Source organism: Vidua macroura, chromosome 5 (genome assembly GCF_024509145.1).
Source record: "Vidua macroura isolate BioBank_ID:100142 chromosome 5, ASM2450914v1, whole genome shotgun sequence".
Classification (NCBI taxonomy): Eukaryota; Metazoa; Chordata; class Aves; order Passeriformes; family Viduidae; genus Vidua; species Vidua macroura.
Window position 1 is genome coordinate 25366660 of NC_071575.1, and position 222289 is coordinate 25588948.

General features: G+C 41.3%; 4 protein-coding genes across 5 annotated transcripts in view; 3 read left to right on the plus strand and 1 right to left on the minus strand.

The window, feature by feature from the left end:
• Positions 1 to 30258: 30258 nt before the first annotated feature.
• KIAA1549 (KIAA1549 ortholog) lies at positions 30259 to 171007 on the plus strand. Of its 2 annotated transcripts, XM_053978118.1 has the most exons (21): positions 30259 to 30370; positions 98139 to 100832; positions 102301 to 102389; positions 108069 to 108246; positions 109762 to 109889; positions 111369 to 111552; positions 117960 to 118019; positions 120540 to 120685; positions 127144 to 127321; positions 129419 to 129603; positions 142845 to 143047; positions 146374 to 146498; positions 147662 to 147676; positions 151018 to 151223; positions 152917 to 153140; positions 154300 to 154444; positions 156041 to 156274; positions 157197 to 157249; positions 160635 to 160780; positions 162634 to 162788; positions 167485 to 171007. In XM_053978118.1, exons 1-21 carry the CDS (start codon positions 30259 to 30261, stop codon positions 167737 to 167739), a joined length of 5715 nt encoding a protein of 1904 aa, XP_053834093.1. In that variant the 3' UTR covers positions 167740 to 171007. The 2 variants fall into 2 exon arrangements, with proteins under 2 accessions (XP_053834093.1, XP_053834094.1); XM_053978119.1 differs by lacking the exon at positions 147662 to 147676.
• Positions 171008 to 178161: 7154 nt separating this feature from the next.
• On the minus strand, positions 178162 to 181925 carry TMEM213 (transmembrane protein 213). The gene is made up of 3 exons (XM_053978267.1): positions 181847 to 181925; positions 179572 to 179625; positions 178162 to 179077 (listed from the first exon to the last, which is right to left on the minus strand). The coding sequence occupies exons 1-3, from the start codon at positions 181923 to 181925 to the stop codon at positions 178908 to 178910; spliced, it is 303 nt and encodes a 100-aa protein (XP_053834242.1). The 3' UTR covers positions 178162 to 178907.
• A 7129-nt stretch (positions 181926 to 189054) lies between these two features.
• ATP6V0A4 (ATPase H+ transporting V0 subunit a4) lies at positions 189055 to 213041 on the plus strand. Its single transcript, XM_053978323.1, has 20 exons — positions 189055 to 189277; positions 189766 to 189844; positions 190650 to 190744; positions 191828 to 191953; positions 192328 to 192422; positions 193183 to 193309; positions 193894 to 193976; positions 198572 to 198665; positions 199234 to 199446; positions 199725 to 199875; positions 200636 to 200775; positions 201056 to 201213; positions 201643 to 201736; positions 204174 to 204292; positions 205231 to 205447; positions 207109 to 207216; positions 209115 to 209249; positions 210241 to 210358; positions 211382 to 211553; positions 212602 to 213041. Exons 1-20 carry the CDS (start codon positions 189161 to 189163, stop codon positions 212693 to 212695), a joined length of 2535 nt encoding a protein of 844 aa, XP_053834298.1. The 5' UTR covers positions 189055 to 189160; the 3' UTR covers positions 212696 to 213041.
• An 8510-nt stretch (positions 213042 to 221551) lies between these two features.
• The window catches only part of SVOPL (SVOP like), a 12406-nt gene continuing 11668 nt past the window's right edge, over positions 221552 to 222289 (plus strand). Inside the window, exons 1-2 of the mRNA XM_053978170.1 lie at positions 221552 to 221623; positions 221728 to 221852. Coding sequence (XP_053834145.1) covers positions 221552 to 221623; positions 221728 to 221852 — 197 coding nt within the window. The remainder of the gene's footprint in view (positions 221624 to 221727; positions 221853 to 222289) is intronic.

Sequence of the window (222289 nt, forward strand, 5' to 3'; positions counted from 1 at the left end):
AAATGGGATTGGCATGGTTTGGTTCAGTTAGTGTTCCTTGTGTGCATGGAGTACATGGTGTGGAAACTTGTGGGGGTGGGAGAATGTTTAGATACTGGAAGTTTTATGGGTGGCTTATGGCTGGCAGAGTGAAAAAGTGGTTCTTTTGCCCATCATGTCCTCTTGCATTGTGCCTGTGCAGGAAGCAGAAGGGAGCAGAGACATTGTCTTTCTTCAGGAGGATGTTCTCTAGCCTGCTGTGAGGTCAGAATGCAGGAAGGAGGGTAGAGAACCACTAACATGAGCAGACTGGAAAACCCAAATGGAAGTACATCTCACTGTAGAGTGGTTAAATCCAGTCATTTGAGAGAGCAAATGCAATTGCATCTTCCTTGGCAGGTTTTACCTGCTTGTACCCAACAAACTGGGCTTTGGCAAGTCTATAATTCTCTCTCTTTCTCTAGTAGTTTTGGTGTAATACACAAAACATTCCAAGAAAGGGACATTTTGACTGTGACATTTTTCCTTTTTTTATATTTTCAAGGGATTGTGTATTGTAATTTGGTTTGAAGGCAATTCCATTAGTAATTTGAAGGGCAATAAATTTGTTTTTTTCTTTAACCAAAGATATTTTATTTTTTTTTTTTTAAAGAGAGAAAGAGATGCCCATCTACTCCAGAAATTAAATGAAGCCATGAGTCATGAGCACCAGGCAATGAGGATACACCATGGAACTCAATCTTTCCATTCACTTCTTTTTTTTTCTCTCTCTCTCTCAAGTTTCTGACATCTTTTTGAGTAGCTAGCTTGATGAGCGGAGAAATTCACACTAAATATTGCTGCTATCCTAAACTGTAGGGGATGTCAAAAACTTTTTTCTTCTCTTGCTATTGTTCACATTCATTTAAATGTTTTAGTGGTGACATTGCAGTGTGCAAATGGTGAGCTGTGTAGTGGGGATAAGCTTCTGGGTGCTCTGCATGCTTCTGTAGTGTCTCCTCTGGATTTCGGACACTGGTTTTGTTCTGTGGGTTCATAAAATGATAGAATATTGGAAGGGACCTATCAAGATCAAGTCCAACTCCTGGCCCTGCACAGGACACCCCAAGGATGACACCATGTGCCTGAGAGCATAGTCCAAATGCTTCTTGAACTTTGTCAGGCTTGGTGCTGTGACTGCTTCCCTGGGAAGCCTGTTCCAGTGCCCAACCACCCTCTGGGTGAAAAACTTTTTCCTGATATCCCAAACAGTGATGATGTGGTCAGGCCAGGCACAGTTGGGTAAGGGTGTTGGACCTAGACTTGTGTTCTTCCATGGCTTTGCAATCATTAGAGATCTGCAGTGCTACTTGTGGGCCAAATCCTGGATGCCTGTATGCAAAGTCTGCCATGGGTAGGCAATACAGATGGGAAAGGTGTGGGAAGGGAATGTTTTCCCTCTTCCTATTGACATAGCTGTCCCTACCATGGTAGCTGTCCCTACCATGCTGTGTGAGCTTCAAAGCAGTTGATCTGTGGTCCTGGGCACTTATCTACGTCATCCTCCTGGTGCTCCTGTGAGAAGGACCTGTGTCCAAAGTACCTGGAATCCCCAGCTTATTTCTTGAGGCCCACTTCTGTGCCTACAAATAATTTTTCTCCCTCCAGACATAGGGAGGAGATGGTTCTCTGCTGCTGAGGTTCCCCCACTGCCATACTCCAACAAAGTTGTCTCTGATGACGGTGACAATTTCACCCTGGGTGGCAGATGCTGAGTGAGGTGCTCAAAGAAATGTCCTATTGTTGGTGGCTGTGCATAGACTCCTTGTAGGAGTACTGCACTGGGCACTGGGCAAGAGGAGCTGGGCTTTCCATGCTGGTCTCCAACTTTGTGGTCCATCCTCCTCACCACTACCTGTGTGCATTCTGCTGTGATGCCACCATATTCACTAGGCACCCCAGGCACACAGTGAGACCCACAGCAGGGGTGGCCCTGGAAGGAAGGCCTGGCAGTATGCAGAGGAGCTGTGCTCACAAAGGTTCTGTGCTCAAGGGGCTCCTTGTCCCCTGTGACAAATGTGATTGCTGTGAGGGACCCCAGAGGCAGTGGTTACCTGTGAGGAGCTGCTGATGCAGGTGGTGGTGTGAGAACCAGTCTGGAGGTAAACTGACCTGGGTTCTGCATGTGTCAAATGCTTTCAGTGGGAAGACATGGCTTTAGAGCATTTGTGTGTGTTGAGAGTGAAATTTGAACGGTAGATGGCTTGGTTCTTCAGAAGTCTTATGAAGCATACTAGGAGGTTTTGTGTTCGGCATTTGTGGTTTGAAACTCCTGTTTCTCATTTACGGGTTAGCTTTGTCCTTCCAGTTTTAGCAGTGCTGCTATAACAGACTATTCATGTGTGTTTGAAGATAAAGTTTTTGTTTTTAATCTTTTGCTTATCATAGTTAATCTAAGAAAGGCAATACTAAAGGTATATTTTTTTCCAAAAATGATATTTTTTACTGCACTGATAAATATTGTGACATCTCTGTTCTTAACTCTTTTGCTGTGAGGAGAACTGTGTGCAGATTCACACAAACCTTGTAAATACTTGTGTGTACTTCTGACATCCAGGGATTATTTTCCCTCCCTCCCTCCCTCCCTCCCTCCCTCCCTCCCTCCCTCCCTCCCTCCCTCCCTCCCTCCCTCCCTCCCTCCCTCCCTCCCTCCCTCCCTCCCTCCCTCCCTCCCTCCCTCCCTCCCTCCCTCCCTCCCTCCCTCCCTCCCTTCCTTCCTTCCTTCCTTCCTTCCTTCCTTCCTTCCTTCCTTCCTTCCTTCCTTCCTTCCTTCCTTCCTTCCTTCCTTCCTTCCTTCCTTCCTTCCTTCCTTCCTTCCTTCCTTCCTTCCTTCCTTCCTTCCTTCCTTCCTTCCTTCCTTCCTTCCTTCCTTCCTTCCTTCCTTCCTTCCTTCCTTCCTTCCTTCCTTCCTTCCTTCCTTCCTTCCTTCCTTCCTTCCTTCCTTCCTTCCTTCCTTCCTTCCTTCCTTCCCTCCCTCCCTTCCCTCCCTTCCCTCCCTTCCCTCCCTTCCCTCCCTTCCCTCCCTTCCCTCTCCCTCCCTTCCCTCTCCCTCCCTTCCTCCCCCCCACCTCCCTTATTTCCATTCTCATTTCCTTCCTTCCTCATTTCCTTCTTCCTCTTCTTTCTTTCTTTCAAACAAGGTTTCCTCTTTGAAACAGAAAGCAATGGGGCAACAATGCTCAGCAAAAGCAAAGCTTATCCCATTTTCAGAACATAGCCAAGGAGTTTTTGCAGTGCTGGCATAGAGTAAATATTTAAACCGATGTATTTTGATTTTTCAGCCAACTGTTTAGAAAGGAATAAGATGGATAGAAAAGCTTTGGTCTGGAATTCTGATCAGAAAAGTTACCGGTCTATTTTATGGCATTTTTTTTTCTTATGTTTTCCTTTTCTTTAAAAAAAAACTTAAAATTAAAAAAGGCTTGTTGCAGGCTTGCTTGCTTGAGCTCTAGACTGGTTGGCGGCAGTCCTGGGAGTGCCTTGTGCTCTAGGACTGCTGGCTCCTTTGGAAGCAAACCCACTGATCAGGATTCTGGATTCTGATTGCTTCAATAGGTATCCCCCGGTACTGTGGGATACTTCTGCTTTTTTAAAAGAAGGATTTAAATACACTTACATTACACAAACTGTGACCTAATGGCAATAATTACCTCAAATGTGGGCATTCATCCTGGTTTTAGCCTTTCTGAAATCATGTAGCCAGCTTGAACTTTGATTCAAAGACTCTGAACTCCATAGGGGCAGAATAGTGATAAATGCCCACCCCGGTCATTGTTGCTTGAGTGAATTCTGAAGATAGTGAATCTTTAAAAAGAAAAAAAATTAAACCAAGGAATAGATTACTCTTTTATGTATTTTAATCAATTGTGATGTTAAAATGCACATGTAAGTATATATGTTTATAGCTACTGTAAAATGCTTTGGCCTTCTAGAAGATATTTAATGAGTCACATTTTAAACCAATATGAACTGAATAATAGACTGTGGCTACTTAAACAGTTTTCTGGCTACATTTTATAGTTACTACAGTGTTTTATAGTTTACATTTAAACTGGTACTTTTTAAGGAAAATCTTTGTTTATAAGTGACACCTTCAAAAACTCAGTACAGCTGCCTCTTTTTTAATTTTGCCCGTTAAAAATAGAAAAGTACAAGTGTGTTTTTAATATGTATATTCTGTTTTGAGATATAACATAGTGTTGGAAAGTCAATCCAGAGATGAAATAATCCAATGTATTCCAAAATCTGATTGAAAAAACACTCCACCCGCTTTGAAGATTTAGTTCAAAAGATAAGCTATTTGTTTGTTTGCTTGTTTTAATAATGTGCTTTATCAGGCCTCCCTGGGTTGAAGCAGGGAGCATGATACAAAATTCACTGTTCTATGTAAGATCCTCATCTGGATGAAGATACCCACATTAGGAAAATGAAGGATATTCATAAGAAGGATTGTATTGTACTGTTGATAAATCATTAGCCAAATGATAAATTCCTGAGTTAGTGAATGTTTGTTTTATTTGGGAGGGGTGGGAGGGGGGGGTTGTTTGTAAGTGTGTGTGTGTGCGCGTGTGTGTTTGTGTGAGCCACTCAGAGGCAATGCTGTAATTTGGCGTTCATCTGTTCACCCCTTTCTTATAAATGATGCTCACCACCACAGAAATGTTTTAAAACGGTAAACAAAATACAAAGTTCACTCACTATCTCCTTGTCAACTCTGTTTTCTCAGCACATGCCAGTCCCCATTAATGCTGTTCCCCACTGCTGCTACCCTGTACTTTGCATTTTGATATATCACATTCCCCATTCCCTGGTCTCACTTAGCTGTCTAGTTTTTTCTGTTGTGTTCTCTCACTTGGGTAATCAGTGAACATGGTATAAATGTCTGCTGGGCAAAATGGTACTTTGAGGTCCCAAAAGTACAGGAATTGACATTTAAAAATATGTATATGTACATCTGGGCTTCAGCTGTGGAGCTGGGGTGCTCACGGGAGGGTTCTTTTTGTGTTTCCACCGTGCCTGAGGAGGCTGTATTTGTCAGCAAGCAGCAGAGGTGGTGGAAAGGAGCAATCGGCGACGCTTTGCAGCTGGGCATCGGTGCTGCTCCCATTACAATCAGAGCCCTGGGGCCGGGGAGTTCAGCCCGCCTCCTCCTCCTCAGCACCGTTCCGGTGGTTGCCATTCCTGCCACGCCGGCCGCATTGCCAGGGCCAGCAGGTGTCACACGGCAAGCCAGGAGTGCCAGCAGCACTCGGGCCAGCTGGCAAACATCCACCCTCCTTCACTGTGCACCACCACTCAATCAACAGGCTTCACTGCCCCGGCTCCTGCCTGGTCCCCTGTTCTCTTGGGCGGAGTCACACTCGCAAATAAATACCAGCACACTCCAGGAGCCGCAGAGTCTTGTCGAATACCTTGGCTTACAGCTTGTTAGTCAAGAAGGGGTTTCCAACACTGGCAACGCACACCCCATAGGATCTGGATGGTTACATACAGCACCTCTGCCCTCAGCAAGGAAAGAAAGCCCTTCTGCAACGCTTCCACCTCACATGGTTACATACAACACTTCTGGCATTTCTTTTTCCCCTGTTACCCCTTAGGTGTTTGTTTTTTTAATTTTCTCTATATATTTTTTTTCTCTGTATTCTTGAAGCAAAACTTCCACAGCTCTTCCAGGGCACAACCATTTCAGGTGTAAAAAAGGATCTCCACATCCCATGTTTCACCAACAAAGCAATCAAGGCATTTTGGGTACCAGATTCTACTTGGGCAGAACCAGAATGTAGCCTGTATATTTCATACCAAATCAAATTTCTGAAAGGAGAGGAAGTGTCATTAATAGCTTTAATAAAGGAGTGTGTGTGAGAGAGAGAAAGAGAGGGAGTGAGAAAGAGAGAAGAACAAGGGGCATCTTGGAAGGTGAAAAGTCTAGATTTCGGGTAGTTAAAAATGAACCAGTGGGTGAAACATTTTGTTTTAATGAGCCGTAAAATCCTTTTAGAAACAGGAGGGGTGAAATGGAGGGAACGTTTTATGCCTTTCAACTACCCACAAGCCCAGCATACTCTGGATGGAAAGTGGAAGTTAATATACACTGCACCAAAATTATTAAGGGACGGTGGGGGCAGAGCTGTGAAACGCTATTGCAGTCGCAAGGGAAAAGATGCCCCTGCCCCAGCTCTGGATCTCAAGTGGTTCTTTCTCTACAGTATCATCTCAGCCCAGTAACCCCACGAAAGCCCTGAGCCGTTGTGTTCCTTCACTGTACGGTTTCTGTAATAAGAGTGTTAATCCATGTTAATCTTTGTGAAAATTATTGTGTGCAACAGTATTTTCTTGTGTACTGCTTTTTACCTATGTGAATTGTCCCTTTCTGTTTTCTTTTTTTTTTCTTTCCTTCCTCTTTTTTCTTTTTTTTTTTTCTTTTAGTAATATGTCTTTCTTCTTTTAAAAGAAAAAACAAAAACAAACTGATGTGTTGTAGACCTATATGTAACCTATTCCTTAGTCTCATATTATAGGTATGTTATAAGAATGGATATTTTACTTGGCTTTAGAATGTTTTACAAGAAAACTAATTCTTAACCAATCAAGTTCTTGCTACTAAAAAAAAAATGCTTGTGTTTTTCATCATGACGTTGTGTGCTTCTAATTAATAATCATTTTCGTTGTAGAAAAATGGAGTGAATTTATATTAGTCTTGGAAACTAATAATAGCATTGTAAATTTATGAGATGATTTTAACAGAAAATACATTATAGAAGAATATAGTTATTTTAATTGTAATATTACTAACTGTAGGGTGAGAAAGGAGGTCCCGTTGTGGTGAACTATGTTATAGCTTGTTATTCACAGTTTCTTTTTGATCATTTTTTCGGTCTCTGAGGTGAAACGAGTTATTAATCAGAATTTGTCAACTCACATATGCATATTGTATATGTGTAGAAATGTAATCACACTTTGTCTTGGAATTACATTAAACTGTTTTAAGTCACTGCAAAGTTTGTGTGTCTCTGTCTTCTCGCTACTTAAGGTTTGGTCAGAACATTTGGTTAGTTTTCAGATACTATTATTTAATCTCCTCAGTCTGTTGAAAAAAGAGCACTAACAGTACCATTAATAATAAATGCTCTTCTCTTTGAGGTAACATGTTTAGATTTGTGAGGTGTATTTTTTCCCAGGGCAGAAGAGCATCTGCATTCAGATGCTTCACTGAAGCACAGGAGGCTGCTCAGATCTACTGTGTTCAGCTCAGTCAAGAACTCCCTGCTACATCCCTCTGTGCCAAATGGAGTGTGGTCATCAGCTGCAAGTACAGGTCTGGATTTTCTTTTAGCCTGAGCCCTCAGTTCATTTGCTTCCTTTCCTCTCTTTGCCAAGTCCCAGCTGACCTTTGAAAGGCTTATATAGACATTAAAATGCTGAAACCACCCTGTGTTGGTAATTGCCATACCTGTCCTTTTGGGCTGTGCTTGATTTTCACCAGGAGGTTTGCTCAGGAGCAAGCTGGAGGCATCTGCAAAGGGTCTCCTATTATACCAAAGTGTCACCTTGGAGGAGGCCAATGGCTCCTCAACAACTCCTCTTAACAGAGGGAGAGTAAGACCAGCTTGGGTTTGTTGCTGGCCTTTCCTAACGTGGTGACTCCTGCGCCAGCCCACCAGGTTTCCAGCCCATGGGGTTCATCTTGGTCAGCTTCTCCCTTCTTAGGGATAGCCAGAGGGATGCTCCGTGAGCTGTACTGGCTGCCCGTGGTCCAGGGCCACACTCTGCCTTCAGTGTCTGGCAAATGGCTTCTGCAAACACAATAACTGCTGGATGGCCCTGCACAGCACTGCCAGGTGAGGGGATTGCCTCAGGATGCAAACCTGGAGTTAGCACGGCAGGCCCATTTATCAGTGAGTATTGGCACCTTGGTTTTACAGTCTTCTGTCTCATGTTTCCTTGGAATAAGCAGGGAGCTCTGCAGAAACTGTTGAAGTGAATTTCTAGGTGGATATGAAGCTTTTGGTAACAGGAGGTCATGGACACTTTCTCCCTACTGCCTTAACTGGCTGAGACCCAGCTGAGCAATAGCAGTTAAAACTGTGTCTGTCCAGCAAACCAATTAAGTCAGTGTTTAATTTAAAATCATGTGTCCTATTAAGCAGCTAACAGGTAATTGCAGTGTTAAGTACTCTACAGGAAATCAGGAGTTTACTGGGTCAAGATATCAGAGACATTAGTGAATGATCTAATGTCAGCAACAGATGTAAATCCAGAACAGATCATTTAACTAGTGTAGCTGCTCCATGTGTGTGTTGTGTTATGGTGTCTTCTTTATTTGTTTCTTCTTTTTGTAAAACTTATCAATAAAACTGTAAAAAATATTTGTCACTCTTGTGCAAGACCAAAACACATTAAAAATCATTGTAGTTGGAGAATATACTTTTTGGGAGAGTGGTTTCTCACTTTAAGCAGGGTTGCTTTAAGCAGAGCCTGCAGTGCCTTGTGAGAGGAAAGAGCGAGGGGAGCCACCATACAAGAGGTCTGGGAAAGGTCTTCTCAAACCACTGGAGCTGCAGTAAATATCAGCACCTGAAGACTGCAATCCTGACCAGCTGGTAAAAATTACCACCAACAAACTTGAGCAAATCCAGCTCTTGCTGGGCCATAGGAATCTCTGCTGATGCTTTCAGTGTTCAGCTCAGCCCAACCAGTTTATTCTAGGTGGGTATGGCTCTTAAAATTGGGAAGGTGGGGGGACTCATGGATGCTGTGTATGCACAGTGGTGATGCTGTTCCTGGCATGTGCTGCTTGTGCTTTCCAGTGCAGTGGCTATCTTTTAATTTACTGGAGTCCAAAGTTTAGCACCAAAATTAGTATTTATACGTATGAGAAGAGCTTGTCTTCTGTACAGTGCAGCTCTGCCCTCCTGGTTGCCATTCGTGTCAAATTAAACTGTTAATGGGGGTTTGGGAGAAGGAGAATTGTCCTGCTCTGTGAAATACAGGCTGCTGTCCTTTGATTACCTGTGCACATGTGTTGGATCTCCACAGCAAACCCGTGCTAGAGCAGTGGATCTGCAGCTTGTAAATTCTCTGCTGGTCAGGCCAGGGCAAACACCTGCATCAGCATTTCCTGCAATGCGCTTTTTCCTTTATGTTTTCTCCTGCAAGGTGGCTGTGCAAATAATGAGCAATAAAGGCTGTTATTTAAAGGCCCCTGCACTGCACTATATATCAAAGGCTCTGCTGTTTGGGGCTTTTGCTCACAGGAAGGCAGCCATAAGAGGGGCATAGATCCACGCTTAAATTCATTTGGCAAAGCAGTAGTTACAGGGACAGGAGCAGGCTTCTCCAGGCAGCACTGCCAGCCCTGGGAACCAGCACCAGCAGCACTCCATCCCCATGGGGACTTGTCACCCCTGTGTTAATGGGGTCCAGTGAAAAGGCACACAGGGTGGCTTAAGTACACTTAACTCCAGTCTGCATTTGTGCATAGGCTTTTCTAGGCACACCCAGACATGTGTGTATGGGGTGCAGGAGGCTGCAAGTCCAGGAGGCACCTGGAACGCTTCCCGTTTGTACTTGGACAGCTTATTGCCTGGGGTGTATGAACTCTTTAAATACAAAGAAGTCATTTTATTCCCCTCTCTTTTTTCCAAGCTCATAAAAAATAAATTAAAACTTGAAGTAATGTCACAGAGAAAAAAAAATGGGGAGAAGTATAGTTTAAAAGAAGGACTTATTGTAACTCACAATACTGTGACTGGACCCTGCATTGAAAATTCTCATCCCCTCTTGACAGTCAGTGCCAGTCTGAAAACCACAGAGAAGAAGTCATGTTCCTACAAAGGGCAAGGCTGCTACTGAATTGGACTTCCAATGACCAGGGTTTGGGGCACAGCTGCTGGGCTGCTTGAGAAAAGCTTGCTTCGGTTCTCTTGAAGTTGTTTCTTCCATACCCAGATATCCTCAATCTGCCTCTCTCCTTCAGACATCAACAGGCCTCCTCAGGAGTTTACAGAACAGGAGTGACAGGAACAACAAAGGCAGGCCTGGAAGGAGACTGCAGGAGGATGGATGAAGGTTCAACCACACTTCACCTGAATATGCCAGATTATTTGTCTATCCTGTACAGTGCTCTTTGTGATGTGGAAATGCAGATGCCAGAGCTCTGCTCTCCTCTATCAGTCTGCTGGTCACATTTCCCTGCTTTATCCCTGCTTTCCCTGGGTTAGGATTACCCCCTCCTTTTTTTTAATGACCCCTGTCCTGCATGATCCCATTTCCTCACCTCTCCCCTCACCTGCTCTCCTTTCTCTCAAATGTGGTGCTGACCCAGGGGCGCAGGGAGAGGGATGTGGCTTGCCAGAGGCAGCTGTGGGGAGTGGAGGGTGAGAGGAAAAGCAAGCCCCATAGGGCTGGGTTTGGGTTTTTTTAAGGCTTTAAAATAATATCACAAATGAAGGTGTTTGCAGGTAGGTAAGGGCTGGAGACACTGCCTCCCATGACAAGATGTGTGGGGGGGGTCTGGAATTACTGAGAATGACGGATAAAGGGGATGAAATGCTTTGAGAACAGATACGAGGGGAGATAAAATACAGCCGAGGGGGAAGCAGGCTATAGGTTGAAGAGGAGTAGAAAATCGATGGGAAAGTGCAAATTTTTAGATGTTCTGAGTTTCCACTACAGGGGAAGGTTCTATGCTCAACCCCTTGGAAAAATCTGGTCCTCCCGCCATCAGATTTTTCCATGCAGCCTGTGGAGCAGCGGTCTCCAAAGCGCGGTGTGCACACAGCAAGCAGTTCACAGGAGTGCCGGGATGAAGTGTTTTTCTCCCAGCTGCTAACACTGCAACCTCCGGGCACGGCACCGCAGGGCAGCCGCGGCCGGCGGGCACCGCGCCCTGACGAGGCGGAGGGACCCGCCGGCCGCCAGAGGGCGCCCGCACCTTCCCTTGGCTCGGCTCGGCTCGGCTCGGCTCGGCTGAGGGAGTGTAAGGAACACGCTGTCAGTACCAAGAAGCGAAGGGATTTTAAACCCCTGACTTATTCCTTAGCCGTAATTAAGGGACACTGGAAAGTTAGTCTTGGCCAGCGTGCTGTGCTGGGTGCTGTACATCCGTATGGCACAAAGTAGTTTGGTGCTGGATGACATTTGTAAGAGCTGAGCATGGTGGAAATAGTCAATGACACAGGGGTGAAAGACAGCTAAATTGAGATTAAGACACCTTAATTAGAAGAAAACCCAAAGTGATGCAAGATCATTCACCACCTCCCACCAGCAAGGAGAATCTCAGCCAGTTCCTGGGCAACTTTCTTGGAATCTCCCCCTTCTGTACACTTTTCATCGCTGAATGTGGTGTTCTATGGTATGAAATATCTTTTGGTTAGCTGTCCCATCCCAGCCTCTTGCCCACCCTCAGCCTTCTTGGTGAGGGTGCAGAGGGAAAAACAGGTGCAAGCAGTGCCCAGCTATAGCTAAAACACTTCCATGTTAGCACTGTTTTGGACACAAGTCCAAAACAAGGGACTATATGTGAAGAAAATCAACTCCATCCCAGACAAACGCTGTAGAGTTGGGAAACGTTGTGGAAGACATTATAATCCAGGGGCCTTGAAACAGAGCTAGTAAACAGAGAACACAACAGTCACAAAAAAATGCACTCACAGATTTCAGTAAAAAAAATAGGTGATACTAGAGGGAAAGCAAAAGCAAACAGAATATTCATTCAACACTCAAGTAAGGATATCACTGGTGCTTTTATCTAGAAGGAGTCAAACACATACCTTTGATCACAGGGCTTGCTTTTGATCACAGGCAATAGCACTGTGCCTGCACAGACGATATATAATACCTTAGCTGGATATCAAATATTAAAAGTTCTGACACATTTAGTGCTGGAACCATTGATTTTGATATTCACAAAAAGATGGAACTACCTGAATGCCAAGTCTGGATGGCAAAAGGTCACAGGGTTCCGTTCATCCATTTCAGTTGCCCTTCCTTTGAATTGGAATGGGAGTCCCTGGCTTCTTAAGTCCATTGCTCCTAAGATGCTTTTAGCTACAGTAAGGCAGATGAAGAATATATCTTCTGATGAAGGTGAGGAGCTCTTTGGATTGTTGGGGTTTTTTTCACAACTTTTCCCTATTCCCCAGTATATTTCACCTCAGCTGCACAGGCAGCATCCCGATTTCAGCCCCATGAGAAAAAAAACACTGAGTGAGTGGAGAAGTGTGTCTGGTTTTGATTTTTCTCATTACCACTTTCAAAATTTTCAAAGGAGACCAGGCTTTCACCAAGAAATGCTCTAAGGTTTTGAGCAATGTGAAAACACTTGAAAAGCCAATTATCTGCTTTGCAGAAAAAGTGTAACTTATGAGGAGTCTCTAAGAAGCAAACTGCTTGCAGTTTCCACCTTATGTTGAATGAAAATTTGGGGAAAATTTTTCAAACCATATATGACCTTACTTTACCACAAGTGGAGGTTACAGAGAAAGGATCTGGGGTTTTTAAGAGATTTTTAATAAGGTATGTGCCTCCTTGCCCTCTAACTATATGCAGACAGTGTCACAGGTCAATGCCCACACTTACTATAAAGCTCAACTTTCTGTGGCTTCCTTCTCTCTCACTTTTCTTCTTCCTTCTTTTATTTATTTTCTCCCATCATTGTGATTTTTCTCTTTGTGATAAGCAGAGTTATCAATGGTCTGAGCTGGTCTGTGCTAAGCTTTCTGTAATTGAGCCATCTCGCTTCCTCGCCCAGGGCACTGTATTTACTCTCTGAACTGTGAAGCAGTTGCTCTTTAGTTTATTATGGCCTTTGTCTCCGTTTATTAATAGGTTTTCTCAGCAAATGGCACTTGAAGTGCTTTGCTGAATACACTAACCTCATCTGAGACCAGCTCTGCTGCATCTACTCTCTGTACAGTGCAATGCATGTTTCTCCTGTGCTTTTTGTGGTCTGAAATATGCTCTTTATACAGGCTTATGTGACAGGTTACCCAGGCAGGACAGCTGCTTGATCTTGAGTCTGTTTCCTTGTGAATAAGCACTGATTTCTTTCAGAACTTGTGAGGGAAATCTGTTTTAATCCTCTGGTGAATCCTGAAATCAGAGACTCTAGCTTGGTGGAAAGGAGCCCCACCAGCGGCTCTGAAGCTGTGTGCTGCATGAAAGAGGCCTGGTGAGTGGAAAGAAACCCTGTAACTCCTCTAGAAATGCAAATGCTGCTGCTGCTTCTGTTCTGCAGGAGAGAACCATGCTGAGCATCCCAAAAAGGAAGAGGAATACAAGCATCTTTTACACCTCCAGGGAAATGCAAGCATAAACTCTGATCTGATGCTAATGAAAGGACTCCAGCAGACTTTGGAATAGGCCTGCAGGTAAGGAGGATTGATATCATTTGAACCTCGCTTCTGCTAACAACCAAAAGGATTGCAACAACCAAAAGGATTCTGATAACGACCAAAAGACTATGCCATCATCAATCATGACACTACTGTTAAAACTTTAGGACAAAGATTAGGAGAAGTGTCAACAGGGGCAGGAGAACTTCCCAGCTCTGCCTTTCTCACTCATCCCTCTTTTCTGGGGCAGTCTGGTCCCTCTTGTGATCTCTGTGGATCAGACCAACACATTGTGGAGGTGCCAAGGTAGTACTGTGGGCTTGCAGATCTCCACAGCTCTCTCTTGCCCCCTGCCCTGCCAGAACCTGAAGTTGGATACGTGCAATAGCTCTGCAGTGTTCTGTAAGGGAGAGGAAGAAGCCTCAACCCCTTCTCCTAAGCCTCTCCAGGACTGAAAGAGAAACTGCTACTCTGTAGCAGGAGAGCAGGGCAGGGACAATCAGAGAAAGGTGGGGTCAGGGCACATTCAAGACATGGCAGAGAGGAAAATGTGGTAATAATTTTGCCCCAGTAATTGGAGGCTGGCTAGACTTAGTTCCTGGGAAAGTAAAGGAAAGCTTGTATGATCAGTCAAGAAAGAACTAAGTATACAATTAATGCCACTGACAGAGTTTATGGGACCTACAAGCAAACTTTCAAACAAACATGCTTTTTGTGCTTTGATGAGACTATGCATTTGGTTGACAAAGGAAACTGCGTAGTGATAATGTATATGAAACTGTGTTGGGCACATGAATCAGCAATACACTCACTGCATTTTCAGTCCAAAAATGACATCAATACAGCTTGTGTGAGCAGCACCAAGAGGAGGTCGAATGACACACCTCAGAAGAGCCAGTAAGAAATCCAGGAGAGGCTCAAGCAGATTAAGGCAATGCTAGAAGCTGTTTAATCCATTGATGTAACAATTTAATATCTAAATGAATATGAAATCACTTGCTAACAGCAGGGGTTGGCAAAGAGTAGCAGGACAGAAGACAGTGATGCAGACAGTCACGCAGAGTGATCAAGCATGGTCTGACAGCAAGGTCAGACCATGCATGGTCGGGCTACTTAGGCTTGGAAAGCTGGGAGATGTGAGTGGGAGTGGACAGGGAAGTTTTAGCATAGTGGGTGGTGTTGATGAGTCTGAAACATTCAAGATCTGAGAGGAGATTTAGTGAAATGAGTAGGTTTTGATCCAGAGCGCATAAAGGGTCTGTCTTGGATCCAGAGGCAAGCTCCAGGACACAAGACCTCCATGATCAGGACCTCTCTGACTCCCTCTCAAGCTTCCTAAGTAGCAGAGAGCCTTTTCCTCCCCATTACATCTGCAGACAGGGATGTGAAGGGGACACTGCTACCTGCATCCCATTGCCAAGATGCCCCATAGTGCAAATGTGAGTTGAATAGTTGCAAGCCCATGTGGATAGAAAAAGAGAGCACCTTCAGGTTCTGCCTCCTGCTGCCATTTGCTCGATTAATGTGCTCAGGTCTACCATAGGGGAAGATTGTGCTGTGTCTGTGAGGAGTAGGATCTCTCTTTTTGCAATCTGATACCCTTTTCCCTGCCTTCAGCCTGGCAGGGGCAGGCAGCAGCAGGAGAGCGGTTGCCTGGGAAATATGCAGCACAACCCAGTGGGAGAAACGGTAGAGTCAAGTGACAATAAACCTTTCTCGGGTTTACCTGTTTGTTGGGGGGTTTTCTTGGGTTTTGTTTTGTTTGCTTGCTTTGTTTTGCTGTTATGGAGTTGCTTCTCTTGTATGAGAATAATGAGCTCTCCCACTTGTGTACTGCTGCCTAGGGGAGGAAGCACAGGCTTGTGAGGCAGCTGGCATGCTAAGTCATGTCATGTCCCTGCCAGCCAGGGAAGGTTTTTTCCCTCCACACAGTCCCCTCCAGGGTAGTTGAATACAGCATCAACGTGTGAATAGAGAAGCCAGCAGTGCCTGCTTTGCACTGCACTGACCCAACACACTTGGGGGCTCACAGCACTGACCCAGCAACTGATCCAGAGGGCTCAAGAATATAATTTTTTTACAGAAAATGTGTTTATTCAGCTAAAGACTATCAGAAGATGAAACATGACATGAAACAAAGAGAGAGCATTTGTACATAAGTCTTACCAGAAAACACGTTTGTTTCAGCAGTTTCCACAGAGCATAAACACACCTGTTCAAGGTCAAGTGCCAAACCCAACTCTCTCTTAAAGACTGGCACTTTCTGACTCATCTCAACACTGCTGTTCATCCATTCCCTTTGTCTAGCTGTGCTTTTCAGCAGTTCAATGTCTTCTTTATTCTCCCTGGACTCAGGAGAAATTAACACTCGCCTGCCTGAAGGTATGTGGGAAGATATTCCTCAATATACTACTCTTAACAGCACTGTGATATTTGAAACTGTATTGATACATTGTTGTTGTTTTCTTCCTATTTGCTTCCCTGTAACATTCTTCTGTACAGCCTGACAGAAAAATAGCCAAAAAGAAAACTGAAATATTGTCGGCATTCATAAAAATAACTTGTCTTCGCCATCATTTTTTTTTCATGCAGAGATCTTACCACTTCTGTTACAACCACCCCAAATCATCGGCAAGTGATTTCAGCAGAAAAATATTTCAGGGATTTTAGTATGGTGCATCTATCTGGGCTACACTTAGGTGCAATGCCTTAAACAAATGGAGCCAAATGGCCAAAAAATCCAGATTTCCCAGGCTTGTAGTGAGCAATGACACAGCTCTGTCCTGAGGCGTAAGCCAGTGGAGGTTCCAGAAGAGGCACAGTGCCTCTGGTGCCAGATCTACTGGGGATGTGCTCGGTGTTTCCATGGTGGTGATTGTATGAAAACACCCTCTCTGTATACACGGCATGGTTTGGCCATCCTCAGAATCTTCCTGTTATGGCTCGTAAACACACAGAGAATAAAAATCCCTCAGCTGTAACTCCAAAAACGAGTGTCTAGAAGAGGAAGGGCTGAAGCACCTCTCCCTTACCATAAACAGAAATTGTTTTATTAATATGGTCTACCTTGTTTCTCTCTCCCTAGAAGTATACTCTGAGGAATGTTTCAGTTTCTACATATCTGACTTTTCTTTGGTCATCTGATATTTCAAAGGTTTGCAAGGTAAGTCTGCTTGTCTTTAAGTGAGCTGTTGTTAGGCTACTTATAAAAGCATGACAATTACCCTAAGTGGTGAATTATCAAAACGTGCCGAATGCCTCTTCCCCATAAGCTTTTTGTGACTTTTCTTTCCATTCCTGCAGTTGCTGTGTTCATCCTCCCTCTTGTGCATACTGAGGAGCAGAATACACTGATATAATTCCACTGAATTTGAGGGGAATACCTCAAATTACAAATTACATTGGTGAGTCACCCTTCTGTCCTTCACACAGTCACCCTGATCAAAGTTGTATTTAAAGTCATAAAATCAGTGCAACTGTCAGAAGCTATGAACTATCCAGGTGGAACACGTAAGACCTTAGGGAACCATGCAGATCTGTAACTTGCCTGAAGGTACCCAAATTTAACCTCCTGAGACTTCAAAATTTTCTCACTGGCTGAGACTTCATCTAATTTATTCTCTAGTTGATACAGAGTTTTTGCCTTCTATCTTCCTCCTATACAGTTTCCCATCTTTTGCATCCTCCTTTTTTTTCCTCATTATTGTTTTTGCTCTTCAGCTGTATATTATAATAAAGTGTGCTTTTTTTCCTCAAAGCATTTCTGCATGAGGTTGTAGTGAAGCTAAAGCTGTGGTGAAAGGAAAGATACCACAAATGTATCAAGTGGTAATTTAAATTATACTGCTGGGTAATTTAAAAAATAATACATCTTATGTTAGTCAAACAATAGAGCATTTGATAAGCTATCTGCAGCTGAGAGGATCATTTTCAAAGGGTTGTCCACCTGCAGCACAAAATTCAAGGATAGGAGGTAAACTTCAGACTGAACTCCCAGCCAAGGATCCTCAACAGCCTTTCCTTTTCTTTCTTTGTGGTAGAGGTCAGGATGCAAGAGCTGGAGACCAGAACATTTGATGAGATTCTTTTTATTGTAGCAAGAAATAGCAAAATGGAAAGGAGGCATAAGGATGGTGAGGGATGGAAAAGATTGATAATTGTTTCCTTGGCAACTGAAACTGTGGAGCCTCATGCAGGAATCCCTGAGAAAAAAAACTAGATGATCATAATAGTCTCTTCTGCCTCCAGATTCTGTTCCAGGCTAAGTTTACACATCCCAGTGTGGTGCTGCATAAAGGGATCGAGTTAGTGCTAAATGGAAACCAGAATCTGCATGGTTGTCAGAAATCCTTGGGAAGAAGAAAAGCACTGTTTTCTTCCTTTCATAAAATGGGGAACGTTTTATATTGCAAAAGATTAAAAGATTGAATAAGTTGGCAGGGATTATTAAAAATGTCTTTTCAACACAGAGGACAGTGGCATACAAGTCTCTGCTATCTCTCACATCACTGCAATGAGAACATAACACCCCTCAACTGAGACTGCACTGTCCAAGGAATTAACAGAAGGGCTAAGGGAGCAGAAAGCAGGTGAAGTGGTTGATGTTTAATAAGTGCTGTTTGCCCATCATGTAGTTCAGTGCTACACAGGGCAGCACAAAAGAGTCCCAGTCCTGCAGTGTTCGGCTGCAGCAACAGTGAATCTTCATTAGTGAATTTAAATGTAAGAACTGGGGCATATATATGAATATTAATGAAAGAAAGATTGACTAACTTCATGCTATTAAAAGATTTCTAGTCTCAGAGAGTAGGTGGAGTTTTTTGAAAAATGTATAATTAAATACAATATGTGATACACAAGAAGCTCTAAGAATGTGGATTTTGATCCCTTCCAGTTTTCTGTTTATATAGTGCTTTGGAAGTGGGAAATGGAAAGATGCCTTCATTTGAACATTTTTCTTTTTTCTCCTCTATATCTTCATGCAGGTGTTTGCTAATGCAGAATTTCATGGCCATGTATTGTGGGGAGCAACTTGGCAGTGGGCAGCTAGTATTGATTTCTGCTCCAAAAATAGGGCATCAAATGCTTGTATATTTATAGATGTATGGGTCCATGTATATATATACACATATAAATATATATATATGAATGGTTATTGCAAAAGTGTGAAAGACAGAGGAATGTTAAATCAGAATAGTAATTAATTACCCTGCCTGTTCCAGTGCAAACTTTTGTGGCAGCAGTGCACATAACAAATAAATGCTAGAAAGCTTTTATACAGTTCTGTGCCTGTGAAAGGCATTCCTGAGAAGAGGCTGGTGAATTACTACACATTCACTAGAAACCAGAGATTCAGGGTGGCAGAATTTCCAGACAGTCATGTGAGAATGAAGTGCTGCAGCATCAAGGCAGCCAGTCCACTTATTTCTGTCTGTTCAAAATGTTAAATAATTGCCAAGGCCTGCATTGCTATCAGTTACTTCTTAGAGAGGCTTAATGAGAGGAAACCAGCTTTGTGAGTGATTCCCTGTGCAAGCAAGTGGAGATGTTACACGTGTCTGTCTCACGCTCTGCAAGGAGCGAGCAATTGTGGCAGCTCTAACAAAGCAGACAGAGAAAATGAAAGGATCCTTAGAGAGCCAATATATATTTTTTATTCTTTGACATCTGTGATGGGTATGGCTGGCATATAGCAAAAAATGAAATTTGTTTTGCCCAAGACATTCTTCTGGGCTAACAGTAATTTCACAAATAAAATACAGTGTAAGTAAAATGCCAGAGTGGCCATGTTTGCAGGTTCAATGACAAGGGACTAGTGTAGAGCAAGTCAGCCAAAATAAGGTGGGAGAGTCATGCTTTACTATCTTAAGTATTCCTTAAAGATAATTAACAACAGGGGTGTCTATGTGTGTTTATCAGGGTGTGTGATTATATAAGTAGTATATAAAACGTGAAATGCAAAGGTAAAAGCAGTGTGTTTGCTCTTTATTGCTCTCCTGTTTAAAAACTTACTGATTTTTTTTTCCTTCCCTCTTTTTCTGATTATTTTTCCCCCTTTAATACCTAAATATGATGTCTCCAGTTCCTCATATTTGATGAAGGTCATTTGGAGACCTGAATAATTATATCAGCATATAATGATATGTAGCTTTTATAAGGAACAGAAATTTCACTGCCTGGACAGGCAGCTGTTCCTTTAGGGCAAAAAAAGATGGAAGATATTTAAGGCAGCAAAAATGAAAAACTAATTTAATTTTACTATTTTGAATTATGGCTATCCAAAATATGACAACAGGGTTGAGATTAATTTCATGTAACATTATCGATGTACAAAAAAAGCCCAGGTTATCAAAGCCTTCCTCTATAGACAAATGAGAGCCAGGCAAGGCCAGAGGCTGATGTCTGCCCTATCTCATAATGAAATTAATATTACTTCTTTCAATTCACAACAAAGGAATGGAGTTTAGAGACTGAGTTTCAAAGAAATGTATGTAGGTAACTTCAGTTAAAAATTATCTATTAAATCTGTCCTGGTTGAATCAAGCAAGGCTTGTTCCCTCCAAAGTGCATGTAAGAATGATTTCCTTCTACCCAATAGGTCTGTAATCAACCAAAAACACAGTAAATGAGCAGAAATAAGGAAATGCAGGATAGGTATTTCAGAGGAACAGGAAGAGTGGGATGTACTAGAACAGAACCAAACCTTGCAAAGCTTCAAGGAAGTACACTCTGCAGTATGATGCTATCCACATTTTTCAAGGTGTACGTTTTCTTTCCAGAAAGGCAGGTCAGTTGACTAGGTTAATTAATTAACTTGATTTGGGGAACATAGCACATTATCACTGGCTCTTATAAGTTTCAGCTTCTTTGGTATTTTTCTTTAAGTCCTAGCTCCTGGAGTCATGTGATTTAATAAATCCTGGATTTTACTTAAAAAGAAAAAAAAAAAAAAAAAAAGCTCACTTTTTTCATAGATGTGGAGTAAATCTTGCAGATACAAACTGTAAAGGCCCCAAAAAGGCAAAAGTAAGTACTAAACCAAACATGTATGAACTCTTAGCCAGCCTCAGGATATCTGAATACTCAGATACAGGATATCCAAGTTGTCACTCATGGAGTCTTAACGTCATCCACTGCTTGCCTTCCAAAACTGTGTTAGATGTGTTATATATGTAAGGAAAAGAAAGAGGTAATTCTCTGTATGGTCTTCCTCTTTTCTTCCCCTTCCCCTGTATATTCATAAAGTTACACTTTGCCCCACATGTGCAGCTCAAGAGACATTTAGATGTGCAATTATGGTGCAAACACAATTGGATGATTACCACAAAAACACAACAAACCGCTCTAGCTAAAGTATATGTATTGCAAGGCTGTGATGTTAAAATCAGATTTCCTTCAAGTGCTTTTGGTTGCAGACAATGAAAACAGCCTGTAAGGCAGAAGACCACTGAAAATAACTTCTAAAGAAATGTTACATTTTTACAATAGCAGCATTTCATCTGATGTGCACAGACCTTGGTTCATAATTGAAAGTGAGACAGCCAAGGGAACTAGTAGGATTAGGTTATGGGAATTCAACTGAACAATGTTTTGCATTCAGATAATTGCACGAAATTGGGCTATTAGTGTAAGTTTTGTAAATTGCAAGAAACATAAAACAAAGTAAAATATTCCCAGTGTATACATTCAACTAATATGCTGAAAGAGAGCCCCAACTGACTTCAGACAGATCACAGAGAACTTCCATTAACTCTTCAGAGCTGTGTCCAAATATTGTTCTCAGTTTCACAGGTTCCTCAAATGGACCTTCAAAGGGAAACTCTTTTTATCAAACAGTAAGTAAATAAACATAACATAGCAGCGAACTTGTGGTTTTCACTGGCAAGAACGCTACTAATATGTCCTTTATCTGACCTTAATTTAACATTGCATAAAATATTGCTGAAAAGAACTGGAGGAGGAAAGAGTTTCATCTCAAATTGCAGCTGCTTGCTCCAGTAGCTCTCCTAACAAAACTTTGGCAGCAGCTGCAGCTCGTGCCTTTTTAACTTCTTCCGTGGCACAGGATTATTTTGTTCTCCTTTGTCTTAACTTCTTGGTCTTTCCTTTTTGTGCTGCGTTTTCCCTTGGGCCTCAGTGTTTAGAAGGAGCATTTACAGAGGCCAGTTTTAGAGGCAGCTTTGACGACACAGCTCCATTCCAGTAAAGTCATCACAGCAGAAAATACTGGCCCACCACTGTCTTAGGCTAATTATTCTAATGCTTTAACCCCAGTCTGGGTAATGCCTGCTGCCATGGCACCTGAGAAGCAAGACTGCAATTAGCCATGCATTTATCTTTATGGAAGACTTGGCTGCTCAGGAACATGTGCCAGCCACATGTCTCACTGCACTGCTGAGACAAAAGTCCATGTCACTGATGTCTCTGTGTGCTTCAGAGGCAATTACACATTTGCTATGTCTTTGCTGCCATTTTTGAAGGAAGGAAAATCATTTTAATGACTTCTGTGATGAACATAGATTATGATAATATAAAATAGCCAATTAATGCATCTGTGTTAGTAATTCAATCTTGTTCAAAGGGTTTTTCAGCTTAAAATCTGTATCAGAGTACAGAAGAAAACACCAGATCAGCATCATGTAATGAATATTAAACGTAAAAGACAGTTGAGCCGTGAATAAGAGGTACCTTAGTAACACCAGAGCTTTCAGCTCATTTCTCTGCCTCTGAATTTAGCAGCAGAGTAAGCCTTTCATGGCATCTAATGTTGTTCCCTGGGTTCTGCTCTTTGCCCAGTCTGCGTGAGCCTTAAAATTCCAAAGGAAGAGGGGATTATTGCTGTTCTTGGAGGGTGATTTCCATGCTGGTTTATCCCACTGCCAGAAATTTTACCCAGAGGTTCTGACTCAGGTCTGGCTTTTTTGGATTAAATTATTTCTCTTTCAAACATTGTCCTTAACAAATTCTTCTTTTTCTCAACAATTAAGGCTTTTCAAGTGTTTTATGCCTCTCTATTATGCCTGCCTGTCACAAGTCTGTACAATGGTCTTTTAAAGTTTACTTAGGGCACAGCTGCACTGTGACACACCATGGTGCAAATATCCCTGAGGCAAAGCTGAATGAGCTGGCTCCAAAACTGGGATTTGTACTCTGGCTGTTTAATAGAGAGAGAGAGACAAGGACCATCTTTTCTGGTTCACTTTGCTCTGTGTCTGTTGAATTTGATACAAAGGGGTTGTGGTTTGCAGGCAGGGTTTGTAAGCTCCACTTTTGGGAAAGAAAAAAAGTAATGAACGTAACAAGGAGTTGCACATCACCCCGACAGCAGTGTTCAATGGCAACCAAGGGTGTTCAGTGGGGGACAATGCTGTCAAAGCAAATAATGTGAAACGTGGTTTAGGAATCACAGAATTTGGGTCTCAAGTATAGTAAGAGAAAGTAAGTTTCTTGCTTAATAAAGATTTGGATGGTGACATTTCACTGAAAGCTGGCAAAGCAACATGGAGAGAAAAGGTCTTTAGGGTGATATAAAGTAGGAAGATGAATGTGAACAAAGAGTAGAGAACAGAAGTATAGATATTGTGTGACAGCTATTGAATGGAAGGGAGCCTGGGGTTGGAACTTCTAGAGGGACCAAAAATCATCAACAGTAGGAAACCAAAGTAGATTTGAGGGAAGGGAAAAGGGCTGCTAACGCATTTCTCTTAGGAAGCAGGTGCAAAAGCTCACTAGAGGGGAATGTCATGGACAAGATTTTGAAAGTGTTCCTTCCAGCTGTTTCTGCTAAAATCAGGCAAAGCATCTACTGATTGCCTGATTTAGTTATTCTTACTTTCCAAAAGACACTGATCCTTGACTCTGGTAAAACTTATTGATCTGCCCTGTTCATTATATAAATTAGGATAGCATTTGATTAATCTCTGGTATAAACTATATCTGGGCCAGACAGAAGAAAGCCTTATCTTTTATATGAATTTCGAATGGTTTCTGGAATGGGGTACAGGGAGATGTATCCTGAATTATAAAGTGATAACTAAGAAACAGATGTGGCGGAAGATTTTGCAAAGTCTGGGTTTTTTTGTGTTTTTGTTTTTTTTTTGTTTTTTTTTTTTTGTTTTTTTGTTTTTTTGTTTTTTTGTTTTGATGTATTTATTGACATTGCATAAAGTGACAGGAAGCTTTATTTATTCTGTTTTGTGGGAGGAGCTTAATGGATATATGTGTAAGTGACCTTTTCAGTGAGCACTCTGTTCAAGATGGGATTACCAAGGATATTTTATAGTAAATTCACTGTACTTGAAAATAACTTTTCTTAAGTTACAAAACTACAACTGAAAATATCTGGCTTGCTCCTTTTTATGTGTGTGTGATTTCATAACACAGTAAAGTAATCTAATTGTTGTTATGATCAATGCTATAGCATTATTGTTATTACAGTGTTATTTTAAACAGGGTTAGTTAGCTAAGGAGAGATGGAATTATTTGCAGTTGCTCAGTGAATAAGAATGAAGGATAGTTTGATAGAGCAAAATATATCTGTGGTGCAATAATTTCTGAACATGGTGTGTCTATATGTTACAAAATGATAGATTATGAACAAAATAGGATAGTTCAGGGTGAGGTTGGCTGGAGGTATGAAGGAAAATAGACCAAGTTCAGACATCTACACACCTCTACTGGAGGAACACCAAGCCCGTTATTGTAATGCATTTTCTCTGGAAAACTGAAGAGACATGAATTTGAAATAAAAGGTTTTGGCAGGTAGTGAAAGTGAGGGAGTCAGAGAAGGCAATCAGAGTAACCAATCTTAGGAGGAGAAGTATGAAGCTGTATATCAGGGACGTGTTGCAAACCCAATGCCAGAGGTCCAGGAACTTGATTAAATAGACACCCTGAGGTATTTGCACGAAGATGATGAGTCTGTCAGAAAATAGAGATGCACTTGGGCAGTCTCTCTAATGTCTCAGTGAAATTCTTAGTGGAAAATGTGAAAGAAAGACATTTAATAGACACCTACTTTTTTAAAATGAAAGGCTATTTCTCAGAGTTACCTCTGTATATTCTTGTATTTCTCCAGCTTAGAGGCTAAGGATTGAAAACAGAGCACACATGCATCTCTTGCCTTTTTGCTTTTAACATAGGGAGAATCTGGTATTTGCTACTGGCATTTGTATGGGCATTTCTGGTGCCAGTTCCCAATATCGCTTCTTACACTGTTACAACATGAGACTGTACAGGAGAGCCTTGTTAAGCTACCAAAATACAAACATTGATACTCTTTTAAAGTTTGGTTTGTTTCCCTTTCACTTTTTAACCTAGAAAAAATACTTTCTAGTACTTTCATTGGACCTTCTAGAATAAAACCAATCTGTTTCAAAGTTGTTTTTTTTCGTCTTCCTGTGCCAGCAGCTGTTGCTACTGCACTTCCTCAGCTAGTTAAAAGAGTAGGGCAGAAGTAACCCAGAGCACAGGTTTGCATCAAGCAATGCGTGAGAATTCAGAAATAGAACATAAAAGCACAGTAAGATTCAACTGTATTGTTCTCTAAATGGTTTGAGTCTTTTTTATGTCACGTACCATGTGACTTTCCATGGCACACAGCTTTGCAGAGAGTGAAAGAAAAACACTAATTAAAAAGAAAAAAACCATTCTCTGCTCCTTAGACACAAGTGTTGGTAAGAAAACTAGATGTCTGAGAGTGTTGGAATAGTCCAACAAACTGTCTGAAGGTCTTCACAAAGCTAGGCTAGAACACTGTCCTCAAATATCTTTTCAATGTAAATTGAAAAATGTAAATTTTCAGTAAATTGGAAACATTCACAAAAATCCATTTCTGCACAAATTTCAGCAGCAGCAAAAGAGCAAGAGAAAAAAACCTGTTGTCTTTTACACAAATATTCTTCAGAGAAGGAAAGCATTAGCTCTGGTCACTGAGTCCCAAACTAGATATTTCTGGAAGTTAAATTACTGGGCAGTTGTCTGGATCCATGGGAAATAATGTTGATGATTTCTGATCCACTTCAGTGTCTCTGAACCAGGGTTCTGATGTGCAATTCTGAGAATTGTGTTTCTAGATTTGGGTATTACATTTGCCACAAAAAGCAAGGTGATTGGAAAGTGCTTCCAGGTTGGCAAGAGGGTTTAATTTCACACTTTTCTTTCCAGCAAAACCTAGGCAACAAGAAGTAAGCACTTCCAAGAAAAGCCTTCTGAGGACGCTCTTTTTTTCTATCACTGCAGTGTGGGTGCACATTTCCACAGCTGGGAATGAAGCTTTTGAATGTCCCTCTGTGTGTGTTCACTTCTGAGGTTCCTATCAAAAATGTTGTGGGCTTTTTTCCCTCCCTTATGTCCTTCACAAAAGAAACTCTCAGTTTCCAGGTTAAGCCTGTCATCATTAATCTAATCATGCTTTGCACAGCCTTTGATTTTTTTTTTTTTTTTTTGCATCCTCAGCCTTGACCCAGTGATAAATCAGAGTAGCCGTCACTGTAGTGGAAAGCTCAGTAATGTCAAAAGCTTCCTGGTGAATGTGCAATGGGAAGTCATTCAGCAGTAAGTAAATAACCCTTGCAAGTCACACTGTTAGAAAAGATTGCTTCTTCTCTCCCCTAGAGAAGGATGTCTCATATCTTGCTCCATATCACCATGGATCACAGCAGGATACCACAGGAAAGAATTTCTCACTTTCCAAGTCAGTTGCTTCTTATGATAAATGCATTTGCAAGCTGCAGTATAAAACTTAGTTACAATTATAGCTGCTTTCACTTTTTGAGTTTGTAAAGTTCCACTATTTCTTGTCTGTTTTAATGTCCTAAAAAATGTGACTTATTATTTCAGATTTCTATTTTACTGGAATCTGAAGTGTTCTATAGGCCTTTTGGGATTTTGTTTGTTTTGTTTATATTGATATAATTAACTGTCATTTTTTACTTAAGATACTTTTTAGAATCATGTAAGGTGTTTTGGGTTTGGTTTTTTTTGCTGTTGCAAAGGGAAAGGAAAAACACAGCCTCCACCACAAATCCCAGCATGTCATCTGAACAAGGGATATCTCTGCGAAGTTCTTGCTGCTTTGTGTAGCACCTTTTATCTGTGCATCTGCAATAGGTGAAAAGGAGATGAGAGAGAGGGAGAGAAGGTAGTTGGTCTTAAATCAGTGGGAGTCAGCTACCACAAAGATGCCAAGTTCATGTGCATAAATCCTGCCCTGGTTCATCAAGACAAATGGGTGAAGTATATGTCAATCAGGTTGACACAAGTGATGTGGCTTTCCAGGACTGCAAAAAATTAAAGAAACTAAACAACAGTACAAAAATCCTAAAGTTCATGCAATTACTAAGAGGAGTAGGACCTACAACTGCAAATGCATTGCCCCAAAGTATGGCTCTGGTGAAAGAAGAGGCTAAGCAGGACAGAGGATCATCTGAGATTAGGGAAATTCTTTTACACTTTCTGGGAAACAGCAGCCCAAACCAGAGAATGAATTGTAGCATAACAGGTAACTGCCTCACAGCTTCTCTTTCAATGCTGGTCATTGTTTAACAACAGGACTTTAATTTGGAGGTGTCTGCTGTAATGTGTGAAATAGCAAGGGAATAGAGAATATGTAATGAAATGTGACAGTTCTTAAATTGGCCTAGGAAGTGGGAAAGTAACATAAATACCAGTTTGGTCTCAAAAGACACAGAAACTGGGGAACAAGAACCCAACAGAAGACAAGGAGATTTTTCTCATGAACTGAACTCTGGGAACGGGAGCAGGAAATCGTGTTAGGTGAGACAGTGAATGAGTTAGTGGCTGCAGAGTATTTCATTATAGATTACATCTTAGAAATGTGAGAGAAGTCTCACACTTTAATCTGGAAAGTTACCTCTGGATCTTGGTGAAACAAATTATCTACAGGCAATCTGAAATGTACTAAAGACAGCATTACGTGCCCTGTTACTAGAGGCACTGTTAGGACAAAGAGATGTGGTATCCTTAGGTAAAGGTGATAGCTAGGGTCTGAAATATGTTTTGTAATTAAGTATTTCAAGGGTCTTAACTGCCAAAACTCTCACAGAATCTGAAGGAGAGATGGATTCCTGTTCACTTACTGAGGGCTAGCTTATTAAAAGAAAAAGAAAACCACATTTTGCAGACAGAAAGAGTATGTGACTGCAAGCTCCAATGCCAAACATGCATGCACACAGCTGCTTACAATGAAGTCATATTGGAATGATGTGGGGTTTTTTAAGCTTTTGGTGGCTATTGTTTAGTCTGCACTGCAGATTTGCAGGAGAGGTTAGGAAGGACAAGAGTAACTGAAAGAGATGGCAGCAATGAAGTACCTGACATGGCTTGTATCCACAAATGGTGGATATGTAATTATAACAAAAGGCTAGAGTGCTCTTTTGAGCTGAGCTGTTTTCAGGGACTGGCAAGTCGCAAAGAAAAAAATTATGTCCTAATGGGTTCTGGTTTTAGTAAATTAAAAGGAATATCAAAGCCATTCTTCTGTCTGTCAGCAAGTTAATGCATCACAAGTAATCCTCAGGCCCTGATATTTTTATTTGCTCAGATAAAAGGGAAAAAAGGTGACATGATGCAAGTTTTTCTGCATTCAGTTTTCTGTTAAATATTTCAAAAAATATGGGGCCGAGGGGGTTTTGTCCTACTGTGGTCTTCTTTTTGCAATGTTTAACATCTTTGCATGAGATTTTATACCTTAGGTGTTTAATTTAGATTGAAGATATATGTGCTAAATACCCATGAAATATTCTGTAAAATGTCTCTCCACTGTACAAATTGAAAGAAAATTATATCTTGCTGACCGAGAACAACTTTTAGAATGAAAGTATAGGTCTTGTGCTAGAAGGCCTGAAATACTCATCATAGTTGATTGGTTTTGACAAGAGGGCATCTGTGGACTTTCTGATCCTGAAAATGTCTAATGTGAGAACAGGGAGTTTTTTTGAGATTTCCCACCCTCTCTTTACTTACGGTGTCTATATTGAGCCACATTTTCAGCTGATGTGATTTCAGCTTTGCTTATTTCCATTGCAAAGGATTCACCATTCTTTATTTTCCTTTGCTGAGTGATACTATGGTGTGATGTTCATTGTGTGAGGTACAGGTATAGCTCATTGTTTTACTTCTGTATGTCAGCAAAATGAATCCTTCTCTCCTTCTATCCATCTCTGGGAGTGAGTTGTTTCTGTTGCAATGGATGTGTTCCCGATGAACGGATACCCTGGTTAATTGTGAGTGCAGCTGAAAAATATGTGAGCCCAGCTCTAATCTGTAGTGGGATCTTTTCCCAGATGTCCCTGGTTGGTGCTCCTGTGTGCTCTGGCAGCCAAAATGGCCATCCATATCCTGGGATGGATCTAGCACAGCATCTCTGGCCAGTCAATGGAGATGATTGCTCTGCGCTGCTGCAGTCTCACCTTGAGTCCTGTGTGTAGTTTTGGGCACCACAATATAAAAAAAGGATCTAAAACTATTAGAAATCATCCAAAGGAGGGCCAGGGATATGGTGAAGGGCCTTGAGAGGAAGCCAAGGAGCAGCTGAGGTTGCTTGGTCAGTTCAGCCTGGAGGAGACATCTACACCTGCTCTACACCTGCCTCGTGGGGGGAAGCAGAGTGGCAGGCACTGACTTCTCTTTGGTCACCAGTGACAGAACCTGAGGGAATGGCCTGAAGGTGTGTCAGGGAGATTGGACCAGAATATTAGGAAAAGGTTTTTCCCCCAGAAGGTGGTTATTCAGTGGAACAGGCTTACCAGGGTAGTGGTCACAGCACCAAGTCTGACAGAGCTGAAGTGTTTGGACAACGTTCCCAAGCACATGGTGTGTGTGATTCTTGGGGCTGCCCTGTGCAGGGCTCCCCTCCCAGCTCAGTATATTCTGTGCTTCTTTGACCGCTGGACTCACCCCTGCTCCTGAGGAGAGCAGGACTCAGGACAAACCCTGCGGTGAAAGGGTCCCCTGTCCTTATGTCTGCAATCTCCTGGAGCCACTCCAATGCTATATGGATGTCCTGCCACATAGCTCTACCCTCATTGCTGCGCCTTCCCCTTTCCCGCTGGGACTTTTGTTACTGTTCCAGCTCTCAAAACTCCGTGCATCGCCTGGGGGAAGAGCCCAGGCACCACTCAGCCTGCCCGGAGGGCTGATGGACGGGACTAGCGGCTTCCCAACCTCGCCGTGCCACGGGGAGAGCGCAGTCAGGGAGCAGCGGGTGCAGGGGCACCCCGTTCCCGGAGCCGGCAGCGGCAGCCGCCAGGGAACTCCCACGCCAGGGCACTTCCAGCGCCTTCCCGGGCGCTGTGGGCGCCGGGCGGAGCCGCAGCCGCCCCGCCCCTCGAGGCCCCGCCCCCGCTCCGCTCCCACCGCCCCGGCGGAGGGGGCGGGCCGAGCGCGCCCCCGCGCAGTCGCGGCCGCGGCCGGGAGCGCGCAGGTGGCGGGCGGGCCGGCTGTGCGCGCCGCCGCGCGCCGGGTTCCGCCGGGGGCAGCGCGTCGCCGGCGGGCGGGGAACGAGCGGGTGCCGGGTCCGGGCTGCTGCCACCGCCGCCGCCTTCTCACACGTGAAGGGCCGTAGCCGTCCCGCCGAGGAGTCCCGCTACCCCGCAGTGCGGGGGCTTCCCTCCGCCTGTCCCCCGGGCGCCGAGCCGCACCTCTCGCTCCCCCCCCCGCAGCTCTTGGGAGGCGCCGCGGCGCTGCCCCCGTGAGCGCTCCCCACGGAGTGGGCGTGGGGAAGGGTGGGTGCTGCGGCGGCCTCCCGTCCGCGGGCGTCCCAGCCCCGCCGGCGGTGGATGCGCCCGGGAGGAGCCGCCGAGCCCGCCCAGCCCTTCCAGCCCCTCGCGGGGGGGACGCGGAGACCGCCGCGATGACTTGACGCCGGGCCGGGCCGTGCCGTGCCATGGAGGGGATGACACGCTTCGTGGTGGCCGCGGCGCGGTGGCGGCCGGCGCTGCCCGCCCTGCTGCCGCTGCTGCTCGCCGTGCCGGCGCTGCGGGGCTCTCCCGCCGCAGGTAAGGGAACAAAGAGGGCCCGGGGCAGGTGTGCGGGGCTCGGGGGCCGTGCCGGGAGCGGGGCGGTGCGGGGGGCGGCAGCGCCGGTAACAATGCGGCGGTGCCGGCGGGCGGGGGCCGGCGCGGCGCGGCCGGGGAGCTCAGCCAGAAAAGGCGCGCATTGTTCGCAGCCAGACCGCGAAAGCTCCGGTGCGGGGCCGCGGCAGCCCCCAGGCTCGGGGGCTGGGACCCGACCCGCGGAAGCGAAGGAGAGAAGCGGTGCGGGGACAAAGGGGGCGTTTCGAGCTTGTCGGGTGTCCTGTGCCAGGCAGTGGTCACCGCGCGTTGTGGCCTCAGCGCCTGGGGCGTCTGGAGGTGCCCCGTGTCGGGCTGCGGTAGCACCTGCGGGGTACATGCAGGGCAGCCTGGCTCTCCTCCACGTTTCGAGTGAGGAGGCATTCGGAGCCTCTCGAAGCGCCCAATACGACTTTCCAAGCACCGCCGTGGCATGACTTGTGCGTGGAGAGAACGGTTCGGGCTCCAGAGGGTGGTGTATTCAGTAGGTGTTTCGGAGAAACCATGAATCAGTGACCCCTTTTTTTTTTTTCTTGTCTTTTCTCTTGTGGCTCTAGGTATCAAAATTAGTGTGTAGTTAAGCAGACAGTCTAATCACAAAGATGTCTCATTTGGTTCTGGTCCCATGGCACTTCTTGGTTTATCTTTAGTACTTAAAAAAAATAGTAATAACTATCATTTCATGGAAAGGTGCAGTTTTGCTGTGATTAAGTTTTCATTTTGGTAGATAACAGGTATAAAGTAATACATTTTAATCAACATCAGAAAGTTATTGATAAGTGGCAAGAAGTGATAAGAGCCTGCAGTAACCTGTTTCATGAAGTGGACCAATTAGTGTTGACTCTTTTGTTTAAACACAGAAATTGTGGTGATTATTGTTGGGTGCTTAAGAACCCTTGGCGTTATAAAACATGCTTATCTCTTTATAATAATCCTTTATTCCACTTCAGAAAGTAGTTTGTGTTTTGGAGGTGACTAGTTAGCTTTTCAGGGAAGTTATGCTCTCTTCTAGCTCCCGTCCTAGCCTACAGAGGTGTTCCATTCCAGGCTACATGAAAATTGATATTTCATATTAAATTGAAATTTAAATTTTTCTTAAATAGATCAGGCTTGGCATACAAATAGAAGGCAAAGCACTAGGTTTGTAAGTTGGAAATTTACTTGTGTTTTTTTCCCTCTGAGAATGGCTGGGTTTCTTTTGTATTTTCATAATAAGTCAGTGAAGGCTCTTGTTTGTTTCTCTGATACATAGTAGCTTTAAATTAAACATGGCTGTGAATTTCTGTAAACATTTGTGTGATTCTTGTGCATTCTTGTGTAACTTAAAAACAGCAGTAGAAAAATTATGTAACTCAGCCAGCGTTTGAGCTGCTGGAAGAGAGCACTTAGAGACAACAGATCTTGCCCAAAGCGATGCTTTCCTGCTCAGTCTAGGGCAGGAGCCTTTAAGCCGTTTTGATTTGAGAGTCCTCTATATTTTCAGTTTCCACTGGGCATGTGAGTCATGTGCAGTGACCTTGAGGATACTAAGAGTAAACTTGCTCTTCAGAGGATGCTTTTTTATTGTCATCTCAGAAATGGTCCATTGCTTGCAGAGGTTTAAAATCTGTAGGTTGAAGAGAACAAGGATGTTTTGTTCCTTTTTGTTAAGGTGAAATGTTTTATTTAAAAGCATGACAGGAGTCTCATTTCTCCTTCTGTGGCCCATAAGGTTTAGAAAATATCATCTTTATCCAAATCTTGAGGCTTGAAATGTATTGATGGTGTAATGGGTGAAACAGAAGAGCTGTGTACTGACCAAATGCCGTAGGTTTGGGTAGCATTCACTTAACTGACCAACAGATTTACAACTCTTGTAAATGTCTCTGGGGTGCAGTTCATTTGCCTTTCAGTGCCATGTGTTCTTGACCAGTCTAGGGACAGCAAGAGCAAGTTCCTACAGCTCTGAGATACACAGGAGGAGCGTACAGTAAGAGTGGAATGGCCACTTACTTTAGTTGAAATAGCAAGGACAATACTTAAGAAAACGTAGTAGTTAAACAACTTGGGTTTTGGAATGCTTGCTCCAGCTCCCACATAAGTCACATGTTGCTGAATCAGGGCTTCAGCTTCTCCAGTTAAGCAGATGCTGAACTCTTAGCATGTGGTTGGACGCTAGTGTGCTGAAGGTAGGTGTTTGAGCACCTCAGCGAAGCAGGGCCTTGGCCAGGCTGTTCGAATGTCTTACTGCTCAGCACAGGCTGTGTTTTTGCTTTTGTTCCATTGCACAATCTGTACAACTCCCGCACTGACAATCAGGAGGATTTATCTTGTCTCGCTGTACTGTTTTCATGGGAGGGAGGAGAACTCTGTGTTGTGGACTCTGAAAAGACTGCAGTGAGTCTCCTCAGAGACTCAGGGACCAAAGGCAAGTTGTGGAGGTCAAGCAAGGAATCAGATGTAGCTCTCTTATGGGAGAGTTGCAGGATATTGTTTATTCAACTTAATTGCATTAGTCTGTTGCAAACACTTGAGTTGGCATCACATCTCTTGTGGCCAGTTGAGCTTGTCAAGCTTGCTTCCAGTTCATTTTCACAGAAGACCCATATGGATGGAGGATTCTCTTTATAACTGCTTTCTATGCTGTCCTAGCTTTATTTATGTCAGCCTCGTGTCTACAAGCTACACTTGTAGTCCTGCTAGAAGAAATGTGTTTTTTGTTTCCATGTTCTTTCAAGAAGTAAGAATGCTAAACAAGCTAGTGGACAGTGCAGCTTTTTGTTCAGTGATGTCTGTTTTGTGAGTGCTTTTTGTGAAGCAATGTCTTAGACTTCTCAGGCAGGGCTGGAACTTGAAATACAGCATGACTTTAGCAAAGCAGGCTTTAACAACTTTGACCTACCTTGGGTGATAGATTTCAGGAACTGGGCACATTAAAGAGCGGTGACTCTTGCTGCAGCACAAATCTTTGTCTTGGTAAGCTGGTGATTGTGGTAAATGGCAGGTTCTGACATCCCAGTTCTTGCTTGTTAGTTCAGAATGTGTGTGCATGTGTGGGAGTTGCTTTGGAGAGAAGTGAAGCAGAATAGACTTCTTAATAATACAGTCTCACTTCAGCTGTGGGAGACATGGCTTTCCTTCATTTGAAAGTAAATCTGCTTGTGGCTGATGTCCTAAACTACCAGAGAGTCTGCAGCTCTGCCCATTGTGGCAGACAGTATGAATAACACTGGTTGTGTAAGAGTTATTGTGGATGATGTCCTTAAGTACCAGTGTGTCTCCAGCCTGGCCTTTTGTGGCGTACAGCATGATGAATGCTAATTGCCTAAGACTTTTTAAATACAGTGTGTCCTGGGAACCTGGGTATAAGGAAAAAAAGCTGTAAGGAAATGGTTGTCCTTTAATTTTTGTCTTAGAATCCCATAGTTTAGTAAAAACAGTAGTATTAAATAATTATGTAGACAATTTCTATTTTGGCTCAGGTAGAAGAATCCCATTCTCATGGAGTCCTTGTAAGTATGGACAGTTTTTCACTCTGGAGTTACATGATATGATGCCTTTCTAGCTTTTGAGAAGTCATACATTACTATGCTTTTCTGCAGTGATTGCCAAACACACATGAGCTCAATAACAAATCTGATTGACAGTCCATATATGTACTGTGTTTTCAGCTGTTGGTGTTACTGGAGACAGCTGTTTGGGAAGACTAAGGGAAAACCTTTTATAAGAGCAATTCATTCATGGTGTCTTTTTTTGGTAACACATGAGATTAGGGGGAAAAAAGATAAAATTGACCATCAGTACTCACATCACTCATTCATCAGTGTAATTAATGGCATGTAAAATGTTCAAATAAATATTGGAAAATGAACCTGATTGTGCTAGATTTTACTTAAGCTGTAAGATGTTGTAAGATGCGTCTAAGAAATATTTCTGCTTTGCAGTGGAGTTGAAAACAAATCTAAATATTTCAATTGAAATTTTGTAAAGTGTGCGTTTAGCTATGGGCTGAAGCTTTTTCTTCTTTGCAAAATATCAATTGAAAGAGTTCAGCAACTTCCGATGTTGAGGCAAGAGGAAAACAATGGCTTCTGCTTTAAATTCTGCCAGCTTCTTTTCTGAACAACTTTAATACCCTTATGCTTTGGAGCAGTACAGTTAAACTTTGCTGGATTGTCTGCTCTGAGGGGATGTTTTCTCCATTCTTGGTTCAAAAGAGATTTTTCTCTTTTGAAAGTTTGTAATGACTGAATTTAGGTAGACATGGGTACATTAGAGAAGATTACTTTTTTTTGCCAGCTGAAGCTTGAATATGGACTATTCTCATGGGACCTCACCTACCTGTCAGTACTGACCAGGAGTATATGTGTTGCCTGGGCAGATGTACTCAGCACTCTTCCCATAGTCCAAAATGTTAGGTGTAAGGTTGGACTTTGTTGTGAAAGTCTATCTAAACTGCTTCAGAACTGGAGCAGGGACTGGACTGAGCTTCAGGACTGAGAACTGGGCACCTGCCTGCCTTGTGTTTAAGGCCATGTCTCTGCTGTGTAATGTTTTACTTTCTTTAGGGCGTCTTTGGCATCTGCCTTCTGGTGCACTGTTGTGTGATGGCCTTTGATTGCATCAGGCCCAAGAGGGCAAACAGGAAGAAGGCTTTAGAAGGAGCCAATGTGGGACTTTAGTTTGGAGTAAGAGTCTGAGGATCCTTCCAGTCACTCTTCAGCTCGTTGATGAGATGTGTTCAGAAACGTGGAAGTTGTAGGAGGGCAAGAGATACAAATTGCAAGAGGGTTTGTCAGATGAAAGAAACTGGAACTGGCAGGGCACAAGGAGTAGGATGCAGGACAGTAGGTCAGGAGTGTAAAATAGGTCTGTAGATGAGGGGAACTGCAATGCAGAAATTAATCCTAGGTGAAGCAAGCAATGCAGTTTGATAGGAGGATAAGCACACTGGGAAACACAGATGGACTCAGTTTAAAAAAGGAAAATAAGCATAAAAAATAGTGTTGAAAGGATGAATCAGAAGTGGGGAAGACAAGGGAATGGGACAGGACTGGAAGAGATGTGACCAAAAGCATCACGCTTGCAGTTTAGGAATGGGAAAATGTGTGCCTGCTGCTCTGGGACACTTCCTTCAGAATTTGGCACAGAATTCAGGGCTTCAGAGTGTTGGTCCTTTTCTCCTCTAAGCCAGAAGCATGATAATCTGCTGCTGCTCCTTGGAACATTTCATGAATGTGCATGAATCAGTCTTGTGACAGAAGTGTTTTTCTAAGTTTGTTTTAAGAACTGGAAAAATTCCTCCACAAAAACTGTAGTGGCATATGAAAACTGCAGAGACAAAAATCAGCAAGTTGGAAATATTGACATTAAAATAACCTATTAACCCATACAGTTTTAAACTTCTGTACCTGCAAGCTGTTGTACAGCTATGGCCACAGGGCATGTATCCATATAGATAATATTTATAGCTATGGAGGCACCTGCACATGCCTACAGGCAGACAGGACCATCATTGTGCTCAGTGACTGATCCTGCTCTGGGGAAAAAATGGGAACTGGATAGCAAATGAAGAAGTTATCTGCAGGACTCTTGCTCCTTTTGTAGCAGATGTTTGAGTGTGACATGAAGGGAGGGACAGGGAAGTTTGAATAAAGGTTTTGCTGTTAATGTAATTAAATGCTGTCCTAGACAATTGAGTTGTATTGCTGTTGCAGAGTTTCAGTGATGCTCAAGTTGCTTAAATCAAGCTTCCCACAGGTGGTCACTAGCTGTGTGTGTTCCTCATTTACTGGATGTCAGACCTCTGGGATCTGTGTTGCAGAAATGCTGAGTGCTTCCAGCTGCCAAAGAAGTCAGGGGAAGCTGTTCTTGAATAGATGTTGTGTCTGAAATTCTAAATACTAATTAATGTTTCAAAGTAGGCTCTCAGAATTTGACCTTATTTCTTAGTTTTGCCATTCATAAAACATGATTTCTCATTTTCAAATGAGAAAATCAGTTCCTCATTTGATTTTGAAGAGCCTAAGAAATGTCCAAATGCAATAACAGTGAGCAAAAAAAGTTGGTCAGAAAGCCAGACTTTTGTCTTGAGAACAGTAAAGATCCAGTAGATGATAAACCAGTCTGCAGAACTTGGCTCTACAGAAAACAAGTATAAGAAATAAACTAGTTGTAAGCAAATAGAAAGTAACAGGTGGTGGTGTAACATGATGTGTTTACCATACTAAAACTTATTTTGTGAGTTAACTACCCTTAGAGATGGGAAGATGTACTATGTTGTATCGAAATGCAGTAGGATTTTGATGTTGGGGTTTTTTATAAATCAAATATTCTTTAAAAGAAATCATGGTTACTGATGTTTGCTCACTTTCAGTTTTATCATTTTCAGCTTACATCCCCTGCCTGTTCACTCTTCATGTACAAACTGTTTTCTAATCCTTTTAGTCCTTTTCCATTCTCCCCTCTGATTTAGAGAGGCTTCTCTTCAGTGAATTAATATCCTGTGTAGAATTTTGATTTGGCTTCAGCCATCTGGTCAAGACAGCATGTCAGGTCTTGTGGTTTGAAATAGATAAGAGGCTAAAATTCACCTGCAAGTAAGGGGAAGAGGAGGGAGGAATGGTGGAAACACAGTAAATCAAGGGCTTGAAATCCATGCTTTTCAGTAAGGATCATGCATAATAGTGTCATACTGAAGGACTTGAAAACCTGCATAGCTCTAGGATGGGGACTAGACAATGTAGTAGTGTTGTATTAAGGGGCCTGGTGTCTCTCAGGGATCATAGTCAGAATGGGATTCAACAGGATTCCAGTAGTACTGGGCCTTGTAAACACATTGATTTTGAGCTGGGCATATCCTGGGTAATAACTCATTCATTTTTTTCAGCAGCAGAAGAGCTCCAGCTGGAATGCTGTGTCTAGTACAGGGCCTTGTCCTTCAAGGAAGAGACAGGCTACTAGAGACAGTTCAGTTTACAGAACTATTGGGACCGACTGTCTAATCTAGAAAAAATGCCAGGTGGACAGGACTTTATTCAAACATATAAAATATTAAACATAAAGGGAAATGTAATAAATAGTTGTTTATGTTGAGGAAGAAAAGAAGACTTGCATTCAAGTGGACAAGACAGGTTTTCTAACTGCTGATCTTTTTAACACTGGGGATAATGAAACCTTGAATTACATGGTTTGGGGCAATAATGTAATGTGTCACTGGAGTTGACAGATGAGCTTGTAGAATGATCTAACAGAAGAGGATTGCAACAGTGATACGAAATACTTTGCAGTTCTGTTTTTGTGAGATACTAGAAATAATAAATAACAAATAAATAACGTCATTTATGTGCGGACTGCAGCATTAGGACTAATAGTATTCATTACTGAGAACTTTGGTGTACTGATCAAGTGAAGAAATGATTTGTGGTTTTTATGTTGGTTGATTTTTAGGATTAGCATTTTCTAAGGCTTCAAAGAACATTTTGTAATCCTTGTTACAGTGTTTTTATCCGTGGTACTAACAGGCAGGATGAGCACAGTAACTTTGTAAGTTGCTCTCCATCAAGTTCAGTTCATGAAGCATTTTAGAATGCTGCATCACTGACAGGTTATCACTGAGACAACAGCTACAAAGTGGTATGGATGTGAGTCTGTACATCTTTATTCACCAACTGAATTATTTCTAGCATTTTTGTATCTCAGAGGTGGGATAGAGAGAGGCAGTATTGAGCTCAAAACACTTTATTGCTATTTCTACGAAATTTGTAGTTGGTCAAGCTGGGAACTTCTTCACCTTGGCACAGAATGTAGGATTTCCCTTGTCCTTAGCAAAGGGAGTGATGGTGCAAGCAAGAGGACCTAAGTGATGCAAGACAGTTGGGAGACTGGGCAAATAAATGGCACCAGACCAAATCTTTCAGTTGCCACTTTCTGTGTGCTGCCATCTGTGGGTCTGTGTCAAAGGGAGAAGACAAATGTTTAGTTCTTCAGTAGCTGAGAGACATCGGGTCTCCCACCTGGTGTCCTGACTGGGCAGCAACTGCTAAGATAGCAGCAGGGCTCCTAGCCAGAGCTGTGAGCTTGTTGGGCTTGGCTGAGGTGTGTGCAGTTCTCAGCTCTGCAATGACTGTGGTCTGACAAAGCTTTTCTGGACAGTTAAGGCAGTGTGGAGCTGTCTTTGTGCCCTCTGTCTGAAATCTGTTGGTGTGGCAGGGTGAGAGCAAGGGGGGATATGAACTTTGGTCAGGAGGATACTGAAATAAGGAACAGGAGAGATGACACTGGTCTGGGGCTGTGGTAGGAGTGGGTGAAATTGGGAATATAGATTAGGGTATCGATAATGGAAGGCTGAGTTGGGAAGTCTTGTGGTAAGAGGAGGGCTTCTTGATACTGTAGATTTGGAGGGGTTTTTGTGGCTGCCCTGAATATCTGACTTGAGCATCCTCGCTTTAGAGCTTGCCTTAGAGCTGTGGAGAAGGGCATTATCTAAATGGATAGCTGATCTCAGTTTTAACAGAAAACTCTAATATGGTCTTAGTTTTAACAGAAAACTTTGGTAAGATAAATTCAAGAACTCTAAATGCACCTGAAAATAAATGGTCACATAGGACAGGTAGATAGTACAGGTAAATATTTTTTTTCTTAAGTAGTATTGATACAATTTACAGATTTTGTTTTCAGCCTCTTTTTCTTAATTCACACTTTCTTGGACTGAATTTCTTACTGAATCCTTTGATATGGAATAAGAAAATTAAGCTGTTACAAATTCTTATAAGAAAAGAAGGCTCTCCCTTTTTTGCTCCCCAGCCAGTAGTGTACTGAGCTGGTTTGTGGAGAGTCTCTAAGTAAAGTTCTTTCCTCATTTAAAAGCAGCTGTTTGATGCTGCTGGGTGGTGGAGGGAGCATTTATTCTTCTAGTTGGGTGTGAACTTGATTAGATGTTGAGCCTGTCTCACCTTTTCCTGTGGCTCGTAATTCTCCTGTAAATAAATTCCTCGTGTATGCAGATTGCAGTGAGCACTGCTCAACCACAAAGCCACAAGGATACAGCTGAGCATTGGAGCCAAAGCTCCAAGCATTTATGTAGCAGACCCCTCTGGGCTAGTATCGGGTTACTTTTCGAATGGGAGGCAGACATTGTCAGCTGCACTGGATTCTGGTTGGGTAACTTCTCTATTGGTGGCTGTATTTAAAACTGAAGCTGCTGCTGAATTGGGACTAGCTCGTGTGATATATTAGGATAGAAATTGCACATCACAGAACAAAATCCTGATCTAGAGCAGAAGTCTGGCTTGAAGATGTTTTCAATTAAAATCTGTCAGTGACCTTACTTCCTGTGCTTGTGGTGAAGGATGAAACAGATTTGGGCTTCCAGCCATTGACATTCAATTTTTAGAAGATGTAATTTGTTCCATTCTGAAAGAACAAAAAAAGATAATTTTCCTTTGTCTTTCCAGAGTGCATGTGCTTTTTATAGTAACTTGGTTAAAAAAATTACATAAATGCTTATCAACATGGTAATCAAAGTTTACTCAAGAAATATTTATCCAATATTAATACAAGCAAGGAAGTTTCAAGAAAATAAATTGTATTAGTCTGTTTACTTTGTTTACCTCTGTGAATAGTTACTTTGCTGCTTCTACCACAACCATGTTCTTAAAACTGTAAAATTTGTCAGAAGGATTAGGAAAGCTGAGGAATGTGAAATGAAAGTAAATCCACTTGCTTTCTTTTTGAATTGACTGGATTCCAAGCAGACAGTGTCATTTGAACGTATAATCTTCTTAACATCCTGGGAGTATTAGAAACTTAGAGACAAAAAACTGAATATAGTTTCTGTACTGACCTATTTTATGATTCTTTAGTATTTACTGCTGCTATTTACCATGTATAAAGTTTAAGCAGAGAAATCAGGTGAAGATCAGTCTAGAAACTCTGAAGAGGTTAATTCAGATTTTTTCCTCAAATAACACTCAAATGACAGTTTTGATGTATTTTTTTAATGAGCCAAAGCCATCATTGAAACATGATGTTGATGTGTGAAACTGCACTAACAATTTAGAATGGTTGCATTATTTTATATTTGGAAGTAAAACTCAGTCATTGAAGAATAGAATGCAGCCTAATGTGTGATCATATATTCAGTAAAAACATCTATGTGACTTAGATACTTCAGAAATACTCCCCAGTACTTTCCTTCATTCCTAAATAGTATCAGCCTTGGAGGCCACATCTAAAACTTATTCTCTGTCAATATGATGTTAAATAGCTTTGTAGATATTTTTGAAAGCAGAAGTATTTCACATCTTCCAAATGCAGGTGCAAGAGTTAATATGCTTTATGAAGCCAAGTATGCTGAATTGAGTGAATACTTACAGCTCCTACTTCCATTTCTCATAATCAGAAATTATATTTCTAATGAATTAGTGGACTTGGGGTTTATGAAAATGTATTCTGAGATTTGATTGATATTTTTAGTTTTGAGAGAGCTGGAAAAATTGAGAATATTACCAGTAGGATGAAAGTAATGAATTAAAAAAAAAAAAAACAACCAGCAGCTATTTGGATTCTTCAGAGTGTTTCAGATCAATTCTTGTGGACAGAATTATTTGTAGGAGGACAGGTGAAAAGCACAGGTGCATGCTAGGTATAGTTTGTCATAGACAGGGAAAGCAACCACCCAAACCAGCAGGTGTTTGTGAAACACTCATCTAGGCTGCGGCATGTAGTGTTGGGTTATGCTCATAATGCATTAACACGTTTGTTTTGGTTTGTTTGTTTTTGGGGTTCCCCCCCCTGCCTTGGGAGATGAGGGAAAATATTAAATCAGGTAGTTTATTTTCATGACTGAACAGTGCATAAAGGTTGAAGCTGTTAGTGTTAGTTTGGTTTGGTTGAAGCTGTGTTAGTTTGGCTGTATGAACTCTCCCAAAGTTTAATTGGAAGCCCTGTCTCAAATTCTGTTTCTATTGTGCTCACCTTGGGAGCTGCCTCAGGCAATAGTAACCTGATAGCAGTTTATTCTGGTAATTCTACAGTGCCTTCCTTAAGTTTCTTTTAGTGTAGTGGGAAGGAGCATGAAGACAGTCTGTCAGCAGGAAAAAACAGGGAGCCACATGGAGTTCATGAGATGGGGTACCCCAATGACTAAAGCTCCCATTTGCACTGTCTCTAAAACCATTTGTTTATTTATTGTGCTAACTTTAGTATGATTTAGTATCTTGCTTGGAAACTTTGTAAGGTCATAAACTTGTTGATGCTTCCTGATTTATTTCTGCAGTATAAGAGAAATGGCATTATCGTATCCTTCGTAACTTCTGGGATTGGATCCCTTACTGCTTCAAAACTGTTGAGGCAGGAATTTCCTTTCTCTTCCAGTCTAAAGAATGTAGAGCCTTTAAACTGGAGCTCTGTTGTCTCAAGCTAGGTGGAAAATATTGAAGTAGGAATTTTGTTTGAAACCTAAATATTTTAAGAGAACATTTAGTTGATTTTTTTTTCTGATTTGCTTTCATGAAAGAATATCAAAGCCAATGGAATATGTTACTAACAATAAATGTTGTGCATGTCTCAAACTCCTGTTCATAGTCTCATGGGGGAATAGGTGGGGTTTTTCCTAAATGTGTAGGATATTTTTTATATTGAGCAGTTGAACAGGACATGCTTATTGTATTTTATTTTTAATTAAACACTTATGTTCATGCAGAAATTGTTCAGTGGCCGTGTAATTGAGTTAAGAGTAGCATGACTTGTGATGATGTAGTCTCTGATGGTCATATCAACAGTCTGTTTGCCATCCAAAAAATCTTGCAGGCTTCCTCATACTATTCTCTGTTGGTGTTTATGGAAAATGGCATATTTCTAAATAAAAATCCTGCTTTGGTAAGTGGGCTGTTCATGAAGCAATCAATTTCTATTTTAAACAAGTAAACCCTCTAGATTTTCCTCTGTTTTTACACATTACAGCAGGTGTTATGTATATTTAATCAGAAGACACAGCAATAATAGTCAAAGCAAGTCTTTTGAGGTCAGCCTTGTTTCATATCAATGTTTTATGTTTGTCTGGAATGTTGAATTGTCATAAAATGTGCCTATTCAAATAGAGACACAAGACCAGGATATTTTGCTACTCAAACATGGTAATATGGTTTCTTCTAACCAATATAGTAAACTTAAATTACTTTTTTTTGTTGTTTTTTGAGAAGAAAATCCTTTTATGGGATTTTTTTGAGCAAACATTCCCCTCTCTGCTTTCGCTGTTATTATTTTCCCCCATACATTCTATCCTATTTGCTACATCTTGTGTCTTAGAGTGAAACTTGCAGGGAACTTCCATCTTACCTCTTACTGAAGACCAGGAAAAATAACCTGATTCCATCTTGTGTTGGTTTCTGCATTCTGTGTACTTCTTCCAGGCTCTTAACAGTAGAATTTGTTAGGCATGGGTGGGGCTTTTTCTTCTTGGGGAAGGGAATACTTGGAAAAAAGGGGAGGAGGAAGAAGGAGGAGTGTAGTCTCTTGCCAGACATGAATGATTCAATCTAAGATGTTTCTGTTATTTCTGTCTTAACTTGCCTCATCAGTAATTTTTCTTTTTTGTACAGTTTTTGTATAGGCTATATTGGTTTTAAAGAAATTTATTGTGATATTTTTACTGTTTTGGTTTTGCCTTTTCCTCTTCAAATGGGATAGTTCTTAAAACCCTTAATAGAGCACAGTCATGCAAACAATTGTATTGGCACCTCTGAGTGTAGCAATGAGTATCAGGGGACAGAAGGGAGCGGCAAGAACCTTTTCAAAACACAGCTGCCACTGACAGAATGGCACCACGGCTCTTTCTACTCCGGAAAGAATTTGTTCAGGAGCAACTTCTGAATTTGAACTTGCTTGATCTTAAACAGCCTCTCCTATTGAGAATCCTTAATTTTAGCAGCAGCTCCTTTCTTATTTGAAGTGCATTACTTACTAGTAATTTTTATGAGTTGTTGGTCATTCTGGAAGTTTTATCAGCTGAAAGGAAAGTGGATCTTTGTTCAATTCAGAGTACATAGTAAAATTTTTTTCTTTAAGGAAACAATTATTGAATTAAAATGTCTTCTTGGTCCTCACTCATAATTTGTATAGAAAGTTTAAGCTCTATAAATTGTCTAGATGAAGAATTTTCCCTTTTCTAGCTGACAGGTATAGAGAGCCAATGTTGTTGCTAATGCATTTTAGTACATCCTTTTTTACAGTTGATGCCTTCTGTTTTAGTCCTGGCCTCAGCATTTGCCCTAGTCTGAGAATTATTTACTGTTCAGTCCCCATGTGACAGTTCCTTTCTTCACACTGTTTCTGCATGTGCTCTCCCTGTGTAGCCTCATGGGCCCAGAGCTTTGCCAAAGTGCTTAGCTTCCCTCCATCTGCTTGCTGTCCTGAGCAGCAGCACTGCTCCTGCCTTGTGGTCCTGGAGGGCTAGCTGGGATACTGGCTAAACCAGTGCTGCTCTTGCATTTTTGGCTCTGTTCTATTTCTGTACACTCAGTTGCCCAAAAGGAAACCACCTTGTAGTTACACCTGTATTACTGTGTGTGCAAATCAGGCCGTTGCTAGAAATTTGTTCTGGTCTAACGAGCCAAGCTTGTCAGTAGGGCAGCAAACGCGTGCCTGGGTGTTCTGAGGTGAATCCAAAACATCTTCAGAGATCTCAGTGCTCCTGATTCAGCAAGCTAGGCCTTCCAGGAGCATGTGAAAAGCAAGAAAATGTTGGGAGTGTGGGTTTGGGTGGCCCAATATGAAATGGTAAAGGTCTAGCATGTGACTGAAATCAGGTGTTTTGTTATACATCATGCTGTCTGCCCACTACTGCTTAAGATGTTTTCTGCATCATCCAAGAAAGAGCAATATTCCAATTAGTGAGCTTCAGCTTTAAGTAGGTAGTGGAAATGTTTGTTTTCCTGCCTGACTCAATGTTACCATGTGAGAGACAGGATTTGAAAACACTGTCAATAGTGGAGACAAAATATTTTGTAATGAACACGCTCACCAATTCCAGCAGACTTTTGCAGTTTTTTCAGAAGGATCTTGCTGGCAGTGGCTGCTGGTTGCAACTTTCCTATGAGCAGAAGAGTTGAATTAATGGTGTGGGGCAGCAAGAACACTGGCAGGCAGCATGGTGGCATGTCAGTTCTCAGCCCCTTTTGATGGAAACTAATGTATTTTACAACAGAAAATGCATGAGTCTTCCTGAAGGTTGTGATAGTGTGGAGGGTTGGGAGCAGAAAAGAATACTGAAACATTGTGGAGAAAAGGATAAGCCATCATATTGCTTACTACAATGTAAATGGTTTTTATTTTTGTCTTTGTGGTCTTTTTAAAGCCAAATGATACAAAACTCAGTATTTTGTTTAATTTGCATGTTGGCTTAATGATGGAAGAGTGTCTTGGGGAGAGGAAGCCTCACCAGAGAAAAACTAATAAAAGTGAGTTATTTGAGGCAGTGCATATTGTAGGTCACTTGAGAGACTTGTGTGAAACTGGAAGTGTTGCCTTTGTGGTTTCGTTATAATGATTTAAATATCATCACATGGGTGTAAAATGTTAAAAATTCTAAAGCATCTCTGGCACCCAATTTAAATAAATCATGATTGCAGTTCTCAGTGGTCCCTAAAATGGAGGAGAACCTTTTTTGCCAGAATAGACTTTCTTTGAAAAACAGGCTTCCTGACATGTCCCTCCATAATGGTGTAAAAGATTTAGACCTTTTGCTGTTTTCCATAGTTAGCTTCAATACTAAAATTTTGTGCTGCCACTGAGAGCTAATGCTGGATAATTTTCCAGAGATATGTATTTCAACATAGAATCTCAGTCAAATTTAATTTCATTTACACTGAGAATTTTCATGGGCTCTGTTCAGTAACTATTTGAAGATCAGTAATAGGTGCTTCTCTGTCCATACTGTCTGGTGGTGTAGTCTTAGAGATACTCAGGGAAATGTGGAGATCTCTCATGATGCTGACTGTAGCAGATTTAGGCTCTAATTAGGGCTCGTTCATGTAAGCCAGTTTGGGAACTGACAAGTTCTCAGTTTCCTCATCCCATGCAGAGAAAGGAGGAAAATCAAAAAAACAACCCAGAAGGCTCAAGAGCACCATACAAATCTGAACATGCTGACATTTTTAAGAAAACTGCAACTGTTGGAAATGCCAGGTTTTATTAAATTTTTGCAGGTTAGATAGACTTTAACGGAACTTTTTTTGCACTAAAGGAAACACTAAAAAGTGTCTTTGCTGAGAAGTGGTACTGTAGTGAATATTCAGATGTTCATAGCTTTTTAAAAATTTTTGTTAATCCCTGGCATGTTGCCTGTTGTAGAAATAGTGGTGTATGACACAAAATTGAGGAAGGGGTAAGAATTTACCTGCAGATTTACTAGGCTCCTGTAAGGAAATTGTGGCACAAGCTAAACGTAGTGAAGTGCTTCTCGTTGGTCACTTAAGTTCTACAGAGCAGGCATGAAAGTAAGGATGCTGCGAGATGTCCCAGATGTTTGGTGAAAAAAATGTTATCAATAGCTTGTATTTTAATATACAGGTTTTTCTTCTTCCTAGACCAAGCTTGAGTCAAAAACACAGGTGCTGACTTTTTAGATAAACTTCATTCTCTGTCTGCACCATCACTTTATGGCACCCACAACACAGATGCTGACATACTACTGGAGTTTGATAACCAGAGGCTACTTTTTAGAGGCTTAATGTCTTAAGAGTGTTATTTTGGCTTGGTTAAATGTAAGTTTCTTTCACTTCACATGTACATCAGTTTATGATGAGATTAACACTCCAAGAAATGCAATTTACCTCAGAAATGCTTAAAATGAAATAATCTCCAGTATATTATCCAGCTTAGAGCCCTTGGAAACTGTCTGCCATGCAGAGGTCTAATGTCTTTATTGAACTGGATCTTACTCTTCATGAATATATCTGGTCCATGTCGTGGAATGCTTCTTGATGAAGGGGAGAAGGCAGTGTTTCTAAAATCCTCTAGCTTGTTAAACCTGGAAATGTACTGGATAAGAGGGGAGGAAGGGCATAGGAAGTTAAACATTTTGTTGATTGGCTTAACTTTCTACAAAGTGCATGGGCCACTCCTGAATCTTGTTATTACAGTAGGATTAAAAATGGTAAATATATTTAGTCATGTGTTGTTTTGGACTACTTTAAATCCCTAATATCAGAGGAAGGAAGGTCCTTTTTTTTTTTTTTTTTTTCCTAACTTGTTTAAAACTCTATTTAAGTGATTTTATTGCCCGATAACAGAAGTTGATAGAATAAAATGATGGTGAGGAGAGGGAAGGAATCCTGTGCAGCTCTCAGTTGACATTATGCAGTTTCATATTTGATGTGAGGAGCAGTTGTTAACTATGTTTAAGGAAAGGTACCACAGACATTTTCATTTACCACAACTGGATTATTGATAGCGAGAAACATTACTGAGTATGTTTCCCCTTTTATTCTTCAGCTGTGGGGACAGGAGCATTCAGTTTTTAGGTTACAACAGCATCTGCATTTGTGTTAAAGTGGTTTTAACTCAGTTTAATGAATGAACAATTTAATATTTTAAGTATATCCTCTTGTCTTACAACTATGAAAAGACCTACTATTGCAGCTCCACCAGTTTCTGTGAGATTAATCCTTGGGTAGCATTTTACAGGTTGTGTTCTGTGCACTGTCATTTACACAGCGTTGCTGCAGTTCTGTCATGAACTATTACAAACTATCACACAAGGTACCAGGTCAGTGCATGATAAATGTAGGACACTGCTTGCAAACATGAGAGAGATGTTGCTAGTTTAGGGCCCATTAAGTGTATCAGAGATGTTGGTTTGTCTGGCAGTATGAAAGAGACTTTCTGGATTGCAGAAATGTTACTGGGAGTTGGGAATAATGTGTCCTGTGGGACCTGAGTCCTTGAAAGTGCTCTCCACAAAGGTATATCTGTTGTGATAAGGTATTAGCTTTAGATTAAAAAGCTTATTAAAGCAATTTTTTAAAGATGCAATGGAACAGTCATCAGCATGTTATACCAGGCTTTGTTCACTAATATTTTGAATAAAATATGTGTAGGAAATTGCATTTTGATTGTTTTTGTGGGTAGGTTTTTGTATGAATAGCACAGGGAGACCTACCTGATTTCTCTAGAGGAAAATAGTGAAGTTCTGTATTGATAAGATGGCAAAAACTTCTGAAAACCAGTCATGTGGGGCTGGAGGAGAATGTGTCAGGAGGAGGAAGAGTTTGGTGGGCTGTTGAAGAGGAGCTCACTGTGCATTGGTATGGTTGGGAAAACAGTTTAAATGTATGAGTGGAAGCTGGGAAGTTTTCCCACCTGTGTGGTAGTTACAAATGTCAAGTGCTCAGGAAGGATGTTGATTGACTAAGTGGGAATGGTTCAGAGAATATCCCTTTGATGGTTTGGAAAGGATATTTCCAGGTGAAAATGTCAGAAATAGCAGCCTAGTTATCATGCTCTAGAAACAATAGAGATGTGACTTAATTTCTGCGTTGTGGAAAATATTAATTCTGTAGTGGAAGGGCTCTTGGACCAGATAAGAGAGATTTTCAGTGAGGGGAAATTGAAGCTTAAGAACATTAGAGTGGAATTTACAAGATTTGTAGCAATAAGGAATAATTATCTGTAGAGCAACTTACTATGTTGGAAACTTTAAAAAGCAAGAGTTAATTTAGGCAAGATTTATGAACAAATTAGGCCAGAGATGGGGATGGAAGATCACATTGTCTCTTTCTGTCCTTATAAACCTCTGGCTATGTGCTGTAAAAGAGTGACATTATGGAGTCTAATCATGTAGCATGAAATGTAATTCTTCTTTCCCTTGACTCCAGTCACCTTCTATTGGAATAAATGGCAAAACGTACTCCGACCAAGAGCATGTGATGTTGCTTGTGTTTGTTTCCCTTGGCTGGGATTTAGAGGAGATTGATGCAAATTTTTAGTGGTTTGGAAACATTCACTTGTGTACCAAAAAATGCCAAGATGCTCATGAATTGCACTAAGCTTACAGAACATGACGTTGAAGCATAACATGCAGTTTGATAAATAAAACTTTGGCTTATGTAACAGTTTGTGGTGTCATTCAGGAGCATACAGTGTTCTAGAGAGTGACAAGGCACAGCATGGATGCCAGCAGTGTGGAGCTGGAGGTGAGCTCTGTCCCCCCCACCCAGGCTGCCTGTGCCTCTCCCTTTTTTCCAGGAGGTGCCAGAGAGGAGTAGAGGTGTTACACAGACTGTTGTGTACCGGTGCTAGGAAGGGTTCTGTGGGTGTAGAAGCAGATGGTTGTTTGGATGATATTCTGAATTTCCCTGGAGAGGCAAGAAGAAAGAATGAAAGGAAAAGGAAGTCTCAGAGTCAACTTTTCCACCAAACAAGAAATTCCCCAGAGATGTGTGCCACCGCAAGTAAGAGGTAGTTCTAGAAGTAAAACTGGGAGTAGACCAGACCAGACCACGTTCTTCCCTTAGTGACTCTTGAATAGAAAAGGTTTAATTTGCTTGGAATATTTGTAGTATTTATTGAAAAAAAAACAGGTTTATGTGTTACTGGCCAGTATTATTTGTAGAAGGCCCCCCTCAAGCATATTTTGCACGCTGGCAACTGTTAGTGTGCAGAGTGGTGAGGCTGGAGTGAGTTCAGCTGACACTTCTGTAGCAATGGAAACTTACTAATAAATAATTCAGTGCAGCGCTATGGAAGCTGATATCTGTGGTGAACAATCTCAATCATTTTAATGACTCTCTCTTGCTTCATTGCTCTGTTAGCCATTTAACAGGAATATTTGTCATTGTAATCTGTGATTGGAGGGGACAACAACACCTCAGTGGTTTTGTGTGGTTTTCAGCCGCGACCTTTAAGGTCTTTGCAAAGTTAAATGGTAGCCCAGGGTCTTGCTGTTCTGTTCTGAGGAGAGGTCCTGTTCATCTTGTAGTTGGTGTGGTGAAGATGGCATCATCTGACCTGGACCCTTCAGGCCAAGCTCATTTACTGTTTGCTAGCTGAACTCATTTGTGTTTGTTCAGCTGTTTATTGTTGAATTTCTACTGTGTTCAGAAATCCTTACTGCACGACAGGCCATATGCAGCAGAGCTATGACTCTTTTTAATTTGTAGACTTTCAGGAAAAGTATGAAAAGTTGGTGGTGATAGGCTTTTCCCTTCTGAGTTTGTTTTTGTGGGTGTTTATGGTCTTCCCCAGGAGACTGGGAAGTAATGGTTGAAAAATCTTGCTGTAATGACTTCTGGGGATTCATGAATCCAGTTTTTCACCAGATTTCACTTGGTGCAGTGGTTGACCAAGAAAAGCAGTGAATGGGGAAAAGACCAGCTGAATGAAAATGAGGCAACTTTATGGCTTTTCCTTGGAGAAATGAATGTGTCATGAGAAGTGTTTTTTATTGCTGGTGCCCTTTATTTTAGTCGCAGTTGACAGAAAATGTGAACACCAGGCAAGAAGGTAAAAAGTGGAAGGGGAAGGATGGTGTGATTGAGCAGGGTTGTGTTCTGAGAGGTGAGGGCAGAGGACAGACTTGAAAAAGGCATGGCAGATAAAGGTGCAAATAGAACAAGAAGAGCAACAAAAGAAAGAAGAGAGAATAAAAATAGGATCTTCAAAACCAGTTTGTCTAGAAATCTGTGTTCCCTTGAAACTAAATTAAAAGCCTCCATTTCTATAGGCAATGGTACATTTCAGTAGAATTATTCAAAAGCTCCACTCCCACTCCCAAATACATTAATGTACAAGAATTGTCTGACAAAAAAATATTGCCATTTATAGGAGCATTTGATGAGAAAAACTGATAGCGTGGAAGAAACCAAGACAAGTCTGTGTCCCTTACGTTTCTCTCAAAATGACAAAACTTAATTGTCAGTTAAAACTTGACAAACCTTTAAAGGTATGCTGTGTGTTCTTGACGTAGTGAAACTTGAATTCCTGTTAAAGTGAGGGCTGTAACTTGTGTTGCAATATGTTGCATACAGAACAGCATATTCTAAAGTAATGTAAATTCTTGGAATATATATTATGTAAAGATTCATAGTGTTGAAATGAATAATGGCACTTCCATGGAAGTGTGGGGCAAGTTTTCAAGCAAGTGTTTAGATAAAATTCTTGAGCAAAAGTTCTCCACAGCAAAAGTCTCTTGAGTGAAAGTCAACCACAAACCTTGCCTGGTCACAGGAGGAGAAAGTTGACTTCCATCAACCAGCTGCAAATTTCTTAAAGGAGGGTAGTGATTCTACTTTATGTGGTTGATATTTCTGCTACTCTAAAGGTTCAGATTAATTTCTGAAAAGAGTTCTAGGAGGAGATAACATTTTACCAACAAACTTATAATTTGTGGAGAGTGTTAGAAGTGTTTTAATTAACAGTTTAAAAAAGCACCATATGTTTTGATAACATGCCCATCTACTTTAATGTCTGGGGCTGTGTGTTTAGTGTGTTTTATCCACATGGCAGGTCCTAAAATCTGTTCCTGCATTACTCCTGTCTCTGCTGTTTTGTAGCAACGGTCAAATTAATTCTTGTTACTCATAACTAACAGAGCAAGCTTGTAGTATTCATTTCTCTGATGTTTATTCTAGTTTTCTGCAATAGAATGCAGTATGAATACAGTATTTTCCAAGTGTTTATCTAGGTTTTTTTAAAACTTATATATGCTCTTTGGACTCTTAACATCCTATGGCATTGACTTTCACAATTTCATTATGTTTGGGGGGAATTTAATTTCTTGCTCTTAAACTTACTCTAGTTGATACCTTTATTGATTTTTTTTTTATTATTTATTCTGAAACATCATAATTTTTATTTTAAATTCTTCGCATATGTCCTGCTTGTGGCTCTAGAAGCCTTATTCTCATCATGTCACTTGTATTGTGTCTTCAGTCTGAAAAATCTTGCGGTGGATCCAGCCTGTACCTACACTTTATCCATAATTTTCTCTGAGACACCTCTGTTTCTCTGTTCTTGGGGTGATAATTATAACTATGCAGCACTTGAGATGAGATCACAATGTTTGCATATAGTGTGGCATAATAATACGTTTCTCTTCTCATTCTCTGTTCCTTTCCTAGGAACAGAGAATGTCTTTAGTATTCTGCTTTGTATCTTTGACTTCTGAATGGGCATTTTGAAATCATGGTGGATCATACTTTGCAATCTCTTTTCCCAAGTTAGTAGTAGCTAATTTGAGCTTATTGTTGCATCTGTAGGTAGGGTTGCTTTTCTTCCTTTCTACATTTTGCCTTCATCAATCTTGAATTTAGTATAACCTGATGTAGACCCATGGCATTTGAAGAGCCTTCCACTGTTTTTCAGTGTCAGTTTCCAGCTGGGACTTTCCTGAAACACAGTTGGCAAATGGAGTCTACTTTACCTCTTCACTCCTGATCACATTTTGAGGACATTTTCCTCTGCTGGAAATATTTTTGCATTCTAAAGCTTTTAATTGGTTCTTGCCGACACCGTGAACTTACTCTATAGTAGTTAAATTTAAGAGTTTTGACCAAGAGCCTTGATAAAGACTGTGAAAATCCAGTTAAAATTGTTTCAGGTGCATTAAGGTTGTGTACAGATTCCTCTTCACAGTACTGTCACTGACAAGTAGAGACAATTTACTTCTACTAAAATTATTTGTGAACCTCTGAGATTACAGCTTTTAACTCTTTGACAGATCATTGTCCTTAGTCCATCTGTGCAACACAATTAGGTAGCAGATCCAAAATGTTGATGAACTCTTGAAACTATCAGTCTGAACAAGAGTAATCTTTAGGTGGGTTTATTCAAAAAGTAGGTCTTTTTGGAGGTACTCTTAGGATAAGCTGGGGGGCTTCTGTTTGCTGTCAGTAAAACCCAACTCCAAGAAGAGTCTGTGTGTCATTCTTATACACCCAGCACTTGGGTCTATAAGCAGTGCATCTTGTGAGATTTACCTTTGAAGTGTTTGGCTGCTATCAATGGAAAGAAAAATAATTTTACTTAATCTTTTGGCTTTCTTGGGGATCAGCAACCATTTACAAATGTTGTATTTTTTGGTTTATGCTATACCTATTTGCATTCAGTTGGTAAGCAATTCGGAATAATTTGTACCACTAGCAAAGATCTATGTGAATGACGATGATTTGTGTGAATGAAAATGTTCTAGTTTCTTTTTCTATGTGTATGTACAGCCATGAAACAAAAGAAATGAAGAATCAGTATGTTTATTATACCAGTTCTAAGGAGGCTGAGAATTTAGTTGAAATTACTTAAAAGCATATAGCTGGACCTCAGGATACCATGTGTATCTGACTCAATGTATCTTGTCATTGATTTTCTCATGTTTCTCTGATATAAATGTTTATCAGCAAATTTAAGGATTGTATGGTAGTAGGCAACATGGCCCATAAATTTAAGATCCCACAAAATAAAGCTGTGAATTATACCCATACATTATCAACAAAATTTTGACTCGTAGCTTAAAATCAAGCAATGTGTGTTTAATAACCTTCCAGTCTGTCCTCAAGGTGCTGAGTTGATGTGATTCATCAGATCATCCTAAGTGGTGATATTCTCTTGTGAAATCACTTTATTAAAAATGGGGGGTATAGTTTCCTGCAACTTTCAAGTGGGCTCTTGATATAGGAAACCCGTTAATCTCAGATATGCAACATATGTGCATACATAACATCCAAATCTTGCCAGTTGTTGCTGTGGAGCAATTTTTAGGCGGAGGTATCTGGAAGCAGTGCAGCCATGATTTGTTGTCTATTCCAGAATGATGTGCTTAACATTTTTGCCTCTTTATTAGATTAATTATTTATGGCTATACATGGCCTTTGGAGTGGCCTTTGCTTATTCACAGGTAGCTGCAGTTAGCAACCAAAACATCTGGAAGGCTTGCTGCAGGTGTCAAGGTAAGTAGGAACTGGATTGTCATGCCCAAGCAGCTGGAGATATGTCAAAGGTGAAGGAATATGCAAAGCATTTTTTAAAATTGTGTAAGCCAATTAATTAATAATCTCAATTGTGAAGGCACCAAAAAGGTTGCTGAAAAGATTGAATATTTTCATTGTCAAGGCCACTTATGAACAAGGTCTCATCTAATAAACTTAGTTGCCACTTTCATCTGTTCTTGCTTTTTAACAAAGATTGGGAGAGCAGTATAAATGGTAGCCACCTCTTCTCTTGAAATTCTCAGAGGAAGTTATGTTCAGGGTCATATAGTTTCCTTACAAACCATACACAACATCCCAACTGATGTTTACAATCCTTGCAGATGACAGCAGGCTGATAAGCTGTGCAGCTGACTATGGCAGGCTTTTATTTTGGTTAGGGCTTTTAAATTAAGTCTGACCGCAGAGTTTGTGGGTTGATACTGTATAGAGAGCTGAAATGACGAATTTGCTGTTTTCTTTGGAAGTACTTGATATACAGAATTCTCAATTTCTGTTTTTTTTGCCATGTTTGCTAATTGAGAAGAATTTTACTTTTTTTGAGATGCCAGACAATGCAAGAAAATGTATGATCATGTCAAAGTTTTTTTCTATTCTGACTCATACTTGTGTGATGGAGAGGACTGGGGGTAAGGAAATACCTGGCACATTAAGTTCATTAAAAAAACTTGACTTGCAAATACATTGAGAATTGTTTTCTGAAGATAATTTGCATCTTGAATGTCTTTTTGGTTGTGATCTTGGTAGTTTTTTAGTATCTTGGCGTTCATGCACAGTTTTGCAGAACCTGTCTGTATAAAACTCAAATTTTAGTTTCTGGAAACTTATATAATATACAAGAGAATGCAAACCGATCCAGACAAAATGTCCTCAAACTATCAGAGGTATTCTGTTGTTCTGTCAAGACCTTGCTCTTACAGAGCTGTGAACTGTGTCAAAGAATATAATCCATTTACTAGAAGACAGATTAATTGAGTAGTACAGTTTGTCATGATTTTTTCCAGTTCCCACATAGCAGCCAAATGGAACCTTAAAATTCTGGTGCAAGGAGTCAGTGCCTGAAGATATTTTTCATGTGTGCCCCAGCTGCCTGAAATAAGAGGAATGTTACAGCACAGTCTCTATTTGAATCATATACCTGAAATTTTAAATTGTCCAGTGGTTTCTTCAATGGAATGAAAGATTCCATGGGTGGTTTGTGGGAGCAGTTGATACTGGAAGTGTGACATACCCATCTTCAGCTCTTGCAGTCTGTGATATTGGAAGTGAAAAAGAAAATAGAGTTGATGCATGCTGGCCAGTTGTTCTCATGATAGATGCATTCATTGTTAGTAGTAAAGTCAACATACATAGTGTGCAGTAGAACAACTGGTCTGAGTTATTTCTACAGGTGTCGGGTATTTTTTGGAAACAACATGATTGTATTGACCCTCCTCTTTTGAGGTGAAACCAAATCCTATCATTCTCAAGGGTAGCAGACAGCAACTGGTTTTGTAGGAGAAATACGACTTGGGCAAACATCATCCATCAGAAGCTGTAATGTGATTGTACACTTGTTAGCTGTATTTACTCTCCTCCATTTTGGAAATCTTAAGAAATTGGTGTTCCTTGTCCCTCCTATGTTCCCTCACTTACTACAGAAGCATTACATAATGTTCATAAAAGCTTGTCAAACATGTGCATCCTAATGGGAAAGTCCTTTCTGAAAGCATATTTTTAACTGTCTGCATGTAGGATACTAGAGAAATTTCCAGTTAGGATACTGAGAATATTCCATTTGGTTCAGGTTGATTGATGTTCTTTGAGACAACAGCCCAGCAGGGTGCCATGCACTATCCACATCTACATGTTTCAGTGTTTCTTGATGAAAGTACATAGATCAGAAAGGTGTCATGATAGAATCTCTTTGAGTATCCCTGGGTGCATAATGAATCCTACTATACTAGAATTTAAATATTAAGGTTAATTTTTCATTGGTGTCGATGAACCTTTTTGTTATCTCAGCTGGGAATGAGCTCACTGCTCTGTATAAATATTATGAGACTTACTAGGGCTGTAATTGTTGCTGTTTAATTGGACAATAAAATGAAACTTCAGTGTTACCGAAAGCATTGACTTAGAGTAGCTTTCTCATTAAGCTACTGCAAAGGCGCCATTCCACTTGCATTCCAAATCACACTGTTGATGACAGGGTTCTTAATTTTTAGTATGTAATATATAGTGTATACTTTATAATAATTACAGTGTGCTGTTTTCTTTTGTAACCCCTGAGCAAGGAAAAATTACGATTTCCCAGCTGTGTTTCGTAGCATGGGTTCCGTATCTGTATTGTTCTGTATCCTTAATATGGGAGATACATAAGTGAGACCTGTGTTTAAGTAACATAACACTTGCTTCTGTCTCACAGTGACTTCTCTTAGAGCAGCTGATAAGATTGTTTGCATAAATAGTGACTGCAGAATTGGGAACAAAAAAGTGTTGATGGAAATCTCTTTAATAAGCTTGCTTGCTAGCTTATGGAATGTAATTGAAGAACTCAGCATACATTCCAGGTTATCCAGCTGTTTAAGTTACAAACCTTACAATGATGCTGAGAACATGCAGAGCAGCAGTAGTTTCATTATTTGTGCTTCCGTGTATGTGCTTTCTAAATGGACCTTTTCTTTTGATCACAAGTGACAGTTGTTCTGACTTGACCAAAGTCCCAGATAGGAGATGCCTTCTCTCACTACCCTTTGGTGTTGCAGGGAGCACATGGGGTGTGCTGCTGTGGTTTCTTACTCTGAAAGTCAGGTGGATCTTCAGCTGGCCCTCCCAGAGCTTGGATTATAAACCACCAAGTTTTGGAAGAATTGAATTGCCCCAGTATAAGGCTGCCTCAGGCTGCTGAAGGCTAAAAAGTCTGTTGGCTGGGCTGGTTGCCCAAGTGATGCTTACTGTGTGCAGAGTTTCATTAATCCGTTAGCTAAGTGTGTGGTGGCAACTGCTAGAGACTGAAACATGCTGTGTTGTGTCCTTGTTCAGTCAAGAGCACCAATTTCTGCATCCTCTAGAGAGTTAAAACAAAAGATAGCAATTGGAAAGAGTCCTACTAAGAGTTTCCTTGTCGATTACTAGAGCAAACAGGCGTGAGTGTGTCACAGATTTGTCATATGTGAATTCTGAAAGATGAAAGTGTATGTTTTATTGAGCAGAGGTTAGAGCTGGGGGTGATGTGGGGATTGCAAACTGTTGCCTACTGGTGTTCCTGATGGCTGCCTTGTTGGTATCAAAGGCTCAGCTATGACAGTTGGTACTTTGCATCAGGCAAAATGTTGGTTAGATTATACCTTCTTAAAATGCATCTGTTTTCTGATGGGGCAGGGAGTCAACAGATTGATCATTTGTCTTTAGTACTGAATGTTTCCAGGCCTTGTGGCTTCATGAATTATCCTGAGTCAATGAACCTGAAGCAGTTGGGGCGTTGGGGGTGTTGGCAAGGGCAGACTAATTTGACTTGAATTTAAATGTTGTTTATATATTCTATACAGCTGGTGTGGTCTGTCTGCACATTGTTATGCAAATCGCATGATACTTAGTGGGAGCTTGTAACTGAATCATGAGTGAAAACAGGTAATGTTTCCATCAAAATATTTTGATGTTACTATACATGTGTATTTGGAAGAACAGAAGACACTGGGTAAGATTGCTTGTATAAATCAGTGTATCTGAATGATGGGGTAGCACAAGCAATTGAAAAACATTGCTTCTGTGAAATACTGTAGTGTCTGGAAATGTACTTTCCAGCTCTTGGAATGAAAGAGGAAGGGGACTGTGTCTGGCTAAAAGCAACATAAAAGAAGTGGCAATGGTTGTATGTACAGGGAGGGAATGGAGTGATTTTGCTTTCAGGTCTATCATAAGCTTTTGAAATTAGGAAGCATACATAGGCTTATATGAAGTATATTATTCTCTTTTTAAATTGACATTTGCTTGTAAACTACTTAGTGAGCCATGTAATTTACATCCAGTGTTGAAGAATTGTCTTTACATTTAAGCTGGAACGTAAGAACTGCTGTTGGCTTCCTCATGTGTTCCCTATGGTCTCACTTAAGTCCCTTAATGAGTCACTATGTCTTAAATTTCCGAAGTTCAACAGACCTATTAAAGAAACAGAATATTCTGAATTTTGGAGAATGGTTGTTCATGTTGCTGTGTTCAATACATTATGCTGCTGTTAGTGAAACTTCAGAAGGGACACGTGTGCTGTAGAGCTGGCAGGCTGTGAGGATCTGGGTACAACCTGCCTACAGACCTCTTCTGGTCTTGGCCAGTACTAAACAAGTTGTGTTCTCAGGAAAAACTGATTTGCACAATGCATTGAAATGCTGGGCCAAAGAATCTGTGGTTGTCAAATCTGACTGAAAAGGAAATCTTGCCCCATGAAAGATAGAGAGTAATAAAACTTTTTATTGGTATTTTGTGAAATACGTGGTATTGGTATTTTTGTGAAATATGATGTGAGAGTTATGTCCAAAAACACAGGACTCTAAAGTGTAAAAAGCTTAGACCAGAAAGTTACTAAGAGCTGTTTCATCTGCCTATCCAGACTTATGAGTTTGAGCTAAAGGGCAGATGGGGTATGGTAGGACAATATAAACCAAGAGGTTGTCTTGCTTATTCTCTAGGAAGAGAATAGGGGTTTTGATTCCATAGTGAAATTGAGGTATAGTTATATTAAATGCAAGAATTTATCATACATAAACAATTATATTTGTGTATGGGGGAAGTGAAGTTTTGCTCCCATCTGCTATTTGAAAATTGCTTTCTGGGGTCCTCAGGATTCCTGAGCAGTAAAAATAAGCAGTAATGGATGTGGCATAACAGGGATCGTGTAGACCCTAAATACTCTGACACTTGCCTACATACATACATATATATATATAAAATTACTAATAGCAATCTTTAAACTGCATTTTTCTTGACAAAGCAGACTTGGTATAATATCACTTTATATTGAGTCATCTGCTTAAATCTGACTTCTTTAGCCTGTAGAGTGCATGTTGATACAGTAGAGTTTTCATTTTAGCATTCTGTACACTTTTTACAAAGGCGCAATTGAGCGGCAAGCACTGTCTGTCTGCTTTAATGGAATGCGTGAGTTAAGGCAATTTCCTGTTGCACGGAGAGAAACCTTAAGTAGATTTACTGAATGTGACAAGAGATGTACGCAAAAAGCAAATTATTTAGTACTTTGGAACAAGACATTATGTTGCTTTGGAAGATTTGACTGAACGACATGTTACATAACAGGTAATTCTGTAGAGTATTAAATATGTCAGTTTGGGGCAAATTATCGACACTAAGGCAGTTTTCTTGTGCCTCTTTTACATGTTGGATGATAAGGCATATCAGACAAGGCTCTTCACACTCTGTTGTCCTGTTCCTGTCCAACTGTTCCTTCTGTTGGAATGGAGAAGCACGACACTGTGGTACAGAAAAGTGCATCCAATTGTAGGCAGTACTTTAATAAATGCTTCTCCATTGTTCAGGACTTGGCGGCTGTAACAGTCCCTTTTAATGGCAGGCTTGTTTACAGCGTCAGCTGTCAGAGCACCAGGTTGCTTTTGAACCAGGCTTTTGATACTTTTTTTGTGGTTTTTTTTTTTACTCCTGTGAAAGGATTTTGCATTTACTTAATTCCAGGGAAATAATTTCAGGGATTTGTTTTTTAAATAAAATGACTAAATGCCATGTGTATGGCTTGGCTAAATAGCACCTAGTAATTCACAAGAATTGGCAAGTTTTAAACACCAAAGTTGTGGAGACTTTCCCTCACATAGTACTGCTCATAAGCAAGAGTGGTCCATTGAAATAGAGAGATGGGGTTGGACAAGGAAAATGTCCTTAGCTTGTGGCTGGCCTTGAGGGAATTAGTTGCAGCACAACAGTCCATTTATAAAATTAAAATGAACAAACAAGCAGGAAAAGATGTGGGGATAAAAGCATCACAGTAACCTACAGTGAAACAGAGCGTGTACGGGTGGAACACACAGGATATGAGACATCTTTTGCCACTTCTGTTTGTTCAAAACCTTAGCGAGAAAGTTAAAGCTCTCGTTTGTTCTTTCATGTCCAAGGAATTGCTAAACGTTCACATTTTGAAATCAATGGAAAATTTGAGTCTGAGAGGATTTGTCAAAGGTGTTTTCTGTTCTCCTTTTTTTTTTTTTAATAGGAAAAGATTACTTTAGGAGTAAACACTGTGCTATTTATTCCTGTTTTTTCAAAATATAAAACAGGGTTACTGTTCAAAGGTAATTTTGTGGTCATCTGTTATAAATCACTTTCATTTGAGTATTTGCTGTATATGGCATGAATTCCTTTAATTGAAAAAATTGCCAGCTTCATCTTCCCCTTTCTTGTGTACCTTTGAGCACTAGCATCGTATTTTGTATAGACATGTGAAAGATGCATGCTATAGCAATGTCCTGGTAGAATTTTCCTCTTTCCATGAAAACCTGGTATTTAAAGAAGATTGAAGCCACAGATGTTTGTTCACTGTGAACTATTTTTCTATAGTTATATTTTTTTAACTATGCAGGCAGAAAAGAGAGGATGGTGCTGGCCTTTGAGATCAAAGGCAAAGAAGGCTGTCAGTCTCCCCAGCTCTGTTTGGGGTGTTGCCAGTGGGCCAAAGGAGTGATCCTTCTTCTCAGGGTAGCCCACACCTGGAATACTGGGGCCAGTTCTGGGCTTCCCAAGACAGATACAGGCACACTGGAAAGAGTTCACCAAAGGGCTGCTAATCTTATGAAGGGATTGGAGGATCTCCCTGGTCTGAGAGTGCTGGAGGCTGTTCAGCCTGGAGACAAGAGGTCTTGGGGCAGTGAAAATCAGTGTATGTAAGTGCCTGGAGTAAGGGTGCAAAAGAGATGGAGCCAGACCCTATTCAGTGATGCCCCAGTACAGGACTGAAGGCAGTGGGTACAAACTGAAGCCCAGGAGATTTCCCTGAACATCAGGAAATGCTTTCTGTACCTCACTGGTGATTAAGTGCTGTCACACATTGCCTGGGATGGTTGTGGAGTCTCCATCCTCAGAGATACTCAAAAGCCTTAACATGGTCCTGGGCAACCTGCTTGAGGAAGAGGGAGGTTGGATGAGATGACCTTCAGAGGTCTCTTCCAACCTCAACTATTCTGTGATTGCAAAGATGCATTTTGCTGTCAGTTAAATTGAACCATTAAACAAGGAGAGGTTTGTCATTCTGTTCATGTTTGTTGCCTCGAAGCAAAAGAAAGCTTGAAGAAGTGATCACTTTCCTAGGAGGAGAACTTGTCTTTTTTTTATCTACTTCCATTTTTTAAAAGCTTGAAACGACAATATTTGGCCTAATCTAAGGTTATGCCATGTGAAATGATGTTCCTTTTTAAAAGAGGAGTCTTCTAATTAATATGTGATTCCAGTATGGATAAGATTGCCAACTCTAGATCTGAGAGCACCAAAGCAGGCAAAGTAAAACCAGGTGTGGTAGTTTCAGGTATGTAATCTGCAACACGTATCCATCCCACTGTTCCTTTAGAGCATGGAGAGGGAGTGATGCTGGTGGTGGTTGTACTGGCAGCTCTACAAGAGAGTTGTCTCATAAGGCAAAGGAGTATTTTAGTTAAGAACTTTCTGAAATGTTGAGATGGATGGCAGTCCTTTATTTTTTTGTGTGTCATTTTTTTTCCTGTGCTATGTGCATTATAAACTAAAGTTTCTGGTTTGGTTAGAACTGGGCAAGGGAGCATTTGAGCACTTGTTTGTTTAGGCTGAGCAGCATTATTTTGACTTCAGCTCTCTGGGAGATAGTGAACTGTCTGCACTAATACTTACTTGCTTGGTTTTATGATGTCAAGAAAAGAAAACTGTCATGTTGGTAGGGTTTTTTCCTTCCTCTGTCTTATCATGAAAGTTCAAGAAGGAGAAAAGGACTACAGCGCTTTGTGACCTGATCTAATACATAAGAGCAGGGTAGGGGGTAGGTTGTTGTCTATCTGTCCCCCTTCTTTGCCTACTTTTCCTCCTAATACATATCTCTGGCACTCCAGAAATATTTTGAAACCTGAGCTGCTGTGAGTTCTAGTCACTTACTGTGTGTAGTTTGAATAAATGCAAACTATATTTAGCATTACTAGAGCACAGTAAACAGCATGTTATAGGAAGGATGTCTTAAGCTAACTGGTAAGTCATTCCTCTGTGCCTGAAGCAATGTATTTCATCATTCCTGGTGAGAGTCTTGAACAATTTTGGCTCTGTATATTCCTGTTGAGTATGTATTCTGCATCAGGGTGTAACCTGCCTCTAGAAATTATCTGTTAAAATGTCTTCTCTTTCACAACATGGGAAAATAAAACAATCGTGAACCTGAAGTTAAACCTTGGTATACAGAAACCAAATTTCTGTAGAAACTGCTTTGGGAGTGAGGATCCCTTTTGTAAATGGTGACTATTCAAATGACCCATAGTATATACAAAACTTGATGGAACTCATCTGCCAGAGAGAGCCTGATGCTCCTGTTGCTGTGTTACAGTTACAGGGGGACTCGTACACATACCCTAACACATAGGAAAAGGTAAGGTAAATTGTCTTTTGGGTTTCTGTAGCAGACAGTGCTGTGGAACGGTAACTTCCTGCTGGTCTGACTATTGCTGAGACGTTAAATGAGTTATTGCATGATATAACATAAATATTTCAGAGGAAGGCAAGGGATTCTTAGTGCTCTCTGTTCAGCTACAATTCCCAGTAGTGCCTTTTACATTCTTGTCGCTCTCTAAATTTATCAGCTCAAACTCTGCCACAAACTTCAGCTACACAAAAATCTGAGTTTTGTTCCTTTTGACAAGTGTGTTTATATTAACTATACCATTGCTTCTGTTAATTGGTCCAAGTTGGTTTTTCAAAAACGAAAATATCTCAATTAACAAAAGAAGAGACCCATTTTAGTTTCATAACTCTTATCACAAATTCATGGTTTATGGTACCTTCAGATGGTGGGGAGGAAGAATCCTGCTGCTGCATGACTAAGGCTTGAATGAGCAATTAGTTTGTAACTGTCCTACCATACCTGAAGCATACTGCTGGTCTCAGCTCAGTATCTAGAGCTCTGCTGACTGTTAGCCACAGTCTTTTTCTGTCTTTTCAATTGGCATTTGCACTTGAAAACCTAAATAACAAATCTATGGAGAATAAGGGGCCCTGACACTACCACTCTCTCCCACCCATCACATGAGGTGTGTTCCCATCAGCAATATGTTGCATGGGGGCTGAGCAATTAATTTTGTAAACACTGAAAGACTATTTAAAGAATATACATAAACTATGTCTTCAGCCATTTTGCTCCTCACTAAAAATGAACATCCTACCCTCTTTCAAAAAAGATTCTCCAGTAATGAATTTATTTAAATAAATATCAGGCATTTGTCATGGCTTTTGTTATTAAAGGCATTCTTACTATTTTGGTTTTTACATGCACTTAGTTGGGTAACTTTGATAATTTCTAGTTTCATCTTCAGAGGACTCTTCCAACTGTCCATTTCCTGGATGTGCCATGACTTTGTCTGTAAGGACTATATTGAATATAACATTCACACCATACAATTGCTGAGGGGTTGAAGACCTACAGTTTTCTGTACCTCCCAACAATTCAATATCACTTTGTCAGTGTTGAGTTCATGTTTGTCACAGTCACATGAATAAATACTTTGATAGGCTGTCTCCCTCTTCATCCTGAGAGCCCCACTCTGAAGTACTTTTTTGAGTCGGAAAATATATCAAAACCTTTGTACAATAAAAGTTTTCTGAGTGAAGAACTGCACTTCACTGTTAGTGATCTTTCTTGGAAGTGCATTATTTAAATGGAAGCTTGTGCTTGCCTCATAGAACAATGAAAATTTTAAAGCAACTAGTATATTTTTAAATGTACAATAACATGGATTTAACATGGGCTTTTCTATAAATTCTTTACAATAGGCATTCTTATTAATAAAAGGTATGCTTTCTAGTTAGCTGCAGTATAGTGGGAATAGAAGTGCCCCCATGCAGGACATTGCTGACGGGAACTTTGCCTCGTGTGATGGGTGGGAGGGAGTGATACTGTCAGGTACTCCTTATTCTCTGTAGATTTGTTGTTTAGGTTAGCTGCAAGTGCTAATTGAAAAGACAAAAAAAATGTGGCTAGCAGTCAGCAGAGCTCTCTGGGAACTGCAGTATGCTTCAGGTATGGTGGGACATTTTAATGTCTTTCTGTCACTGTCTTACAGGCATTTTGGCCCTGCTGCCTGTCCTAAGCAGTGACCTGAGGATGTGCACCACCAAAACTCATGCAGTGGGAAGCTTCTTGTATTGGAATGCATAGATGTTACATGGGAGGGTGGAATGAACTAGAAATAACTTGCGGTACTGCCACAAGTATGGCTCCAACTAGTCCTAAATCTTCAGGCTCTTCATCTTCGTAAAATTCTTGGGAGCTTTTGAAAGTAAACACTACCGTGTTTGAAAATGATGGTGGCGGGTCACGGGTGGACTGTATCTGTCCCTGGTACTGCCAGCTCACCAGTAATTCTTGGGTCAAACCCACCTCTACATGCTCAATATTCTCCTTCAGAATCAACTGCATTCCAAACTAAGCAGAACATTTTGGAACCTAACAGAGTTCCTAAACTTAGTTAGAAGAGTTGGTGCCTGAACTGTGCAGCACATAAATGGTTTGTTATCAGGTTGAAGGGCAAATCTGAGGAAAGCCTTTATCCGCTCTTGAAGAAAGTGATTTTGTTCCTCTGAGCTATGACTGCAGTACCTGTATCAGGCGTCTTTCTGTGCTTCCCCACAGAAGTGCTTGTGCAGGATGTTTGACATGTGTTTCTGCAGAACCAAGCCAAGCAGGTTCCAGGCTCAAGGGCAGTCAAAAGTCACAGCTAGATATAATTTCTGTATTGTGGAAGCTGGCCTTGTCCGGTCCTATCCCCTTTATATGAAGGGTCAGTTACATGCTCTGAGACCAGAAATTTTCCAAATTTATAGTTTTGTGTGGTTGGTGACGCAGTGATGAAGCTGGGTGCAGCTTGTTTTTTCACTCTGTTCAAACTAGCAAGATAAGGGGATAGTGAATACATTTGTTTCAAGGGTAGCTCCTAGGTACTACGATCATGATGCCTAAACTGGAGAAGCTTCCACAAAATGTATGTGCTTTTTGCACTTTCCCAGGCAGAGACACAAACTGAAGTGTGTTCAATGGTATTGACATACCTGACTGAATGGCACTTGATGTTCTATGCTAGTTCTTGTTGTTCATTGCTGGGTTTTTTTCCTTCTCTCCATGAGTCCTGTTGGGTTTTTATTCCCGCCAATTCTTATGTCTGCAGCTCTTAGTATGGTGGCTGTGGCGAGTTAATGGGGGATTTTTGTTACAACTTAGTAAGCCTGTTTATTTCAAGAAATCTTTATCCTCGTTTCAAGAGATGGAGAGCTCATACGGCTTCTGGAACTACTTCAGCTGAAGTATATTGAGGTAATATATAACAAACAGGTAGTTTTGGTATGATTGTATAGGTAAACATAAGCCAAGTAAATACCATTTCATTAATTACACTTATGTTAGATCAGATGTTTTGACAAACTTCATATCTTAAACACAGTAATATTTGTAATGTCATCTGAACCCACAAAATGCTAAAATATTTATTCTAAATGTCTAATTTTAAAAAACAAACCACTTACTGTTGAATTTTATATTTTGCCTGAGCAGCAATGAGGTAAGACTTGTAGACTTTTTCATGACAGCCTTATTTGAGCGCTAGAGTATTAAATGTAGCAGAAGCTTGCTAGAGATAGGAGCACCCGGAGGTGAATGTCTCTCAAGCCTATTTAGGTTGTATATCTCCCTAACTTGCTAAAAGCCTTTATATGAATAAGAAATACTTTCATATACGGGAAGTCTGAAGGCCATGTGGTGCTAAAAGCATCGGCTTTGCCTGGCTGTCACTTTCTTAATTTCACAAGTAGCCTTGGCACAGTCGCTTTCCCATATCAGAGCCCTGTGGCATTTCAAGTAAGTATTGATTTGAACTTAACTGATTTGCCATTTCCTCTTCAGTATACACATATTTCAGAGGAAAAACTAAGCAAACTTGAAGTACACAAGTGCTTCCTTGAAATGGTGAGGGTAGAGACAATGACTTCTACTTTGTAGTTTATTTAATGTGTTTATGGGCTGTCAGTGCATTGCAAGGACATGTTTTGTATGTGACTGGATTTTTTTCCAACTTTTTTCTCACACAGCTCAAAAACACATTGGTATTAAGTCAGTTCAAAAGTGTTTTGGGAGTTTGTTCAAGTGTTTCTGCAGGTACAGCTTTGGTTTTTAAGTGCTGGAAGTTGAGGCCTATTTTCTCTTTTTACAGGACTGCTAGCTCTGTATACAAGAGGCTTCACTTTCCAGAAAAGTCTTAAAACAGTTATGTGGACTACTTAATAACAAAGATTGTAATTAATAAGGAGTTATTTACAAATGCAGGAAACTTAGGTATAAGTTTGTTTTATGATATTTCCTTGACTTGTTCTATAACTGTCAGGCAAAACCATTTACTGTCTGTACTGCAAATATGGTCTCTGCCAACAATGTTTCAAAAAAGAGGCTGGCCTAGTTCCAGCACCATTATCCTGTCATTATTCTGACAATAAAGAAATGCAGATGTGCCCAAGTTCATACACTGAAGAATTAAGAACGATCAAAGTACGTGTGATAGGATTTTGGCACAATCTTATCTCTGGGGAATCTGGAGGGGAGGGTGGGGTTGGTTTAGCTCCCTTTCTCATCAGCTTATTGTATTTTAAACAATGCTGGCTCACTTCTGTTGGTCATGGAGGTAGTGGCAAAAATGGACTTTCAGGTACTAAATGAATTAATTTCATGAAAATGGTGTTTTATAAAATGGGAAGTTTTCCCAAATAATGTTGTTTTTTCAAAAGTCTGTATGCTCATAACTGTATTGCTTCTGAAATACCCAAGCATCAAGTAAATGGGAAATGGGGAGACATCCTTATCCATGCTGGAGACTTAGACATCTTAGCAGAGCTAACTCTTCTTAGCTCTTCAGAGTGTCTGGAAGACTTCAGTGCTAGGACTCTTTGGTTTTTCAGGCCTTGCTTTGTACCTTTCTAGTTGCTGGAGATTGCTCATACCACAGTTTAATCTAGCTGAAGGTCCTTGACTTAAACTTTGAATCTTGTGAGAGATTCAGCATTGGAGTAAAAGTTGTTTCTTTGCACAGTAAAGTTCATTTTAATGTTTTAAATATCTTGAGGTGAAGGCTGTGTGACTCCATCTGACTTTGCTCTTGAGGCAATGTTATTCTAACTAGTAGGTTATATTTCACTTGATGTGACTAGTTTGCTTGCACAGAAAATTCTTCTGAGCAGTGAAGTGTTGAAGATGCATGGGCAGTAATTTTGAGCCTTGGTTGGCCAACAGTGATATTTTGGAAGATCTGAGAGGGAACAAGAATTGATGTAGACTGGTAGCACTTTTGAAATAAGACATGTGAAGTAGGTCTGCTGTTCCACTAAATGTGAGCTAAACCAGTGTTCCCAGCAAGGTGGAGCTGAGGCCTTTGTGTAGTATTTGACACTGGTGATCATTTTGGCTTACGTGAGGGAAACATTTGGTATCCCTCAAGAAGAGCCTGTTGTCTTCTTGTCTTTCAGCTTGTTTTACATCTGGGAAACATGAGAGAGACTCAGATAAAATAATAATCTTGGGAGAAGAAATTGTGGTTAAGTTTTCATAGCAGCATGCCTCAGTCAGTACTTCTTCTAGGCCTTTTGATTCCCAAAAAATGGCTTTACAGAGGTGCCTTTTACAAACCTCTGCATGTAACCCCCGATTTATATCTATTGATTTAATCAGTAGTCACATCTTCCCAAAGTATCTGCTTGGCTGAAAATATTGAATAAATAATAATGGCACTGAAAGATGACACTTGATGTATTAGCAAGGGAAGAAAAATGGCCCCCACAAACACTTACCCATTTAATTAGGCAGAAAATGGGTTCTGTAGACTGGTTATTCAAAAAGGCTTTTTATTAATGTGATCGTTATTCCATTAGTAATGGAATTGAGAGAAGTTCTCTTTGAGTCTGCAAAAGGAAGAGAATACAGATTTTAATACTTGGGTTTTTTGTGTATAAACAATTAAGGTTTAGATTGATGATTTACATAATGCTTTATTTAAATGAAGTGGAGAGAACCTCTCCATTTATTTTTCTCTTGCTGCAGGGTGGGGCTCACAGTTTTAATTATCTTACAAATCACTTTCCAGATCTTTGTATTAGCAGTGAAAGATCTCATTTAATTTCTTGTTCTCTGGAATTTTAGTTTTCAGCTACAGGTGTTAAGTATTGAGCCATTCATGGAGGTGGTTGTGTGTCCATTTGAGGAAATTCCTTTAGCGTTCATCTGCAAGTCAGTTTGAGTTCCTTCTGGAGATTCACTTTTGTCAAGATAGACATTTTGTTGAGAAATAGGGTGACAGAGAGGGGTGCCAAAAAATAGCATGGGATGTCTCTCCTGACTGTCCAAGGTGTGCAAAACCTTGGAGAGAGAGAGCATTTCTTGCTAGTCACTTTGACCACTGTCTTCCTATTACGGTTTTTACCTTTATCTTTTCCCTTCTGTGAGAGGAATTTGACAATAGCTGTGTTTAAAAATTGTTTGACGTTTTGGTTATGTCCAAGATGGCTCCATGCAAAGCAGTCTTGGATGTTTGAAAGGAATTGCTAGCTTTGCAAAGCTGCTCTGCTGCTGGTTCCAAAACCAGCACTGCTCTTCTCATAGTCCTGCTGCTGAGCTCATGTGTCCTGCTGGGCCTGTGGTATCCCAGACATGGTTTGTGCAGGCTGTATTCCTGCTTTCCTCCTAACTCAGTCTCCTAGCACAGGAGCTTAGATAGTCTGTGCATGGGTAAAGTAGAGCTGACCTACTGACAGAAAAGCAGGTACTTAATGACAAGTGATGCAATCTGTCTGCCATGGTATTAGCACTAAGACAGTGTCCTGATTTATCAGCGTATTTTTTACAGGTGTTTTTCGTATGATATTTTCATAAGTGCAGGTACAAAGAACAATAACTTTACAAGTCCAGAATAGGATCCCTCAAGTATTGTTTGCTTCATTCTCTAATGTTGTTATGGTATCACAGAATGGGTCAGGTTGACTGACAGTGGATCATCTGCTCAGGCAGAATCATCCTAGAGCACATGGCACAAGATTGTGTCCAAATGGTTCTTGGATATCTCCAGTGATGGAGAGTCCATATTCTCTCTGGGCAATCTGTTCCAGTTTCTGGTCACCCACACAGTAAAGAAGCTCTTCCTCATGTTCAGGTGGAACTTCCTGTGCATCAGTTTCTTCATGTTGGCTCTTGCTGTATTGCTCAGCACCATGCAGGAGGGCCTGGTCCATCGTCTTGACACCCTCCCTTCAGATACTGAGAGGCATTGAAGATGTCCTGTCTGTTATCTCTTCTCGAGGCTCAATGGGCCCAACTCTGTCTTTCCTCATAAGGGAGATGCACCAGTCCCATTATGATCTTTGTCACCCTCTGCTGGACCCGCTCCAGGAGCTCCGTGTCTGTATTCTTCTGAGGAGTGCAGAACTGGACACCACACTCCAGATGTGCTTCACTGGGGCTGAGCAGAGGGGCAGGATCCCCTCTCTTGACCTGATGGCAGTGCTCTTCCCAGTGCACCCCGAGGTACCATTGGCCTCTTGGCCCCAAGGACACACTGCTGGCTCAGGGGCAGCTTATTGTCCACCATCCACCAGGACCCCCAGGCCCCTCTCTGGAGAGCTGCTTTCCAGCAGTGACAGGCCTCCAGCTAGACTCTATGCCACTGACCGCGACCCTCTGAGATCTGCCATTCAGCCATCTCTCCATCTGCCTCACTGTCTGCTCTCGCAGGCCACACTCCCTCAGCTTGCCTATGACCATCTTGTGAGAGACAATGCTGAAAGCCTTGCTGAAGTTGAGGTGGACAATATCCACTCTCCCCTCATCTATCTAGGTAGTTGATCATAGAGGGGAAATCAAGTTGGTGAAGCATGATTTACCTTCAGTGACTACATGCTGCCTACTCCTGCTCACCTTCTTGTCATCTGTGTGGATACAGATGGCTTCAGTGAAGAGGTGATTCCATCAAGCATTGTTTCCATGCTGCTTTTAAATCACAGCAGTGAGGAAACCATCACAGCAGTGAGGAAAGAAGAGATAATAAACACTGAGTTCTGAAAAGTCTGTCATGTCTGTGATGAGAGCTGGGCTGCAGAGGAGGCAGGATGGCTTTTGTAGCAGCTCAGCAGCATTGTGGATGTCTTTGTCAGTTCATTTGCATTGGGAGCAAAAAGCTTGGGAATGCATTTTACATATGCAGAAAAAACACCAAACAGAAAATAGCAATCTTCAAGTCTTGAAGGAAAAGAGGATTACTGCATATGTAGCTTCTCAATGCTTGTGGCCTAATTTTTTTTTTTTTTTTACCATTTAAAGTGAGCAAATCTGGTTTTATACCACAATGTGCAGCTTAATCTTAGAGGAGTTTGAGTTGAAATAAATCTGGCCCTTCTTGTAGACAGATACCACATATTTTAACCTCCAGTCACCCAGGGCCTCACTTGTTAGCTAGGACTGCTGACCACCAAATCACACCTCAGGACTGATGAGGGTCTCTTAGTGAGAAACTGGCTAGTATTTTAGTAAAAATATTGCTCCATCATGTTTTATTCATTATTCTCATTACCATGGCAAACTTCATGTGATATTTTTAGTGTTATTGAATCTTAAATTTTTTGAAGCTTTGCTGGTTTTTACTAACTAGGGAAATCTTGCTACCCTTCAGGGATTAAGGGGTTTTTCAAGTCACAGTAAATATTTCAAATCACTTTTTACTTGTGATGCAACCTGTTTTTTAAATGATGATATAAAGAATTTTAAAAAACCTAAACTTTGATTAACAAATTTTTAGCTTTGAGAGTTCTGATTTCAAGGCAGAAAGTCCAGTCTTGTCCAGCTGAACTTTAAAAAACTGTCCTATTTTTCTATTTCCAGTGGGTGGTATGCCCATATACATTAGCAAATAAATCAGGTCACCTCTATCTCAGCAGCATGCTTCACATGTCCTGTCGTAGCTTCTAGTTCAGCAGTAAAATTGAAATGCTACTAGCAAGTATCTAATGACTTGCCCCCAATCAAGACATTTGTAAGATGGAATCCCCAAAGTATAAAGGTCCTTCTGACTTAGAAAGTTACTCAGAAAATGCTGTTTGTTTTACTTATACTGATGGCTCAGATATTTCTGTCTCTGTATGTCTACAGATGTATAAATATATATTTAGTATCTGCATGCAGTAAATTTTCGTGAATTTAAGCATTTATTATCCATTTGAGAACTTTCTGCCTTGAAAGCATTTCTAAGGTTTTTTTTTAAGTAAGTAAGCTTAAATATTTAAAAGATTAAGTTCTAGAAGTTATTACTGGCATCTTGCTATGGTAGTTTCACTTCTTCCTTCCTGTTTAGTTAGAATTCACTTAAAAGAGCTGCATTTGCTGTTTCTTCTGCACCTTTGATATGCTCTCACATACACCATTGCAATCTCATAGTAGTTGTCTCTATAGCAAGACTTGAGACTAATAAAAAATCTGTATGAAGCGTACCCTATGTCATCAGTTCAGGTTTTTCACTACTAAATGGATGACCAGTCTGACCTAATCTTGAAAATCTTGATCCTGACAAAAGTACTGAGTTTTTGAACTTGGAACAAGGCTTTATTTGAAAAAGTGTGACTGGGTATCAGGTCTCCCATTGCTTCCCAGAAAAGAAGTAAATTTTCTGAAGTATATGTAATGTCAAGACTTGTTAGTACTTTGCAGCAAGCCTGACTTAAATTTTAAACATGAACTTTCATCAGAATATTGAAAAACCACTAAAAAGGAAAATAAGAATAATTTGCCTTTAATAATGGCTGGACTTGGAAGAGCTTAGAATTTTCCCATTTTTGGCACATTGGTTGAATTAGTGAACCTTACCTCTTTCAGTAGACTGCTTCTAGTTGCAGATGTGCTAGTAGTTAAAACCTCTCTCTTGCTGTGCATAAAGAAATGCAGATATATTTAATTTTTCAGTAATATCAGTGCTTCTTCAGTGTTTGACTTGGATAAATAATGCCCTACCACCATTGACAAGGACTAAGTGCAAAGTACCTTCTGATTACTTATGGCATTCTCCAAGCACAGAGTGTTCTTAGCAGTGTTGTGTAAATGAATGCTGTAATTGCATATTCCAGATGCACGATCAAGACATGTTTTTTGAATAGTGAGCAAAATGATGAGCAGCAGATGCACCTTCATCCAGGCCCACATGCTGTTCTGACTCTGTCTGACATGGCCTGAGATCTCCATGGAAAAGCAGATTATGTTGTTGGAAAGAGGGGAATTATATCCTATTCTCTGTTGGAAAAATTCATCCTACTTTCAGCCAGAATGGGTTGCAACTGTCTATCTCTGGATGAATTGCAGATTTGCATCAATAAAAAATTAATGACTTGCAGCTCAGGCTAAATTAAATATTTAAACTTCTCCATTGTGCCCCAACTTTATTGTTGCAAGAACTCCAGTGTTTAAAGTTTGTCATTTGTATTAGGCAGGGCCTCTTATAAAATACTCAGTTTTTATGTAAAGGGTCTTAATTGCTTTATAGGTTTTAGAATTAAAAGTCTTACTCAATTAGTTATTTGCTAATTCTGTAATGTGCACCAGAGCTGAGACATACTACAGTTTTGCTAAAAATAAACAATCCTTCACAATTTCAGCTGGACAGTAACTGGCAGTTCTACTTTTGAAATCATGAGCCATGCTAATGGCAAAGTTTTTTCGTAGTAAACTCTTTCTCCTCATGTTATCTTCTGCCAATAGCAAGAAAGGGAATTTGTACATATTTCTGGAGGCACAAATTAGATCCTTTGTTAGCATAGGATAAATGACAGGTTTCGTATATTTAGGAAATAAACCAACTAGCTGTACATGCTTTTGCAGGTGTTTTACTTTTGTTCCTCACTAAAAGATTGTGGTGACACATGCAAATATTCTATTTAACATTTAAAGTAACTTAAAATGTAAGAGAGCTTATATTTGTAGTGTTACTGAACTGTTAGAACTACTGTCTATTTCTTGTTCTGTAACCAAAAGAGAGGGATGGTTTGAAATGAAAAAACAGGTGATACTTATTCATCAAACTCTTTGCTGTATGGACAATATATACATTGGGTTATTCAAAGGAAAATGTAGCTCAGTAAGATCTGGGAATAGTCTTGGAGATCTTGGTCAGTATTTAATGTACTTTCTTCTGGTAGAGAGCACTTGGAAGCTTGTAGGAAGAAGCTCAGTCTTAAACCAAATTCCATTTTTCTAAGTAAAATGTAAGTAATCTTGAGGTGTAAAGAATAGAGAGAGAGGCATTTGAATGTAATGTGCATTTGACATATTTTGTAATCAGGTCCATTTGGGAAAGATGTGTCTTGAGTAACTTAAAATTGTGGTATCAGGTTACTAAACTGCTGACTTTTTTTCTGACCTTTGCTTTGGTTTCCATAGTTATGCATATTTACTGTTGCAGTTCCATATGGGGCAGCTCTAAACTGCAGCGTATATGAACATCTGGTTATGCAAACCATTGTTGATGGAAGGAGAGGGATGCAAGTAAATTTCATAAGCTAAAAGACTTCTGCCTTGAACAAAAATTTTACATGTGGAGTTCAAGTATAGAATGAATTTTGTTTCTTTTTTTTTCTCACTTAAAACATTTTCTAAAATAACATGTGGTTCTCATTGTATAGTTCTCCAAGTGTTTTATTCTTTCTGTAACGTACATAACTACCTAAAAATCAAGAAACAAAATGCTCATCATCTCCTTAATCCCATTTTTAAGACTTCGGTTTCTTCTGGAGAATAGAAGAATAGAAAGGGCTTGGAAAATGCCAGATTGCTGAACTTCTAACCATGTGATGCTGGGATCTGTAAATTAAACCTGTCTGTTAAAAGCAAAGCCCTTTGGACTATACGAATATCAAAGTATTACTGTGGAGTTATGAAATAATCATGGAGGTGGAAGACAGCAATCAGGTTTTTCCTTGATTAGCTCCAAGGGAAATGCGCTTGCACTCTAGGCAGTGATTAGTGTGTCTTCTGGAGGCACAGTGGCACTTGCTTCATGGGTGAACCACTAATAATTGGATCTTTTTGAGTAGGAACTGCTGTAGGTTTCACAGAGTGATAACAAGCTGTGTGTGCATTCTGTTCAGATGGCTGTGTCTTCCCAGCTGAGTGACTGTAAGGAACCTTTAATTTGAAACAGGTACCTGGTACTTAAGTGAAAGCTGTGCTTGATATATTCATTAGAATTATGTACATATTTGATATTTATGTAATGCTCAGGATATTCTTTACCATGGTAAAGAACCACCAAGGGTGGTGGGTTTTTATTTTGGTTTGTTGTAAGACTCTTCTGGAATCTCTTTATCTGCTTAAAGGTAGTATAATTGAAGTCTTTAATGCATTAAAAAATAGGTAAAGATCATACTCTTTTATGCGATAAAGCTGACGAGCTGTTGTGAAACATGAAGTGCTGCATTGTTGAATATCAAGATAAATGTAGGTGAGTACATCTAAGTGGTGACTGTCATGGATTTAAATAGGTCTATTCTTGCTCATGTGGAAGAGTAAAGAAGAAAAGGGGGATGGCAGGTAAATCTCAAGATTTGAGACTTCAGAAAACAATTTTCTCTCCCTTTTTTGTCTAAATTGTAGTGTGAGATGGGAGGCTATTAAGGGAAAATACGTAGTAGTTTTTGTGCAGCCTTGGGGATTACATCTTGTTGTATCATCAATGCAGCTGTTACATTGCAATACTGTGTCATGACTACATTTTACAGGAGGGGAAAAAGAATTAGATCAAGTGATCCTTTAAGCTCCCAAGGATTTAACATTGTTTTAAAACATATTACAGCTTTAATATAAATAAAAATAAATAAAATTTAAGAAAATATAAATAAATATAAACAAAAAAGAATAGCTATTTAATTTTACATTGCCATCTTAATGAGTTAGGGGAATATGAGAACCCAAAATAAAAGGTTTATGATCTACAGAGCATTAAAAATAGGATGTACAGAAGTTAATCTGGAGTTAGAGAAGCCTGTATGGCACTTCTGACTTGAAAAAGATTTCTAAGCCTTTCCAGGATGATTGCAACGAACTGGACAAAAAAAAGGTGTTTTTTCTTTTATCATGTAGATTTTTCTTGTTTTCATGATGCAGTGCTAGAGACTCTAGCAGGGCTAGAAAAGAAAATGGTGAAGATGAGTAGTTGTTGGGGCTTTGCTTTAGAGAGGCTAAAATAACACTTGCTATGTTATCAGTTGTTAGGAAAAGCTTTAATGAGCTGGCATCACACAAACCAGGATGTCATTTTTAAAGTTAAGTAGGGAATCAAAGAATGTATCCCAGTTAAGAGATGAGGTGAAGGAGGGTACTCTGAAGAGAGGATGGAGGCACATGGAGAAAGAGGAGGAGATGCAGGGGTGTAAAGGATGTGGTTTTTTTCCTGGTTCCAGGTTTGTGGAGTTCAGAGAATCTTGGCGTACTGAGAGTTGCAAATAAAAAAATGCAGAGATTTTATTAATATGCTTTTGTTCCAAGGTTTTGATTTCCAAGTACTGATAAATCTACTGGATTTAAGTGGTTTGGGTTTTGCTAATGAACTTCAAACCTATGTTCCTGAAAGCAGACTCGTATGTGGTGCACTCTCAGCTGGACTGCTGGGCTAGCCACAAGCAATACCCTGAAGACTGTGGCTCGAATTTTTACTTAGAAACCAGCAAATTGGAAATGATTTGGAGTTTTCATGCCTGACGTGAGAAGTGCAGGAAGATACTGTGATAGAGCTGTGTTGATAACCAGGTCAGTGCTGAACCATGTAGCACTTGAAGGTTATATTGCTCAGCAGAATTTAGTTATGGTACAGGGAAAGTACAAGTCAAGCATAGGCTTGATGGGATGAAAAAGAGAAACAATTGCACAATGAATCAATCTACCAAAATATGTGAAATCATCACAGTGGACTTTTTAATATTAAAAAACAAATCTGCATGTTCTCCTGTGCAATTTAAGACCTAGTGTTTTGAGTCTCACTCAGTTTCCTTCATGGTTTTCCTCGTGGTCAGATAATGTTTTATTGTGGCAGTGGTTCTAATAAATGTCAATCTGATGTCAATGATTTGTTTTTAAATAAAATATGAAGCATGATCTCCTCTGAAATTAACCCTGCCCAGTGATTGGGATGTTTAGAATTGTGTTGTTAACATATAGAAAAAAAACAAAAGTCAGGACAAACTTAATACTTCATTTACTTATAAATCATTCAGCACCAACAGCTCAGTTTTGCTACTATTAAGATCAGACATTCTTTCTTACATTTCTCTAGAGGTAGAGCATAAGCTAAACAGATTTTTGTCTGCTCAACTACATGATCTGGTCTCATTTAATTTTCCCTTTTTAGGTTTTTTCCTCTCTTTTTAGTGTTAGCTTTCTGTTGCTGCTAGGATACTGAGCTGGCTGAATTTGTTTACTGTTGCTGAAACAGGACATCTCACTTGACTTTCTCTTTCCAGTGTTCTGAGCGTTGGCCAGCTTCACTTTTTCAGTGGTTCTGATGTACTTTCTGATGGACTCTCCACTGAGCCAGTTCATCCAACAAATGCAGCAAAACCCCATTTTGCTTTTGCCAGGTCTGTGCTGTCTGTAGGCTGCTCACTTGTATAAACTAGCTCTGTTGTTGGACATGCTTAATACCTTTCAAAGAATTTTGCTGAAACAATTGTATCCTGCATGTTGTTGTCACTTTCAGAGACAGGACGTTAACTCTATTTTACAGAATTTCAGAATTTTCAGTAGTTATACTGACTTTGAGGAACACTGCAGATCACCCAAGTGGAATTTGCAGTTGAATTGTACTAATTGACGTACTGTTTTTTAGATTTTTGAAAACAGAAAAAAAAAATGTAGATCGGGAGTTAACAGCTACAGGTACGCTCAAATAAATCAAAGCCCCACATTATTTCATTCCTCAATTTCTGAAATCAAATGCAGAAGAAGCAGGCTTGAGATGGAGATGCTTTTCATCAGTAAAGCACCACTTGTGTTTGTTTCACCTTCATAGCTGAGCTTAGCCAGACTGAGCCTGGCGTCCTCCTGGTTTCTGTCATCTCAAGTCCTGTACAGTTTCAGACTTTACATTTATTGTATTTGCAGTGCTTCAGTACTTCCGTTCTTGGCACCTCAATAAACATTTTATGATGTTCCCTCTTCATCTCGTCTTGTATGTCTTCTAGACTGCTATGTGTAAGGAAATGAGGAAGAGATTACATCCAATTTGTCTTTACTTGCTGTTGTTGTTTGTTGGGCAAATATCAAGCCAGAAATTATCCTTATGTTTAGCTAGCTATTCAGTTACATAATTAAGTGACAGAGCATCTCTTCAGTCTTGTTCTCTCCTGGGATTTCATCTTATCTGGATGCTCCATGATATAAAAGGGGCATGTTTTTCCTTGACTTCTATCTTGTACTGGGTCTTACTCCTTATTCTCTCTCGGGAACGAATTAGTGTTTTCATTTTTGGTTACACGTATGATTTTAAGCCTGCTGCAGGTGGATGTGTGGAATGTTTTAAGCACTGTGGTCTTTTTTCTATTCTCCTTTAAATGTAAGCAAAGTACTAGTATTAATTGGAAGGTAATAACCTATGTTATGGAAATTTCTATCATGGCTTATATTTCAAGAGTTGATGCTTTTCTTTATGTGTTTAAAAGAAAAACTTAAATCCTAAACTGTTATTAATGCAAAATAATTTTATTTCAAAAGTTCAAACCATAGAATGTTAGAGGATCTAGGATTTTTTAAATCTGGTTCTTGTCACTATAGTGTTCAACATATAACTGGATTTTCACCTGATTTCATTTTCTCTTAGGCCAAGGTTCAGCAGACAAATTCTGACTCTCTGTTCAGCCTCCTCCTCCTCTTCCTCCATCTGAAATGTCCTTGCAGAGATCAGAAGCAGCATTAGAACCGTGCACTGAGAATGCAGAAATTAGTGCTGAGCAGCTGGTTAATTCATTAGCCTTTCTGATTCCTTATGGGAATTAAATTACTGTTGGAAAGGAAGGTACACCACAGTGGGATTCTTGAATGCTGTGCTAATCAAAGCGGGCATGCAACTTGGGTCTCCCAAATCCTGTAGTTTTGAGAGAAAAGATCATTGCCCTACTTAGTCACAGTACTGCACCAACACAATTTTCTGAGTAATTAGAAGTAAAATAGCCTACTATATCTTTTCCTGGAAGGGTCTTGTTTGATATTATTTAATTTTTGTTTGTTTTTTTTTTTTCAACAGACACTTAGCAGAGGCTTGGTATGCTTTCTTTGCTGTCTTAGCACATTCTCTTCAAGGGCTGATTCAGTTTTGCTTCTTGGTGTATTGACAGCTTGGCTTCTGACATGACATGGATAAAATGATGTTTTGTTTTTATATAGCAATTTTGTTTTTATATAGTTTACAGATGAATCTTTTGTACATATGTAACTTGATTTGGGAAAATAACCCATAGATTTTAAGACTTCTGCCCCTCTATAGCTGTCTCTATCAGTTCCAGAGTCTAACCTTTGCATATTGAAGTTCAGGTTGTTTAGCTGGAATGTAACAGGAGAGGAAAGCTGAATGCCATGCCTTTAGGCCAGACCTGGCCTCTTGATGTATTCAGGGGCCAGTCCTGTTTAATATCTTTATTGATGATCTGGACAAGAGGGTTGAGTGCACTCTCAGTTTGCAGGGAACACCAAGTTTTGTGGGAATGTTGATCTGCTCAATGGGCTGATGCCAGCTGTGTGAAGTTCAGCAAGGCCCAGAGCCAGGTCCTGCCCTGGGGTCACAACAACCCCCTGCAGTGCTACAGGCTTGGGACAGAGTGGCTGGAAAGCTGCCCAATGGAAAAGGTCCTGGGAGTGCTGGTTTGACAGCAGCTGAACATGAGCCAGCAGTGGGCCCAGGTGGCCAAGAAGGCCAGTGACATCCTGACTTGTGTTGGCAATAGTGTGGCCAGCAGGACCAGGGCAGCGATGGTCCCTCTGTTCCTGGTCCTGGTGAGGTCACACTTGGAGTGCTGTGCTCAGTTTGGGGCCCCTCACTACAAGAAAGACATTGAGGGGATGTCCAGAGAAGGGCACGGAGCTGGGGAAGGGTCTGGAACACCAGTCTGATAAGGAGCAACTGAGGGAGAGAGCTGGGAATGTTTAGCCTGGAGAAAAGGAGACTCAGGGGAGACCCTATCATTCTCTACCACCTCCTGAAAGGAGGTTTTAGTGGAGTGGGGATCAGTCTCTTTCCCTAGGTAACAAGTAGTAGGACAAGAGGAAATTGTTTCAAATTGTGCAGGAGGAGACTTAAATTGGATATTAGAAAAATGTCTTTACTGAAAGAGTGGTCAGCCATTGGAACCAGTGCCCAGGGAAGTGGTGGAGTTGCTCTTTGTAGAAGTGTTAAAATTCCATCTGAATGTGGCACTTAGGGCCATGGTTTAGTGAGGGACTTGGCAGGGTTGGGTAATGTTGGGAGTCAATGATTCTGGATGTCTTTTCGTAACTAAATGATTCTGATTTATCAAGATCCAATAACAGATTGTGCAGAATTTAGCTTATGGTTTGGAAATAGAAGTAAAATTTCTAATCCTTAGATGCTGAGAGGACTGACTAGATTCCAAATGTGCACATAAATACAGTGCTGCTTTAAGTATCCAGAAATAACAATTCTCCGACGAGGACTGCGAAGCCTAATTAGAGATTTTCCAAGTCAAATTATTAAATAACTTAAATTCATTAATATACACAGAATTTAATTGTGCACATAAATTAGGGCCAGAAGGCTTTGGAGAGTAATGAAGATGCATGTTCTCTAGCCTTCTCTCCTATCCTGATTGATGCTGAATTTAGTGCTCTGACTAGTGCACGGTGATATATTCAATTCCCAGCTATTACTTACATCTGACTCATGATCTCTGTAAAGCTGAAGACAGCACCTACCTTGTTGTAACACCAGCCCTCAGTCCAAGTTACACTTGTAGTTCAGTCTACTTTAGCTTTTAGTTTATCAACATACTCCTCTCCAATTGATTTTCTTTTATACTTGTCACGTAGGATGCTCATTTTGCATTTTTGTATTAATCAGATTATTTCTTTTGTGAAGTGAATGAAACGTTCAGTAAGAATGAGAAAGGAAATCAATCTTCAGAGGACTTCAAGCTGCAGACTGAAGTGTAGGCCATGCTGGAGCTTGGTTTTACTGTTCCTCTATTAAACCAAGAAAGAAACCATGCTTACTGTTGAGCTTTTGCAGTATTTAGAGCTGGAAACACGATTTGAAAAAGGCCAGATTTCTCAGAGATACAGGAATTCGTTTTAGTGGAAGAGGGAACTATGAAATATGGTAGTTTTCAATGAAAATTTTGGGGTTGAGTAATGTGGAATCTGCTGTAGGACTGCCATCATTTCACATGTGTTCTTTCTGTAATGGCAAGAGGAGTCAGAATTGGAATAATGTAACAGCTTCATAATGTCATCACTGTTGTCAAGCAATTGTTTTAATCTTTTCACTTATCTAACAAGTGAATAATTATTTGGGGAAAACAAGATTGCCTCTTTTCTCATTGGGTGAAAACCCATTGTTTGTGTTGTCATGTGGCTGTCTTTGGCACCCTGAGGTGATCCAAACACTGTAGGTTGAATCTGTACAGTTTTTCCTTCTTACACCTGTCTTGAATGGACTGTCTTTGGGAATAAACCTCTGAAATAAAAAGACCTTGAGCCCTTCCAAAGAAGGACAATGAAGCTGGAGTAGGGGCTGGAGCAGAAGTTTTATGAGGAACAGCTGAGGGAACTGGAGATATTTAGCCTGGAGAAAAGGAGGCACCTCATCACCTTGTCTCTTCTCACAAGTAACAGATGACAGGACAAAAGGAAATAGTGGTTTCAAGTTGTGCCAGGGAAGGTTCAGATTAGATATTAGGAAGAATTACTTAATTGAAAGGGTTGTCAAGCTCTGGAACAGGCTGCCCAGAGAAGCCATTGAGTCCCCATCCCTGGAGGTATTTGAAATACGTGTAGGTGTGGCTCATAAGGACATGGTTTAGTGGTGGACTTAACACTGTTAGGTTAATGTTTTGACTTAATCTTAAAAGTCTTTTCCAACCTAACCAATTCTATGATTGTTTGCCAGCTTGAGCTTTGAGTCTGGAAGTGTTTGGGTACTCAAACCGTGAGCAGAAGTAACTCAGAAGTAGGATTCACTTTCTGGAGTGATTAGGTTCAGTGTTTTGTGCAGCCTATTGAGAAACTGTCATGACTAGGTGGTTTTGGGATTCCTGCACAGGATAGAACTAGGTGGGTGGATGGAAGGGCATTGTGATTTCAAATAAATATATTTCATGATGGGCAGAATTTATGAATCCCAGTACCTTGACACTAGTGTTCTGTTTCCCTCTCCTCTCTTTATCTCTGTCCAAACAGGACAGTCACAGAAGATCAGTGTCAAAGAGATACTTGAACTGGGCAGCAATCAGTACCTGTGGTGCTATGTGTGGAGCTGTGGATATGTAAGTTTGCTAGCCAGTTGCTCCCAAAAGGCGTCTTAAAAGCATGATTTCTGCCTGAGCCTCGCTCAGTGGAGAGAAGGGCAGATGAATGATTAATTTATACTTTCCTCATCTCAGATGCTTATGTTCATGAAATATGAAAGTGGCTATTTCTGAGTTTCTAGACTTCTGTTAAGTATATTTTGAATTGGCTGTTGGATTCAGAAGTTACTGGAGAAGGCAGAAGTAGAATAACTTACTCCATACTCGCTTAGGAATGCAGGCTTAGTATAGCAATTTTTAGATTATGGTCTGTGCATCATTGGCAGCTGTTAGAAACAGATCTGCAAAGGAGGCTCCTGCAGTGTCTCCCAGAGACTGGGCTGGCAGTCATGTTCCTCAAATTGCCCATTTCCAGTGCTGCCTTCTGACATGAGGAGCCGCATGCTTTGTTTACATGCCTTTGGTTGTTACTGCTGGCTGGTTTTCTTGTAGCCTTCCTTAAGGTGATCATCTCACTTTAATATGCCAAAGGCCCTTAGAATTTTTAGAGGTAGGTCAGGATCTTCTAAATCTTCACAAGAATATTAAGATCTTCATCTTGACTTAAGTTGCTGAGTGAAAATTGGGCAGTAGAGGGAGAAGAGAGATGGAGATGAGGATTTAAGTCTCCATGAAATCATAGCAGAATTTGGATATGAGTGTTATGTGATTCCCTGTACTTTGATTTCTTGTGTGAAGACAGAAGAATTTGTTACTGAAATAAGAGCTGAGTCTCAGGCTATGAAATGGGGAAAGACACAGCTTTAAGCTCATCTGTGTAGGAGGGAGGACCCTTAGAAATTACCTGGAACATGCATGTGTTGATGTATTATGTGTATGTATATAATAGAGCTAATATATGTATGTTTATGTTTAATGTTCTCTTCACCTGCTTCTTTCAAGACCTTTAACTGTTTATATTTTCATGGCATGAGATGCTTTCCATTTGCCTTCATCCTCATGGTGGTTTGTATAATGTGACATTTCAGAGGCCTGGCAAACAGGAAGCCACATCCCATGTCTCTTGGCATGGAAACTGCTAAAACTAGATCTGGCAACTGTAGGTAGTGCATTGAGTGTCAATATTTTTCTCCTGTCTCTTAAAAGGATAACTGGTCCTTGACCACAAAGTGTGGTTACTGTTTTTTGAGTTAGTGGTGCAAGATATGGGGAAGTGATTTTTCGGGGTTTTTTTGTCAACTAGTGTTAGCAGGGAATTCTGAGCACATAAGAAGTTTGTGGGGGTAATTATGGAGGTGCCTGGACCTTGAGGGTCTCAAGGAAGCTTTTTAGAAGCTGAATGGGTGTTTTAGTGACATAGCTGCCTGTGAAGATGATGGTACTCTGGCTTTGTAAATACTTGTGATAATATGGCTGCTTTTCTACATGTTTTTTGTTTCTTTATTGAACAGGTTGTGGTTTGACTGAAATGTGTACTAGACTTGGCTATTTATTTTTGAATGAAGTTTTCTTGGATGAAAACTTTACTGCTTGCATCTCCCAGCTGAGTTTGGTATTCCAGTCTTTTAATGTCATTCATTTTGAGGAAATAATAAGCAAAACCACTCCTGGGTTAAATGATTTAATGATCTGACAGGCCAGAATGGAAAATACTGGTGGAAGTAATCTCAGATGTTGCTGTTGAATCTGTAGGAAACTTATGTGGCTGTATGCTTTTAGCTTTTTCCAAATCCTAATTAATAAGGAATTAATATGTGTATGTGTGTGAACAAATAAAATCTTGGATCATCTCAAGTTGAAATGGTGCCAGGTAGTTAACTTTGCAAGAAGGAAGAAGAAGAAACTAGAGAAAAAAATATTTTGAGTCTTGTTTAAGTAGTTCAGAATAAATTTAATTTATGATGAATTTATAATTATGGCTGAGACAAAACTCCTACCAGCACTTAGTGTACCTTTCATGAAGCTGGTTTTCGTGGAACAGGTATTACCAAGACCTGGAGTCTGGATCTCTGTTGGGGCCCTGTACATGGTGCCACAAACCAACAAGTAAGAACAAAATCTCTTCCACCTGCTATACCTTGAAGCATCACCAAGGGTTCCCAATTTAACTGTTCTGCCTATTGGGGGCCAATGTATTATACTAGAGGAGGCAAAGCACACTTCTTTGATCCTAGATTGTTAGAACAGCTCTGTCTCTATGGCCAAGATATGTATAAATTTTCTTCCAGTTTTACTTCCACAGAAGGAACAGCCTCTCTTGCCTTCCCAGCTGAGGCTGAAATAACCATTACTGCTGCAGGTGCCAGAGCCTTGGCCCTACAGCACAGAAGTGTAACTGTCCGTGTCCATTTTTCATCTGAGTTTTGCAGGTGGAAGCATCATAAAGAATAAGGTTGGATGGGAGGGGGATGAATTCCAGTGCAGTGTGCAGTATATGCTTAGAAATGTGTCTCACACCATTTTTGTCAGCAGTGATATGAATTTGAGGCATTCCAGAGCAGCAGGAACTGTCCTACTGTGCTCTTAATCTCCGTTAGAAGGGCTGCACTAGTTATTAAATTATGTGTAGTTTTGGAGGCCCAAGCAGGTCTTGGGAGTGCAGCTGAGGATAACCACAGCCTAGGCTGCTAAAGAAAATTCTTTGCTAGCTGTAGGAGTCCAAAGCAGCTCAAAATACATTTTTCATTACTTTGGTTTCATCCTTGCTGTAGGTATTGTGGGAAGCTGCAGGGGAGGGAAGGAGAGGGTGAAATGGCCTCATGAAATAAAGGGTGTCATGTTTGTGATGGGGATGACTTTCTTGACCTCCAGTTGTATGGAGGTTTGTACTGAATGCTTTAAAAATGTTTATGGTAATAACTAAGAAACTATTATAAATTCTTTCTCCTTTCTCATGATTGTAAGAAGATGTGGAAACAAATTTTGGGGAGCTGAACATCAGCTGTGATTTGCTTACAATGCTACTTGGTTTATTTGAGTCTTTCATAACATTTGACTTGTTATTCCGGTTGTAATCAAGGACTGAACGGTGTGGCCTTTGAAAGGGAATGGGCTATGCTGGAAGGCAAAAAAGAGAATTTGGAGGCTTGCCCCACTTGAGAAAGGTCCCTGACAGCACAGCTAGACAAGTTGTGCTTCTATAATGAGTTTCTGTGGTTGTTCAGAGATGCTGTAAATAACACATTCACCACAAAGGATGCACAACTGGTGACTAAGTCCTACACATACTGCTTTCAAACACTGGTCCCTTTCACTGCCAAATCCTCAGTGGTGTGAAGTTGTTTGTACATGCTTTTATCCAGCTGAATACAGAACATACTGTTCTGTTGCTCTTTTAGTTCTGTGCACTTGCTTACTACCCACAAGCAACTAATTGCCAGTTAGGATTAGGGAATTCCCTATAATCACTAATTAAAATCCCCACTCAGTGTACCTTTAAGTGTGTTAGTTTACCTTTTCCTTGGCAACCTCATGTTTATGGTGAATATATATGTATATTTTTGTATCTACATCCATATATCTGTATATCTCACTATATATAAGATAATATTTTTGGTTTCACATATCCTGGAGAGGTTCTTTTCTCAAGTAGCAGGAAAGTTTGGATGTTCATAAGCAGAGCCTATTGAGAAAATAGGTCTGAAAGAAGTCTCAAAGCAAGAATCAGCTGAAATAATAATTGCTGATGTGTTTCTTTTAACTGTTCTTGAAGACCTGTAGTGATGGAGGCTCCTGGACCATCTGGAGTAATCCTTTCCAATACAGACTGACCTTTGGAAAACATCCTCATGGCTATAAGTAAATTGCTAAGCTGTCCAGTATAGATGTGGAAAAGAGATTACTCCTGCTTTCTGTAAATTTACATGAACTTGAAAACAATTGGCATCTTTTATTCTGCACCTTCTCTTTAGATTCTAACAGTTTTTCCTTTAGGATGATCAATCCCAACTTTATCCCAGTTGTTCCCTCATTGGAGCACCTCTATCCCTCCACTCTTGTACTTTTCTTTGAGTTCTTTATAATTAGACCATATTTTTCCTTAGTGCAGCGTCTAAAACTAGACAAAATCACACAAAAAGCTCTTTTCATTCCTTTTCTAGTATCATAGCATGACACTGCCCACTTGGGTTTGTATCCCTTCCTGAAGAATCTTGTGCAGTCAGCTGGATAAGAGACAGTTTCCTAAAGCACTCCAGGGGCTCTGCTTAGGACTGCTGAGTTTTACCACTGTGGTGGGTGCCATGTAATGTTGGCCCTGCAGGAGAAAATCTGCACAGAAAAGAAAATTCTTACTCCAGATTTTGAATAAGGCTCAGATCATTGCAAATGGAAATGTTTGAATATCATGCATTTGAAAGCAAAGCTCAAACTCTTACACTTGCAGTGCTTTTTCTCTTTTCATTTTAATTAGCAGCTTGTATCTCTACCACATCCTTTCTTGGACGAGTCCAATATTAGTTAATGAACTGAATTGTCTGTGTAGTTGAAGTTCTGTGTGCAAACTTCCCCAGGTTAGGATAACAGCACTTGACAGATGGTGAATACCTGTGTAAGGTTAAAAGCAAAGGATAACTAAGCTCCTGTACTCCAAAGTCTTTTCTTTAGACCATTTTGAACCCCATTTGGTCCACTTTAAAAGAATATAGAAACTTCCCTGTGTTTTCAGAACAATTTATTCTAATTATTCTTTGGGGAAAAAAACCCTCACTCAAGTGTTTTGTTTTTTTTTTTTTTTTCTATCTAGGTAGTAGAGAAATTGTCTTAAGTCTATGGTTAACTGTATTTGTGCCAGTCTCTATATTATGTCAGTATATAGCAAGAGAGTATTCATGGGATAGTGGGATTATTGCAGTGAGAGATAATTAGGCTAAATGTCCACTCCCAAGTGGGTGTTTGTTGTGGGGGGAATTGAAAGCGCAGGGAATGAAATAGAGTAAATTGTAGCTCATGACTTGTGTAAGACTGACCTGCTTTCCTTTAGCATAAATAAAAATTTTATGCTAGTTTGACAATACAGACCACAGTAGTACAGAGTGTGTGTGCTGTGATCCATAAACACGGGCCTTTTTTGAAAATGGACACCTAGGCATTGTGACTTGGGAAAAGCCAAGCTTTGGTAAGGGGAAAAAATAGCCATATGTATGATGCATCCACTTAAATAATTGAAATCAACTTCATACAGAAGACTTTATTGGTTGTGGCTGCTCTTCTCCATAGGAAAGTATTTCCTCATGAGATAATTGTATTTATTTAATTGTATTTGAAGTAGTTGCTTCAAGAAATTTCATTTGGGGTGTCTCAGCACTTTTGGTGGTTTCTAAGGTGTGGGCAGATAGTTATTACATGTGGCGTTATTTCTTGGGATTAGGTTATTAGAAAAAAATGCATCAACCATCAACAAGGATCTTCAATTTAGCCCTTCCACCTAAGAAAGGGGAAGGATCCCAGTGTACAGGAGCTGGGGTTGGCCCTTAAGAGAATGTTTGATTATACCTGATTGCTTTCCTTTAGCAGCCTCTGTCCTTTAAGGCAGGTGTGGATTTTCAGCTTTCTAAGGGATATATGAAAGAGCATTTATGTACATTGTAAACACTCCATCACAAACAACTGATGATTTACTAGAGAACATTAGTGTATTTTCCCCTTTCTTTTGAACCCATTTCATTACTCTTCTGAACAGTAGGTTTCTTAAGACTGATACACTATGGAAATTATCAGATCGGTGTTATTTCTTTATCCAGTGATACTGTGTATTTTAACATTATCTTCAATAAAAGTGGAAATAGTTAATATGTGCAGTCATTTTCATTTTATTTTTGTTGGGAGATACTGTGTTGATAATTTTGAATTTTCAGTTTTTTTGAAAAATCAACAGAAGAAGCCTGCAATTATTTTTCATTGTACTAAGCATACAGTAAAGCAGAATAGCTCTGTTTGTGATCATAAAGGGATCTGTTCATTATCTGGGAAAATCATATCTATTTGCAGATTATAAGATGTGCATCAGTCTTGTGTTCTTATTCTTGAAAGTGAGGTCATTATTCCCCATAAAACTGAACTTTTGCTTTTCCACAGCTCTGTCTCATTACAGATGTAACTGAATTTACTTCCTTCCTCTGGAAAATTTTAGAAAGGGAAGGCAAATATGTGTACCTTGTGGAGAACACTGGCAGTCCCAGTTTCAATGCAGTAGTATTTTTAAGTAGAAAGGTTGTAGCTATTTGTGACATAAACCCCCAACTTCTAAATTCAGTTTAGAATCCAATGAGTGGCTGTTTCAGCTTCTAAACATAGTTAGTGTTGTCCTGAGGTGTGCCACATATGAAAGGAACCTGGTACTTCACCAGTTTCAGTGTGACAATATTTTGTTTAAATAGATAGATTGAATTAGATAGGTTGACCACATCCTAAATAGAAAAAACCCACACTTCTAAGTTTCTTGGGAATCTAAGGTGTATGTATTTCGGCTTCTAAAAACATTGTGTACTGTCCTGAGGGGTCCCACATAATGAAGGAACTCATCACACTTCACTGGTTTAAACTTCTAGGTTGTCCTGAAATGTAGATCAGATTGTGTCAAAGCAAATACCAAGGTCTGAATTCAAGAAAAGCCTATATACTTCTTGTGACACCCGTGCTTACTGTTCTGGATATTATTATTTTTACTTGTCTTTGTCTTGGAGACTGTGCAGCCAGAATGCATCTCAGCCCTGTTTCTCAGTTGCTTTCTCCAGTGTATATGGGAATGAGGCTGGTTTTAACCAGATGTGAGGTTTACCTGAGTACCTTCTAAACCTGGCCCAGTTTTTTTTCAGCAGAGACTTTTTTTAACAGTGCCGTGTGTGGTACATGGAGTAGTGCCTGTGGACCTATGCTTGATCAACATGTGCTGCAATTTGCAACCCTCACTGTCTCATGTCTGTAGCTTTACTGAGCAGTAATGGAGGGAGTTTGGAACTTTATGCAGTCTTGCGCAGTAGAGAAGTGGAGGGATGAGATGACCCAGGGAGCTAAAAGGCCAGGAAAGATGCTGTTCAGGACATTGTAGGATCATTTCTTCAGTGTCATCATTTGCCTTGGTAACAATTCCCAGCCAAGCTAAAGTGGTGCTGTACTACAGGATCTTGAGTAGTGTCATCAGCCAGGGTGGCAAGTGTGCAGTGATGTTACTGAATGTGTCAGTCTGGCTGTTGTTACCCACCTGTGAATGATGCCTTGCCCACTTTTTTCCTCCTTGCCGCTTCAAGGTAAATACGTTTTCTTGCACGCCTCTAACAAATGTCAGTTACAACACAAACATCTTCCCCGAGCTGTGCTGTGGCTTCTTGTTTTATGCTCAGTTGTTCTGAAATGTGTTTCAGTTGCTCTGCTGGTAGTCTTGCCTGAGAAAGGCACATGAATGGATCTGTTTCCCAAGATTGTTTCTAACTTGGCTGGTGTGTACTAAGTTTCGGTAAGAAGAGATTCCTTGCCTGCCCTTTTTATTGCTATTTTTGTGGTGTATTTCCCAATATATGAATTAGAAAGTTTTACTTTGTGATGTTCTTGAAGAGATATTGTTCCTGTGAAACATGCTGTGAGCAGACTGCCCCATAAAGTAGGACTGTGAAATACTTTCCACTCCCATATACTTCTCTTGACAGTTGTTTTGTTACCTTCCTAGTTCTTCTGTACATATTCTAGTAAGAAATATGTAATCTATGTTTAGATTCTCTTTTTGGATTATCTATATATTCATTGTTTCCTCCAGCAGATCCTGTCATGGTTTATTTTTGCTACTCGTAGTAACATAATGTTTACTCTTTTTGTTGCTGTTGTTGTTAACTGAGGTTAACTGAAGTTTCTAGGGCCATGGAGAAACTGTAGGTCTTATTACAGGATAGTCTTACTGCCATGACTTGGAGGATTCAGTATCCATACCTTCTTTATGCTAAGTTTGAGGTGCCACACAACTCTAAAGCAAATAAGAGTACTGAGAAGTAGGAGACTCACACCTTAGAATCCTGGGTGTTTTAGTAGGTATGTCTGATAACTGGTAGTGTCACAGCTTCATCAACTTCTGTGCTGGGAAAAGAGGATCAAACCTGGCTGGAGCTGGCAGAGCTGAACACATTTGTGTTGGTCATGAAGTTGGTCCCAGGTCTGGAAACTTAGGCAGCAGTAGCTTAGGATAACGTGTTTCCAGCCAAGTGCTATGAGAGCTCTGATAAGGGCTGTTGGATTGCATTAAGGACATGAAAGAAAAGGCTTTGGGCAAGTTTCATTTCTCTTCAGAAGCGAGCTACTGCAGTTTCTTTACTTGTCATCCAAAGATGAGTATGTTGCTAAGGAGAAAAGAAAAAAAGACAAGAATGAGTTGTTAAAACTTGTGATACTTGCACAGGAAAACTTACTTGATAACATAATTATCCTTAAAGCCAGCGCAGTTCTAAAATCTCTAATAAGGATATCTGCACTGAATTTGTCTGTATTGTATGTGGATGCCTAAGCTTGACAGCCTATAGAGAAGGTAATTTTTGTTAGTTTGTTTTGGTTAAGTTCTTGTATGGGTCTTATTGATTGAAATAACACTTCTGTTGCCTTCTTTTTTATTTTCTAGTAATTTTGCTAGGAAATTGTCTTCTAGAAGTTCTATGGGTATGAATTACGACAGAAGTTTGATCTTTGGTGTTATGCAGTTGCTCTATTACAGGCTTTTTTGGGGTTGGTGGGTTTTTTTTGGTTTTTTTTTTTTTTTTTTTCTCCTTTTCCAAGTGAGGTCAGGGTCAGTAACAATTGCACATTGTAAAGAAAAAGCTTAGGTAACCTCTACTTAAATGTACCTAAATGTACACGAGTACTTCTTGAATTTCTGTTCCATCTCTTTGAATGTCCCTTTTCTTTCCATGTTTTCAGCACTCTTTTGGTGAAACGCTTATTTTCAGCCTCAAAGGCTGGAGTAGCTGGGACTGTTCTGCTCTCTTTACCAGCTTTTCTTTGAAATCTCCTTTTCCTGTGAAAATGCATTGACAGATTCTCTTTCATGTGCCTTGATTTGCCAAGTGATACATGCTGCGAGTACCACTAAATGCCTTCATATCTGACTGTGCAGGAGATTTTTGGTATTATTTGCTTATTCATATACAACTGTTTGAAAAATTAAGCATGTACAGGCATATTGTTGCGATCTGGCCCCGGAGCAATGAAGTTGTTGTTCTGAGTTCAATACAGAGTGATGGTATCCTGCCAGCTGAAAATCTCATCTTCAGATTTTTCATCGTGCTTTTGTGTCTGTAGCGGAAGCCTTGTGAATTAGCCTCTCATAGGCGCTGCTTTTAGGTGCTGCAGGTTAGGACTTCCATTTATTCCTTGAAGTAACAGGATTTTGGAGCAGCAAGCCTGCTGCCCTGAGCAACTTAAAGCTCAGTCAAGGGTATTTTTCCTCTGTGGTAACACAGCACAGTTAAGGATATGTGTCAATGAAGAGAGTCCCTGTGGATAACTGGGTTTCTAGGATACAGCGTATGATCTGTTTTAATTAGACAGTTACTCTTGTCTTCAGGCTCTCTCTCATTTCATTGCTTGTAGAGATTTTATAGTGATACTGCAGTGTAAGAAGTAAAGTTGTTTTAAGGATGCATTTTTTTTGCTTGTGTGCAAAATGCCACTCAGTGATCTGTCATCTGCAGTAAAAAAGAGGCTAATAGAAATTTAATAGGTCATTTCAAAAGCTTCCAGGATCTGCATTTTGGTGGACACTGCAGTGTTGGGTATAAACATAAAGCTTTTCACTAGTCATTCAGTTGGATAAAAACTGACACCAGCTGCTTAGAGACTAAAAATCAAGTTGCTGTGCAGAGAGCAATTAAAAGAATTAAAAGGAAGGAGAAAAAAATAAAGGGAAGTGGGGGAAAGGAAAGCTTTTCCATTTTAAAATGTGACCTGGTTATCCTGATGAGCAAATCTGATGAGAGTTTTTCTTAGAATTAACATTTGTAAAGTCAGTTCAAGTTTGTGTGTTCTTTATCTCTAACATATGGCTTCCCACACAATGATGTCATGTACAACTAAGTGCCAAAAAAAGCGTGAATGCTCCCAGCAAAAGCTACACTTTGAACTAGGATTTGATGTGTGGTTTCTATGCCTGTGTGTGCATGGCCAGACAGCAGGTCCTGTTAGAGCACCGAGCTCTGCACGAAGGCACTGCTGTCCTCAGCTGTGGGTGATGGTCTGCAGGAAGGCACAGTGGCCATGGAAGGCTTCTGTGTCACAAACATCTACTTTTCTCCCCTCTTAGATGTTGGAAGAGGAGCAAATTGTCACAACTAATTTGCTTCAGAGGAGTTCTGGAGAGGGACTGTTAGCTCGAGGCATCTTGGTGCTGTAAGAGCTTCATGCAGTTCCACAGGAGAGGATTTCTCTTGTGGAGATGTATCCTTGGGATTTGCAGGTGTTGTGTAGGCACAGCAAACTGTTCTGTGCATAGGCTTTGTTTCCAGCCCACTTCTTAGCTGAGTCATGGTTTTTCAAAGGTTGTAATTATGTTTGGGAGGTGGATCTCACTTTGTGCTTGTGTTTAAGGAGTGGATGGTGACGTGGCTCACTCTGACCCCCTCTGTATGTTCTCCTGCCCTTAATGCCTCATCTGGTGGTCTGCTTCTGACCTTCTGTTACAGAAAGCTTTCCTTGGGTTGCACGGTTTTTGATCTCTTTCATGCAAAACAGAATGTGTTACAGTGGTATGAAATAAAGAGAAGCTGTGGGTTCTTTTTCTTTTAGTCTACCATTTACTGTAAAGTACTTCAGGGTCCTGTTCTGCTTCAGCAGTGGCTATGTTAGGAAGATTCCTGAATCAGAGCATAGATCACAAGTTTCCTCCTGAGCTCTTCCACTGGTCATGCAGTGGAAGTTGGAATCTCAGACTGCCTACAGGTCTTTAACATGATGGTTACTAGCAAATGTCCTAAGGGAAATTTTGAGGGTGTCTTTAATGTTGGAGAAGGAAAAAAATGTCAGTGCCAGTGCCTGCTATTACAGGTTCATTGGTATTGGCTGCCAAATGCAAGAGTTCATGAGGATTTTGTAGTGTATTTTTTGACTGGAGTGTGAAATGCAGTTAGGCTGCCTTCTAAAACTCTTTACAAAGCCTCCATAACTCTGCTGGCCAGCAGGCACGGGTTTGTCTTTGCCCCTTTGTGCTTTGGTGCACGTTTTCTCCTCATACAGAGATGGAAGCTTGTGCTTATTTGCTGTGCAGCAGGGGGAGATTCTTGTCTACTTGCACCTGGGCAGCAGCTGAGCCCCAGCTGTGCACGTGAGTGAAGTATGACTTTAAGATGTTCCTCTTCTTTTTTGGCTACATATTCAAACCTGAAATATGTAAAAATGAGCATGTGTGTGCCTAGGCACTCACTTTGCCTGCTGCTTCCTAGTAACACTTATTTTCCTCGTAATACAGATTTTTCTGTCAAGAAAATTTTTCATCACTTGCAGTGAGAAAGAGGGCTGAGACAGCATAATTTTTCAATTTCATTACTTTCTCTTTCTTTTAGCCTTTCAGGTGGTACAAGCAGCTTCATTAGTTAAAATTCATATGAGCATCTGGTAAATTATGAGGGCTTCTTTTACAGTAAGAAAATCAACATCTTTGGTGCACTGGGCAGGAGTGCAGCATATGCTCCAGGGAACAGAACCTTCCAAAATCTGCAGGGAGCCCCGCAGAGCAGCTGTGAACTGGAGCTTGGGAAGGGAGGGACAGTTCAGGCTCCATCCCCTCCTCTCCCTGGCTTTTGTGTGCCAGGGGTAATTATTGTCACTGTTCAATCCACGCTTAATGCCTCCCAGAGAAGAAAGCAGACAGCTTTTTGTCTGCACATGCTTCTGTGACTGGTATTTTCCTACAAGCCAGACACCTAAGAAATTTAGTTAGAGTCTTACACAAGGGAACTATATAAATTTTTTGCAATGACCTAATGCATACAAGCTCTTTTGGTGGAAGCTGTAGTAAATGCTGTTAAATAAATTAGGAAGTTATTAAGTGTTAAGCTGTAGGAGGAAGAGTTAAGATTTTTTTCAGATACATTTGCTTCTATCATTCTTTCTACCCTTGGGTGGTCTTGAGTCCTATATTGCGTTCAATTTCCTACTTCCCGTTTCTTGAAGAAAAAATTAAAATATATGTTATCAGAAGCTTCCCTTAAATGGGATATGCTGCTCCATCCCATAATCAGGTAAATGTTTCAAGTGATTAATATTCCTAGTGAGCTCATAGCTTTAATTTTAATGATTTGGGAGCTCCTGTTACGTAGTTAGTCAGGAATTTTACCATAATATTTGGAATGTATGTAGCATTGATTGCCTTTCTACCAAAAATGCATCTGTTTGAAACAATGGGTAGCAACAAAAGAGTAATTTTTCTCCTTGCCTTAAAAACATAGCTACTAAAATTTAATTTTGTCATTGTGTTAGTACACAGAATATTTTTTTAAGTGATACATGTTTTGAACTGTTTTGCTGCTAGTCTGCTGGCATTTTCTGTTGTTTGCAAACTTTATTAGTCATAACTTAGTTTCTCAAAAACAATAGAACAAAAATTACTGGTTCTGTTGTTAAGGTTTAATTTTTATTACAAGTAAAGATTCCCTGTATTTGTTGTCATGCCTGTACCTATGATTTAACATCTTGAAAATATAGAAAATTACTGACTTTTTAGTAAATACTGGGAATTGTGGTAGTGTACAATTGCCATATCTTAATAGCAGAGTGCAGAAAAGTGATGCAACTTTTTTGAAGTCACGTGAGGCATCACTGACAGAGGTGAGATTACATCTGGATCCTGCATTTTAGAAATACATGGAAGTATATTTGTTATAAATGAAGAATATAGAACATACATTCATATATAGAGAGCATATAAGTATACATGTATATTATATAAAATGTCCTTTCTTTTCTTTATTACCGGTTATAGAACAGACATTACTTTTTAGCACTGCAGCTACAGGAAGGATGCAATCTGCATCCCTCTAATCGCTATCTGGAAAAACGACTAGTCTAGTTTCTGGTTTATGAACTTGTGTAGTTTTCTGGTGTGCAGACATGGTATATTTTTGTCACCAAAGAACTCTGTGGACTGCAGCAGTCCTTTTCTGTAGTCATGAGAAAGTTCTGTCCTTCCCAAATTCGCAAGTCTTCAGCAGCATTAGTGGGGCACGGCTGTGCTTCTGTAATTTCAGATCTGGCAGTTTCAGGGGCCGCTCTGTTCAGTGACAGGTTTCATTACTTGTGAATTGCTTGTGATGCCAGCTAGTTTTGGGGGGCAGCAGGAGCAGCAGAGAGCTTGCCACCCCAAGGCCACCAGCAGATTCCCTATGTTATTTGTCCTCCCATGTCCCAGTGTCATTGTCTGAGCTGTGGCATTGTACCGGTGCCATCTGTGACTCCTGTGGCCCCTGCCACTAGTGCTCGCCTTTCCTCGCCTTTGCTGCAGCTTGGGATCACGGCTTTGTTCCCTAAGCTATCTGTTCTTTTTCATAATGTTATCAGCCTGGTGAAGTTTGGCTTGTCTGATGCTAGCCCGTCTGAACGGGAACAGGGAACCGTCACCCAGCAGTAACAGCTGTGCAAACAAACAAGTCAGCGTTGATATTCATCAATAGCTTTGTGCAGCCGTGGCATTGAGATGCACCAGAACATGTGCAATCTGTCTGCTTCCTTTGTCCCACGGTACAGCCAGAGCGGCCACTCTGCGCTGATGAGGCCGATTGTCATGCCGTGGTGTGCCTTCTTCTTCCTTTTATCCTTTGCTTTTCCTGCCTCTTTGTGGGCTGTCGGGCTGCTCCCAAACACATCTGCCACGCGTCCCATCTGCTCTCCTTGAGAGGCACGCTCAGTCCTGACAAGCGCTGTTCAAGGGGTGCCCTGTTCTGTGAAGCTGACAGAAAACACTAATTTGTATTATTAATGGCGTATCACTAATGCTCCCTGCTTCTAAAACACTGAGCAAAGTAAATCGGGTGGAACATCAACTTGTAAACTTGCTGGTGGGTTTTTTCAAAATCCTACATGCGTAGGTGAATTTTTCCCATTTCCACTTACTGTAAGTAACAGTGCTCTTACTTTGTCTTAGCGCTTGTAACTTTTTCAAGGCACCGTGTGTTTTCCTTCAAAAAAATGAAACATTTATTTCAGAAGTTGTGTTCTTTCCTTCCTGGCAAGATTCTTTACATTAAGAGGCAAGGCACGAGTGTGTGATGAAATAATTATTTACTATTCCTTTGTCCTTCAAGGAAAAAATATTATCAGACCATCCAAAAAAATTTTAAAAACCATATTCTGAAGTCAGAATTTAAAGCCTTGAAGCCTTGCCTGTTCTGCATGTCTGTTGGACAGCTTAGGGTTATGCACTTAACTCTTCAGAACATCTTTTCAGTGACCTTTACTTACTTCCAGCAGGATCTTGGCATGTGCCAGCTCCCCTGTCAAGTTGAAAAAAAATAAAATGGCTCTCAGTGGGTGAAGGAAGAAGATAGTGCGCAGCATAGGCATAGATAGGGAGTAGAGTTGTTTTTGTGGAATCACCTCTAGCTTTGAGTCAAAGATTTGTGGCGATACCTGATCAAAAGTGCAGTTACTAATTAGTATTAGTATTCAGCTCTGTGTGGTCATATTAACTGTCAGCTGTATTCACCATGCTCATTATGTTGAAGGTGTTGCAGCTGCCTGGTGTACTGCTGAGAGATTTACAACATGAAGCTGTGGTGAACAAGGAGTAACTTTCTCTGTTACCATGTTTGTATGCAATGTGGAATTCACTGTAAGCAAGGCTTAGGTGTCCAAAGGACCAAGCTGGGCAGGATTTTACAGGGCTTCCTAAAAGGAAATGCACATGCATGTAGGAAGTGAAGTGATTCATTTTGACAGTGTTTGTTTCACAGACCTGTAAGTCTTCCTTTAGTAACTCCCTGCTTACTCAGAATGTCACAAAGAGAAAAGTACTGGTTGGAAGCGTAAGTCAAAGAAAAGAATGAGGCCAGGGAGGCTTCTAGCAATGAAAAAAAAAAAGTTGAGCAGCTTTTGGTCAGCTAGCAGAGCTGTGTCAGAGTACATTTTGGTTCTGTGTTTCTTGGAAGCTGCTTTGTCTGGTACTCATGTTAACTCCTTATAAAAGCTGTTCTTCCATGGTGGCTGCTCTGTTCTGCACTGTGTTGTGTTCACGCATCTGACCTCTGTTGAAGAGGTTGAAGATGGACTTGTTTACTTGTCTTATATAGCTTTTACAAGAGTGGTTTTTTCTTGTAATTTTGTTCTTCACCTGAGAGCATTATAAGGCAGTATATCTTATCATCATACCCCAACTAAGCATCATAAAGCTGGTAATGCCTACAGTGAGTTTGAGGAGGAAAAAATGGATTTGGACTGCTTGAGAGAATAGTATCTGTTATGCAAAACGTTATGCATGGAATTTGTAATATAAAGGATATAATCACAGTAATCACTTAGGTGTGATCAGTGGTAAGCATTAACTCTCCTAGTTGTGCTTTTCACATCAGCACCTTCAAAATTTATCAAGTCGGTGTGTCAACACTTGAAAGGTTGTGTCAAGGAGTTTAGCAAACAGACCAGGGAGAAGGAGATAAGAACAGCAGTTTATCGCCTCTGGAAAGTGGTGTTAGACACTGGGAAACAGATAGGTGAGCTATTCCTGCAGGACTTTCTGTGGGTTAGTGAGTTCAAGGCACCCTTTAAAAGGTTACAGATGTAGTTGCAGTTGGGCTGTGTACTGTATCATTTGTCCAGTGCTTTGTAATGTGTATGCTTGTTTTTACTTTAAACTGGTCCCTGGTGGTTTAACTGGATGTGATTCCTGCCCCCCCAGCCTTGTTAATGTGTGTTGTCAGTGGGTTCCAGCAGCACTGCCTGGACACTCCCATATGAAAATAGGGTGAGCAGGTGTGATAGACAACTTAAAGATGAATGCTTTGTGTGTACCCTTGAAAACTATTCTGCTGCAGTTTTCTGTGATTTCCTTTAATAATTCAGCTCTGAATGCTATTAATCCAATCTTAACATTTCAGGAAAGTAATCAGCCTTTTCTCTGCCAAACTCATCTGTGCTTGGAAAAGCTTATATACAGATCTTCTCTGTAACCCAAGAATGCTTTTGTGAGAGAGAATATTTTGTTTGTTGAAATATGTGGTGAATTCTCAACTTTTTCTCCTTTGTGTTTGAACCTGGCCATTACTACTTGAGCTCTGCAAACTAGAGGAGTGAAAGCTTTATTACAGGAGTCCTATAAAGAGAGCAATCCTATAGAGGGCTGTGAATAAATATAGCAATTGTATAATGAAGCAATTTGTCAGTGACTGCTAACAGGCCAGACTTCAGATGAATGGTGGATAATGTAAAAATAACATGTTACAAACACGTCACAACATGTTAGCAAATTCTTCCTGTCGATACCAGGTCCACATTCGTCTTACGAAAAAGGGAACCCCTCTTCATCTCTCGTGTCACTCATTTCTGATATGAGAGGGAGGATCTGGTCCATGAAACAGAGTAGGTCTTCTAGTGACCTTAATATTAAGAAAGAATAAAATCAGAGGAAATTAAGGGATACTAAAGGAGAGCAAAACACCTAAAATTATGTAGATTTTCCCTTGCATTGTTCTTTGTTTCCCTTTCTGGTGTTAGACCGCTAGTTGCCATGTAGTGTAGCCTTGCACAGGTAAGAGAGAGACACTTTCTGCTCCTCCACGGGTCTTACTGGAGTGCTGCTGCAGAGACGTATCAGTGCTTTGAGAGGAGCTTGTGTTGTCCTGTTCATTTCCAAGGAATGGAATTTTACAAGAAATCTTACTATTTGTGCTGACTTGCTTGTGGAGGGTTTTTACTTACTTTGTCTTAGCCCTTGAATTCTAGGTAGTTGTCTCCAGAAATATTCTGTGTGAGGTTTGCTCATGGCAATCTTACTGCTTGTGCTGATCTGTTGTGTTTTGGCTTTTGTTTTTCTCTCCCTCTTGATTTAGATGTGAGATCTTTGGAACAGCAGAATTTTTCCTTTTTCTCAACGATGCATGAAAGCATATCAGGCAGCAGGACACAAAGAGCCTTAGCAAGGAGTACTTTGGAGTCCCAAGAAAGTAATTTGCTTCAAACAGTTTTATCATCAGTTACTACTTCCTTTGATGGGACTTCACTTAGCCAAGAAGAAACAGCCACGATTTCAGAAAGGAGAAGTACGCCACCGTTGGTAGATGTCTCTGTAAGGAGCAATGAGGCATTCCTAAGTGATGATGAATTTATTAGCTCCTTTTCAAAGGCACAGTGGACTCCTCCCGTGAAGTCTTTTGCAGTTTTAACAGATCATCACTCAGTTAATACAGTAGAGCCATCAGTAGAGCCATCAAGAGAAATGTTAGAAACTGTGTTGCTAACACCTTCATTATCTGTCCTTTCTTCACTGTATGATATCTCAGAAACAGCACAGCAGAAGACTCCGTTGAGTGCTGTCTCTGAACGCAGCTACACTCTTATGGAACTAAAGCCTTTTGTACCAGATCCTGAAATATTAACAGCAAGCAGAGACTTGCTGTTGTACCCTCCAAATACAGCTGTTCCTTTCACTTCCATTCCTTCTGACACGGGAGTTGTGGCACAGGAAAACAGTAATGCCAGTTCAACAGCTCTGCCTTTTGGGGGTGCTTCAGAAGGATCACCTCTCCATCTCAAGCTGCTGGGTGAAACCAGCCCTGGGGCCCCAAATGCCACAGCGCAACGTGCAGACCTGTATGGTGATGTTTACACCCATGTGAGTAGCTGGGCAGCAGAATCTCTCGGTCGAAGGACTCGCCCCACTCCAAGCATTCCCTGGCCCACACCAGCTTCAGCAGCTAGTGCTGAGCCTGCTTTTTATCCTATTAGTCTTCCACTTGTGTCTTTCCCTCTTGATTCAGCTGCCATTTCCATGAACTCTAATACAGTTCTTAATGCCAGCCTGTTTACACATGAATTCTCCACTACAGCACCAAATTTGCCTGCTGGTTCAGAAATACCAAGTCAATCAGAGCTTGTCAGTGAGCTCAAGAGCCCAGTGCCTTTCACAAGATCATACAGTTACTGTCTGTATTGTGACTCAGAAGTTTCACTTCTGCCAGAAGCAGGCTTTGCCCCAGAACATGATGTGGGCTCAGGTGATTATGTTGAAACTTTGTCCATCAAAGCCTCTGAAGTACAAGGCATAACTGCATTTACAACTATAATTACTGATGGGTATGAATTAGAGGAACCTACACCTGAAATTTTTGATACTTCTTTTCCATCAAGACCAGTTGTTTCACTTTCTTCAAGATTTGCAGAAATCCATGACTCCAGCATGTTTTTATTAAGCACTACAGACACTAGAACACCTATAACAATATCTCCCTCCTTCCATCAGCTCCCTGGGGAAACGTCACTGAACATCTCTGTTTCCCAGACCCTCTCTGTTCTGGAAACACTTTTGGTGACTCCAGGCACTCATGTAGAACTTCCTGGTGCCACCGCTGCTCTGTTGGACTCTACCATCAACCCCAGTGAGCCAGTCGCGTCATTTGTAATCAGTCGGACAACCTTGCTGGAACAGCCAGAATTAATGCCATCAGAATCCATGGTTTTGTTTGGCAAGACATCTACGAGGGACGAACTGTCTTTAAATATTTCAGATTTTCCATCCAATCTTTTATCAACACTATTTCTTATTGAATCTAGCTACTTGTCTTTGTCACTGACCATGGTAAATTCTTATTCTGTCATGCAAAGTGATTTATCAACACTGTTACCTCAGACCCTGTTGACTGGGACATCAGTACTTCCTGAGGATGTTACCAGCTGGGACTTAGCTACCACTATAAGCTCTGCCACTGACGCTGAGGTTTCTCAGTTACATCTTGGCCAAACATCATACTTTCATTCAAATGCATCGTCCCTTCCAGATGCACAGGTTCCTGAAATAATGCCATCATCAGATTTTCACTCAGAGTCATCCGTGTTTCTGGAAGCATCCTCGGTACTGCCAGTGGGCTCTGAAGCTGTGTTTACCTCAGCTGCCACAGGAGCTACCTCTCAGCTCGAGCCTTCACTCTCCATCTCTCACTCTGTGGTTCCTACCCTGGTGCTACCCACTTCTGACACCCAGTCTGTTACCAGCAGCATCTTGCTCAGTGAAACAAATCTGATCTCTTTGTTTACTACCTTTCTGGCAACTCCTGTCTTAAACATAGCTTCATCTCTACTTTCAACTGCTCTGGCTTCTGATGAGGATATTGGTGCTACAGTTAACCCCACGCTGCTTTTAACATCTGGCAGCAGGGGCAGTGCCCCTACATCCCTTCCTCCCACAGACCCTGACAACCTTGCATCGGATGCCGACACCATCAGCGTAATGCCCTCTCCTACAGCATCTCTGTCTGTGACCTCTTCATTTGCTCCCATACAATTTCCTCTGACAGCCAGCCCTCCCCCTGGACATGAAGTTCCATCAGGAAGCAGTGTAACTGCTGGTGCTGGTGCATCAGCTCCTTCCACCACTGCCAGCAGTGCTACAGGCAGCCCAGGGACATTCTCCACCCCGCTGAGGACCACTATTCCATCTGAAGTGGTGGTTGTGACCTCTGCTGTGACTACTACCAGGCAGCCATACATCTGCGACATCACCGTTCCTGATGCCTACTTAGTCACTGCGGGTAAGATATTCCCAACATTTTAATTTTTTTTCAGAAGCCACTGGTACATGACCCCCTAGGTAAATTGCAGATTTTGGATTAACTAAGTGAACCTTATGGCGTAAATTTAGACAAAGAGCTGTAAAAGCATCAATTTATCATTTACTGTTAAAAATAATAGAGTTCACTTGGACAAAGTCCATTGTGAGAAAGCGTTACAAATACATTACACTGCACAGAGAATGAAATTGTCCTCAAAAATTGCTGATACAAGTGTGCTGAGTTAGAGGCTGCTTTATCATTTCATTGGTTGTAAATGAATGTTACTGTCATGGTACTGTTCTGCCAAACTGTGTAACGTTCTGACTGAGCAAGTTTCTCCTTTCAGTTGTTGCTGCTGTTTATTAAAAAAACACCTGCATGTGAGGTAATGTTGTAATATGTAAAAGGAGAATTGGTTTAAAAAATGTTTGGGTTTTGCAACCATGTTTATAATTTCACCTTACTACTAGCTTATGTTTGTATCTTACCTCCTCCCATACTTACTTTCAGTTGGATTTGGTGTGTTTGTAACCAGAAAAAGTGATCTAGTGTGTTTCAAAATTAATTGTCTTAGCATCTATATTTGCTTTTCTGGTGTTTTCCTGCCTCTTCCTAGCTTGTTAACAAAACAGTGCCAGCAAACTAATCCAGGGCAGCTACAGAAGTGCTGCATTTTCATGCTGAGCAGTATTTTTTACTCTTAAGACTTAGTTGCGAGAAATAAAGAAGAACAAGCATAATCTCATCCTCCAGATATGTAGGTGGTCTAGCTATGCTAGTGATGAGGAAGACTTTTTTAAAATGTAATTTGAGTACTTTTGTAGGCAAGTTACTGATGGAAAGTAAATGCAGGATGACAACACAACACTTTTCAATTGTTTGCATAACCTACGGTCACAGTGTCACATGTGACTGTAACAGACATGACATCCATTGGGATGTGGGGATTTCATAGCTCTTTCTTACTCTGTGGATATCCCTTTCATTAATTAATGTTATGTTTGCTTACTTTTCATTTAAGGGAAAAGTAGATGCATATTTTCTGTGTCTTTTTTCTGACCTTACCTGCATTCCATGCATTGCCTACAAAACTTTTAACTGTGTTGTGACAGCAGACTCACTCACACTCAGACTGAATATGCTGCTACTTTCCCATTTGAATGCACAGTGGCTCTTGAAAAGTTTCTTTTATCAGAATGCTAAAGACATTAGCTGTGGAAAAACAAAAGAAGAGAAAATAAACTTACAGTTCCTTAAACTTTACAGACAGTCACTTTTTAGGATACAGTCACACCTTGTCCCCTGTCCTTGTTGTTCATCTTACCTGTTTGATGCAACTGATCTCACTACCTGCTTTTTCATGCATTGTGCAGTTGAAAATGCAGCTTTGAATAAAAACCTAAGAGATGAAGCTAAAAGGTATTTTCTGACTGACATTAATTTCTAGTGCTGGCCCGAAGAGCTGTTCTACGAAATGTCAGTGAATCCATCAGAGAAGTGCTCAGAGTTCAGTTCAGGAGATCAGTAGAGCTAGAGGTAAGTGATATGAAGTGTGTACAAGTACTCTCTGGTCAATGTAATACAGTAGGTAGCTTTTAGTTTAAAAGCTAAAACAGTAATTCAAACAGTCCATAGATACTGTATCAGAGAGAGCTTTATTTTATTTTAACTTAAATGTTAGTCATGTTTTTGTTGGGTTGTTTTTTTTTTTTTTTTTTTAATGTGAGCATGACATCAACTTTTTTACTTTTAGAATGCCATCATTTTCTAGGACAGACCTCTCTTGGCTTTGCTAGAGGTGAGAAAGCAGTGTCCAGAATCTACTGCTCACCTGCTTTGCCTGGTGAATTGAAATGAAGAACTTTTACCCTTCAAAATACCTGTTAAGCAGGTCTGTTTGTTCCTCTAGATGATTACATTCTTAGCACTTTAAACAAAATGAAACCTTCTGCACAGCCTTGTGCTATTTTATGGTATAAGCGAGACCATCAACACTTGCAGGGGAGGTGGTGGAATCCCAAATGCCTGATTTGGCAGGTGAAAAAGGTAGGGGGGAAAAATCAGGTGTGCAATAATAAGATGTTATTTCTAAGTCTTCAGGTAGGTGTAACTCCTGTCCTTACTCCCCTCACAGGAATAGCTGTACCCTTGGGGTTTTCTGAAGCTTTCTCTGCTTTGGTATTCATCTTTGAACAAGACTTTCTAACTTCCAAGTGATTGTCTAGTTGAAATAAGGGTTAAAGGCTTTGTTCCCCACCTCTGTCTCAAACCCTCTGAGAGGAAAAGATAATAGGGGTAGATGGGGGTACCTTTGTTGTATAACTAGACACTTCAGTGGTGAGGAAATACTTCACTAGAATTATTGGTGTAGATGACGTTCAGCTGCATTTGCAGTTTTGCATGTCTGTATTCATCTAGTTGTCACAGCCCAGTACCAGATGATCTTTTGTGAGTCAGTGATCTCATTTTTGTTCTGTAGTTAACTCAAGTAGCAGTTCATTGAACAAAACTTGAATTTCTCCATGCACAGAATTACTTGGTGCCTTTAATTTTGACATCTCCCATGATAACTGCACTCAGTAATTAAACAGCTCCTGTCTAATGTGTGAGGATGTACATCTCTACTACTCAAGATAGGAGTGTTATAAATTCCTGCCAAATTTCAGCTACAGTGATCTGCCTCTGTAAATTATGGGTAGTTTATGTCCTTTTAGCAACACCTGCTCGTGAGCTACTTAGATTTTTATTTTACTATATAAGGGATTTTCTTCCGGTTTGTAAATTATACCTTCAGTTTGTGCAAACTGAAGTAGTCAAAAAGAAGTCAGATGTTCATAATGACAGAAACACACTTAATTTTCAGTGACCTTACACAGCTCATTAATATGGAAGTGCTTATGTTCTTACTATTAACAGCAGTAGGAGAAAATCTGTTACTTAATATTTGAAAGTTAATTGGAACAAACATTTGATATCTCACTTTATATTGTTCCCTTTAAATTCCTGCCTTTCATGCCTGCTAGTGTCTTGTAAAGCTCTCAATAGGAGAAAGCTTCTAAGAAGTCCTAAGGCTTCTCAGAAGTAACTTTTTATAAATAATGCAGCTAGTCTAGCTTCATCCTTTGGAAAATCTTTTTTATCTAAAGGAAAGACATATTTGCTGAATCAGTTTTGCTTATTCTAGAATGCTGCTATCATATGGGTTTTGCACTAAAAATAATCACTAGCAAATATGTTTTCACCTCTAACTGTGGAATACTAACAAAACTGTTGGTTGGAAAAAGAGCTGTCTATAACAGCAGTATGTTGAGTGGTGATGTAATGCAGTATTTTAAACAGAATTTCTTCATCTTGCTAAACTTAATTAGTCAAACAGACCTGACTTTTGTTAGTTGAATGTACCTAGAAACCATGTGTGTGTTTGCAAGTTATGGTAAAGCAGTGCATTTCTCTAAGCTGCTTTTTTACTGTGTCTCTTATTACAGCTCACAGATGTTCCCTAGCTGTGATGTAATCTACAGTAAATCAGGAGACAGTCCAGTTAAATTTAACTTTGTAGTAATGTATGCTTTAACAATAAAGTCAATGGCAGTGATGGCTATAACTGCTGCTCACTTTAAATAAGAAGCAAGTTTAGCAGTTAAAGGAGGATTAAAGCATTTTTTGCCCTCAACTTTTTCAGTTGAAACTTTGGTCTCTGCTACTTTATTATTTCGAACATTGTGAGTTGCTGAAGTGGAAAAAAGAGGAGGCAGAATCCTGCCAAATGAAAAAAACTTCTGTTACTTTTTTCCCTAGAAAAATCCTTACAACAAAGTGAGAATAACCAAAAATTTCAAAGTTTTTTCTAGTTGGTCTCAACATATTGCATCTGCAAAAGAATAAAACCCCATTGTCTGAGTAAGAGTAATTTTAGTCAATGCTCTGTAATGTAAAGCTTATGACACTTGGGTAGGATCTGTTAGACAATGTTCTCTTGACTTGACTTGCACTGGGGTGTAAAATAAAATAGTGTTGGCAGTGACTCAGTGCCAGGACCCCTAGTGCCATTAAGTTCATGCCAACAGGAAAAGGGTTTTTGCCAGCCTCCTTTGTGCTTGGAAATGTTATTATGGATTTTAGCATTTTTACCATAGCCACTTTGTTGTTGTATTTAATGTGGGTTTGGTGGTGTGTCCTTAACATACCGGTTCCTATAATCCCAAATGAGTGAACTCTGCCTCCAGAGTGTGGAGTTACGGTCATTGCCAGGTAGATGCTTCTTTCAAAGATGCCACCTTGTGGGCTGGCACTGGCTTCATCGCTGCTTCACCACTGCTGAAGTTGTGGCTGGTACTATAGAGGGGTGTAAAACCAGTGAGAACTGTTGCCTCAGGATCCTAATGTGTGTAGAAGCAGAAGCTTTATTTTATTTTTAAGACCTGTGAGGCTTTGCATCTTCAGGAAGTTAAACACCCTCTGCAGGCTCTTTATAGGATTCTTAATAAGGTGGCAGGGAGAAAATCAGTTGTTGATGCTTTCTGCCAGATGTTTACACAGCATAATACAGTGGAGTGTAGGCATGGATTAGGTTGTGGCAAAGGTGCATCTGATCAAGTATTTTAGCAGACAATAATCAATAGCAGATGCTTAGGAAACATCATAAGGAACAATGAAAAAATACAGTCACGTTTTTCCTGAATACTCCTCTGGCCTCCAATACACTGAGTCTTAAAAACTTTCTGTAGTGGACATGCTCTCTCTTGTGAGGGTAGCTTGGAATGAGCTAGTTTGTGTCCTGGGAACAGCAGAGTGGGGTTAGTCATTGCACTTTGGAGCAGGGATAGCTTGACTCTAGGTGTTGTAAAAGTTCTCTGCTTCTGCTCTAAAGGTTTCTGCTTTTGCAGTGGAGATGGCTCCAAACTGCACATGAAGTTTTGTGTGCTTCTCTGGCTTTCTGGCCCAAGGTGTTAAAGTTAAAATATTTGTGCATTTTAATATAAGAAATCCATGCCTGTGTGGACATTCTTGTAGAGTGACACTCTAAAATGTGATGGTTCAGCCACCTAATTTGTTAGCATCCAGCTATCCTGGCAGTAGAGGTGAAACTTCAAAGGGAGAGTTGGATGGATGGGTGTGTTTGTGAACCATTAGAGCTGTATTAACTATTCTCATCCATGAATCATGATTCCAGAGTCATGAGCTGTGCTCATCTCTCCTAGATAACTTTGTAGACTTCCCTGTGAGTTAGCTTGTAGACAGCATCATGCTGTCATGCGTCTGTTATTTCTGTCATGTGGATTAGGCTGAAAAGAGCTAATTGTAGACAACCCTGCAATATCTCAAGCAGAAATAGCTGTTGTTTTGACTTGTAGTGCTTCTAATCTGCCTACCTCAAAATTACTGTTAAAAGTGGATTTTCATTTTGGATGTCCATTCTGGAGTTGCTGTTGCTTTTCTGATGCAGTGAAGTGCAGAAGGGAACCAGTGTTAGCTGTTGAGCTGAAAAAGTTAATTCCAGGGCTGCTTTCCTGGTTGTCTGTGGTACAGCACAACCAGTCAGAGATGGAGGCAGCTGAGTCGGTTACAGAGGCTTGCTTTCATGTCTGAAATACTCAGCTCTGGTGCATAAGTATATGCTGGCTACAGGAGGCCTCTTTTCCTCAGCATCTATTGCTTCAGAAATCACCAGCAAATTGTCACTGAGATTTGTAATTCTAATTCCTCTTTTTCTTGCCTTTTAAGTAGTCTCATTTGCAAGTAATGGGCAACTTTCTTTTGGCATGTGTTACCCATTTTAACTGCTGTTTCTGTTTAACAAACTGAAGCTGCAGAGATTATTTCATCCTGAGATAAAAGAATAAAATTTCAGATAAGAGGAACTGAAAAGAGCTGTGCACATTATACATATCAAACAAATTTGAGTTTTATGGATCTGAATCCATTTAAAATAAAAGTTGGATGTTGCATATACTTGTGGGCTAAGAAAGAAGAAAGGCATAATGAGCAGCATAGATTATTTTTCTCATTTCCTTCTGTTGCTGAGGTAGTTTCTTCTGGTGAAGATGAGCTCTCTGAAATGCAGGCATTTTAGAAGACAGGAAAGAGCTGCTTGCTGTCTCATCTCAACAGCAGTTGCCATCACCTTACACTACCAATAAGGAATATGTGGGTCGCAATTTAAGTCTGTAAGGCTGTTTGTGGAGCTGAAGTTACCTAACACATCCCTTCACCAGCATGGCATCTGCAAGATGCTAGCATCCCTTCAGTGAAGAGGTCCACATTTATCAGAAACTTTGGGTCTCTGGTTTACATTATTTATCTGTGAGGCCATCATGTTGGATATCCCAAAATGCTTTTGAAGTGTGACTGCCACAGACAAATAAAGCAAACTGGGGGAGTAAACCAAGAAGGAAGAAAATAATGGTGGGGAAACAGGTGTTCTTAACGTTGAGAGAGTTTCTCTGAAGGAGGGAAGACACTGCAATATGTTTAAATAAATTAAACCCTTCAGTTTGTTCTTACTTAGGTGGCTGAGAAATGGTGGATAAGAGTGTCTGCATGGTTCAAGGTTTATATTTAACTTGCAATCTCATTTCTTTTACATGATGTCTAAGTCCCCTCACGGTTTTTAAGAAGACTAAAAGTCAGGGCATGAATTGAAAGAGGATAATTGTAATGTGGTAACTGTGTTGAAACAAGCAGATAGAAGTGTTCCTGGAAGAAAGTTTTCTTGAGTGTGAAAAATATATCTAAAGAACATTGGTTATGTGTATTTTACTCCTTGTGTGCCACATATGTATGGTATAGGATGTATTCACTATGTGGTGTATGACTGAAATGCAGAAGCTGTGCAAGCAGTTCAGTAAGTAAACAGGAATTTTGTATGGGAAATGTTATGTACACCATGGGAATGTAGGCAAGGGGGAGTGCTAATATGTGGGAATGTCATAAATCAAGAAGTGCTGAGATTGGTGTGTTGTACTGAAGAGATTCCAGTAGGTGCATCTGGCACAGGGGAGTTGCCTCTGATGCACTGGAGCAGAGGCTGCAAGGCACAGCACTTGTGTTTTGCTTCTGCTGCTCTTTGAAAAATAAAGACTGCATTTTCCTACCTCTTGATGAGGTGGCTTTGAACTGCATGAGACTCTGTAGGTCTAAAATGTTGCCAAATTTAACATTGACATGTTTCAGTTTTTTTAATTTCTATTTTTTTTTCTTTTTTTTTTTTTGTAGGTTTATGAAATTTCCCCCAAATTTGCTTTCTTGGTGACATCTGGTCCCTTTGTTTACACATCGATAGCTGTCATAAATGTGCTTGTGAACAGCAGTCTTCTTCGTGGGGAGGCCCCCCTCATCCTCTCACTGCACCCTTCTTTCACTGTGCCAGACAACAGATTCCAGGTTCAGACAGGTGAGTTCCTCCTGACACAGAGGAGAAAAAGGTAGCTTCCTGTTGATTCACACTTCTTCACTTGTGATGCAAGGTCGAGTCAAAGCCCTCAGCTCTACTGTGAATCTTAATTCTTTCTATTAATGACATAATTTACACATCCGTGGCAAAGAGGTGGTAAATTGTAAACGGTTAACCCCATCACTTTGTGGTTTTTTCAGGATTTGTTTTTGGTACGTGGCAAAATAGTTGTGCTCTTTCTCATGCTTCTGAAGGTGAGAAGAGAAAAAAAATCCACTAAACATTTATTCGTAAAATCACAGTGCAGCTACATTGTAATGCCTGTGTCAATTTCAGATTAAATTTATGTTAAAAGCTGCCTTTTTGTGTTGTTGTGATGTAGGAGAATTGATGAGCAGGAGGATTGATTGATTGCTTGTGTAAAACATGAGCAGGAGGATTGCTTATGTAGTATTCAGCTTTCCATGGCTGCTGTATTGCAGAGGTTCATGCAAAGTTTGACTGCTAATAATCTAAAGCAAAATAGTACCCATGTAATAGATATTGAGAGTCAGTGTTGTCATTTAAAATCGTCTTTGGCCCTGTTTGCATGATAAAACTGCTTGCCTGGTTGGTTGTCTGTGTAATGAGGTAGTGACAGGGACTGAGCATACAAGCAGAGTTAATAAATGTCAACATGATACTTTTGTTCAGATACGCGTTGTGTGTTGTTTATGCTGTGTTAATAATTGTATTGCAAAACATCACAGTGTGATGTCTTTTTCCACAGCTTAATGTGGTTATGTAGATAGACATGAGGTGTATTTTTGATGTTTGAACCTTGTATAACATTGCTGTTAGGATCTGTAAGTTAACTGTAGCATTTCTTTGGGTAAGGCTATATGTGGAAATCCACAGATGTGCATGTAGTTAAGGTCTGTGTGCCTGATCACATTCCTCTACACTCACTCTTTCTATCTTGTGCTCCTTCTTTCTCTCTTCTGAGCTTAAAGATGCCTGTATCTAAATTTAACAGGTAGCTTACTAAGTGTTTTGAAAGTATTAGACCAATACTAATGTGCATTAATGGATCCAATATGTAGTCTTTTAGACAAACTAAATGCTGTATTTCAGTCTACAAAAAAGAGATATTTGTTGATTTTTTTTCCTGAAGATTTTCATGGATTAGCTGGGTACTCAGGATTTCAGTGTAGCCAATTCAGTGGTCAGGTGAGGTGAAGTTAGCCACAAGTATATAGTGAAGGTCTTTAAGTATACAAGGGAAACAGTGAATATTTTGTCACTGGTATCTTTCAGAGATCTAATTACTGCTGCAACCAGTATTAGCGAGTAGAGAATTCACTGCAGCAACACAAAATGTATTTTTAATGTATTTTCAAAGTATTTTCATCTGGTGTTTCACTGAATGTGTCCTGAGCTTCATGAAAGAAGAAGATGATAGCCCTGAGAATTCTGTTGTTTTGTTCTCTCTCTTGGAAGTACATTTCTGTAGGAATAATTGCCCTTTGCTTTCAGTGCTTCAGTTTGTACCTCGAAACGTGGATATTGGATTCTGCACCTTTAGCCAGCGCATAGAGAGAGGGCTGACAATGGCGTTCCTGGAGGTGAACAAACACCAGGAGTTCTACAACTTCACTGTGAAGGTGAGAGAATGAGCATGTTTTGTGTCTGTCCCTTTTTCCCCCTCACCTTTTCTTGTCCCTGTGTTTCATCCAGACAATAAAATGAGTTAGGTGCTCACTGGCTGTCACTTGCAGTCTAGGTCATGTAGAACTATGAGGCTTTGTCATGAAGTCAGTTGGGTTTTCCCCCCCCTACAAAATAATATGGCACCACATGTTATAAGCTTTTACAAGCTTTTTGAAGAAATGATCTGTTGCGGCCGGGGAGAACAAAGCAAACCCTGCAGTGATCCAAAGTGTGATGATTTATATTCAAAAACATTATTGAATATGATGGAGTTTATAATTTCTCAAATTAAAACTCTTCCAACCCGTACTAGAGTCATTCCCATCATAGTTTACTATAAAAGACTAAGGTGTGGTTAAAAAGTTTTTGTTGGAAGAAAGTTCTCCGGTCTCATTGCCATGCTGGAGACCCTGTTAGAGAATATAGGAGTTACATGACCCTGCCATCATATGCACAAAAATGGCAGTTGCTTCTAAGGTCTAGAAATACTTAAAGTGTATGATGTCTATGACAGCTGCTACTGGAACTTCACATATGAAAGGTATTGCGCATGTGCAGAGCCCTGAATCACACAGCAGGGATTAGAGCTCCCTGGAAAGTCAGAAATTCAATTTAATGAGATCAACTCCCCCTTCTGATTGAATTCTTAAATTTACTCCAACTTTGTTGTAATACCAAACTCAGTAAAAATTGTATTATTTTGTTTAACTGACACCATAAATACCCATTTGTGGTATCCTAAAATAAATTCAAGAAGAAAAATGACATAAATTTTAGAGTACCTAAAATACTATGTAGTACAAACAGAAAAGTGCTCAGAACTTTATACAATGTCACTGCATAGACTGTAGACAGAACATACAAAAAAATTTCTTGGACTATTGGCTTAGCCAATTTATTTTAAATACTTCTTTTTTTTTTTTTTTTTTTTTTAGGAACAGGTTTATCTACATGAATACAGTTGCTCTGTATATTGGTGCCACAAAAAGACTTCTAACCAGTGATGGGTTTGGGTGTGCACAGTGCAGGAGATTTTTACCAAGAGAACATCAATTTTCAGAACTTTTTTTTTGCTGTAACCAATCCCGTTCTTCTGTTCCATGCAATTTGGCATTCATCTAAGACTTATTTACAACTAAATTTATTTTGCTGTCTTGCTAGGTGGTTTTTTCTCATCATTTTCTGGGCTGTAGCTGTCAGATCATTCTGGATTAGGATTGACCTTAAAGGATAACTCTTTGAAGAGGAATTCACATGTAACTTTACCTCTTCTGAGACTCAGCTGGCTGGACCAGTGTGGAACAGATGCTCCTCTGTCTTGATGTGAATTACCCCCCTCTTCATATAAGAGCAAAAAGAAAAGTCTGTCAAGGAAGGGATGGAAATGAAAGTGATTTGATTTTGCTGACCCTGCTTCAATGTTGTCTTTTCAGATACTGAATATAACTCTAAGCAGGCCTGGGGTGCCGTTTCGACAGGGCCCTGTGAGCATTGTTTTTGCCATCCGAGATAGGTATGGTTTTCTAAATGGGTCTGAAGTCAGCGAGCAGCTCAGAAACTTGTCTGTGGTGGAATTCAGCTTCTATCTGGGCTTTCCTGTGCAGCAGATTGCTGAACGTGAGTATTTGCTGTTATCCAAAACTGCAAAATACTTTTGTCCAGTATCTTCCCTCTCTACAATTTTAAAATAATTTTCATGCATAAGTGATAATGCAGCTTCAAGTACCTAACTTGTATCATGAGTTCTGCAGGGCAAATCTATGCCTCTTTGTGCTCACATTTTGGTGTTACAGCATCTTGCTGCTTTTGTCATCATACTTTACTTTTTTGCTAGGTCAGTTGTACTTCACCTGGCTTCATCAGTTTGCTGGTCTTAGTCCAGATCTAAAAATAAGAAAATCACTTATATCAGTATTGCTGTGAAGTGCAGTCCAGGGTGTGTCTCTGTGCTTATGTCTAGAGAGGCCTTTGCTAATTCTCAGGAGTGTTCACTGTTTTCAGCGTTGTGCTTCTCTTAACTGCGTCTCTGACTTCTGGAAACTCCTGGGACACTGGCTACATAAGCTGATGTGCCCATATAGAGTGAATTAATTTGTCTATGCAGTCTGTTACGTTTTAAGGTATTACCTTTCTCATTTTTTATGTACGTTTGCATGGCAAGTCTTTTTTTTTTAGACCACTATCATCCTTTGTGTAGATGAATGGGAACTGTCTGCATAACAGAGCTTGCTTGACACTTGGCCTTGACCACTTATGTTTGGTTAGATTTTTCTGATGACTCAGGAACATGAGCAAGATCATGGGAGAATAGTACTTGCCTTTCCCTGCTGGTGGGTGTCATTGACTCAGTCCTTTAATTCTCCATTTCTCCTATCTCACTGTGCTTTTTAATTTTCGGAGTTACTTCTGTGAGCTGTAGAGATGCATAACATCTGACACAGTGAGTTTTGCAATATAGTTAAACATTTAGTGAAAAATCAGGTCTAATAGTAGCTGGTGTTCATTATGCAGCTGTGTGTGTCAGTGAAAATACTGTAAAGAGAGTCACTGTCAACAGAAAAGCTGCTCTCTTTAGCAGCTTTCTATCTAGGTAAGATGATTGCACAGGATACTTCCCCATTTACTGGAAGCACTCTAAACATACTAATTTTTTGTAGCTTTTTATTTAACTTTTTTCAGCCATTTTGATCCCTCTACTCCCATAATCAATTTAAAAATGTATGAGGTTGTTGACTCATTTCCGTTAAGCATTTCTGTTCTCATTTGGTCTCACATAGAGTGTGAGCTCTATGCAGTGATAGGTCTATTTAGTGGTGCCAGGACCAAGTCTTAAGAATCCCTGTCCATCGATGACTAGCATTTCTTTTTATCTTGGAAGCCACAGAACATCTCACATTGTAGGCTGTGGTCTTTATTGCTCACTGAATGCAAATAAAATGTTGCTCTTGCCTTGATTGCTTGAAAGACACCTCTGTTTACACTGTATCCTCTCTTTTATGCTTTTGCACTTTCGTCTCTGGTAATATTTTTGGTGTTGAGGGACTCTTTTTTTCCTGTGATGTACTACATCGGCTCTTACAGCTTTTAGTTTTGTCCACGTATTCTGAAATTATATTTGTAGTACATTTGCAGGTTGCCCCTTGCTGAGAATCCATCTTTTGGATCATGCAAGGGAACTACAGTGCAATTAAGTGATAACAGAATTTCTACCAAGGCTGGTGTAGCCTGAGAGAGAGGCTGGTCATAGGGGGAAGACATTCCTGTAAACATGAATGTACGTGGTTCTCTTTGGGCTTGGAACTAGATGATCTCTAAGGTCCCTTCCAAACCAAACAATTCTATGATTCTATTTTCCTTTCCTGATGGTAATTAGGAAATTTGAAATTACTTTAATGCTTGTTTCAGGAGCTGTCCCTGTGTTTGTTACCTGAATGTGTACAGTGCCTGGAGTGGGGATGATGGCAGTGCCAGTGGAGCCCTGTGGTCACTCACGTCAATTACAAACCCAAGTAAAGTAGAATGAATGGAGAGCTCAGGATTTTTAGGAAATACGAGATTTTCCCAAAGATTGCAGAAAACATGAGGATTTGGTGGATAAGGTGTCGTAAATTAAGAAACATCTTGTCAGCATCTAACTTACTTGCTTTTAGAGGAACTCACATTTACTATAGATTGAGCCCATTGCAGGACAGCACATTTGGGTTTGAACTGGTCTAGTTTGGTCTCAGTATTGGTCTCAGTAGTGCTTTTATAGGCACTGTTCTGGAATACCAGCTCTGGTGCTATTTGGTAAGTTGGCAAAGCAGGAACATAGTTCCTCAGATTACTGGAGCTGTGGGTCCTTCTGTCAGCAAGCACAGAAATGATGAATGTAGTTCAGACTCTTTTTATCAGTGAGACAACCACAGCCAGTTATTTTTAGCTGTTCCTACAGTTTTTTACACTGCTACTGTGACTGAATTTTGAGCCTAAGGGTTTTAGATCTTCAGATTCAGACCCAAAAATCCTGTCCAAAGGCTCAGCAGCATTGGGCAAATCCTTCCTGAAACATCTTACTCAACAGACTCTTGAGGGTGACCAACAGCCAGATCCTCAAAGCTACTTTAGCAGGGAGATGCCTAAATGTTTTTGTTTTCTACACCCTGAACTCTGCATTCATGCTTTGCCTTGCTCTACAGAGCAACTGTAGCATGAAAAGTGTTACAACACCTTAGATTGATATAGCTGCATTGGTCTGCCAATTAATATGCAAACCTCTGCTGTCAGTGTGATTTTTTTTTCTAGGTATGTTGGATATTTACATGTAAACCATCTATGTATGTTAGTGTTCATATGTAAATATAAAATGTTCCATGCCATACTGTTCTGTGCCATTTGTGCCTTAGTTTATCAGGCATGCTAACAATTAATACTCTTGGTGGTGACTTTTCTTTTTCCCTTAAGGACTCTGTGCATGATCTTGTAAGTTTTGTAATTGCATCTGAAGAAATTATTTGTGGGTGAGCTGAGCGCCAGAGTTCAACCCCTAACTTTGGGGGTTGAAGTTGATCATACCCAAGAAAATCTGCTTGTGCATCTCAACGCTGTTAAGTGAGACCTTGACATCAATATCCCAAATACAAGCCTTGTTCCAAAGACTGTATTTGCTCCTTGCCACTTGTTCACTTTGCATTGCCTTTCACACACTGTCCTCTCATGGTTTTTATTCACATAAATAATATGTCCTGTTTATACTTTTAACTGTGTGGTTTGTCCCTGTGCAGTACATCGTTAACACCAGGAATTCTTTGTCAGTTTTTTTCCTGCTCAAACAGAGTCAGGATCAGGAGTGAAAGTCGTTTGGCAGATGTGGACTATTCTTTGCAGGAGTAGGGCTGTGAAAATGGCAAAACCTGGAAAGTTCCAGACTTTCTTCTTTCCTCACAAGACTTCTAGGTGACTTGAGCAACATGTTTCTATTCAAATGTCCAGTTTGCACCTTTCCCATGCTTATTTTTCATTGTCCACCTTACAGCTCATGTTTCAGATTGTAAATTGGTTAGATAATCATGACCTACGTGTCACCAGAAAGAAAACCAAGTCTAATCACAGGATTTGGGTGCTAGTTCATTAAAAATAACAGGAAACTATATGTTTGGTATCTCTTTATGGCTAGCAGGTTTCTTGGAGGACAGGTAAAGGCTAGCTGTGGAGTAGATGGCAATATTTGCCTTCATGAACTTACCCTGAATAAAGCTCTTTGTTTTTATTAGGACTTCAGGTAGAGAGAGTTGCCTTGGGACTTGCTATTTTTTTAGTGCTAAGTAGCACTTTGATGCATGTAATCTATTTTGGCTGTCTTGGAGATGTTGCAAGGCCAATAGGATAAATATAAAATTGTATGATATGGTCTAAGGACTTCAGAAATATTTGGCAATTTTTTTTTCTGGGTGGATTTTGCATCAGATTTTAAACAGACACAGTGTATTGCTATTGCCCATACCCCAGTACCTGCATGGAATCTTATTTTTCATTTAATGCCTTCTCATTTCAAATGTTGCATTCCCTCCACACTTTCTACTATTGTTCTCCATTGATCAGAAATAAGAATGATCAGCATGACATGAGTTCTATCCTGCGTGGTCCCACACATCTGTAGGAGAGCGTCATAGATCCTTAGAACATCTGGCAATGGCCATGCTGTCTGAGTGGTGTGCTTTAGACAGCTGTCAGTAAGTTTCTGGGTGAGCAGGTGACCCTTTCCCTTTTCATTCAGCACCAAATCGATGCTGTTACACGTATGGTGCTCCAGGGCTGCCTGTTAAGGTCTTCTAATGATGCCAGCATCTACTTCATTAATGCATCCAGTCATTAGCAGACCAGCTGCAATCTAGCTAATAATTGCATTTTGTCTATCCAGCTTCCCCCTCAGAATAACAATCACTCAGTGCTGTTTATAATTGTTTGTTCCAGAGGACATTAGAAATCTTGCAAATTTGATCTTACTGCAGTGCTGGGACTCCGCATGAGCTCAAGGTCTGTGTGTCAGTGAGATACTTAGTGACCTGTGGTATAAGAATTGGAACCTGGATTTGCTGACTTCTGACAATTTTCAGCATTCTTTGTCAGGTTTTAGAACCTAGCCTTATTTGGCAATGATCACAGCACATCTTCCTTTTCAATGTCAAGATTTTCTGCTCTAGTTGGTTTATTTTTAAGTTTCATTAATTCCATGGAAAGTTTAAATGAATAGTCACCCAGCAATTTGCATGAATTAAGTCATTTTCAAATACTAATTAGAAAAAGTGTGAAGAGCACAGTAAGTATTGAAGTGAAACATGATTTTGGGTTAAAGAAGAAAAAACTCAAAATTGCTAGGAGTTTAAAGCATTATGGTCACTGGAAGGTTTTTGATTTCCTTATCACGTTCTTTCCATGCATTGGAAAACAACAGAATCAGTTTTCAGTTTAGTTTATGCTTTTTTTGTTCAGCTTCCATTTCTAAATTGAAGTAAACAATTGCATGACTAGAGTAAATAGAATTTCAATCTAAAAGCTACAATCAGAAGAATCGAGTAATAGGATGCCAAAAATAAATGGGTGTGTCTCAATGGACTCTGAGGTGCTTTTTGCTTGTCTCAGAGTTTTGGAAATTTAGTACATTGTGATGACTTGCATAGAGGGCCAGTGTTTCCTGTTCAGAAAAAAAGGACCATGTTCTAACACCCTTCTGAATAGTAAGTCACAGAGTATCAGACAGGTGGTCATCTTGAAGCTAGTGGTGCTATTATTGAAATAAAGGTTGAATAAACAATTTTTTTTTTCTTCCAATAGGAGTTAATTATAAATCTGTGAAAATAAAAAGTAAAATGTAACTAGTTATTCTTTTGCTTTAACCTTAACCAAAAAATTCCTAAGCTTTTTTAGGGGCAAAATAATCAGAGTCTTGGTAACTGACAGAGAACAGTTTGTCTACAAATTCTTGCATCATTAAATTTGAAAAACTTTAATTTTCTACTTCTCTGAAATGTGGAGTAGTGGCAAACTATTCCACAGCTGTAGACATCTTTATACTAAATTGATCCAGCATGGGCCAGGTCATTTAATTATTATGTGCTGCATTCTTTCTGTTCATGAAATGGTTTAAAAATTAACCTTTGTATAATGCTTAGCAAACTGCATCTGGATTAAATATTTTGAGAAAGTTAAGACCATTCATTTTCCTTATTGCCATAGTGAAGCTTAAGACTTCCCTTGAGGAAACTATTGGCCCAGCCCCCATCTTCACTTCTTTCCCAACATGTCTTTACTGCTCTCCAGTGGAAACCTTGGGAAAAATCTTATCTATACTGAAGTCAGTAGAAATAGACTGTTTTCCTTACTGGGAGAAGGATTTCCCTCTGGAGCAGAGCTTTTTTTTGAAGAACTGAGAAATTAAGAAAGCTTGGAGCCACCAAACCAAGCATAAAAGCCATGAGGTTTGTCTAGAGCAGTGTTTCTACATGCAGTTATTTGTGGGCTTTGTAAAAATAAAAAAATATCAAGGTGGTGGTTTTTTAAATGCTTTCCCCTGCACAAGTCAGGAACACAAATCATATGTATTTAGTTCTCTGCTTTACATGTATTGTTTCCTTGTAGTTTCTGACTCAGAGAAGGTCTTATTTTCATCCTGAGATACTCACAAGTTGCCTCACTGCCCTTTGAGCAAGAGTCTGATCCTGCAGCTAGCTCAGTAAGAGTCACAACTCAAGACAGTGAGCTTTTAAATTCCTGGGAGCCATGACCTCGGTGCAGCAGCTTGGAGTCTTCCATGTAATAAATCTGACTGTTTCAGTTAGCTTCTTTTTGTTAGAGACAAACTCAGCAGTGTACATTGGGAGCACTTCCCTTGCCATTGTGTCTGCATTGCCTCAGGAGCAGAAATGCATCTGTGTAAATAAGATGCTTGCTGACAGTATAAATTATGTAGTGGCTTCTGGTTTTGTGTATGTTGCTTCAAATGCTGTTCTTACGGATGTTTTTCCTCCATTCTGTTTTTCCTTCAGCCTTTCATTATCCTAAGCTTAATGTGTCCCAGTTGATGAAATCTTCCTGGGTGAGGACAGGTACGTAACAGTGTCTGTGAGTAAGTACAAGTGCATTTAGTTTGGTAGTGGGATAGCTAGCCTGCATAAATACCGATAGCTTAGGGGTGTGCATTTTCATGAGGTAATAACATGTCTAAAACCAAAGGCCCAGTGACCTGGAATATCTGGGAAATATAAATCCCTGGTCTAGAATTAACTACTGAAATTCCTTGATAATGCACACAAAGCATTTTTTGTCTATAAGGCTGTTCATTCTTAGTGAAACAGCTCACGTAAAGTATCTACTCTGCATGTTGTCAATATGCCACATTGATTTTCAGGGATCTATTTTAAGTGAAAATTAAAATTTTATTTGTGTGACACCTTTGACCAAAACATGCCCAGAATAAAACAGAGTGAAAATAGATGAATTCTGAGTACATGAAGAACTTTCACCACATTTTAATTGATCTCTTCTGATTCGTTCACAGAAAATGCCTCCCACCAAAGTCTTCTGAATGTTTTATTCTGTAATTTACAGATGTGCTTGAGCTGTCAGGTTTAGGTGCTCAAAGGCTGTTGAGGTTGCCTTCCTGCAGCAGGTCTTACCTGCTGCGTTTAAGCCTGACTGGTGAGAAGGCTTTGCCTACCAAACTTGTTCTTAGAGTGCAGGTGCCCCACTGGATACACTCTTGTATTCCTACAATTTTTAACACCTCTAGTTCACCTGGTGTATAGACTTGCTTTTTTTTCCAGGTTTCCCTGTCTCTTCTCACCAGTCACCACTTTACTCTTTAAGCAGGAAACCAAATTGCACCTCAATCTCTGAAACCCACATGGTTTGTTTCAGAGAGGAAAGATTTGGAATTTCAGATAACGCTCACTAATGTGGGAGAAGCTCCTATGTGTCTCTTGTAACCAGTGGCATCCTTCCTTAGAGATTGATGTTGGCTTTTTTGGCTACACCTGCTCCCTCTCTTGCTCAGCCTTAGGTTTGTCCATTGCTGATGTTTCCCTTAGCTCCTGCAGTAAAAAGTGGGCTCTTCCAGCTCTGAAATCACGTTCCCTTGGGTTTTGATAAACTTCCTGGCTGTAAGATTTTGAAAGCCAATTGCAGCAGCTCTTTTTTTTCCTGTAGAGAAATTTTTTGTAGTCTCAGTTCTTGCAGGATTCTGGGAAGAGCTAGTACGCTTTGGCTGGGTCATTGCTTTCAGTCAGTGTTTTGTATTTTAAGGGTAATGAATCATGACATGGGAAACTGATAGAATCTATGTATGTAAAGATTTTTAATATCAAATTACCCAGATATATGTGCATGTATCCCAGTAGTCATAAAAAGCTGGGATACGCAGTGTTCTCCCTCTGATGTATAATACAATTCATGCTATTAAGCATAATTTATTGATACTGAAATCCAATACACAGGCAAGAAGATTTTTCTGCTTGGTGTATATAATAGCCTTAGGTCACTGTCTATTTTGCTATATAATTCTGAGATACTTAGTCGGTGATTGAATTTAGAAGACAGATACTGTTGATCTCAGTGAGAAATCATGTAAATGTTTCCTGTTTCTAACATCTGCAGTGAAAGCTTCAAATTGAAAAAGTGACTTTAATAGATCTGATTTAAAAATTAAAAAAATCAAAATTATATTCAATTGATTTTGTCTAACTGGTGGCTTTTTATTAAGCACTACACTTAAAATGAATGTGGAAACACAGAATAAGCAGCTTTTAAAAAATACATGCATTTCTAGTGGAGGAGAATTAAAACTGAATTTATTTGATGCAGTCAGCAGTGAGTTGGTTTGCTGTTCTGGAGAATTGTTCAGTTGGATCATTTCAATGACTAGTGCTCCATTCAGTGCACATTTCTCTAACTGGATGCCATCTTGCTAGTAAAAGTCCACCCTTTTTTTCATTTTCCTTCAGGGATTCCTCCTTCAGTGTTAGCTGCCCCAGTGACCCAGTGAGCAGGGCTGCAAACCATTTTTTTGTGCTGTGATTGGCATACTTGTTAATCTTATCAGGGGAAATTGTACTTGAATACACAGCTTCATTCATGTGCTGCTGTTCTACTTTTTCTCCATGACTCTGAACCCTTGCACTCCCCATCTCCAACTCTGTATCACTTCTGAACACAACACTTTTGACTGCAATTAGTAGAAGCAGACAATTTAGACCAAGTTTTCTCTTTTAGTAGTTTGTAAAAATTCATTGAATGCTCATGATTTTATGCATTTTTAGAACTGAAATAGTTTCCTTATTATCCTGGGTCTGTCTAGCCTGATTAAGGTTCCAAAAAAATCCTCTGCCTGATTTTTTTTTTTTCCCCCAAAATTATTTATTTTGACTTTTTCCTACCAAATATCTCTCTTTCCCAGCAAGTAGCCTCCAGCTGAACGGGTCAGAATTCCCATTTAAATACAGCTGCTCTCAAATAAATTGTCCCTGAGCTGTCACAGGGTGACTCAGAGCTTGTAGCTGAAGTTGTGGAGAAGAAACTGAGAAGTTTTACTAATGAATTTGCTTTCTTGGCTTGCTTTCTGTGCAATGCAGTTCTCCTGGGTGTCATCGACCAGCGAATTCAGGAGGAAGTGTTTCGGGCAGAGATGGAGCGGAAACTCGCTCACCTGTTCAACGAGGCTTTGCTCAGAGGCAGGATCTGGAGACGAGCCAGTTTTGCAGGCAGCAACATTGTGCAGGTATTAAGAGCTCAAAATCAGAGGATGAAAAATAAAGGATAATAAATTACTGAATAAGTTAACATTAGTGTTAACAAAGTGTTCAGGTTTTGAGTTGAGGAATATAATTCAAAAGCATGTGGCACCTTTAGCTGGTTGGTGATACTCATGTTTTCACATAAAATATGGTTCTTCTTTCAACCACCACATACGTCTTTTAAGCTAATCATAACAAATGCAAATAACTGATTAAGTGCCTATTAAAAAATTCTGATGTCTTCTTAGAAACAATGATGAAAATTGTTTTACCAACATCTTATTTTAGAAATGTTCTATCTTGTTTGGCTTACATGAGGCACCTAGCAAATGGAGATGGGATGATCATATGAAAAACAGAAGTAGCTCCTGGGACAGCTACTTCACAGCTCTCTGTGATGTTTTGGCAGTGGTGTAGAAATACAAAGTAGAATCGTGTGGCTTGATGCAGCAGTAAAGTAGTACATTCTACCCCTTAACTTCTTATTTGTCATATTACTCCTGGTCACAGGGTTGGATTTCAGGTAAAAGCGATTAATCATGCTAAATTCTGCACACATAGCAACTTTTGTTATTTGTATTCCAGTGCTGCTTTATGGTTACAGAGTCACAAGTGGATCTATTCACATAAAGTCTAAGAAGACTTGGATATTTAATTTAAAGTTTTACATTCTGATGTGTTCTTTCTAGTCAGTTCAACAATCTGAAAGCCGAAGTACTTTTTTAATGGCTCATCTTCTTAAAAATAACCTTTTCCAACTAATTCAATGACAGTTGGTTTACCTCCCAGATGCCCTTTTTGCATTTCAGACCTATTGTCTTTATTTAATTTAATCCTCTGGTTTTTGCTACCACTTAAATTTCCAGATGTTGGGATATTCTTATTTCTGCTTTCCTGTCTCAGAAACATCTGTTTCAGTAATAGAGATTTTATTTTATTTTTCTTCTGTACAGCTTTGAATTGCTGCAAATAGGTGTCTGCTTCAGATCTCCTATTCCCAGCACCTCTTATTGCACTTTTTAGATTATGCCTTTGTCCTCCCTTTGCATATAAATTAAACAAATATTCCTTATGTTGCTAGTGAAGATACCACAGCCTGTAAAATGTGTATGTTTAGATTATGGTTTTATGACTTTGCACAATAAAGCTCAGGTAATTTATTTTTTCATGCACAAAATCATGGGCACATCCTTTTTAGATAAGGAGTAGTATTTTAGAAAGTGAAAATACAACACTTTTCTTTTGACTTTGTATTATGTACTGGGATATAAGATGAGGTCTGCAGCTCGTGTTCCAGACAGCAGTGCTGCTCATTTATGCCACTTAATTAGTGCAGAGAGCCTGCCAACTGCTCTCTTCGGGCAGAGGAGGATTCTGTTCATTACAGTCAGCACATCTCACCATCACAGGGCTTCCCCATGTGCTCCCAGCCCACCCTTTCAGGTAGGGTTAGAGCTGTAACAAAGGAGATGTGGAAGGAGGGAGGCTGAAGAGATGCCTTGCAGCAAGGTGTGTGTGCTGGCTGTCCTGCTTTCCTGGATGAGAGCAGCAGGTACCTGCAGGTGCCACAGCTCCTTGGTAGTGCCTTGGCAGGATGTTCAGGTGTGTGCCAGATGAGACAGTCTGAGAGGCTGTGGTGTGCAGCTGCAGTGATACACCTGGTAGTGGGCTCCAGACTGAAGGATAGTTCCTTTCAAGGGGGTTCTCCTGTTAGCTGAGGATCTTGTCCATAGGTATCTGCCATAAACCTTTTACTGCTGTTAATTGTGTTCCTTTTAGCCAAGTTTATAAGCTGTGTTTGAAGTGTCTTCTGTGAGAGCTAATAATGTTTCTTGTGCTTTACATTCAGATTTTCCCATATGTATTTCTCACACACAAATCAGTGACTGCTATGATAGTAGAGCACAATGAAGTGAAAATAAGAACAAAAGCTGCCAGCACCAAAAGCGTTGCATAGTTTTAACAGAACATGTATATATATCCATCAAAGACTAGACTCACATTTCACTTGCCTTGGGGCCCTATAGACCAGAGTTTTTCCTGAGGTGAAATATATTTATAGTGTATTGAAATGTGACATTTCTAAGCTCTGTGGAAAATCAGGACTGCAGGTCAAGAGGTGAAGCAATTATTTGTAAATGTTACTGTGGGCATATTAGTTTCATTTCATGTGCTCAGGAAACAGAAGTGATACCCTTTGAGGTTTAGATTTCATTTCTAAAGGCATGTGTTAGTACCTAAGAATGTTAAAAACTGTGCTTTAAACCTAGGCGTGCTGAAGAAGAGCTTTGGAGGGTACCCAAATAGCAGGCTTGCCCCTCCTGTTTGACTGTCTGTGCTGTTAACAGGTGGCACTCCATGATAAAAAGAGAAAAAAGCCTGCAACCATTATGTACAAAAACCCCTCTGAAGCCTCACACCTGGTTCTTGTACTTCTGATAGTTCCACTGATTTTTGTGTGACGTTGTATTAATGTTTAACAGAGTAAGTCATACATATTGCCAATGTGCATCTTCTGTTGCTGCAAATTTGAAGACACATGCTTACTGTGGCTTGCATTGCATCTGCAGAAATCTGTGTTATATTTTGTCAGTAGTTTACTGCAATAATTCTCATTACATTTTTTAGGAATTAGAGGGCTTAACTGTAGTTTAAAAATACACCAGCAGCTAATAAAAAAACCTAATTTTCCTTCATTTCAACATGCTTGGTCCTTTGAACCTAATAGAACGTGAGAAACTGATCCTAGTAAATTAAACAAAGAGGAGCGTTCTGATTTGAAGATCATGTTAGACAGCATTTTAGTTGCAATTGTGTGTGAGGAGTAGCAGCTTATGAGAGAATGTAATGACTGAATTGAGCCTTTCATTAAGACAAAATTTCGTTCTCATGTTTTTCTGCTGACAGCTTGTGTGTCTCTCCTGGCTGAGGAAAGCCTGTCTTGCTGTGAGTTTTTAGGTTTATAAATAAAGCCTTTGGTCACTGCTGCTGCTTCATATTTTTCTTTCGGCCTCTCCAGCAGCTGTTCCAGGCAGTAACTGGCCCCTCTTGTGAGGTTGCTCACAGCTTGTTCATGCCTCTGTTTGCTGACCACAATATACCTTGAATTAATTGCCCAGACACTAAAATCCTACTCTTAATAAGACATAAAGAGGATCTTTTTTGATTTTTTTTTTCCCCAGTATGATGAGGGAAGGAAAGAAAGGGAAATAATCCTCCTGCACAAGCACTGGAGATTGTGTGTGCATATCTGCTTGTTTCTAGGTAGTGTTCTTGCCTTCCAGACCCTGAAACAATTCACCCAGGGCTTCCTTGCTCCTGTGGGGATTGCTGACCAGGACATCCCAGTGGCTGGCCAGGACTCTGAGAATGCCTTGGAAGCTTCCCCACCACTTGTATTTACGTGCTTGAAATTACCGACTAGATTTTGTTACCAAGGCAACTATGTTCACTGACCTATGATATTCACTTGAAAACACTTTTTAAATTAAATTTACTGACACCTGAACACAGTTAAACCTTTCCTCTGTGGAGGTTAAATGCACATCTAGTATCAACAAAGATGGTATCATTTATGTACACAGGAGTTGAATTAGTCTTTTCTTCTTTTTTTTTTTTCTTTCCCCCCTCATCTTTCTGCCTCCTGAATTTAAAATTCTTCTATCTCTTCCTTCCCTATGTCATCCCTCACTGCCAAAGTGTAAATGTAAAATGCTTAAATGCTTCCTTACATTGTGGGCTGCTTTGCTGGATGCCTGGCAAATAGTATTTGTCTCTGCTTGCGTTCTTATCATTCTCAAGGACAGAGACTATATCAGTCTGAAGCTGCACAAAAAGTATAATTTGGAACCATGTGTCACAAAACTTAGAGTACAGAAACTCTGTAATAAACAGGCACAGTGACTGTGTACCTCAATTCCATGACCAGATTTAAAACAGTTCAGACCTAGTATGCCATTTCCTGTGTTTCAGCCACCTCAGAGGCTAGTTACAGAAATCAGTAAGTAAAATTTAGTGAATCGGTGTGACAGAGATGAAAACTGAGGTAGTGCTATTGTCAGAGATTCTGGGTTTATGTGCAAGTCTAATTGTCTTGTATTTGCTTCCAGACTACCCTGCTAGTCATCAGTCATTTCTCTTTCCCAGAATAGAAATCCATCACCATCTCCCCATGGTTTTGAAATTTTGTCTGCAGCTTCTCTCTGTGAAGCTTCTCTCTGTGTATGGTGTGAGTAGTCATAAAATATTGTGTATTCAGAAGAAATTATTTCAGATAAAATTTACCTTAAAATAGTGAGCTCAGTTCATCAGCACTAGCCTGCACCTCACTGAACTTCTTTGTGATTGTTCCCATGTTCTCTGTACTGTGCTGCAATACCTCTAGCTACTTCTTCCTGTCTCCACTCTCACTTCTCACTCATCCCTGTTCCTCAGCACAGGGAGCCATATGCTGTTGTTTTTAATTCTCTGTTAACATTTGTACAGTTTCAGTTACGACAACTTGCACTGAAATCCTGCCCTTCTTACCCTCTGCCTTTTCTAAAGGCAGCTGTGGAGAAGTTCCTTTGTTAACCCATTCAGGCAGCTTGGGACCATGACCTGATGTGTGTAGCACACACAGTTCTACCTCTTGGATTCTTCCAGTTTAAAAATTTTCTCATTTTCTCTGATTCTCTGGCTATGCACAGAGGGGCTTCATAAAATTAAAACTACGAACCCATTGATTTTCAGTCCCACATGGCCTTTCAACTCCCTCACCCTCCATGTGAGTTAGGTGTTGTTTGGGAAGGTTTCATCTGTGCTGGGAGCAGATACCAGTCTGAACACTCTGCTGCTCTGTGCATTGAGACCAGGCTGTGGCAACCCACCTGAAGCAGATGTAATATAATATAAAGCTGTGGTTATTTTTTAACTAATTATATATTTGAGGTCAATGAAGCCAGATTTAGCTTTACAGCTGCCAAATATGTATGTTGAAACCTCATTTATTGATGCTGTTTTGTTGCCTTCAGTCAGGGATTTCTGGTAGAAGAGGGGATGGCATTCAGGTGAGCAGCAGCATCATTTAATAGGTCCTGTTAGCAGCTCATGCTGTGTTTCAGAGATCTGCACATTTTTCTGCTCTATTTGTAGATACTCTGTTTCTTGCACCAAATATGACTGACACTATAACATTACTTTTTGCTTTCACTTGATTTATCCTATAAGATTTTTATGACAATTGGGCTTGTTTCATTTTTCTCCCCTCTTTTTATATATGTATATATATATGTGTATATATATATATATATATATATATATATATATATATACACATCTTGCTGTTACCATTCCTGGGAATTTCTTTTTTAGGACATGTAGGAGTTGCTGTTTCCCAAAACCAGAACATAATTCCTGTTGAGCTAGAAATTGTACTTCTTTCCTTCAGCATGATTTGTTTAGCTGGAAGCTGGGAAAGAAAACAATATAAAGATTTGCTTTTCTAAGCTTCACATGCAAACGTTTCTGTGTTTGCTTTACTTTAGGCCTATGGGCAGTTTCTGAGATTATAATTTATTAAATATGTGCTCTATAGCAGAAGGATAATTCTGAGTGAAGCAAAATATGTCACTCTATTTATGTCAATTCCTTCCAGAGCCCTTCAAACTCTTTAAAAAAAGAAATTACAACAGAATACCTCCTACTGTTTAATGTCCTAATTCTAGTTTGAGCTCACCATTACATGGTAAATGGTTAAACAGAGGAGAGTTGTTATATAAAAAGATGTAATTTTACAAGAATTCAAAGTTATGCGGTTCTCATATGCAATGTAGATGTTTGATGGTTAGAGTGTATCTACAGGGCTTCCTCATAGCATGCATTCTTTTGATTATTAATGTCTTTAGATGTAGGTAGGAAGAATTCCTTCCCACAGCGTCAAATGCATTCCTTCCTGAAGAAAGGTGGATGCCAAGGGGAGCTGTTGGAGGATGAAGGGGACTGTGCAAGTGCTAAAGTTGAAACAGAGCAAACAGTTTTATTTGATGCTAATGGAATATTCACCTGTGTAGCTGCTTAACATTTAGAAAAACTGGAGCAAAGACGTGTGTGTGTGTTATGAATAACAAATCAAAGTTAGAGTAGGTATTTAGAGAAGGGAAAAGTGCAGTCACACTTCTTCTAACCAATCATTGCTGAAGGCAGTAGAGGCTTCCAGAGTGGCACAGTGTTGGCATCTTTAGAGTGAAAGCAGTTCTCTTACTTACCAGATGTGTACAATGTTATGTTACAAGTAGGGGGGGAAAGGAAAGGTTTGCCATAAAAATGTATTTTATAAGGGATCACTTCCCTTGAAATTTTCTTTTCAGTTACAGCAGGGAAGAGTATGAAATCTAAGACAAAATGTATGGGAGCTCCAAATAAATACAACTTAAAATCTAAAAACTTTGCAATTTCTTTTCAGATCGTGAACGTGTCACGCTTAGTTGGTGTTGATAACCCTGTGGAGCTGATCTATTTCGTGGAGGACCAAGATGGGGAGAGACTGAGCGCTCTGAAGTGCTCGGACCTGATGAACAGAGTCGATATCCAGCGGGCTGCGATCATCCTTGGCTACCGCATTGAGGGCAGCGTTGCACAGCGTAAGCCCTGTCCAGTCCTCACCACTGCCAGCAAAGGCAAACGGGAAGGGTGGCTTTACCTGTGCAGGCACTGCACGGTGCCCACTGTTGCAGTATTTTGTTCTTGGGCTACTGCAGCTTTGATACTCCTGAAGAAATCAGTTTTAGCAGCCTTGCAGTGAGCTGTGCAGTGTTGTTTTGCCTCTTGAAGACCCCGCTGAGCTAAGAGTTGCAGCAGGGTCCTTAAGTCCAGCCTCATTGCATTCACTCCGTGCGTGTGCTGGAAAAGTACAGTGCTGAGTAAAGACCTTCCTGCCATTTTCATGTCATCCTGCTAGGCCAATATTTCTTTACAGCTTGTCTTGTCCAGGAGCTTGCACAAACCAAACCCCACAGTTGGGAGATGGGAGGGTGTGGGTATGAAATGGGTGTTTCCTTTAGCTGAGTAATGGCAGTGTAGTTTAACACCAGTCACTGCTTTTTTGTCTGAATTACTTCTGTGAAAGATGTACACTAAGGGTAGCTGGGGCATTTATTTCTTGGTTTTATTTGTTTGTCCATCAGCAATGTATAAGTGATATGATCTTTTAATGAATATAATATAAATGTAATGTGATTTTTTTTTTTTATTAGACACACATCAGAATAAATAGTATAGGCCACATAAACTCATATAATTACTTCATTCAGGAGGCTTGCTTATAAATAATTTTCAGTTAGTAGCAAGACAGAATACCTACTCAGAATTCCGTGTCACAATTAGGAAAGAAACTTAAAGATATCTTAGGGACAGACAAGTATGAGCTGCAAAATACATCATTGGTATGAATGCTTAATTACCTTTTCTCATTTCTGTGCAATATGGAGGCATCAGTTACATGGTACCACACGGTATTTTGCCAGCAGAAAAAGCATGTGTCTTATATATAAAATTCTCTGCAGAAAGAAAACAGTAATAATGGTACAATCTGTATGTGTTTCTAAGTTTTGTCCCTCATTAAAACAGTTCTGTACAGATAGGTCAATAGCTCATATACATTTGCTTAATATCCATTAATGGACTGCCATGCTGGTTGGATGGAAGTGAAAAAAGTTGCAAGAACAAATTCTCTTTACAAAAATGATAAATGTTGAACAAACTTAATAAAGTGTTCATAATTTTTAGTTCATGTTGAAACTTGTTATCTTTGACCTGTCATTAGAAAGTTCTTCTAAGAGTCATAAAAATCTTTAAATGCTCCTATTGGAAGAAACTAGACCAAAAAAGATTATTTTTATAACAGAAAACATAATGCCAGAAATGAGCTGTTAGATGTATAAAATGTAAGAATTCTATGTGCCTTTAATTTCTAGGCTCATTATTGGAATGGCTACTAATAAAATGATATATAGAGAAAACAGAAACACTCTTTTTAGCTTGAAAATGCCATTTTTAGAAATTGCATCAGTTTGACTAGAAACGTATTATTGCTATGGCTTTTAGTCCCATAATTAACCACTATGCAAAATTAGCAAATAAAAGTTTTGTCATTTATTTCAGTTTACCTTTTACAAGAATGATTTGTTTGATTACACTTTCCAGCAGTTTTGTTTTCTGCTTGGGGCTAAAGGATCTCACACACTGACAATGAAACAGAGAGAAGAAAAAAAGGAATCACCAATGCAGAACTATACACCTTGTGGAGGAGGTTGAAATTGGTTTTGATAACAAAATGTTAAAGAGAAGAGGCAGCTGGTAATACTGACTAAAGCAATAAACAGGCAACAATGTTGGGAAGTTTATCTTACCTTTGCTAGTGATTGAGTAATTTTTTAGACCTATTTCACTGTGTCAGCTTAGTTTTGACTTACAGGGTGATGTGGCAGAAGTGCCATTTTCATTAGTATTTTAAGTACAGCTCTTCAGAAGGTGGGCCAGGACAATTTATCTCCTGCCCCATGCTTCCTGAGCATGACATACCTTAACTTACAGTGCTATGACATTTCCTGTGATGTGCAGCTGGTTTCTGGTAAATTCCTTAATTAGCATTTATAAGAACATAAAAATTCATAACCTTGAAGTGTCCTCAGTTTGAAACATAACCACATAATATTACTGTCTTCCTTTTAACTTTACAGCTGTGGAGAAGCTGAAGGAGCCCACTTCAGAGACTCAGAACAGCAACCTCTGGATTATCGTTGGGGTGGCAGTCCCAGTTGCCGTGGTGCTCCTGATTGTTATTATTTTATACTGGAAACTCTGCAGAACAGACAAGCTGGAGTTTCAGCCAGACACAGTGAGCAACATTCAGCAGCGACAGAAGGTAAAAGGGGAAGCTGTGCTGAGAGGAGCTGGAGTATTCTGAGAACAAACAAATGTGAGACTCTGGGGAACACCTGGCATCCTTAACTACCATGTGTAAACACAGTTTCAGAGTATTCCAGTTTAGACAGGAAAAAAAAAAGGAGGGAAGCAGTCTAATGATAGTTGAAGTCAAGAATCCCATAGTGTTTTATTTATTCTCCTGGGTATTTGATACTGCATTAGATAGATCCATCCTTCTGAAATGTGGGCACTGAGGCTGAAAGGAACCTTTCTTTATCACTTCATTTCAAGGCTGTGGCTGGGCCTGAATAAGAAGAAATGTACTGAGTCTTGAATCACTGACCTTGTTTTCCCCAGAAGGCTGAATTTTTCTTTGGTGATCTTTTGCTAACCAAATCTGACAGCTAAAGTGCACCACCCATCATACCTCATACTGGAACTAGAATTTGCTAGAACCTGTCCTGGTTGCCCCATGTTATACCAGGGCGCTTTTTGTTGCAATTTTGGGAACCTGTTGCAGTACTAGAACATTAATTAGTGGATCTGTGTGTGCCTGCATAAGTGAGCTTGTTGGCCAGTGTTGGTTAGGATACTGAGAAATTCGCTACTCTTGTCTTTTTCTTGCCCAAGAATGTAAATCAAAAAAATTGTGATCCAGGTTTTTCACAAAGGATGTATTCAGTAAAAAGAAGGATAGAGTGCCTGAAAGGTTACTTTCTTTTTACAACCAAAGAGAACCTATGTGTGTCAGAAATGGTTGTTACTGACTATATCTTCAGAGGCATTAATTAAAGGCAAAATGATCTACCTGTGCTAATCCTGTGGTACTGCAGTCACGTTCTCCACTGTGACCTCATGTTCAGTCACACAGTTTTCTCCATAACAAGCCTTGTCTGTACACCAGGCTCTCTTTTCAAGATAATTAATGATGTGAAAGATGAGAGAAACGGAAAGCGCTTGCACTTCCAAAGCAGTCAGAACAAATCAATAGCAACTTCCACTTGTCTTGCGACTGCGAACTGTGTGTCGGAATCCAGGCTGGCAACAAGTGGTACACTTTGATGAGCACCACCCCCTGGTACCTGGTTTCACCTCTGCTGTGGTAATGTGTAACACACGTTTTTTGACTGAGGAAGTTCCCCACAGTAGTTTTGACTAATTTGAGAAGGGTCGTACAAGAGAGGCAAGAGAGGACTGTTACCTTTGGTACGCTGTTTGATCACATTTTCAGTTCCTCTGCTATCACAAGCGTTTTTTGTAAGGAAGCAGTTGGGTTGTATTGGCTGTAAGGCCAGAAACATCTTTCATGTAATTATTTCCTTTTAAGAAAATGGCTCAGTTGCTTTTCCCCACTGCTTCCACAGTATTCTTCATCTTAATCATTCATGAGTCAGAAGCCTCAAACTTGTTTATATGCAGGTCTCATTTTGGATTGCCTAGGGAACCTGTCACTTTGCCTTCTTTGGGGAAGTCGCTGTAAGCAAACTAGAAGGAACCACTAAGGACATCTAGTTCAATCCTTGTGGCACTGGAGATAAAGCAATAAAAAGTGTCTTAAATTTTTATCACTTTGCACATCAAGCAACTGGAAGCAGCTTCCATTTCCTCCCTTCCCCAGAATAAAAGCAGTACTCTGGCTTCCTTACCATCAGGCTGTCATTGGGATTTCATATCTTCAAACAGTGGGTTGGAATTCTAGGTCTGAATAGGGCATATTTAACCACTACCAAAGACCCCTAGACAGTCAAAACACCATACAAATTATTAGAGACATTTGGTCTGATCCTGCTCTCTAAAATTTTCTATGTATTTTATACTTTTTATTAGAGTAAATGCAAAGAAGTGATCAAAAGAGTGTCATCATCAGTGGTCAGGGATTTATGTCTGTAAATAAACACTATAAATATGGACTAGGCTTTCTCTTCCTCACCACAGCCACAATAATTTATATTCTCTATTTTCAGAGCTTGACCTTGGTACTGAAGGAAGGTGAAAGCGTGCACTACATCTGTAAATAGAAAGATATTTAGGTTAAAGATCTGATTTTTTCTCTTGGAATCTATATTTCACATGTAAGAAATGCAAAGATGCATTTATAGTGTGCTAGCTCTTCTCACTCCCATTAATATTTAACAAAAAATTCATGTAAATATAGAGCTTTTCATTAGCATATGTATGTCATATCCATATTGGAAATAGAAGACAATACTTTTCAACCTTGTGACAAGTCTATAATGTGTTTTGTGCTTGAAAATATGTGTTGATTGGAAGATAAGAAATTGAAACACCTGTTTCTTGTTCAGCTGGTACTGGATATCCTACTGCACTGGTGGATCTCCAGGGGTATCACCAGTCTTCAATTAGCCACTTTAACATAGCAGTTCAGTGGGCAGCAAAATGATCTGTTAGAATTTACAGTAGCAGCTGATAGCAAATTATGTTATCTGTGACTTAAAAAGCCTGGAATGGGCTTGGGACTGAGGGGAAAAAGCCTGTGTGTTTAGTGCTGCAGAGAGTACCACTCCACCAGTTTGTGTTCTTTCCATCTGGCCTTCCAGCTTCATGACAGGAACACTGTCTTGCAGACTGGGTGGCACAAGGATCCTGCTTAAAAAGGCTCTTCCTGCAAAGAGTATTGAGAGGGAGCTTATTATTAAGGGATTTTTTATTTATCTGCTGCCTCAGTGAATATAAACATAAATACATGGGAAAGAAAACTTTTGTGGGAACTGATGCTAGCAAAACCAGGTTGCATCATAAAGTAAGGAAAAATAAAGGATCTGGAAGAGATTGTGATTTGCTAATCCATCACTTTGCGTCAAAACAGGATTAGTAACACCTGTAAAATGTTAGGTTTCCTTTTCCATTGAGGAGATTAAATGGGAAAAGATGCTTAGATCAAAGTTCTTTTTATGCTTTTTAAACTGAGAGTTAAGGAAACAGGGGAGAGCAGTGAATCTATGCAAGATTCATTGGTCTGTGCAAGGATAATTCTTTTGAAGAGATGATACTAAGATATTTAAAGGGCACATCAAATATTCATGACTTGTTCTGTAAGCCATAGCATCCTACTGGAAATTCACCTTGATGTGACCTGGGTTGTTGCACTGGATTAAGATGTCTGTGCCTTAGGAAATAAAATGATGCACAAGTGGTATTTTTAAATAACAAGATTTTCTCTCTTGCCATTGCTTATATCCACCATAACATTGTCCCAACCTTTTGCTTGTCCCAAGCTTTTTTTTTTTCCTGCAAAGAAGCTGTGCCTTTTGTGGGCAACTGAATTTTTGCCAATGGTTATTTTTCTTAATGAAAATCTCAACAAATTTCTTTAATGCCCAAACCATCATTTTGCTCAGTACCTGTACTGGGCCCCTGATGTTTTTGTGCAAAACCATTCCTTTCCTCTTCCCCAAAGAGGAAAAAAAAAAAAAATTTTACCTGTTATCCACAATGGAAGCAGAGTCAGCAGTATTATTTCTTTCTCTGTAGACATCCAAATATTAAAATGGAACCTGGTTCTCTAGGAGTTTCACTTTCCTTTCTGTGTTACAAGCATTTGAAGAAAAATGTCAGACCCCTTCCTAGGACTTCTCAGAGGTAATTTTGGCTATAGACAATTTTTCAGGGAAAGGCTCCCTGCCCTAATGGCAAGAACTGGCCAAGCTAATTGGCAGTTTATTTAGAATGTCTTACATGTTCTCCTGTATATGCTGGGTGTGCTGAAGTCATTGCTTTTGCAGTGATAGCTTTGAGTGGCTTGCTCAGTTCCTTGTGTATCCAAGGGCACATCCTAAAGCCCATGGGGAAGAATGCCTGCTTCTCCAGTCAGATGTCACTCCTCTTTGGAGCCTTCTGTATGCCACTGTGCTTCCCAGAGATTGAGTATGTCCTTCTGGTTCAGTGTCCCTCCTGTGTGTGTTTACATGTGGCACAGGTGGAGAGTTCAAAGCCTTGGACAAAGTCCTGCACCTTCTCCTGGAGCTGCAGCACAGGTAATGCCAGTGCTGGAGGGCTGTGCCAGCACAGCTCAGCTGAAGTGTCATCATAACCTGGGGACTGTCACCAGCCCTTGCATGTCTGCTCTGATCTGCTCACAGTCACAGGTAATGAGTCATGCCTGCTGCAAGATGTCTGAGAGGCACTTGTGTGGATTTTTATTTCCCCCCCTAAGCAGGAATATCTGATAACCAAATGTCATGTGTCAGGTGTGACTTTACACCTCTGATTTGAGAATTTTGCTTATTATTGTATAGTCTGTAGACTATCTCTTGGATGTTCCCAAGATCAGAGGCCAGCCCTGCTGGAGGCTAAATACTAGGCTTTGCTCCTGATGCACAGAATTCTTATGATGTTTTGACATCCTGTAATCCTTTTGTTCGTCTGTCTAATGTCAAGGCAACAGTTCTGCATTGCAGAAAAATTCAGTCAAAAGAAACTCATGTTAAGAAAGGCAGCTGACACCAATCTTATAAAAACTACTTGAAAACTGACATGAGTTTATGCAAGAGATTCATGTTTGCATAACAAATACCATTCATTTCTAATAGCTACCTTGACTAACTATCCAAACTGTTGTCTTCTTGGGAATGGCATACAGGATCTCCTTCAGAGTCAATAGCTGGATTCTAACGAGGCATAGAGTATTCAACATCTTAATTACTTCTCAACAATGCATTTCTCTGATGGCAATTCCTCTCTGAAAGAGCTCTTTTGTAGTAACTCTTCTGTAATGAGGATTAACTGTTCACAAGTGGTAGAAATAAAATACTGCACTTAGATACACTGCTTATACAAATAGGTATAAAAAGTAAAATGTCTCCATCTGCTTTCTCAGAAACATTCATCTGTCTTGAGACCATTCCAAAAGGCCAGCTAGCCCAGATGCTACAAGGAAAAGAGAAGAGAGGGGAGAAGGACAGGGCGAGTATATGGATTGCTTTGCCTTGAGTAACTCTTCAGCCTCCAGTTATTTGTCTCTAGAAGTGATGATATTTAGCAACCCTCAACATATTTCTTTCTTATGAACTTGTTTGGTCCTTCTGAATTCATCTCAGCTGCTGGCAGGGATTTCCACAGCACTCTACATGAAGAACCACGTCATGTTTCACAATGCTTTTATCCTGCTACTGCCACTTCTAAGTTTTCTGTGATGGCCCTTAGTCTTTCTATTGGAGGGGACAGGGAACAGCTGATTCCTAGGCACTTCATCTTTGACGATCCTGACTTTATAGACCTCTGTCACATTGCTATCTCTGTCATCTCTTTTTCCAATCAGAGGAGCCTCAGTTTTCTAATCCCTTCTTTTGAACTGGCATTTGAACCTTTGAATAATGTGAACATTTTCTAATTCTGTTCCGTTCATTTTGAGAGGGGGAGAGTCGAATTGAATATACCATTCAAAATGTAGGTGATCAGTGGATTTATAGTCATGTTTATGTAGTGGTTACTTTTCAAAAGGAGTTAAAACAAAAAGAATCTGTTTTCAAGATACAGGTAAATGTTTTGCCATCCTAAGCATAATAAACCTCTGAGATGAGATTAATACTGGGGAAAGAAATTTTTCACTCTTAACAAAAGGTGATAGAGAGTCTACTGTCGAATTTAGCTGTTTGGGGAGCATGGAAATGCACCAACATTAAATCACTGTTGCCTAAGGTTTTAATGTGCTACGCACTTGTGTTTGAAACTTGTAGTTTCATTTCAGCAAGAATATTTCTACAGTATATGGGAGTGTACTTTCTCTTAGGTATATAAATATGTGAATCATTGAACCCAACAAAATACCAGCATGAAAAAACAAAGGGAAATTACTGACCTTTGCTCTATCTTTGGACTGTGTTGTCTACATGCTCTGTGCAGATGGTGAGAGCCATGTTAGAATGTATTTGTTTGCTTCACAAGTTTAGAAAAGGGTTCCCTTAATTTGTAATTTTTTTATGTGTTGTGCTATCTCTCTTAGAGGTTGCAGTTGGTGTTGGAGTTACGTACGTGGACTTGGAAGAGTAATTGTTTAACATAACTTAAGGAGGAAAAATACCTGTCTACTGTATAAAGTTGCCAATCTTCTTGTAACTTACTCCTGACACTTCTGTCCAACCAGTGTGCAGAGGGGCCTCACAAACTATGATTAAGATAGTATCCACCCAGTGGCATTTCTGTCTGAGAAGCAAAGCTAAAACTGTATGTGATTCAGGAGCAAAATTCTGCCTGTTACAGCAGTTATCTCAGCAGCCTGTGGGCATATATGTACTCAGAGTTACGGGCTTTCAACGACATGATCCCTCTTGTATTTTGTGAAGTTTACTGAGCTGCCATAGTAATATTAGTGTGGCAGGAAGAAATGCACAAAGGAGAAGAAGAAGGATGATGAAAATCCGCAAGAAGAATCCATCTTAAGAAAATATGTCAGGACAGGTGTCTTGAGAATCTCAGGCTTTATAAAGTTTTGTAAGTTTGGGGGTTTCTTTATTTGTTTTTAATCCCACTCCAGAAGCAAAATTCCTGAGGTGGTATTTTCTGTGGGATTCCTGCTTTCCTTTTGTTTGGTGGTAAGCAGTAACACAGTTATGACTTTCCAGTGAAGGGAAGGAGGACCAGAGTCTGTACCCCAGCTTGTTCTGATTTTCTGTGCCAGTGCCGCCTATACAGTATGCTACTTTTTCCCAACTTGATGAGAGAAATCCAAGCAACTCTAAGCATATTTCTTTTCCCCAAAAACAGGTTTGCTCAACTGCTTTACCTATTCCCAGAAATGGCAATAGTTGACCAAAGTGCTGTTGTGATGACAAATGGGAAATGTAATTTGTATAGAGATACTTGATCCAAGAGAAGAAAATGGGTAGCATTTTGTACCTACAGCTTCTGTTTTGGCCTGCAGGTCTCAAAATCCTTCTTCTGGTTTGAGGCTTGCCACAGAGGGCACAGGCTGTCACCACTGTAGAGGGAGGGTGGTGGCATCCCAAGATGTAATAAATACAGGGAACCGTCATTGCACATGCACTTCTGTTGACATACAAACACTGTTACCAAGTGAAGGTATTTAAATTAGAGATTTCTTTTTGTTTTGGTCCCTAAATATATTTTCTAAACCAGCAAAAGTGAAGGAACCCATCTGCACATTTCTCAGTGATGCTTAGTGTTGGGGTTTTGTTTTAAAGAAGTTTGGCTTATGGTACAAATACGTTGCATTGTATCTCATGTCAGAAAAGAGACACAAGTCACAAAAAGACCTCAAGGGATACAAGTGGACCTCAAGGGATACAATTTTTTCAGTATTTTGAAGGTGGCTATGGAGTCATAACTCTCCTTCAAAGAGATCTTCTAATATGTTTTTTTCATTAATGAAGGAGGTTTGTGTCTTAAATCAGATATGCATTATTGTTATTGAATCACATGTATAAATTGTATGCATTATGACTTTACAGGCAGTCCCTGGCCATCATCCCAAAGGAGTTGATGTCAAAGGAGAGCAATGCAAACTGAAATACAGAGGTTGTACTTATGTGGAAAGATATGTAGGAATGATAATAGAAAAATGAGCTGAATAAGAAAATAATACTCTGAAAGATGAACATACCTCAGTACTTCTAACTTCTTATTTATTGGTAGACTGGTTGGTGTTTTGAACATCTTGTTGAACAGTGACTGCAAACCATATGGATGAATGATCCTTGTGGGAGGATGACTTCCTGGATGGGATAGTAGACACATAGTGAAAAAAGAGTTAAAATGAAGAGGACTCTACCAAGCACACAAGCAGCTACAAATTATCCTTTTTGATGCGTCATGAGAGTGATGCTGAGAATTCACACCAACCCATGTTATGGTGCCCTGGGGATATGGATAAGAGTTTGGTGGTGTGAATGTCAGGCTGTGAAGTCAGCTGGCAATTGTAGTACCCTTAAGCTGTCCTAAATCACACTGACTTACATCTTCAACCTACATTAATTTTAAGAACAGTGTGTCTCATTGTCTTGCTGTGTTTAAGCTTGTAGACTTTTTTTTTTTTCCTAAAAAGTTTCTTTATGCAGTAATATTCTGCATGCTAACATGACAGTAAGGTCGTAAGTCACCAGGACTTCTTTATAGGGATTCTTGTCCTGTTCGCAGGTTATGCACTGACACTAAAGCACATGCTTAGCTCCTCTGTTTCCTTAGAAATGTATGTTAACAGCCTCTGCTCAATTCAGCTAGCTCTACAAGGAACAAGGCCAAGACCATGGTATAAAATCAGTAGAAAATGGGCTTAATACATTATTCTTCATATCATGTCCCAATTCAAATGCTGCTTGTAGGAGCTACAGAGAGAATACTGAATTAAGTGTATTTCTTTTCTTCTGCTTTCTGCTGAAATTACTCACTGAAGTGTTAGCAGCATTTGCTTTCTTGAGAAGACAGGTTGTTGACATTCCTGGTGTGTCTCTGCATCCAAAAAAAACAATATATTGGCAACCATTTTGTATTTCAGTGGCTTGAACAACACTGAAACTATTATCTGCTTTTATGCAATAAGAATTGACTGAGATTTTGTTGGCTTCTGCAGAAATTATTTGATTTTTCTATGAATTGAGCTTCAAATACTGGTTTGAGGGTTTTTTATTATTTCATTCAGTATGTAACAATAGAATTAAAAACTCTCTTGACTTAGCAATATGAGATCATCTTTCTCTAAGATTTTGGCAGGTTCTGCATTTGTACAATAATGTAATTCCTTATGAGTGCAGTAATTTAGACATTTTAGTGGTAAGCTTCAGAGTAGTTTATCTCTTTCCTTTTCACAAGTATATTAAAGATAAATGAAAACCTCTAGCAACTTACATTTAAATCAAGAAATCTTTGCCAAGACTGCTTTTGTGCAGTCCTGGGTAAAGGCATCTGAGGCTGGTGAAAAGATGCTCATTTTCAGTACCTGAACAAATAGCAATATCAGCGTAACTTAAAAAGTGCTCTAAAAAAGATACTGCGTTCTTTTCTTGGTGGTGATTAATATATGAGTAGTAGATGACTGATCCACACATGGTATCCTGACTTCCAGTCCCAAGATGGGCAGAGGTGATGCAACCTGTTACATAACTTGATCTAAAGAAAAGAAAGAACTCGGCAGGTGGCACACAGAAATTTTTAAGAAAATGTTGGAAACATCTTCAGTCAAGAGTAACACCATTCATTTCACTGAGTCAGTGATCTGACTGTCTAGTCTTGAACAAAGTAGAGTTGTGGCTCAGTGTCCTTCAGACACTTCTCATCGAAAATGTGGATTTTGGCTGCTATCATTTCTCAGTTAGAAGTCATAATGTTGTTGTGGTCTACAAGGAGAGGTATGAGAAGCATAGATTGTATTTTTAAGAAAGCAAGGCGTATGTCAATGTTATTTCTACAGTAGTAATCCTATTAGTAATTCTATTTTTCAAATAATATTAGTTTTAATAAGTGAATTTATAATTTTTTGAGGACCATCTTTTTGTATTCAGTCATATATATGTATGTATTGTCACATTTTTCTATTGTGTTTTTTCAGTCATGCACAAACACATACACACGTGCATACAGTCTTTGTATTGGCTGGAGCTGGTAGTGCCAACTTAAGCTTTTTTAGCAGGAGATATCTAGAAATGTTTGGCTATACAGAACTCTGCATAACTTGAAGCATTGAGCCCATTTCCATTCAAGTATCAGTTTCATACTGAAACTATTTTTTAAGATGAGAAGAAGAGTTTGTTTTCCAAATAACAAGGTTAAGAGAAAATGAAACGCTCTGTCTGAATTTTAAAAATTGTTGTGGAGAAGCTCTAGTGTGCATTCCAAGCCTTAGGGGGTGTAGGTTGTGAAAGGAAAGAGAACAAGAAGGTTGTTTGGTATGAGGGAAATGCTTTTGCTGATTCTGTGGGGAGCTGACAGTTTCTGGGTTAAGTTTTAACTTCAGGAAAATGTTTGCATGGGGTTGACAAAGCCCTGTTAGAGATTTACCAGTTCAATTATTATTGAATCACTTGTATAAATTGTATGCATTATGACTTTACAGGCACTCCTTGGCCATCATCCCAAAGGGGTTTACGTCAAAGGAGAGCAATGCAAACAAAAATACAGAGGTTGTACTTATTGTCAGAGGATAACACCAATTCTGCACTTATACGATCTGTAGAGCTGTACTGTAAAGCTGAGAGGGTTTTTTCTCTGTTGTGTTACACAGAGCTTGTTATGACACCAGATGTTAAAAATGTAAAGACTGGTGAGCCTCAGGTTCTTGGCTGCTGTCAGCTGGAAGGAAGAGGGAGAGGCAAGAGAGTGGAGCAGAGAGAATGGTTCTGCCTGTCAAGGAAGAGTAAGACCAGCTGAGGAGCTTACCTGGCTCCAACTTAAGGAAAATATAGCTATAGGTTCTGTGGTGCCTGGTATGGTGATAGCTGAGATTGGCCAGCAAGTGTCCATGAAGCCCTAAAGTCTTAGCCACCCTAGCTGTAAAAATGCATTAAAGACTCATCTTGCATCCCCTTCTCCTTTCAGTGTGTGTTTGCCAGCTTCTGTGTGAAATGAGATGAGGATCCTGCTTCTGCAAATAACATTCTTACATTCTGCCCAGCTTTGACTAATAGCAGAAGGCCCAGCCTATGCCAAGGATCCAGCAGGGTGGGAGAGACCAAGAGGGTTCCTGTGCAAGAACTGAATTTATGATGTTCTAACTCAAGACTATTGCATTGCCTGTGTGTGAAAGGATCCAGTTGTGGTTGTTTCAGATAATCATAACTGCCATTTCTTACAGTGTGGATGCTGGTCTCTGCAGTACTAACAGCCTTTTAATTCAGCTGCTGTGTGGTCTGTCCGCAGATAAACATGCGTGGACACATATGCTGTGGCACATGTGCCTGTACACATAAATATATCTGTTCCTGTGACTGTGCTTAGATAAAAGGTTATGTTGGACTGCAACTGCGAATAAGACTATTCAAAGTTTTAAAAAAAATGAAATTTTTATATTTTTGTATGATTTTTTACTCCCAAATGGGTTTACAAACTCAGTCTGCTAGAATGATTCTAAGATGGGTTGAAGTTCATGCTTCAGACATGCAGCAATCTTAGTAAAACCATACTGGTAACTCCAGTATTCCTGGAATGTTTGTCTCTTCAGCTGTTTTTCCTCACCCCACCCATCACACTATTCAAAAAGCAGCAGTAACTTTGCAGATTGATAAGAAAAGGGTAGAGAACCACCAGATTGTTTTGTGGAAGAATTGTGCCTAGCATATGGTGAAGACTGTCCTCATCTTTGGGGCTAAGGGGAGTGGAATCTGTGGAGGGGAATGTAGTGAAACAAAGATGTGATCATCAGGAGGCAGCAGCAGGGCTGGGCAGGCAGGAGGGGGCAGTATGAAAAGGTTAGAAGAAGGGAAGCCACTGAAGTTCAAAGGTAGAATGTCATACAGAGGAATATTTTCTAGGAGAATAGACATAACTTCAAACAGGCCCTAAGTGAGGTGGGGTAGCTAAGAAGTTTCAATAATCAAAGTGGTGCAAGCTGGCCTGATAATTCTGACAGCAGAAGTGAAAAGTTTGTCTTCAGAAGTATTTGGGAGAAGGAGTGGGGATTATTGGAGGGTTTTGTGGGAGGGGTCTTATTAAGTAAGATCCTGAAGAGAAATGTTTAACATCTGAACAGGAGAAAATTTCAGGAAGGTTTCGCTAGATGACAATGACTCAAAAAAAATGGAGACACAGTTACACCTTCACCTAGTGTAGCTCCCCAGTGCCTTTTGGAATCAGTGGTTGCAGTTATTTGCATAAATTCAATAACTGAATCACCCACAGTGCTGAATTGAAGGGACTCTTGTAAAGCCCAGGACAAATGGGCATAGCAAAAGACATCCAGATTTGTTCAAGTAATAAGCTTACTCATTTTGTGAGAAATTAACTCCAAAACCTCAGCACATAAACTGATGGATTTTACAGAAGAGCTTTTATTGCCATCTACTGGCTTAAATAGGCAGCTTGCTCGACTGCATCACCCTTTCTAAGAATCATTTGGAAAATGTTTGCTTACTGAGAAAATATTTTGAAGAGATTGTTTCAGAATATTCCTTAGGCAAGCTTATCTTTGGCATGATATCAGACAAGTCTGTTTGCAGTTAGCTGTGTTGGCATGCCAAGCTTTATGAAAGGGGGTTCATTTAAACATCTGGAACCTGACGCAGCCATAAGTGCACTCCAGCACATGCTTCACTTTGCAGGAAAGCAGCTCTAGGAGCACACAGAGGATTTTGTGCCTGTGGTGTGCAGCAGGTTTAGCGTGCATGTGCTTTGGAAACTGGAGTTGTCAACGTTTCTTTCTACTTTCAGCTTCCAAACTACATAAAATTGAATGGGGTTTGAGGAAAAACTTTCTCTTAATTAGTTCTTCAGATCTTCCAATTACTTCAAAGGCCCCCAAAAATAAGCAGAGAGCTTGAATCTTGGAGCCTTGATTAAGTCTGAATCAAGTCATTGATAAGATGAGATTAGCTTTTTTTATAAATACAGTTATGAAAGTAAAAGGCGGAATTCTGTGTCTTTCTCAAGCAAGATGCCCATTGAATAAGGTCTTTAGGACAATTTCTCTAAATCCCAAAGCCTTTTGTATATTTTTCTGTCTGTTAAGTATGAAATTCCTAAGAAATTTTCAAGTTTTTTCTGGAGGCATCAGTATGGACTGACAAGTTATTGCCAGGCTGCTGTATAACTCAGATCTGCAAAGTGTTTATCTTTCATCACATGAACTAGGTGTTTGTACAAGCACTCCCAGATTTGGGGAGCTCAAAATGAGAAAGATCAACAGTGACATTATTCAGATTATTTAAAATCCTGCATCCATTTTGACTGGAAGAAATAGAAATATGACCTGGTGGCGGTAGCCATTTCGGTCTGTACACAGGTGTCTACAGCCTTGCACTCACAAGTACACAAAAAGCTCCTCACACAATGATTAAATCTAAAGAAATAGTAGTAAAAAATAGTAGCAGCATCAGAAGTCTATTTTTAAACTAGATTTATTGATTTGGAATTTTAAACTGTGTATCATATACTGCAGTAAGGTGACAGAATTGTGGAGAGTTTCTTTTTCTTTTCCCTGGTGCTCTCGTGTTCGTTCCTGAGACTGCCATTGCCTGACCATCCTCTCAGTGGCCATTGTTTACAGATCTGAACCAAAGCCTTTGTACTCATTGTCACTTACTTTTGCTGTTTCTTGTCTTTGTTCTTTTCTCACAGCTACAAGCCCCCAGTGTGAAAGGCTTTGATTTTGCTAAGCAGCATCTGGGCCAGCACAATAAAGATGATGTCCTGATTATCCATGAGCCAGCTCCTTTACCAGGACCTATTAAGGATACAACCCCATCTGAGAACGGAGATGTGCCCAGCCCCAAATCCAAGACTTCTACAAAGCCTTCAAAGACTGTTCGACACAGAGGGAGGTCAGTTCACAGAGATAAAAACAAATTGCAGTAGACAACAGTTGACTAAGGGCTAGCAATTGTTGTATTTTTAGGGCAGTTTCAGTGGAAAGAACTGTTCCAGAGCTCCGGAACTCGCATTTGCTAGTGAGCCACCACTGTTACACCTCACTACTTGTTAGTACAAGGTTGTGAGAATTTAGTGTTCATTTTTCTTTTAAAGGGAACATACCCAGTTAAGAGGGGTATTTAAGATACTGCTGAGCTGGCTGGAGTCAAGTCCTTGCTTGTTCACTGGAAACACCAAGTGTATTTTTTCCAGTGCAGTCTCTTTGTGATCTCTAGCCACTAAGCCAGTGGGTGGTTAAAAACAAATGAAAACCGCTGACAAAAGTAATGTGTTTCAATCCCATTAATAGTGATCAATACATGGATGAAGAGTCAGGATTTCCAAAACTAAGCTGTATCTCCAAAATTCAGGGAAGGTGCAGAAATGTTGTTATTTATGATTATCTTGGGGGGGCGGGGGGGGGGGGGTGTCTTGCGGCAAATGAGCCTTATTCAGAAAAAAGAATGGTAATTCACAGCTGTGCAAATGGAGAAGGGTCTGTCAACCATCAGCAGAATTTTCCTAACCTTTTGCAATAATCACATGATGTGACTGTCCCTAGCTGGAAAAAATTGTGTTTGTAAGATACAAACAGGACACATGATTTTACAAAGCTGTGCAGTAGAGATGGATCTGTGCGCAAAAAAAATGTGGGGGAAAAATGGAACTCTGAGAAGACCCCCTCTGAACTACACTTCCCAGTAATTCTTCTTCCTCACTCTCACACTTGTCTCCAAAGAGAGATCTGCATTCCCTGTGCTTACACCTATGTGATACTGCACAGTGGGAGGGAAAAAAGGCAAACAATCAAGAACAGGGTTGGATGAGCTGAGAAAGAAACTAATGGTGATTCTGACTGAGCTGCAAGTCTCTGCAGCACAGCTTGCTCTTCTATTCAGCCCTCTGCTTCCTCTAAAGCCCCAGTTGTCTTAAGATCCTTGCTTCATCTTCCCCATGTGGGCTTAATAAAGCTCAGTTTCCCCCTTCCAGTTGCTAAGCCCGTCTTCCTAAATCCCTGCAGGCCTTGTAAGTAGAAGACTGCCAGTGGTACAGTGGAAGGTGGACAAAACTGGAAAATAATGGAAGAAAAATTAGCTATACTAGTTTTGTTGTAGCTTACATAAATTGAAACAAAGCAATATAAATCTGAAAGACAAGTGTTTCTGTGTTTCTTTTTAAAAGTTCAGAAGTGGCCTAGGACAGAGATGATACCTGGGGGAAGGGAAGGCATCTATATTTATATGCAGATAAGCAAAATAAATAAGTTGAAATTTGAGATTTCTACAGTATTTCATCTAGAATAATTCAGAAGTTTAAGCAGGAGAAATTTCAGAAGCCAACATTCTAATGATACGCTGTGGTAGAAGGCCACCAAGTAATTCAGGTGTGATTTACCCTTAGTGAAGCCATGTTGGCTGTCACCAAGCCCCTTCTTATTTTTCATATGCCTTAGGATCATTTCCAGGGCAATCTGCTCTGTGATCTTCCTGGCACAGAGGTTAGAGTGACTGACCTGTAGTTCAGACACTTGAAATGTTTTCAGAAGGGAATCTCCCCTTTCTCCCTCATGTTCCCATAAGAACAAATCTTCCTTGAGGCTTAACTATGGAGATGTTGCCATCATCTCCCTGCCATGCTGATGTGCCCGTGTCAGCTTGCGATTTAAAACATTTATTCCCCGAGGCAGAAGTTGAAATGTGAAATGGTATCATACTGTGTTGTGTTGGGTTTAGCTGCTTGATGTTTTGTGAGGAAACACAGAGCTCGGTTCATCACAGTTCAGCTCAGGACTGTGTGTTACGTGCCAGGAAATCTAGTGGTGATGTGAGTACACGTTCTATATCTGTAGGAAACAACAAACAAGAACAGCTGAGTTCAGAAAGCTCAGCATCCCTAGGCTCCAGCTGAGAGTTGGACTTGCTGTTTTGACTTGAGAATATACAACTGCATATTCCTCAGCACTTTCAAGAAATGGCTGATGTTGACTCAACACTATTTATGTTCCTATAACTTGGTGATAATTTGGATGTGCTGAGAAAGGAGTATCATGGGAAATGCAGAGCACAATGAGATGAAACAGAAAGTCAGTAGGGGACCTGGACACAGAGCTCCAGCCTCATACTCTGCTGAACCAGGAAAAAGGTGATGGAGGTGATAGCTCTGCACACCCTCTCCCCCACAGGAAAAGATGCAGTGATGCAGATCTCTAAGCTCATTGAGGACCATTTATCCTCTTTTCCCTGCTATTGTTTTTTTTTAATTGGGATGTGTCATTAGTATTACAGTCATGCAGATCAGGACATTGTTTAGGGAGGAGAAAAAGGGAAGTTGAATTCAGAGCTGCAAGAAGTAGATTTAACTTCAATGGACTTGTCAGGCTGCATATAGTTATCTTACTCTGTGTGCTCTAGACAGGTTGATACTTAGCCAAGATATACCCATCTAGCCCAAGCAAATCCTGCACTAATGAGGTTAATGCACAGACATGTACACACTCTCCATGATTAACTCCTTGCCAGAGTAGAATATGAGTGTTCACAGGACAAAGTGGACACTAAAGGCTGATCCTGTGTAAAGATACAGGCTTTGGTGTCAGGCAGTGATGTGGCCCTGTATTTTTTCTATTTTTATACTATCAGAATAATTTTACAGCGGAAGTATTTTGCTGGGGAAGATCATAGTATTTTTCTATATTGCCTACAAAAGGTGCAAGAACTGAGATTGTAATTTTTTAGATAACAAATATTCTTAAGAATCTTGTGACTGCATGGAATAAATACATAAAAGAAGCTTTTTTGAATGGCCTTACATTTGACTAGTCAGGGAAATATTCACGTAGATTTGTATTGTTAGCAAGAGAACACCAATTTAGTAAAGCTGAATGTTAGACTAGTTACCTATGTGGGTTTTGTATTCCTAATGTAATTCTTTTCTTTCTGAGAGTTAAATTGCTAGTTACAAATGCAGAGCTTTTTCTTGTAGTGTGTTTTAAAGGAAAGATTACTTAATAATATTGTCACATCTGAATTGTGTTGCAGTCATTTTTCACACACAACAAAGGTAACATAATGACAATGAATATCTAGCTATGATAATGTATTATAAATTTACTTACAGAGGAAAATTTTAGCAGTCTTCACAAAGTATTTTAGGACAGGATTCTTTGTGCGTGAGAATTATGCCCCCTTGCAAATTAGTGTTACATGTTGGTTTGTTTGTTTTGTCATGTTTGTGGCAGAATTTCACCATCAGATGCTGAATCCACGGCAAGTGAACAATCCAGCGGGAGAGAAACAGGAGAAGAAAGTGCAAGACCATCAACTGCTGCAAACGAGGGCAAGCCACGCAGAGCAGTGAAGAAGGGTTTGTTACCTTTTTTTCCTCTGTGTGTGCTCTAGTGCTTTACTCAGGTTGAAGAGTTAATCTGGTGCTGTAACTTTTCTAAACTCATCTTTGGCTGTTGATTTTTCTGCTTCTTGCTGCTGAAAATCCCTTCATATTTGGTTTTGTTTCTTCTGTTGAAACTGGAGAGTTATACATTCCTTTCATTCCAGCAAGCTTTTGAAACAAATGGCTTAGCAGGAATGAATCTTGCCTCCTTTTGTCCCACGCACACTCCCAGCAAAACTGTTCCTAGCTAGGCCTAATTGTGTCTCTCATGGTAGCAGATTGGCAGACAGTTACATGGCAGTAGAGGTCACAGCAGGACTTCAGATCAGGAGAGTGTCTCTGTAGCAGTAACTTTGAAAAAGTAATATGAAAAAAAAGACACCAGAAAGGTCAAAGTTTTACAAATGAGTTGTAGTTCAATCATCAAAATGCCTGCATGATTGTACATTAGAAAGATCAAAATTCAGTGCTACTGTGTAAATAACACTGGGGTTTTTTTGTTAAGAACCATCTTGTTTCCAGTTAAAGTGCCACTACTTTTCTCGGACGTACTCTAAAATATATATATTTATATATTTGAAAAGATGGGGAAACATCTCAGCAGTGTTTGAGTTCCTCCAACTTATCTGACTGGAATTCTGTTGCTCAGTTTTAGTGTTCTCCTATTTCTTCTTACTGGGAACTCCAGATTCGTCTCTCTGTTTTCTATCTGACTTTAAACTTTATGTAACATACAACATTTCCTTTTGGTGTAGAAATGTTACGTGTTGCTGCAGCTGAATTACCTGGTAAAAGCAGCAAGGAGACTGCGTAAAATGTGTCCTTTCTATCTATCATGCCCTCACTGGGTAAAATGCATTATTTTTTCAGCATTTGGTGCCTCTAGTTTGCAAATCATAAGGACTATTCTTAGCATTCAGAATGGGAGGCAGTGTCTGCAGAGAGCTCTCTACTAAATGGGAGATTCAGTTCCCTTTTTGTGCAGCTGAGATTTGGCAGTTTGATCCAAGTTCATGCATCTCATTCAAAGTAAATGCAGTCATCTTACTGCTGTGGTTTTTTTTCCAGTTGCCATTCTAGCTAAATTACTTGTCATAATTACTGTGTTGTCTCTTCTTTTTCTTTTATGTTGTCAGGAGCAAACAGAGTGGGTAAGTAACCAGAGCTGGTAGTTGAGTACAAATATGAATAGGGGTTTTGGGGTAGCTGCAATTATGTCTTAAGGATGGAAGAGTTTGTCTTCTGAGTCTAAGAAAATAAAATTGCTTTTGAGCTATTGAAGTCTAAAAAAGTCTCAGTAACACGAATTATAGTAATCCAGCACATTTTTCTAATTTTGTTCCTCCCAATTCTTTCAAATTATTGAGGAAAACATCACTGTGAAAGAAGCAAAACTAAGGCAGCTGTTGGTCCTGAAACCAGCTTTGTATAAACAAGTTGAAAATAATACTGGAATTAATGTAGAATTAATTAACTGGAAGCCCAAGAAAAGCATGAGCTACCTGCAAAGAAACACAAATATTTTGTTGTGAACTAGTGTTTTCTCTGCCAGGATTGAGACATGACAAACTTAGGGCAGGAAAAAGCTGATGCTGTCTTTGATGTATAACATATCTAGTGATAAAACAAGGATTTGTGTCCTCTGATAGCACTGACCATGTTGTAGTAGCCAACCTTCTGTCCATCCTTCTGTACTCTGCTGCTTATACTGGTGGGTGTAATGAGTCATCAGCTGCATCCTGGGATGTCCCCTACTGGGATACAAAGAAACTGTGTGAAATCTATCTCTAATTGCATACTCTGGCATGTTAAGATACCAATGGATGAGTTGAAGAATCGCATTTACTTTATCTGATTTTGGATGAGGCCTTATGCATCTTGGCTGCTATGTCTCTTGAGGGTGCAGGAAGCAGTAGCCTTTCTCTGTCTCCAGCTGCATTGGTTTTCATATGAAGTCATAGCTTCCTGACATTTCAGTTCCAGTTAATGGTTTCAACTCAGGAAGCAGTGATGAACAGTGATCCTGGCATGTGACCTCTATGGACTGGTTGTTAAAACATTGTCTGACCAGTATTGGGGTATTAAGTAGCTCTCCATTATTTTTTTTGCCCCAGGTGAATTATTCTGAAATCAAAATTTCATTCATGTAGTGCCATCCGATAGCTTTATAAGGAAGATTTTCTAGATGTGAATAATAGTGCAATATAAGAACTTTGAAATGAGAAATTATGCTTATTCTCTCTGTCAAAACTTCTTCAGGACCTCATTCTTATTTTGGGTTAGAAACCATTTCTCCTTTTGTTATATGTGTACAGTGCTACGCTGTTCATGACTTTATCTACTTTTCTTTACTTCCATCTTGGTTTGTATTTATAGACACATTGAGTGTAGGCACACAGAGAGGATTTAAAGGTCATATGCAGCTTATGAGGGTTTTTTGTGTGTATCTTTTCTGCAAAAAGGAGTAGCATATGATGTTACTGTAGAGCCTTACCAAAATTTTTCGGTGGGATTTCTGTTTTATCAAATGAGCTTAAGAACCCTCTCAGCTAAGAGGCCCCTGCCAAGCACTTGTTTATGTGTGTACAAGGGAAAGTTATGGATGAAGTTATAAAGATGCAGAGTGAATGCTCAGTATAATTGAAAATACTGGGCCTTGCTAACCAAGTAATACAAAAATACCCTTACAATTTTATGTTGGAGGTCAGTGAGCTTGGGAGTGGCTGATAGAGTGAAAAGGTGAGGAAAAAATTACTAATGTTCGGGGAAGATGGATGCAGAAGTTCAGATTTCTATTGACTACACAACTGCTCCGAGGGGCTCACACCAACTCCTTAATATATCTTGTGCACCTTTCTGTGAGAGGCAACTCTTGCACACTTCTGAGAGATGCATGAAGATGGGGCTGTGAAGATGACAAATGGTTAAGATGATACAAATAGCTACAGAAGAGAGATGAATCTGCTTCATTTAGGCTCTGTGTCTTGCAAAACATTTGGAACACAGAGGTCTTGAATGGAGCTGTTTACCTTCTTTTTTAAGATCACTTGTACAGAGAAATCACATTTATAAATCATGCATGCCTTTTATAAATTTGTATGTTTGACAATGCTTTGATCAACTTTGAGAAATATGAATAGGGATTTTGCTTAACTTGTGGCCAGACTGCTTTCCAGCCTGGAAGTAGTATGCTTTGAATATAATAAAGCATACTATTGCTTTCTTGTCCTGCTCCCTTCTTGTGCTGGAAGAGGGAAGCAAAGGAGTAAGTCATTTACTGTGGCCTTCCACAGAAGATAGGATTCACTCCTTCAACTCTTTCCTGTGTTACCAGCATGTGTTGCAACAGGATCACAGCAGGGACTATTTTATTTCCCTTCCTGTCTGTTGTAGTTGGATCATGTTGATCAGCAATGGATTCTGTATCAGAATCAAATCAGATATTCCTCCTGATTTGAATATTGAGAACCACATCTCCTTATTATACATCTTTGGAAAGATGTGGGTATGTCCCTCAACATTGTTGTGTTCCCTCATTAAGGAAAGTCACAAGTCTTGATCTCTAATTGCTTGTATTTCATGGTGAAAAGCAGTTTGAGAATGTGTGGCTTTATCACGTGGATAAGACAGAAGGTTGTTTTGAAAGCTTTCAGTAGCTTTTGCAAGCCTCATCTGTATAACACTTTCTGATTTAGGTCTAGCTCAGAAAAAAAAATTACTAAATCAGTGCTTAACTGCAAATCACTGGGGTGATGCTGTAGATTTCAAGTCTTTTGAGGAAGATGACCCATTTCTATTGAAGTAATTAACTGTTGACAGGACCTGGGTTGCACTTCCATGCATATTGGTTTTCATAGTGCCTTTTGCTGATTGCATTGCTTTAACCTCTTCAACAAATTACAACATGACAGTATTTATGCAGCTTGCTTATTATAATGTGGACTATTTATCCTGTCACAGAGAAAAAAATCTGCTTTAAAAGCGTTAATCAGTAAAATGTCTGTAAAATTCTTTGGGGTTTTTTAGGATTTCTAAGAGGTTTTTTGTTGGTTCCTGTATCACTCCTATCACTTAGGAAATGCATTTTGCATTGAGATATCTTTCATTGCTCTTTGAACCCCCATTTGAGCAATTTGCATCTCCTTAAGTACTGATAAGAGGAATCATTAGCAGAATGTACTTAAACAGCTTTTTATGCAGTAAAGTAGATTGAGATTTTGGGAGTTTGCAAGTGCCAAGAGCTTGATTTACAGAAATAAAGAATGACAGCTCACCTTCTGGAAATATAATGGGAAAATGTTTATAATTTGCAAACCACGGGATAAACTTGTTGTACACTAAATGTGAGTCAGCTGGAAGGCCCTGTAGGGCAAATTAGGCACAGATGGAAAACAGGGGATAGTTTTATAGCACAGCATCTGTAGAGCTTAACATTTGACTGTGATAACCCTGGCAGCACTGCTTCACTCTGTATTGGTTCTGATGATTTTAGGACCTCCTCAGACCAGCAGTGGAAACGAGCAGCACTCCTCAGCCTCTATCTTTGAACATGTGGATAGGATGTCCCGTTCCTCAGATGCCAGCAGACGGGTCCCGAGCAAGATCCAGCTGATTGCCATGCAACCCATGGCAGCACCTCCGGTTCAGAACTCGGTGCTCTCCGACCGGGTAGCAGAGACCAACAAAATTAATAAAGAGGTATTTTTGAAAGTGCTTTGCATGTTTTTGGAGGATTGTATGCCTAGCCAAGTGAAAAATACCCAGTTTCTTACAAGGAGTTCCTCGTAAATTCCTTGACAAATTACAGAAATAATCCTGTAGAGAATCCTAGAGAAATTATCTGACCTGTTTTTAAGAGAGATGTCTAAACCAAAATTTAAACACAGAGAGGATCTGATGGTCAGGATATCTTTGTGTTAGCATCCATTTGCTAGTCAGCAGGACATGACTTAAACACAGTTGTGCTAATTAATGTATGAGAATTGGAACATATGGCCCACCTTGGTTTTTATTCTACACTATTCTTTTACTTTTCAGGACTCAGCAAGTTGGTTGTAAAAATAAGTTTTCTCAAAACATTCTGGGGTGTGAATTTGCAGCCCAGTTCATTGTTTTCAACTTCTGATGTGTTTACTTGACATCGTGCTTTCTCTGAGGCTCATGTTACTGTAAGCAGAATATGACCATGAGGAGGGGTGATGCACAGTAAAACCACATCATACACTGCCTGACAGTAGCACCTACCTGCATCCTGGTTTGGTGTAAGATGACATTTTTTCGTAATTCAGAGTGGAAGATTACTCAAACTTGTAACTGAATTTTGATTACTCAAATTGTAACTTTGTCAAGAATCTGTGTTTCTCAGTACCTTACTGAAGAGAGGCAAATATATCTAGGATACAGAGGCAAGAGGAGCCACAAAACAGAAATCTGTCTGCTTGGGCAGAAGACATATGATTCTAACTATAAGCATAAAGAGCAAGTCTGACTTGTGTCCTATATATGCTTTTAGTTTTTCAGATTTTCATGAGAGAATACACAAAAATCAATTTTTATTTGGTTTTTAATTTGCTGATGCTGATATGTTCCAGAACTAGTCCAGCACAGGCAGGGCAGTTGTTGCTATCTAATCTGGTGCTCAAGTGTTTACCAGTGATAGGAATTATTTCAGTGGGTTTTGGGCCAGGATTTACAAAATGTGGTGTTACAACAGCTTTATGCAGATATTGAGATGTACTCCATGAAATTTGAAAAAAGGTAGGAGAGAGGCATGAAAACTCAGCCTCCAAGATGATGTAGAGCTGATAGCGCCGTGTTCATCTGGGGATCTGAGCCCTTTTGCTGCTGTGTTCCTGCATAGCATATGAAGCCTCTCATGCTCAGCAGAGGCACCGAGTTATGAGCTCAGTTGGCTCTTGAAGTTCTTGCTTCTTATGTGGTGAAGGTCATTAAAGGGAAAGGGTGGCAGATTTTAATTCTGTTGATCAAATATCAACAGTATCTGTTTGCGTAGCATAGCTAACTAGAATGGTTAGTCTTATCTTTTCAGAGCGGTGTTACATCTGGCAGACAGGAGGAGTTTTTTGTGTTCCTCCTGCCTTTTATTAACAAACTGCCACTTGCCTCTAATTTCACCTGCCGTGCTGGCAATCATGCTGTGTATAATAGTATATCTACCTGCGGAGACAATGGGAAGACTGCAAAATATCTGTGAAGGAAAGTGTGCTCATAAATTGTGTGACTTATTTTAGTCCTTCAGAGATTGGGGGGAGGGAGGCAAGGGCAGGCAGAGAGGTAGGGAGGTTTACAGAAGAGCAGCAAAATCCAGTTTGCAAAGTAGACAACTGCAAAAATATTCCTCCTTTTTTTTTTTCCCTTCTCCTTCCTGAAGATACAAACAGCCCTGAGGCATAAATCCGAGATTGAGCATCACCGCAATAAGATCCGCCTCCGCGCCAAGCGTAAAGGGCACTACGAGTTCCCAGTGGTGGATGATGTGGTGGTGGTTGACTCCAAAGAACAGCACAGAATATATCGCAAGGCACAGATGCAGATTGACAAGATCTTGGACCCTGGAGGCAGTGTGCCTACTGTCTTCATAGAGCCCAGGAAGAGGTAGGGAACTCAAAGATGGAACTCTTTTAGAGTCAGTATCCAAACTACATCAAAACTGCACTTCTTAACTGTCAGAGCTGAAAATCATTTTGATCACTAGTTGAATTTGAGTTATCTAGGTGAAAAGGATTGGGTTGTTCTAGACACTTTTATTTATTTCAGTATGTGCCACTATTTTTTTGATTTTTTTGATTTCAAATTATGTTTTGATTTCAAATTATGTTTTTTTGATTTCAAATTACGTTTTTACAAGTTCTCAGCAGTGAATTCTTGATAAATTAGCCTAAATGTATGAAAACAGTCCTAAAACAATTTAGTATTTGCTCTGCCATTTGTTTGAATAAATCTTGTGTGGTGTAGAGGGTTCAAAATTGCCATATTAGCACTAGAAAAGAAACCTGCAAGTAATATATATGCAAGTAATGTTTTTATAAAGCAGGAATGGGGGAGGGGAATATGTAAAATGAGGAAAGCCTTGAACAACCTAAAAAGCATGAAGATTCTGAATGTTAAAGGCAAATTCACAAATCAATGAGATTGCCCAGAGGGAATACATAAAAAGGTTATAAGGCACATCTGTCAGCCTCACAGATCTGCCTTCCTGGCCTTGTATTTGCAGAGAAAGTTTTCACTGGGTTCTGTTACGGGCTTATGAATAGAGGCACTTTGTTCCTGGAGGACTGGTGCCCAGTAGGTGCTTCTGCACTGATAGAAGGTAGCTTTTCTCCAGGGGTATGTTTTCCTCAGCTGGTTTGCCTGGTGGGGTTAAACCCTCTTTATCAAGCACAAAGCCTTGTTGGCAGTGTGGTCTGTTCTGCAGCTGCAGATGTGTCACATGTTGGGCCGGGGAGCTGGAACACAGGCAGCCTGGACAGCTGAATGTAGGAGGGAGGTGAGTCTGGAGAGAATTTAAGGGAAGAATGGGATGTTTCAGAGAGTTGCCAATGAGAGTGTTATTAAGAGAAGCTTGAGGAAAGAGATTTGAGCTACCTAATGGGATTGGCACGGAAGACTAGGAAAGGGAAGAGAAACGGGACTGAGGCAAGGATGCCTTGGAGGAAATGGGCAGAGGAGTTCAACCTAGAGAAGAAAAATTTCAAAAATAATTGTGATTACCTTTGTCTCTGTCTCTCTGCTTTTTGGTTTTTTTCCTGTTAAGTTCTCGTGCAAAACGTTCTCCCAAGCAGCGCCGTCGCCATCAGATAAATGGGAGTCCGATTGATGCCGAAAAGGACAGGTTAATCACAACTGACAGTGATGGGACATACAAAAGGCCTCCAGGAGTCAATAATTCTGCATATATTGTATGTATGTCTCTTGAATGGCAGGAATGTTCTGATAGTGATGACAGCTGTGACATTGGCAGGTTTTTGGCCTTCTGTTTATGGTCCATATGATATGGTTAGTTTCAGTCATGCAGTTAGCACGTAAATCAAAGTGAAATAAGGATTTCATTGACAGTCTGTCATTTTTAAGCAGTATAACTCTGCCGAGTATTCCTTGGTATTACAGAGGCCAAGAACCAAAGCCTTGTTTTCATTAATGCCACTGTGTTATGCACATGAAAGTGTGCTTGACATGTTCCACAATATCTTGAACATAGTTTCACTCTAGTCCAATTTGCTGGATGTTATATATTCATATATTACAGCAAATTTCATCCTTTGCTCTTATAGAGTGGAAGACTCAGGTCTTTTTTCTCATCTTTCAAATGCGGCAATTAATTATTAATGATACAGAAACACGTCTTTGTACTGCAGTAACTTGAAACAATTCTAGTGCAATGTCTTGAAAATTAATTTTCTCTCACATCTAAGAAAAGAAAGATGCTGGAGAATACTTCTGTTCAATTGTATCCGCATCACAAACAGTACTTAGGCATCTTTAACCACTTCTAAGCAGATTTCATGAAGCCAAATGCTAATATTGGAAGCCCCTGGACTGTTCTTATCTTTAAAGATGGTTTAATAATTTTAAGAATTTCACTGTTAGCTGCATATGCGGTCAGGTGACTCCGATCTCTATTTCTGCAGTTTCCCTTTGCCTTCAAACATGAGTGTGATGATTTTAATGTCATGCTGCAGTAGAATGAATTATCATCTGAAGCTGTTTAATTAAGACATGGCACACAGCAGGCTCAGCCCCTTTGGCATCTGCAGTGAGACTGCTCAGAATGCTAAGTTCCTAATAAAGTAGAGGCTTGTGCCTCTTGACGACTGATTTTGCAGTCTGCATGCGGTGGTAAGAATGAGCTCTGATAATAAGTCTGCTGCTGTAAAGCTCGTTTAATTTCTTCTCACTGATGAACAACAAGCCCATGTGGTAAGATCCCAGGTAATAATTATGATGCATGCCTAAGGTATTGCTGCAATGAAGCACTTAGATGAATCCCATTCAGGTGATGCACCCAAGTTCAAGCTCCATGCAGGTAACCACTTAGTTCTTTAACAGCTTCCTTTCTGCCTTTTTCTAGGAGGTGATAATTGTTTAATGTTACTGCTGATGTGGTCAGTTATAAGCTAAAGACTGAATTAATTTCTTAGAATTGCAAAAGCTGCAAAGAAGTCAGAGATGTAGGTAGAGCTAATTGGTTTTTTCTGAATGGAGAAATGCTCTCTGCATGACTTCATGACGCGCTTGCAAACCGCAAGATTTCTGTTATAGCTGAGTAACTCCTGCCCAAAGCTCTGCTGCCTTACCTGAGATCAGAGTCCTTCAGATCACACTGAACAAAGTGTTTGAGCTGCTGGTGTTAAGTATGTGCATGCAGCAGCGGGGAGGGTAAGGGCAGGTGCTGTGGTTCTGGCCAAGACAGCATTGCTCAGACTGAAAGCCCACAGTTTGGAAGCTGGCTAGATCTTCTCTGTGGCTGCCCTTCACCTTCCTTCCGTTTCCTCCAGTCCGACCCCGACTTGCCTCCCGAGCCGCAGACGTCATCCTCGGTGGATGTGGGGAAGTTCCCCGGCTTGCCCCCGCACCCGGTGTCACAGTACGTGCCCCCGCAGCCGTCCATCGAGGAGGCTCGGCAGACCATGCACTCGCTGCTGGACGACGCCTTCGCGCTGGTGGCTCCCAGCAGCCAGGCCGCCAACTCCACGGCTGTGCCTCCGCCTGGGGTCTCGGCAGGACAGCCGGTGAGCAGCTGCCGGGCAGGGCCGGATCACCTCGTGGGCCAGCTGGGCAGCAAACGGCGTATTTGGGATGCAGTTCAAAAGGCGTCTCTGGGAAGGGAGTGAGCGCCGCTTGAGCCACGGCCACTGTTGTTGTGCCCTTGCTGTCAGGGTTTAGCACAAATGCGGAATGTTCCTGGTACAAGAATTCAGAAATTACCGTCACCAGATGGTGAACTTGCTTTCTGAGCTGTTTGGTTTGCTTTCCCTTTTCCCATCTCAGCCACAAGAGAAGACAGGAGCTTTCCTTTAGGATGATTTCAGTTATTCTCAGTGAGGATTTTTCACAAGTCAGTCTTGCTGTGTCTGGGAGTCAAACTTTTTTTTTAATATGTGTGGTAGTTCCTATTTTGACAATGAAAAAAATAATGTATTTGGCATAGGTCATATTTTTCAGCAGCATATCCAAAAGCTTTCAGGAATTGAGTGATAGGGAAGCAGTGTTTCTGTGCATGATTTTTTTTTTGATGGCGCACTGAAACACATGGATAATCTTGTAGGTCATCATTTCTGATGAGTCTGAGTCTGTGTTCTCTCTGCTGCAGTCTGCTGTTTGAGGTCAAAAGAGATTTCCAAATGGAAAGCTTGATTTTTTGCTAAGTAGACATTGGAGCAGCTCTTGATCTTCTTCAAGTGAGAAAAAGTATTTCTGAAAGGTTTTTAAATTAAGACTCAGATCACAGAAGAGACTGTAGCCCACTGTAGCAGTGATTCCCAGATCTTCTTGTGCTCCTTTGTTTTGAAAATTTAAGTTCTTATGGCTGCTATCAAGTCCTACATACAGGCTTAGTGATCTCTGCCATTCATCATTTAAAAGGCTGACCGTGGAGTTCCCAAGGTATGAGTTTTGATTTTAATTTGGTGGTTTTTTTCATTCTTCTGACAGAGATACATGGAATTTGGAATGACTCCGCCAACAGCACCAGGTCTCCTACCGAGGTAGCTTTTTACTGATCAAATTATCATTTATTATTTTCCTTGCAATTACTCCAGATTTCTTACTGGCACTGGTATATTATTATGCAAAGTACTGTATAAATGAGAAGTAACAGGAGTCCAGATCCAGTCTTGTTAATTATTTATGAAGCATAAATGACATATGCATGCTGTATGGAATCCAAGCCTCTGTTTAAAAGAAATGTGTTTCTAGCCCTTCAGCTATAGCAAAATCCTTCCAATATTCAGTAAACCACTGAGTATGAGGTTTTGGAGAGCCTGAAACAGTTACTCGGATGCGTGTAATTCTCCCAATACTCTTGCTTTCATCTTGTTTCTGTATCCTCAGGGCAACACTAACACACAACAGCTTTCATATGACTAACAGATTCATTCTATTTTTAACTGAGTTGTGAATAAATGACAGAGCACAGTGACCCTCACAGAGAAAGTCTGCCTTGCAGCCCTATTATTATAAAATCAGGAGAAGAAGAAATTTTCCATCTTCTCCTGCCCTTGCTGCAGGAGAATTGTGTAAAAGGGACACCAGTTGTCCAGGTGATGGTTAATTTCACATTTGGTTTGTGTGTTCTAACCACATGTGAAGTTGGACACTTGAGTCATGGTACTCACTGGGATGAGACTTGTATCACCCTCCCCAGGCTGCTGCAGCCAGGCTGGTAAAATGTGGCCTTGTGCTGCTCTTTCATTACCTTCTTAGAGTTCACCATATGAGATGAAATCCCACTGCTATTCATGTCATTCATTAGGCTTCACCTGAAATCTTTACTGTCTTGGAAATGTCATGGTAAAATAGCTGTGAAGAACTTCATTTATTCTTCTGCAACCTGATTTGGAGAAGACCAAGGAGAAAAGGAGGGGTTTCTAAGCATCTTGCTTAGTTCTTGGCTGGAGGTGACAGTTTGAGTGTGAGTGGAGCATACGTGAAATGGCACACAGTAAGACATGTGTGCTCTTTGTAATTTAGGTTACCTTGAAGATTATGAGCTTTGAGACTGCCAGTGTAAAGCATAACGTATTGCTTGCTACTGAGGAGATTTTTGTCTTTGTTTGCCAGTTACATATTCAGGGAAAATGTGATAAATGAATCATGAAAGTGCTGTAGTCCATGTTAATACACCTGAGCAAGATAGTGTCTTTACAATGTGTTTTTTGTTCAAAAGTTTATCATTCTTTGGCATAAGCAGCCTGAACTTACATAAATTGCAAAAGTTCAAGTGCTGGCTTTGCCAGTGTCAGCAGAGTAAGTTAACAATCTGCAAAGTCATTGATCTGAACAGAAAGAATTCCTCTTAAGTTTTCATTAAAATAGAAAGCTTCCTAAAGCTTGGTCAATAGAAAACAAGTTGTCATGATTGTACAGTGGGACTTATTCTCAAAATCTGAAGCTAATGATAAACAAATTGATAGAAGCAGTGCACCAGCTAGAGGATGGAAAAATAACCTGAGGTCAGTGTGATTAGGTGGCATGTATCATTGTCACAGTCCATTGGGTTAAATATCCAATGCATGGAATACTAGTTGGGTGAGCATAGTGTTCTCTTCTCTGTAATAACACCATCAGCATCTTTAATGGGGTGGAACCAACCTGGGGAAAAAAATTAAATGTAGAAGACCTAGGTCACATAACAGCTAGGCAGTCATAAAGGCACAATGAACAGCTTTTGCCAGAAAATGGGTATTGAATCCTGCAACAGAGATAGATATAGTGAGCTACAGTGGATTAGTTGTGTAAAATTGATTCTTGGAGCAGTATCTCCTGACTTAAATGACTGGAGATAATTTTGGGGTTTTTTTGGATGTGCAAAAATTGAAAGCTGAGTTGCAGTCTGGAAATAGGAAGGAGCACCTTGAAAAGCCTGTATGATACAGGTGCAGAGCTGTATTCTGCTTTTATGCTCTTATGTTGATCTTTGACTTTATAGAGAAGCTATAGCTATCTATTATAAAGAAGATTGAGAAGGCGAAGCCTTGTTAAATGCAAACCTTTCAAGTGCAAACACATCAGCAATAAAGAATTTACTTCCTGTCCTCTGAAAAATTGGCACAAAATGAATACATTTGCAGTAATGTTGAGAAAATATTTTCTTTAGACAACATCAAAAAAATTGTAATAATTCATCAGCTTCAAAATTACAGCTCAACACTGCAGACATAAAGGGCCAGATGATCACATCCTTTATTGATTGCAGTGATTAACATAACAGAAGTGATATTGTTAAACATTACCTACCCATTGAAGCATTTATTTTAACTAGCTTGTGTGGTTAGAAATGGTTTCCTCTGCATCTGCTGAATGGACAGGTGGGGATTGTACGTGAGGGAAGTGGGGAAATTATAGAACTTCCACAATGGGATTGTGGAAGCCCTTTAACCTCCTCCATCTTGTAACACTGCATGCCAAATAGCTGGTACTTTTATTTACAATTACTTGTTTGTGCTTTATTAGGCAATTTATTATGTCAACTTTCTTTGCTATCTGGCTGTCATATGAAGGTGGGTAGTTTTCCAGATAAAGTACAAATCAAGAATAGTCTAAACTAGATGCAGTCACAGGATTTTGCAGTAAAACAAAGGGGTGTAAAATTGAGATCTTGAGGAACAGGATACACTGCAGACTGTAACCTAGGAGGGCTAAGATGCCATTGTGGTAAAAGGCATGGAAAACTCATCCCTAGCCCTCACTTTGTGTAGTTCCATGTGCCTGAACCTGGCTACTTTTTTCACTTTGCTTCATTTCCACTTACACAAAGAGTGAAGTTAGATGGATTACAGTTTCTGTTGTTAACTCTTTTTAGCAAATACATAACAGTCACTACCAGCACCAGCCTGATTGATAGGAAACATTAATTTCAGTATACATTGCATTTCGTCATATGTGCTAATGACAGCTTTGAGTCGTTCCATGAATCTTAAAGAGCATAGCTTTGAAAACTTCCTGAAAAATGATCAGAATACTTCATGAAGTAATTGTTCAGAAAATACACATGTAATGCAGCTTATGTTTTGGTTTAGACCAAAAGTGTGTGCCTAGAAACTCTTTGAGTAGAGTCAGCTTTGTTGCTGAGGTAAGCAGCTACATCACTGCTGAAGTCTTGCTTTTCTATTTTTTTTCACTGAAGATACTTTTTTGCCCCAAGGGGAAAACAAGATCACGAGATCTGTGAACTTTTTTCTCTGCTCTGCAACGTGAAAAACACTCATGTAAAATTTTGTTAAAGCATGTTCTTCAGATATAAATATTTTCCTCAAGTTTGAAGGTTACAATTACATTAAAAGGCATGAAGAACCGCTGTGTGAGGCACACCTACGTTATTGCTTCTAATTAGGGATTTCACTTCTTTTAATCTTGACTCCTTTTCCACAGGCAGAACTTTGGGCCAGGTTTTCTTCAGCCTGCTGAGTTAATGCACGGAGAGCAGCCACCCCCTGAGGTTCAGTATTCCTCCAGGGGGATGTACTCAGAGGAAATGCCATCAGTGGCACGGCCACGACCTGTTGGAAGCACTGCAGGTACTCGTCACTGAAGTTGAATATGCAGTAAAATAACTGAGCTGTTCTTATGCCGAGGTCACCATTAACACGTCATTCTCCTTCAGCTGCTGCATGTGATGTGTGGTCCTTGTCCTCAATGCCCAAAAAAAGATGATCACAAAGTGAGGTTAAGTTTACTTTTCCTAGGACCTTGCAGGAAAAGGAAGTGCATTGTCCCTTTTTTAGTATCTTACAAGCACTGGTTATCACATGTATTTTTCACAAAACCCCATTCGCTAAGAATAGAAAATTCCTTGTTTTAAAGATTACAATGTATGATAACTTTCCATTATGCTGTGGCCTCCTTTTGTGCTAAATGAACTAATTTTTGCATCCCAAATCAGCATGCTAAATAGCAAAAAATTTTAATACTTCTTTACACCTGTGTTTCTTATTTCTCTTTGTAGAATTGTGTGCATTAAAGCAGTATCTCTTCATTTTAGATTTAATTATCTATTTCTGCTGTCCCACATGAAATCACCTTCCCTGATTTGGTTGAGGTAATTTTAGTAGCAGTCACCAATGCTATCATGAATAAAATGGTAACATCACATGGCAGCTAAGCAGCTAACACTTCTAAGAATAAAATATTATATTGCTAAGCAAATGTTACAGTTAATTTTCTCCCAGGTAAATATTTTCTTTCTTGAAAAAGACTGGAAATATGATCATATACTTGTATCTGAAGCCTAGTTTTGATAGTTGCTCTCATCTCCCTGTAAGTGTTAAATGAATGAGAACAGTAGGAATGTAGTAACTATTACAGCTTAATGATGGTTATTTTATTCTCTGAGTCACACTATTGTTTAAGTGTTCATATGTATTCTACTTTAAAGTTTGGGGGTACTTAATATATTTAGTTTCTGTCCCTCAGCATGATTATGTGTAAATACCAAACTTCTCAAATATTGGGGGGTTTTGAGAGAAAATAGGGAAGTGATCTAACCGTCCATCACGTAAATCACACTGTTGTTGTTGTCTATTTCTCCCCTTGTGTACATACACACAGTTTTATGTATCTCTGGGTTAAATGTGTTTCATTTCTAATGAATAAATAAAGTATTAATAGTAATTTTAAGAATAAAAATATAAATGACATTTCCCTGTGGGGGACAATTAATGAAGAAGGAAAGCTGGCATGTTGTTACATATCTCTCGCAATTAATGGTGGCAGCTATCCTTGCATATGTTTGAAAGCAGTGGGAAGGAGGGAAGGGAAGGAAGAGGAGAAAGGAGGAGGTTGGCTTTCAGGCTGGAAGGAGATACAGTATGTTCTGACCTTCTCTTAGTTAAGGACAGCATGGTTTAATATTTAACCACAAAGCAAAGCTGAGAGAAGCACGCTCTTACGTAGTCGTAGTCGTGTATTTTATTCTTCAGAGCCGCACCACAGGAGGCAGTCTGCAGTTAGGGTCTTGCCAGTGTGATGCAAATAAGGTGTGCCACAGCAGCAAATGTCCTCTCTTTGCTGCTGAGTAATTGGCATGAAAGCTTTGCCACAGCTTTCAATAAGCAATGTTTGGAAAGGGCTGGCATGTTTTTGGAACAAGGAGTAGCCCATGTCACAGATGTGTGTATCTCAACCTCTTCTTTCAGTGCAGTGCCATGAAATGCATCACATGCACGTGAACTGCACAAAATGCACGTAACTTTTCTGTCCTTATTCCACACTGACAGCCTTCTTTCTGCTGATTTTTATTAATTGCACAGAAACAGAGCTCCATTTTCTTCTTTGTCTCCTGCTTCCAAGAAAGTTTTATGTTATCATATGTCTGCCCTGCAAACTTGACTGTGTATGAAGATGAAAAAAAAAATCAATATTTGCTTTTAAGGTTCTCAGATACAGCACCTCACTCAGGTGGGAATTGCTAGCAGGATCGGAGGTCAACCAGTGGAGATCCCCTCAGGCAGAGCAGGGCATGGCCAGCCTGGGGGGCCAGGGTGGCCCCAGTATCGTGGAGAGGATGAATGTGCTAGGCGAGATGCAGTGAGTACTGTTACACATTTGCATAGTTTCCAAAGTAGTGATTTGTTTGGGTATTTTTTTCTTGCATTACTGTTTGGAACTTTTTCCCCTCCTGGAATACTTTTAGTTGCTTCTCTGATATTCTTTGCTTTGCTCTTCGAACCCTTGTTAGCTCTTCTGACTTCTGCTTGCTGTTCTTTTCACCTTCGCTTCTCTAAATGCTTTCTCTCATTTTACCCTAACCTTTTTTTTTTCCTCGCTTGAGGCCTTCACCCATTAATTGCAGTTCATCCAGTTCTGCTTCTGAGCTCCAGCAGAGGTGGATACTGCTTTCCATTCCTTCTTTGAAATATGCCTCTGTATTTTGAGATCACTGTCATTAGAAAACATTGAATTAAATTGTCCCAGGCTACCATCCTATTTTGTATGCATAAAGTTCTTTTATCTTCTGTATCAGTGCTAACAGCAGGAGTCAGGACAGCAGAAAAAGGTACATACTTGCACATAAGATGAGGTGTTTCTAAACAAGTTACTTTCCTGGCCTAAGTCAGCAGGATGTGATAAATGAACACATACTCATTTACCTGTGTTGCCCAGGCAGCCATGGTGATTTCATGTTCTTGGCAGCTCTGTTTCCAGAGGTTGACATTTCTGATTCAACCAAATGTGTGAGGTTGAAGATAGTATCTGGCCTTGCCAGGAGAGAGACGCTTGCCTGCTACCAGTCCCTCTTTGGTGCATTTGCATCCTGGAGCAGACTGACCAGTGACAGGTTTATTGCAGTACTCTTTTGAGAGTGACACCTTTATGCTTCTTCTTTTGCTTCTTAGTTTAAACTATCTTTTTCTGGTTTCTTCCTTGAGGAAAGAAAGTGGGGTCTCCTCCTTTTGAATATTTAGGGCAGTGTGTGTTCACACTACTTGACGTTGCTTTGCAGTATTGCATGATCATGACATAGCTTTGCAGAAAGGAAATGCAGCAGGATGGTCTTTAGATTTTGGTGAAATTGAGATGCCTCCACTCCAAATTAGAGGAGCAGCATGAAGTTTTTGAGAACTGTGTGCGCTGTTTGATACTATTCAAAAACTTCAACTGTCAAAGCTGAAAGATCTGTTTCCCTAATTTCTGCTTTCTGTGCTTGAAACTGTGGCATTTGAATACATAATCATGATTTCAGTTTACATCTAAAAGAGCACTTGCATGAGAGATCTTAGTGTCTCGAGTTCCATTTTCAGAGACATCTCTGGGTTACCATTTATAGACCTTTCTTTACATTTGTCTCTCTTTTCTGAATATGGTTTTTCTGAATATGGGTGTGCTCCTGTTCAAGTCATTTAAATCCAGGCTGTTTTTCTTTCAGTTCATCTCAGTTTAAAGATTTCTTCGGCTTTGACAGAACTTTTTGCTCACTGGTTGCTGTAGTTCGTGTGTTACTGCAATATGATTTTTTTTCAATTTGTTTTTTAAAAAACAGGCAAAAGGAGGATATCATGAACTAAAACTTATTTGAATTTGGTGTCATGCAGTTGTAGGAGAGCTCACTCACATATTGCCTGAACTTTCTTTTTCCTGTGAGCATTTTTTTTTAAAGGATTCTTCCCATTTAAAAGCAAACAAAAAAAAAAAAAAAAAAGCCTTGGTCTTGTAGTTTTCTGTAGTTAAATAATTACCTTCACAGTTTGGATTTTTTTCACTGGGACAGGGCTCTAAATTTGTCTTTCCTCGTTTTGGCAATGAGGCTTTACTTAATGATGGTCATGTTCCTTATGGTACACTATTAAACTGATCCTATGCAAACCTTGTCTTACTGTTCCCTCATTCTGAGCAAGTTTCTGAAATTAAACTCTGCATTTAGGAAGATTGAAATCTAGAGCATTCTTCTTGCACACAGACTGGAGAGGGATCTGCATTTGTCTTCCTGCAATAGTGCTTTTCCTTACAGTATCCTCACCCCTTTATTCCTGAAGTCAATACCTGATTTTCTGCTGGAACATGACCTCTCACTTGTACCTCCCAGCCCAAAGCCAGTGTGCAGGGTGCCATCAGTTCACCTTAATTCTTCATCCAGAAGGCCCTGTGCTCATCTGAGCAGCAGAACAAATGAAGCCATTCTTACAGATGGGCTCAGTGCCTTGTGTATCTGCACCTCCCTCCACCACCTGGCATCACCTCCCACCCATCTACAGTCCCCTGGAGCTTTCCACTGTTCTCCCAAGCCTTCCTGCAGGTTTCTAGTGTTTCCCCAAAGATACTCCTACCCTTTCACTCTATTTTTGTACTCAGCTGCCCACTCTAGTGTCTCTAAAAAAATCTCACCAAACTTAGTTGTCTCTCAAGATCCCTGTGAGATCCATGCTGGCTAAGAGATCCAGCAAACCACAGCCTAACTTGACTTTTCTGCCACTCAGAAGCAGATTCAATGATAACAAATAAGGTTGTAACAAATCAGATAATGTCTAATTAGCTAACTCGTTTTGTGAATTGTATGTATCTGTTCATACACTCGTATATACACATGTATGTCTGGGTATATATTTATACATCTGGTTCAGTTGAAATTGGCCAGAGTTCAACAGGTATTAAATGGAGATTAACAGATTTACACTTTCATCTCATAAATCTTCATTCCTTAAGAAGGAAGATTCAATAAAGATATTTTTCGATTGTTTCATATTGCTGTTAATTATCCAGAAGTTTATAGATAAAAATGTAAAATGTATAGATATTATATAGAACTATATATTTTTGCATATATCATATTATATAACATATCTTTGCAGTGTAAAGAAGCTTAAAAAAGAGAAAAAAATATTTCAGCCTTTTTGCTCCTGTTATTTTGCTGTTGTAGGTTAGTAGACGTTAGGTTACTAAACCAATGTGGTATTGAAATTTAACAGGCCTGCTTAATTCTGATGCTATATGTGAAAGCACAGAAACACACCCTTTTCTTTTTCTGAGATATTTAAGAAAACCTTGAACAACCTAGAGTAAAAAACAGCCACTGTGATCATCAGATTCCCTAACTTCGCTTAAGAAACCATTCTTATGGTGATAATTTAGTGCAGTGTGAGGCAGGAGCTGAATCACATAGTGCATTTTAATGTGAAGGTAACCTGAATATAATTTAGGTTGTTGTTAAGACTCATGTATCAAGGAGTGTTTCCTTTTAATATTTTTTATGTCATTTCTTGTCTATGAACCCACGGAGTACTTGTCAGGTTTGCCAACTCTAGACTGCACGTATGAATTAGTTTCAGGTTTCACTGCCAAATGAATAATTCTGAACAGTCAGGAGACCCATTCATTCCTTTCTGATATTGAAATCACCTCTCTTTTATAAGAAATAAGATAGGATGTTATTTGGAAAACCTTTACCTATCATTCTTCTATTAAAGCTTCTTTTCCCCTTAATCTGTCTCCCAAAATTAACTGTGTAAAGGAGGAGTGCTGTATATGAGCTGCACAAGAGACCCAGAATCTATTATTAATTCTACTTTTCACAAAATGGCTTAAATATTATTCATTTGTATTATGAGAATTGTTAAGGAGCTTGCTCCCATGCATTTTTGTGTTCCCTGCACACCACTGCCACTGTCGCTCCAGGTCCCCCATATCCTTCTGCTTTGTAATGTCTTCCTTCCCTTCCCCCTCACTCCCAAATCCTCTTCTAGCTGACCTTGCTGTCCTTTCTTCCCCCATCAGGCTGCTCTCTCTGCTACTCCTTAAGGCTTGTTCCCAGACAAAGGTAGTGCTCACGGACTTGTGGTGGCTGTGGTGAAAGGGGTCCCTGAAAGGGGATTGTGTTGCTTTGCTCCCACCTGTGCGTTCCAGTCCTCTGTGTCCCGTGTTTCCTTCAGGCTGTCTCCCAGCCTTCAGCAATACAAGGCAAGAGGCAACACTTGCTTCAGGGTTGTCAGCTGGAATCTGGATTTTCAAAGTGTGCCTTGTTTGTGTCCGTACTGGGAGTTGCTGCAGTCACCCGGTGTACTGTAAATCCATGCTTTGTTTTAGCGTAAGCAGATTGTCTTGCAGAAGGATGAGCCATAAACTCGGGCTCCTGTTCTCTGTCTCTCTTGCTTTGTTAGAAAGTGTATGTTACTGAACAAAGGCAGAATTAACCCCTTCCTGCCCTGAAACAATGATTGTCCCTAAGCTGGGATAGTGTTTCTCAGATATTGAGTATGGAAAAATCTAATCTTTCAAATCCAAGTAGTTTTCTTCTGCTGCTTCTTCTGTTGACAGTGTCACAGAGTCCTCAAAAGTGTACAGTCTGAACAGGCAAAGCAGGCAGGAAAAGGGAAGGTGGAAATAATATCTCTGCTTATAAATAGTGTGGAGAAATGACAGCCAGGGAAAAAAGTGATTTGCCTGCTGTCTTTTAGGAAGTGGATGGGAGTGGATGGTAAGAGAAGCCAATTCTGTTGATTTCCAGTCCTGTGGGGTTTCTCCCCACCTCCTTCCATTTCAGCTCCTAAACATACTATAGATTGGAAAGGGGATTTCTGAACTTGAGGCAGTCCAACAATTTTGTGTAAACCTGTTGTTTTGTGCTCCATAAGAGACATCACTCATTCATGTAACAGAAGAGCCGTTGCAGCAGATAAAAGCATCTCCATGTTGCTTTCCCCCCCTGTTCTTTGCCTTTTTGCTTTCTTGTCTTTTCTGGGATAATCATGTTTATTCAGAAAATACAATTATGGTTTCTCCCTTTTTCCAGACGCATATGCATGGACACCAAGAATATTCCTCCTCACCAGTATTCCAGATGCCGAGGACTTCAGCCAGGCAGCCCTCGGCACCTCCTGCTCAGCTTCCACACAACAGCCTTCAGGGCCAGGGCCTTTGCTACACCACCAGTTCCACTGAGGACCTCCAGCCAGGTCACTCATCAGCCTCTCTTATCAAAGCAATTAGAGAAGAACTTCTGCGACTTTCTCAGAAACAGACAACAGTGCAGAACTTCCATAGTTGATTTAGCATTCCATTGCAAATCTGCCAGGTATCTGCTTCCTATGGAAGCAAAGACTTAGAGGAAATCAGCAATGTTGTTCTCACAAAGGAAGGAACTTCCACAGCTCTGTTGACAGTACTCTGGAAAAATCAAAAAATGAGAATAGTAAGGAGAGATGGGGGACAAACAGGAAAAATCATCAGTGTCATCACAAGTAATATTAATTAATCTGCTAATATTACGGTGCTCCTCTTCTCTCCTTACACTCATTCAGGCTAACATATAAATAAAACCATAGGTCAAGAACTCGGTACTCCAGCAACAACAACAAAAAAAATGACAGGAACTATCTCCAAGAATGATAGACTCCTTTTTCTAAGGAAGTAGGTGAAGTTTTTAATGAACATTTTGCAAGAGATTACAAGTATTCTTATCTCTCCAGTGCTTATGGGGAACTGGTTTGTGTTGCTGTTCTGGAGGATTACAAACTGTATCAACTCAAGGGTCTTGAAGGTCCAATCTCGCATAGGAATCACTTTGGTTGTCAGGAACAATGGGACTACTTAGAATAAAAGTCTTTATGAGTTACTTGTATTAAACTGGAACGATCATTGTTACAGCTCTGTGGTTCCGAATGGAGCTACCCTCTGCACTCTTCCTTGTTTTCCTTCTGGTGCTGAAGCTTCAAGTGTTCCTTCATCTTCAATGTTTGCAAAGTGAAACATTGGCCTTGTATAATTAAGAAAATATTTGTAGACTCATTCAGGCTGCAAAAGAAAGCAAAGCATCCAAACAGGAAGGGCTTGGTACCTAATTTGTTTAAAAGTTACTGAAAACTGGAAGGGGAATACTCAGCCACATTTGAATTTGGGGAAATGTGTGTGTATATCTTTGAAAAACCATATTTGCATACTAAATGCTCTTGCAAGACCAGTGATAAACCATTGCCACTCTGTAGTTTGCTTTGTGGACAGAAACCAATCCAGCCTGACTGGTACAGGGTCACCAGCATTATGTTATAAATTGATGTCCTAAATCATTGCTTATGTTTGGATCTGAATAATTTTAGTGGAAGTCAGTGACAGTTTAGAGCATTAACATAGGCTTAGATTTGCAGTTTTGAGACAGTTTCTATATTTATACTTGTTTCCACTGTCCCTTTGGACAATGGGTAAGCATTATCCCCATGGTAAGAATGGTACGTGCCATGGAACTGTTTGTTGCTGTTTTTTTCAGAGTTTTTATTTAAAATTAGCTATGAATTTACTAATATTGGCCATTGCATAACTGTAACTGACATAATACACACAGACATTTTGCTTAAGTCACGATTGGTTGAAGTGTTTTCATTTTCAGGTCAGAGTGAACTAAAGCTACTAAACAGGCACAGAGATGGAGGGCAGGCTCAGTGTTGGTGAGGAGGCTTGGGAACCCTACCCTAGGGCAGTGGGCAGCAGGAGAATTAGGTGCTGCAGTGCAAACACGAGCAAATGGCTGTGGTCAGGGGTCTGAGGAACAGAGATTTGCCAGAGAGAGCACTGGGCAGCCAGGCAGGGGCTGCGTTTGCCTCTCTTACTGGGGCAGAAATGGCAGTGGTGAAGTACAGGTACCATAACACCAGTATGGTGTGGTGGTCCTTGGCTACCACATCTGCTCCTGGCTCCAGTGTACGGTTCAATAAGGGCAGCAGCACTAACTCAGACTGAAATTAAAACAGCTGGGAGGACATGGTGGAAGAAGTTCCCTCCATACCTTACTCATGAAGTGTGTCCATCATACAGCCGAAACCAAAACCTCAGTTGCTTGCTGAGGTGGGAAAAAAAGGTGGTATGTTTCCCTCTTTGCTAGGAAGCTCAGTTATTTTTCTGTTTACCTATGATCGTCAAAAAACTGTATGAAACTATTTTGAGGGACTTAGAGTAATGAAGCAGTATAAATTAATTTCCAGTTCCCTGGCCTATGTGTAAAGCCCTCATGGGCACCAGTTGAGGTTTGAAAGGAATCAACACCAGCATGGTTCTAACAGCAGTACCAACAGGTCACTATGATTTGAATTTTTTAAGTTTTTTGTGTGATAATTCTAGGATAAAAATAAACATTTGTTTTCTGCCAACTTTGTAAACATGACTGTTGCCAATACTTCTGCAAAATGCCAGGTTTTGAAGAATGAAGAGTGTATCAGGCAGTGTTCATTTGGTCGTTTTGACAGCACTGAAGACTGACTGTTGCTAAGTGGTCCCATTAAAGCTATCTCTTTCAGACCCCACGTCCTTCTCCAGTTTAATTCTGTAGTGAGCTCAGAGACTGATGCTTATAATCTTAGCACATTATTATGACCTCATTTCAAGAAAATGTGGTCTTCTAGGAGGTAAATTAATTTTGTCTGGTTCCAGCTATTTAAGAACAATATCTTCTCCGTGAAATGAGAGCTTTGAAATTTAGAGGTACTTAAGCCATTTCTTATTAATTTTTTTGCTTGTGATGGTGATGCGGTTGTGAAATTCCATCTTCTTATATTTGGATGTGTATAATTTCTCTTTTCAGTCCCTAATCTTGTGAAGAACACAAGACAAATACTACTTGTAAATAAAAGATGCTTTCTGATGAAGGAAACCCTCTTTAAAACTTTCAACAGGATAGTAAAGTATAAGAAGTCAGAAAGCTGTGTTTGGAAGTTATGTTCTCAGATTGGCTGGAGACCTGATCCAGTGTCCAAAAAATTGGTATGGCCTAGTCTGTATCCTCATATAGGAAGAAAAGTAACACCAGTTACCAGCCACCAGTTCCAAGAATGGCTTTAACAAGGGAGAATCCACATTTTTTGCAGCTAGAGGAAAAGCTGGTTTTTTTCGTGTGCTGCAGAAGGATTCTGTGGAATGCATGTGCCAGAATGTGTGTTTCCACTTGGAAATTCTGGGGGGACAAAATCTGCAAGTTTCTGCATCCCCATGTGCTTGAGTTCTTTAGCCAATTTTTTTTTTTTTTTTCATTGCCCTATTAAAAGGCTGGAGGGGAAAACCAAACAAACCTTTTTTTCCTGAAACTTAAAGTATCCTATATTTAAGTATCTGTTAATGAATCTCCTGGTTTCTGAAATCACCGATCAGATGAAAAGTTGGTACAGACACAGAAAGCTGTTACCAACTGTTGCATCCATTTCCATGACTAAACCATCTGGTTCATGGAATCCTCGGGTTCTTCCTTTTCTTCACAATTTTCCTTGGCATTTGTGTTTAGTCTATGTTTAGTTTGGCATATAAAAGAACTTGGCAAGATGAGAGCTACATAATTCAGCGTGCTTGGTTTCCTTTTCGTGGCCAGAATGTTGACCTCCAGCCCGCTTCTTGATTATTTTTGGAGCTAAGTGAAATGTTACAGTTATTTTTCATACACTCAGTGTGGAAGGTGGGGCATGCTTCAGTACTATAAAATATTCTCCACCAGGATGTGACATGTGGTCCTGCCAGTACTGGGCTGTGGGCTTTTGACTCAGGGGAGAAAACCTTGCTTTTAGGAGGAACGAATTGCATAGGTGCTGGGCTGGAAATGTTAAATGTGGCCACTTTGGAGCAGTAAGTGGAATCTGAGTGACCCTTTGCAATGTACTGTACTTGCAGCGGTTTGGATCAGGCTTCTTTCAGTGGTTGGGGAGCAGCAGTGTCAGCCAAGGTCTGTGTGTATCACCCTGCACACCGGCTGGTGTGGTGCTGGCTACCCCAGTATGATGCGCATTTATGGACACAGGTAAATAGCCAGAGTGATCACCCAGAAGTGTATGTTCCTACAAGCCAGTGCCTCTAAACTGGACCATGAACAGCAGGGTTATGGCATTATCTTAGAAAGAGGCTGTGTGCAGCCATCGTAACTTCCCAAGAGCCACAACAGCTCACACTGTTGTTGTTGTTGACTCATGGCTTGACAACGCATTTGGTGGATTACATAAGGAAGCTCGGTGTATAGTCAAACCCAAGGGAAGCCACCAGTTTTGTGATGTGCGTGACAGTAGGCAGCTGAACTCACTTTTTAAACTTCTGTCCTCACTACATTCCTCACTTTTCCAGCTATCATAGTTTCTAGCTCAAGGAAGAAATGTGCATTTTCTGTTGCATGCCTGAACTAGTAGTTCCCTGTGAACAGGTGCCAGTCCTTGAAAATTCCCTCTTTTGGCCAAGAGATTTGAAGTGGCAGGATGAAGAACATATGTGCCTTTGAAGTAGGGGCATTTTGTGGGCCATAATTTTGCAGATGCAAAAAAATAAATGGATTAAAAAAAATAGCACCAGTTTGGTGTGTTCGGAATATGGACAGAAAGCTGGAAATTGATTAAAAAGAAAAAGGATGACATCTGATTGTCAGAAGGCAGAGGGCAGCAACCAGGTCTCCAGGACCACCTGTGACAGTGTTTTGTAAAGAGAGACGAAATGTTAGGGATTCCCCCTGGCCCCACTCAAGCAGAGTCTATGACAGCCCCTCTTTGAAGTCCTTCACCACTTGCAGTGCTGGTTTGTATGGGTGAGGAATGTCTTGCATCAGTGAGACTCCCAAAAACAGTTCACCATGGCTGTGGAGTTTCTCCAGGACTGTTTAGATGTGCCTAGAGACAAGCAGCAGCTTTGAATCACTTAAATGTGGAAATCAAAATCCCGTTCCCTTTTGTGGAGGGTATGTTTTTCCCTTCCTGTTAGATTTTATTTAGAAGTGGAGGAGACAGCGTGGGGATGTATTCTGCTGTCCCAGTAGACGTGTTTCAGTGGGGGCAGAGCAAGTTCAGCCTGTGACATAGGATTGGCAGGTCAGATCCAAGCATTGCTCTGCATGTTGCCCCTAGCTGCACCTGCATGACTTCCACTGGAAACCATGTAGTCACATGTATGCTTTGGAAAAATTCATCCTACAGATTCTTTGGTGCAGTTTGGGGTGCACTTGGGGAGATGTTCTAGCTTTGCCATACAAGTCCCAGGGTGAATTTACTTACACAGTGTAAGAAACTTGAGAAGCAACAATCCCATGGAGTTGCACTGCCTTTTAAAAGATACTTTTCTGGAGTAGAGCTGCAGTCCCATGAATCCCACTGAAGACTGATAGATTAAAAAAACAAACTACATTAGTATTAGGAAATATACACATTTCTTTGCACTTTGTAGTTTGTAGAGATGGAATACTTTGTCTTGATTTTATGTTACTTGGTACCTTTTACATATTAAATAGTTTTTTCCTTTGTAATGGCCACTCCTGTTTAGTTTTGAGTAGTTCCTACTCCATAACTGGAAGTTTGTGTTTAGGCTGTTACATCCAAACTGGAATAAAGTATCGGCACACTTGAACAAATGCTCTGAAAAATCTTCTGAAACTAACGCTAAACCTCCTTGGATCCCTGACATGGTGGCTTTCAGGTTCACTTGCAGAAATCCTCTTACTGCTACTTGTAGAGTAGGTGAAATGAAGTGAGAACTAAAGAGTTGAAAGACGAAAATTATTGGCTTACATTTCCAGATATATTCAAATATACACGCTTCTTCGGAGCTCTGTAGTGTTCCCAGGAAGACTTCTCAAATATTTCCATCCCAAGGCTTCTTGGAAGTTGGTTTCCTCATCCAGGCTGTTGGAAGGTTTTAGTGCATGATTTAAAAGCAGTAGCTGCATATTGTTTGTGTTTCAGGAACAGCTCTTTTGTATTCAAGGAGAATTAATGCTATGTTATATTTGGCAATGCACAGTGTTCTTTTGGTCCTAAAACACAGATCTGAAAGAAACTTGACTAAAGAAATAAAAATTTTAAAAATACGTGATGATGAAAAAGCAGAAAGCTTTTATCCGTTGACTTAAGGAAATAGGAGAAAGAGCTGTGGATTTACCACTGTCAGTGATTCAGAATAGTCACCAAATATGAAATATTTCCAATTTAGTGCAGTACAGGTGATCTAAGCATCCACAAACTTCTGGACTGATTGCTGGATTTGTGTCCATGCAGTCCTGGATAAAAGGGTTTCAGGTAAGTTGCTTTGTATTTTGCAGGGAACACTCCCAGACAATTTCCATGGATGATTTTGATCCTGACAATTATTTCTGTCTTCGGGCTAGATGATGGCACAGGAGTCTCCTGTTTTGAAGATTTGTAGATGTGCAGCCATGTATTATTTACATCACTGCTACATTTTCCTGCACTCCACTGCCGTGTGGAAGAAAATTTGCTGGGGTGCTGGGAACTATGCTCTTGTTTTTGCAGAGTAGAACTGGTGAAGTTACAAGAAGTTTTTTTGTCACTTCCAGCAGACAGCATCATTGACATAACACTGCCTACAATAGTCTTGCTCTGCCAGGGAGTGCCCTTTCCTGCAGCTGAAAGAGCACTCAATACTAGTGCCAATGGGCTTTATTTAGTCTTCTCAGGGAGGAGGTGACCTCTCTTAGCTAACATTGTCATGTCTGCATAGGATGTTAGCATTGCTCAGCTAAAGCATGGTGCTTTCTTCATGTATTTGAGCCCAGAAGGTTGCTGCATTGGAACTTGCATAGTTTTGAACTGATCTGACTTACATACACAATGTGTTGAAACACCATGAAGGGGGAACAGTCTAATCGAGGTGGGGCTTTGCACGTGTCTCCCTTCTCCCATTTAGACAAAGCAGACAGAGTTGTGGAAAACCTGAAGAAGTACTTTAATTTTTGCTCCAGAAGTCACACTGTCAAGGTCATAATGTCAAACGGACAGGAAAAGTCACGAGTCTCTTACAGCTATTTTTTTTTTTTTTTCCAAGCAGTTTGCAGACTTGGGAGACAATAGTGCATTGTTTATGTCGTGGTTTATTTCTGGCTGGTTTTTGCAAACTAGGAGTTGGAAATTAGCTCACTGAACATATTTGATGCTGGGACAGAAACCTGCAGTGAGCTTTGAATTCTACCACAGATGCCACAAAATAAGCAGAATCTGGAATGTAAGGATAAGAGAGGGTGGTTGCTTCCCAAGATTGCCTATATTCCATTCCTTGGCAGCATTTAATGAAAGTAAGTTTTTGAAATCCTAGTTTTTCTAATTACTTTTATCAAAATTCCTACAGAGTCCCAACACAGAGCACCTTTTCTTACGAATTTAACCTCTGTCTTGTCTATGTGTGTCATGTGAGTAGGGAGCCCAGATGCTTGCCAGTTTTCATTCCTCTTGTGATTTGGCAAAGTGTAATCATTGTAAAGTGCAATTGCTTAATATGTAGTTCATTCACCAAAACCCAAGGATCAAGGCAGTGAGTAATGTGAGTCATTACTAGAGCAGTGGTACCTGAAAAGAGGAAGAGTCATGCATCAAGTTCCAATCCATTTAGTCTCAAATTCAGAATTGTTTAAAAATCACTAGTTGGATGTGATTGATATTATCTCCGGGCAAATTAAAGCAGTTACCTGCAATGCTGTGCTGCTGCTTTTCTCCTTTGTTATTAAAAGTGCTGCTACATGTCCCCAGTGCTGTGTTTGTCTGAAACACTTGCAGACCAGCAGCTTTCCCAGGTGCCATCTGCATCTCCCTTCCCTTTCCAAGCACTACATATCTTCATGCCTGAGATTCAGAAACTTGGTGCAGAAAATAGGAAGAACTCTGCTGATATGGTCAGAAATGCTGTGGTTCAAATTTGTGAATTTTATTCACACTTTTTTTTTCCCAGCCATCCAGGTTTCAACAATTTTCTTGGTTTTCTTTGTACTAAATCATAAGAGCTGGATTGGATTTTTTTTCCTCCATCTCATTCCAGTGAGGAACCTTTTGGTCCTGGACAGACAATAACTATTAACATTTCCATCATCATCTGGAGCTATCACCTTACTTTTTAGATGTTTGGAGATTTGCAAGTTCCTACACCAGCTCAGTGCCACGAGGTTGTATGTAGCAGTCTGATGGCACCCAGATTTAACACAAAAAGGATTTATGCATGCTGATAAATCAGTGGTTATGCTTTGCCTCCACGGTTTCCTGTGGGAACAAAAATGACAGGCTTCCTGAATTACAGTGAAAAAAACCCCAAAGAACAAAACAAGGCATGTGCTGGATGTTTGTGTAGCTCTCTTGAAGTCAGCAGGGGTTGGACAGCATTGCACTGGTTGGGCTCTACAATGAGAGGTATTAAAACCTGAGTGATATTATTAAAAGCATGAAATAATACACAAAAAATGAGAACATCAGTCTGCAGCTCTGCTCATGGACCACTTTTATAAGGCATTGTACTATACAGTCATGCATATTTAACTTGCGCATTTGTATGTTTAATTTGTGCATCAAAACCAGACCACAGCCTTCAACTGTGACTCAATTGCTCTTAAAAGAGGGGTTGTAACACACAACCAGTGCTCCTGTGTGTTCCCTGGCTAAAATTATTGCAGGAAATGTAACAGCAGACTACAGATCATCTTTACATTTTAGAAATCAAGTATGTATAATCCATTTCTGCCTACTAATTTCTGTCCTTATATCAGTCTTTCAAGTCTTTCAGATGCAAATTTTTAAATCAGCATTTTTTATAACTGGCCAAGCCCCTGGAGCACTGGCAACAACATCATTAGGGCTTTTCTCCTCCTTTTGCTGAGTGGGTTGTTTTTCATTGTATTTGTGATTGCCCATAGGATCGTACAATACATAGTGTGTACCTCAGAGAGTCCCTTTAAAATACTGCTTTGGGGGTTTGCCCTGTATTATGTGAAAACAGATAAGATGCTTACATTGATAGCCTTGGAGCCTGTGGAGCACTGCCACCTTGTTTAGGGATCCCAGACACAAGAGTGAACAGCAGTGACTTCATGAGATTCATTACAGGACTGAGTTTTTTTGAGTGACTCCATCAAATGACTTGAAAAGAAGCAGCTGTAGATCAAATCTGACAATGTCAGATGTCGGAGTAGGTGATGCAGGAAGAAACAACCTTGTCATATCAGATCAGAGGTTTACAGGTCACTGATCTAGAAAAAGTACACATTTTACAGCAGAAATTTATCTGTGAGTTGTATTCCATTTTTATACCTGATTTTGTGGTGACTTGGGTATCACCTCTGAACACAGGCACACAAAATCCTTGAGGGCACTACATTATATGACAAAATACAGGTTTTTTTTCCTTTTCTCCCCCATTTGGTTGAGCTGGAAATCCTGAAAGGAAACTGCAAGAAGCAAAGCTTGAGGTTTAAGTCTACTACAATCCTTGAGGATAGCTGCACTATTTTGGAGAGTGTGAAGAATGAACAAACTGTGCTTCTAAAGGCAGACTTTAGGAAGCCCCACAGTTGCCCAGTTGTTGTGCAGCTCTTTGTGGCTGTTGCTCTCGTAGGAGATCTAGAACTCGCATCACATGCTAAAAACTCAAAAGACATGCAAAAGCTGTGAAACACATCCCCTCAAAGATGAAGAGCGGTGCCATATCCAGTGGGCACTTCTGTGTTCCCAACTGAGAGAAATGCCCATCAGAAGAGATCTGCAGAAGGCAGACATAAAGGCAGTAAGTGGAGATTTTTTCACAGTATCTTTCACATTGCTTTCAGACCAATGAACATTTTCTGTTATTAAAATTAATATAACAGGAAAAAAAAATATGTATGTAGGTGGAAGATTTGTAGTACATGAGTGATTGCAGTGGTTTATCTGTCAACTCACTCTCTTTACATTTTGGTATTGACTGAGAGCCCTTTGTTTCTGTAAGTTTGTATATAAATGAGACAGAGTTTGTTGTTCTGCTTGGTTGTTTGGGTTTTTATGGAAAGAAATTGAGTGTCTCCAACACTGAGATTTGTGTGAAAATTACTTTTGTTTTAATTGCTGTATATTGAAATAACGAGAATTAAGCCCTTCCCTTTCAAAACTTATTTTCCTGACATGGACATCTCTGTTCAGCATTTCACCCTGCAAGAATTTTTGTCTGAAGTGATAGTAGTGGTAGGGAAGGTTGTATTTTCTTTCCTCAGTGTCTAACTTGTCCCTGTCCCTCTTGATGGGGGCTAGTTGATGAGGGACAACTGCCCATCACTTTGAAGTGGCCAAATTGTCCTGATCAAAGTGTTAATAGTGCCAGAATCAGTTGGAAGAGTCTTAAACTGATGTCTGTCATTTCTCACGCATAAAGTTACATACTGATGAGCTGATGGGAGAGTATAATTATTTCTAGCAGATAAAGATCTCCAATGGTGCTTTTTAAATTTAAAAGTAACTTTTTATATTTCATTTCAGTTGATCTCTAGCAGGTTTGCTAACCTTGTGTAGATCTAGGTAGGTTTAATTCTGATTTATTGTTTTAATAACAGATAGAAATAAAACTGGTGCAACTGCACCAAATCAGAGTTTGCAGAGAGGCAAACCCTCCTGCATGAATATGTCTTCTGGGAATCCTGTTTCTAACAATTCATAAGCTTTATCCATATAAACCAGTCAGTGAGAGTCTTTTGATCAATAAGAGTGTTTATTATCATCTCGGATAAATAGGAACAGTTTTGTGCATGAATTGGACATGCTGGTTTAAACCTGCTTGCCACAGATCAGCTTGGCTTAGTTTCTCAGGCAGGTGGAAGCTGAATAAATACAACCAACATTCAATTCCTGTAACACAGTTCATATCTAAATGGCTCTGAAAAATGAGTTTTACTTTCAAAGCAGCCCAAACCACCCCTAAGTTTCCATAAGAAACTCTTCCCATGAATCAGTTAATAGACTTTTAAATATTGTAGGTTAGTGAGTGAGAAAGACTCAGTAAAGTCATTTAATTATTTCACTTAGTGATGTAACCCAGCCTATAGCTTAGTAATGGCTCTGGTAATGTTGATGCTCCAGAAAATAGCTTTATTTGCCCACTTTCTGTGTCAAACCCAAAGGTCATGCACCAGGTTGTCTCGGGGCAATGTGCTATATAGGGTGGTAACTGGTCCCTCAGCCTCTCCTGCTGTGCTCACAGCAAGCACGAGAGGGCTCAGGGAGAAGTGGGGGTTTTTGCACCATGGCATGTATGTGGTGGCTTGCAGGGACTTGCCTGCTTTACACCTTGGCTGGCAGCTCCAGCCTGCCAGAAAGGGTGAAGCCTCAGCAGCTGTCCCGCTTAGATCTGGCCTTTTTTGGCTGAAGGTGTTTTCCATTTCTTTTTTGTTTCTTAGCAAGTGTTTGAAATGCTTTGTCAGTCTGCCTGCACCTCGCTGCTCCCCAGTGCTGCTGTTTGCTGGCTTGCTCTGCTTCAGGCCACCAAGTATTTGGGTTCATCAGGCCGGAGTTTCAGGATCTTGTCCATGCAGAGCAGGATGAGGGTCAGAAACCAGAGGCTCCAGCCGACGGCTGCTGCAATCCACCCGTAGTCATCCATGCCCGAAGGGCAGCATGTGGCCGCTTGCCTGCAGAAGTTCACGTCTGATGGAGGAGGAATGACATGAGCTCACGGGAGGCCAAGTACGTGACAGGTTTCCTTTACTAGAGAAGGCAGGTGACTTCTGCCATATCACTCTGCCTTGGCATCTCTCCCCTAAACCTGGCTCTTTACTTGGTGGATGACTCTGGAGTAGTGGTGGGATCTCGGGTTGTTTGGGGCTGGCTGTTTGGGAAGGACCTCATAGGACAGGGGAAAGAGGCGTTCTTGGGAACCCATATAAGGCCTACAGGCAGTCTGGCAGGGAGCTTTAGGACACAAATTAGCTATCAATTAGTCTGTTCAAAGCTATGAGTCTGTGACAATGTACTTAAGATATCATACCATGACAGTGGAGAAGTCTTAGAAATGCATCCTAGAGGTTGACCCACAATGGAAGGCTTGAGAAGAGATAAATCCCTTTCCAGGGCAGCCCCTCAGTCACTGTGTAGACTCATCACCTAACTTTAACAGGTAGAAATGATTTATGAAGACTTACTAAGACATGGTGGTTCATACTCAGTTGTTGAAACATTGGAGATGTCTTCAGCTGCTGCCAGAAAGAAAGCACAGGAGAAAAGGTAAGTTGGATTAGAAGAGTGATGTTTGGCATCAAGCAGGAAAATCTGAAAGCTGTAGGCCTTGTAGAGGTCTGTAGGATGGAAACAACTTGAAGAAATTAAGTTCCTGCCCCCAAACATTGCTGCATTAGGATATGCTTCCTTATCCCACCACTTTTAACACCAGCTCCAGAGACTTGCTCTAGCAGCATCTCTCAGGAGCAGGTGAATCACTGCACCTCTGCCTTGGTGTGACCCTGGCTGAGCCATTCTCTCAGAGCTCAAACTGTCCTTGCCCAGGCTGCAGGGGCAGAATGAGCAAGCACAGAAAGGGGAGACACCATTCAGTGGCAGGGAGAGATCCATGGCCAGCAGGCTGTACCTCTGCCTCCTTTTGCCCTTAGAAAAATCCCAGGGTGCACAGGAGTCTGGCAGAGCAGAGGGCTGAGCCCACCTTTGGGGAGCCTCAGCAGGTTTACCAAGGCGCCAGTGGGAAGCTTTGGCTTTGCTGTAGGTCGGAGCATTTGAAACAGCTCTGGCTGGACTCCGGTTCATACCAGCATGGTAACCAGGTTGGAAAATACACCATCCAGAAATAAGTCACAAGGGAGAGAGGCCTGGAGCTTTGATGTAGGTTTTGCCTCCTTATCCTGCTTCCTACCCAGAATCAGCACACACACACACTGACACACCTCTGTAGCTGGTGTCCAGCTCTCCAAATGTGCACATGGTGTCACAGGCCAAACCCTCCTTAGTCCTCCTACTACCACCTTGCCTCTGAGCCTCAGCATGCTCCCTGCAGCACTGCTATCAGACCAGGACAGCTGCAGGATGCCTGCAGGGGTAAAAACACAAGCTGCACTGGTCCCTGTGCATCAGCATCTGTCTGTCCCCTGCTGCAGAAGGAAGCCAGGGAAACACCTCTTCCTGTGCTGCCATGAGCAGCACAGTTCAAGTTCAGCCAGGTAGAGTATGTCCTGCACAGACAGATGAAAAGTGGCCTGGGGAGGCTCTAGCAGTGAGGACTCCTGCTGCATGGAGAAGCTTTAATGTGCTGCTGGTCCACAGACCAGGCAGAAGCTATGAGAGAACTATTTCCAGTCAAGCCATCACTCTGAGCTGGTAATTTGGAATGTACCAGAGAAAATCAGCTCCAGCTTGATATCACCAAAGACTGCAAAATAATAGCTCAGGTTTATTTTCAGCTGAAGAAAACAGAACGGAATGAGACACATTTGACCAAAGATTTGCTTTGAGTTTGGTGTTTTCCAAGTAACAGCAAATAAACTGAGGTTGTCCTGTGGGACATGTTCCCCTTTGGGTCACCTGCTGTTACCTAGCTCTGAGTTTTGAGCTGACCCATCATCAGCAATACAAGAGCTTTCCCTATGGCCTCTGCCATGCTCAGAGTGGGCCCCTGGGCAACCTGCTTCAGGGAAGGGTCTGAGTATTTCCCATTCTTTCCCCATTCTTCTGTCTGATTCTTGTAGGATTTGCAGAATGACCTTGGCCAAGCCTATAATTTGTTTTCTCAGTTAATAAGTACCTCACAGAAGCACTGGGAAGAATCATTAAAACCTGCGTGTGACCTGTGGAAGGAAATACTGCAGAATGCCAAGTGCTGGTTTGTGTTTTTAGATCTTGCAGCCCAAAGAACAGGTTGTCAAAGCCAGCCCATCTTTAAACAGCTGGCAGGTCTCATTTGCTGCTGATATACAATAGCCTGGTGGGAAAGGAGCAGCTCACAGGTCTCATTTACATTTAATTTTGGTTTCAGGCAACTTCGACAATTAAGGTGGCACCAAAGCCACATTTTCTGCAAAAAGCTTGTAATGAAAGTTAAATCAGACTATTTTGATCTTAATGGGTGATATTGCAGGTGGTCCTTTGCCTCAGCAAGCAGGAGAAGGCCAAGTAACTGTGGCTCCTGTCTCCTTGCCGTTCAGTGGAGCAACCTGCAACTCAGTCACATTTACAGTAGCTCTAAAAAACTGGCAAAAGAACATCCCTGTACTGTGATGCTGTGATCAGTCATGTCTAGTAATTCTCATCAGCATTCATCATTCCAGCTCTTTATACTTTTTAGGTGAAGCAAGGGAGTGCCCCTTATTTTTAAAGAACAAATTACTGTCGGTGGGCAACACATGTAGGTATTGAGAGGAGCGGGGGAAAAGGGCAGGGTATCAAAACTGGAGCATAAGAGAAGAGAAATACCTGCTGAGCAGGAATCCCAGAGGGCAGCGGTGAGGAAAAGCACAGCAAGGGCTGCCCAGGGCTCACAGAAGTGCTTCATGCCGAGGGTCCCGCTCCCACTCGAGTGTCCACACAGAGCGGGTCGTTGTTGCTGGCAGATCTGCTGCAGCAAATCCTTCTATGAGCTCAGGGAGCCGCTGTGCTGAGCAGAGGGTGGAGCAAGGGAGCTTCCGCTGCTAGGACCTTGAACTTTCCTGCCACAACCAGGTGAGGAAAGAGCAGGGCTCTGACCAAAACAGCTTCAGTGGGAGGTGGATACCAGGAGGTGGCCCCTGAAGGTTAAGCCTGAAGGTTTCTCCCCAGGATATGCTGCAGCTGGAAGGAGGATAGGCTTCCAGACCCAGCCCTTCCCAACAGGGTCCCAGGCAGCTTCTGTCTTTTGAGTCTCTTTTTGGCCCTGTGAAGATGGTTTAATAGAGCTGGAAAGGAGCAGAGGATTGGAGCAGAGGCTTTGTCTATCAGTTTGGCTATTTTCTTCTGCGTGTTCACTGGCTTGACTTCTGCAGTGATGCTTTTTTGGAATGGCTACGTGGAATCCCAAAGAAACAGCAGCCTTAGGTCTGCTGCTGTTCTTTCCCTGTGAGCACAGCTCTCTCCCTGCCTCCATCACCCTCTGCAAAGTGATTCTGGAAAAGCTGTTCTTTCTTCTCTTGTGGCTATTGCACCTCCTCCTTGAGATGTGCAAAGCAGAAGCTGAGCCCTTCTGTGAGCATAGCTCTGTCTGCAGACCAGGAGGGTTGACAGAAAAAGTTATGCTCACTGGAGAACAGGAATTTTTCTGCAAGCCTGGCTGGAAAAGCCACACTGTAAAGTGCATGTGGTGTTGTCCTGCTCTGATGAGCAGCACACTTTGATGTTCTTCCCCAGGCTGTTGGCTGTGCTTGCTCCTATCTTTGACATGATGATGTCCTTGTTAGAGAAAATACTAGGCATGAAATCAGGCAGGAATGCACTGGAAGAGGTGAAGCTCTGCAGGGAGCAGGTTGCTGGTGCTCTTCTGCAGTGGTCACTCATGGCTTTGGGTGCTCATGTTGGAAGGAACCTGTCTGGGGCCTGCTGTGTTCTGGCAGACATCTTAGGGGAGGCACGGGGCAAGGCATAGGGGGCAGCAGTCCTTGTAGGATGGAAAGCATTTAACAATTTTCTCTCTTTTCCCTTCCACATGGCTGAAACCCACAGGAAAACACATAACAAGCTTCCCACATGAATACCACATGAATACTGTACACACCAGGGTACAGCTCTGCAAAGCTATGAGGTTGATTTGGTCTCCCTTCATTTAAGAAAATCCTTGAAAGTAAAACCCACATGGGTTTAGCCCTGCCCAGTGTTTCTGTGGGGTGAACCCACTTATCCTCACCACCAAAAATGTTCTGCTCCCACCTGGTTGTGAAAATTTCCAGGATGCATCAGGACAAGGCAAGCAGATGTTCCCTCAGAGAGAGGGCACACTGAGCCACAGGTGAAGGCAGGTCAGCTGAGACGGGCGTGTTTACCCACCCTGTTTTCATGTCAACATGCCACCAGTGCTGGCAGAGTTGGAGCTGTGCTGGCTGGTCTGTGACAGACACCTCCAGTTACTGCTGGGGTGTCAGCCTCGTCCTCCTGTCCTTCAGCTGACACCCGAGGTGTGGCACCAGGCCAGGGGTGCGGCCCCAGCAGCCACCACTCTTGGCCTCGGTAGACAAGAGTCACAGCAGGAGAGATGCTGTAAAATGCTCAGAGCTGCTTGAAATTCACTTCTGGGATAGTTTTCATCTCTGGCTCAGTGTCATCTCAGTTTCAGTGTCTCAATCCTTTTGTGGAGGTTGCCTTTAATTTGTATATTTTTCTGAGCTACCTGTTGCATCAAAACTAAACCTCAGCTCTTGAAGTGGGAAAGGTCCTCTGCTGTCTGCCAGATTCACCTTTCCCTTCTGAATTTCTCACCTTCTATTCCCACTGAAAATTGACCTGGCAATTAATTTTGCAAAAGTAAATGAATTCAAAAGTGTTCTGTGCAGCATAAAATGCTTGAGGGGAAACAAAAAAGCAAAACTGCTCTGCTACTGCATGAATGATTCAATTTTTAATGAAATCTCTTTTGAATTTTAACTATTAACTAAATACTCTTTGTCAGCTTGTAGGCAAACGTCCCCATTTCTAAGGGATGCTGAAAATGCATTTGCACAATTAACATAATGTACTTCTTTTCTTTTCCAAAATGTGTTCCCTCTGTGGCTCAGAAAGGGCTGCTCCAAAGTCTCCTGAAGCAGAGAACAGGCTGCGCTTGGCTTCAGTGATTTTTGGATCAGGTTGAAAATGAAGGCTTTGTTTGATAAGTTCAGACACAATGGGAGCCCTGCAAAATAATTTCCTGACACAGATTTGGATTTGTTTCATTTCTTCTTTGTAACATGTTTATATTTCAGTGCTGTGACTGCCCGAAGAGTGATAAGACACTCCAGAGCCTTCCCCTAATTTCTACTCCTGTCTCCCTCCACGAGGGTGCCCTGGCACGTGAGACACAACTGCAGGCCCTGCAGGGATGGTGCTTCTTTTCCTTGGGCTTCCATTTTCATGCAGTTCTCAAGACAAGACTGTTTACTCTAAAATTAGGTAATTCCCCAGCTCTCCTCTTGGAGAGTCTTCCCCCGTGCGTAGGGCTGCTGGGCAGCTTTCCCTGATGGTTATGGAGAACGCAATGTCTACTGTTCAGTAGATTTTGTGCCACAGAGAGCTTCATGGCCAAGATTCTCTGGTGCCCGAAGTATTGCCCTTGATGTATCACCGAGTGTGGCGCTCAGAAAGTTATTACCTTTATCACACACATACACACTCACTGTGTGTGTGTATACATATTCTGTTTACATAGGCAACTGGTTTATATTTTTCATTCCAAATGAAATGTGATTGCTGCTGCTGCAAAAAAGCTCAAAATCTTAAACCTGCTGCCAATAATGTGTCCATCAAGGAGGGGGCAAATTTGTTTGCTGTCTTCATTGATGTGAAAAAAAAGACATCTAAGATAAAGCTACCTGTGAACAGGGGGTTATTTTTAAAACTCAGACAAAAAAAATGTCAAAACCACAAAGGTTTTATTCTTTAAAGAAAGAAGGGGAGAGGGGATGTGCTTTCTGTCACACAGAGGAAAGCAAGTCTAGCATTTTGGAAAACTGCACAACCCTGCCCTTTGTGTTCTCCAGTCCAGGCTGGGGTTGGTACTAGACAAATGTTGAGCCTGTGGCCCTACTGTGACCCCATGTTGTTCATCTGGAGACCTCAGTGAGAGGGCTCAAGACCAGCCAGGCAGTGAAGGGCTCGGAGAAAGGCTGCCTTCAGCTCGCCTGGGCAGAGCTGCCTGCACCAACAAAGAGCCCACTGATGGGGCTTCTTCAAATGGTGCCTCATGGCCAGCCATCATCATCTCATCTGCATTAATAGGATTATTATAAAATAATGTTCTTACTTCCACATGCCAGAGGCATGAAATAGGATATGCTTTCTTCTTCTCTGCTTCTCACCCGGGAAGGGTGGGGGAAGGGCAGCAGAGACAGCTTTACTTCTGCTCACTCCTCGGCTGGCAGCATGGAACAGCCAGCTTAGTGCAGCTTGCTTTGGTGATGAAGTGTGCTTTGGGGGCCCTTTTTGCTCCACTAGCCCCAAAAGCGTTTTGGGGATTAACTGGGGGGCTGAGTAAGAGCAGCAAAGGAGCAAAGAGGAAGCAAAGCCTGGTGTCATCAGATGAACACGGGGGAAAATGTGCTGTGGTTCAGAGGTGAGGGGAGTAGCCTGAGGAGCTGTTTCATTTTGTTGTGTCAATATGCACCAGTTTGGAACTGAATGATGACTCCTGTTGTTTAGTATCACTGCATGGGCTGGAAGGTAAAGTCCTTCCTTAGCCACACCAGCTTCTCCACAGCCCTGCATGGCATTCACATGGTCAATGGCAGTGACTTCACATCTGCCTTATCAAGGAAATTTCCAGTTTCCCAGCAGAAGGTACTGACTTTCATCAGCCTTTAATCCCCTGCTTTGGTAGCACTGATAGAGAAAGCAGACCTGATTGTGGGCAGTGGCTGGTCCAGGAGAAGCACAGTGCAGCCAAAGGGGGTGGGAGCTCAGGGAGCCTTATAGCTAGTTCATCTGGGGGGTTTGCTGAGCAAAATGCACGTTTTAGGCCCACCTGTCAAAAGTACCTTATAATTTATAATATCTCCTTTTTGGGTCACATAGCTTGAGACAGTTGGACTTGAGCAGGTGGCAGGACCCTTCTCACCAAGCTGACCTTGTGAAGTGGGGTAACTCTGTTGCTTTTTAATAGAAAACCCCTGTGCTGGGAAACCCTCTGCTGTTGCTTGTTTTTTGGCAGTGTTCCCATGGACTAACTAAGCCCTTTGGCTTGTTGGGCCAGGGTTACTGGGTACCTCCAAAAGAACAGGTCTGAGAAGACATTTCTTTAAGGGTACTTTACAATTTGCATATAGCCATGCATTTTCATTAGTTCTTCTTTTGAGAGGAAATTTTTCTTCTGGGTGCTAGATTAGTAGTGTCCCAGCCAGCCTTTTTCATTAGGGTGAAACCCTGCCTCATCAGTAGGAGATAAGCCATTGATTTTAGGAGGGGCCAAATTTCTCTCTGAAGCCCTTGCTTTAGAGGCTGAAGTGGCAGAGAGTCTATAAAGCCCCTTTCCCCGCTCCCCCCCGCCCAGAACTTGTTATGTCAAGGGGTGGGAATCAAGTTCCCTGTCAGCACTGTCCTCAGAGCCCCTGCCCTCCCAGCCCTCTCCCTGCTCTATCGCTCTGCCCGTCCCGCTGCGCCAGGAAAATCATTAATCTCCCATTATTTCCCTGGCCTTTCCCAGACTGCCTTCAGCGAGGAAAAACCAGCGAGCAACAGCGCACAAGTTTCCACCTCCCTGGCCACTGACCCTCCATCGCAAATGACGTGTCAGCGCTCCGCACACCGCGGCTCCCGAGGCTCTCGCTCCCTTCGGGTGGCCGGGGCGGTGACAGCCAGGTTGTCCCATCTGTTGTCAGTCCCAACAAGCCGCGTGCTGCCACAACACGCCTGGCACAGCCCTGGCACAGACAGCGCTCGGTGCCGTCCCCCTGGGGGCTGTTTTGGGACAGAAAGGGTTTCCCTTCTCTGGTCCAGACCGGTTCTGACCTTAAAAGCAAAGGTTTGCCGTGCCCTGGGTGGGACGGGACATTTGGCCAGGGCTGCCCTCCCCTCCCGGCGCCACTGCAGCGCCCTGCTGTCATTGTCACCTGCGGACGGACACCGGCCGAGCTAGGGGACTGCTCGGTCCTGCCCTGGGGAGCGGGGCTGCCGGAAAGGAGCGTGGCTGACAGGTAAAGCCCGGTGACACCTTCTGCACCTTCTGGCCACCAGCTCCCAGCGCTGCGAGCTGCCCTGCCCAACCCCCGGCGCCTTTGAATGCGTTTTAATGGCGAGAGCGGCGGGGGGAAATGTGAAGGATTTCTCAATTAACTGCTTTTCTGCCAGAGGAAAAACTGGGGGCGAGGGAGAGTAGGGAAGGGGGGAGGTGATTTTGACAGAAGTATTGCTGGCCAGCAGGTGCGTTTGGGCAAGCCTCCTGCATCTGTAGGAATAACTGAGGGGTGAAAGCTCTGCCTTCCTTGGCGTAGGTATTTCTCTCATTCCAAATCTACATGAAAGTGAGCTTTTGGAATTTTCCCTGACAGATTACCAAGGAAGAATAGAACCCTGGCTTTTGGATGGTTTGAAGCAAGTTAAAGATATGTCTGAATATTTTATTGAGTTTTGCTCTATTATTTCTAAGGATTTAGCACTTTATAAATTGAAGTTAACTGCAGGTTTAGAAATACAAACTGTTTTATTTTCTTCACACTTTTCGGTCTAAAGAAATTAGGATTGGACACTTTTTTATTTATTTACCACAGATTTACTTTGCATGAGTAGTGAGTCTCTTAGCTTTTGTCTTTTTCTCCTGTGAAAAATACAGTTTGCTCCAAAATGTCCAACCAAATTAAAAATGTATATACTCAATCCATTTAAGCTGGCACATGATGTTGTCTTTTAACAAGCTGTTAGTTATCAAATATTGTATTTTCAGCATCCCAAATTTTTGAGTGAATGGGTACAGAGAGCAGGAGAAGGAAAATTCCCAGGACATTTGAACAAATACAGACCTGTGATTATCATGCTTCTGTTAAACAAGCCTTTGGTATCTTGAAATGCTTCTCTTATATTGAAGATGAATCTTTTTGTATGTTATAAAGAGAATTCATAGAATCCACAATTTATTAAAAAAAATGCTGAAAGATAAGGTTCATAGAGACAGAAGCAGTTAAAGACAATTGACTTGCTACCCTTGTCAACAAGTAGAAGTGAGGTTATGAAGGGATTTTGTTTTGTTATTTATAAAACATACGCTTGCTACGTAATTAAATGCATGCAAGAAGTGTATCTACTTGCATGTTTTTCTCTGGAAAAAGATAATTACTGTGTTTGTGCATGCTGATCAGATAATTATGTGTGAGAACAACTAAAGACAATGTTCAGGTTATTCAAAGTAAATAACAATAAGCATAGAGATGAGAGGAAATTTTATGCAATGCATGTTATTTCATGTATCTCTTTTTGAAAACAGTTCTTTATGGGGAGAAAATTCTTCTGAAATCCTAAAGGTTGTTTTAATATAAAGAAAATAGTCTGCTCTTCTCCCCACGCCCATATTACATGCTGCAGATGGATTTGCAATGTTCACACTATCAATGACAGTGATAAAAAAACAGTCAGGCCTCTTTCACTTGTCTAATTGCAAGGTAAAATTATTGGAGTTTGTTGCTTTTGGAGTTGTTTTTTTTTTGTTTTTTTTTTTCCAGTGTGTTTAAGGCAAAGTGAAATCGGGTTCTTTCTAATCACAGCATCCAAAACCAAATTACAGAGCGTGAGTGCAGGTCTGAAGTGCTTAGGTCCAGCAGAGGACAGGGCAGGGTATTTGCTCATCATTTGTCTCAGGAGACTGGTGACTCTCCCTTTTCCCTGTGGCACACACACACCTTAGCATTTATCACTGCTCTGGTGGGATGAAGCCTCATGTGGGTTCAAGGAGGCTCTTAGAAGGGGAAGAAACCCTTTTGAAGGAAAATCCAGTGGGCAGCACTGGGTTATGTCCCAGCACTTTGACTCAGTGACCCCAATGTTCCTGCAGAGCTTGGTACCTTCCTGCACCTGCTCGGGCAAGGAAGGCCGTGCTGCTACCACAAGGACTCCCAGGGCCTTCCAGGCCAGAGAAGAGCAGGCGGGATGGCCTCCATCTTCCGGAGTGAGGAGATGAGCCTGAGGCAGCTCTTCCTGCAGGTGGAGGCTGCCTACTGCTGCGTGGCTGAGCTCGGGGAGCTGGGGCTGGTCCAGTTCAGAGATGTGAGTAGTGCCTGGCTGGCATGCTGAGCTGTTGGAGATGTGCCACAGGGTGTGCTTGTCCTTTCCTCAAAGCACTTAGGAAAGATGCACCTGTAGGGAGGCCAAAAAGTCCATGGTGAGAGCGGGATTTCCCCAAGGCTGATCTGAAACCCGAACATCACACCAAGACCCCACCCATCCCTGAGTCCTCACCCAGTGCTCTGCATGCCCTCTGCACAGCCTTAGAGCAATCCTTTGCACCACCAGGACACAGAAGTGTCTCCATGAAGGCCCCTCTGTGCCTCCTGCTGTCATAACAAGGTTGTGGGGGAGGCCACCAGGTCCTGGGCCATGAGGAAGCCCACAGTACTGCCCTGCCAGTAGGACCCTCTCTGACACAGTGGTGTTTGCCATCCACGCCAAAGGCACTCGTTCTCTGCTGATGTCAAAAACTGAGCACAGCACTGTGCAGCCTTCAGCCCCAGGCTTGTTTTCCCTCCTGTTTTTAGCTGAATGTGAATGTCAACAGCTTCCAGAGAAAGTTTGTGAATGAAGTGAGAAGGTGTGAATCCTTAGAGAGAATCCTGCGTAAGTAAATGCTTGTCAAATGCAATCGGCTTCCTGCCAACTGGTGGTGTGGGATTTATTTCTTTAAGTGCTCTCACACTGGGGAACAGAATTAGTGGCAAAATGGTGATGTTTTCATCTGAGCCCCTGGAAATGTTTTCCATGCGTCAGCTAATTACCACTTCACCCCATATGGGCAATAATTTGTTGCCCTTGTTTTGAAAATGGTTAACTGAACTTAAAACTGTTAATTAGCTTTTATAAAATCACAGGATATATCTGGGGCTGGGCAGGAGGCTGGTCCAGATAACCTGACTCTTACACCAGTGCACCAAGTGTTGGAACACACTTCTTCTGGCCAAGGGCTTCAGCCTTGGGATAAGTCGTTAAAACCCAAGCAGCAGAGCTCCTGATTCCCACTGTCCTGTGGATGTCCCGTGGATATCCTGGGAACTCTACACTCTCCCCACCACAATGCTGGTGCCCACTCTACCCATGGTGGCAGCACTTGGCATTGTTGGGCAAAGCAGTGGAACGTGAGTTTTCTACATGCCTTACTCACTGCCCCAAATAAAGGGGTGACCACTTGTGCCAGGGCTGAGGGCTGCCCACATGGGAGTGGGCACCGTGACATCAGAAGAAACAGCACCTCCACTGAGAAAGGAGGCTGGGGGTGTTCATTCCTTGGTGGCTGTGTATATGCATTGGGATGATGGCCCTCATTTATCACTTAATCTTGTCACAGCTCCATGGGATGCCTTGGTCCTGACCAGGATGATGCACCAGGTTGATTCTGTGTTGAGACTGCTGTGCCCTTTCCTTGCAGGTTTTCTGGAAAATGAGATGGAAGATAATGTTGAGATAGTCAAAGGAGAAAAGTACCCAGAGACACCCCTGCCTCGGGAAATGATTGATATGGAGGTACAGAATTTGGAGTGGACCCAGGAGAGGGTTGTGCGCCAGGCTGTCTGTGTAATGTGCTCAATAGAGCCCTCCCTGAAAGGAAGAGTCTGGTGCCTGAGGCTGGCACAACTCCCTGCCCAAGGAGGTGCTCCCCAAGTTGCTGCCTCAGCACTTAGGTTGAGGCTGGTCCTGCTGCAGGTTTCTAAAGGAGCCCAGTCTTCTTACCATGCCCTGTGAAACATCCCTCTGGTCCCACATAGTAATGAAAAAGTATTACTTCCACAGAATGCCCCCATCATCCTGTAGGAGAGGATAAGAAGGGTTTGGTGTTTTATCAAGAGACCTGATGTTAGAACCCGCTTCACTGCATAAAAATCCCAGGACTGCCTGTCCTGATGGGAGTATGTTTGTGATACTGGGGTCTGGCACAAATACTTGGGCCTACCTTTTGGATTTGTACAGGATGCTTTATTCTAGCCCAGCTGGTAGCAAAATTTACTGACAGGGTAATTTTAAAATACTGCATATATAGATGACTAGAAAGGAAAATCAAGCTTTCCAAGGGCTTCAGCTTCACAAGCAATTTGGTTTCCTGGTGTATTCCCAGCCCCATGTCAACACCTAATTTTTGGCCTATAGCTAATGAACCTAAACTAATGTAGGTTGCTTACAAAAGCAACTACAAAGTCAATAAAATGACAGCCAGTCATTCTGGGGTGTGAGATGTCTGTGAGGAACCACAGAGATACCCAGCCAGGCTGAGACACCTACACCACACACACACCTACCTGCCTGTGCTTGGGTGAGGGGCATCAGAACTCCCGTGCCAGAAGAGGACAACACACCCATGAGGGAATGTTTGCAATGGAAAAACGATGCATTGGCATTGATGAATATCTTCTTATAAAAAGTGTTTATCAAAGTGTTTGTTGAATATTTCTGTATTCTCCCTTAAAAAACAAAACGAAACAAAACAAAAAAAAACCCAAAAAAACCCAACAAAATAAAAAACCAAAAACTATTGTTTGAGATTTGGTATCAGCTTGGGAAAGAGCCACTGATCTGCTTAAGTTTCTCTGGGTGTGCTTGGACCCTAAACAGACAGTGCTAGAGAAACTTGAAGCCGAGCTGCTGGAGGCCAACCAGAACCAGCAAACACTGAAGCAGAACTTCCTTGAGCTGACAGAGCTCAAACATCTGCTGAAGAAAACCCAGGACTTCTTTGAGGTGAGAGGCCTCTTTGCTCTTCCAACAGAGAGGTGGAAGGTTCTTAAAAATACACACACTTTCATTTGATGTATGTTGCTTTTAGAAGTCTTTACTACAAGCCATGATGAGGTTTGCAAAAACATCTCAGTCACTTTGGAGCCTGCATTGCTCTGTGAGTCAGTGGGGCTTAAAAACTTAGCTCACAGATCTCTTTGAAAATAGCATTTATAGTTTTCCATTGCTAAGATATAGCTTATTTTTATTGGTTTTCCTTTGGTCTTATAAATCTCCATGGAAAGCTACCTTTGGGGAAAATTTTTAAGAGAAAAATGTGAAAACAGTTTTCAAACTGGCAATGCTGAAGAGTGTTTTTTAAAACGAATGTTTTCCAGGCAGAAACCAATCTGCCAGATGATTTCTTCAGTGAAGACACATCGGGGCTGCTGGAGCTGAGAAGCACTCCTGCTGCTGCAGCTGCCAAGCTGGGGTGTGTATTGGTGATGGCCTCCAGCTTGGCCAAACTTCCCACCTGTTCTGCATTGCTGTAACACTGGCACAGCTTCCTTCAGCTTCTTAGTTGAGGGTGCTCACCAGCCTCCTCTGCACAGCTGCTTCATGAAGATAAGAGAGTGACTGTCCTCAGAAATTATCATCAGAACTATGGTCAGGTTATGGGTCAGTGGTACAAATGGACTTCTGCTTCCAAGCCACCAATCCCAGTGATCCCTTAGTAGGTATTGACTGAAAATTGCTATCTTAAGGCATCTCACCCATGACTTCTGGACTCAGGCATCTGGCTACCAGCCTGGTCCTCATGGATGGATGTCTAACCACAGAAAAAGCCATGGTACTGCACTGGGCTGCTGTCTGATGCTTTCTCAGAGAAGGAAAACAGGAGAGTAAAGATAAACCAATACTTCAAAATTTCTACCTCCTCCCTCTGCCATTCTAACACTCTTGTTGTGTGACTTTAGGCATCTCTCCATTCTTCCATTTCTAGCCAGAATTTTCTCTTCACCATCACCTGATCTAGGAAAGTTATTTTTTTTAAAGAAAGAACCACAGGATAAAGTCAGTAGATTGAGATAAAAACCAGGCTTGAGCAGGGAAGGTTTTCCTAGAAGTGCCTGCAGCTAGCCCTGGCTAGCACAGACTAGAAAACAAAGGGCTTGTGAAATCATGTATGCTACAGGTCCTAGAAGGCATGGAATGAGCTTGTAATTAATTTATCTTGTAACTGTGCTCAGATTCACAGCAGGGGTAATAAAGAGGGAAAGGATGATCCCCTTTGAGCGTTTACTGTGGCGAGCCTGCAGGGGAAACATCTACCTGAGGTACACAGAAATGGACACCCCCATGGAGGACCCTGTGACAGTAGGTACCAACCTGGTTGTGCCTTGCTCTGCCCTGTGTGAATGCTTGTGACCTGTAGACACAAAACTGGTGACCTGGACCGTGCTGCAGCACTGGCTGCCTCTCCAGAGCTCGGTGTCTGAGGGCAGCCTGTAGGGCAAGTGTGGGACAGTTTGAGGATGGCAGAAGTTTCTCTGACATTGCTTTCCCCTTTTGCTACTGTTGAGGTGGTTTTCTTTTCCTGCCTGTCAAGATGCACATGAGGCCTCACAGGGCAGCTGTATTACAGGGACCACCATGGAAGTGGACTGGGGCTGTCCCCACCTGGAATTAGCCTTGAAGGGCCAATTCCCCTTGGTGTCTCTGGGGTGAGCCCCGTGCCCCAGTGGAACTCTGTCCCCTCTGCTCCACATTGCTCCTTCCCCCATAACCCAGAGCTGCTGCCCATGCCTGTTTCCTGAAAGAGCATCTGGGGAAAACATTGCTGATGGGAAACTGGGGATGGGGAGTAAAACAACCAGTGAAGAGGCTGCCAAAAAAATGATACCAACTTTTCTGCACTGGACTCCGGGTGAGTTAAATTCTGCTTGAATTGTGTGTTGCAGAGAGAAGAGGTGAAGAAGAATGTGTTCATTATCTTCTATCAAGGAGAGCAGCTTAAACAAAAAATCAAGAAGATTTGTGATGGGTAAGGCAGGCCTGTGGGCAAGCCACAATGACTCCCTTAAAAGTGGTTATTGGCAGTCCGGGCTGGCTGAATTTGGAGATAAATATCAGATCTCCAGCTGTCAGTTCTGCAACCAACCTCCCTTCCCCTCCTCAGCTCTGCTGCTCCTAATCATGAAAGACATCCATCACCTTGGCACTTGGAACTCAAGGTCCTACATTTTCCAAACTGGCATACAACTCTTGAGAGCTTCAGCTGCTAGGTTTTTTACTTGGGACATCTAAAAGGGGACTGTTTAAAAAATACTCAGCACGCTTCCCCTGAAAATCAGGGGCCTTAACTTGAGGACTGGAAACATGGTAATCCCCAATTTGCTCTCAAGCCATTCTGCATTTCTTCATAAAAGATGGTGCTGTAGTTTATTCAACCCTTTCCCAAGGCCTTTGAGCAATATCTGTGTAATCAGAGACAGAGCCCAGGAGAGAAATGAAAGCTTCATACAGCCTGACTTGTTTCCACCCTGTTAAGTATCTTGAAAAGGTAATTCAGGTTGAATATTTTGTTACTCTTTCATAATGCTGATGACCAATGAGCTTTGTTGCAGTGTAAATCAGATTTGATGAGAGGATCTGTCTGCTGTCACCAAACCCATTTCAGGTATAGCCCCTCAGCCAGGCAAGGCCAGCCAAGAGCCTGCAGGGAGAGGCTGAGCAATTGCTCTTCCCTGACATCTGCACTCAGGGCAGGTCTTTCCTTACATCCCACCTTTAATCAGAATAAAAGCAGGTAGATCTTTCATCCAGCTGTCATGACTGACTTCAGTCCCAAGAAGTGACAGAACCCTGGGGTCTGTTAGCAATTCCTGCATTGCAAATGGGGTCCTCCAAGGTACCTTCTATGAGCAGTGGAGGGCAATGCCCATCCAGAGGGAAATTCAGCCCTCCTGAGGTGAGCATCTGTCTATGAAGCAGTCATGGACATGAGGGAAAACTCCCAGCTCTCAGTCACTGATTTCTGATCCTGAAGCTCAGACATAGAGGGAGTTCTGCCGTAGCCATTGTGCAGGATCAGTCTGCTGCTGCCAGTGTCTTTGACTTTTCAGCAAGCCTCATTCTCTTTCTGGATTTCAATTTCCTGCATATAATAGAATGATAGAACAATGTGGGTTGGAAGGAATTTTAAAGATCATTTCATTCCAACTCCCCTGCCATAGGCAGGGACACCTTCCAGTAGACCAGGTTGTTCAAAGCCCCATCCAGCCTGGCCTTGAACACTGCCAAGGATGGGGCATCCCCAGCTTCTCTGTGGCACCCTGTGCCAGTGCCTCACCACCCTCACAGTAAAGAATTTTTCCTAATATTCAACCTAAACCTACTCTCAGTTTAAAGCTATTCCCCCTATGTCCTGTCACTACATGCCCTTGTAAAAGGTCCCTCTCCAGCTTTCTTGTAGGCCTCTTTAGGTACTGGAAGGCTCCTCCCTGGAGCCTTTCCTTCTCCAGGCTGAACAACCCCAATTTTCTCTACCTCTCCTCATAGCAGAAGTGCTTCATCCCTCTGAGCATCTTTGTGGCCCTTCTTTGGACTTGCTTCATGAGGCCCATGTCCCTCTTATGCCTCATTTCTTTGCCTGCTTTTTATATGCTGTTCAGACCCCTTCTCCCCTTCTGCATGAGCAGTTACTGGTGGGGAATGCTTCCCATTGGATTTTCCCCTGTGCCAATGGCCTTGCAAGAAGTCACCAGGTCATACATTTAGAACTGGCTGGGGTTGCCCACAGAGTGCTGAAAGCTCCTCATTTTGGATGTCTTTTTTTTTTTTTTTTTCCCTCGGCAACATTTAAAATTCCCTGCAGTCAAAAGCCAAAGCCTTTTTTTGATTGACACAAAAATCACCCACACCATAGGCAGAACCTTCTGCAGGTAGGGGTCAGGCAGTGCTGGAAATGTGAGCAGATCCCTACAGGGAGGTTGTGGTGTGCAAAGTTTCTAGGAGCTAGTATTGCAGATGTATGTGGTTGTAGATTTGTAGGAAGGAACTTAGACTGGTTTCTCTCAGGCCTTTGCAACTGAAGGAAACTACAACTACCAAAAACAAATCCACAGAACTCTCTTTGCAGTGCTAATGAAGTAATCTTTTTTGTTCTTTCTTCCTTTCAAAATTTTTGGTTGCTAATATGCCCATCTATATGGATGTTTTCCTGTGTGGCAGATTTCTAAATGTATTAATCCTCTGACACTCCTTTTGTGGTCTGTGGGCCATCAGCTGGCCCTGGCACCCAGGCCAAGACATTTTAGTCTGGTCCACCTTTTAGGCAGGGTTGACTATATCTAAAGCAGATGGCAGTGTCATTCTAGCCCCAGCAGGATATTTCTGCTTAGCACTACGTCATCATTCATGACAAGTAAATATCCCGCAAAAATCATGGGACTGGTCTAAGCCAGCCTCCTGCAAGGCAGGCTAAGATTTGTTTGCAGAGCTGTGTGCCTCAGGTTACACTTGTAGTCCCTGCTTGACTCTAATTGGTAACATTAGTCTGCCAATTTCATGAGCATTAAGTCCATGCACAAATTTATTAGTGAAAGGTGTAGAGGGAGCAGGAAGGAGGAAAACGTAAGAATTTTTCTTTTCCTCCTTTTCTTGCAGCTGCCTCAGTACTAATGTGAATACTAAGCTGAGTTTATCAATGTAAGGATTCCCTGCTGAATTCTCCTGGAGCTTTCAGAGATGTCTGTGCCATTAGGGCAAAGCTGATACTCAGTATGCAAAATGTCTGTTAAAAGATCAAAGCAGCACTGCTGCAATAACGTTATTGGGGATGGGGGAACTGTATAGTATGGAGGAATGAGCTTTCAAGTTTGATTAAAAATCCTTATTAAAGATGAACTAAGAGCTGTGAAGAATAAGAAGATGGAAATAATTAGGTAGGGTGAATAACCTTTGGAAATGAATACCAGGTGTTGAGTGAGGAGAAATTCAATTCTGGAAAGGGAAGTTTAGCTGAAGAGCACGTGCTGTCATTACACACAGCTCTGGACTGATCTCTAGGAAACTGCAGCATGTTTTGTTCAATTTGCAACTGTACTCACTTGTATGTGTGCTGGAACTGATTTTATAGAGCAGGTGGTGAAATATCCTGCTCTCAGACAAAGCCAGAGTATGATGCTTATCTGTACACAGAGCCTGTACATTTTTGTCTCTTAAGCAGGTCTCTTAAGACCCCTATGACCCTGTTACATCTTTTAATTCATGTCACGTGCAGAAAGACAGCCCTTCAGCAATCCTAATTCAGCATATCCACGGAAGGATGGTGGAAATGTGTTGCCTTAGGTCAGGGGCAGGAGATCTCTGCTCTGCAAAGAGGAATGATCTCTTCTTGCAGATCTGATAGGCAGTATCCAAGTGGCAGGGGTGGCACATGCACTAGATATAACTGAACAAGCCAAGCAGTAAAAAAAAAGGAGGGATGTCTGCTAATTTAGTTATGGCAGCACCTCAGCTCAGCTCAGGCTTGCAGGCAGAAAACAGCAGCAGTGCACCCTGTGGCCTGTATGGTCCTGGGGGAAACTCCTTATGCCTGCTGTTGTGCATGAAGAGTACTCTGGGACTTGCTTTGCAGGCAGGGCAGGTAGCTGCACACTTCTCAGAGAGACTTACGACTAATTTCTAGTTGTCTGTGCTGGAATCATAGACTGTACAACAGTGCAGTGTGCTGTGCTGGTGGAAGCACCTTTACACCAGTGACCTGCAGCTGTGCTAGAGAAGATCGAGTTCCGTGAAGCAGTACCTGCATGGAGCTAAGACCTTCACTCATGATAGAATTACACATTAGTCCTTCTTATACCACACTAAACAAACCCGCTGAATCTTCCAAACAGAACCTGGGGGGTAAGCTTATAAAAGCTTTCATACTGGTTACCTAAACTGATGTAACAGATACCGCTCTCAGGTGTTTAAAACCCTTTACCCATCCTTCTCTTGTTCCCAAGGTGTCTAGCCAAACAGGTGGACCAGAAAATACAGCCATTCTCCTATTTTATCCTGGAAATACAGTCCTTTTGTTTGTTTGCTTGCTTGCTTGTTTGTTTTTACAGGGCTATTTACTTACGCAGCCTGCCTGCACAAAGGGCGTTTGCTTGCAGTGCAGCAGTAGCTCAGCTGATGCCTTCTCCCATGCCTGCAGGAGGGTAGTGCAGAGACCGACATGGTATTTTTCCAACCTCGATGCAAGAGGGACATCTGTTGGCTACTGTGTTAGCGAGGCTGCCTTTGCCAGGGTGGGTTTTTCTTGAGTCTCCTCACAATTCAAGCAGCTTGTGGACAGAAGAAAGGTGCCTATATGCTAGTGCTGACCTCTGTATGACATCAGGTCCTTGTATCACCTAAGACAAGGAGGGTTTTTCAGCTACAGCAGGGAAAGAGATCCTTATTCTCATCAAAGGATAACAGTACCTATTTGTACCTTTCTGTGAGACCAAGTGCAACTTTCTGGTATGTGAGTATACTGCTGAGTCAGGAATGAAGTCCAGTTTCCCTGCCTTTGAGCTGAGAAGAGTACAGAGGAAGAAAACTCAGTCAAATAACCGGTGTTTTTCAACTCTCTCTTAATGAGACTAGATTTCGTGCCACAGTCTATCCTTGTCCAGAGTCTGCCACCGAGCGCCGAGAAATGCTTGATGGAGTCAACACAAGAATAGAGGATTTAAACACAGTAAGTGGCAGTGGCTTTACTGAGGACTGAACCCTACAAGTGAGACCTGCACAAATATTTGTCCTGTCTGAAACCATGTTGCAGACTACACAGATTGTCTTCTTGACACATTATCTCATTATCTCCATCGTTCACTTACGCAGCAGCACTGTGGTGGCCACATGATGCATGGAGGTCTCAAGACCATAACTGTAGTTCTACTCATGGGTGTGGTATGCCCCAAGTTTGTAGCACAGAGCTGCCTGCAGGAGACGGCAGCTTGGGAGCACGTGGTGAGATGTGGCCAGTCTGTAAGCAACTGGGTAGGGAGCCAATCCCACAGCTCAGTAACGCCCAGTGGTCCCCTCTACACTTAAAGTGACTCAGGACCATGCAGGGAGAATTCTTGGTGAGCAGCACTGTGCACCTGTGTCTACACCTGCAGACGCTGCTCTCCAGGATACCTCACGCATTCATACAAACAGTTCCTTTGCATCAACCCTCTTCCACCTGTCCTCTCCAATTAACTGAGTAGATCATGCCCCCTGTGCTTCCCTATCTTGAGTGTTGCCCTGTGTTGTGCTTACAGGTGATAACACAAACCGAATCCCACCGCCAACGACTGCTGCATGAGGCAGCAGCCAACTTGTGGTCCTGGGGGATCAAGGTGAAGAAAATCAAGGCCATCTACCACATCCTGAATTGCTGTAACATTGACGTCACCCAGCAGTGTGTCATTGCAGAGATCTGGTTCCCAGTGGCTGATGCTGACCGGATAAAAAGAGCTCTCCATCAAGGAATGGTAAGAGAGCAACATTTTGGGTCCTTGAGGCTCTCACCTGCACTGAATTGTTTATATGTTGAGCATATGTTCAGACAGGTCTGTTACTGTAATGTGGAGCTCCCTTTTCTGTTTTAAGTTGAGGTTGTCCCATTGTCACTTGACCTTTCATCTTTTGACAGAGCTTAAGGTCAGCATTAAATGTTAGCAGGTTTGTGACAGACCCTTGAGCCAGAAGTGGTGTTGTGGGGCCAATTCTTCTATCTGCTCAATGTCTGTCCTTGTCACTGGGCTTGCAGGAACGCAGTGGCTCCACGATTGCCCCCATCCTCACTGCCATACACACCAGGATGGCACCACCCACCTTCAACAGGACCAACAAGTTCACAGCTGGATTTCAGAACATCGTGGATGCATATGGTGTGGGCAACTACAGGGAGATGAACCCAGGTGAGAAACACTCAACTGCATGCATCTGGTTTGCATGAGCAGAAGTAAAGCCTTTGAGTTCCCTCACTATCCTCAAAAATGTACTTGCTGCTGATTGAGAAATCTGAACCATATTGGAGCTGTTTGGTGTATAGGCATGGATTTTCTCAGGCAAAGAAATTTGGCTGTTGGTCTTCAATGAATGATTGCGATGGAAATAAGGAACTATATAAATACAGGATGGAGAACAAATGGTTAGGTAGCTGTTCTGAGGAAAAGAACTAAGCTCATAAGGGAAATGTAAGTTGAGCTCACTGTATTGAGGCAAAAAAGGCCAAAAGGACCTGACAAAAGTTTGAAACAATGGTAGAGAATTTCAGACCACTGAGAATTAATAGAAACCTAGAAATGGGGACCTGTGTGAAAAGGTGAGATTAACTCAAGTTGTTGAAGCTGAGTAGATTGAGAAACATGATAGTAACCTTCAAATACATTTTTGTGTTGCAAAACAGAATGCAGTTGTCTACACATGGTGTTTATTATGGTGAGGCAAGAAACAAAGGATAAAACTGCAAGGAAGGTACAGGTCATACAACTGAACATTCTTTGTGATGGTAAAGCTAGTTCTGCACTAGATCTGACTGCCTGGTGTGTAGGGAAGGAATTGAGGAGGCCTTTTAGGGCAGTACCTGTAAGGAATGGCCTGATGGAGTAGACTGCTTCTTTGATGAAGCCTTTTTGTTTAGAGGGAGCTGAGCTTCTTGACCTTTTCCTCCTGCAGCTCCCTACACCATCATTACTTTCCCCTTCTTGTTTGCGGTGATGTTTGGGGACTGTGGCCATGGCGCTGTCATGCTGGGCTTCGCACTCTGGATGGTCATTAATGAGAAGAGCCTTCTGGCCCAGAAAAGCACTAATGAGGTGAGTACCAGGGGTGCACCCTATCAGCACATCAGCCCCATTGGATAAAGGGGATATCCAGCCTCTCAAAGGCTGTGTGGAGATGGTTCAAAGATACCTGTGATGCAGAGGTTTTGGCACTTCTACCTACTCATACACAGAGGGCCTAAGGGACCCAAAATTTTCTATGAATATTTGTATATACACAGACTAGTACAATCATGTCTACTGTTGGTTGAGGCCCACCAATTGATGGACCTGCAGGTACTCTGGTCACTGGCACTGCCTTCTCCCCCTGCAGATCTGGAACACCTTTTTCAGCGGGCGCTACCTGATCCTGCTCATGGGCATATTCTCCATGTACACTGGCTTCATCTACAATGACTGCTTCTCCAAATCATTCAACTTCTTTGGTTCTTCCTGGCATATCATCCCCATGTTTAAAAATAACACTTGGAAGTAAGTGTTAAATGTAGGAAGGAGGTAAAAACACACCAAATGGAGCATGTAGACTTGGAAAGAGAGATTGCCTGTGTGGGGAAGGGAAAGACTCCCTGCTGTGGATGCAGCCATGAATGAATCAGAGGTTTTGTCTGACACACACAGATGAACTGACTATTGAAATGGAAATGTAGAGTCCCTGCGAACACGCCTGTTTGTTCAGGCACTGATGTGCATAAAAATCTGCAGGTGTCCAGGACTGATGCATAGAGAATTATCAGTGTGAGGGAGGCTGCCATTGTGTGGGACCCATTTACATGCACACAAGTGCAGAATAACAGGTCACAGAAAGGCTGGAGTCAACTACAGATATCCTGTGGTAGTCCTCAGCACACCTCACATAAATATACTGTGAGCTGCAAAGGTAATTTCCCTTTTCTCTTGTAGTAAGGATGTGCTTCTAGACAATACAGTGCTGCAGTTGGATCCAGCAGTCCCAGGAGTCTACTCTGGAAATCCATATCCATTTGGAATAGATCCGGTAATTAAATTAAATTGCTCTAAGATAATTTGTATTTCCATCCTGTTTCTACATATCAGGTACATCAGTAGCTCCCTGCACTCTCTCCTGAAGCTGTGCTTTTCACTTCTTGCTCTTTGTCCCTTACATTGTTGTTGTGGTTTAATCCCAGCCAGCAGCCAAGCCCCGCACAGCCCCTCACTCACTCCCTTACCAGTGGGATCAGGGAGAGAATTGGGTGAAAGCTGGAAAACCCATGAGTGGAGATACAGACAGTTTAACAGGGAAAGCAAAAGCTGTGCACACAAGTAAAGAATTAAGTCATCTCTTCCATGGGCAGGCAGGAGTTGAACCATCTCCAGGAGATGAGGGTCCCATCACACGTGATGGTGACTTGGGAGGACAAACACCATCACTCCAAACATCCCCCCTTCCTCCCTCTTCCCTCCACTTTATACACTGAGCATGATGTCATACGGTCTGGAATATTCCTTTGGTCAGTTTGGGTCACCTGCTCTGGCTCTGTCTGCTCCCAGCCTCCTGTGCACCCCCAGTTCCTCACCAGCCTCATGAAAAGCAGCAAAGGCCTTGGCTCTGCATAAACCCTGCTCAGCAATAACAAAAACATCTCCACACTACCTGCCCTGTGTTTACAAATCCAAAATACACCCCCATACCAGCCACTATGAAGAAGAATATCTCTAACCCAGGCAAAATCAGCCCGTTCCACCCCTTATTCTGTACTATTTACATCGTGCTGAGGTACCACACTATTCAATACAACTTCATTAACCACCACTCACCCTCCCATTCATCAGTCCTTCTGATGCTTTCCTTTAGCAATTAACAATTAATATATTGCTAACAGCTCTGTACAGGCAGCAGCAAAATGGTAAGCAGGAAGGAAGTTCGATTTTCCTCGAGTGGTCTTGTGCTACAGTCTCTTTTCTACCACACATCTGCTGGACTCTGTTTCCTTACCTGAGTACTTAACCCATTCCAGAGATACCTCACCAGTTTGAAGGCAAACTTCCAAATTTCATGCAGTCTATTTGTTGCATGGTATATGAAATAAATGTCAGTATTATTTAACTTAGCCATATTTTCTTCTCTGTGTCCTATTTCCATTTTTCTTGCTATTCTGTCTTTATCATGTATTGAAATATACTTTTTCACATCAAGCTTTCCTGTTTCAATCTTCATATTACTCAAATAACCCCCATCCCTGCTGGTTGCACTCTCATTTCAAATGGTCACCCAAAGGATCTCTGTCCTCCTGTGGTTTTCAGAGATACTGACCTTGTAGACAGTTTTTTATAAACTCAGCTCTAAAGTTTTGCCCAGGATGTGGGCAGTCTGGTTTAGAAAATCACGTCAGAAGCAGCTGAGTTTTCTGCCTGTTGCCCTGATACATGTCTAATTTATTTTGACCTAAACTACCTCTTCCAGCCTGGCTTCTCCCTGTTCAAGAGTGTAAAAGTCCTGGCTGGGAGGGAAGAATGACTGAACAAGTGATGGCAGGGAAGGGGTGGATGGGAAGCACCAACTTCCAGATAATCTCTGAGGAGACTATCTGCGTCATTTTCCCTGAAGGATGGATGGCTCTTTGCATTTTGCAAATCCTGCTGGGATGACTGAGGTGTATCTTGGGGAAAAAAAAAAGTCACCCTGAGATGAGGAAGCTAGGCAGTATCTTTGGTATCCAGAGAAGAGGCAAAGCATGTCCAACAAACATGCAAAAGCTAATGGTTTGCCCTCCAAATAATCCTGTCTTCCTCCTTTCTCTTCAGGTACTATACTTAGTGTCTCAAAAGTGGTGTCTACTTACTGTCTCTGAGGACAGAATACTTTAGGGTCCAGGAAGTTTGAGAAGGAAGGAGAAGCAACCCCGAAGCTCTGTAGCATACAAAAGGCAGGACTGAGAAGGGATGTATGTCCTAATGTAACTTAAAATTTAGTGCAGAGAGGCAGGCAGTAAGTGGATTTCTATGGCCAAATAATTGAAAGGAGTTTTTTCTGTTCAAACAAAAAGTTTGAAAATGCTCTGTCCTCAGTACTTCTCTGGTGAGGGTGGAACTAATTTTGGTTGCAGCAGGAGGGATTTTCTCACGCCTTTCCACTTTTGCTAAAGAAGATGACTCAGCCTAAGGAGAGGAAATGACACAGAAAAGATCTAGGTTCTGCTACCAGCCTTTGCAGTGATTTCTGGAGGACTGAAGCAAAGTCATAGGATCATTTTATATCCTTGTTATTTCCTTAGTTAAACGAGTCTAATACTTTATACATTTTAGATTAATACCTTGGCAGAGAGAAAAGTAATAAAAGGAACCTCTAGATTTCTGTGCATTGCTACCCTCTTACTAGAACTGGTAGGAGTAAATTGATGGTGCCAAAGCCTTTTATTGATCAAACACCTGAAAATCATGTTCTCTCTCTCTCCCTGTTCCTTTACCCAAAGATCTGGAATGTTGCATCGAACAAGCTGACTTTCCTGAACTCTTACAAAATGAAGATGTCGGTTGTCATAGGGATTGTGCACATGATTTTTGGGGTGATACTCAGTCTCTTCAACCACATGTAAGTTCATTTCAGGAAGCCTGTTGCTGCAGCAGCACACAAGTCCTAATCACTAAACTGGTGTCCTTCATTGAGAGAAAGTCATATTTTGGACTTTGACCTTTCCCTTGTGTGAGTAGAAATGTCCCATACAGTGGCTGACTCACACCATGGTTAATATACAGTGCTAAGTCCAAAGGACAGCCAGAACATTGCAGGTATTTTCTTCAATAAACTCTCTTTTTAACTTACTTTCTTATATTCTCAATTCTGCAGAAATATGGAAGCACATCAAATTAAAAAGATGTAGCACCTCCCATTATTGACAATTTTTCTCCTGAAAGACAAGCTCTTTTGGCCTAAACCAAAACACACTGAAATCTTGCAGAGTGTGTGCATTTCACCTAGCTTAGCAGCTCTTGGTCAGGATTTCTGGGTGTACTTGTCTATGTCTCTGCCTTTATGTTTTCCAACAACAAATAAAAAATGGTGATAGAGTGCAGTGGCTGACACTATTGTGTTGAGAGACTCTCCAAAGCTGTAATGTGTGTAGTCACCTTCAAGGACACAAAGTATTTGAGAGAACAGAGGATCCCTACAGGATTGGTACTACACCTGGTTCTGACTTTTCTCAGCATATAATGCTCAACTTTATGAATAAGACATTTTTTTAAAATTGTCTTTTAATTGTCTATTTTTTCAGTGTAATAATCTTTTGAGGTGCTGAGATACTGGTAGGTCAAGTACAAATATCTGAAGATAATCAGTATAACAGAGCTTTTGTATTTAAACAATGGCTTTCACTGATAAAGCCTGTAATTATGGACTTATTTCTTGGCTAATGATAGTTGTAAATTTGTTAGGTTATTTTCCAGAAACTAAGTACTGCCAGACTTGGGTGCAAACTTGTATTACTATCTATGGTATTAACTCTAGTTTTCTTTCCTGATTCTTTTCAGCTACTTCAGGAAATACATAAACATTATCCTTCAGTTCATTCCAGAGATGATTTTTATTATCTCTCTTTTTGGCTACCTGGTCTTCATGATTATTTTCAAGTGGTGTCATTTTGATGTCCATTCATCGCAGAGTGCACCAAGCATCCTCATCCACTTTATCAACATGTTTCTGTTCAACTATAGTGACACTTCAAATGCTCCATTGTATCAGCATCAGGTATGGATCAAGCAGCCTGAATCTGCTGTAGTTTTGTGTTTGCAGTGGGTGTTGTGGAAAGTGGGCATAAAGATACAGGCTCAGAAGCTCAATCACAAGTGTCAGTCACAGAAGAAAAGTTTATTCTTCCAGTATTTGTGTTGGTCTTGTCAACGGGGAGGAGAAAGCAGCTATCAATCAGTGATGCAGAGGAAATCTCTTTCCTAGTGTCATTCTGACAGGAATAATGATGCAGTTGAAGATACTATTGGGGGGAAAAAATCAAAGTGTGACTAGAGATACAAAGCTTCGTATTGCAGGCATGCTGTCCTGCAGTCTGATCACAATGCTAGAGACATCTCCCTTTCTTCCTATAAGACAAGTTCCTACTTCATCTTCGGAAAGCTTTAATACTTGACATTTTCTCCTAAAAAAATAGAAGTAGCTAGAGGATTTTCTGGCAGATTTTTGTCAGAAATAATTCGTCTTGGGAGTTCACTTAAAAAAAAAAAAAAAAACAAAAAAAAAACAGAAACAAGCAAGCAAAAAAATAACCTCTAAGAGAACTTGTTTTAAAGTCATCTCTATTTATATTCTCAGAACATGGATTTTTTTTTTTTTTAATTGATTTTACATCAGCAGCATCAACAAAGAATTTGCAAGGAAGTGCTGCATCCAGCCACATGTGTGCACCTACATCTATACAGTTGCACACTGGGCACTCCAACATGAACTCAATTTTAGGGACAGCTGGTGAGTCAGAATTAGTAGAGAGCCCTGAACAGACCCAAGTAACTGTGTGAAGGATTCAGGGGAGTTTGGAAAAACAGTCTTCCCAGCCTTTAAAAAGTATTTTGATAACACTGTTAAAATGCCCTGGGCAAAGGACAACCAACCAACACTGTTGGGTTGTTATAACAACCCAAAACTTTCCCAAGGTGGCAATTTCTTATATTCCTGTCCCCCTGCCCCACCAGGAACAGAAAGTGCCATCTGCCTGGGTAGTCTGAATGAAAATATTGTATGAGCCCAATCATAAGATGATCATACATCTGAGCCAGCTTCAAAAAAAAATGCAGACGCTGTGGTTTAAGGTTTTCTTTGTTTGTTTTGTTGTTTTCTGAAAGTACAGACAGTTACGTCAGGACAGCAATAGGGGTGCCATATTGCAATGTAGGAATACGTTATGTTATGGGGACAATCTGTTACCAAGCCTAAGCTATGGGGGTTCAATTCCTTCTGGAATTGCAGATGTGGAGTAAATCCAGGGCAAGACTAGAATGATTTGGCTGTTACTGCAGCCTTTCTACACTGATCAAAGCAAGGCAGCCTGACTGACTCACACAGAGTTAGGACATTGACTTGGGACACTGAGTAGCCAGGTTCAAGTCAGTAGCATGGGATTTTGGTAAATTAACCCTTTTCAGCATGAAAGCCTTTCATCTCCAGGTCTCCAACTATCTCTAGCTGGATGTGCTTACTGGAGCTTTAAGCACTATACATTTCTTTTCATGTTCTCGCAAGCAGAGGATACACAGCCAAATACAACAAATACAACAGGGAGTTGAGTTGTATTTGTTGTGTTAAAAAGTTACCATTATATAGACTCAGGTTTCTAACCATAAACATAGTTGGCTAAATTAAGTAAAGCAAACTTTTGCTCTTGTTGCTTTGTCTTTCAGAAAGAAGTGCAGAGTTTCTTGGTCATATTTGCTCTGATTGCTGTTCCCTGGATGCTTCTAATTAAACCTTTCATCCTCCGAGCCAACCACCTGAAAGCGCAGCACATGGTAAGGGATGTGGATCAGTTGGGGGGGATTTCAGTACAGCAAAGACAAAGCTGGGGAGACAGACCCCAAAACCTCTTTGCAGTGATGTAATTCTACATTTCTCTGACCTCAGGCTTTCTCTGACAATTTCAAAGTGTGCTTTACGTCACATATGCCCAGGACATGTATATGTCTAAACCATCTAAACTAGAATTAGAGAATGGCTAAATTTGGAAGGGATCACTGGAGGTCATCTGGTCCAAACTCCCTGCTGAAATAGGGTTCCCTTAGGGCTCATTACTCAGGTTTGTGTCCAGACAGCTTTTGAATATCTCCAGTGAAGGAAACATTTCCCTGGAAGCAGGAGCTTTTCTGGCAAGGACATAGCCTATTTGTTAAGCTAACACCAAGTTCTTTCACCTGCTTTATCCAAAACCAAAGAAGATTCAGAAAGATTGAAGTGCTGGTAAAGGCAAGACAGGGAAAAGACCTCAGTTGTCAACCCACAATCTCCACTAACCATTAGTTTGCTCTCTGTAGAAATGGGGCATCTGTGAAAGTCCTTGGAGAGGACTTGGAGACAGCAACAGTGCTTGGAGAGGTTTGATTTAAAAGCTGTTGTCTGCTTTCTAGTAGTTCCTTCTTCCTTAAGTGATTGCCTTCACATTAACAGAGCCCTCCTTCCCATGGGCTCTGTGGTTTGCCCACAGCTCAACACACAACTGCAGCAGCTGCCATTTCCCAGCTGATCATTAATTCTCTCCATTACTACACTAACAGGACTTTACTTGTCAGTCAAGATTTACTTCTCTTTATAGTCAGAGTTAGTGGCTGGAGTACCTTTTATAGGGCACAGATGTTTCCATTTGAAGAAAGAGATGCTGGTTTTGCTGCTTGACCTTTTCCAACCCAGTCACTTCTGACCTATAATTGAAAGCCAGGTCCCTGGGAGACCTGCCTCTGCACTGTAATTTCTTATTTTGTCATTCTTCTGGGATTTGGATGAAGGCTTGACATGGCTGACTCCATCTCCTGCTTTTATGCCAGGAACATCTGACAGGTTTTACCCACCTCCTATTGTGCCCCCATATTTCTATTCCTAATTTTCATATGTTAGCTGTCTGATCACATCCTCCATTCCCCTAGATTTATATGTTTGCAGCAAAGTCTGTTTTCTATGCTGACATTCAGGTAAAGCAAAGATAAAGCGGGTGTGACAATCATTACTGCTGCAATAGAAAACAATATATTGTCAGGAGACCTTTCCCATGAAACCTGCTGGAGGCTATAAAGGGTGACAAGGCAGAGCCTGACAGAAGCCATGAGGTCTCTATTTGGTTATGCTGTATAATAGGACTATTAGATCAGGTTATTCAGGCCTCTAGGAAAGTCCTGTAAATAATAATTGCAGAGAGGTTGCCAAGAGGTTTTTGTCAATTTAAAGTGAATCAAGAGCTTTGAATTTTATTTCTGCCTGTATCCAAGAACTGTGTGACCTTCATCAAGTCATATGATCCTCTCAGGCTTCGTTGCTCTTTCACTTGACACTAATTCCTTTGATTTGCACCCATCTAATTGGGATCATCAGCTTTAAAAGTACCTCAGTTTTCTCATTTGCTGAAAGTGATGGGTCTTCTCATGGTGGGATCACAGAGTGCATTGTGACACTAGAAACTAGCTACAAAATAGTTGGAATCACTGGAAAATGCTCTAGGATGGAAAGCATTTAGGTATTATTCAATTCAATTTGGAATATTCAATTTCTGTGGTCCATGATGACTATTGTTGAAACTGTCTTTGTGTCCATTATATAATCCTTCACTTGTTACCTATCACAAAGTTATTGAGGGATATTATTCTGTGCCATGGACTTCTTCATTTTAGTATCAACCAAACATACTGCATTTTGTTTCTAAAAGATCCATTCTCAAGCCATCTCAGGAAACTCAGGAGGTGAAAATGAGGTAGATGTCCCAGAGACCAGTCACTCCAAGAAAGCTTCCCAGGGAGACCACAGTGGTGGCCATGAAGGACATGAGGGTGACGATGAAGAGGTAAGAAAATTTGGGCAGAAAATTGTTCAGACAAACACAATAGTAGAAGACACACAGTCAAGCAGAAGACTTCTGCAGAGTTGCCAGCCCTTCTTTCTGACAAAATATCAACACAGGCTGTTGTAACAGTTTGTGTTTCCAAACAGAATAGGGTTTGAACTTCATTGAATTAATTCCTCTAAACTTTTCCTTTGGTTTTGCCTGGTGGTGGCAGGCATTCTTGCAAACCTCAAGCTTTTACAAACCTCAAGCTTTTGTTTCCTCAGGGGTGGTTGTTCACTTCCACATTGCACCCAGAGAAGGTCAACCCTTTCCCAAGAGTCAGTGACCTTTGTTTCCTCTTAATTGCAAAGGAGCATTTAAAGTTGGCAGCCAGAATTGTTGACTAGGGAGAGAATCCTTCCTTTGGCAGATATTGTCAAGAGCTTCTACAGTAGGAAGCAACACAGGAAAAAGTGGCAAAAATATTCGTAGCAGTTGGGAGTATCAACGATATTGAGTGTGGACATGGCTGGCTGTTCCCAGTCACAGGGAATCTTCATGGATTTGCTTATTCATTATTATGAATAAAATATATGAATATTATGAGATACAGTTATTCAGTGATATCTCCCAAAATGTGTATGCCCATAGGCAGATAGTCTGAAAGCCCCTATTTTACATAAGAATTTCTGTCTCTATAAGAAGTCACAGAGATTGGCAGCAACTGGATTGACATTTAAGGATTTGAAATCATAAGAGTGGAACACGAGCTGTTCCCCTCACATTTAGTTTTCACTGGAATTGTATTTCTCCAGGGGGAATGTATGGGAAGATCATGCAGAACTGACACTTTTCAGAGCAGTCTCTTTTCCTAGGAAATACCTTTGTGTTGCTTAGGATGTAGCAAGGAAAGGAGTATGAAGAGCCTTTGGTGGAGTGTTGCTCTGTTAACCAGGAAGCCCTGAAGTGAGAACTAATAAAGCTTTTTCGGTTTTATATGTTGTTTCAGTTCAATTTTGGAGACATATTTGTCCACCAAGCTATCCACACCATTGAATACTGCCTTGGCTGCATCTCCAACACAGCCTCCTACCTGCGACTCTGGGCGCTGAGCTTGGCCCATGCACGTGAGTGATTGTCCCCCTTTAGTCTCCTCACCATGCTGGTCATGGCTTCTGCTGGTATTTGACTATTCCTGCAAATTTCTTCAGGAAATCCAAGTTTCTCCTTGTGGACATTTATGTGTCAGGATGTTTTGCTTCTCCAAGTGTTTCATGGTGGGCATCTCAGTTTTCAGAGGTGATCCCTGGCAGCTCTGATTGCATTCACTGGCTGGGGCCCCTTTTGTGCACTGCTGTTAAGCACGCATCTGGAATAGTCCTCATGGTGTGTGGCATGGTGGGAGGTGCAGTCCACTTGTGTAGTCCAGTCCATGGAGGTGAAGGCAGTATGGGAGCCTTAGCTGCTTTTCCCAAGAAGCACTTGCTATAGCCTTAGGGTATACAGATGAATGCCAAAATTACTTGAAACTGTCATTTTGATTTTGTTCAGTAAACAAGAAAGAAAAGGTCTGGCTCAAGAGCTTCTGGAATTTGTCATTTTCACTGAGATTTTTCCCAGAAACATTCAGTGGAACATCACATTCCATGAGAAATGTACAGCATTTCAATGTCTTTGTCTTGATTTGTGATAAAAACAGATGCTCAAATACTAGAAATTGCCTCAGGCTGGAACTTAGATTTTCAATGTTTTTAATTTTTCTGAAATGCTTTTTATTAATATTGCTGTAATGCCTCTGGCTAGGAGTTGCACCTGCCCTAAAGAATTGTGCACACAAAAAAAAAAACAAAACAGAAAGGGGTGGGGGCAAGGAGGAGGGCTATGGTGTGGTGTGCCATGGATTGACAGGGGTGAGCTGTACTTCTTGGCACAGCTTAGGAGCTGCACTCCACAGTAGGAGTGGAGTGGAAGCTGATACACATTAGCTTTACATGGAGAACAGATACCTAAATAAAATAAAGCAATTAAAAAGCTTACCTAAGGGCATATGTATTCTACAAACTGGGAAAAATGGATGAGCTTGCAGACTGCATGCTGCATCTGTCCATAGCTGCTGCTCAGCACTGTTTTCCTTTTGTTTCCTTCTGCAGAGTTGTCAGAGGTCCTTTGGACCATGGTGATGCACAATGGGCTCAGCAGCAGCGGCTGGGCAGGTCTTGTCGCCATCTTCATCATCTTTGCAGCATTTGCCGTGCTGACGGTAGCCATCCTGCTGGTCATGGAGGGGCTCTCGGCCTTCCTGCACGCCTTGCGTCTGCACTGGTACGTGGAGTGGTCCTCTGAAGCCTTTCCCAGATCAGTCTTTGGGAGGAAACAGGCTATGGGAGCAGGTGGGCACAGGGTTAGACATGCTGGGCCAGTGCATTGGACCATTAGTTGCTTTTGGCAAATGAAGTGAGGGAGACTCTTCCAAAGGGAGCTCAGAGATCCCTGCTCTGACCTGCTCCCTGGAGCAACCTGCTTGTCCTCCTGCACCTGTGGTGGCTGTCAGCATGTGAGGCAAATGGCAACCTGCAGTTCTGTCCTGGTAAATATGCAGAGCCACTGTGGCCTCTTTGACCTGCACGACAAGGCCCAAAGGCAGCACAGCCACACCACTGGCTGTGTATCCCACCCAAGGATCTAACAAGACAGTTGCCAAGGGAAGCAAGAGTTGAGCTTGGAGTGCAAAACCTGATGAAAACCTGGGTCCATGCTTGTGTCATCAGCCCAAGTTGAACTTCAGGCTTCTTAGGCTTTGTGCCAAACCAGCTCCAAGTTAGCCCACGTCAGCCTTAAGTGATCATCAGTGCAGGCAAGGACAGTGCAGTGTGGACATGCCATCAGCATGTGAGCAAGACCAAGGTGACAAAACACCCTTCACCACCACCATGACTTGGTATCCTACCTGAGCCCCAGGCTGTGGTGTTTTTCACTGAGTAATGTCCCAGCACAAGTCATAAACACTGCCAAACCATGGTGCAGGTGCTTATCATTGTGCAGGGAGGAGGAGGTGTCTGTCTCCCTCCAGTGTGCAACCAGCAGGTGGTTATCCCAGCTCTCAGAGCTGCTAGAAGCAGGTTACCAGGCAAGGTTCTGCTGATTGGCCTCGTAGTGAGCATTTCCAGTCTGGCTTGACAGAAAGTCAGAGTTGATGTGTGCCACATTGCTCCCTGGGCTGCCTGTGTCTCATTGCTGGTCCCATAACGGGCAGCTTAGAGTCCAACATCTTGTAGCCTTCCTTTTCCCATGGGTGCCATATTTCAGCCTCTTGGCTGGCTGTAGGTCCTGCCTACAGGCAACACTGATGCCTCCCTCTGCTCCTCCCTAGGGTGGAATTTCAGAACAAGTTCTACGTGGGAGCTGGGTACAAATTTTCTCCGTTCTCCTTCAATCACATCATCAATGGCACTGCAGAAGAGTAAAACCAGTGCATCACTGCTTCCCTCCTCAGACCAGGCTCTGTTTCCTTGTGGTGGCTCACCCGTGGAGTAGGATACATGGGATGAAACAGAATGGGACGTGGCCCTTGAAAGAAGAGCTGTAGATGAGTATGTCCTAGCTAAGTTCCAGCATATTGCTGTATCAGCTAAGAGCTGACCTGTATCAGCTGGGCTGGCTGGACCTTTGGCTAAGACTCCATTGATGTCTGCAAATACCTGGTCCTCAGCATTTGATGGGGTCAGCTGCCTACTGAGTGGTTGAAAAGAGAAGATGCAGCTTTGGAATTAAATTGTTTATTAACAATCAACTCACATGCGTTCTGCTCCACTTGCTGCCTTGTCGTATATTTCTTTCCAAGGAAAATATGTTTTGTCTGTGGTTGATCATATGACATGATTAAGTCCCTTATAAGATTTCAGCCCTTCATTTAGCACACAATGCAAACCAGCTCAAAGACAGATCGTATTGCAGACTTGCAATTTTCTACATGCTTTACTAGAATAACCCCTTTTTTATCTGATATGCTCCAGGGCTTGACAGCATTGGATTATAGAAATGTACACACATCATCACTTAACAAAAGTGTTAGTTTTGAGCTGTATAAACAAAAGTTTCCACATTGGCAGCCATTTTATTTATCTCTATTGACTTGTTTGTCACTGAAGACTCAAGATGTGCTGTATTTTTCAAGATGGGGTGTTAAAGCAGATTGTGCAGAAATGCTAATATCTAATGAACAGAATGAAAAGTGGAATCAAAACAGTTGGCATGAATTTGAAGTACTGATGTACTGCGATCTTCTGAAATATTCATGAATTACTAATCCTTCAAACTGAATAGCGTTAATCATAACAGGCTAAACCTAAACTAGTTAACCCTAAACTATGTAAAGAAAACAGAGTAAACCAAGGGATTTGGAGTGGACAGTGCTCCCTTCCAAGGGGTGTGACCGAACAAGCCCTTATTTTCAGAACTCACTGCCTTGATATCCAGCTCCACCAAAAAACCCACATGGGAGTGTTCCCAGCAGGACACACAGTGTTATAGTCACCACAGGTTATGTTGCTGCAGTAGTCAGGCTTGAGAGTCGCCTCCAGCTACAGTGACAGGGGAGAAAATACAGCCCCAAGCCAAGCAGTAGTCCCAATTTTTCCCCTGGGGCCTCAAGAAGCCATACTAACCTTGGGCAGCAGTTACAACGAGGCTTTTCCAACAGCTTGGGTTCGGAGCAGCAGCTGGAGCTGAGAAGAGGTGGGCACAGGCGTATGTCCATGACCCATGCATGGTCCCAGGCCACCAGTTCTTTGGGCATAATTATGTAACCTATGGTACAGGAAAAAGCCACACAGACATGACTACAGATGGTGTCACAGTTGCTCAGCATATGGACATCACCTTTGTTTCTTCCTTCCAGCCTGTTTTGTCTATTCCTACTCAGGAGAAAAGCTGTCTTGCAGAAAGAAAGGCCAAAGTAGTTTGATGCATTATCAAATGCAGAGAAAAGAATTTGCTTTATGAAACAGTGGGTGAATTTTCTGCACAAACACATATTTTATCTTAATTGCAGTCTTCCATGTGATTGCAATGTAACTGAGAAGATGATTACCAGAAACAGATTATCAGTTCCTTTCAGAGCTTCTTGGTGTTTTGCTCATTGTCTAAGGCTTACATTTTAAGCAAGAAAAACAAGGTATCCTGTGAATACCTCAGCTGAGAAGATGGTCTGTTGGTTACTGTACCGAACAGCAACTCAAACATTGGGCTTGATTCTGTATTCAGTTCTTTCTTTTTCTTTGTGCAACCAAAAAAAAAAACAGTACTGCCTATGTCCCACTTGAGCATTTGTGAAATGGGAATGGTGCTTCCCCGCTCCACAAGAGGACCAAGCCCACTGATATTCAGGAAGCATTCAGACTGCTGAGAGGCAGGGTTGCACTGATACACTTCGAAGAGAGCCCTGGGTTTCATATGGGTTCTTTTTAAGAATTCTTTAAAAACCTAGAAATGTTCCAGAGATATTTGCTTTTAAAAGGTTTTCCTGCAGAAGATGAGGAGGATTTTGGAGTAGAGCAGTGACTGTCTGTTCCCTGCACAGCTGCTAAGCTGAGTGGAACATGTGGTTCAGCTGGTTCTGTGAATGTGGCCACCAGGTGTGGTCAGGTCCACCAGAGACCACTGTTAAAGACTAATAGACCTTCTTGGCCCAGTGTCTTTAACTGAACTGTACCCAGTGCTGGAAGACCTGTGACTTGTGATTACTTGACCCAAGCCAGGACCTCATCATGCCCCTTGGCAGCAGACTCAGGATCTGTGCTTAGGGGGAAATGGGTGCTTCTGGACTCACAGCTCATCCCATTGCTAAGGAGTAGTTTGTTTCTGTGAACTGGTGGCATGAGTTCAGTCATTTTGTAGGGAACAAACATTAAACAAAACTCGGTAAATAACTGTGTAGAAAGGAAAGGCAAACAAAGAAAGGAAGTCAAGCAAACTGTTTTTAGTCACTCACAGCCATTCTTTCCTGAGTTTTTTACTCCTTCTTGTGAGAGCCATTGCTGTGTTTGTCTATGTCCTCCCACCAGGACAACTTTGTGATGTGGAAGATGAAGAAAGCCGGGTATCAAATTCTTGTCCAGTCTCTTAGGTCCTCTGATCTAGTGGTAATGAACTAGTTTTTGGACTGAGGCTTCAGAAACTCCAGGAGTCAACAGTTTCTTGGGGTTCAGCCTCCGGCTCCTCCAGCAAACAGCACTTTCCTCAGTCTTTACCTATACCATGGCTCTCCATCATGTTCTTGGCCAGCATGGAGACCTTTCTTTTTTCTCTCCCACTTTTTTTTTTTCTCCTGGGCTTTTCATGCATGTAGGCATTTCCATTTGTTCTTCACTCTGACCAGCCTTTGCCTTTCCATGGCAAATAAGTAAAATACCATGAGGTGGTTGGAAAAATGTAATAGACATAATATCCCTTTGTGCAATCCTAAACACCTGGGCCAGAAAGCTCATCTTTGTGGCTTAGAACTTCACTGGAATTTTGGTCATTTTTTCCCCTTCTTTTCTGGGGAGCTGGAATGCTGGAACATCTGTGCCCTCCTGTCATTGCACACATGCTGTCAGAGTTTTTGCAATGAAAACATAATGGTATGGCTCTGGCAGCTTGGATTGTGCAGCTCATTCAGCAGATGCCAATGACAGCTGAATATTAGCTATTAAGAGGAAGATATAAAATAAAGCTGTGAGATAGCATATGTTGGTTGGTATCAAATATCTTCCAGATGCTTGGAAGGATGAGATTCAGTGTGGGAGTTACTTTGATAAAACTATTGCACCATTGCTGCCAGCTCAGTGTATGTATTCAAAACAGAAGGATTTTGGAAACCCTTGTGAGACCAGTACCAACACTGAGTAGTAAAGGTCAGCACATATGTTCATAGTCAAGAGCCCACACCTATCGCGGCACTGAGATTTGCTGCACAGCAAGGCTGGGATCCCTGTGGCAGTTTAAAGCCACGAATACTCCCTGCATTTTGCAGGCTGTAGGTCCTGCCTACAGGACCTACATCAAGAAATGTAGAAGGATGAAGCAGACCTTATTTTTCTCATGGTGCTAGTGCCTGAGTTGGCTTCATCTGGCCTAAGAAGAGCCAGTGGCTGCAGTGCTCAGGCAGGGGATGTAAAAGGTGCCTTACATGGGCACTGACTGCTGCAAAACCTACCTCTGAAACCTATGAGTTAAGATCTTGCTGGTGTTTCAATAATGATGCGTCCCAGCACCCTCCTTCCACCTGCTTGGAGTCATCCTCACAAGAAGGGATGAGTAACCACCAACACCTGTGGTGGGCAGTGCCTTTGAAGCACCTGCAGATGCAGTGAGAGAAGCACAGGTCAGCACTTGGGCACCCTGCCTGCAGCACCTACCCCTGGGTGGTGGAGGTGGGTGGAGAGGGACCTGCCTGTGCCCAGCAAGGTGGAAACCTGACTCCTGGGAGCTGGATCCCAAACAAACAGCACTGCCAGAACTGTAAAAAGTAAATAGCCGAGGAGAAACAGTCAGAAAAGAGAAAAGGTCTTCTCTTCCGAGCCTGAGACACAGAGGTAAGAAAGTTTCACTAAATAAAAAAATACTTAGTAAAATCTTGCTTAATATTGGGGGCATCTGATCATTTCTATGATCAGATAGCCCCATTCTCACCTGCAGGGAAAATTCTCAGCCAGAGAAGGTCTCTGACCTTACTGACAGAGTTCCCAGGTGGTGTCACAGGCAGCAGTGCATGTTGCATGGTCTTTGTGCCTCACAGCCCTCTTGGGGGGGGGGGGGGTGTCACAAAATCATTCCAGTGGGTCCCAGCAGCTTCACTGTACTCTTGGTTGTTCCCTTCAGCTGGAGGATTTTTATTTTCCCTGCCAGCAACAGCTTTGTCACTGCTGTTCTTTTGGCTTGTGTAATTGGTGTTTAGTTGGATTTACAAATAGAGGGAAATTTGTGACTCCCTGAAGATAGACACTAGCTGCTCCATCAAGGCAAACAGCTGCAAAGGTTTGGGATGAGCAAAACTCAGGTTTGGTAGGAACTCTTAGGAAGTTTATCTGTGCCTGCACAGATTTCTGGTGTTATTTGAGGTGCTGGAGAGTGTATCCCACCTGCTTACCAGCTGCTATATGAGACTAGTGTGGTTCTCACATTAGGTACTATCCACATCCTGCTGCCTCTGAAGGTGTCTGGCTACTGTGGGGTGCTGGAGGTAGCACTGCAGCCTTCTTCCTGAGCACCTGACCCCCGCTGTGAGTTCTGCACAGCAGCACCAGGGACCAGGGTTCCCTCCCCCTTTGTGGAAGAGTTGAGGCACTTCCCAGAAGGAAGGCCTGTAGCCCAGAGCAGGTACCAGTGAAATACTCCAACACTCCTCAGCAAACAGTAGTAGGATATCCCAGCATCAGGATGGGTGTGCAAATGCCCAGGGCTTGATGCTTGTCCAGCCAGCACCGTGGGCTGTGCCTGGTGCAGACATTTTGGAGGAGAGTGTCTGTTTAACCTGACAGAGGTGTGGTGTTAGGGCAGAATGTGTTTGCAGGTCCCTAGTCATAAAGGAACAGAAAAGGAGAAGAACAGGTGCCCAGATTTTATTATTGCAAAGCCTTTGGCGATTCAGACATGCAATAAATCTCTACCTCTTCCCATGGGCTCTCCCAAGCACCTTGTTTGGTTTCTGTTGAGCTGGTTCCACTTGGAAATAGTCCCTAGCTGTTGGCCATCATAATCAACTGGTGGCACTCTGTGCTGCTGGCAGCTACTGCTGCCTCTGAGGACATTGCTGAGAGACAGATGTAACCAATATCTTTTGCATCTTCTTGGGTGCTGGACTGTAATGATCTGTGACAGCAAGGTCAGTGTATGTGACCCAACTGACTAATCTGCCATTAGTCCTTAATGACCTCCTTCTAACTGTGCCTCAGTATAGGATCAACGTATCCATCCTGGAGTACTGTAATTCCATGCTTTCTTTGTTCACGCTGCCCTCTATCTCAAATGGAATTTTTTATCTTTCATTAGATGCTCTCAGCCACTAATTTCCTCCAGTTCCCACCCTTCTGCAGCCTCCCCAGTCTCTGCTGGCTGGCTGTGAATGCAGCCTGGGCCAAGCCCAGCACTCCTGAAGGGAGGTAATCAAAGGAGAGGGGGTCAGCAAAGTGCAGATGTGTTGAGCCCCCCTCTGCAGTGCCTGAGCATGCACTCAGCAGGAAAGGTTGTGGGTTTAAGCAATCAGTGTGCTTAATCTCTGCCCTGGGATTAAAATGAGTTTTTCTGATGAGGAAAAGCAACAGTGGTGAGGCCAAAAGATCTACTGCTGAAAGCCAGAAACGCTGGCAGAGGAATCCAGCTTCCAGTTGCAATCCAAAATGCATGGCTGTGTTTATGGATGCCCTGAGAGGGTGGGGATTAGTGTGGTAAGGGATGAGGCAGAGGGGTTGGTTTGCAGCAGGAAGATGTGTGCTGCTGGGTGAGGAGCTAAGTGCTACCCTGCCACCCTCAGGGTCCTGGGGCTAGGGAGCTGGTTGGGTCACCTGGCTCTGCCTCAGTGGGGGCTCCCACCAGGCTGAGTGCAGCACCTCTACTGCCCACTCAAACCCAACTCCACTGGGAGCCTCCAAAAGGGGGCAACCACTACTGGTTCTATCATGTCTTGGCTCTGGAGATGCACCATCTGTATTTACAGACTGGCACTGTATTTCACTGACCTCTGGACTGGGGAAGTTGTCACATGATCTCTTGTCTTAGCAGGTCTCCAGTCTTCCCTAAGGCAATCCCTGGACTTTCCAGAAAACCAGCCAGTGTGATGTGATGACTGATGTTTCTCAGTTCAACTAATTCACCCTGTGATGTTTCTATGTGTTTTTCACTAAAACCCTAGTGGGAAGGGACACGTTCTAGTAGTTGCATGAAACAAACTCATATTTGACTGTATCTGAAAGTTTCCACTCCAGTGTGAGAAACTGCCTTGCTATTTTCTTGCTCAGGTGACTTTGTGACTATTGTGAGATTTCACAGGTAAATCCTAGCCTTGCCTGCAGTGACAGTGGATCCCAGCAGGAGCTGAGATGGCCACTGCACCAAAAGAGGCAGAAAATGCTATTGGCTTGGAGGAAATCCACGCAGAGAGAAAAGAACCACCAAAAGGTGGGTTTGTGTTGACAGGACTAGAAATTTCTCTCCTTGTTTATCTGGGGTAGAGGGAGGGTCCTCAGTTGTGCCACTCCAGCCACTCAAAACCTCTGTACATGGAGCCACAACATCAGCATCCTACGCTCCCCTCCGACCACACTTAGCAGGCTGGTGGCTGCTGCCTATGGCAGTGGGAAGAGCTGGCTGCCTTGGCTTTTCTCAGGCCTCTGCTTTGTGTAATTATTGTATTATATTGGTAATTTGAGAATTCATTTACTTGGAAAAATTTTTTAAATGTGACTCTGTTTCAAAAGCATTTTAAATAGTACACGGCTGTCCTTCTTACATTTGCGCTGACTGCTGTTTTAGCAACCCCCTGTTGAGCCCTGCCACCAGGACATCCAGGGGCTGGCCGGTGGACATAAAGCTGGTAGATGTTTCCAGGCTTTTTCCTGGTGCAGTCCCCAAGGAGCATGAGAAATATTTTTTATTAAAAGGAGGTATAATTTGAATGCTGATAGGTTTTGTGTCTTAATTTTCTTTTCATGTTTAGGACAAAAGACATTTACAGTGGAAGAAGCTGTGGAAACTATTGGGTTTGGGAGGTTCCATATCATGCTTTTCCTCATCATGGGCAGCACTGGGGTAGGTATCTGTGGTGGCCTGAAAAAAGCTTTCTTCTCATTTTTCTCATTGCTGTGCAATAACAACCGTAAGCACATACCACTACCAGCCCATTTTTCCCATACATACCTTCTCAAGCAGGATTTCTGCTATTTTCACCATTGGTGAAAGTAGATTTTGGTCCCATTGATATCAGACCCATTTCAGGGCAAAGCTGAGCAAGTTGGCCCAGAGAATCATGGTTTGGCCCCTGTTCTGGAACACTGTCAGGGCACATCTTCAGTTAGGGCCTGAAGGTTAGGTTCAGCTTCACAGTTGCATTTTTCATGTCACCCCCATGGCACCCAAATCCTCTGTAATCTGGCTCAGAAGGCCTAGCATCTTCTCACCTCTGGCTACTTGAAAAATTTCCTTTCATGATCTTGGGTTAATTGTGTATCTGTTTTGGGAACTTGGGCAAAAGCCAGAGGCCAGGCAGGGCTAAAAATGTAATGAGGGTCTATCCATGAGGATTGCTGCAGCTGAAGTGAAAAAGTCAGAAGCTGTGTGTAAACAGTCAGCTCATTCCTAACTGAAGCCAGTACTGGGGCACACAGCCAGTGGAGCAATGGAACTCTTAAAAACAGTTTTAAGAGTTCATGTCAGATGCCTGAATCCACAGCTAGACACCCAATGAAGCAGCTTGATTTCCAGAGATAGTTGAAGATCTCCTAATAACCCAGCAGGGTAAGAATCTTCTCTGCCAAGGATGACTATTTCCAAACTTCCCAGATATACAGTATACCTGTACCTGCTTTCTAAGTGTGCCTTTCTCTCCTCCTCTCCCTGTCACCAAGATCTTCCAGGTCAGGCACAGGGCTCAGACCACTGTGGAGGCACCATGGCTTCACAGGACTGTTCTGACATGATGGAACTGCCATGGCTGCAGGCTTTGTGGGACTGAGAGACTTTTCCCTGTGGGCTTCTTGTGGTTTCCCTTCTTGCTAACACATACACTTGTTCCCAAAGGTGGCTGAAGCCATGGAGATCATGCTGATAGCTGTTGTGTCCCCTCTCATCCGATGTGAGTGGCAGCTCCAAGACTGGCAGGTGGCTTTAGTGACAACAGTGAGTGTCTCATGTTCTCCCCAGAAAAGTCATCTACCATGTGGTCATAGTCATGGGTACCACCACGGGTTTCTGAAAGTGCATTTCCCAGCAAACCAAACAAATTCCTAGGGCCTCTTTACAGGGACAAGAACAGTGCCACAACTGTAGACATCAGAAATGAAGCTGATGAGAGCAGATGTCCATGCCCAGGGCAAGTAGACAAAGCAAATCCCCACTTCCACATTCTTATTTTGAAAACCCTGCCACCCACCCTCAGCTTTGGGTGTTGCAGCAGTGAGTGCCTACACAAAGGAAGCCATCCCCTGAAAGCCTCTCCCTTGTGGTTCTGTGTGCCACAGTTCATCCTGCTGCCCTGAGAACACACAGCTCACCTGCAGCTCAAAGAGCAGAGCTGCCCCATGTAGCTGGGAATGGGCCCTTCACAGCTGTGTTCCAATTCCCCTCAGATGGTGTTTTTTGGCTACATGGTGTTCAGCATAGTGCTCGGGCTCCTGGCCGACAGGTACGGCCGCTGGAAGGTGAGTGACTGCCGGGGGCTGTGCGTCCTTTTCCTGCGCTCCACAGGAGCCATGCACCTGGCTGAGCCTGTGCTTTAATAACCCTAATTCTTGCCCTTTTGCAGATCCTGCTGCTCTCCTTCCTCTGGGCAGCTTATTTCTCCCTCCTGACCTCATTTGCCCCATCCTACATCTGGTTTGTGTTCCTGCGGGCCATGGTAGGAGGTGGTGTGTCAGGCCACGCGCAAGGGTAAGGCTGTGCAAGCCGCCTTCTCAGAGAAGGTAATGGAGTGGCTGGAAGGGGAAAGGGGACCAAAGTCCCACATCACCTTGAAACAAAAAGCCATTCTGTAATTTCACTAAATCCCAGTCAATTGACCTAACTTGCAGTTCCCAAGGACTCCTGAGGCCTGGAATAAAGGGGGCAGCTTGTTTACATTAAAGTGGTGACAGAAGGATTATTAAGAACATATAAAAACAATTAAACAGGTAACAGATGAGTAAAGGCTCCTTCCTCCTTAAAAAAAAAAAAATACAAAATTCTGCTTAAGTAGAAAATTATTTTTGAATTATATAAAATGTTCCCACTGAAATTAAGTTTTCGTCTTGTTGGGGCAGAAAGGAGGATGTGGGGAAAAAAAATTCACAATATTAACAACCACTTCACTAGGGGCCTGGAAAAATAGG

Coding starts and splice junctions, on each gene's coding strand:
- TMEM213 (XM_053978267.1), bottom strand. CDS start 181,925: ATGAAGCACTTCTGTGAGCCCTGGGCAGCCCTTGCTGTGCTTTTCCTC. Junction 179,626..181,846: donor CTGGGATTCCTGCTCAGCAG/GTATTTCTCTTC, acceptor TCTTTCTGGCAG/CAGCTGAAGACATCTCCAAT. Junction 179,078..179,571: donor GTATGAACCACCATGTCTTA/GTAAGTCTTCAT, acceptor CTCCTCCATCAG/ACGTGAACTTCTGCAGGCAA.
- ATP6V0A4 (XM_053978323.1), top strand. CDS start 189,161: ATGGCCTCCATCTTCCGGAGTGAGGAGATGAGCCTGAGGCAGCTCTTC. Junction 189,845..190,649: donor ATCCTTAGAGAGAATCCTGC/GTAAGTAAATGC, acceptor CTTTCCTTGCAG/GTTTTCTGGAAAATGAGATG. Junction 207,217..209,114: donor ACCTGAAAGCGCAGCACATG/GTAAGGGATGTG, acceptor TGTTTCTAAAAG/ATCCATTCTCAAGCCATCTC.
- KIAA1549 (XM_053978118.1), top strand. CDS start 30,259: ATGGAGGGGATGACACGCTTCGTGGTGGCCGCGGCGCGGTGGCGGCCG. Junction 100,833..102,300: donor TGCCTACTTAGTCACTGCGG/GTAAGATATTCC, acceptor ATTAATTTCTAG/TGCTGGCCCGAAGAGCTGTT. Junction 109,890..111,368: donor TCTACAACTTCACTGTGAAG/GTGAGAGAATGA, acceptor TTGTCTTTTCAG/ATACTGAATATAACTCTAAG.